This window comes from Squalius cephalus, assembly GCF_949319135.1.
Source record: "Squalius cephalus genome assembly, chromosome: 12".
Classification (NCBI taxonomy): Eukaryota; Metazoa; Chordata; class Actinopteri; order Cypriniformes; family Leuciscidae; genus Squalius; species Squalius cephalus.
The window spans coordinates 11,730,664-12,017,375 of NC_137133.1; the positions used below are offsets into that span (position 1 = coordinate 11,730,664).

The 286,712-nt window shown below is 37.1% G+C and overlaps 12 protein-coding genes and 1 long non-coding RNA gene across 23 annotated transcripts; 5 read left to right on the top strand and 8 right to left on the bottom strand.

The window, feature by feature from the left end:
- The first annotated feature begins 36,422 nt into the window (after positions 1-36,422).
- baalcb (BAALC binder of MAP3K1 and KLF4 b) lies at positions 36,423-47,178 on the top strand. 3 transcript variants are annotated; one of them, XM_079889062.1, is made up of 6 exons: positions 36,423-36,781; positions 41,800-41,910; positions 44,257-44,335; positions 44,439-44,662; positions 45,717-45,907; positions 46,538-47,178. In XM_079889062.1, exons 4-6 carry the CDS (start codon positions 44,479-44,481, stop codon positions 46,703-46,705), a joined length of 543 nt encoding a protein of 180 aa, XP_079745188.1. In that variant the 5' UTR covers positions 36,423-36,781; positions 41,800-41,910; positions 44,257-44,335; positions 44,439-44,478; the 3' UTR covers positions 46,706-47,178. The 3 variants fall into 3 exon arrangements, with proteins under 3 accessions (XP_079745188.1, XP_079745189.1, XP_079745187.1); XM_079889063.1 differs by having other exon boundaries at positions 36,453-36,781; positions 41,800-41,895; XM_079889061.1 differs by lacking the exons at positions 36,423-36,781; positions 41,800-41,910 and adding an exon at positions 43,081-43,286.
- A 126-nt stretch (positions 47,179-47,304) lies between these two features.
- Positions 47,305-57,500, bottom strand: nme6 (NME/NM23 nucleoside diphosphate kinase 6). The gene is made up of 5 exons (XM_079889064.1): positions 56,259-57,500; positions 54,406-54,505; positions 53,936-53,975; positions 48,411-48,571; positions 47,305-48,027 (listed from the first exon to the last, which is right to left on the bottom strand). Exons 1-5 carry the CDS (start codon positions 56,334-56,336, stop codon positions 47,879-47,881), a joined length of 528 nt encoding a protein of 175 aa, XP_079745190.1. The 5' UTR covers positions 56,337-57,500; the 3' UTR covers positions 47,305-47,878.
- Positions 57,501-67,488: 9,988 nt separating this feature from the next.
- On the top strand, positions 67,489-80,907 carry eif2b4 (eukaryotic translation initiation factor 2B, subunit 4 delta; the record flags this gene model as incomplete). Of its 2 annotated transcripts, none has more annotated exons than XM_079888136.1 (13): positions 67,489-69,203; positions 69,705-69,742; positions 70,003-70,162; positions 72,209-72,409; positions 73,418-73,500; positions 74,124-74,215; positions 74,378-74,492; positions 74,571-74,647; positions 74,773-74,875; positions 78,068-78,195; positions 78,275-78,452; positions 79,881-80,061; positions 80,159-80,907. In XM_079888136.1, the coding sequence occupies exons 1-13, from the start codon at positions 69,155-69,157 to the stop codon at positions 80,356-80,358; spliced, it is 1,605 nt and encodes a 534-aa protein (XP_079744262.1). In that variant the 5' UTR covers positions 67,489-69,154. The 2 variants fall into 2 exon arrangements, with proteins under 2 accessions (XP_079744262.1, XP_079744263.1); XM_079888137.1 differs by having other exon boundaries at positions 69,042-69,203; positions 72,212-72,409; positions 80,159-80,358.
- A 13-nt stretch (positions 80,908-80,920) lies between these two features.
- Positions 80,921-83,566, bottom strand: atraid (all-trans retinoic acid-induced differentiation factor). 2 transcript variants are annotated; one of them, XM_079888141.1, is made up of 7 exons: positions 83,409-83,566; positions 83,104-83,231; positions 82,886-82,954; positions 82,720-82,791; positions 82,114-82,235; positions 81,935-82,035; positions 80,921-81,852 (listed from the first exon to the last, which is right to left on the bottom strand). In XM_079888141.1, exons 1-7 carry the CDS (start codon positions 83,532-83,534, stop codon positions 81,748-81,750), a joined length of 723 nt encoding a protein of 240 aa, XP_079744267.1. In that variant the 5' UTR covers positions 83,535-83,566; the 3' UTR covers positions 80,921-81,747. The 2 variants fall into 2 exon arrangements, with proteins under 2 accessions (XP_079744267.1, XP_079744268.1); XM_079888142.1 differs by lacking the exon at positions 82,720-82,791 and having other exon boundaries at positions 81,548-81,852; positions 83,409-83,539.
- Positions 83,567-84,702: 1,136 nt separating this feature from the next.
- snx17 (sorting nexin 17) lies at positions 84,703-113,421 on the top strand. Of its 2 annotated transcripts, none has more exons than XM_079888138.1 (15): positions 84,703-85,457; positions 90,039-90,113; positions 91,278-91,395; positions 94,086-94,150; positions 97,984-98,094; positions 100,405-100,495; positions 103,787-103,874; positions 107,070-107,139; positions 107,392-107,484; positions 107,669-107,872; positions 110,302-110,430; positions 110,581-110,658; positions 111,117-111,194; positions 111,292-111,333; positions 111,829-113,421. In XM_079888138.1, exons 1-15 carry the CDS (start codon positions 85,398-85,400, stop codon positions 111,946-111,948), a joined length of 1,422 nt encoding a protein of 473 aa, XP_079744264.1. In that variant the 5' UTR covers positions 84,703-85,397; the 3' UTR covers positions 111,949-113,421. The 2 variants fall into 2 exon arrangements, with proteins under 2 accessions (XP_079744264.1, XP_079744265.1); XM_079888139.1 differs by having other exon boundaries at positions 111,120-111,194.
- Positions 113,422-114,283: 862 nt separating this feature from the next.
- Positions 114,284-120,963, bottom strand: znf513a (zinc finger protein 513a). Of its 2 annotated transcripts, XR_013822920.1 has the most exons (6): positions 120,748-120,960; positions 120,326-120,439; positions 118,180-118,314; positions 116,175-116,858; positions 115,155-116,089; positions 114,284-114,996 (listed from the first exon to the last, which is right to left on the bottom strand). XR_013822920.1 is itself a non-coding variant. In XM_079888135.1 (5 exons), the coding sequence occupies exons 2-5, from the start codon at positions 120,363-120,365 to the stop codon at positions 115,311-115,313; spliced, it is 1,638 nt and encodes a 545-aa protein (XP_079744261.1). In that variant the 5' UTR covers positions 120,366-120,439; positions 120,748-120,963; the 3' UTR covers positions 114,989-115,310. The 2 variants fall into 2 exon arrangements, 1 of the variants encoding a protein (XP_079744261.1); XM_079888135.1 differs by having other exon boundaries at positions 114,989-116,089; positions 120,748-120,963.
- A 651-nt stretch (positions 120,964-121,614) lies between these two features.
- LOC307168221 (E3 ubiquitin-protein ligase RNF19B) lies at positions 121,615-140,046 on the top strand. 2 transcript variants are annotated; one of them, XM_079887937.1, is made up of 10 exons: positions 121,615-121,907; positions 124,701-125,099; positions 125,724-126,169; positions 127,517-127,719; positions 127,803-127,950; positions 133,152-133,314; positions 133,979-134,093; positions 136,286-136,417; positions 137,517-137,781; positions 138,739-140,046. In XM_079887937.1, the coding sequence occupies exons 2-10, from the start codon at positions 124,941-124,943 to the stop codon at positions 138,932-138,934; spliced, it is 1,827 nt and encodes a 608-aa protein (XP_079744063.1). In that variant the 5' UTR covers positions 121,615-121,907; positions 124,701-124,940; the 3' UTR covers positions 138,935-140,046. The 2 variants fall into 2 exon arrangements, with proteins under 2 accessions (XP_079744063.1, XP_079744064.1); XM_079887938.1 differs by having other exon boundaries at positions 121,828-121,907; positions 137,538-137,781.
- A 4,157-nt stretch (positions 140,047-144,203) lies between these two features.
- Positions 144,204-180,277, top strand: LOC307168180 (low density lipoprotein receptor adapter protein 1). 3 transcript variants are annotated; one of them, XM_079887853.1, is made up of 10 exons: positions 144,204-144,505; positions 160,397-160,539; positions 162,882-162,994; positions 171,037-171,151; positions 171,483-171,555; positions 171,634-171,714; positions 171,806-171,924; positions 172,964-172,998; positions 176,192-176,220; positions 177,316-180,277. In XM_079887853.1, the coding sequence occupies exons 1-10, from the start codon at positions 144,421-144,423 to the stop codon at positions 177,360-177,362; spliced, it is 840 nt and encodes a 279-aa protein (XP_079743979.1). In that variant the 5' UTR covers positions 144,204-144,420; the 3' UTR covers positions 177,363-180,277. The 3 variants fall into 3 exon arrangements, with proteins under 3 accessions (XP_079743979.1, XP_079743980.1, XP_079743978.1); XM_079887854.1 differs by having other exon boundaries at positions 176,192-176,229; positions 177,316-177,382; XM_079887852.1 differs by lacking the exon at positions 176,192-176,220.
- On the bottom strand, positions 160,432-171,089 carry LOC307168182. Its single transcript, XR_013822904.1, has 3 exons — positions 171,029-171,089; positions 168,064-168,157; positions 160,432-160,489 (listed from the first exon to the last, which is right to left on the bottom strand). It is a non-coding gene; the product is annotated as an uncharacterized lncRNA (long non-coding RNA).
- A 319-nt stretch (positions 180,278-180,596) lies between the features above and the next one.
- On the bottom strand, positions 180,597-212,360 carry fndc4a (fibronectin type III domain containing 4a). 2 transcript variants are annotated; one of them, XM_079887856.1, is made up of 6 exons: positions 212,154-212,360; positions 197,528-197,643; positions 192,919-193,123; positions 186,629-186,718; positions 184,530-184,663; positions 180,597-181,469 (listed from the first exon to the last, which is right to left on the bottom strand). In XM_079887856.1, the coding sequence occupies exons 2-6, from the start codon at positions 197,609-197,611 to the stop codon at positions 181,428-181,430; spliced, it is 555 nt and encodes a 184-aa protein (XP_079743982.1). In that variant the 5' UTR covers positions 197,612-197,643; positions 212,154-212,360; the 3' UTR covers positions 180,597-181,427. The 2 variants fall into 2 exon arrangements, with proteins under 2 accessions (XP_079743982.1, XP_079743981.1); XM_079887855.1 differs by lacking the exon at positions 212,154-212,360 and adding an exon at positions 208,374-208,969.
- A 2,575-nt stretch (positions 212,361-214,935) lies between these two features.
- On the bottom strand, positions 214,936-227,130 carry blk (BLK proto-oncogene, Src family tyrosine kinase). The gene is made up of 15 exons (XM_079887851.1): positions 226,878-227,130; positions 226,506-226,547; positions 226,194-226,291; positions 226,011-226,104; positions 225,735-225,771; positions 225,354-225,447; positions 224,905-225,003; positions 223,830-223,933; positions 221,862-222,011; positions 221,372-221,524; positions 219,446-219,625; positions 219,268-219,344; positions 217,258-217,408; positions 216,777-216,908; positions 214,936-216,674 (listed from the first exon to the last, which is right to left on the bottom strand). The coding sequence occupies exons 4-15, from the start codon at positions 226,101-226,103 to the stop codon at positions 216,472-216,474; spliced, it is 1,473 nt and encodes a 490-aa protein (XP_079743977.1). The 5' UTR covers position 226,104; positions 226,194-226,291; positions 226,506-226,547; positions 226,878-227,130; the 3' UTR covers positions 214,936-216,471.
- A 10,065-nt stretch (positions 227,131-237,195) lies between these two features.
- rp1l1b (rp1 like 1b) lies at positions 237,196-256,511 on the bottom strand (the record flags this gene model as incomplete). The annotated part of the gene is made up of 3 exons (XM_079888746.1): positions 255,840-256,511; positions 249,102-249,279; positions 237,196-248,987 (listed from the first exon to the last, which is right to left on the bottom strand). Exons 1-3 carry the CDS (start codon positions 256,329-256,331, stop codon positions 237,196-237,198), a joined length of 12,462 nt encoding a protein of 4,153 aa, XP_079744872.1. The 5' UTR covers positions 256,332-256,511.
- A 19,621-nt stretch (positions 256,512-276,132) lies between these two features.
- Positions 276,133-279,764, bottom strand: sox7 (SRY-box transcription factor 7). The gene is made up of 2 exons (XM_079888391.1): positions 279,251-279,764; positions 276,133-277,949 (listed from the first exon to the last, which is right to left on the bottom strand). Exons 1-2 carry the CDS (start codon positions 279,480-279,482, stop codon positions 277,015-277,017), a joined length of 1,167 nt encoding a protein of 388 aa, XP_079744517.1. The 5' UTR covers positions 279,483-279,764; the 3' UTR covers positions 276,133-277,014.
- Between the last annotated feature and the right edge of the window lie 6,948 nt (positions 279,765-286,712).

Genomic DNA, 286,712 nt, shown 5'->3' on the forward strand with positions numbered 1-286,712 from the left:
GTAGAAAAAAAATGCATGACATTTTTGAATATGCAATACCATTTAAAAGTGTGTGGTTTCTTTAGAAAATGATAATGACATATTGTTGTAATATAGCATACCAGTAATTGATCTCCAAAGGGCTTTTCAACCATTCTTTTATATTGCTTCATAGTCTAAACTCATCAAAATTAAAATGAGAAGAGGCATGGAAATGTGCAGTTTTGTATTTGCTAGCGTGAATAGTGAACGTGTCTGATTTCATCCCTTGACATTGTGTTTACACTTGAGAACAAATATGTAGCTCACAATGAACTGAGTAAGTGATACTGTTGATTTATTTGTGATATGAAAAAATATTATTGTGACAACAGCGTAATATCCAGTCCATAGGGATTTGCTCTTTTCTCTATCAATATTGGAGCATGACATGAAAAATGCCTGCATTTATTTCCATAATGACAAAGATTTGATGCTGGCAAAGTGAAGCAAAGCACATCTATCATGGAAGTTCTGCATTGTTACAAACAATCTTATCAGCAGCTGCCATCCACATAGCAGTGATAATGTGTGAAATGTGATTAGATGGAGCTGCTAGTGACTACCTGACACTGATAATAATAGAGAACCTTTGAATATGATTTACATGTTATTGAATAATACCATCAAGCTCATCATTTTCTCTTCTTTCCCAGGAAATGTAGCTATCATAAGCACATACTGTATTAAGGTATTTACTCATTTGTTTAACTTTATGTACTGAGTTTCAGACATCTTTAAGTCATGATGTTTGCTTTGACATATTTTAAGACATTAGCCCCTAAATTTGTAATGTGTGAGCAGGGATGGGGAGAGATGAGAATCCAAATGCAAGCACAGTTTGTAAGAAGAAGAAGAAGAAGAAGAAGAAGAAGAAGAAGAAGAAGAAGAAGAAGAAGAAGAAGAAGAAGAAGAAGAAGAAGAAGAAGAAGAAGAAGAAGAAGAAGAAGAAGAAGAAGAAGAAGAAGAAGAAGAAGAAGAAGAAGAAGAAGAAGAAGAAGAAGAAGAAGAAGAAGAAGAAGAAGAAGAAGAACCTAGTCCTTGAACAGGAATATAATCCAAACAGAGAAACCAGGAGTGCAACAACTTAGAACACAAAAACAGGAACGACGACCAAAAAATACAACTGAAACACAGGGGTATAAATACACTGTAAATACAAGGGCTAACCAGGCACAGGTGAAGGATATTTGTAACTATGGTAACAAATGAGGGTAACTTCTAACTAGGGAGTCAAACAATGAAACAACAGAAACAGGAACTAAACAGGAAGTAAAAACACAGGAACAATGGAAACAAATCACTTCAAAATAAAAGTCCTTAAACACAAGAGAGTAATTGTGACACCACTTCCTCTTATGGTACATGGATGGATGGAAATTGTATGAGATATAACATCTGAAATATAATATGTAATGACTTAAACACTGAATTGACCAGTAACTATTGGCAGTTATTCATTGATTATGACAGTTATCATTGCATTCACCTCTGTAAAGAAACATAGGAACAAAGTGTTAATAAATTGAACACAACAAAAACATCTGCTGAGTGGGTTTGGAATGACCCTTCAACATGGCTTCCATGATTGTTCTCTCTTCTGTCCCCTTAGTTGTCATTATTTGTGCCATTTGAAACACTGTAAATTGAAAACGCCTGCTCTGCTCATTCCATGCCATATGGTTAATGTGTTCAAGACATATCACGCTTGTGTAAAGCCAGGCAAAATGTAAAATGTTTGGCTCACCAAGCAATCACATCTCTTATTCTAAAATTGATTCATATTTTCATAGGTCAAAGAAATTGCACCTTAAAATTATCCCATTAGAGATCTCTTTCATTATGAGATTGCCTCTGGCACATTCACTGAAATAAGCCATTATGCACAGAAAGCAGGGAGTCCGTTTTTCATCAGAACTTCCATTGATTCTCCACCACCCTAATTTTAAAAGTTCATTGTGTTAATTAGTCTGTAAACCCAGCAAAGAATGAGTGCTAAATTATTTTACACAGTTGATGGCTCCATGTAACTTTTATTATCTAATAAATTAAATGTGTATTTGGACTGTGCAAAGCTTAGTCAACACCTGTAGATGGCTTGTCTTGATGTGTCTGAATCCATTTCTAATTAAGGGGACTTCTAATGCTGATTGGAAAGGAACCTATAGTATGACACATATACATTGCATATCAAATAAGATGGAAAAAAACAATCAATCAATTTACTGGCTAATAGTTCACTGGCATGAACTGTGCTTATTAACACAATTCTTTTAAAAGTACTTTTTAAAATCTAAAATAGAAGATTTGACCATGAACATATACAGACTTGACCAAATCACTCACCGACAGCAGGGTTACATAAATCCAATACACGACAAAGTAACATGACAAACAAACATGGGCTTAAATACAGGACTATAGGGATCCCCTGACCAAAACAACCAATGAGAACATGACACATGAAACAGGGAAAGCACAATATATGCAAGGGGGTAATCCAACAGCCGGAAAGCGTACCTTCCCTGGGGTCCGCCATTGGTTAGCAAGCCATCACCTGCTGTTAGCATTCCATTGACTCCCATTCATTTTGGCGTCACTTTGACAGCGAATAACTTTACATCTGAGGTGTTTAAAGACTCTATTTATCCATTGTTTATTTCTAAAGAAACACGACAATGTATAAAATATTCCATTACCTTGTATCTTACGTTATGGCCCCGCAGAAGCAGTTTTTGTAAAAATAGGCTAACGACTGCGTCATAACCATGCGACTCTCTCGACTCTCACACAGTATAAATACCGTATAGACAGGAGGAGAAGCTCGCAGGCAATCAGGGGGACGTGGAGGCACAAAGTCTGATAAAGTCAAGGGAGAAGCCCATAGGGAGTCATAAAGTTGCTCCTGCTCCTAGCTCATGGACAGCTCCTACTCACGCTCTCCATCTCTGCAAGATTCGGAAGGGAATGATTCATATTTCTCTTGGCACAGCTACTAGAAGACTTACAACTGTCAGACAGGTTGCTCACGTCACATCTACGTCGTCAAGCTCAGTTTGAGGCTGCGTAGTACGCTCAGCCATCAGGAAGTGAGTGCTTCTAATTTACTTCACTTTTTTCCGTTGAAGTCTATGGGGACGCTGTGTCCATTGCTTATACTGTCTATGAATATATGAGGTCACATGACAAGAAACCAGGAAACATGACTATGACTAAACTTCAAAATAAAAGACATGAACACAAACAAGACCCAAAACCAACCTTGGCACCACAGTTAAAGTCATGTCTGAATTTTCCTTTACTTTCTATTAAATGCAAGTCCTTGACTCTGATGACCAATTTATGGAATTTAACTCTGAAATGTCATCTGAAAACAAGTTTTCTCTGTCATTAGTTGGAATTAAGAGGCCAGAAAGCTAATATTGAACTCTTTCTGTTTGAGATTGTGCATGCACATTGTAATCATTGTACAGTGCTATGCATAGACACCCATGCTAAAGTTGACTAAAAAGAGGAATAAAAAAATCATCTTTTGGAAATTGAACTTAATGCCTTAATTTAAAAAATTAGGAAAAATCCAACCTTTAAGGACACCAATTTTCTTTGTGAATGAATAATTTATCGTAAATAAATAAATGTTCTTCCTTAAAATACAGGGTGCATAAGTTTGGACACCCCTATGTTAAATTCCCATAGAGGCAGGCAGATTTTTATTTTTAAAGGCCAGTTACTTCATGGATACTATGCATCCTGATAAAGTTCCCTTGGCCTTTGGAATTAAAATAGCCCCACATCATCACATAGCCTTCACCATATCTAGAGATTGCCATGGTTTTATTTCAGTTAGCCTAATAGTTGATTTGATTTGCATTGAGAGATGATCTTATGGAAAGTACTCCATGCCAATCTCTAGGTTGAAAAAGATCAATTAATGTAGTTGTTTCCACAGAAAGTTTTTTTTTTCTACAAATAGAAATTGAATTAATTTTCTTGTTTTTTAATTTTTGCATTTTGAAGAATCTGAATTCGTTCTGAGGCCACAATAAATGGACTGAGAATCGGTTTCATATTGATCTTAATCAAATTTGAAACAAACTAACAACAACAAAAAAGGTGTACATTCTACACAAACAACATCCAGCAAAATGTTTGTATTTCTGCCCTGGCTAGAATGCTGAGGTTTAATTTGAGTCATCATTGCCTGAGCTGAGGAAAACAGGAATAAATAAACATATTCAAGGTGACAACCAGTTGTCATCTCACTGAGTGCAGGGAGCGTGCATGGAATGAATTGTTGAGGGGAACAAATGAGATTGGTGGTGGAGAAAAAGCAGAGCCTGTGATTGGATGACAGATAAGGATGGTTCAGTGGTTTCCTGTCTGGCTTTTGGACTATGATGGATGGTAAAACCAGGTGTCACCTGGGATTGCCTTTTCCTCACCTCCACTCACACCCTTCTGCAAATTTGCTCTGTCTCGCTCTCTTAATCCCACACAAACAACCTCCCCAACCCCCCACCCCCTCACCTCACTATCCGTCTCTTCTTTCTCACAATCTCTTTTCCAACTTGTTTGTACTGCAATACAAGGAAAAGCAAAAAAAATAATAAAAAAAAAGTAATATCACACCAAATAAGAGAAAAGATATGGAGTCTGTCCAACAATTCCCTGATATGAATGTGTTTCAATTCAAAGCATGAATCCTACTCTCCTGTGCTACAAAAACAAGTCGTTAGAAATACGGTGATGCTGACATTACCATGTGGCCATGTTAACATATGACAAAAATAATATGCACTAATTTTATTAGTTCATCGCTCTGTTTATATATGTATAAGCAATGATGGGCATAGATGTATTTTTTCTTTACCAGTTATTCAAGGAACTATCGTATTTTCTTAGAAGAAAATCACACACGACGAGTCTACTGTATCACTTGCAGGAACTTAAACTTTGTTAACATCTTGAGCCAGCAAGCACTATCAAAACAAAACATTCTCCCCCTAGTCCGGTACTCCTCCTGTCATGACGCAATCCTCCACACATTACCGTATTATTGCACATCAGACAACTTTTAGCTCTCTTTCTAGAGTTTAGGAATAATAGTATCTACTTTTTTTGTAGCTAAGTATCAATAAATTATCTTTTTAGACTGGTGGGTAGTTTTTTTTTTTATTCTTGTTTTTTTTTACACATATTTTAACAGTAAATAAAAAGGGTTGTTTAAAAAAAAAGAATTACTAAATGAAAAACTAAATAAAAATATTAACTCTTTCCCTGCCATTGACGGAATTTTCCGGCTTTCCATGTTTTCACTGTTATACAGAAGGGGGTGCTATGACACATCTTCTGAAAGAGTAGCCTATTGCATTTCCTGATCAAAACACAGGCGAGGAAGAAGCAGGAAGAAGCAGAAATAAGCGATGGCTGCATCCGAAATCGCATAGTTCCTTACTAAATAAATAGTAGGCGAAAAACAGTATGTGACAAAAGTAGTATGTCCGAACAGTACTAAAAAAGTAGGCAAAAAGTACCTGGATGACATCTGGCAAGATTCTAAAGTGTGCTGGACACTTTACTATCCCATGAGGCCACAGGAGAGGATTTGTGAATGACAGTGAAGCAATGCAACTGACACTGGTAGGTCACATGATAATGACAACATGCTGAACGTAGTACGTCCAGATTACATTCAAACTATATAGAATGTACTTTTTTAGCGGCCGTGAAGAAATACCTTATTCAGAATTAGTACCTACTCAAGAGAGTATGCGATTTCGGACATAGCCCATAGCATATGTAAGCAGATACATATGTAAAATAACGTGATCATCAACATTAAGGGCCCATTTTAACAATCCAAGCGCACAGTCTAAAGCACAAGGCGCAAGTTCACTTAGTCCAAACCCACTTTTTTCTAGTTTAACAACCGGAAAAATGGCCGGCGCGCCTAGCGCATGGTCTAAAAGGGTTGTCCCTATTCTTTATGAGTAATGGGTGTGTTTTGGGCATAACGTGAAATAAACCAACCAGATTCTCATCTCCCATTCCCTTTAAAAGCCAGTTGCGCTCACGCCATGGCGGATTACTATTTACATGGCGGAATTTGCAAGCAGAAAAACTGAACGCTTCTCCAGAGCGCAAACGGATCTGCTCGTTGCGCAAGGTTAAAGTGCACAATCTACGGGACAAGACCGATTCCACCATATCTTTATGTACACAATATTAATCTTTTACATTTTAATCCTTTTATTTTTAATATTTGGCATGTTTGTGTGCTGCTGCTGCTCACTGATACTCTGTGTGTTTAATAAGCAGAGTGGACGCACATTGTGGACCGGCCTATTGGCGCATATTAATAACGCACTCTTAATATTATGAGTGCATATAATAGTGCATAATGAGTGCATAATATTATTAAAATATTATGGCGCAGTCTATTTCAGTTGCCTCAAAATAGCAACGCACCAACAATGCGCCTGAACACACCTCGTTTTCAGACCAGCACGCCCATGGGCGCACAAATGGGCACAAATGCATTTGCTATTTAAACAACGTGGCGCAGGACGTGAAAATGATAACTGCGTCAGGCTGAAACTAGCAAAAAACACTTGCGTTGCGCTTTGAGCTGCATTGTGTCCCGAGTGTATGATAGGACCCTATACAGCATTAAATCAAAATGGCATAATGTTACCTAATGAAATATCGACCCAGGACGAGCTACAGGACTGTGCAAGCTTTGGGGGTGTTGATGGACTCGATCTACTTAACCTATGTTTTGATCATCGTTCTGAATCCAGACGTAGTCTTTGACAAAAACATGATTTTCTCAGCTTTTTGCTAAAAAATTTTGCTCAAAAAAAGCATCTCACTGATACTAAAATAACACGGGGCCAAGACACAATAAGAGGGCCAAACTACTCTAGCCCATCATCAATGATATAAAGTAATGCAGTTTAATTGGTTTGGTTAAAAACATGTGAACAAGTCAATTATTTAGATGCTAAATATAACATTGCATTGAAAACAAAGTCATTGGCACAAATTTGTCATTCCATTGGCAACAGTATTAGTCCACATGCTGCCACCACATTCCATTTCAAAATGGATAAATATTTCAGCATCATTTTGGGGTTCCATGACTGATATGGCTTTGAGAAAAGCCCATTGTTTGCCTTATTGTTTTCCAGGTCTGTGGTTGAATGGAATAATAATTGTTTGCCTAAAGCCTCTGATTGCTGGGACAGCAGCTATGTCTTTATAATGATTCAATATGATGTGATTGAGCTTTATTTTCCTGGAAATTATTGGTGGACTAATGCTGATCTACTCGCTGTGATGAAAAATGAATATTGTCAGATTGATAATGACATCAATGCTTTTGGTTCTTAGTTAATGTAATCGCAATTTGTTTAATAGCTGGTTAGAGTAATTATTGTTTTCATTTATCAAGCATAGCCAAGAATGGAAATAAATCCTATCTTAATTTTCTACAGGCCACTAACTATTAAAATTTCACACGTGAGCTGCCTTTATCTGCGACTGCGACCTTTATATATCAAAGACCTCATTAGAATGATATCTCAAAGCATTCTGAGGGAAAACAGGCCTTTGACAATGTCTAAGGATAAGATGAATGCATGCTATATTAAGAATTTAGAAAAATTTGTGAATATGTTACAATCATCATGAATAGAATCCCTCCTCATTGCTGTTCCTTTCAGAATGTTTCCTTTTTATCTTCTGATAACCTTTCTTGTTCTTCTGGTGTGCCTTTAACCCTCAGAAATGATGGCATTAGAAGAGAGATTTTGTTTGGCGTCTCTCTCAGATCATTTGTCTCGTATGTCAGCTTCAGTTGGAGTGTGTGGAGAGAGTGATATTCAGCCCAAACACGAGGCACTGGGTTTGTCACACTTGGTTAGGGCTGGCTGATGTGTTAAATGCCAGGTGATGTGCGCAGACTGGCAGCTTCTCACACTCCCTCTACAATGATGACACTCTGACATCTGTTACGCTCAAAGTCATCTCACTTCTTTCATCTCACTCTCCCTCTCATCTCCACCTCTCCTCTTCTCTTTTTCTACTACATTTGGCATATAGTCAATTGCACAATGGCATATTGCACAAAATTACTTGATTGAATTTAATAATATTTTTGATATTGTTATAGTGACAGACACTGAAATTGCTATAGAAATGAAAGAAAAAAACAAAAACAAATTTGGGGGTCCCCAAATAGCTGTGAAAATGATAATGATAAAATCAGTTTGCTTTAAGCAAGACAAGCAATTGTCTTGCTTTAATTGTCAGCAAGACAATACAGTATAATGGAAAGCCTAAAAATAAATTACATATATAATAATTGCAATCTTTATATTGTGCAATTGTGACTTTATTTCTTACAATGTGACTTTATATGTAAGGATACACTGTAGGCAGGTTGCAGCTGAACCCATGTGCAGTTGATTAGCATAAATCTGAAACCAATACAAAATAAAGAAAGACTTGACTAGAAACATGAACATAAACTTGAAACAAACTATTCACTATTCACTATTCCCTACATCACTCCGCTAATATAGGCTAGTCCGGTTAAAGGATTGAATGAAAACAGGTGATTGAATTCATTTGACAAGCGACTCTCACAGTGCATTATGGGTATTCTCTAGCCGTTGAGCGTACATTGGTTGTACACTCCTTATTGCGGTGCATTATGGGATTGAATGAGTGCACTATTATGTCCAATGTGGTTTCGGACACCACTACAAATGGCTGTTCCCTCAAACAGTGCTCAATTTAAGGGTATTGGGGGTGATTTCGGACACAGCCCATGACTACGAAAACAACAAAATAATGAAAACATTAACGTGAACCAAAATCAAAACTTGACATTATATATCAGAATCGCTACTTAATTTCTCATAATTGTGACTTCATATCGCACAGTTGCGACTTTGTCACAATGTGACTTTATTTTTGTATTATATGCCTAATTTTTACTTTTGTAATTAATAAAATTTGATACTTTTAATTTTGTTTTATCTAATCATTCATTTGAAGAAGGTCATCTGAAATCTGACTTGATTTAAATGAATCCATTCATTCTTTACTTGTGCTACTTATTGGTAGACCCCTCATACGATCCTGAGTCAATTCAAGCACTGATACCAGGTATAGTTTTTGTTTTGTTTTGTGTTTACTTCAGTTGAATTCTGTCGTAGTATAGTTTTGAATGGTAGTTTATCTGTGACTAGAGTCTGTACACAACTGTGATGGGGCCAGATGCTCCTTTAACAAGCATCATTTGCCTCAGAAGCAGAGAGAGCTGAAGATAGGGAGGTAATTGCCATCTGGTGCAAATCATTCAACAGAATCATTTTTAAGACAGCAGCATACGCTTTTACCACTGCAACTGTTTATGTGTCCAGTTGCGTGTTTGCTGTTTTACATGGAAGAAGTTTAGTCACTGCTTTCATTCAGTCAGATTTCAGTCATTGGTCATTATACACTTCCTGTTTATTTGCTTTGAATGTGAATTGACTCTTTGGGACTCTAATAATTTAGGGAAAACTACAGGAATTAGTCAGGGAGAGTTTCCAGATTGATTTGGCTTATGGAGCTGTCCGGAAACCATTTTGTCTCAGTATGTAATCCATTTAGACTCAGCATTCAGCTGTTCTGTTGCATTGTGCTGTCTCTAACTTTTAATGTGATTCAAACTTTTTGTTATATGAAGGGCTGAATGAGATATGACTCATAACGCATTGGGAATTGAATGATGACATTTGCATGACTTTGACAAAGGATTCTTAGCATATTACCCACTATAGCTGTGCCATTATAAAATACATTTAGTTATTAGATTTCAGAACATGTACCATCACATATCGAGCATATCTTTAACATAATTCTGTATTTAGTGTTGCTTTTAGGAATAATCCCTTTTGATTTGTCATTCATTTGATGATATTATATTCTAAGGCTAGCAATTAATCTAGCAAGAACATGTTATTTGATGTTTCAATGTGTCATTAACACATTCACTGTGCAGTTCAAACACACGGTTACATGACAAAGACAGAATCCTAAAGGAAGATTAGCATCATGTACTCACCCTCATGACGTTACAAAGCTGTATGACTGTGCTTCTTCTGTAAAACACAAAAGGTGTAATTTTGAAAAATGTACTGGTCGCACATTTCTAGGCAGTTGCAATGAACGGGACTTCAGGCTTACAAAAACGATGCAAATCACATCATAGTTCATATGACTTATGAAGCGATGTGAGAAACATAGTGAAATTTACTACCGTTCACTTATAACCTTTCAGTGAGATGTTAACTGCTGCGACCAGTGATCGGTTGCCTAAACTGCTTAGACTAGTCTTACAAGCCCTAATTCTTTTCTTTAAGACTGGTCATAACATATGTTATTTATAAAAAAAATTTTTAAAAAAAACTTTTTAAATTGGAATAATTTGAATACGAAGAGTAAAACTGATTACCCCTTGACTAACTGCCAGTTGGTCAGACCAGACAAGTTCTTAACTGGCTATGTGTCAATGCATGTCAGCTGTGACTTATTCACGATACAGCACCAGCCTCGAGTAGCCTACCTAATTGCTTTTATAAAACGGCTACCTCACAATACAGATTATAAAGCCAAAAAATATGTATCAGTGCATCTTTCATTAAGTAAAGTCACTAAAAAGCCTTCCTTCCGCTGGCAAAAAAAAAAAAAAAAAAAAAGTCACTGACCGTGAACAGCAGCAGAAGTTATGTTACATTATTTCGCCATTAGATGGCGGCAAAGACTGTCTTTATGAGTTTTAGTCAGTCTTTAGAGAAGACTTTTATATTGAAAGGACAAACTTGTTGTGAACACGGAAAAGCAAGACGCAACTGATAAGTGATTAACGTTAGCGTCATGGCGCGGGAAAACCCGTTAAAGGGATAGTTCACCCAAATATGAAAATTCTGTCAGCAATTACTCACCCTCATGTTGTTCCAACCCCCTAAGACTTTCGTTCATCTTCGGAGCACAAATGAAGATATTTCTGATGAAATCTGACACCTGGATCACTCCTCCATAGGTTTCTATGGGATCGAAACTTGCAAACCCAGAAAGTTAGTGAAGACATCGTGAAAATAGTCCAAGTGGCTCAACCATAAGTTTATCAAGCCACGAGAATACTTTTTGTGTGCAAAAAACAACAAAAATAATGACTATATTCAACTATTCATTTTCGTCTGTGTGGGCCTGAATGAATTCACGTAGCTTCTGTGTTGTAGTCAATAGTGAGCCTACGTGGTGACGTACGGTACAACCTAGATGCGCTGCGCTGTTACACTACGTGAACTCACTCAGGCCCACACAGACGAAAATGAATAGTTGAATAAAGTCGTTATTTTTGTTGTTGTTTTGCGCACAAAAATTATTCTCTTCGCTTGATAAACTTGTGGTTGAGCCACTGTAGTCACTTGGACTATTTTAACAATGTCTTTAATAACTTTTCTGGGCCGGCAAGTTTCGATCCCATAGAAGCCTATGGAGGAGTGAGCCAGCTCTCAGATTTCATCAGAAATATCTGAATTTGTGTTCCGAAGATGAACGAAAGCCTTACAGGGTGGGAACAACATGAGGGTGAGTGATTACTGACAGAATTTTCTTTTTTGGGTGAACTATCCCTGGATTGTTAAAAGGACAATATATTGCAGCGGACATTCAAACGGATTTTTTATTATAGGACTGACCTGAGGGAAGATGCTACATCTACTGTAAATGCAGACACTCGCTTACTTGATCTCTCAAAATACTACTCTATAAGCTTCAATGAACAATATCAATGAGAACAAACCACTGATCTATATAATGTCATTATATAGATCAGTGGAACAAACATAATGTTTACGTTGCTAAGAGTGGTTGCTAGCGGTGTTGTGTACATAGAACCATAGGGTGAAGTGGTCATAGCCGTGTTTTATCATGAATAAAACACAGCTATTGACCAATCAGAATCAAGGACTGGAACTAACCGTTTTATAAAAATCAAATAGAGCCTAAGCAAAAAAGTTATTCTTGATGCATTGCCAACTTCTACTGAATGTTTACCTTGATGTTAATGGATCTAGTGCATTTCTTTGTAAACAATGCCTTAACATTGGATTTTTAAAAAGCTTAACTCTTCCGAATCAAAAAGTGCTAGGCCAGTGCTGGATCAATGATCAGAGGAGGTGTTCACAAATTTGTCTTAGCTGACAGAAAGTCAATAGTTGTACACAGAGGAGACTGACAAGACACACGGTGGCCCCAGGCCGACCCTACTGCCAGTCCCTGGGTCAGTGTGCTGCAGGCCGCGCACTGTCAGGAGCTACATGAGTAATGGGCTGTGAGGGGCTTTGGTGGGACTGTTTAATTAACCGTAAATTATTACTGTAGCATCTCCAGCGACCAGCTCGGGAGGTCTCGGCCTGGTCCAAATAAATGAGGTGGCAGGAGCTGTCATAATGGAGGGCTTGTAAATCTAACACTTGGGTGACAATTCTATGTCCATTCTGGTTACTTTGGGGTCTGATGGGACTAAATTAGGACATATAGGGGAAGATGCTCCCTTAAGAGCAAGGTGTAATTACTTGTAAGTCTGCTGACAGACAAAGCAGGATCCCAATAAAACAGATTCCTCTGAAAGGTAAAATTTATACAGACTTTAAATATTTACATATTTAATTGCCCATATTTTAATTGAAGATATGTTATAATATCAACACTATGAATTTACTTGATAGTGAATAGCCTATGTCTGAAATGTACATCTATCTCATGGAATTATTGAATAATAACCCCATGAATTATATTAAGTATAAAATTAATAAAATAATTACACTACAACACTGTGCCTTCTGTCCCAGTTCTGGTGGGCAATCTTATCCCAAGAGTCTACTTTTATCTTTTCACTTCAAAATAAAAACAACATTTTGTGTCATGTTTTGCTCTCGTTTTGCTCAGTTCATTATATTCAATATTCAAGTGTCTATATTCAAGTGTTTTTTTTTTTGTTTTTTTTACTATATCTTTAAAACTAGTTGTTTTCCAGCAGTTGAAGGATAAATACATTGACAGCCAATCAGAATCCACCCGACTTTAAAGCACTCGAGCATTTAAAGTGGTAGATGACGTAACTGCAATGCATGTTCATAATAAAGAGAACATTATCATGCTTTGGTGTGGATGGTAGTATAGTTATTGTTATAGTTATCTTTATAGTTATCATACTTGATGTGAACGGCCCTTAACTGTCTTCAAGTTTAGCAACTTTATCCAACAAGTAGTGTAACTGTCAGATTTATGTTTCATTCTATTGTCTTTTATTTTGACATTCTGTTCTGGTGTCTTTTGTTCCTGTTTCCCAGCTCTGTTTAGTTTCAGTTTCTTTGGTTACTGATTATGTCCATGTTGGTTTCTATAGTTACACATTGCTGTCACATTTTAGATGTTTTTTACAGAAAAATATTTGGTTACCTGCTGTTTTGATTTAAACAAATTAGTACGTGTTGTGTTCTAGTATTGTTGTTGTTGCATTTGTATTCAATGCTGTAAGTGATTAATTATTGATTAATTATACATTTTTATATTCTAAAAGATAATGACCCCTTAAGTAACTTTGCAGCTTCAAATGCAGCTTCAAAGGGCTCTACACGATCCCAGCCGAGGAATAAGGTTCTTATCTAGCGAAACGTGAAGTCACAGACGCGCATCACAGAGCTAGTGCAAGACGAGCATTTGTGGTTAAAAAGTATATATATATATATTTTTAGAAAATGACTGATCGTTTATTTAGACAAGACCCTTATTCCTCAGCTGGGATTGTGTAGAGCCCTTTGAAGCTAGTCTGGCTATCACCAGACCAAGCTCAATTTTTTAAGATTGAACATTGGTCTGGGGAGTCTGCTATGTATTTTCTACTGCACAAGAGGCATGATCAACGGGCAGAGTTCAAATGTCTCTGTACGCAATTGGATAGTCCTTCAACCAATCAGACCAACGAGCTGGGTGACGTACTTTGCAAAGCGAGGCGAAAACTCCAGGCAGGAAATGTGTAACCAAACGTGTTGATCAGTGGTTTGCAGAAGCAGCAATGGAATTTTAAAAAAATTATCCAACTACAAATGATTGAACCGTCCAATAGCCCCTGGTCCAGCCCGATCGTCATGATCCCTAAGCCTGACGGTATTTTCCATTTTTGTAACGATTTCAGGAAGCTAAACAAAGTCTCACAGTTCGACAGCTACCCCATGCCCAGAGTGGATGAGCTTATCGAGAGGCTAGGAAGGGCCCGTTACATCTCCACACTGGAACTCACCAAGGGCTATTGGCAAGTACTACTGAGCCCCTAGGACAAGCAGAAAACAGCCTTCAATACACCCTCAGGCCACTGGCAAAACAGCTCCTTCCTTTTGACCTGCATGGGGCTCCGCAGCTACCTTGCAACGGTTCATGGTAATTGTCCTGCGGCCCCACCTATCTTGATGTCGTGGTTTACTCTGAGAGGTGGGAGGACCATTTAACCAGGTTACGGGAAGTGCTGTCTGCGTTACGTTGGGCTGGACTAACCGCTAATCCCCGCAAGTGCCACCTGGGACTCGATGAAGCACACTACCTGGGCTACCACATAGGCTGATGCCTTATCCTTCCCCAAAAGGAGAAAGTGGCAGCTATACGGGACTGTTCCCGGCCAACCACAAAAAACATGGTATGGACTTTCCTGGGCTTAGCAGGCTACTATCGATGTTTCATCCCGTCCTTCACCTCATTGGCTTGTACCCTTACAGACCTGACCAAGAAGAGCAAACCAGACAAAATACAATGTAGCCCTGCAGCCAAAGAGGCGTTCCAGCGCCCTCTCTTCGTTCCTGGTTCTACACGCCCCTGACTTTTCCTGGCCCTTCACCCTCCAGACAGATGCCTCAGACACCGGCCCTGGAGAGCAATCACCAAGTCCAGCTGATGGCATTCAGTCAATCATCTAGACAAGGATATAAATTCCGGTGGAGACAGAAGAAGTAGAGATTCTTCTCTCAACTGAAACTAATGCTTGTGATTTTGTTGTTTTGCCAGAGAGGGATTAACAGGAGGATGGTGTTACGGACTCTTCAACTCCACACACACTGAACACTGTCTGCTCAGCGGACTTTCACCATTACTCGGCCAGACAATGAAGACACTCTCACTGGAAACACTAAAAGAAGCACTGCTTCACGGAGACCCGGACCTGAGATTACGTTCAAGCATCCACTGGTCTACTTTCCTTGCATTTGCTCACTTGTAAATAAATAGACCCTCCGGGTTGAACTCACTTCCTCGTGGGCGTTCTCCTTTTTCCCCTTAGGAACCCACTACTATATATATATATATAGGGTACAATAGGGCTAAAGGTGCCGCGGGGGAAAAGGCGTCTTTGGTTTTATTTTCCTCTAAACCACTAGATGGCAAAAAAACTTGCCGCAGTACTTTCCAAAACTTCCGCTTTTCAAGATGCACATAGAAAATTGGCTGATCCTTGATGTGATTGCGGACAGCAGCTCAGTTGATTTTGCTAAATTTTATGTAATATTTGATGGTTTTTTTAAATGTTGTCGATTAAGTAACAAATGAGAATTTATACCTTGAGTGTGGAGTAAAAGGCCCCCATTGCCACCCCGTACATTTATAGTTTTAAACCAAATGAGCCACTTTTATGATTTATTTTCACACAAAATGTGTTACTCCATCAATGTTCAATACAAACATTTTTCTTTCAGCAATCATGCACTTTGGGAGGAGTGAAAAGCAATTATTTTCATATATATATATATATATATATATATACATACATACACACACACACACACACAGTGTAAAGAAGATATTACATTGCATGAGTTGGCAAAACGCTGGAGATTTATTCACTACTTATGTGCATTGTGGCATAATGACAGCAGCTGACTTGCCAAATTGTTCTCAGCAACATTTCTTACTATGGAATGGATGGCACCAAATAAACAATGGATTCTTATTTGACAGTTTAGAATGAAAGACATTCCCTTAAAATTCACTGATAGTACAGTTTTCATTCCTCTAATGGAGACTCTGGATTGTTGGACTTACTCATGTGATTTTTCTTTAATGCCTAAAAGTCCTCAAATTTGTGTCAACAACCATTTCCATTCACATATCCGTGACTGTCATTTTTATTTCAGTAAAGGATACTAGTTAATGACTGAAGTCTTTCAAAGGCTCACAGAGAGTAATAGTCAAGGAAGGTTCACTTTGAGTCATAGTGAGACCTGGATAATTAATTAAATAAAATGATGTGAATAGTGGGGACATGCCCTTTGTAAGTGCACATTAACAAGGTTCTCCAGTGAGGCAGATGTGAAAGTGCAGTCTTTGTATCAGAGCTGGAACACTACTCTTCAGTACTGTAGTCTATCCCACACCTCATTAGATATCAGCTTGAGCAATTTATTATGCCAGGCAAGGCAAAAATGTGTCAAAAGAAGAAAAATGAACACAGTACAGCACAGGCAATCTTGCAACTCATTTATCTATTGTTAAAGAGAGCCTGAATAGAGCTGATATGTCTGAGTTCACATACATACACATATATCATACAAATACATGACAAGAAGCTCCCGTCCATACATTAGTTTTGCAGGAACACAGCTGCTGCATGGAATGAACAATTTAGCTTAGGTTATTAAATATAAAAGGGTCATTATTTGTGCATTTCATAGTGCTAAGAGTCGATAATATTCTCTATTAGCAATACTTCAACAATACACTCTGTTAACGCACCTCAATTAAAATGTTAATGCATCCTGTTATCACTGTTATATAAAATGAATTCAGTTACTTAACTGTAAGAAACAGTTTATGATACCATTTTATTTTCCGATTTGTATTGCTGATTTGAAATATGTTATTGAAATATGAGTCTGGCAAGTATTTTGAGATTTTTGGTATTTCTCAATTCAGTTATATAGGATCTTTTTTCATTTGCGACTTTGTTTCTCAATAATTCTGCCAATATATTTCCCCAGTGTGACTTTAAATATTTGAATTGCTAAATTGTACTGTATGTCTCACAATTAACAATCTCATTGAGTGACGCTATTTCTTATTTTAAACTTTATATCACAGTTGCCTTTTATAATTATTAGTCTGAGGTGGAAATAGGCTTCCATAAATGTCATCAGGTAAATTAAAAATACTCACAGAATAACATTGACAATACCGGACACTGAACTGAAACAGAACGGAACATACAGGTGATAATGATGGTGATAGATGAGACCACAGCTTAGTGTCAAGCTTAGTGTCACTAACATAATTAGTGTCCGTGACAACAAATGAATGATTAAGACAGAAGATGACGAAACACAAATGTGATTGTGACAACATAAACTAACCAATGCAATACAACATTAACAGATTCATATTTATTTTCCATGCATTTTTTCCATTGAGCCTGGGTTGGATTTACCTGACGATGTATATGGAAGCCTGTTTCCCCCTTTAAAGAGTATATTTATTGGGGAAAATAATGATATAACTAATAAATTACTAATTTGGTGGAAAAGTTGATACAGAAATCTCATCTTACCTCAAAATATCCCGTCCTTGCAAATGAATACGCTTGAGTTGTCAAAGGTCAAGAGAAACCATCCCTCACAAATTGAAGATTGCCAATCCCGTCCTCATAAATATATCATTTTTTCCCCCCAGATGGCTATGGAAGAAAGCTTGCATAAATCGATATGCACTGTAAATCCAGTGTAGCAAAATGTTTAGCATTTGCCGTGAAGCAGTAAAATGTATTTAAATGTGTCCATGCATGAAATACTTGAAGGCCAATGTAAAACTTGAGAAAAAAAAATAGATACATTTCCACACAGCTTCATGTAGTTCTTCAAAATAAAAATCTTTTTAATTGTTAATCATGCATTGAAAAAGAATGCTTTATAGGCCACACTTTTCTCATTATTATTGTCTGTATAAGCCTGAAATCCTATTACTGGCACAGCACATATTTCTGAGGCTCAGTGTTTGGAATCTGGTCCTGCCATACTTACCATATATCTCAAGGGCAGAATCTGAAACAGCTCGTGCCCAGCAGATAAAGTGGAGAAAAAATGGTCTACTGGCTTTTGATCAAGAGCACTAGTGGAATCTGAGGAGTTTGGGTCAGCTTTAAAATACTCTTCTGTTGACACAGAGGCATTAGTTGTTATTTTGTCCAGTTTTAACCCCATTTTGAGGGTCAGAGCTCTGATTTTGAAGCATTTAGCAGCTATGGCTTTGAATTGGAGGTCCCTTCTTCTCAATGGGGATTATGTCACTACAAAGCTTTAACTAAACACTGAATGCTGAACTGAACACTGAAATTAATTTTTTACCATTAACCCAAATTCACTATTAAGCCTCTGCAACGCCAAAGGGGTGAGTTTTTGTCAAATTGAAATCAAATTGTATCTATTATTTGGAATAATAGTTTTGGTATTTCAGTATGTTTTTGATTGACATGTGTTATACTAAATTAACAAATTATCATTAACATGAAAAGTTTCATTAACAAAGTTCGGAAAGACATAGTGTATCCAATTAACTTGCCATCAGAAACTATCACGTCTAATCCATGAGAGGAAGCCTATTATATATATACACAGTTGACTCCCCTACATTCCTCAACAGTTTTCAGCATTTGGCCCACCTATTTGTTACAATGTCTGAGATTGAATTGTTCAATCTGATGACAAATCCCCCGTTGCCCAGGATCCTTCACCACATCTCACCAATCTTTTTCTACTCTCTTTGTCTTTTTTTAAAGCCCAAGCACATCTCTTGTCTATGCAAATTAGTTTTATTATAGATTGCACACAGTTCACAAAACTCAGCACTTTTTGTCTGGCATAATTTGTTGTGCTATTACTGCTTGTGGAAAGCAGGTGGTAAACATAATTCTTTTTTTTTTCTTTTTTTATTGATTATGGCAGCGGTAATTCATTGACTGATGAGGAATTGATGGAGAAGAGCATTTAACCCAATCTCTTGCATTGAACATCTCAGATTCAAATTCAATTTAAAGGGGAACAAGGCAACTCTAGCCATTTCTTCACTGATTTTCACTTTTGTTGTCATGTGTTTTCTCAACGAGCTCCCCCTACAGCTGTGGGCTGTATATTTCACAACACTGTAGTAAAAAAATCTCGCTTGCGGCACCCTCCTCCCCCTTTCTACTGCTGCTCATGTGCATTTGTTATTATGGGAGCCGGCCAACTTTATCGTGTGGAGCTACGTCTACCGAGGTGGGTAATACATCATACACAGTGTCATATGGCGTGTGTGTTTATGTTGAATTGCCGTAAAGCAGTTCGTGTTTCTCGCTCGTTCTCCCTTCACACCAGGGGGGCAATGTTTCAGAAAACACTGAAGCTTCCCTGGGCGCCACCATTGATTAGCAGACCCCCACCTGCTGTTAGCATTCCATTGACTCCCATTCATTTTGGCGTCACTTTGACAGCGAATAACTTTACATCTGAGGCGTTTAAAGACTCCATTTGTTCATTATTTATTTCTAAAGAAACACGAAAATGTATAAAAGGCTCCATTAACTTGTATATACGTTATGGCCCCGTAGAATCAGTTTTTGTAAAAATAGGCTAACGATTGCGTCATAACCACGCGACTCTCTGTCGCACAGTAGAGAAATTACCGTATGGACAGGAGGAGAAGCTCGCGGGCAATCGGGGGGACGTGGAGGCAAAATGACAAAATAATTAATCAGAATACTTAGCAAAAGTTTCTCCTGCTCCTAGCTCATGGACAACTCCTACTCACACTCTCCGTCTCTGCAAGTTTTGGAAGGGAATGATTCAGATTTCTCTTGGCACAGCTACTAGAAGACAGACAGGTTGCTCACGTCACATCTACGTCGTCAAGCTCAGTTTGAGTCTGCGCAGTACGGTCAGCCATCAGGAAGTGAGTGCTTCTAATTGACTTCACTTTTCTCCGTTGAATCCAATGGGGTCGCTGTGTCCATTTCTTTTACTGTCTATGCTTCTCACGAGACTTCCTATTTCCAACTTACCAGGACGTTAGTCCCCATGTTACAAGGTTGGTTTTCCGCCGGGAAACACTGAGGGGTGTGGGGAAAGTCACCATTCTCACCAGAACAGATTATTTAACCATCCAAATGATTTCTAAACGGATTTATTAAGTTGAAATAGTTGCCAAGTTCCCCTTTAAACATTCAGTAGAAATAAACAAAAAGATTTTGAACTGTGAAACAAAGAAACATTATAACAAAATTAATCTGCACTAATTATAGGCCTCTGATTAAAGCACATTTGTGACAATGATCAAGTGACTTGTACAGATAGTAAGGTGTTCTTGCTTCCATTAAACTCTATGCTCTTTGGATTTTCTTAAATGATGCTTAAGAACATGATCATCAGATTTTTACACAAATTTGTGGAGGTCATGCAGATGGAGTGCCACGGTCATTTAAGCAAAAGAGGGACAAATCGAAGACATTCTGAAAATTTAGGACAATGCAAAGGTAATTTTTTTCTTTTTTTTTTCTTTTGCTGGGATAGGCTTCTGTATCCCTACAACCCACAATGGACACTACAGTTTGGAAAATGGATGGAGTGCCATAGAGACCAATACCTTTTTCTGTTTCAGTCACAATCCAACTCACCTCAGCAGCGCTGTCAGGGTATAAATAAATAACTAAGAATCAGACAGATCTGTGTGGCATGACTTTGTCAGGCTCCTAGCCAGCTTCTGGATCAGGGTTATGCATGGTTGTTTCCATGATGAAGGTGGTCATGGACCTATTCACCAGCTGTTGCCAATTGCAGAGCCTGTAGCAGCTGTCTGGAGGGAGAGGAGAGGAAGGACATGAAAGGACTAACCTTGCTTCGGGCTCTTTGTATGCTCATTTTAAACTTCTTAAGAAGCCTCATGCAGAGTCTCCCCAAAAGAACACATAAAGACAGTAGATTGAGCTAATCTATGTGTTTACTGAAAATACACAAGAAAACAGCAAATAGAAATAAAATGGTGCTGTTAATATAATAATTTTAAAAAGATTATTTAGGATTTTAGAGAAAAATAGTTAGGTCTGTAATCATTTTGTTTCTGCCTATCCGGAAATAGATTTACTTGCATATAGTTGCCGCCTCTGGTGTTGCCATCTGCCATCTTTAATTTCCGTCTCGTGTCGCAATATGTAAAATAGTCAGTTGGCGAATCGAATGTACATGCGAAATCAGAGTGCACTGTGTGTAAAAAAAGAATGAACGAATCTGGGGAAGGATGTTGTTAACCCAGAATTCGGACACCACCATGGAATGGCTGACACCCAATATAGTGCGCTATTTAGGAAATAGGCAGCGGTTTCGGACACAGCATATGAATGAGAGAAAGTTCACCGTGCAATATGGCAGAATATCAGTGGCGGCTGCTGGTCTTTCAAAGAGGGGAAGCTCATTTTCGGTCTACATCATAAAAATTGTCCATTTATTTATACGTAAATTCTGCCCTACGTTCCTTTTCAAGAAAATGCTCTGTGACCCTGTTGTACCAACTAGGTGTCTTTTCCAGTGACTTAGAGCTAGGCTGCTTAAACGGCTTTGGCCCATTGTGTTACGGGTGTAGGACTTGAGCCGCTTTAAACAGGAGCAGCTCCTTTCTACACCTGCAAATGTAGCTCCAATTGTTGCCACTAATGAGAACAGTTTGTAAAGCTGAGGCATTAATGAATGAATGAACAAACAATCTAAAAAAAAGATATTAAGCTCGACAGGAAATGTGGGAATTAGGTTAAAATGAAACAAGGAATGTGGTGTATAATTATGTGAAATGTATGATGAAAATTGGCTAGCACTTTCACCAAGCAAATACCAAGAAATAAGTTGCAGCAGTTTGTCTTTCGACTACACTTGCAAAATCCGTGATGGGACTGAGCTCGAATAGCTTCAGCGTCAGCGACTTTTTATAGTACAAAATCACTGTCAATCAAAAGGAGATGCAGTCTTTTGACAGACCCTCCAGTCATCAAGCAGAAGCCCGGAGTCCAGGCCAGCCCACTCCTCCATTCACCCCCAGAGACGCTGAGCGTCCGTGGGCGGGACATAATCACAGCATTTATCCAATAATAATAATAATAATAATAATTCATTACATTTATATAGCGCTTTTCTCAGCACTCAAAGCGCTTTACATAGAAGGGGGGGGGGGGGGGGGGGATTATGCGACGGCAGCCATATTGCACCAGAATGCCCACCACACACCAGCTTACTAGTGGAGAGGAGACAGAGTGATGAAGCCAATCAGTATATGGGGATGATTAGGAGGCCATGATGGACAGAGGCCACTGGGCAAATTTGGCCAGGATGCCGGGGTTACACCCCTACTCTTTCGAAAGACATCCTGGGATTTTTAATGACCACAGAGTCAAGACCTCGGTTTTATGTCTCATCCGAAGGACGGTGCTCTTTGACAGTATAGTGTCCCCGTCACTATACTGGGGCATTAGGACCCACACCGACCACAGGGAGAGCACCCCCTGCTGGCCTCATTAACACCTCTTCCAGCAGCAACCTGGTTTTCTCAGGAGGTCTCCCATCCAGGTTCAGCCCTGCTTAGCTTCAGTGGGCAACCAGTCTTGGGCTACAGGGAGACATGGAATATTAGCAATAACCCGGTCGCGCACGGCCATGTAAACACCGGCAAAAACCCGAATATGCTCATATCCTGGTTTTTAAAAACCCGAATATGATCTCTGGGGTACCCCTTCTCTAACCCGAATATTTGGTCATGTAAACGCGTATCGGCATATCCCCATCAAAAGGAACATTGATTTGTGTTCTGCGCATGTTCTATTCGCAAGGAATCTTGGTCTTTTGAGTAGAGACGGCGCATACAAAAACCCGCATGCAGTATACCGTAAGTAAACAAGAAGTTAGGTCTGTAATCATTTTGTTTCTGCCTATCCGGAAATAGATTTACTTGCATATAGTTGCCGCCTCTGGTGTTGCCATCTGCCATCTTTAATTTCCGTCTCGTGTCGCAATATGTAAAATAGTCAGTTGGCGAATCGAATGTACATGCGAAATCAGAGTGCACTGTGTGTAAAAAAAGAATGAACGAATCTGGGGAAGGATGTTGTTAACCCAGAATTCGGACACCACCATGGAATGGCTGACACCCAATATAGTGCGCTATTTAGGAAATAGGCAGCGGTTTCGGACACAGCATATGAATGAGAGAAAGTTCACCGTGCAATATGGCAGAATATCAGTGGCGGCTGCTGGTCTTTCAAAGAGGGGAAGCTCATTTTCGGTCTACATCATAAAAATTGTCCATTTATTTATACGTAAATTCTGCCCTACGTTCCTTTTCAAGAAAATGCTCTGTGACCCTGTTGTACCAACTAGGTGTCTTTTCCAGTGACTTAGAGCTAGGCTGCTTAAACGGCTTTGGCCCATTGTGTTACGGGTGTAGGACTTGAGCCGCTTTAAACAGGAGCAGCTCCTTTCTACACCTGCAAATGTAGCTCCAATTGTTGCCACTAATGAGAACAGTTTGTAAAGCTGAGGCATTAATGAATGAATGAACAAACAATCTAAAAAAAAGATATTAAGCTCGACAGGAAATGTGGGAATTAGGTTAAAATGAAACAAGGAATGTGGTGTATAATTATGTGAAATGTATGATGAAAATTGGCTAGCACTTTCACCAAGCAAATACCAAGAAATAAGTTGCAGCAGTTTGTCTTTCGACTACACTTGCAAAATCCGTGATGGGACTGAGCTCGAATAGCTTCAGCGTCAGCGACTTTTTATAGTACAAAATCACTGTCAATCAAAAGGAGATGCAGTCTTTTGACAGACCCTCCAGTCATCAAGCAGAAGCCCGGAGTCCAGGCCAGCCCACTCCTCCATTCACCCCCAGAGACGCTGAGCGTCCGTGGGCGGGACATAATCACAGCATTTATCCAATAATAATAATAATAATAATAATTCATTACATTTATATAGCGCTTTTCTCAGCACTCAAAGCGCTTTACATAGAAGGGGGGGGGGGGGGGGGGATTATGCGACGGCAGCCATATTGCACCAGAATGCCCACCACACACCAGCTTACTAGTGGAGAGGAGACAGAGTGATGAAGCCAATCAGTATATGGGGATGATTAGGAGGCCATGATGGACAGAGGCCACTGGGCAAATTTGGCCAGGATGCCGGGGTTACACCCCTACTCTTTCGAAAGACATCCTGGGATTTTTAATGACCACAGAGTCAAGACCTCGGTTTTATGTCTCATCCGAAGGACGGTGCTCTTTGACAGTATAGTGTCCCCGTCACTATACTGGGGCATTAGGACCCACACCGACCACAGGGAGAGCACCCCCTGCTGGCCTCATTAACACCTCTTCCAGCAGCAACCTGGTTTTCTCAGGAGGTCTCCCATCCAGGTTCAGCCCTGCTTAGCTTCAGTGGGCAACCAGTCTTGGGCTACAGGGAGACATGGAATATTAGCAATAACCCGGTCGCGCACGGCCATGTAAACACCGGCAAAAACCCGAATATGCTCATATCCTGGTTTTTAAAAACCCGAATATGATCTCTGGGGTACCCCTTCTCTAACCCGAATATTTGGTCATGTAAACGCGTATCGGCATATCCCCATCAAAAGGAACATTGATTTGTGTTCTGCGCATGTTCTATTCGCAAGGAATCTTGGTCTTTTGAGTAGAGACGGCGCATACAAAAACCCGCATGCAGTATACCGTAAGTAAACAAGAAGTAGAGGTAAACATGGCGAGACGCAGCACAGCACCACACTTTTGGAGCGAGGAGGAAAGCGCAAACAAAGGCGATCGCTATCTGCCCCGAACTATTCATTATCCGCGTGCTGCTGCTGTTGTTGTCGTCTTTGGATACAGGAAGAAGAATCGGAAATGACGCATATTGCGTCTTAAGGTTGTCCGTACGTCCAGACGCTAACCGTGCGTCGCCGTTTACATCGGGATATTGCCAATTGATTACAAATTCCATGTATACAGGAGTAACTCTCTCTGCTCACGCATGTAAACGGGTTATTCCGAATGTTTCAGAAACCCAAATAGTGACCTTAACCCGACCATAACCCGAATATTGACAGCTTGTAAACGTAGTCACTGACATATTGCACGGTGAACCAATGACTGTCTAGTTTCGAAGCACTGAAAAAAATTGTTAAAAGCAGCCCCATTGCACATGCACTGTGATGATACGAGAATGTATGAGAAGGAAATCGACCTGCTATATGTGTTCTGAACGAACTCGTCTTCGAGATGAACGTGTTCTAACGCATTTTTAGTCAATAAAATGTTAACACAAAGCTGAGCTTCCCTTGCAGTCTTAAAGAAATCCCCAATGCAGAATATGTACCGCCTTCTAAATAAAAAAGTCAGTCACCATTTGCTAAAGTCATTGCACATTTTTTGAGATTTCAGGATTCCCCCAATTAAGGACTTCGTCTTGGATGCCTGAAATAGCTGCCTGGAGGCATTGCAAAAATGGCCTCCAAGTGAACATACTAATTCATTTCTACGTTACATAAATAGGAGAACATCTCTTTGATTCAGAGATAATTTTGCATGAATCTGAGTTGCTGTTTTGAATTAGAAGTCCATGTTCGAATCAACTACTGGCCTGCTCCTGAGCATCACACAGCTCAGTGTGACTTATTTCGTTTTCCTTCTGAGTGGAGGTTCATTGCATGTGTTACACAGGGGACATGTTGAAAGGCACCCGTCCAAACTATCACCCCGCATTACTCTCGCCATCGATTGCATTGATCCGCAGGACTGTTAAAATAGGTAGAGTGTTGTCATTTATCAGTCATGGTCTAACTCAACCTGAGTAACCTCTGTAAGTGTATGTTAAGATGAATTACACTCCACAGCACAGCAGTCCACAGCCACCATCAATGCACAGCCTTCTAGATACAAGAGTTAAGCGGCGGTCAACACATCTCTCCAGATTTCTCATGCATGTCAGCCATTTACAAGAGTCAGCTGTATGCAGAATTATAGCCAGTGTCTAAAAGCTAATTTTTTTGGCTGCTTTGTTTATATATATATATTTTTATATATCTCTGCTGCTGTCTACTTGCTATATTAATTAATTGTATATGTGGATCCAACAGAGAGGATTTAAGGATTTAATTTAATACCATCAGCTTTAAAACCTTTTTCTTCTGGGTTCCTGGTCTTCACACTGACCTGAAAATGAGCTTGCTGTAGGTGATTAATGGCTAGAGGAAAAGCCTTCGTTTTGATCTCTGGATCAGTGTGAAGAAAACTTTGTGTTGCTTTGATTTACTCTTGATCAAGCTCAATATTTTGTGATGCATATCATATTGCTGGTTTCAAGATTTCACACTGTACATTAGTGGGTTAGCATTCTTATTTGTATATTTATGAGGCCAATATTATTGATTCGGCAAATACTTCTTGTGACGGACACACAATCTGTTTTAATAACTGCTTGGACATCTGTAAACATGGCAGAACATGAGTCTACTCTGGCTGAAATGTTCAAATAAAACAATATAGTCTCTTTTCATTGCATTAACATACTTGCCGTGTCGTACAAATTCTGTGCCTGACTAGAAATGATAGAAAACCATTGGACAATATGTGAAAGTTTCTATGGCTACTGCTCAAACGAAAGGCTGCATCCTAGTGAGGCTGTGTACTTCCTAGTCCTTTGGAGGCTTAAATCCTCCTCAACATTAAACGCTAGAATGAGACGGTATAGGAAGTGTGCATTGCTACGCCATAAATGTTTCCGCCCTGCGGTCACCGCACAAAAATACTATTTAAACTTAATTTTGGAAAAATACTTTACAAATCTTTGGTAACCGGCTTTCTATTAATACAGTACAGTGAATGACAACCGTATGTGGTATCCCAGTGGCTTACATTTATTGGCATTTTAGTATTAAGGTATTAATTTACAGCAAAACAAAAGATAATAACATCTATGCTTTCATGTCTGAAAACATTATTTTTGTCTTACATTTCATAATAAACTCAGACGAGCTCAATACCGACTCATTTTCGGTCAGTTTTATTTTCTTGAATTTGAATATGTGCAAAGGATTGTGGGTGATTTAAGGCTGAGAAGGATACATCCGATACCTCCTTCAAAACAGGCCGAATGAAGGACACGAAACGAATGATCCTTCAAATTGAGATGGCCTTCAGCAACGTTTGATGACGTGGCAGCCGAGATTTGCAGCCTTCGTAGGATGCAGCCTTCTAGACCATGAATATTTAATGTGGAAAGCAATGACAAATCTCATGATTTGTTGACTGTTAAAAACTCACTGTAAGATTCCACTTACCCTTCCCCCCTTTTTTAAAATTATTATCTTTTTTATAGTGATCTATTTTTATGACCTTATCTCAGGGTTTAAATAACCCAGGGTGAAAAGCTTGTGGCCTGGATGGCTTTTGCCTTTTTATTTAGACCTTTACAGCACTGCACTGGTCATTATAAAGACTTGTGGCCATTTTACAACCACTCGTGCATGAATTGTGATTTCTCACCACAGTAGATTTTATTCAGCTCAAGCCATTAAAACTGAATGTTGACTCAGAAGGCCTGAGCCCTTCAGTTAATGACCATCCTATTGGATTATTTCTGACTAGTACCATAATGATTTTTTGTAACTAGATTTTTAATAAACAAATTAAGTCTGGATATAGGGTATGACTTCTCAGCATGACTCATGGCAGCAGGGTAACTCATCCTGAGGTATAATTACACTTGCTGAGCCTTAGTGAGCTTTGATTTGATAACCATTACTTCAACAGCAGGACGCAGACCCATGACGCATGGCTGTGTTTTTATTTTATTATTGTTTCCAGAGGCTCATCAACGAAGAATCGATTATTTTAACCACATACTGGTCGGTTAAAAGTGCAATTAGTAACAAATCTGTTTTTCGGTTGGTGTTTTAAGTTTTTGCTAAATCTCTTAGTTTTTTATGTGTGAATTATAAAAGTCTATGGAATGTCATCGAAAAGATAAAACGTGGAGGATCAAATTAGAGAGAGAGAGAGAGAGAGAGAAATGATGGAACAGCTAGTAACAAGCACATAAATTAATAACAGACTTTTTCTTTTCACTTAGAATGTGGATTGCAGGCGTTTGCTATTAGTGTGTCTGAAATGTTCATTCAATTAACTTGAGGCATAATTTATAACTTCAAAAGTAATTTCAAGTAAGAATCTAAAAGAGACTGCTCAAATGTTAATGTCTGTGCGAGAGAGCAAAATGTGATGAGACTACTAATATTGTAGTGTATCAGCAATATCACAGGCTCATTTCATGTAAATTTATTGTGCAGGTATTCTAATGGCCTCTTTTTATAAAAAGATACAGAAAAAATAGTTCATCGATGGCCGGTTTTCTTCCAAACAATGGAAACCTCAGAAAAGTGGTTGTCTCACTCATTTCCACACGATTTTTGTTTAGAATTATTAGTATGCTTACTTTTTTTGTCAGTCCAACAGGTAGCCATGATTTATGTGCACTCTGGATCTGTGCTTTTTAGGCGCTAGAACTCAGTCCAGCTCCCTGTCCATTGGCAGACTCTGCAAGCTCCATTAATCTAAAGCCATTTAGATGGAAGCATTCCACTGATAACGGATAGTGGTTTGGACGGATTTCCTCACTGGACTATAAACACCAAGTGCAGTGTGCGTCAGCTGAAAAAGGTTTTGTGATGATGTAACCAGCAAGATATTTTATCACTATAAAGTCCCAAGATGCATTTCGGAGGTCCAGTCTTACAGTTCTTCAGTTACATTTGTTGTCTTTAGCTTTTACATTTATGTTCTATCCGACATATTTTTGCTACATTTTCTTTCTTTCTCCTCTGGCCAACTAACGTAGTGTTTATGATCATGATTAAGGCAGTATTACAGGTCAGAAGTCAGATTGGATCAGAACATTCAGAATACTTATCCAGTTCCATACATTAGCATGTTACCATAAACTATTAGCACCGCATTAGCATTAGCTCATACTTGAAATTATGTGCTAGTTAGTTGCCAGCCATGTCTAATTACTGAAATTTAAAATGTGTTACAGTGATAATTGGCTGCTTTGTGTAGTTAAGGATTTCAACTTAATTAACTGTGGAATTAAAACTCACCCTTTTACATAACAGCATTACGAATGAAAGATCACAATGATCATGTTCATTTAATTAATACTTTAATTCAGACAGACACACAAAAGTTAAATGCTTGCACACAAACTATTGGTTACACACATAGCAACATCATTAATTGTGTATATATATATATGTATGTGTGTGTGTAGTATAGCTAGATAACTTTCCAAAACTAGCTCTGGATGATTTATCTTTGACCCATTTACGTTCCACACATGGAAGCAGAATAAGAGTATTGAGTTCAGTGGAAGCGCTACGTTTGGCACTTTAGAGGCTCTAAATCTACAGATGATAAATAATGTCCATTTAGAATCTGCCTTTAAAAACACATAAATCAGTCTGAACAATTTTGCCACCAGACACATTTATTCACATACGGCACATTGATGCCTCAATTTCTATTTTACAGTCCTTATGACCTTAATCAGGTTAGATGCCATATTGAATTTAACTTGGATGAAAATGAGGCTGTGTATAATGTATAAACATTGTGGATCATATAATTTTCACAACACAACTTTCAAAACACATTTTTAAACAGTTTTTACCTACTGAAAGTTTTTTGGAAATGTTTATTCATCTGAACAATTGGTGTGTTGTTAAACAACAGTACCATCCATTGAACTGTAATTCTATCCCTCACAGCATTGTTTTCATTCCTGTCAAAAATTAAACATGGCGCTACCCCGACTAAGGTCTATGACTTAAACAATGAGAGGGTGAGGGTGGGTTTCCATTGCCTCAGGGCTGTCCTGTGCCTGCACTGCTCTGCCTTTCATGTTGGCTGCTGGAGTTCACAAGACAGACTGTCTTTTCAAGATTTATCCACCAGATCGACCAGAGGTGGACGAATCTTTGTTCTGAGTCTTGGCTTTTCTCAAGGTTTCTGAATTCCTTAACAATTTCACCTCAAGCTTGTTAACTTTACAACCAGCCACTTTATAAAGTCATGTTATTATGCACTTTGTTATCAATTCATACTCAATATGTGAGTAAAGACAGGTTCTTGATTATCAAGTTGTATTATTGTTGCTAATTAACACTTCAAAAAATGTGTGTAGACTTGTGTGTTTCTTTTTATTAAAAAATAAATACAGACTTTTTCATGAGCATGAATCTACTGTAATGTTTTATAGGTAATATTTTGTCATACTTATAACGGTTTAGACTACTAATTGAGTTCTATGTTCAACTAGCCTGGGAAAACCCAGACAACTTCCGGCAAATTTAGATTTGCTCTGAAGTAGTCTGGCAAAGAGCTCATTCAAGCCCATTTCTAATCCGTCGAAATCGCGGCACCAATCAGAAACGTTGGGGCGGGCTTTACACAATGGCGATCGCTCTGATTGGTTTTAGGTCTATCCAATTGCGCCCAGAGGCATTTGAGCGACGTCCGTTGGTGAAGCACCAACTTTTAAATGCATTATTATATTCAAATTGCAAACACATGAGGACAGTCTCCATGAAAGACCAACTGGCAGATGAACGTGCTACTACATTTCTCTCCGAAACGGTAGGAAATTAAATTAGATTTAATAGAGGATTTTAACTGTGACACAATGATTGACAGGGCAGTTTAAGTGACAGGATGCACGCGACAGATCCGTCCGATAAAAATGACGAAGTAGTATGTCCCAAAGCTTGCCTACTTTTTTGCTACACATTCAAAAGTAAATACATTTTCTTTACAAAAAGAGTACATACTTTTATGGCGTAGTGTAACTTAGGCGAATTGGGACGCAGCATATTACACGATGACGATCGCTCTGATTGGTTTTAGGTCTATCCAATTGCGCCCAGAGGCATTTGAGCGACGTCCGTTGGTGACGCCCCTTTAGAAATGAGTTATTAATGAAGCTTTGCCAGACCATAACTCAGTTACTACTGAGAATGGTCTGGTTTTAACCAGGCTAATGTTCAACAAGTCACAAACATCTTTTTACTCCCTTGAAACTAATGTCACTTCTACTTTTGGCGTTCAGTCGCATTCATTACCATCTCTATTTGTCTGAATCTAAATATTCAGCCCATTTAGATGACAAATTAGATTTATGTTTCTTTCCCTCTATTTAGTTGCCACGGTACATTTGCTGGAAGCGTTTGCAAACAAAGTGTAAATATGTTTTGCATGAACTTGTCACATTTCAGTCACAGCAATCATATTTGGAAATATGCTATACAGTATATATATTTGCATATATATATATATACCCATGCATATTTATTATTTGCGCTTGGAACATGACACACATATCTTAGGCTGTTTATACTTGCTGTCATAAGGCACTAACCTTACATATTACCTCATTTGCATTCCTCTTTTCACGCCTCTCATTTTCTCTGTCCATTTAACAAATTTTGGCACTGGCAGTCATTAGGGGACCATTACACATTATTTTCAAAGAAGCAGTGAACATAAAGACAAATCCGTCCTCAAGAGCACTCTAGAAACGCTTCAGCGTAGGGTATAGCAGTTTAAATGTTGTTTATATAACTAACATTTAGAAAACGGATTACTTTAATCACTGTGAGCCTATAAGTGAGCAGAGATGCTCTTTCACTCAACCTTGCATAAATGAAGGTCGTTTGTACATGTGGCCTTGCTGTAATCAAGGCCAAAGTTCTGCAAGATGGTTTCACCAGAAGCCATGACTGCATAATATCCATGACATTAATATTACATCTATATTGAACCTTAATCATTTGCGGTTGGTGTTTATAAGCAGCAGAAACAAGACAGAACCTTGCATCATGCTGAGCTTAATAAATAAACTATATTTATCCCATTAGATGTATTAGAGGAAAATATTTGATACATTTTGCAAATAATGGCACCTTTTTATGCAAATGAGAGTGTGTGGGAGAGAAATGTCAAAAGTCAGATTCTCATTAACAGCATATTAAACTGAGCTTACGTTGTGATTGTAAATCTGAGGTTGATTAAATTTGTGAAAATCTATAACTAGAGATTATGTTAGTTACGTTATTAATTTCTGCCTGAAAAGTGAAGAGCTATTATACATTCTGGTCAAAATGTCTGAAACGACTATAGTGAAAAAAAAAATCGTATTTAATACTTTTTTAATTATAAATTGCATTATCAGTATAATAATTTGAATAAAATGTTCTGAGTTTATTTGGAAAATTAACATGAATTTGAGAATGTCGTAGTATTTGGTTTTTCCCTATTTTGGCCTAATGACAGGATCACTCAAACTTAATTAACTGCATGTAGAGTCGCATGATCATTGTCACAAATGTGTTCTCTTTTTTATTAGGGAAATTGTACAGAATCTAAAATGCTTTTCCTAATTTAATTTCATTCCTAGTATATCTCACAAGTACATGGGAAAAATGCCTTTGAAACAATTCTCATCAATTTCACAAATGATTACAAAAAGATGGCAAGTAACACACTGAATTAAATGTGAAATTTTGAAACAGAAACACTGTCATAGTATTTTCCTGTAAAACATACTCCAATTATCTTTTTGTTTACTTTACAAAAATGTCTTATATGAACGTAGAATGAACTACAAAATGTATGATCTGGACAGCAAGAGAATTGCATTGCTCATTAAAGCAAGAAGATATTTGATATAGTCGTTGTCGTCGTAAAATAATGAAATTAATGTTCTTTATAAGACTGCATATGCATTATGCACTAAGTAGAACTGATTAAACTGAGGGGTCAAACACTGTTCACTGTCTACAAAATGTGTTACTGTTGCCACCAAGTGGCATGCATTTGAAAAAGAGCTAACTTCATTTGATATAGTTATTCTGTGCTAACGTACAAACTTATTTTTCAGTCAGCTTTCTTGAGGGCTGTGTGAATCATAATGAATTATTATTACATGTTTCCCTAGAAGTCTTGATTCTAATTGGTTAATCACAGTTTCTCTCTACAAAAACATATTTGTTTGTACCCCAAGAAGCAGATTTACAGTCTCTTTCTGACACAATAAAGTCTATCTATTTATTTATTTATTTATTTATTTTTATTTTTATTTTATTTAACAGCCATTTAATTATGCATGATAATATGCACTAAGTGAACAGTCTCCATAATATAAAAATGTTTCCTTCTGGGCATAGCTGTATTCTTTTCCTCTTCCTTCAAAAATGTGTTCTAGCATAATAATAATAATAATAATACATTATCTTTTCTGTCTCTTCCTCTGAGGAATCTCTTTGTGCTAATCAGATCTGATGCCTTTTGACATGAAATCTCCCTAATCCCAATCCTAAATGTTCCTGTTTCCTGCATTTTATTTTCCCTAGAGAAACTGAAAACATCTTGTCCAGACCTGCTGTCATAAGTAGAAATTCCCACATGGCCTGCAAAGCTTCAGCTGGAAAGTAATTACCGTTTTGGAAAGTTCTTCCCAAGGACATGCACAATGTCAGCTAAACTAGAAACATTTGTACCTCAAGCGGTAAGAATACAAATAACAAGAATGTAAGGCTGCAAAGAAAACTAGGAGAGAATATAGAAGGTATATATTCCACATTTTCATTTTGTAAAAACCGCCTTAAAGACTCATTGTTTTAAATATTGCTTTGCAATGGCAGTGGTGCTGCTGAATTGGAGGACATCCAATCATCTTTGTCTCACTGAGTTACTTTCAGGCTGTGTATTGGCAGCGCTGCACTGCAGGATGTCTAAATTGACTGTTGCGCTCTGTTTTATACCTTGTCGTCATTGGCTGACTAAGAGTGACGTTTCCTGGAAATCAACTTTGTGAGCTGAGCTCTCGCACATTCAGTTATTAATGCGCGATGTTGGAATAAATACAATGCTGACAAAGTATGGACTACTTGCATAAGCACACCATCCGTTCTCTTGAACATAGACAAAGGAAAAATGGATAAAGAAGCAGGACATAGTGTTTTGTATTGATTTTCGTGCTATCCTGCCACGTCCAGTATTGTTTTATGACTAGAATCATTTTCAGATTCAAATGAGTGATGCAGTAATCCAGCAAAGTACATAAGACACAACTAAAAGTTAATCTATTCTTTCCAATTCCTCAAAGGGCAACACATTTTCAAAAAGATATGACACTGTATTGCAATGCCAACATCTGCATTTCTATTCTGTGTGTGGTTTAAAGCTTGAGACCCTGAACTGTCACACAAGTGTAATACACTATGCAGTCATTTTCATGCAACAGCACATACCAGGCCAAAGATATTTCCTTCTTTTTCAGAAATGTATTTGTTTCTTGTTTTACTTGTCTCCAAGTCTGGTCATTTGTATGAGAAAAAAAAAAAGCAAAAAAAAAAAAGAAATGATTGTTCACCATTTGTCCTTTTTATGTCCCAGGGGTTAATTTCTATTAAAACTAACACATTTACATTTTTAATTTGAATTGTTATTTTGGTACTTTTCAAATACCTTTTATGTATTTGATTGTTCATAAATGGTTGTTCCGCAGTTGTGGCATCATTTCCGCCACACCAAACAATTTTGACCCTAAAAAAAAGGAGACAATAGTGAAGATTGATATGTGGAGAGACAAATCAAGGTTAAAATCATTTGAGCAGGACATTTTTGTGCATCATTTCCAAATCAAATGATGCAAAAAGTGTGCAAATATTGACACAATTTTTATATTTATGTATGTATTTGGGATACATAAAATGCTAGCTATGAAATTAGCCTTAGCGAGGTGGTCATTTTTATGCAAAAAAAAAAAAAAAAGTTCAAAATGTAATTTCCGCCACTGCCATTTCCATCACAATGAGTGACACTGATGACACACTTCTCCTGTATATTCTATCATTTGTAGATAAATGAAACAAGTGAGAGTGTGAAAAGTGTGTTTTAAGAGATTTTATTTCAAGTGATTTTGTCACCATAGGCTTTAGATTTATTCTCTTCCTATATCTATAGGTGCAGAGAACTGTAGATTCCAACTTATCCATAAATCAGCACTGACTTTGAACTAAACTTGTAGTAAACTCTCAGGCTGAGATGATAAAGGGCAAATAGAAGACGAGTTCCACCAATGTCCTCAAGAGCATTAAATCATCTCTGTCTGTCAGATCTCACTGATGACCCTGCATATCAAGTTTAGTGAGGATCATTCACCCGTCAGCCATGGCCGACTCATCAGAGAATGGACTTACCTCTCTTTACTGGATCATCACACTCGTTCTCTTTTCTTTCATTTTCAGTCTCTCCCTCTATCACTATCTGTCCCTATTCACAGTTTTTATTGTACGCAAAACGTCATCCATGGATGCAAATCCAATAACGTACAACATTTTCTAAAGTTTGCAGCCAAAACAAGATGGAAAAAAAAGCTTGTGCTAAAGCTATTGTGGAGGAGGAGGTTAGTTAACTGGAGTGCTGCTGTCGTCAGCTTGCCTGTCTGTTCTAGTTTGGTCAAGCATTTATCAGCAAAATAGTCACCATGTTGGCAAAACACCTGAAGAGCTCAGTGAAACAAACAATACTCTCTCTCTTATTGCAAATACTTTTGCTTGACTTTTGTCATTTGAAAAATCTGGATTTAAAAGAATAGTTTATCTAAAAATGCAAATACTGTCATCATTTACTTAATCTCATCTGATTTTCGTTCTTCTGTTGAAAAAAAAACATTATATATATATATATATATATATGGTTTTTTTTAAGAAGAAGAATGTTTCAGGTCCATATTATGAAAGTCATTGGGGTCCAAATTAGTTGAGCTCTTTATATATAAGTTGATCAATGATTTGAAAGTGAATATTTCACATAGATTACCTTTACTGAATTGTTATTTGGACATTTTTGGACCCCATTGACATTCATTTTATGGATGAAAATACTTTTCGTCAATATATATGAATAAATTGTTTTTTTTTTCCACAGATGAAAGAACCACATGATAGTGTATGAACGATTACATAATGTTCTGGTAAAAGTTAAAGAAACCACAAACATCATGTCCAACCTCTTTAAGAAAGTTTGAGAGCTAAACTTATAGTTATTAGTAGCCTAGAAATCTAGACGCACCCTAGCGGCAGCAAAATTTATTTTGCAGCCAGGGTAGTCTAGCAACTCTCCGTTGACTTTCGGAGCTGTAAAAACCTAAATTGGGTCAGGCCGATCACATCGTGTATAGAGTAGGCGGGGCGGGCTTAACATAATTACGACAGAGTTGCGACGGTTCCTGCTACTTGAAAACAAAGAAGAGTTGCTGCTGCTGGCGAACAGTCTTTCTAATCGGCTTTGGCCGCGACTCTGGAGGACTTGGAGTTAAGTTTTTCTTTGAGAAAAGAGCAAAGAATGGCACTTAAGTCATTCTTAAAAAAGGAAGATGTGTTCGTAGTTTTGCTGGCCAGATTCAAAAGTAGAATCTATCAACTAATGTTAGCTCCGCTGTTGGGAAAACGCTCTGGTTGGTTGAAGTGCTGTCCTATTGCGTGCAGAGGGAATTTGAAAGACAGCCGTTTATCCCGCCCCTCGGATTGAGCCGTGTCTTTGGTAGGCTAAGTTATTAGTGCAATTTTGTGAAAATCATGCTAACAGTGCAATTTTAGCACCCAAGACAATGCAACACTTTGTTTTGTTTTTACTTGCATAAGTGCACATTTTTATCACCAGAGGATACACATAATTATAGTGTGAAAAACCTTTGGGTAAAATAGAGCTCCAACACCACTAAAACAAAATGAAATTGAAATAATAAACATGTATCAATTTCACTTTGGCTCTCGGGACTACAACTTTCTCCACGACCTTGTCATTAAAATGACAGGAACAGTTTTGCAAGAGTAGAGTTTGCAGCTTATCCCAAAACCTGCCTTTCTGAATTCAGGTAGGCTACAACATCTGGTTGAATAGGATCCCCTGCAGGAAAAAAAATGTCGAGGAACATTTTAAATAGTCTAAAGAACATGATGAATGAGATGTCATTCAGGATGCTGTGCTGTCCATTAAGGACTCAAATGTGTTAGCTGCTTCTCTTCTCCATTTATCCAGCATGATGTGAATGCCCTGCAGCAGACTACTTTTAGGCATGCATTTTACTCTTTTTAATTCACACATGCTAGATTCAATATGCAATACATTCAGTGCACCTGACATGCTTTAGAAAGACTGATTTCAGGCTGTAGGACATTATACTGTCATTTATTGTTAATCTATCATATAAAGGAGAGATCTTAAAAAAAAAAACAATTCATCTGCTCATCACACTGGATGAACACATTTGTCACTGCTGATTCCAGGTTTCATCTCCCAGTAATCTAATTCAAAATAGGCCCAAAAACATACTGAAAGAATGTGCTTTATTATATTCTTTACCGAACAACTCTTACATGCTATAAGACACATCATGCTATTGCAGACTCATTTTAACTGTGCATCTAAGCACCATGTCGCTAAAGCACAAAGAGAGCTAAACCAATACTGTCATTGACAAGGACCTCATGCCATGACAAACCTGCAAGCACATTTATTCAGTGAACTACTGTGCATCGCTTTCATGAAATGAAAGGCTTTGTCTGGCCTTTTGTTTATAAGTTTTGTTTTCTCAAATGAAGCTAATGGAAACAGACTTCCCTTTCATCGTTGCCTAACAAGCTAATGATAATGCTCAATCTGGAACATTCCTGGACTCTGAACCGTTCACTATCTCGTCTGTTACAGAGTGAAGCGGCAAAAAGCAGAGAATCCAAAAGCCAAAAAACGTTATGCCTGTCGAACAAAAAATCTGAATGTTCCAGAAATATCAGGAAGGGCCAGCTGGCTAGTTGACATCCACAGGCTGCTTCCTTCTGTCAACATGTGAGCTCTTATTATGCTAATATGCTTGAGCTCTTTAAGTTAAACATTACTTTTTATGCCAAGTCCTTTTATTCTGCTCAAATCCTTAGTCAGCGCAGGGGTCAGCATTTTTAAATAAGCTGCCACATTTCATTTACTGTAGTAAAATGAAACAGACGAAAGGTCCATCAACAAGAGGCCATCAAGGTTTAATGAATTCCATTGATTCGTCTTCCCTAGTTACTCTGACTGGAATATAACCACATACTGAAGCTTCAGAGGACTGTTGATTTGCATGTGCTGAAAAGGTTCAAAGCACATTCATTTGTCATGTTGTGCCCAAATGAATAGTGAAATGTTAGGGAGGCAATTCTGGCCGATATCGATAAGCCAGTAATTATTGCTAACCGACAAATCAACCGATGAATAGATTTAAACATTCTATGCTATAAATAAAATAAAAATAATACACTTAAAAAAAAATTTAATCAGTAAATACACTAAAATAAATTATTAAATTTAAACATTTATTTAAACATATTTGTGTACATCATTAGTGTTTTAAAATATTGACTTTAGATGATGGTCAAAATAATCTAAAATGTAATAAGAGAAAATGAGTGTTCACAATTAAATATTCAATATATTGTACATGGCTAAAGATTGTTCACATCTAATCCTGTTTTAGGGCCGTGAGATAATTTAGTTTGGTTCCTCCTCATATATCCTGTATGTATGTGTGTGTGTGCCGACTGCCGACTGCATCAGGTCTGGCTGTGATGGATGAGGTGGATTTAACTCCCAGCGTTGTGTGGACTGAGCTTGGCTCGACTGAGCGAAAAATTGTGGGATCAGAAGAGTGGAGTATATTCTGCCAGGAGACGTTAGTCTTGATGGGAATCTTAGCTGACACGGGGACCTTGACAAAGCAAAATATAGAGTGGGCAACTAAAGTTACTCTCACTGCATATAAAGTGGGCAACTGTTATTGTGAGAACAGTAACAGTTCTGGCCAGATGAAAAAAGAAAAAAAAGAGAGAGCTTGTTTAAAAATGCCATGGTTTTCTCTTTCGTTTAGCTAGAAGTTTCCTTTTATTCATTTCAAAGTCAACTGCACCACTGCACTGAGTACAATGGAAGTGCTTTGAAAAGAGGGAGCTGCTTTTGGAGGGATAACAACAAACATAAAACAAGTCAGAAAAAAATACAATACAAGAAGTCTGTGGTAGTAGATATGAGCTTGAGTAATGATTTTCTGCTATTAAAGACCCCGTTACACCAAAATGAGAGTTTAGTGGCTTGCATGTGTGTTAGCATTGAGCTCATATATTGCATATGTTAGTGCACTTCTAAACTTAAAAAAAAAAAAAAGTTAAAATTCTGTCTTTTTCTTCTGGGTAATCAATCCAAAAATATTGATGACTCATACTGCACTACACAGAGTTTTGTCCAATCAAATGCTTTCTAGAATTAGAATACCCCTCCCCCTATAACATCAACTAACAAGTATAGCAAATCGTGTTCATGGCTTGTGACATGAGTCAGTACGTTTTTGTTTTTTAAGAATTCATACTTTTAATCAAGGAGCATTAAGTTGGTCAAAAATCAGTAGACATTGCTACCAAAAATATGTTTCTAATTCTGTTCTTTTAAATTTTCTATTCAAAGAATCTTGAAAACAATGGATCACAATTGTAACAAAAATAAGAAGCACCACTGTTTTCAACATAATATATAAGAAATGTTACTTGAGCAAAAAAAAAGAAAAGAAAAAAAAAAAAAAACCTATAGAGAACTTTATATTTGGATCTTATAACAATGTCTGCACTGCCCCCATCTGGTGAAAAAAAAAGCCTAATATAACCAGGACTCATATAACTGCTATGCTCACTTAGCCTTTTACTGGCTGTGTGGTGGATTTTAAAACCCAATTAAATTGCTTCACATAAGCATTTTATGGCATCTTTTAGTGTTGCAGGTTACAGTGATTAATAAAGGGTTTACCACATTTTGCCCTTTACTATTCACAGATGTCTAGGTCAGTGTTCAAGCACATTCAATGATTTTTTTTTTTTCCAGAACAGAACAAACTCATAAAAGAGCTGAGATATGCATGTAATATACTTTCAGGCAGATGTTTGATGACTATAACACTGTAGCTAACTTTTATCCTTTAGTTTTCTACTTTACACAATCATTTTGAAAGTTTCATAAATGGGATATCATTTTTATAAATTATTTTTATATAGGTTACAAAGTGCATTCAAACATAGATATTCTTACATAGCCATACTTAGTCTCACTTCATGTAGATATATGGGCAACCAGAAATGACTGATAGTTTGTAATGGTTGTTGCTATTATAATAAAACTGGACACATATCAGCTTTTTTGTCTTTATTTTCTCTTTGGCTACTGAAGGAAAACACTGTCAGTTGCCAAATTTCTAATGCAGCATTAAACTATTCTGTCTTATTTTCTTTCCCTCATTTTTATCAAGTACGGGCAAAGGATGATGAAGGAGCTGGGAGAAATGGATCTTGATATCAGCTGTTTTATTATTAGTCTCATAAAAGGAGGCGGAAAAAAAGGTCCATTGGAGAAGGGACAGGAGGAAGAGTCTATGGAGGACTGGGAAAAAGAGTCCTTGGGGGAACAGGAGAAAGAGTCCATGGGGGAGTCGGCAGAGGGAGGGACCACAGAGCAACCCAGATAAGAACCTGGAGGAAGACCCACAGTGGAAATGGAGGGAGGAGCAACCCACATCTGAGCCATGGGGCAGAAAGTCCATGGTGGAACCAGTGGAGGGAGGAGCCTCTGGTGTGTGTCTGGGTGGAACCAAGGGGACTTCCAACAGAGGTGGAGCCGTGAGAGCTGGAGACCTGGGCTGAGCCGAGGGGCCGAAGACACAGGGTGACACGCAGGTCTGGAGGGCCAAGGCAGAGCTGTCGGCTCATGGGACCGAGGCAGAGACGGGGGCTCGGAAGACCGTGGTGGAGCTGAGCAGCCGAGGACAATGGTGGAGCCAGAGGGATATTGGAGCCCGATTGCGCCATAGGGGTGGAGGGCTGAGGCGTAGCCAGAGGCCAGGAACGGATGAGCGAGGAGCCAGAGGGATGAGGGAGCCCGGCGTAGCCAGTGGGATGACTGTCCACAGTGGAAACGAGGGACCATGGAGCCAAGGTGGATCCAATGGATCATAAGGCTGAAGTCCCAGACAGCAACAGTGTCGGCCAAGATCCGGCCGCGTGGAATCCATGTATACCAGATGTGGGCCGGATCTGGGCCGACATTATTTTGCTGTCTGGGGTGGAGTCATGTGTTCGGAGGCCTGAGGTGGAGCCAGGGGGTCCTTACACCAATGTGGGGCTAAAGACCGGGAAGCCAGTTGACAGATTTCTACTGCAGAATTCAATTATCATTTTCTCTCCCTCATTTTTTTCACATGTAGGCGAAGGAAGATGGAGCAGGGAGAGGTAGATCTTAATATCAGTCGTTTTAACAAACGAGTGGCATGAAACATAGGAAACAAGGAAAAGCAAACTAAAAGTCCATGGATACAAACATACCTTACAATTTTGTTCCAATATTGTCATGGAACACAAGAATGCAGACACCGGTAACTTCTGAAAAGAGTTTATTGAATAACACACATGAAGTTAGCTGGTGACTATCTGGATAGCAGATTGTTATGGTGATACTGGCATGTAAGTGACAGGTCTTATCTGTTGCAGGTTGAGATGAGAAATGACTGGAAGTCAGGACTGAAGGAAAAATTCAGGCAGGCGACGATACACAGAAGATGAAGGATGGGACAGTTCGATGCACGGGTAGGTAACCCAAAGGTAAGTAGTCAGGTGGAAGTTCAGTGTTGAACGACGAGACAAGACAATTGTGTTGAGGAGCGTGACTGATTATGTAGGGAGATAATGAGCCAGTGCATGGGTGATGAGTGATTATCTGTGGCAGGTGTGATGATGACTGACTGAGTGCAGGTGGGGACCAGAAAGGATGCTGTGCAAGTGTAATTCTGGTGACTGGTGAATTATGATTGTGACACCTAATATGACTCCTTTATTTTGTCGAACACAAAAGAAGATATTCTAAACCAAACAGTTTTGGTTACCATTGACTCTTATTGTCTGAATGAAAAAAAAAAAAAAAAACAGAAGAAAGAAAGTCATACAGATTGAGGAACATGAGGAACATGAGACAATTTTTCATTTTGGATGAACTATCATGCTAATGTGCTGGTTTAATCTAATAAACTAAATGAATAATTCCTATTATTATTTAATTATAGATGTATATAATTGAATATTTAAAATATTTAATGGCCAAAAATGTTGATATTTCATGATGGGTATTGTCATATTTTGATCACTTTATTTAAATAGGTGAAAGCAAAAGAGATAGGGCATGCATTAGTGCAAGTAGCCTTAATGTACTTTTTTCATTACTTTTCTTTACAAACTAAATAGCGAAGCAATGAACAAATGGTTATGAAAAGCTGAAACCTCCAGTGTTGCACATTACAGTCATACCATTTTTTCATCTAAATAACATTAGGAATGCATTTGCCATTATCAAAGAGGCAGATCCTTTATAAATAGAATCAAATGTTGATTCACCGATAGTGCAGTTTCCTGTAAATGTCATTAATTCATATGGAATGGACCTCATGCTGCACAGTATAGCAGCAAATAACAAACAGCAGCTTACAAAGGAGAGCAGGAAACCCATGGCGCAAATGTGCAATTTTCTTCTCGATTTTAGAAGTGTAAACTGTAGAAGTCTTCAATAACAAACATACCGCTGTCTTCAGTCTGAAAAGAGGAAGGAATATCAGTAACATTAAAGCTGCACGGGTCAACAGGGGTGGATTTTTAAGTGGTATGAAAAATGGTCAAAATCACTTTGTACCACACATAGACTACCTCGTTAATCTTAGCCAAAAGATAGGAGGATCAGCATCATTCACATCGAGAGAGAGAGAGAGAGAGAGAGAGAGAGAGAGAGAGAGAGAGAGAGAGAGAGAGAGAGAGAGAGAGAGAGATGGGGGAGTGTCATCATCATTCAGTGTTTGGGGGCTTTTTTTTCCTCGCTGTAGAGCTCCTCTACGAATTTTGGAAATTATGTTTTGAAAAGAGTAATAAATACTGTGAACGGATACCGGAGAAAACAATTCGACTCTTGACTCTGATTCCTCTGTCGACTTAAGGTAATATCAAAAATCTTTGTCGCGTGAAAGACCACAAGCAAGGCATTCAGCACATTTGAAGGACTGATTACACCGCATACTATGAAAATGCATGTTTCTGCACATTATTATGTTCTCCGTATGAAAGGAGCGCGCCGTCACCACAGTAAATACGACACAATGATGTAGGCTACTCGTATAATAAATTATCAATCGATTAATGATTGCATGACAGGGGAAACGAACTGTACATATCTTAAATTAAATTAGGAATCTATTCTGAATATAGTTTATTGGTTTCTTTATTATTTGGACCAGAGGCAATTTTAAACTCGTCTTTGTTTACATCATGTGCGTAGGCTATTGCGAGGGCTGAACTACTCAATTTGGATACGGGTTAATACATCTTATTTCCTATTCAAAAATCACTCATTAAGGTTATATATGTTTATGCGTAATTTCTGAAGCTAATTATATAAATACAAGAAGAAGGAAAAAGGTTACCATTTATTTTAAGGTGTCATTGTTACAGTGTAATTAAGTGCTGAGTAATATTAATTAGCAACATGTAGGCTAATTGGCCCACTACAGGGTTAGGGTGGGATTAGGGTTTGGTTGAGGGTTAGTTACATGCAATTATGCATAATTTACTGTTATTATGTAGCCTACATGTAACATATGTAACAAAGACACTGTAAACCAGGGTTCACCAATCTCGGTCCTGGAGGGCCGCTGTCCCTGCAGAGTTTAGCTCCAACCAGCTCCAACACACCTGTTTGAAAGTTTCTAGTATGCCTAGTGAGACCTTGATTAGCTGGTTCAGGTGTGTTTAATTGGGGTTGGAGCTAAACTCTGCAGGACACCGGCCCTCCAGGACAGAGATTGGTGAACCCTGCTGTAAACTGTTCCTTAATTCTTTTACTTTAACTTTGAAATGTTACTTTAAAGGATTAGGATCACAACAAACAGGCTATTCGTTTTTCTTCCACAGAATTAGTCCCAGATCTCCATGTTTGCGTGACCTGACACCTGACCAGCGCAAGACTACTGATTTTTGCAACAAAATTATGGTGAAATGGGTTCTTGATGCTAAATGACGTAACATTTATGGCTTGAAAGAAGATGCCAATGACTTGTGCAATGAACACCATTTTTCCATTTGCCATTCGGGAGGTATCCAAGGCTGTGTAGGTGTGGATTTGTCTTTCACATAATGGGTTGTGGAGGCTCCAGGACAGATGTGTTGGAGCCAAGATATATGGAGAGCTGGACCAAAGAGACAGAGTCCACTTGGCTGGCAAGCACAGACACAGACATCCCCCTGTCATCCATCCAGAGCATCCCCTCAGAAAACTCTTCAGAGGCGGGCTTCCCATCAGAGAAAACTGCCAACCTTGGTGAGAATGGATTGAGATCATACTTCGAGGCGTTTTAAAAAGGTTTTGAATATACACAAATCTGCATTAGGCCTATGTCTTCATATTTAAGTTAAATATCTATTTTCACCTTAGACACTCCAGTTTAATGCGTCAAAACCTTCATATGATATTTCCTTACCAAAAGGACAGGAAAGTGTTGCGAGTCTGCTGTTGGTGTGCAGTTAATTCATGTAGGCCTCTTGTTGCCATGGCAATGGTTGAATCCCTTCAGTACTTCAGTACACAACAGTATGAGCATGGATGAACACAATAAGCACTCCATATTTCTTTGTGCAGAATTGTTACACTTGGGGCAGCTACAGTAATTCAATTATAATATTAAAATAAACTGATAGCAGATTATTAAAATAGACAACATGGCATTGACTACGACCATTGACCATGACTAGAGTAATTAATCTAGGTCTTCTTTTGTTTCAAGATTTTTAGCCCTGTAAGCAAGACGTCAGTATATATATATATATATATATATATATATATATATATATATATATATATATATATATATATATATATATATATATATAAACTTATTTGAAAGAAAAAATCTTATTTTATGTCTTAACTGTTGTTTTTGTTCAAATTAATGCATTCTTGCGGAATAAAAGTATTCATTTTCTTTCTTTAAAAAATAAAATAAAAAATCACTTACCAAACTATTGAATAGTAGTGAATCACTGTTTCCACAAAAATATTATTCAGCTTCAGCAACAGTTTCAATATTGATAATAATAGTAAATGTTTCTTGAGCATTAAATCATCATATTAGAATGATTTCTGAAGGATCATGTGACACTGAAGACTGGAGTAATGATGCTGAAAATTCAGCAAAGGAATAAATTACATTTTAAAATATATATACTTTTTTTTTTTTTACTGTTTTAAGGATGGATGGATGGATAGATAGATAGATCCATCTGATTGTGAAATATTTATGATATGATGATCACCACTACAGTGATTTTGTTAACAACAGAATTAACAACTTCCATATTTGTATCTGTTTCATTAGATCTCTTTGATGACGGTCTGCCTGCTCCGGGTCAGGCATATCTGAAAGTGTGTTCTGCCATGTCTGAGGTGGGACTGAGTGACATGAAAACTGACACCACCCCTGTAATACTCTCTTCTCAAGAGCAGGAAGTGCTGTCTTCTTCTGCGACCACAGTGCAGAAGAGAAGTGTGTTGCGAACTGAGGAAATTGTAAGTATTTCTATCCAAAGTAATGGTTTAGTGCAATCTTCTGCACCTAGCATGTGTGAACAAGACACTGTAATATAAATCAGTGTTTCCAACTTTTTCAGTTTTATGTACCCTTTCATTTACACCACACCTGAAAATATTGTTCATTTGATTTAAGCAGCCTTTATTACAGTGTTTCACTTTTAAACTACAAACACTTTATTAGCACATTCAAAATAGACTTGTAGCTTCCTTTCACATTAATGAGACATTTGAGCTTGTTTGGCTTTCACATTTTCTGACAGTTCAGGGGGACATTTTAGAGAAACCATCTCTGAAATAAAATATGTTTATATGACATTGTGTTTATGACATTTCTTATATCTGAGAAATGACTGGTTCTTTATTGGCTTCTATGGTTCTATAGCTCCATCAATTGAACCTTTCCTTGGCACAAAAGGTTCTTTAAAGTCGAAATATTCTTCACACCAAGAAAAAGGTGGTTCTTTTAAGGACTGTTCACTGAAAGGTTCTTTGGGGAGAGTGTAGGTTTCAGGAATTGTGTAAGCAACTGAGGGAAAACTGTAGTAAAATGTTAAAAAGATTTGGTAACTGTCATGTCTGATAATCTTTCTATGTCATCTTCATTAGACAAAATGGCAGGACAACAGGATGTCCACCAAGCAAGTGACCATCACTGTGACTCAAAGTATACGGCAAGTGGACAAGAGCGGGAAGATCAAGGAGACATCGCAAACCACCTATGAGGTCATGAAACCGGTGGATTGTCTGATGGCAGTTGACTCAGTGCCTCAATGAAGTGGATACGCAAGACCTTGTGAAGATTGTATCTTGGATTTCTTGAAAGCTTTGGTGGAGATGTCATGGACCAAAGAAGTAAAAAGCAGGGATGACCTAAATGAACAAGTTCATCTGGGCTTAATCAGTGATTACCAATTTTCATTCAAGGGTCATTTGATTGTTTGTTTCATCATCATTCAGTTACATTCTTCTTTAATAATGTTTATTTTTATGTACATTTTTCCTCTGTAATGTCATAATGTTGTCTTTTTTTCATTTTCTAATGCCAACAAAAAGAATCTTAGTAAAAGCATTTGCTGTACATACACTGAAAGCACAGGATAGATCAGGAAGGGTAATCAAGAGGTGGACACTTGACTCGGCTTACTGAATGATTTGTGAAAAGTGTAACAAATATATATTTACATTGTTTAAAACATAAGAACAACACAAGTGTATTTTTAAGTAGTTTTTTTTTTTTTTGTGAGGTTGTTGCATTGCTTCAATGTTGATTTTAGATTTGAAAATCAGGGCTTTTTGTATATCCCGTACACTTACTACCACACAATTGTTGCCTTCAAACAGTTATGCTTTTCTTTTTTTTCTTCTTTTTTTTTACAAGAGCAAACATTTGTTCAAAACCTAATTACAGTTTCTGTAGCAAGCTAGCACTATACTGTAAAAAGGGTAGTGTACAAGAATAAGAACATCTGTTCCATTGTTCCAATACTGTTTGATGCATCGCTGCTTTACTGACTGGAAGATGCTGTTTATTGAGTCATTAAATATTTATTGCGGTATTTTGAAAACCTTTCTCTTGGTCCAGTCTCAGAATTAATTGGTAACACTTTACAATACAAAGGCTCTATATATTAACATTAATGCATTAGGTAATATGAACTTACAATGAATACAATACTATTACAGCATTGATTATTATAGGTTAATGTTAATTTCTAAATATACTAATATATTTTTAACATTTCAAGTTGTAAATAATAACATTAGGTGCCCTTTTGACAGTTTATTATTAAGTATTCAAATCTATTTGTTTTTATTTAATCATATCAGAGTTGAAGGTAGTCACAAAAGAGTAACATCAAAATACATAATAAAATGGAGCAGAAGGGAAACATTAGGTGAAAGTCACATTCATGTAGCACTGCAGAAGTATCATCAGCCTAGAGATCATCACGTGCTCTGGAGAGTATGAATTTGTCTCTCCTCATTATATTCAGTAAGTCCCACCCTAAAACGTGGTTCCTCCATAACCATCCATTCATCTGCATTGAATTCTGGAAAGAAAAATGAAATCTCTCTCTTGGCTGATTCAATAGAATCTGAAAGAAAGAATATAAGGCAATGATGAATTATTAGTATTTAGAACTGTTAAGAAATGAGACTTTATTATATAAAACTGGAGATATAATTTAGGACAGGGACATTGCAGAGTAATCCAGCTTTTAGTTGATCTAGTCTAGGGGTGCTCAATCCTGTTCCTGGAGTTCTACCTACCTGCAGAGTTCAGATCAAACCCTGATCCGACACACCTGTCTGTAATTAAAGTGTTCCCAAAGATCTTAGTAAGCTGGTTCAGTTGTGTTTGCTCAGCGTTGGAGCTGAACTTTGCAGGAAGGTAGATCTCCAGGAACAGGACTGGGCACCCCTGATCTGTTCAGTCTTGAAAATCTTCATCAAAACAGGTCCATGTTACTCTACCTACCTGAACCATGAGTGGTGTTTCTGGTGTCAGTCAGCCCGTACTGGCCTCGAAGGGTGTCTGGTGAAGTGAAACGAGCTCTAAACACTTTTGTAGGACCCATCATCCCCCTCCAGTGAGTGATAGCGTCTTCCCTGGCTAGGACGTACGCTCTCATTGGGCCACTATTGTGGGAATAAGAGTGAATAGAAGGATTACACAGAGAGTTGTGACAACCTTGTCTTTGCCTAGATGGATAAACAGAATTGAATTCAAACAGAAAAGTGTGATAATTTCTTCTATGACGTCAATAGTACATACAGGCCTAGTCAATAAAGAGTAGTACTGACTTAGTGGCACTGTCGGCACACAAATGGAACAAAAAAAATTAGGAGTAATCAGTGGCTTATTTTTAAATTACTCTGACGTAGACTAAAATATGTCTGCGGCACTAATGTTTTATCTTCCACAGACAAAGACGTACAGAGGACAGGGTGCCATGGTAACATCGGTCTCGTCTCACAGTCCAAACTAGATTAACAACGTGCATTGAAGTCCTTCTCCACAGATCATATATCTGCATTAATTGTTCCCTTCAAAAGAAAGAGGGGTAGTACAGAATACAGCATCAGTAGTATGGGGTTGGTAAGATTTTTCTTTTTTGAAAGAATGTTTTGGAGAGAATATCTGTAATATTGTGATATATTATTACAATTTAAAATAACTGTTCTCTATTTTAATATGTTTTAAAAATGTAATATATTTCTGTGATGGCAAAGCTGAAATTTCAGCATCATTCTGAAGGGGGTGGATTCTGGAATCCAATGCTGCTTCAATGTATATCTAATGAGTGATTATAATCAAGGTATTAATCTAAATATAACATGAGTTGAATGACTTCTCTAGGCTTGTGAGATTTTACTCTGTTATAGAAGTTACCAGTGTGATTACTGAAATGTTCTTTTCATGTATTCTCTAATGTCTGTATTTGATATCTGAATGCAGTAACAGTGCTTGCTCATTTAGTCCGGCTTCCAGAAATGAAATATGGAAAGATGTTTTGTTTGAGAAAGGTCTTCAACCTGTGTTAAAACATATATCTGTTCTTCTAGCTCACTATGACGAAGGTCACAAGGGTCATTGGAACCAATAGTTTAAGTGACAATTTCTTAGCTAAAGTCTTTACTTTACTGCGTTAGACTAAAGTGTCCTCTCCTTAAGAGAAAGAACATTTTATCTTGATGTTTTGAGACGACTCTCCTGATTATAGTTAGAGCCTGGCCAAATCCAACCTTGGAAAAGCTATGTGTAGGTGTGTGTGTTAGTCTTCTTGTTTACAGGTTAAGGAACAACTCCATTATTGGAGATTGACTGAGTTGTTGTTCTGGACATGCTGGTGCCCAGCAACCCAAATCTGCAACCTGGAAGGTCACGACGTGCCTAACTTCAGGGTCCGAGTGTCAGCTGCATAATCGATGGAGATATGCTTCGGTCTATGTGTATATGTGTGGAAAATTACTATGTTTATCTATTTCTTAGCCAATGAGAATCATTTAACCTGAAGCAAGGACGTAATAGACCTTGGTGAAGGGTATAACTGCTGTGATCTTTGTAACTGTAAGCGGGACGGCCTACATGTACAAACTCCATGCGAGTCTTGAAGCAGACTTCTGCTGATGAAACTGCAATCTATCTTCAGTAAAATTTTTCTTTAATTTATTATAATTCTGACTCCTGTCTTAATTAATCATTTCTGGTTCTGGGTCTTTGACTGTAAATCCCCTTACAATTACTCCAGTCTTCAGTGTCACATAATCCTTTAGAAATCATTCTAATATGCTGATTTGCTGCTCAAGAAATGTTTATTATTATTATCAATATTGAAATATAAGTTTTGTTGCTTAAATTTGTTAGGAGTTCAAACAAATAGTATTTATTTGAATTTGAAATTCAAGTCTTTTCTAACATTCTAAATGTATTTATTGTCATTTGTCACTTGAAAGTAGTAATTTCTTTAAATGTACAGACCCCACATTTTGAATTGTAGTGTATGTGGTAATATTCAGGAAGAACAAAAAGCTATATAAAGATCTACTTCTTTCCATTCTTTCTAGTGATTTAAATGTCAATGTCTTTGATGAAAAATGTCTGTAAACCTGTAGGATAATCCACTCAAAAGCTGATTTGATGAAATTGATTTCTGAAGGTTCGAGACTTGTGGAGCTAGTTGGTTAATAGATTAACCTTTGACCTCCATAAATCATTAACATACAATTCGAAACATTTCTACATCAGTTGTTCCTCTTCCCAGTATTGTAAACAGGTTTAACCATGAACTTATTCACGAAATAGCTTAAATGTTAACAATTTATACACAAAGTCTTGGTTACTGATGTATCCCTTGTTCCCTGATGGAGGGAACGGAGACGTTATGTCGCCGTTATGTCGAAGACAAATGAGGTCTAACTTGGGAGCCCCAATCACCTCTGAGTTGTAGAAAAACGACCAACGGAATTGGTGAGTGGAATTTGCATTATATACAGGTATAAGATGGCGGCACGCATCCACTCATTCAGGTTCAGGCTGATGAGCTGAGATGAGGGTCTCGGCCATTCAGCGGGGTGGTTCAGGGTTGTGGCAGGAGGGACGTCTCCGTTCCCTCCATCAGGGAACGAGGGTTACATCAGACCAGGACGTTTACCCTTAACCAAGTTAACCAAGACGTTAACCAAGATGTTCCCTATCTGTCAGTCATGTTCAACGTTATGTGGAAGACTGACAAATGGGGTCCCTATGGAAAGTGCCACAGCCACTGAATTGTTACGAGTGTTGGAGACGCAGATGCTGGCAAGTTGTAGCATGCCCTTTTGGTTCTTTATTCCCATTTTTGTTTTCAGCCATGACCAGTGTTGTTAACGTTGGGGAAGCGTACCTAGTCCGATGGAGAGGGATGATATGGAGGTCACATCCCGTAGGGAGGAATTTGTGGAAATACACATATGGACTGGCCTGTGGGGCAGTGCTACATATGGAAAGATCACTGTGGTAGGTCCTGTCTAGATGGAACTAGTAGAGGAAACCATACTGTTAACAGACAGGAAAACTATACCATGGAAGAATACACATATGGGATTACCAAGAAGGAATCACTAAATATAAGGGCATCGAACCAAGTACAAGGGCTGACCAACGGCCATGCAACTCAAGAACTGGCCCTGGCGTCGGACGCCTCAGCCGCGTATGACTGCCGAAGAATACTCGGAGGAAACTCAATCAGGGTTCGCTGAGTGGGGAACTCACCTGACCCCTTCTTAGAGGGGAATAGCACTGTAAGTGAGACAGCCTTCGTGCACATTACCTGTTTGTACCCAACACAAAGGAAGAAACCAGCTGCACCCGGAGATTGTAGAATCTCGCGATTAGCCCTAATGGTATTAGGCGTCGCCCAGCCCACATCTCTGCAGATGTCTGCCAAAGAGGCATTGCACGCCAACGCCCAGGAGGAGGCAACACTCAGAGTAGAGTGAGCCCTCACGCTGAGGGGGTGGTACGCATCCAGACCTCTGGAACTTCCATGCTTCTGGACAGGAACCAGAGGTCTGCTTTGGGACTGGTACGCCATGGCGATGACATCCACTGTCCAGTGGGCCAACCTCTGTTTGGAGACATCCTTTCCCTTCTGCTGACCTCCAAAGCAGACAAAGAGCTGTTCAGAGCTTCTGAAGCTCTGCATGCGGTGGCGATAGTGGCAACATACATTTTCAAGGTGGAGGGGGACAGCCTCTGCTCCAACCTCTCTTGCAGGAAGGAAAGCACAGAGCTGATCGGTCATTTCCAGGGGTCGTCCCATAGGGAAGAACACCACTCAGCGAACAGACTCCACTTCATAACATAAGCTTGGCAAGTAAAAGGAGCTCTGGCTTGAGTGATAGTGTCTGCCACCGCCAGTGATGGGCCATTCAAGTCCTCCTGTCCAGAAGCCAAACGTGGAGGTTCCAGAGGTCTGGACGCGGGTGCCATATGGTGCTGCGTTCCTGAGAAAGAAGGTCCTTCCTCAGGAGAATTCGCTAGGGAGTTCTTTGAGTGCTTTGGCCTGATGGACTTGCAGGATGGCCATCGCATGCAGGACGGAGGCGGCCTGTCGTGCGGCACTGTAAGCCTTAGCAGCCAGGGCTGCCATCGTCTTACAGGCCTTGGAAGGGAGACGCGGACAGTTAATGCCAGGTGGACCGCACAAGTGCACCGCAATTGCACGCTCCACCTGGAGAATCTCCATGTAACCCTTGGTGGCCACATTATCGAGGGTAGTGAGAGTGAGGAGACTGCGAAGCAGCTTCGGGCAGTAAAAGCTGCCTTCCACGACTTCTGAACCTCCTCATGCACTTCAGTCAAGAAAGGCACTGGGGCGGAACGCAACTGTGAACCGTGCACCGCACCCAGGAACCGATCATCCGATCAAGGTGGAGGGTTCCACTCGAGTCAGATGCCTGCGGTGGTCCGGGCAAGCATGGCCATCAACTCTGAATCCAATTCAGCGCGAGCGACCACCCCAGAGGGGGGAAGCTCAGCTTCATCTTCCTCTCCAGAGGACAATAACCCACTCTCCGATGCAGCTATCAACATCTGATTTTCACCTGGAGCGCCCAGTGAAACTATGGGTTTCCCCACGAGAAGGACCCACGCCATCATCCGGCAGCTTGACGGTACACGGCATGCTGGAGGAGTGGGAGGTCCGTGGGGACTGGCCCGGCGGAAGTCCCCCCACTGTAACCCTCAGGTCTTCCAGAATGTTAACCAGATTTGTGACTCATAGCTTTTAATTAAAACTATGTAGGCTAAGCTTTATTTTACAAACTATATAGACATATTAAAAAAACATTAACTTATAAAAATGATTAAAAAAACAAAAAATCTAAATTACTAAAATTAAAGTGAAAACAGAAAATACAAAAATAAAAACCAATTCAAAATATAAAAAACTATAATAGTATCTCAATGTTAATTCTGAGAAGTAGTTTTTTTAAAGAACAAAAAAAACCTCCTAACTGATGTACTGTGTTGATCAACAGATACAGAAATATTTTTGGCTGAAGTCATTTGTAATTGCCACAGAGGAACAACTGCCAAACACTAAGCCCAAATATACTATACTAAATGCTGGATCCATGTATTATATAAAACAAGAAATACAACTACAATACAATACACATTTTATTTCTTTAGCACATTTAAAACAACTGTCGTTGACCAAAGTGCTTCCAGCATAATAAATACAATATAAGCAATTATATACATCCACACAAACAATATTAAATCATGTTCACTCTGATCACATGTAAAAGTAAATCTAAAAGAAAGATTTGTTTTTCTATTATTTAATGATCATTTGCGGTCTTTATTACTATACATTACAGTTTTAAATTAATTAATCAATATATACAAATATGTCCACAAACCTGTAAATAATTGTATTATTGAGTTATTATTAATAAATAAGTTGCATTGTAGGCACTTTTATGGTTAGTGAGAAAATGATAATAAACTTTTACCTTGACATGAATTCAACCAGTCTTTGATAGAAAAATCGTCCTGTAAAATAAAAACAGGGATGATAACAAAGAAAACTGCTGACTGTTTTGATATATCTTTTTATCAGTTTATCCACTGGGACTGAACCAACAAGGGTGATGTGGTTTATGCAGCAGATTTTGCTGCAATCTGTTAACATGGTTTGGGCAAGCTTTTCCACAGATAATACAGACATCTGAATGCGAGGCAGCTGATTTTCTTTGGATGCAGGATATGATAAGCTGAGACTGAGTAACATGTTTTTTCTCCACATGTTGCCTCAACATTATATCTCCAGGTTGTGTGAAGCCTTTACTATGACTCACCCTGTTTAAAATCACACATCACATAGACACCCACCCACACATGTACTTAACCATTCAATCTGTTACAAACACAGACCATTTTCATTCATGCAGTGCATTTCATAGAAATAACGATCTTTTTCTACCTGCATGTTCAGAATAAAACTTTTCTGAATCTTTTGTCCTCCACATCAGATCTTTCTTTCTGATTATAATGAAGTTTTCGAGAATCTTCTGATGAAGAGCCTGAAATTAAAAGAAATAATATATAAAAATGTTGCTGAACACAAACATTTCATTTAGAATCCGCTGGTGTAAATTAAAGCAGTCTGGGCTTCAGCTTTCAAACCATGTTGCATGAGGAAATTGTTGCTAATTAACGGCACCTTTATCTCTTTGAAGCGACAGACAGAGGAAATTAAATCAGGAGAGACTGGCTTGTTTCAATAGTAAAGACAAATTATTATGTAGCCTTAAGCCTCTACATGCTATCCATCTTTCTTCATTAAAAATGAAAAAAGTAACATTCCGCAGGATGTGGAGACCAGGGCTAGTTATCACACTTGTTGTTCGGGATATATACCGTATAAAATAGTTATTAATAAATTATTACTTAAAGTACCACCTATAGATTTAAAAATATTATATAATATTTAAATAAGTTAACAAAACATTTGCATGACCACAGTTTTCTGATGTTAATTGCTCACATGGCATGCAGGTAAACATAAAATATTTAATCTTTTTTATGGTTTCATTTTAATTGTTTTTATTTTCATTTTATTTTATTTATTTATTTAAATTTGTATTATTTAATTCATTATTAGCTTTTTGTCAACTCATGAACCCCAGTTTGGGAAACACTATCATGTTAGAACAGCCCAATTAAAGGCTTTTCAAGAAATTTAAAACAGTGAAACAACATGAAACAGATGGTAACAGAACGATCAAACAACCCTTTAGTCAATGTAAAGGGTTGTTATTTTGGGAAAGTTTACCCAAAAAAAAAAAATGAATGACATTTATTCTTTTGTGGAACGTAAAAGATATTTTGTTAGTGCTTTTGTTCATAGGTCACCAGAAGTCAATGGTCACCAAAACTGTTTGGATACAAACATTCTTCAAAATATATTTTTTCTTTTCCCAGAAGAAAGAAAGTCATGTTTGGAACCATATGAGGGTAATTAATGATGCCATTTTTATTACCACAAACTCAGCAAAAAAAGAAACGTCCTTACATTCAACTGCTTTTTTTCCCAAAAAATTGCTTAACATGTGTACATTTTTGTATTAAACATAAAATATCAACATCTGAAACATAAACTGAACACATTTCACAGACATTTAATGAACAGAAATGGAACAATGAGTCCCTGAACAAAGTTTAAATCTAAAATGTAGCAGTCAGTATTTGGTGTGGCACTAGCTGCTTTAAGTACTACAGTGAATCCTCACGGACTGCAGCAGATTTACCAGTTCTTACTCTCAGATGTTATCCAACTCTTCTACCAAGCCAGTGAAGGCACTTCTCAAACGCGTCCGGGCGGAAATATGGTTATGTGTGGTTTGGCACTGCAAAAATGATCAGTTGTCCTTCTTTTCTCCCTATCTTAGACGTCTTACATTATGGACATTGCAGTTTATTTTTCCTGGTGTTTTTCAGAGTCAGTAGAAAGGTCTCTTTAGTATCCTAAGTTATTGTGACTTTAATTGTCTACCACCTATAAACTGTTAGTGTCTTAATGACTGTTCCACAGATGCATGTAGGCCCACAAACAATGATTATGGTTCATTCAACAAGCATGAAAAACAATGTTTAAATCTTTTCCAATAAAAATCTGTAAAGCTTATTTGAATTTTACAAAACTATCTTTAAAATAAGGTATCCTGAAAAGGGACGTTTAGTTAATTGCCAATGCCATTTAATTTTTCTTTAATTATTTATATAATCGGACGGACAGGTGTTCATTAAACAGCTGCAATGTCATCATTATCTCACCTCCAGAATGATTGGATGGGCCACAGCATCTGGTTTGACGACCGCGAGGGTGAGCTGCAGTGCCTTCACACACCGCATGCTTGCGATGGCTTCAATTTCCTGATTTCACATCTACTAAAAGTCATTAATGGGCTTATATCTTCCCCGTGTTTGGTCTCCGGATCGATCTATGGTGTAACACGCTAACCAGCAGATCTAAACATCCATGAGTGCTCGTGAACACTTCACTGCGCAGTTCAGACCAATAATGTGTGATACAACAAGATAAATGAACTGATACAATGTACACGATCCACCAAAAAAACGTTCGATATATCAGTTGGTGGTAAATTTGCTTTCAAAGTAAACACAATTCGAAAAACACAGCTCGATTTAAAAACTATACGAGCTCTGTGCTGTGGGTTGTATGGGCGCCGCCATCTTACCCGGTAGTAAACATAGGAAGTTACAGAGCGCGCAGCTGCTCAGGAAAATTCCAACTGTCTGATATTCAAATGTAGCCTGACTACGTCAGACTTCGTACTTCCGCTCAATTTCATTTCGCTTCTGTACTTACTGTGCGTTCACACCGCCGGCGGCGAGAGCGTCAAAGTGGCCGGAAGCCATTCATTTTCAATGAGAGCCGGCGGCGAGCTCCGGCGAGGGCGGCGCGGCGCGTCTTGGACGGCGAGAGCGGCGAGAAGAGTTGAAATCAAGTCAACTTTATGGTAATAAGCTATGACGCGGTTCGGCGGCAACGGCGGCAACCAGTCGGAATGTAGAAGTCCTCCGCCTGAGGGAATACGAGAGAACACAATTCTGTAAACTTTGGTTCCCACCACATTAGTTCCTAAGCAAAATGGAGGAAAAATTAATAATTTCTGTTGCGGGTTTCCCGTTATTGTACGACTTGTCATCCATGGTGTTGTCAGTTTGATTAGAAAAAGCTGCGCAACACTATTTATAGGCAACATTTTCGCGCTAGAACTTCTTTGAACTAAAAACGCTTGTTTTTTAAGCAGGAATGCAATTCATTTGCTCAAAATAATAATGATTTTGACCAATTGCAGCAACGGTTTTTGTGGCCCCTTTAAATAAAGTTTTTTATAAAATCACGCATTAATCTACGTCAGAGCGTCCCCGAATCTTTCTACGGCGTCGGTGACAGGGCGGCGAGAGCGAATTTTGCCGCTCTCGCCGGCGGCGGTGTGAACGTACAGTTAGTCTGAGACAGCTTCAGAGCTTTCTGTTTGCCACCGGTCTGGAAACAGCCGGGCCAATCAACGAACAGAGGGCGGGCTGAGAGCCGTGACGTAGACGCTGATTGTACCGTGGATGCGTAGATTTACTTCACTTAACCTGCAAAAGTCGTTCACAGCCATGTTCACTCCGGTATTTCGCTCGATGGTTTTGTTTTTGCATCATACATGTGTTTACAGTGAAAGTTAAATGCGGCTGAGCATGCGCATAACACATGCCATAACCAAACGTTATGTGATTGGCTTACGGGTAACCAATGATTTTAAACTTCAGACAAGCGCCCCCTAGCAAGAGAGAAAACACTTCTCTGTTATGCCATTCCAGACTCTGTCTACGAAGCAAAGAGAAGTAGCAGAGTCTGGTATTACCAGGCTAATTCAAATGCTTTGTTGTCAATAAATCTACAGAGAAAAAACTAACATCAACACAATAGCTAATATTCGATTTTTAACAAAATAAACAAGACCTCGAATAAAAAGTTTGTTTTCTATGCTTGTTTAAAGACATCTTAAGATCAATGTGCTATGCCTTTTCTTGTTTTTTCCGTCATATAAAATTTGGAGCCAGCTTACAGGTGTAGAAAAGACTTTAAGATGGCAGCATCATTGTTTTATTTGTACATGCACCGATATTGGCAGTTATTAACAAAATCTGTTGACTTTAGCAATCTTTGTTGCATTAGGCTATTGACAATGGTGACAGTTAAAAAATAGGAAAAAGCACTTCTTGTGTTTTTTTGCCTGAAGTTTGCATGCTTGTAACTAGTATTATTCACTAGATCTTAATATCCTTTTAGATTTTGGTTCTTAACAAACTTTTCTTTTGGAATCCATATTTTAAGGCCCTATATGGTTCAAATCCAAGAAATATTGGGATCTCAAAAAGCTCTAAGAGTAAATTGTTCAATTATACACATTTTCAGTGGTTAAAAATCAAATATGGTTTACTTTATAGCTGATTCTTTTTCTTTTCTTTTTTTTTTTTTTTTTTTGGAAAGAGGACGAGATGAAGAACAAATAATGTTGAAACTATATGTATCTTGTTAATTCATGTGCCCTTTTATGTGCCCTATGCAATTCATGTGCCCTTTTATATGTTGAGAGTTTGTGCAGGATCTGACATAAAATATGATCCCAAAGAAATCAATTTGATGATTTGTTGTGGATTATTTCCTTAACACTGATGTGGCTACACCACATATTACTTTTTGTTGTGATATGTCACAGCTCCAGGCTACAGTAAATAGACCTTAATGTAGAATCCTTGATTTAAACACACCTATTATCCTTTGTTCTTTTGTTAGTCGGTGTAATTATGCCAGTTTTGACCTATTTACCCCAACTTTACCCTGACCACCACCATGGCTTACACACGTTCATTCAGTTTTGAATGAGTTTGCTGACACCAGTTGGACCAACACATATCCCATTTTGACACCCTGTCTGTTTCATGTAGGTCTTTTAAGGAGTGACAGGATGGGGTCAGAGGTGCATTTCCTTTAATATGACCATTTGGTCTGCTGTTGAATAATATCTAGCCCTCAATTACTGAAATTGTAGCCTACTTTTGATTGGAAAAATGCATGTGAAACAGTTCAAAAGATGTAGAGTTATATATATTACTTCACAGCAGAGACAGAAATGCTTCTCACGGGAAAAGTGAGAAAAGTAAATTTGAAATTACCCATATAGATAAATATCATATGTTTTTCATATGTATTTATCTTTATCCAAAGAGTCATTTTGAGCATCTTTGTGGGACAGGGAATAAGCTGGTTACCTCTCAATTGCTAGCATCTGTTTTGACATCTACTGAAATGTGAGTGTCCTTTGACCTTTTCTATTCCCATGCTTCACAGAGCAGCACCAGACTCTCACAGACAGCTGTGTCAACCTCAGCGGGAGCAACTGTCATACCTAAGGAAGGACAACACTTTTAAAGCTGAAGAATTATGGTGTGCCTTGACCAACTCCACTTTTAAATGTGCATTGATGTCATTTACATTAGACAAGATACCCTGGAATCACATGTATCATAAAACAATGTATTTTTGTCAAAATGCACCTACATTCATGCCAAAATGACTTTCTTTCTTATGTGGAAGAAGATATTTATTTAAATGATTATGAAATGAAGTGTTTTGTCCATTAGCAATAAAAAAGTCAGTGTGATTCAAAACAACATTTGACCCCATTGACTTTACAAAAACAAAAAAACAGACATTTATGCAAAATAGAACATGGGGAACTTAACTATGTACTAACATTTAAATGAATAATTTGGTACAATGTATTTATTGTATATACATGTTCTTACATTATACATATAAAAAACCTAACCGTCCTTATGAACACAGTAAGCACATTGCACCTAACAATTTTTTTATTTTATTTAAGTACATAGACATCTCATATAAAGTGGGACCATTTAGCGCCCTATAAAATCTATTTTATTTTTGTTTTTTCACCCCAATTTCCATGTTTTCCTTTTTAATTGTTCTGGATTCTATTTTAATGGTTTAATTCAATTTCAATAATCAAAAAGGATGTCTAATAAATTGAATTCATAAAACTTCAACAATTACTAATTTATTACAATTTTACCAATAACAGTACCCTAAGAAACCCTAACCCTAAGTTTTTTTTGTTTTTGTTTTTAAAATCCTGTGTTGTCAGTTTACATTATTCTAGATTCTGTGTTAAAAATTATTATCAAAAATGGTGGTAATCAAATGAATGCATAACATTTTAACAATTTAAATAATCTTTTGAAATCAAATTTGAATAATTGCTTTCATATTTTAGCAAACAAAGTACTGGTTTAATTAAAGGTTTAAACTAAAACATATATATAGATATTCTTTAAAAATATTTATATTATTATTGCTTTACGAGGTACATTCTGTACAATAGTAATCTATTTCTATCAAAAAATTGAGTTAAACCAAGTGACATGGGACCGAGCATGAGTTCAAAACCCAGCCTTCATCTGCCAAAAAAGCTCTTGTGTCTGAGTAAAAGAAGGGAATTATTTGTCAACAGTAGTAAGGACTCATTTGGGGGAAAACGTGGATGGAGAAATGTAACCCAAAAAGATTATGGCTATCTGCTTCAAGTCCTGTCCTGTGCATTTGTGTCCTGAGAATCAGCTGTTTAAACTGGACTGCCTGAAAACTTATATGTCAGCCCCCGGAAAAAGAGAGAGCTAAATGACCTCTTAGAATAAACTTGGATGCTGCTGCTCTAGTGACAGAGAGGAACAAAGTTATTAGCACTGTGGGGCCCAGCTTGACTGCCAGTGTTAAAAATAAACCGAGCGGTCAGATTTGGAGCTTACGTTCTACTCGAACACTGAGCATTCTCCCTCTCTTGTTCTCTTTTTTTCCCGTTGACCCGAGTGAACGCTTGCTTTGTATTGTTTCCGTAGTGCATTAAATACACACCCTTACAATTGTTTCACGGCCTTCATGGGATTAGCTACTGAAAATGACAACCAATCAGTTTCAATATTTCTTGCATGAAATCTAACGCATGAAACAGCAAAACATTCAGGCTAATGGGGAATTACTGCAGATTCGTATAGCTTTAGAAGCAAAAATATCTTCACTGACAGGTGTACAATGACCTGACGGCATATGTTGTAATCCTCAGTAATGATGTAGATGGAAATGTCTAATTTGTTACTGTCATGTGCAGCCACAGGAAACAGTAATTGTTGAGCATGGTGCTATTCCTGCAAGAGCAATGCTGCTGGCTATTTGTGGTGGTTTAATGCTGTTAGAAGGGTGCAGAGTGTTGGGTTTCAGAGTAAGCCTCGTCTCTGGCCTGAGGTCTCTGTGAATAGGGCTGGGTCTCCTGTTGCCTGGGCTTCTTTTAGAACACAGGTGCTGACTTCAGGGGTACTGGCGTGCTTGTTGCAGGGGAAAATGTACCAGACCTCTCCCATTTCCTCCACAGAACTAGGTCGGGGTTCGCGATGTGGACGGATCAGTCTTGAAATCGTGTGGTCATCAAGGCACTGTTAGTTATTTCAGCTACAAAATCTACGCCACTCATAACTTATAAGTAGATATGGATATTCATATGTCTATTGTGGGAGTATGGCTAATAGTTTAAACAAATATGTAGTATGACGTGATTAGTAATTAGTAAGATTTTAATTTTGAATTCTCTAAGTGAAATATATATATATATATAAACTTTTATTTATCAAGAATGCATTAAATTGATCTAAAGTAACAATGAAGACATATAATATAGACATTCTACCATTCTATAACTTTCTATTCATATATTTTCTCTCTATATTCACTCTTATTTTAAACTCGGTGTTATATGTTGCAAAAATATTTATTTAGTAAATAAATGCTGTTCTTTTAAACTTTTGTTAATCAAAGAATCCTGGTATCATTGTTTTCACAAAGAAATATTAAGAAGCACAGCTGTTTTCAACATTGATAATAATTAGGGCTGTCAAACGATTAATCGCGATTAATCGCATCCAAAATAAAAGTTTGTTTTTACATAATATATGTGTGTGTACGGTGTATAATTATTTTCTATATATAAATACACACATGCATGTATATATATTTAAGAAATATTTGCATGTATATACTGTGTATATATATTTATATTATATATAAATATTTTATATATAAATAACACATTTTTCTTAAATATATATGCATGTGTGTGTATTTATATATAGAAAATAATTATACTCCATACACACACATATATTATGTAAACACAAACTTTTATTTTGGATGCGATTAATCGCGATTAATCGTTTGACAGTTGCTTGATCACAAAATCAGCATATTAAAATGATTTCTGAAGGATCATGTGACACTGAAGACTGATGCTGAAAATTCAGCTTTGCCAACACAGGAATACATTTTAAATTGTAATAATATTTCACAATTACTATATTACATGAATATATAAATTAACATTTCATTAATAAACTATTTAAATCATCATCTTGTTAGATACAGAATTCATGTTTTTAATTGAATTGTTCACCTAAATTGTTATTTGTACAAATAAAAAAGTTTGAATTATCTTTTTTTTTTAGCAGGTTTAAAACTGTTCCCAGTGTAAAGGCTATATTTTATTAAGTTGGAATACCTTGAGTCCCCTTTATCTAGACATAATTTATGTGTAAAATACTACAAAATAATGTTGATTGTCGACATTACTGTCGACGCTCAGAAAAACAGTTCGCAATTTATCAGAATAAACAGAAGCATCTTGATCACAAATCGTTCAAGAATTGAGCCTAAAGCCCGCTAGCTTACCAAATCCCAGACAGTAGTAACACTAGCTTGTTTCTGTGACTACTAACCCACTACTGTACAGAAGTCACTCGCCCACAGTTGTTTCCTGGTTTCCCCTCTCTCTCTCTCTCTCTCTCTCTCTCTCTCTCTCTCTCTCTCTCTCTCTCTCTCTCTCCCTCCCTAAAGGAGCCATTGAGATTGGGTGTAAAAAGAGGAGCAGTGGGTGTAGGGTGTCTCGAGGCGAGTGTGAACAGCTGAGAGGTGCGATTTCACAGGCTCGCTCTCCGCTGACACGGCCCTGATTGGGTTGGACAGAAGGCATAGGAGAGGCCCTGGCTCCTAAAGGACACCAACAGGTGGGGGCCCGCAGGGGCAGAGGGGGGAGTTTAAGGGAGGCTGAGCACTTGAAAAGGCCGGGAGCATGTGGCCATGTCTGGGCAGAATCCACCGGTCATGCAAAGAGGACGATACACTGTTAGCACTCAGCAGAAGAGGAAAGATGGGAACAGAAAGGTGTGGGGAGAGTTTTTATTTATTGGCAGATTGGGTTGGTTTTGGAATTGGAATAGGTTCACATGACGTCAATTACAACATCTCGTACTTTTGTTATGTATTCATTTATTTAGCAAAAAAATCATTTAAAGTCATTTCTCATTCTTTAATTGGCGAAGCAGTCTAGATGAAATATCTCCAGATTATTTCAGATTAAATGAGGGCAGCCAAACTCTTGTCCATTCCATGTCTGGGATGAACAACCTGCGATTTATAAGAATTAAAAGGATATCTTCTTTGAAATGTTTCATTTCTTTCTTAGCAGCAATGAATGATATATGTGTATACAGCTCCAGTTTGATTTGGACTGAGATTCTGGGTGACATCTCTCTGTTTTACGAGGCAGCAAATGGAAGATTTTACACCTCTTCCACTGGAAATGGTGCTGTTAAAGGAAATGGAGGTATGAGCGTGTCACTGGGTTTTCACCTGAGGTGTCGTAGCACGTCTTTGATCCACTGTAAATCAAGCTACTATATCAAGAAGGTGTAAAAAAAAAAGGGCAGTTTGTGCATATTGGACTTGCTATGGCAGAATGAGAAACCTTCTGGTCTCTTTAAATGTGAGAAAGATGTTCGAGTGCTAGATGTGCTAGTCCTCTTCTGCTTGGCTGCTTTCCTCCTTGTACAGATACGTGTCAACACAAAGAATGATTATGGAAAGGACAGGATAACTACATACAGGTAAATTCAGTTTTTCTGTAATATTACTCATTCAACAGAGTATGTCATTTTTTGTTTGTTCGCTTTGAAGGGCTAAAACATTGCTTTTTTGGATCGTTCTGGCCAATGTTGTTGAAGTTATCTAACATTTTTATATAACAATGTAGTTATGAAGCAGAATAAAAATGATAATGAATTGTAAAGATAAATAAATACATAAATAAACAGTAATATCTCTCTGTATGACCTGTGCATTTTTCCTGACAGCTTTGTCTATTCTGTGAGGGAAACTGAAATTTGCCCCTTGTGAAGACATGCTTCCTTATATGCCCATATGAATACTCAAGTTATGGAATGTAAGGAAGTGTGTGGTTTCAGGGGGAATCCATCACCACGGAATAGAGCATGCAAATAAAACACAGTGTGATGGATGAAAACCTGATAAATTAAACCTAAATCGAACAGTTTGTTTGACACACATTTGTGTAATTTTCTATTCTGAGATACTTCAGTTCAGCTGCATGCACATACATTCTTAAAAATAAAGGTTCTTTATTGGCATCTGCGGTTCCATGGAACCTTTTTGTTGCACAAAAGGTTCTTTATAGTGGTAAAGGGTTCTAAAAAATGCTGGGTTGTGTTAACCCAATGTTGGGTCAAATATGGACTAACCCAACGTTGGGTTAAAAATTCAATTTAAAAATGGACAAACCCAGCCGTTGGTTTACATTTTTAATGTAACCAATGCAATTTGTCCATTTTTAAATTGCATTTTTGTCCATTTTTGATTTTGTCCAAAATGCAATTTGTCCATTTTTAAATTGCATTTTTAACCCAAAAATATTGTTAGTCCATATTTGACCCAAAATTGGGTTAACACAACCCAGCAGTTTTTAGAGTGATGTTCTTCACACAAAGAAAAAAAGGTTATTTTCAGTTCACTGACAATGACATTATTGTGAAAAGCCCCTTTTGGGACCTTTATTTATGAGACTGTATGAGGTGGTAAAGCTGTTGTTTCTGTGAGTTGGCTGGCTGTAGGCCTCCACACCCTGATCATCTCTCACTGACCCATAGATACTGCAGATCAGGGCAGATTGACAGAGTACAGCTGTCCCTTACTTCACTAATCCATGAGAGCTATACAAACCTTATGGGGTTTCCTAAAGAAGACGCTATGCTGAATTATTTCCGCAGCTATCTGCACATTAAATTTAAAAAAAAAAACAGTAATTAACAACGCTAAACTCATGTTGGTAGCAATGTTCATCCATTGAATTGCACAGAAAATAAAAAAATCTTATTGAAGAAACAATTTGTAATGAGGCAATCTGTTGCCAATTTTTTAGAAGGCCTATTATTTATTTATTCTCTCCTTTGTCTTCACAACAGGTAAGCACCGAGAATGATTTTCTGAACTGAAGAATGTCAACATAAGCTCTGTTAGTCTGCCTGGCCGTTCTCTCTTCCTGAAGCACGCCTTGCTGTGGCTGGTCAAATGGAACCAAGTCAGGTGTTTCTGCGAGGTTTGGTCCCCTTCAACCAGCTACTGCGTCGTGAATACAGCCAACATAGACCAAAGATTATTAGAGAGTTATTCACTAAAGTGTGCTTTTTTTGTGACTTAAAATATACTACTAACCCTTAAAGGGATAGTTCACGCAAAAATGAAAATCCTGTCAGTAATTACTCACCCTCATGTTGTTCCAACCCCGTAAGACTTTCGTTCATATTCGGAACACAAATTAAGATATTTTTGATTAAATCTGAGAGCTGTCTCACTCCTCCATAGGCTTCTATGTTATTGAAACTTGCCGGGCCAGAAAGTTAGTAAAGACAATGTTTAAAATAGTCCAAGTGACTACAGACTACTCAACCATAAGTTTATCAAGAGAAAAAGTTTATTGTGTGAAAAAACAAACAAAAATGTATTTTCAACTATTCATTTTCTTCTATGTGGGCCTCTGAGTTCACGTAGCGTCACACGCATCACATGACCAGCGTCGGCCAATAGTGAGCCTACGTTCTGACGTACAACCCAGAACTCACCAGAGGCCCACATATAGAAGAAAATGAATAGTTGAATAAAGTCGTTATTTTTGTTTAGTTTTTTTTGCGCACAAAAATTATTCTCGTCGCTTGATAAAATTAAGGTTGAGCCACTGTAGTCACTTGGACTATTTTAAACATTGTCTTTACTAACTTTCTGGGCCGGCAAGTTTCAATAGCATAGAAGCCTATGGAGAAGTGAGCCAGCTCTCAGATTTAATCAAAAATATCTTAATTTGTGTTCCGAAGATGAACGAAAGACTTACATGGTTGGAACAACATGAGGGTGAGTAATTACTGACAGAATTTTCATCTTTGGGTGAACTAACCCTTTAAGTAAAAAAAAAAAAAAAAAAGAAATATATATATATATATATATTTTTTTTTTTCTTTTCTTTTTTCTTTAGAAAATTCAATAAACTATTTTACTGTTGCGATGTTGTGTTAATTTTCTTCTTTCTTAATTATAATAAAAATTATTTTTAATTTAATAATAATCATTCAGTAGCCTACCTGATTATCATTCATTGATCATGTGAAAAAGCATTGTATTGAATGTGCACTTGTAGTGCACTTCAGATCTTTAAAAAACTGTACTTGCAGATAATATAATATTAATGAAATAAAAGACAATTTAAGTGTACTTATATGACTGTTTCTTAAGCACACTTTTTTTTTAAAGTGCACTTTGTAATAATGTCAAATTAAACGTTTTTCTTTAAAGTACATTTTAAATCATATATGTTTTAATAATATTTTGTTCATATTTTAAATCATATTTTAAATCATTGTGTTTTAATAATCTGATACATTGTCATGCTTTCAGTTAGATTAGAAAATATGTTGCTTTTCTATGGGGATTAAGTTTCTGCTTATTCTTTATCCTGTGGGTGCTAAATGATAGATCTGGCATCACGAACACTTCACAGGTATTACCAAGTTACCAGATTTACTATTAGGTGGTTGTGATATGAGCAATATCACACGAGCAGGGGTGCCATATCAGGTAATCAGTCCCAGTTTTTATACAACAGTACGATGGAACAAGTAAAACAAATAATAGTAAAAACTAGGTGACTGCAACCAAGTAGCCTAATTTTTTTTTTTTTTTTTTTTTTTTTACACAGCTCATTACTTTATTCGTACTTGTAAATCTCAGCATTCAACCATCAATTATTTTTTGAATAAATATTATTTATGAATAAATATATGAAAACTATCTTCTGTGGTAGGCTACCGTCTCTGTGGCAACAATGGTGTATTTCACCGGAATATAGTTAGATAGGCTATACTATAGAATCCTAAATAGGCCTATACATTAGAAAAAAACAAAAACAAAAACTAAATGAGACCGTAATTTCAAAACATTTGTGTCTAGCTGATTTGTCACTTTTTAGCATTATGTTTACATTCCTTTGACCACCAGAGGGCTCTGGAGTGCTTCGAAACGAACACGCATTCTCGTACAGCGACTGTGTCACCGGATGAATCAATGCACCGCAAATTATCCCAATTCCTTTTCAAAATCAGTTTACTAGCAAGAAGTCGCGAAGAAATTAAACATGCGGAATCGGGTAGGAGACAGGTTGACAGCATCAATTATGCTACAGGTAAAATTTACAAATGCAAACGTATAAATAGGCTACGTGTTGTTTCTGAATACAGTAGATCTGATGACGTTAAACACGACGGTAAAGTTAGTTTAACGTTTGACATTCGTTAAAGACATTTGGTTTTATACCCATTAAACTCTGCGTATTTCATGTTTTGAGCCCGAACATAAACAAATTCCCTTTGCATAGCACAAGGCTTAAATACAATGTAGCCTATATTAATTAGACCTATAATCAATTAAACTATTTAACTATACATTATCAAACTAATAGTAAAATGTTCACAAAAATATCCCTTTTGTAGAATAAGGCTCTGTTTTTTGGAATTAGCATTTTTTTTACTTTTATAATAGCCTAATTTTAGAACTTAAACTTCAGGCCTTATGCAATACTGTTAATCCATTAAACTACAACACCGTTTGGCCAAAAGGTATCAAACCAACTGTAAATTACTCATATTATTATTCCCCATGTTGCACACGGTTTGTTTTTCAGATTATTAATCTGGTATTTTTTTTAAATACAATTCTAAACCCATTTAAATAGGTCAAACAGTGTTGTTGTAGTTTAATGGATTTAAATGAGTTCAGTATTATATTTAAAAAAATCAGGTTATTCATTAATTTAAATGCAATTTGTTCAATAATGTTGTTTAATGCATTTAAAAGGGTAATGTAGGCCCTATAGGCCTATAAAAAAGACCAGATAAAAAATCTGAAAAACAAGCCTTGTGGGGAATAATAATCAGAGTATTTTGCTATGGTTTGATATGACATCTGTCTTACGAATGTCAAACGGTAAACTAACTCTTTAACATAACGCCTGCATGCGTTTATAGTCATTAACATAGTTTGTTTTGAAGTCGATTAACTTAACGTTTAGTCGTTTTTAGTAATGTTTTATTCACTGAAATATTGTTCTTTGTGATTGTTTTTCATTAAATAAGAATGTTTATTTAAGTTACTATGAAATCTTCACAATTTATTGATAATTTAAAATATTTACAAATTATTGACTTGTTAAGATTTTACAATAATTGAAACAAACTCGCTTAAGGTGCACTATTTAATAAGCCAACAACAATATTTTAAAGCTTAAACCGTTACTACAACAACAATAACAAAAAAAAAAACATCTGCGTTATTACTATTTAACGTAATGACGTAAGTACGTGGGGTACGTCAGGAAGGATGGCGCTGCGCTCAGGTTACAGTTTCCCCCTTCCCCTTTACTTATGGCTTGGGATCGAATCCCACTTCTGACAACAACTTTTTTTTTCAACATGATGAGAACATGTTGCTGTACGCGAATATGCTAAGTCTATTTAATTAAAGAAACGTACGGACGTTTTTCAGTTTTGGGCATTTGGGTACGTTGTCACTGTAAATACATTGTACATAAAAGTTCTGCTCACTCGTTTCAATCGCTAGAGGGCGACGTAATTCCTCACGACTGCTTTTCACATCAGATTACCAGCGAGAAGTCACGAAGAAGTGAAACATGGCGGAATCGGGTGGGAGACAGACTGACAGCATCAACCATGCTGCAGGTGAAATATACAGATATTTAAACTTTTTATACGTGCTGTTACTGAATTAAACACGTACATAAGCAGTCGTTTAGAGTATTAAGAGAGAGGTTGTGTTCCCGCGTGTTACGCCGTTGATCACCACTCTGCCATGTCACAGCTGACTTTACAAATGCACAGTGGAAATTACATCATGCAGTGTTTGACATTTTTAACATATATTAAAATCTAACTATATATACAGGATCACGAGGTTCCATATTGTTTGCATGTGTAACGTGATGTGTTTGTAATATTAACTGAATCTTTATGCAACATTCCTTATTTTGGTAATGATCGAGTGTGAACCAGTATGATGAAATAACACTGCAAAGTCAGTGTCGATGTTTCCCTGTTGCCATAGACATCATTAATTCAACCTTATACTCTAAACAAAAATATATATTCTACCAATATCGTTTGTGCAAATATAGAGCAATTTTAACTTTGCATACGTTTTAAATCATTTTATATGTGGCATAGATGGAGATGACAAGGTGCAAGAAATTGTACGATCGAAGGTAGGTCTTTACTTTTTTCTTTTTTTTTCAATTTACTAGATATCACAAACACAATGGCTTTGTCTCAAAACCTAGTGAGGTTACATGGACAGCGTTTTGGGCTTCTTAGCCACATTCTCAGCAGAGAATCAGTATGCTAAGATGCCCAAAATTCAGACTAGGTTTTAGAAACAAAAGCCATTTTTAAGCCAAATCAGTTTACAGAGACAACGGATAATTTAAAGACGTGCAAACTGTGATTCCCTTTTTTTTATCTATAGATTGAAGGTAAGGAATTGACCAAAGAAGAAAAGCAGCGTCTTAGGAAAGAGAAGAAGCAGCATAAAAAGAATAAAAAAGATGACAAGGTTCCTACAGAGAAGGAAAAGGAGAAAGAGAAAGCTCCATCAAAACCTGTCACTCAGAGCCCAACACATAAAGGTACTTCAGTCCACTGTGCTGTTGCTTAACTATTCTCCTGCAACCTAAGGTTTATTAAAACTAATTTAATTTTGATTAAAATTTTGATTTAAAATAGGATAATTTGAGGAGAATTATTTATTTGTTTATTTGTTTATGTAAGGGTATTTTTCTCTCATTGAGACTAGATTAATATTTAGTTTCTGAGTTGGCTATTTTGAAGGAAGTAGGGGCTTAAAGTGTTAGTTCACCCAAAATAAAAATTCTGTCATTAATTACTCACCCTCATGTCGTTCCGTAAGAATTTCGTGCATCCTTGGAACACAAATGAAGATCTTTTTGATGAAATCTGAGAGCCTTCTGTGCCTCCATAGACGGTCTATGCAACTGCCACTTTGAAAAAGTTCATAAAGAGATTGTAAATGTAATCCATATGAATCGAGTGGTTTTGTGAGGTTCATTGAGATTCGATGAGAACCAATGAGGTTCATTCTCGTGTTACGCAGCACGTTTGAGCTTCCACATGAACCAATGAGGTTTATTCTCGTGTTACGCAGCACGTTTGAGCTTCCACATGAACCAATGAGGTTTATTCTCGTGTTACGCAGCACGTTTGAGCTTCCACATGAACCAATGAGGTTTATTCTCGTGTTACGCAGCACGTTTGAGCTTCCACATGAACCAATGAGGTTTATTCTCGTGTTACGCAGCACGTTTGAGCTTCCACATGAACCAATGAGGTTCATTCTCGTGTTACGCAGCACGTTTGTGCTTTCAAATGAACCAATGAGATTTATTCTTGTTACGCAACACGTTTGAGCTTTCACATGAACCAATGAGGTTCATTCTCGTGATACGCAGCACGTTTGAGCTTCCACATGAACCAGTGAGGTTTATTCTCGTGTTACGCAGCACGTTTGTGCTTTCAAATGAACCAATGAGGTTTATTCTCGTGTTACGCAGCACGTTTGAGCTTCCACATGAACCAATGAGGTTTATTCTTGTGTTACGCAGCACGTTTGAGCTTTCACATGAACCAGTGAGGTTTATTCTCGTGTTACGCAGCACGTTTGTGCTTTCAAATGAACCAATGAGGTTTATTCTCGTGTTACGCAGCACGTTTGAGCTTTCACATGAACCAATGAGGTTTATTCTCGTGTTACGCAGCACGTTTGAGCTTCCACATGAACCAATGAGGTTTATTCTCGTGTTACGCAGCACGTTTGAGCTTCCACATGAACCAGTGAGGTTTATTCTCGTGTTACGCAGCACGTTTGAGCTTCCACATGAACCAATGAGGTTTATTCTCGTGTTACGCAGCACGTTTGAGCTTTCACATGAACCAGTGAGGTTTATTCTCGTGTTACGCAGCACGTTTGAGCTTCCACATGAACCAATGAGGTTCATTCTCGTGTTACGCAGCACGTTTGAGCTTTCACATGAACCAATGAGGTTTATTCTTGTTACGCAGCACATTTGAGCTTTCACATGAACCAATGAGGTTTATTCTTGTGTTACGCAGCACATTTGAGCTTTCACATGAACCAATGAGGTTTATTCTTGTGTTACGCAGCACGTTTGAGCTTTCACATGAACCAATGAGATTCATTCTCGTGGGTCAAGCAGGTTCAGTTGAGCTTCTGTTCGTGTTCGCTGATCAATGCTTATATTTGAATAAAAGCCTAAATTCAATCTGTTCATCATATAAAGCGATCAAGTTTCTTCAGAAAATTTGGACTAAACCGCTCAATTCATATGGATTAGTTTTACAATCTCTTTATGAACTTTTTAAAGTGTCAAAGTAGTAGTTGTGTAGCTGTCACTGGAGGGACAGAAATCTCCTTAGATTTCATTAAAAAAAATCTTCATTTGTGTTCCGAAGATGAACAAAAGTCTTACGTGTTTGGAACGACATGAAGATGAGTAATTAATTATATAATTTTCATTTTTGGGTGAACTAACCATTTAAAAACAGACCTAGATAGGCTTAAATAGTCTTTTAATAGCCTTTTTAGTCTATAGTCTATGTTTGGGGTGCTTTTTATTTGATGGGCCCTTTGATCTCAGCAGCGGCTCCTGTGCCTGTAAGTGCATCTGCATCTGAATCTCTTGCGGCTGCAGAGAAGCCTGTAAAGACCAAAGCAGAGCTGCGAGCAGAGCGCCGGGCACGGCAAGACTCAGAACGGACATCAAAACAGGGCAAGAAGGAAGGGGGGCAGCAATCCACCTCCAGTAAGCCTAAAGCTTCCCCCAGTGAGCTTCAGCCAGGTAATTCAATGCATCGGAAAAGGATATTCCAGGATGGGAAGTTTGGGAATTCCCACAGTGGCTGATGAATGCCTATTTTTATCAGCCATTCCAATAATGCTGCTGTTTTTTCCCTTATTTCAAATATAAAAAAAAAAAAAGTAGTGTCTATTTACACCAAGTGTTGGCAAAGGCCATTTACACTAACTCCGCCCACCATTGTCTCTGAGCCAGACAAAATTACAAAAGAAACTCGATTTTTGTTAAGTTCGATTAACCTTTACGCATATCAGCTTGAAGAAGCGTTTATTTTAAAATGTTCGAAAAGTGGAAATAAAGTGTCTACACTGAAAAAAATGATTTGTTGAATTTAATTAAAAAATGTTATCGTAAGTGGTTGCACACAATTGATTTTAGCTACGTTTAAACAAATGCATTAAGTTCAACTTTTAGTTCAACTTAATGCATTTGTTTAAATGTAGCTAAAATCAATTGTGTGCAACCACTTACGATACATTTTTTTTATTAAATTCAACGAATACATTTTTTTCTCAGTGTAACAGGTATTTAATATTGGGAATAAAGTGTTTAACTATTCATTTGGTGTAAATAGCATCTGTTGCTATTTGCACTTAGTACAAATGCATAAATGCATACATGCTTATGCTCACACAATGCATTGTGAAACATTATAATTTTAAAATGTTCTGTTTAATTTACTTTTAAATGTAACTTATTCATGTGATGGCAAAGCTTTTGGTTGAGTTTTTAGCAGCCATTACTCCAGTCTTTAATGTCACATTTCAATTCATATTTTACTTACATTCAAATTGAGTTTGACAACTTTGCAAAACATTGATCGAACAAACAGTGATTCAAACAGCAGCATTTCTTGTCAGAATGTTAATGCGAGATATCAATGCGAGTCACAATGACTCACAGATTTACTCACAGAAGTGGCTGCATTTGACTGGTGTTCATGTAGAGACTGTGAGTAGTTTTACAATTCTTTTCTCTATTTTTTGTTAGTAGTAAAAAGGTTACCAGAGCACGTTCAGGTGGACGACCCCGCTGCATTGAAGAAGTTGGCCAAAAAGCTTGAGAGACAGCAGGTGAGACAAATCAATGCCATCCTGCTTTGCCTCTTTTCTGATTACCACCCGTTGACGGAGGATGGATTCATCCAGGTGTTTTCTGAGATCTCTTTTGCAGCGTTTTTAACCCAGGTCCCTTCCCATGTCTTACAGAAGTCAGGGCAAGGATGCGGTTTAAATATAACTGGAGTCAAGGTCTGGCTCCACACTTTTGTGTGCAGTGAATTGTTAAATTATTTCTTTGTTTAATGTATTTTTAATTCTTGGTGAAAGTTAACTCAAATTTGATTTTATTGTACGTTGGAGATTGGTGATTTCATTGTGATGATCTTCATTTCATTGTGTTCATGTGATGAGCTAGATGTCTTATGTGGCTGAACTTTCGAGTGAGTTTTTTTTTCTTTTTTCTTGATTCATAATTTATTATTTGTTAGGTGTAGATCTATAACACTAGCGTAAAGCTTGGGAAGTCCTCTGTGAAGCCCTTCTTCAGTAGTGCACGTCATGTATGTCTTCATGCACAGTGTTCTGTTGCAGTCTCAGCTCTTGACCTGAGGAGGGAGGATGTGACCTCCACAACATCTGTCCCTGAGGGAACAAAATATTCACATTAAACGCTGTTGTTTGCTCTGTTCTCTTAGGTTCCTTTGAGGTCCGATTATGGCTACAAGGTCAGCCTGTTCTCCCATCTACACCAATACAGCCGAAAAAACCCTCCAACTCAGCAAATCAGGTAATGTAACAAATGTGTCTTCTAGTTAGAATATTAACTTAAAAGGGTCCTATAAGGAGAAATCTCCCTTTTTTATCCTTTGGACATATTAGAAATGAAGTATGTATAACCTAAATGAATTAGTTGGTTGACTTGTATTGTTTGATATGGTTTATTTTGTAGCATCCCTGCCACAGTTATTCACCCATCCATTGTTCGGTTGGGTCTCCAGTACTCTCAGGGCATAATAGCAGGATCCAATGCTCGATCTGTGGCCCTACTACATGCCTTTAAACAGGTAATTCATAATCAAACCTATAAAATTGCTCAGAAGTTCTTAATTTTTGGATTGAATTAACCAGCAATCATTTTATAGGTTATTCAAGACTATAGCACACCTCCAAATGAGGAGTTGTCAAGGGACCTTGTGAACAAGCTTTCGCCCTATATCAGGTTTACTTTCTTCCTTGTGAAGATTTATATAGCACATGCTCAGATGTATATTATTTCATTTGAACTCTGATCTTACATGGAAATGGTTATTTGACAGACACTGCCAATCCTCCTTACCCCTACAGTTTTCTCAGCCAGTGTCGGCCCCTTTCAGCCAGCATGGGCAATGCCATCAAGTACATCAAGAAGGAAATTTCAAATATACCCAGTCAATGCAAAGAAGAGGAGGTAAGAGTATTCTGAATCCCTAGTTAGAGACACTTATATGCAGTAGGGGTGTCCCCGTCTAAGGATTTTCATAGTGGAATCAGAATCGTCAAGTCTTGCTTATAGTCGACTAATAGTCTAATCGTGTGAAGGGGCAGGGCTTTAACATTTTAAAGGTACAATATGTAACTTTTTTGCTTTAAAAATAGCAAAAATCACTATATCTATGTTATATATTTTTTTTAGTTGTGTACTTACATTATCCCGACTGTTTCCAACAACTTTCAAACCAGGAGAAATTTGTAATTTAATTCGAAGACACGTCCCGTTTCTTTATTTCCATTTTGTCGCCGTCAATGGCGTCATATCCGCGTTGTCCCTGGTTTCCGCTCGTACTGCCATAGCAACCAGAGCTATGAACCAGAGCCCTCTGATAGTAACCAAAGCGACAGACGCAGACAACTGTGGAGTTCGCAATGTCTATTTGCACGCTGTTGTTGTTTCGTTCAAACATTATGGACCATGGCAGGCAGACTTTGGATAAAAAAGGAGAACTAAAACGAGAATCAATATCAGCGCGGTGTTTTCGAGATGCCGAGAGCTCCCATAGACAGTATATAAACAAGAGCTCCACGTCCGAGACTTCCACCGCTCCTACATGTACTTTATTAAACAGGTGAGCACATTTACATAAAACTAATCAATGTTATATAGTTCAACAATGATAAAATGTTAGAATATGATCTGTATGTTATTCTAATGTTGATCTAGCTTACTGCTAGTCTCATACAGACAAACTAACACATTGAAATGCAGTTTAGTGTGATAGTGTAATCTTAGACCAAGTGAAACAGTGCTGCGTTACCTCACACATTTAATTTGTCTAATAAACTGACCTGTGAGTTGTAATTCTGCACTTGCGTGTAGTTCAGTAGAATGAAATGTCCAGATTCCTTTTATATCCGCGGGACTCGCGTCGCGTGTGGAGCTGATAGCTGTATCTTAGCAATCCCGAACTGCTTCATATCACAGTCATGATAAAAGCATCGATGTATTCAGTCATCCATAAACATTATTAGATCGGTCGGCTTGACGTTGATGACAAGATCCATAATTCTTAGCAAATGTTGCGTCATCAAACTACGCCTTTGTTATTGTAAAGAGGTTAGCGACCCCTAGTGGAGAAATTCCATACTGTCCGTTTAAAGCCGCGATGTACAGAACATCACACAAAGATATAGAAGAAAATGTATAAAAACATTTCCAGTCTTTCACTCTGTCTGTGTCCGTTTGAGTCTTTTCAAATTGTGTGCGCGGATAAAATACATTCTAAAACGTTTAACGTGAAAAACGTATAAAGGCCTAATGTCCTAACTGTTATAATAAAAGATCAAATTCTGTACACACCTTATTATTAAAGCATACTATATAGCCTAAAGAAAAGCAGATGAGCCCAGAATATGAACATTATTATACGTTTAGCATTTTCCTCCCATAGATAACCGTTAAAGAAAACGCTTTACGTGACTTTCTATGGGAATATAGTTCTTGTTCTGGGTTCTTATCTGCACATAGTATCGTTTCTTAATAAGGTGTGTAGTCTACTGTGTAGTGCACATACATTAAGCACGTAAAAGTGCCATTTAAGCGTTTTAAAAGCTTTTTTCACGTTAAGTGTTTAGAATGTCCTGAGGAAATCCAACTTGTTAACGTTGGCCGGCAAAAGTGCGATCATGGTTTTCCTGATGCTAAATCCAGCCTTGGAGAATATCCTTTCTGATGATGTGCATCTTCAGATTTTATTATCCCAGACATTGTTAAAGATTTAAATCCCTGCCGACAAGACGTTCGTCTGTCGGTCACGTATCGAAAGTGAAACTTAAATCTGTCACGGGGTGTTTGGATTTATTCACGCTGCACGCACGTTAAAAATATTTATTAAAAACTTCTTTCTTTGCACATTTTTATTGACAGCATTATCATAATAGGCTGTATATTAACGTATTGACAGAAAACCGGTAGTTCTATGTGAAATCTTACATTGAGCACCCTCACATAGCCAAAATAACATGATCCTCGTTTAAAGGGGTCATATAATGCCATTTTTGTACAAGCTAATATGATTCTTTAGGGTCTAAATTAAAAGTTTGTAATATACTTTAATTAAAAATTCTCATTAGTATTGTAAGAAAACACTAATTTTACCTGGTCAAAAACAGCTCTGTTTTCAGCACGCCGTTTTAGTGCATGTGTCTTTAAATGATAATGAGCTTTGCTCACCCCGCCCCTCTGTTCTGTGGGTACACCGTATCTAACACAATAACCACGTGTTGTTCATTATAAACGTGGGATTATGAATTATATTGAGAAGGTCGTACATAGAAAACATGCCGTAATGTACCCTGAGTGTAAACCTTAGATGCATTCATTGTGAAGCCTGCAGCAAGGTTTGCAAATTTCGCATAGATTATTATAAATACTAATATAAAGGTTAATAAAACATTACACTCACATTTTCTGGAGGTTCAGCAGGAACACGTTGGTACCGATCCGTTTTTTTCTCGTTTGTAAAGCTGTCTGGTGTGAAATGATTCGCGCAAACATGAAAGCATGGACGATCGTGGGGAATCCCCGTGTCAATCCTTTGGGCATATCGCTTCAAAAACAAAACTCTTCAACGGTTCGGATTTAGGAACATCCAAATGACTGCTGTGTTCCTTATTTCATCTAAGAACAGAACACCACAATCGCTTAGACGCCATTCTGCTCCAGCATATCCACAATGGCGGACTACTATGAGGACGGCTGTCACAGCTCACTCAGGGCGGGTCTTGTGTTGCAACACAGCTGTCAATCACAATCGCGGGAGGGGCGTTGGATATTATGACGTCACGATATCGAACGGCTTGATTTCAGAGAGGGTCAAACATATAAGGAGATTAAAACAAAACCACTGGATGGATTTTTATCATGATAGGATGGTTGTGTACAGGCACTGCCAACAGACATTTCAGTGCAATCAACTTGTAAAAGTGCATGTACCATTATATGACCCCCTTTAATAACACCCCTGTGAAAATTTGACCGTGAGATTGGTAGTCGAATCAGGCTCCTTCTGTCAAAGCATCGAATCTTCGACTATTCGGGGTCACCCCTAATATGCAGTATTCTTCCTGATCCTGTGCTTGTCTAAAAGCAACGTTTTCTCAACAGGCGAAAGGGAAACTCCAGGATTGTATTGATAGTTACGTAAATGAGAAGATCATTTTGGCTTCTGAAGCCATTTCTAAGTATGCTATTGAGAAGATAAGTAATGGAGACGTCATTCTTGTTTATGGCTGGTAAGATCTTTCACTTAATTGCTATAATCCTGTAATAGTTTGGATTAATGCATTTACTGCCTTTTTTGTCTTTTTCCAGCTCTTCTCTTGTCAATCACATTCTGTGCGACGCTTTTGAAAAGCAGAGGAAGTTCAGAGTCATAGTCGTTGATAGTCGACCCAGGCTGGAGGGCCGAGAGGCGCTGAGGCGTCTGGTGAAGAAAGGCATCCGATGTACTTATGTGCTCATATCTGCCTTGTCCTACATTCTGCCTGAAGTGAGTCATTCTTTTCAGTAAAGCTTGTTACTTGCTGTGATTTTTGCAAGCACATTTTATTTTTAGCTCATTGCGAGGTAATGTGCTTTATTTCCAAAGTGCTTGTACCCTCAAAGGAGTGATTATGTGTGTGACATCAGCAGTAGCTAAAGATATTAATAAGCCTAATTATGGATTGGTACTTTTGTTCTTAAAGACACAGTATCAACTGCAGTGGTGCTAGTAGAGCAAAAGGTTGACAAAGATAACTACTCAGTTTTATAGAGTTTAGAACCGCATATGGACTTTATTTACATAAGTATACTTTTGATAATGACACTCTTAGATTGCTGTTACGGTTTTATTTCAAATAATTATATGGCACTGTGAGGTTTTGAATATTTAGATTGTTACGTTATATATTGTGTTAAACTAAATATTCAGGGCGCGTGAAAACACTAGGGCCAGTTGAGGGAACTGTCATGGGGCCAGTGCTGCATCTTCATGGAAAGTTGATCATTTTTATGCCTGGTCAATTTAAATATAAAAATCCTTAGCGTTGAGCCTTGCATGTATTACCGTTGAAAATTATTTAAAGATTTTTTTAAATGTTTTTGAAAAAAGTCTCTTATGCTTACCAAGGCTGCATTTTATTTAATCAAATATACAGTTAAACCAGTAATATTGTCAAAATATTATTACTATTTAAAAGAACTGTTTTTGATTTTAATTTATTTAAAATGTAATTTATTGCTGTGTTGGTAAGGCAGAATTTTCAGCATCATTACTCCAGTCTTCAGCCACATGATCCTTCAGAAATCATTCTAATATGATGATTTGGTGCTCAAGAAACATTTCTTACTATCAATGGCTGTTTCCATCCACCTATTTTTATGTGCATTTTGGGATATCGCATTAAAAAAACGCTGGATGGAAACGCCAAGATGTGCATCAATTAATTTTTTTTTTTTTTTTTTTTATCTGATAAGAAAACATGCACATTATTGGATAACTGGACTAACCAGCAGACCACTGTCTGTGCGCTCAGGGACACAAGTCATCTATGTTGTTGGAAAAAAGAGCCATGATGGCTTCTCCAATTTCAGCAACTTCAATTTCTATTACAGATATTTTCCAGGAAGTGATGATTTTGTTCTCTTGAACACGAGATGGAAATGCTGTTTAATTCGCGAATGTTTAATGCCATATTCCAATTTTAACTTTAATGGAAACATAGCTAATATTGAAAATGGTTGAAATATTTTTGTGAGACACTTTTTTGCACAATTTTTTGATGAATAGAAAGTTCGCAAGAAATCTTACTGTCTTACAGACCACTAACTTTTGAATAGTGTACTTGAACTACAGTTAACTTGCCTTTATGTTGTCATTATAAACATAATTGTTTCCATGAATGCTGAATCAGTACTTGCACTCTCTTATTTCCAGGTATCCAAGGTATTTCTTGGTGCCCATGCACTTCTTGCCAATGGCTATGTGATGTCACGTGTGGGAACTTCCCAGATTGCTCTGGTAGCAAAGGCCTACAATGTACCAGTGCTGGTCTGCTGTGAGACCTACAAGTTCTGTGAACGCGTGCAGACGGACTCTTTTGTATCCAATGAATTAGGTAACACAAGCATGTGTAGCATGATTGGTAAATTTACTCTCATCATTTTTGTTATTAACATTATTTACACAAAGTAAACCCTAATGGATTTTTACAGATGATCCTGATGACCTGATTGTGACCAGAAATGGGAAGACCCATCTAGAGAATTGGCAGACTGTTAAATCACTGGGGCTTCTGAACTTGGTGTATGACGTGACGCCACCAGATTTTGTGGACCTTGTGATTACTGACTTGGGCATGATCCCCTGCACCTCCGTGCCTGTGGTACTGCGAGTCAAGAACGTGGATCAGTGAAGAGCAGATGAACACGGTTCGGCTTCCCTTTTGCATCTGCACATAAGAGTATGTGCACACAGGGCTTCTAGCATGAAGTAAACATATCTATGAAATGGAACAAGCTTTTCAAATAAAGCTACAGTTTATGTTCTCACTGCCGGGATCCTTTCAAATGTGTAATTTTGAATTGTATAACTGGTCCAAAATGACAGTCCATTTCAATCCACCTAAAGCAAAATTCTCAAATCAGTTCTAGTTGTTGTACACAAGATCAAGAATATCAGATTGGCTTGTTCTTGTGTCATAACCACAACATTTAAAGAAAGTGTCGGTAAAGCATGTTTGCTTTCAGTTTTGGCTTTTCATGATGGTCAGAGCATAGACATAAACATTAAAAAAAATATATATATCATCCTTTTTGGATTGTTGCTGTTGCTGAGTTCCTTTCATAGATGTGAATAAGGGAAAAGGAACATGGTGCAAATGTAAGACCGTGCAAAAGCTGATAAGGGGTTTTGTTTGTATTACCAAAACCTTGAAAAGGCTACAGAAAATAAATAATTTAGATAAACTGTTGTTTGTCGATTCTTTTGTGACAAGTCTTTAATTTTTGGTACTGGTTTACCGAGGTACATGCTGAATTCTTCAACAGAATACTACAATTGAAAGAAATGAGATTTGCATATTGTAACATGTACTGTCAGTATTATACTAATAGTGTGTACCTTTTTAATCTCATATTAGCAGATGAAACATATTCCCTTTACTCTGCCAAAAAGGGAAAGCATACAGTTTTAGAGGTTAAATGGTTATCGGTTAGTGTCTAACATGTGACGTCTGTGAACAGCAGGATGTGGCAGTAACAATATAATTATTTTTCACAAATCACAAATTATAACAGTCCAATGACATCCATTTCCCCCCTCCCTTGTAAAATGAAAGCACTTTAAATATCTTTGAAATCAAGATAATTTTGTTTTAAAACAACACAAAATATTTGTCCTTAAAATATGTCAGTGCTTCACTTCTGTCAGAGATGGTCAGTTTATGTCTATGGTCAGTTTTCCCTTTACAGACCAGTCTTTTCAAGGCTGTGAAAATGTCAGTATTCACTGAAAGATTTTATAAAATGTACAAATAAAAAGGTTTAAGGACTTTGAGGGTCAAAAGAAAGTGAAAGTTTAAAACACAAAAAATTGTGCATTAAGTTATTTAAAAAAAAAAGAATGCCATGCAAACCTGCCTTTGACAAGTTTAAAAAAACAAGAAACTAAAATGTTCATGTGATGGTTAAGCTTCCAGTGTATGAAACTGTTCTCATCTCTTCTCTTGCATCATTTTCAATAAGCTTGATGGATTTGTGGCATGTGCACCTTTGTCACTCCAACAGTCACTTCTCTTTAAAATTCAAGTGGTCTCGACCTTTCGTCTTTGAGTGAACCAGAGTAACGATGAAGCCACAACTGTTGATCCGGTGAGTATCCCAAGCACCTCACCTATGGGAAACTCTCCCTGCAATTGAGAACAAATAATGAACATGCGCAATAAAGGAGTGATGGCCAACCTGTTAAGGCTGATTTGTCAGGGGTCTCACCTGTCTCATGCACTTGTATCCGTGGAAATTACGGAGACAACCACACTCAAAGAACCCTGGACCATATGGGCTGCAGAATGAGTTTTCAGGGCAATTCCAGGCTGAAGAGACAAACAACATTCAAGAAGTGCATTGAAAGATATTTTAAAGATTGAGATCCCAGTTTACTGATAACTTACGCATCAGTGCTGTCTGATTGCAAACATTTTTCTGTCCTTCGCAGATTCTGGCATTGTTTTTCACTTCAACCGTCTCCCATGATGAATTGCCCCCCGGACACTCCAGTTTTGAGGGTAGTAATCTAAGTAAAGATTTGTCAAGTCACCTTGTTAGATTAAATAAGGGATTTTCAATCTTGTAGATGCCATGGACCTCCAAATATCATCGTCCTTGTATGAGGGACCTCCATCCTAAAATGTACATGTTTTCATGTATAAAGACCCAATTTATACTGTGAAATTTTAATATAAATATGTGTAAAATATTATTTGGAAAATATTTAGATTTTATTACATTCATTTTTATTTTATTTTTTACATTTATTTATTTATTTAAACATTTTATGATGTATTTATTTTTAAGAATGATCATTTATTTGAATCCATCGATTTTTCTTCTTTTATTATTTAATTACTTTATTTATTATATATTTGTTACACTTTTCTTTCTAGATTTGTCCACTGACCCCAAGCAATTTTGGCCCCCTGGAGGTCCCCAGACCTCAGTTTGAAAACCCATGAATTTAATGTTATGAACTTGATATACTGTGCTCATGCATAACTTACAACTGGGTAAGATGGCTGAAACCCTGAAATATGAAATCGCTCAGATTGGTGATCGGGTTGTTGGAGAGATCTCTGTGTAAATACAGTTCAATATTGTTTAGATATTGCATTTAATGCTGAACAAGACACATTCACAGATATTAATAAAACCTGATCTGGTACGTACATTATGACTGCTGTGAATGAATTATACAGGTGCTCTACATGACTGATAGAGCAGTTTGACAGGTCCAACCTAAAACAGGATGAAGATAACAGTACACAGTTAGATTCACAAATAGGATATGTATATATATATATATATATATATATATATATAGCCTATATATATATATATACACACACAAAATTTAAAAAATCTGGAATACTAGAAAGTTTTCCTACCCTATAATAGTGTCTATATTGCTGGCATTATTTTCAAAACAGCAGCGTCCTTTAATCTGGCCTTTTTTTAGGCAGAAATCCCAGACAGGACTGTCTTGTCGTACAGTCCCTTCGCACATTTGACATAACTATCGAAAATAAAGGTGAACGCTTTCAAAATATTATAGAACAACATGCGTGCATAAAATGTGTTTACAATGAGTTTTAATTTACAGCATGATGACAACAATGTAACATGTAGCATAGCATGTTTCATTATAATCCTTTAGCTGTACAACTGCAATCATTATAGTCGATCGTCTCACCTGTACATCAATATCCTGACTGTCGACATATGCACTGAATAAAACAAATAAAACAGTATATAAATACACAGTAGATACCGCATATGTTGTAATGCTAGCTTTCATTTTCGCCAAAAACAAAATCATGTGACACGATGATCATGTGACGTTCAAGGGCCGCGACCCCATTCATGACATCAAGGCGGCGCAAATATTTTGCATTTCTCATTGTAAAATTTTGATAGAGATGAAACGCTTACAAAACACTGGAGTTTTTACATAATTCACTTTGTTGGGCTGATATAGATCCTTGTCGCCATACCTCCAATATTAGTTCAGCCAATCTACATTTATTCAGGCTGGATAGGCTATTGAAAGGCACACTCCACGAATACGGATGACTTTATAAACAGTACAGGCATACACCCCCTGTTATTATTATTTTTAATTTATGCTTAATTAACTATTATCTAACATAGAAATAACCTAGTATAAAATGTAAGTATTTTTAAATAGGCTACGAGAAATGTCTGTATCCCCCTTAAATGGGTATTTTGGACTGTCCCAACTCAGAGGTAAGATTCTATAAAATTGTGATAACATAATGGACCGGATAGACTTTAGTATGGCAGGAAGACAAATAATCGCATTCGCTTGTCTCAATTTTAGACAAAATGGTATAGTGTTGAGTGCCTTTGTCAAGCTTAACCATTCAACACTGTTATCAAAGTTACTGTTAGAAAAGATGATCAAATAAACATTTTTCTTTATAATTTAGGCTATGGGAATTATAGGCTACACTATTAATTACAAAACAACATGGTTCTAACTACTATGCTTCCCTGTGGAGTTACAGGCTAATTTAGGATAATAAATAATTTTGTTATGCAATGTTCGCTGCAAAACTGCAAAAATCACACAGAAATTGTGGTTTATATTAGATATTAACCCAACTGAGAAGCTTTTTTTTTTTTTTTTACTTCAAAAATTACTTCAGAATTCAGACCATATTTTCGTGGAATTGTAGAGTACCTCAGGTCACCAAGATGTTTTTTAACTAACTATCATTAAGCCAATATTTAAATATCCGTTTATTCCGTTTAACTGCGCGCTATTGCTTGTTGTATCACAGAGCCATTTAAGCCTATGTATGTTAAACTTAATATTGAGTGTAAACGATTTCAACCAGAATTAAGTATACGTTTACATCGTTATGGAGAAATTGTTTTCTACAAACTACGCTTGCAACATGTTCATGCCAACCTCGAATGAACGTTTTTACGCAATAACACCCCCGGCTAAAGAAGAATGGTTTGATCCAGACTGTTGCAATGCTTCGGGAGCGCGCAGATACATATTGAATACATTATAGCAGACAGACAGAGTTGCCTGGAAGGTTTCGCTACAATGTAGACTTATGTGTGTTCTTCCTAACGCCCTAACAAATACGAGCACTGTGTCGGCATCTCGAAATGCATCCTGCGACAAACAATTTCTTCATTTGTTTCCTCTCCATACTCGTTCGTATGTAGCCTACCAATGTAGGCTGTAGAAGACAACCGCGGAGCACCTTTACGTGGAGTAATCTGGAAAGTTAATTGGATTGTGGGCCTCGCGACGACACTTCGGTGTTTTGCAGACTCGCTTCCCACATTCTTTTACAGTGCGCGAGGAAGTGAGAGGACAGATTTGGCGATAAATTGCCGACAATGAACGTGGAATTACCTCCAGTTGCAACATGGCTGCTGCTTAGATGTTTATTGAAAAAGTTCAGCCCAGAACATTAAGAAAGTTTTTTTTTTAAATAATCCACTTCGCGAAAAAGAACTTTTCTGGCATAATTCGACCCAGGATTGGACTGGATTGATCAGAGCTAGTGTAACGTTAGCTCGCCGTCATTCAGTTTGGTCCCTGCATGACAGCAAACCAACACCGAGAGCTTTCAGTGAACCTTCTCGCTCTTAACAGCATTTTCAGCTTCGTCAGAGACGCGTAATCTTACAGTAGAAAATGCATTTCTCCATCCCCGAGACGGAGGTCCGATCCGATGAAAACGGATCTACATATGTGGTAAGTGCACTGGAGGTCAAATAAGCGATGCGCCAAGCTTTTACATTTGGAGACACCGACGAATAGTGTTGCTTTGAATCTGTGTTTTGAACGAATCTTTTAAGCGAACGAATCTTCTGCTGACTGACTTGAACGTTCATTCAGATGTCAAATGAGTCATTGTCGTGTTAACAACAATTTTTTTTAAAATAATTTTACAGGCTATGGAAGTAAAATGTGCTTGTTTAGGTTTTTGTGATTATTTTTCTATTTGACAAAATACGGAGGAAATGTAGGCTATATGATGCTTAAACAGTAACATTCTTTCTAAAATCTCTTTCGCAATGTTTGAAATAAAAGATAACGACCTCTTTAATTTGTAAAAGACTCGGTGTTTATTAACGAATCGGTTGAGTAAGCTATTCAATTACTAAAAACATTTGCCACCACATTCTTGCATAATAATAATGATAACCTGCAAAAAAAAGCACCGCTGAATGAAACTTTGTAGTGAACAGACGGATTAATACAACTATTCAAAATCTACATTACTCAAAACTTATTAGATATGAATATTCATGTAGCCTATGTTGTGTAGGAAACAGGCTAAAGGAGACTTAAAAACGTGTCTGTGAAACCATATGACTTAATGAATAATAAAAAGGGCACAAAGACCAAGAATTATTGCATTGAAGGTGCAATCAGTTTGGGAAGCTTTGTCACTTTCTGTATTTCTATTTGAATGGTCATTTAGAGTTGTTGTGTGAGTTAAATTTCACAATGTCTCAGTTCTTCTGGCTTCTCTCCCTAAGCCATATGCAGTGCAAGATTGGCATTTATTTCAGCACAAGTTATATTCAGTAAGTGTTATAACTGGCTCACTGCTCTGAAGACATGACACTTAATTTATCTTTACTGTAGCCTATCCATAACAGACAGCTTGGGCTCCTGAGGTTACATCTGTATTATACTGAACTGTAGATTGATTACAAAGCGTATTCTGTTCAAGGACAGACACTGCAGTCCAATCTTCTCGTAGATGTCTGCAGATGTGCAGACTGTGGCGTTGACTCTCTTTAGCCACCAAATTATTTTAATAAAGGCTGAGATATATGAGCTCTACTGTGCACATGGATGCTCTCTGTACACCTAAAACACCTCCGGTAGATCCACAATGGTTTTAAAGGGGACATATCATGCTAAATCAACTTTTTTAGCCCTTAAATGCATTTTGTTGTATATTTGGAGTGTTTAGAAGTACAGAAAAGTTTAAATTATTCTCTTTAGGTGCTTCGTTGTTATCTTTATATTCTGTTTTGGCCTTATTTTTCAACCTGTTCCGATTTTTCTGTTATCTATGACGTTTTGTGAACTATTACGTCACAGTATTTGCAGCGGAACTGCCAAATAAGGACATTGACTTCCAGCCCAACACTTCGAGCAATCCGCCATTTTTATTTCTCGCTGCAATTTTGTAGTCCAAGCTAAAGGATGCAGAAGTTACGAGAGGGTAAGTTAAAATGTTCGGTTGTTGGATGTAGTAACCCACACGCTTCATTACACCGTCTAATGTAGATGAACTGCCGCGCTTGTGACAGGGCGTATGTTTAACTGAAAGAACGAGCAGAGAGAGAGACCCGGTCGCGCGCACGCACTCTCTCTCTCTTCGGAGCCAGGCGAAAATGTAAACAAGACACCGTCTCCAAACTAGACGCTGTCTTGCTCTCTCTCCCTCGCACATATTAATCAAAATAAATCGACACGGTGGTAAAAGGTCGGAAGACCAAAGTTTCATGTGTAAATACAGTAACACACCATTGCGATACATCCATATGAAGACGTTGTTCTGCAGGTTCGTCGTCTTCATTTTCATCTCGCTCCGGCTCCGACTCTGGCTCGAACATGTAAGGCTGGCTGGACAAGTCTTCCGTTGTTGACATTTTGTTAATAACGTGTGAATAAAAAGTTTCTGTGCCGCTAGATAATCGTATCTCTGCTATCAAACTACAAAAATGGCCGAACGGGGTGGAGTTGAACCGAGTGTAACCTCTGCATCCTGGAGAGGGGGCGGGGTATGAAGTGTCTCAATTGTATTTAAAGAGACCGCACCAAAACGAGTTGCTCTCAGACGCACATCAGAAAAGGGGTAGAAACAGGGCCTGTGGAGCTATAATAATGAGGAATTCAGACCCAAGCATTGCAGTTCCGCTTTATATAGACTACAAATGTATGATTTATATGTAAAAAGGAACGATTTAAAAGCATGATATGTCTCCTTTAATGCACTGACATGAAGATGAATGAATCATTCCTAACAGATTGATTGCGAAAGTTGTTTGTGTCCTTCTGTGACAGTGATTCAGAGCGAGTTTCTCCGTCATAGAGACACAGACGGTCAGAAAAGTCTTTCAAGGCCACTGAGAGTTAAATTGGCTATATGTACTCACCTTTTAATGCTCTTATGTTTCTTTCACTTTCTTGATGACTAGATATTAGCCTTGTTGTTTTGCACAATTTTAAGTGTCTTGTAGATTTAGACTGGTTCACCCTGCTCAGTGATATTTTATTTATACACTATCATAGTTTTTATAAATATTTTAAATTAGCTTTCATTTTTATATTTTCATTTTAATTTTAGTTTAAATTTTACTCATTTTATGTATGTTTGCCATTTTATATTTCTAAATGTTTATTTATCAGTTAGTGATTTTAGTGCTTAACCTTATTTCAGGGCAACATTTCAAAGTTTTCATTTAAAATATTTATATTTTAATTTATTTCAGCTTTATTTTATTGAACAAATGTTTTAATAGTTTTCATTTTAGTAAACGATAACAACACCGACCCTGCTCAAATTTTCTCAAGTCAACTCAAACTGATTTAAAACCTGAGAACGAGTGCTTTCATGAATGGAGGTGGTTTTCTTCAGACATCTAAAGCGTAATGTTGTCTTGATCTGTATTAGGCAGGGAGTTGTATGCATACTTTGCAGAAGAGCCACAAAAATGAGTGGGCTGCGTTTTAAATGGCATGCTTCCTGTTCAAACAAAAGGGTAAAAAAAAGTATGATGGTTTGTACTTCCTGAAGACTTATAAACTCCATCTTCCTTATTTTGATTTGGAGACATGTAAGGGCATGGCAGTTTCATCATGCCTCTATTAGACTTGTTCCAGCTTTGATATTTCAATGACTTGCATGTATGAGTTGTGTAGCAGAGCTTTGCTGTCAATGATTGGGTCATGCCACAATCCACAAGAATGGCTCAAGAAATGTTTTTGCTGTATTCACTAAACATCTTTGAAACAACACTCTTCATATTGTTTTCCCATTCTGAAGTCAAAGTCTTTCTTTTGAATGTACCCGTACCACACATTTTGGTTTGTGTCTAGTTGATATATTGCATGCTTTCTTTTTTACTCCATAAAGAACAATGGACCATTATCTCAACACCTAAAGATATGCAAAATGACAAGTAGTCAAAACAACAACAAATCAGGAAGTCAGACAATAGTGCAAAAGTCCCTCAATTTTATAAACACAGCCGTTTCAGATAAGACAAAAAAAAAAAACAAAAAAAAAACCGAGCTTACATTCTTTTGACAATAAATGGTGTTGAGAAGTCCATGCATATTAAAATATGATTATTGTTCCTTCCTGATTGTATCTTTCGGAGTGGATGCAATAACAGCAAATAGCTTTTGGGGAGAAGAATAAATCATTGGTTTCCAGGCTCAATAATCACTTAAGATACTACTTGTTTTTTTGTTAGTTTTTTTGTAGAAAGGCTAAAATAATACTAAGGCACCACCATTAAACAAGCTGGTTTGATATAAAATGTTCTTATTTACTAAGCGACTACATAATTTACACAGTTGTTTTATTCCAGCGTCAAAATATTTCACTTAAGAATTTATTTAATAATTTGATATTTCAGAGTGAATAGTAATTGTTTAAATTAACGATTTAAAAAAAAATGCACATGGTTAAATCAGCTTGTGGTTATTGATGGGCCTTTCAAAATACTCATGAATAGGCCTATCTATCGAGTGCTTCGTTTTATAATGTACACCTGTACAAATTCAAAAGTTTGGGGTCAGTAAGATTTTTTTTTTTTTTTTTTCAAAAAGCAAGAAATTACTTCTGTTCAGCAAAGATGTATTAAATTGATCAAAAGTGACAGTAAAGAGGACATGAAAAATGTCAAAAAATAAAAAAAATCACAATATTCACAAAAATATTAAGCAGCACAGCTTATTTCAACATTAATAATAAAAAGAAATGTTTCTTGAGCAGCAAATCAGCTTATTAGAATGATTTCTGAAGGATCATGTGACACTGAAGACTGAAGTAATGATGCTGAAAATTCAGCTTTGCCATCACAGGAATAAATTATATTTTTAAATAGAAAACTGTTATTTTAACTTGTAATAATATTTTACAATATTGCATTTTCTAATCAAATAAAATGAAGATTTCTTTCAAAAACATAAAAAAAAACCTTACTGACTCTTTTAGAGCCTTAAAGATTATTCATGAATATGTATTGAGTTTATTTTTATAATGTGTATATAAAGACTAACTAACTGTTCTTCTTTCTTCAGGCTTATAATATCCATGTGAATGGTGTCTTGCATTGCAGAGTACGTTATAGTCAACTCCTGGGCCTCCATGAACAGGTAAACGCACAAATCAAGAAAACACAATATTTAAACAACTAGTTACGAATCACTGGCTGTAAAATCATCCAATTAATAAGTCAGTGCTGTGAATGCTGTCTGAGATTGTGAAATATATTCTGAAAATGTACCGCTTCACTGAAATTGAGGAAATGAAACATAATGAGAAAGTACAGTAGACATAGTACCTATTATAGCGTATTGGTTTAATTGAAATATATTCTTGTGTTCATTGGGATTTAATGTGATTAGTCACTTTGGGGCCTGGATGGACAGCCAGTGAAATGATTTGTAGCTTTAAATCTAAACTTCAAAGACCTTTTTTTGGACGTGACCGGGTTCTCCGTTAGCCAAAAAAAACTACAGTAATTTGCTTCATAATATTTACTGAGGTTGTGTGAGAAAAACACAGGCATGTTTGTTTTGGACTGGATTAAAATCACAAAGTACACTTGTGAAACACAAATTTACTTCTCATCCAAATAGTGAAGTGGTAAAGCTGTGAGCATATTCACCAGTACTGAATAGGTCAGACATATTCCAAATATTTGGAAGTGAGGCATCATTCTCAGAAAAGGATCTGCCTATTACCTTTCTTACACCTACCAATTTCACAAACTCTGTTTCTCCTCATGAATGAAAGAGAACTTCAGTGATCTCAGCATTAAGAGCATGTTGTGTTGTTTCAAAGCCGCTGTTGCTAGGTAACAGGGCGTTGAGGGCCTAGTCAAATCATACGTGGTATTATGATGCAATCCGCAGAGGCTGTCGTGGTGTGAGGCTTGAAGTTAACCCTTAAAATGGACCTCTAATATTATCTAATCTAAAATTAAAATTTTATTTAGTTTCAGCTATATTTCAAATAGTGAACACTGTTTTAGTTTTAGTTTATGATAGCAACATTGATTGATAGATATTTTTTTCTTTCTTCTTGTGCCATTGAATAAAATGCCAATGACACAGATGGAACAACAGCAGGCATCATTTTAGTAGATGCTGTGAAGTGTAAACAGATTTATTAGCGTGGTGCCTGAGAGAACCACAGTACGCATGGTCGAGTCTCAGTGGCCAAGGGCAGGCAGTGGTCAGTTTAATTTGTCCTCTCAGAATAACCAAATGTTCTGTTTTTAGATTTAAAATGAACTTCTCCCTCTGTTCTTTCAGATAAAAAAAGAATATGGAAATAATGTGGTGCCGGCTTTTCCACCAAAGAAGATCTTCACTCTCACACCGGCTGAGGTCGATCAGAGGAGAGAACAGCTAGAGAAGTACATGCAAGCTGGTAAGAAAAACATCCCTTTATCCGAAAAGTTCACAACCAAAATTATCTTTGTGACTTGTGGTCCATTTGTTTTATCTTTGAGCTCATCTAAATGCTAGTGTACTCCTAAAATGTATTAAATTAATTTAACAGATTTACACTACCGTTCACTAGTTTAGGTTTAGTGAGATTTTTTTTTTTTTTTATCTTCTGCTCACCAAGGCTGCATTTATTTGATCAAAAGTACATTTAAAACGGTAATATTTTTTTAAATTGCAAATGTTAAAGGGATTGTTCAGGAGTCATTTCAACCTAGGGTCCTTTGCACCATGACCTCGAGTCAAACACCCCCCCCAGAAGCTTTTTTTTCCCTTGGTCGAATATTATTAAAGTTAGAGCTTATTTAGAGATATCAGCCGAATGGCTTAGTGCAGGCGCTAATGGATCCAAGGTTGTATCTCGTAAATTACCCCACTAATAATGCCCGGTATGGTACCAAACTTCTACAGTAGTACAAATAGGTTCTGTACTAATAAAACGAGGCATTGGAAAGTTTGTAAGTAGGCTACATCAGGAGTTTATATAAATAACACTTGCCTAATGGCTTATTCTACAGCAAACCCGGACGTCGAGGTCACTTCCGTGATTTGGGAAATTCGGCTGATATCTCTAAATAAGCTCTAACTTGAATAATGTTCGACCAAGGGAAAAAAAAGCTTCTGGGGGGGGGGGTTGAAATTACTCCGAACCATTGCTTTAAAAAACAGTTTTTTTGTGGAAAACGTTTTACATTTTAAGGATTCGTTGATAAGTAAAAAGTTCAAAAGAAAAGCTCAAACTGCATTTATTAAATCTTTTGAAACATTATACATTTCTTTTACAGTCACTTTTGATCATTTTAATGCGCCCTTGTTGAATAAAAGCATTACTTCTTTCAAAGAAAACAAAACAAAACTTTTTAACAGTAGTATAGGCATTTAAAATCGACAGCAAAAATGTTGATGACTCATCCTGCACTGCACAGATTTTTGTCCAATCGAATGCTCAATATAATGCGACTGCAAGTTGCAAGCCATGACTCATGGCTGTGATTTAAGCCTGTTGGCTATAAAAAAAAAAAACACACCCAAACTTCCTGTTTCAACTGGAAATGTGTCAACACAGTATAGAAATCTGGTTTGTCAGCCTTAATCCTTCATATGGGGTTTTATGACATTAATGCTCTTCCTGAAGAGGATGGAGCTTGTTAATATTCTACATTGTCATTCCTGAAAACATCAGGTACACTACATGAAAGAGAGCTACCGATATTGTACAGCGTTAAGAATTTTGCCATGCATGTCATTTAACAGGTTATGGGTGAGGTTTTCTGAACACAAAAGGAAATCAGCAGTGCTGGCAGCACCAAGAGCCGTTAGCTCTAATCCATTCCAGCACTGGCACTATCCATCGAACAAGCTAAGCCTTGTTGAGCTTATTTGCTCACAGTCTGGAGCTGGTCTTGGCTGGGGCTCCCCTCAGTTACATCACTGAGAAACATGGTTATGGAAAATTAACCGACACAAACACACAAGCTGTTCAGAGTGAATATTTCGTTAGTTTGTGCAAATGTTTTGCGGTCGTTTGCTCGTGTGCTATATTGGAAGTAAAAGTAAACAGTATAGTTTATGTTGGTCAGTTTTACTCCAGCATCTTTGTTTCCCACAAAACTAAGGTTATTATCAGTCAGGGAGCCATGGTGGTATGTTCAAAGAAAAAGTCTGCGTTGTATTTCAGATTAGTTTGAGTTAATGTGATTTTTGATGAATTAATTTTGAAACATTGAGTTTTATGTTATAGTTCAATTGAGACGAAACACAAGATTAAGAAAGTTGGTTTAAAATATTACCTCAAGGAGGTACACAAAAATATTCTGACAATCTTTCTACAAACGTTTCCATACGAAATTTGTACCTTGAACTTTTTAAAGGACAGACCAACCACTTATCTAATACTTTGATTAAAACACTGGCCTTGTGCTCAAGGGGCACTGATGTGTTTGATTTGTTTAAGTGAATTGGTTGGGAGGTTTGATTTGATGAGCTTGTTAAAACAAATTGATGATTTGAGTCATTGTTGAAGCCCTTGCACTGCTTTTTATGGGTACTTTTTTATAGTGAGATACAGTACCGTTCAAAAGTTTGGGGTTGGTAAATTGTTTAAAAATTTTCAAAGAATTCTCTTATGCTCACCGAGGCTGAATTTTCAGCATCATTACTCCAGTCTTCAGTGTCACATGATCCTTCAGAAATCAGTATTATGCAAGCTGGTGCTCAAGAAACATTTAATATTATTATCAATGTTGAAAACAATTGCTGCTTATTGTGCTTAATTATTTTGTGGAAACTGAGATCCTGTTGAATTGATCCACATGATTCTTTGATTAATAGAAAGTTCAAAAGAACAGCAATTATAAATACATTGAAATAGATATCTATAATAGATATCTAAATTAACAATGTAAAAGCCTTTACTGTCACTTTTGAGCAATTTAATGCATCCTTGCTGAATTAATGGAGTAGTATAAATGTTTAGTTTATTCATTTTGTATTGTATACATTTATAGCATGCTATTCTGATATGAGAGTATAATAGTAAAAGTAGATTCCGTTTATTTAACTACATTTTTATATTAGCTTTAAACCTTTAATGATGAGCTTTTCTCCCTGCAGTGCGTCAGGACCACATTCTGGGATCCAGCGAGGTGTTCAACAGCTTTTTGAGAAAAGCTCAACAGGTAGATTTTCTATATTATTTTTGTTTATTGAAAGTGTTTATTTATTATAATTTGAAAATGTATTATGATACTTGTAAGTATAATAGTTTAACTGCTGTTATTAGAAATATTGTGAACATACATATGAAAACTTATTGTAAGTTTACAGATCTAGAACCTATAATGAATAAAATGATTATTGGTCATTGTCGCATGATTATCCACTTAAACATTTCAGAGGGGTTCATTCAAAATATAACTAAATTAGGTTTCCCTTTTCATGTTCAAACATGTTAAGGCCATTTTGCTATTAGTTTCTTTATTTGACTTTAGCTTAATTAACATTTGCATCATTTCTGATATGTCTTCAAAGTTTATGGTGTCTAAAAACAGAAGTGACATAGTTGCCTGTCATAAACCTTAAACCCAAAACGTAAAATTAATCCGTATGAATTGAGGGGTTTAGTCCAAATTGTATGAAGAGACTGGATTGCTTTAAATGATGAACAGATGGAAATCAGTATTTTATTTACATATAAACATTGATCAGCGAACATGAAATGAAGCTCAACCGAACCTGCTTGACGCGCGAGAACTAAGCTCATTGGTTCTTGCAGAAGCACAAACGTGCTGCGTAACACGAGAATGAACCTCATTGGTTCTTGTTGAAGCTCAAATGTGCTGCTTAACACGAGAATGAACCTCATTGGTTCTTGTTGAAGCACCAACGTGCTGCTTAACACGAGAATGAACCTCATTGGTTCTTGCTGAAGCTCAAACGTGCTGCTTAACACGAGAATGAACCTCATTGGTTCTTGCTGAAGCTCAAACGTGCTGCTTAACACGAGAATGAACCTCATTGGTTCTTGTTGAAGCTCAAACGTGCTGCTTAACACGAGAATGAACCTCATTGGTTCTTGCTGAAGCTCAAACGTGCTGCTTAACACGAGAATGAACCTCATTGGTTCTTGTTGAAGCTCAAACGTGCTGCGTAACACGAGAATGAACCTCATTGGTTCTTGCTGAAGCTCAAACGTGCTGCTTAACACGAGAATGAACCTCATTGGTTCTTGCTGAAGCTCAAACGTGGTGCTTAACACGAGAATGAACCTCATTGGTTCTTGCTGAAGCTCAAACGTGCTGCTTAACACGAGAATGAACCTCATTGGTTCTTGCTGAAGCTCAAACGTGCTGCTTAACACGAGAATGAACCTCATTGGTTCTTGTTGAAGCTCAAACGTGCTGCGTAACACGAGAATGAACCTCATTGGTTCTTTCTGAAGCTCAAACGTGCTGCTTAACACGATAATGAACCTCATTGGTTCTTGCTGAAGCTCAAACGTGCTGCTTAACAGGAGAATGAACCTCACTGGTTCACACGTCAAGCGAACATGCTTTATCTTCCGTTTACTACAACTGATGTGTGCGTTGATAAATGTTCTTATGTGAATAAAAGCCTAAATTAAATTTTCATCATATAAAGCGATTGAGTCTCTTTAGAAATTTTTGACTAAACCTCTCAATTCATATGGATTTGTTTTATGATCTCTTTATGAACTTTTTGAAGTGTCAAAGTGGTAGTTGCATTGCTGCCAATGGAGGGAAAGAAAGCTCTCAAATTTCATAAAAACAAATCTTAGTTTGTGTTTCGAAGATGAACAGAAGTGTTATGTGTTTGGAACGACATGAGGGTGAGTAAATAATGAAAGAATTTTCATTTTTGGGTGACCTATCTCTCTGATAATTTCCTCTACCGCTCCCATTAATGCTAAGAATTCAAAACTTTTAGAAAAAAAGCCTAGTCATCCAGTATAAGGTTTAAATATTGGTGGGTCTGATATATCGCATTTCCTCCTTAAGATATCATCATGTGTCCTGAATGAAGAACCGGTTGATTTTCCTCTCTGTTCACTTCCTTACATTCAAGTACCATTCTGTACTACATTTGTTGCCTGAATCACATAGGTTGCATTCATTCTTTGGGAATTTCATCCCCCAGGCCACATATATTTTTGGTAATTTTGCAGTCAGATCCCGTTCGTCCCCCAGCTGCCCATCATAGAGCAGTCTGCAGAAACAGAATAAGAGATTAGAATTGGCCTTGCGGTTTCATTTTTTCAAATCTCTGTAAAGATCAGCTGCTGCTCTGAGACCCTCTGCCACAGTGGGAGATGAAACATGCAGGAAGAGGGGTTAAAAAAAAAGATGAATTCGCAGACAGTGAAGGATAGAAGATAGAACAGTGAAAGAACAGTGTTTTTTTTATCCATAAAAACTGTGTGCTGTAGTCAGTACTGTAGTGTTTTGACCCTTGTGGCTTTGTGTTTAATTCAAATATCGTATTACCAAATCACCAGTCCTATCTAAGCTCTTATATCTTGTGATAAGCCTGAATCTTTACAGTAAATCACACCGAAATCAAAGCATTACATTTAATCTAAAATTAAAACACTCCCATGACATGTAAGTTGGAATACACAGGAAATGAAACTGCTCTGTGTGAAAGGGTGTGATAAATATTACCAGTACTGCATGTTCATCAAAACACTCTGAGATCAGCTGAACAGGAAACATCAGAAGTTGAATTAGAGTTCAGCACAAGGTATTTCCCCAAAACCTTTAAAGAGGTTCTTTACCACTGGCAAAATGGACTTTCAATAAAAGTTGGCTGTCTATACAATAGAAATGCAAATGCTTCTTGGTAAACTTTGTCATAATGGCGTCGACTTGTATTGTTCCCGGGTGCAAGAATTCAAAGAGTAAACATTTAGCAGAAATGAATTGCTTTCGGTTTCCAGTGAAGGATCCAGCGCATTGTAGGCTAAAGGCTGCAAAGAATCATAAATATGGAGAGAACACTGCCATGGACAATCTGAAAAACCTTTGAAAATGTTTGTAGTCAACATTTCAAACTGGATGACAATGAACGCAGTCTGTTAGGCCAAACAGAGGGGAAAAACTGAAAGAAACTGCTGTTCTGTCAGATCCACTGTAGTGCCGAATTCTGTGAACCACTTAATTCTGTGACCCTAGTAGGCTTAATACAGTGCAAACAGTCGGGTACAGGTAAGAAAGCTGTTGCCATGGAGTTCCATTTTTACCAATATGGTGTTTAAATAGTAGACATAATTCAGTACAATTTTCAGTGATAAACCTACCCTACCCAGGTAAAATGGAGGACGAGTAAACATTGTCCATTTACATATACTACCGATACAATACAAAGCGGATTGAAAATTGACGAATTTACACTTTAAAGAGGACCTATTATGTCCTTTTACGAAGTCTTGATTTTGTTTTGGGCGCTTCTAGAATGTTTTCATGCTTGAATGTTAAAAAACCACCTTATTTTTGACATATTTTACATTGTTGCAGCACCTCTCTTCCCAATCTGACAGTTCATGTCTCTTTGAAGCCCCTCCTTTCGAAAAGCGCAATGTGCTCTGATTGGTCGACTGGATCAGTGTGTTGTGATTGGTCAACCGATTCGAGTATGTTTTGGAAATCTCCTTTCCATAACCGCGTTAGGTCTGGGGTAAAAACAGCGTCCCTTGGACATGGGCGACAACACACTACTAATGCAACTCAACCAGGCCTTGTCCCCATTTTATTTGATTTTTTTGCATGCCTTGGGCGAGAATATTGTGACGCACATTCACAAGACTGCAATCGAGGTGTCTCAGGGAGTTCAGAAACAGTTCTTACTAATATAGAGAATAACTACCTTTGGAGTGGACTTTGTGCTTTTTAACTTTGCAGACCATTTTAATGCACAAACAGCAACATTACACAATAAAGTAAGTTGAGAATGTAAAAAACATTTTAAAGAGCATCACTGTTTCACTCTTCCACAGGAGACCCAGCAGATCCCCACTGAGGAGGTGCAGCTAGAAATCTACCTGTCCAATGGCCAGAAGGTCAAAGTCAACATCCTCACATCTGACCAGACCGAAGATGTTCTGGAGGTGAGAATGTTGTTTTGTAACTGTTTCCAAAGCACACATCTGCTTTGTTTTCAAAGCACATCCCACTGGATTTCGTCCTTCGCATATAAGCTTAATAAAGCCTGAACCTCGTCGACGGTCGATCGCTCATATTTTTTAAACAAAATTGTTGATTCCTATAGCAAATGACTCCTCTTACTGCATGCACTGCAACAGACTTTTAAAAATGGTGGTTGAAATAAAATGCTACGTGGAGTTAACCAATCAAAATGTCACGTGAACTCAACCAATCAGCATGTTCAGTGCCCAAGTCCCACCCCGAAAGTTCCTTAACTTTGAAAAAGTACTACCTCGCGAGCAGGGACTTTCTAAGGGGGAAATTTATACCTGAAACTTAATTTAGACCCTGGTGTCTGCGGTTGAAACACACCGAGTACCACCCCAAAGTCCCTAGTTCCTGGGGAAATGCGGCTTAACATAAATATCCTGTACACTCATGTTCATTCATGTCTTGTTACAATAATAAACTCATATGGTCACATATATAAAAACAGAACATAGACTCTTTTCTGATTTAATAAGTAAAGGATTTATATTTGTTAGGACTTTCAAAGTGAACAATTAAATTTGTTTATCGCTCAACAATAGTTATAGTCTTATGATACAAACCAAACTAACAATGTTCAATAATCTTCAGTTTCCTGTATATTTTCATCTAAATTAATTAGCTGGCAACTATTATTGTGTATTTCTTTGTAAAAAATTTGCAACCTTTTTAATGAAAAAATGTAATTTATATGTGTGAAAAATGTGATGATAAAAATATTTCAAATAATTTCAAAATACATAAATAATTATTTCAAACAATGTGTAAATGATACATTTAAATAAGATTACAAATACAACATTTTAAATTTGGGGCATAAGTTGTTTTATTATTCACTTATTGCAGATTTACATTTTTTCAAATGAGATCAGAAAAGAGCACCAAAATCTGCCTCTGTCCATTGTCTTTATACACATCTCTGTTCAAAAATATGGGGTTGGTAAGAAATTAATACTTTTATTAAGCATTATGCATTAAATGAATCAAAAGTGATAGTAAAGACATTTATGTATTGTTACAGAACATTTCTGTTTCAAATAAATTTCAGCAAGAAATGTTTGAGCACCAAATCATCATATTAGATTTCTGAAAACAGCTATTTTAATTTGTAATAATTTTTCACATTACAATTTTTTTACTGTAATTTTAATCAAATAAATGCAGCCTTGGTGAGCATAAGAGACTTTTACCTTAATACATTTGGCAGACACATCCAAAGCAAGTGACTCATTACATTCAAGGTACACATTTTTTGATCAGTTCAGCATTCCCTGGGAATTGTATCCATGACCTTAGCGTTGCTAGCACTATACTGTACTGTTTAAGCTACAGAAATGTTTCTTTCAAAACATTAAGAAAAAAAATCTTGCTGACCCTTTTGGTAGCATATGTATACACATATAGTCCACTGTAAGTGTAATCAACACAGACTAAACCCAGTAATTAATCACAATTTAAATTAATTGACAGTTCTTCTAAAGTCTTTGTTGTTCATTTTTAATGCAATTGAATATAAATAATATTGTGCTATACAAGTCTTAGTGTGTACAGTAAAAGAACATCTTGTGTTTTTTCACTGGTTCTTCACTTAGACCTGCTCTCCAATCAGTGTAACACATATTACAGCTTAAGCCTTAACGGCTTTAAGAAGCTCTTTGTGGATCATAGCTTTCCCACGTGCACCACACAGAGCCATAGCAGATCCAAGCTCTCATTAAAATGCCCCCTGCACCCATATGCAGCACGCACTGCTCTCCGCTGTGCTATTCAACCACAGTGATGGCCCAAAGTGCACTTTAGCACCTGATGGAAGTGAGAAAGTCAAGTGTTGTGCATAAAACACGGCCTAAATGTAGTGAAGAGTAACTTGATCATGGGACCTCCTTGGGTGTAATGTTTAACACTTGAGCGCACAACACTCCTGTAAAAGAAAACACTTCGGAAAGTTTTGACACGAGAAAATCTTTTATGTTTAAAAAAATGCCATATCATTTAATACGGAATTATAAAATAGAATATGAATCCTACAGTTATAAAAAACAAAACACTTTGGTAACACAGCAAGGGCATTCACTTGTCTATTCTAAATTCACATACACACATCATTTATCAAAATTGTTTTGTCTATAAATACATATGCATGTCTTGTGAATAGGTTTAGTCTCTTCTCTTGTGGGTAATAATAAGCGCTGTCTAGATTAATGATGCTTTAATATCCTCATCAGGCTGTGGCCTCAAAGCTTGACCTTCCTGATGAGCTGGTGGGATATTTCAGCCTCTTCCTGGTTCAGGAGAGGGGGGATGGGGGCTGCACGTGTGAGTATACTATTTGACCTATTTAATTCAGAACTTTTGTACAGAAATTTGCCGTCACAAGATTTGGCCTGCTGGCTTCAGCTGGAAAGTGCTTTGGCTGTTATTAAATGGTATCTGAAAGTCAACATACTTCCTCTGGACTGGATCTAAATGCAGTCCTTGCAGCTCAAAAGAGGGTCTGTGTTCTGTTGAGATGGCCGCCCACTCTTTTCAAAAGTAAACTGAGGTCAAGTAGATGAAACTTCGGTCAAGCTGTTGTTGGCATGGTACACGCAGCTCTGCTGTAGGCCTGTAATGCATGTTAGGCAAACATTGTTATTTTTATTTCTTGTACTTTTTTTTATGTGTAACCCGTCTTGTATTGTTTTAGCTCCAAATATCAATATGCCAATAATGTAACAACACATTATATATAATATATATAATATCTAATATATATAATATAAATGTATATAATTTAGTTATTTTTTTTATATATACACACATCACATTGTTGTTTTAGGAACCCAATCATTTTCAGTAATTATTATATATTACATCTCCCGGTTTCACAGACAAGGCTTAAAATAGTCCTAGACTAAAATGCATGTTTAAGCCGTTTTAAATGAAAGCAACTTGCACTAACATATCTTAAAATATGTCATTGCCACTGTTTTGTCTCAAGATGCACACCAGTACTGTTTTTATCTAAGGCATTTTGATAAAAGCTACTTAAATGTCCTAATTGAACTAAGGCCTAATCCTGGCTTAATCTAAGCCCTGTCTGTGAAACCAGGTCTATAAAATATTATATTAATATTATTATTATTATTATTATTATTATTATTATTATTATTATTAGTGTTGTTGTTGTTACCTCTAATTAAAAAAAAAATACTATTGTAATAATACAGTTGTACTGTATAGCACTATTGTCTTCATGTCTATTTGTGAAAACGGTGACGTCATGCGCATGCATATTGCGTGTTTAATCTATAGGCGTAGTGTTTCTTTTCAGTGACTGGCCTGGCATGCAAAAATACAGCATTTTTAACATCGTTTTGACAACATACCCCAAACGTACACAAGTCTGTGTTTAATTTGCAACAGGTTTATATATGCTTCTTGTTACAAGTCTGGTAAAAATGCTGAAAACGTATGTCCACAAAAATGTTGGAAATCATGCAAATGTGAAAACTAAATGAGCTTGGTGAAAATAAAATTATCCTGAAGTTCCCATAGGATCCCGCAAATGAGAAACCCTGTTCTAAGCAATAAGACGTTGATTTTCACCTTGCCCACAATCAAACAGACAAACAAAGTCCCATAGGGGCCAATAAGCAACTACCCAGAACACCTCAGCAACTGCATAGCAACGTACTGAAATCACTCTGAAGGACTAAGAAACTGCATAGTAACACCCTAGCAATGTGATGATGAGTCTTGCACAGAAAAGCTAATGTAAAGAAATATTTAAAGAAATGTTACATGCTAACCAGTAATCATTATTTTCTTTGTAAGCATTCAAACATGATGCCTTTATCAGCTATGTGGTAAAACAACACATTACATACTCTGAGAGGGGAAAAATACTGTATATAGTTGCCTAGAGGTTGAAAGACAACATGAAACATTGCTTCAATAGAATTTTCCTCGTTAGTTTGTTATAAACAATGTTTGTTGAGACTTTATTGGCAGCAGTAAATGCAACAGCAGCAGTATTCAAATTGGTTGTCACTGTATTGATTGATTGTGTATGGCCTGAAATGCCCTGTGCAGAGAAATATTACTTGCTCCATCTGAAATTAAACCAATTATACACTCACTGCGAGGAATTGTGTTTGCTCAGAATATTTTATAATATTCTGGCTTTAAGCGCCTTTTCGAATGACCAAGAGTGTATCTATCATTTTTCTATGAACACCCCCCAGAGACAAAATAAATGAATTTCCCGAGTCCAGAATCTTTCATTTCTTGTGCAATACGTATCAGTTCAGTGCGCAGGGCAAATTAATTTGTAAAGAACAGGCTATTTTTTCCTCGATTGTTCCCTTTCCAATTCTGCCGTCATAGTGTTACAGAACTGAAAATTGTTCAAAGAATGAATCCCTTGGAGGGCAGTAGAGTTATTGGAAATGGAATTGTTATTTTTCTTTAGACTTCACAGACTCGGTCCAGTTCGGGCATCTCTTCTCTGATTTAATGCAGATGTCTGGCAGCCGCTCTCCTTGTCTGCATGTAACATTGTCGTTTTGTTTGTGGAACTTTCCATGTCTACGTTTTTATATGAGCTGTCATTGTTGAACTACTTTTAGCAGAGAATCCTCACGCATCCCTGAGGAATGACATGTTATGTGCCTCCCACTCGGTTGCCAGATCCTCACCTGAAATTATCTTAATTCTGCCAGATAGGATGGAAAACAGTCCCCATAAGAATCCTTCCCAAAGATTATTTTTGGCATCCTGCCCATTCTTGGCAGAAATATGCATTGAGAAAAATAAAGGCCTGCAAACAGAACCTGATTTTCTATTGACTGATGGTGGAGCCAAGAAAAAAGAAATAAGTGCCAAAGAATGTCTGTGCTAAAAACAGAAAAACAATTATTATTATTATTATTATAAATACTGGAAATAATCCTGAATATAATTATAAATAAATACTGTAGTAGTAATAATAGTAATATTATAATGACAGTTTATAACGATAATAATGTTATTAAAATATTTCTTTTACAACATTTGAGATCTTTGCAGTGACACTATATGCAATAATCATACAAAGCAATTAGAAGCGTGGTGATGTAGTGCATATGTATTTATTAAGATATTCCCATCACATAATACCGTTCTTGTCTTAACATGCTGTCTAATGTCAGACCACTGAAAGGGTAAGCCAAAGAGTAGAATGAACTGTTGTGATGGCATGCACTATGCTATAGATCTAACTGTCGTCTCTTCTTCTTTTCACACTCCTGTTTTTAATGTTTCTAAAAGCTCAGTTCCCATTTCAGTTCAATCCCTGGCTTCCATTTCTCTCTCTTTCCCAACTCTAGAGAAAACGTCTTTTTCTAACAGCTGCAGTATTTATTCCCTCCCTCCCTCCCTCCCTCTGTTCCTCCTCTCTTGCACAAAGTGATAAACATGTTATTGTGCCCTCTACGGCTTTAGCCAGATGGATTCTCCCCCATCTCACTTTGTTTGTTGTCATTGTTATTACTCTCCAAATGTCCTTGAGTCTGAAGGCACTCAAACATTTCATCTGGTCTCTCATTCCCTCCATCCAAACCTCTCCGACCTCCCACGGTGTCCCAGACGTGAGAAAACTGCAAGAATTTGAGCTGCCCTACGTGTCCATCACCAGCCTGCATAGTCCCGACTACCGTATTGTCCTCCGTAAAAGGTACAAAACTCATTTTGGAAGAGATTTTTGAGCATTATGTCCAGAGTATGTATAACAAGAATATTTATGTTGCTCAGGGATGAAGTGATTTGGTGTTCTTAAAATACTTCTATAACAAAAACAGCCCGTTTAAAGGGATAGTTCACCCACAAATTATTTACTCACCCTAAACCTGTATGACTTTGTAACTATGTTATTTTGAAGAACATGTGAGTGTTTTACGCTTCAAAAAGGATGTAAAAGCACCATAAACATGTCATTTCAAGTCTACGGAAGCCATATGATAGCCGTACTTTGAAGAACCAACCATTCGGATCAGTTTGATGAACTGAATCATCTGATTTATTTCAATTAATAATGACTTAAATTTTATTTTCCTCACACAAAGTTATCAGATATGTTGTAATATCCCAGAAGTCACATGGACCATGTTCTAGATACTTTTATGGTGTGTTTTTTGTCATTTTTGAGCTTGACCACTAACTACTACTTATTCGGTTTTATTAAATGGATAATAATAATAATGTCCAAGATATTTATAAAAAAATAAATCACCTTTTATGTTCTACAGAATAAAGTCATACAGGTTTGGTATAACATGAGGTTGAGTAAATGATGACAGAACGTCATGCACGCTTCCTAAAGTACAACTTTAAGTCCTCTCAAAGGGCTATTCAACACATGAATATTTGCTTTAGGAAGAGGTACCCCACAAGGGCTCCATCTTCACCATGTTTTATATCCTAGAGAGGCACTTTTTTGCCTTCCTGTTGTAAAGCTGGGTATTATAGTTACCACAGCCAACTGCTCGTGTGGTTCTGTGCAGCAGTCGTTTTCGTATTTCCCACTTTAGACTTTTTGGACTTGAGGACAGCTTGATTTAGACATCTCTTTTGTAACTCAAATGTCTTTTATAATAACTCTGAACTACTGCGCTTCACACAATCTCTGAAGTAGTTTAAAGCAATTCAAACTTCATTATTTATTCACAGGAAAGTGCCAATCTGCTCACAGCTTATAAATTTTGATGTTGCTAGTGGTTTATGAACAGCAGTATATTCATCAAATGCCCTTTGGAGTGCACGGTTTATGTAATGCCATAATTTGAGAGAATCAAGGGAGATTATTTATGTAAAACCACTAGCATGCGCATAGAAAACACCATGTGTTTCACCATGTGCAGTGGGAAGCAGGTGTGAAGGTGTTATGTGAACATAAATGTCCCATTTTAGCATATTAGCACAGCTTAGCAGGGATTATTTTGCTAAAATGGTTTGGATTCAAACATGATCTCACACCTCTTCATCATGTATGGTTGAAAAAGGTGCATTTCTTTTCAGTCCCCTCAGGAGAACCACAGGCCTCTTGACCTACTTTACAGGAGCTTACAGACAGCCTTCAGCCAGACCCCACCTGTTCACAACATCAGGAATGGGATATAGATCTGGCTGCTCTGATTGGCTGCTAACAGTGACTGGAGAGGCGTGTAAAACTATAAACTTAAACTTAAAATATATTTTAAATAGAGTAAATAAATGTAGCCTTTGTGAGGATAGGAGACATAGGAGTACATTTTTGAAAAGTTCCCATGCCTTCTTTTCTGCTTGCTGTCTGTCATGTATAGTTTAACCCTAGAATGCATGAACCAAAAGTCCTGCACGAATGCATAAAGGGGGTCAAAGTGACCCATACTGGAATTAATGTACTTTAAATGAAATAATATAATTAATTGATGATACATAAATAATATATCAAACATGTTTATTTTTCCAGTTTCCTTGAAAATATACATTATAAAGATGTAAAGTAGATGCAGTTGTACTTTTTCTTTATTTTCTTATTTAGATCTACTATAGAGTATATTCAAGTCTGAACCTTCACTCCCCACATTTCTCAAAGATCATGTGAAAATTATCTTTTCAGACAGAGACAGAACATTTCACATAAGATTTGCACCTTTCTAAGCATAACGTTTGCACCTTTCCTTTGTTTCTTGTAGCTTTTCTCTACTGCGTCTAAATTTGCATACTGTCTGAGTAGGTTCTACATTTGAGAACTTCATGACTGTTAAAAAAATGATGCATGTGTATAGTATGAATAAAGTATTATCAAGCATGAATGTGTGTAGAATGAATGCAGTCTGAATATACTACATCCGCTGCCATGTGAGCTATTGAGTGAGTGTTGTCATTTCCCTGCCATTTGCAACTCCTCTCCAATTTTCCATGGATATAGTGTCCATTGAATGTGAAACTCATAATCTTGGCAGAACTAGAAGGTTATCCGGGTACTTTTTTTTTTTTTTTTTATCCATAAAATTTCAAGAAAATAAATATTATTATTGACTTGAAATGTATCCAAAAAAACCGTGAGTCCAAATTCCATAGGAAATGAATACGGGTCGGTTTGACCCCCTTTATGCATTCTTGACCAAGAATCTGATCGGTCACATTCATGACCAAGAAATATGAAAATGACATTGATGAGGGTCAGAAACATGTTTTTTTTTGTTTTTTTCTTTTTTTTAGAGAGAATATATATAAATGCTCTCATTGATAAAATATTCCAAAAAATCACAGCATGTCCCTTTATGCATTCTAGGGTTAAGAAATGTTCAATCATCAACTGCTAAACGCTTTAAAATGCGATTTAACGGATATCCAGTCTTGGCTGCTATGGGAACAATATCTACTGTTATGCAAGATTGTATCTCTGTTCTCTTACAAACTCTGCTAAAAACGTATTTCTGCCCACAGCGTGATGAAAATAGTTTTTGACATATGGACGTTCAGGATGGCCACTGAGCTGAAGACTGCTTGTTTGCCAGATTATCATTTGCTTCTAGGCAAATGGAGAAATACACTGCAGCAGCATTTGTTCAATAGCATATAAGATACTATTTCCATATAGATTTAGGCAGATGCTTTGTTACAGGACAGAACTCTTCTTTTGTCTGTTTAACTTAATGAAATATTTAATTGAATGTTTTGTAGACAATTGGTAAGCTTTCTTCTTGTCAGATCCTCAGGCATGTGTACATAAAGGGTGTGGTTATGCAGTAAAATGCAGTGCACGTGATTTTAGTGCTTAATGGTTTTAGATGATACATCAGACAACGGATGTGATCAAAAGGTAATTTATAGTATGTCCCTGAAATAACTTACAAATCATTATTGTCTCCTGTCCTGTTCTTAGCTACTGGGACACAGCGTACGACAGTGATGTCATGGACGACCGTGTGGGACTCAACTTGTTATATGCTCAGGTAACAGTCACATATTTTAAAAGGCACTCGTGTGTTGTCCATCGCACAAAAAGTTGTCAATGTGCATAATGGTTCTGGAAAATAACATTGCTTGTGTTCTAAATTGGTCCTTTCTTTTTAGTTATTTACACTTTGTGGGATACATAAAAGGCTTAATTATAGTCTCTGCCAGTGTTGTTGCTTTCGTTATCGAAAATCGAAAAGTTAGTCAGAGTGTGAGAAACCGCTTTTTCCCCCTCTTCTTCCTCTCAGACGGTGTCTGACATAGAGCGGGGATGGATCCTTGTGAACAAAGAGCAGCACAGACAGCTGAAATCCCTACAGGAAAAGGGCTCAAAGAAGGAGGTACGGCTGAGCTCCACCACACACGTTATTTGATCTCCCTAGTGTCTATGAGCAAGAAATGGACTGCTTCTATAAAAGCTGAAGTCCATTCTCAGACCTGACTGTATAATGGTGAAGCTTTGTTAATCTAATCATTTGTGTTTGTTAATTTACCATCTGTGTGTCTAACTGTTTTCTCCCACAGTTCATCAGATTGGCTCAGACACTAAAGTACTACGGCTATATCAAGTTTGATCCCTGCATCACAGATTTTCCAGAGAAGGGCTGTCATGTTATAGTCGGTGCCGGCAACAATGAACTCAACTTTCACGTCAAACTGCCCAGCGAACAGATGAAAGAGGGAAGCTTCAAAGTCACGCGGATGAGATGCTGGCGGGTCACTTCATCTGTAAGTTTGATAGATAAGGGCTTTTACAATACAAAGTCTTAAGATGTAGTCGCATTGGCAAACTTGTCCATTGTCCATTGTGTAGCAATGTATGAAGCACAGCTCACACATAAGCCACTTTCAAACCAAGCAGCTTTTTTGTTGGTCAATCCAGCGCATTAGGGATGTTGCGGTGACGGATTTTTTCCACCGGTTAATCGACGTGTAAAAAAACCGGTAATCCCGGTGTCACTGGGGTTGCGTGTCGGGGATTTCGGGTGGCCGAAAATGCGGACGTGCACACGTCTCAATTTACTTTCACTTTAATTAGCGGCCTTTCAGTAGCATTTGTTTGAATTAATCATGGGTTAATTTATTTTATTCTTAATAAAAATACACAAAACAATAAGACACTCGCTTGTATTACACACATCTTTATTGCAAAATGAATAATAACTTAACACACCATGTAAAAACTAAACAAAAGCACTTACGAAACACCTTTAAAGTGCATTTATTAACAAAACGAACCACTGCACACATCGTGCAAGTATCAAACAAGAAATTATATATAAAAAAATCACTATTCGTTAAATAAAGTGCCTGCCTTTTTCAGCAAAAAAAAAACAAAAAACACCGCACAACCATCGAATATGAAACGAACGAACATCAAAAACTTCGTTAAATAAGGTAGCCTACCCGAATAATCACTGGACACTTAAGTGCAAAAAAAAAAAACGAATATAAAAATTAAACTCACGTTTGCATTTCTCTTTGAAACCAGATCTTCCGCCATCCTTTGCCAGTTAGCTCGCCTCACTCTCCTCAAATGATAAATGAAATCGGACACCTGCTGCTTTACTGCAGCGCTCGTTCCGCTTACGCTAAATTACGAAGGCACGTAATCACTAACTGAATTAAGTGCTTTATTACTATAGGCTAAAACTTCAACACGATGGGGACGGTGCCGGTGGTCAAGTGCTATGACCGGTAGGTGGGTTAAACACCGTGTATCACCGGTAACACCGACTATCGCAACAAGCCTACAGCGCATTGGCTTGTCCAAATTGAACACAAGCAAAATATGTGTGGAGAACTTTTTCGCCTTCATGCAGATTCCAGTTCAAATGATTGGATTTTGTAGAGTAAATATAACCGCACATTTATGCCGGATTACACGATATCAGGCCGATTTTGGCACAATCCGTTTGACGTAGGGTGTCGTGGAAATGACAATGCCCATCGGGACGCAAGAATCGATTGTTTTATCTTCTATAGTGTGTCATAGTGGACACCAATCGACAATGTGATGTTGTAGTATGTTGTATGATGTAAATAGTATGTTGTTGTCAACATTAGACATTTCAAATGTCTTTCAGAGGCTGAATTTGCAGAAATGCTTGTAATTTAGCAGTTCCAAAGTACCAGAGTCCTTTCCTAAAGTATATGAGTAGTTAAGAGAGGTTCTTGACCTTGTGAAGTCAAATAATGTCATGTTTTTTAAGGAAGAACTGCATTTTTAGAACTAATTAGACACTGTTTTAAATTAAATAGGCAAGTAGTATTTCATTTTATTTATCTAAAACTAGAAAACTAGAAAAATGATCTAAGTAGTACAGATCATTTGGAAAAATAAGGTTACATTTTTGCCTTTATTTTCCTGAACGATCTGTACTACTTTTTACAGTTAAGATGTAGGAACATTCCTTTTGCATCTCCAGACAACTCTTCTCCAAATTCTTTCTATGACTGTCCCTTCAGGCATGTCTGGTTGGTCTATTTCTGAAAATGGGAAGTTAAAACAACCAAAAAGCCACTTACAGAAGGAAAAGAGACTGTGCTCTGTCATCTACCAGACACTCATCCATCTATCCATTCGTATTTATTTCATGGGACTCCTGCCCTGCATTTACACTAAATTTATGCCTTTATGGTTTTCTGCAGCCATATTAGTATGCAAGAAATAGGAAACAAAATAAACATGATCTAAATCTTCATTCTAAAATGGATGAATGCACGTTCTGGTGTTTCATTAGCGAGAGGAAGTTGACTGTGCTCCACTCTTCTTCAGTGGTCTTGGCTTGATATTTGCCTTAGAATAGCAGAGTTGTGTTACTAATGAGCTCAGAATGGCCGCCCTCTGACGCCGAGGATGCTGGGACTGCACAGCCATGTCTTTCTAATGGGACTGAGAGAGTTTCCCATGTCTGTGTAAAGAAGTTGTTTGTTTTGTGTCATCTGAGACAATTCTAATGAGACACTTTTGTGTTTTGTGCTCGTGATACAATGTAATTATGAGGACGATGACATTTAGAGAAGAGCTAATGATGACTAATTGAGCTTTGAAGGTAATTGCAATGTAGAGGAGTTTAGAAATGGCCGCTGTAATTGCCTCGACACAACAATAATTACGATGATCGTATTTGTGATGACCCGGCTTGACTCTACAGCAGGTGCCTGTGGCGAACGGTACCGCAAACCCAAGCAGCTCCAGCAAATGTGATGTGAAACTAGAGCTGGCCTTCGAGTACTTGATGAGTAAAGACCGTCTGCAGTGGGTCACCATCACAAGTCCACAGGTCAGTCGCAGAATGTGTTGAAATGTAATACTATAATGTCTAAATAAATGAAAAATCAAATGCTAAAAATATATCATTATTTTAAACGCCACAGGTGATTACTGAGATTAGACCGCTGGACTAAGGGACTTTTTGTTTTTTTTGCCCCAGGCCATCATGATGAGTATCTGTCTGCAGTCTATGGTGGATGAGCTAATGGTGAAGAAATCTGGCGGAAGCATTAAAAAGGTCACTGGATCTATGTTTGTCTTCTAGTAAAGACCTGTCAAATATCTTTGGGAATATCTTTCAGTAGGTTGATGTGACTGTGTTTGTTTTATTTGAGTTTGTCATAATGAATTTGGACAATGATAAACCCTTTCAGGATAATAGGCTTAATGTGTGGTATATTTGAAACTGGATTTTCAATTAAATGAATGGGAATGTCAAAAGCAAATAGCTGCAACAACTGAAAAAAGCCCTTGAAAGTTGTTTCAGTGCAAAAACAACTCTTTTTTTTGTTGTTGTTGTTGTTTTCACTTTAATGAAATACTATGATTTTTTTTATTTATTCTGGAATAATGTGTTTCGATGAATTCTGCACAATAAGACCAGGAATGTGTTTTATGAAAATAAATGCGGTCATGTTTATTTGAAGAGCATTCTCTCTCTTTTTCTCTAAGTTTGTGATTGTGATGTGTTTCCAGCAGATGCAGAAGAAGCGACTGAACGGCACGTTCCAGCGGTCTGACAGTCAGCAAGCTGTGAAGTCTCCTCCGTTACTGGTGGGCATGGAGGTTTTTGCTAATGCAGAACATCTCTACTTTTGATATGGAAGATGTACCATTTGTTAATATGCGATTTTGCATGAATGTTTTTCAGGATTCCCCTGATCCCAGCCGTGAACAAGTAGTCAAACTCTCTGTGAGTTGTCTTTTTTATTTCCTTATAATCAATTTTCAATGTAAATATCTTCTAAACTGTTTCATACCAGTAAAACTTTACAATAAGGTTTCATTTGTTAACATTAATGTATTAACTAACATGAACTAACTATGAGCAATTTGTATAGTATTTATTAATCTTAGTTTACGTTAATAAAGGCATTAATGTTAGTTAATAAAAATACAGCTGTTCATTGTTTGTTCATGTTACTTCACAGTGAATTAATTAATGTTAACAAATACAACTTTTGATTTGCCAAAGCATTATGACCAGTCACAGGTGAAGCCACATATTAAGGTCTGGGTAGATTTTAGACTACTTAAACAATTTTTTTTCATCTAATATTTGTATTTCGTTTTATTTCAGTGTAATTTAAATGAACAAAAAATAAATATCTGTAATAGGTTTAGCTAACAAAAACAGGTTTTTACACATCTCCTGTTCTGTGTTTTTTTTTTTTTTTTTTTTTCACAGACCAAGCTGTCTTCTGTCTCCCTGAGAGGACTTAGTTCTTCCAACTCAGCCAGTGACATCAGTGGCAATGATTTCCATGGAAACTACGCTTTTGAAGGAATAGGGGACGATGACCTGTGATGAAGTCGTCTTCATAGACTGGACTGAAGGAGCCTGATTCATTTAGCGTTTTTTCTGCGTTGAGTGTAGTTTAATAGATGCCCAGTTCTGCAATATTGTAACCCCTTTCTGAAAGAATTAGATTAAGGGTCTCACAAATGGCCTATGAAGCCTCTCATTAGTTTTATGAGAGGCCTCAGATTCAGTGCTCGCTCAATTAAAGTCAAAGAAAGTGGATAATTTCAGATTTGAGGCATAATTGGAGATTTCAAAGGTTACATAGGCACCTCGGGGGAGGTTACTGCATTCAGGAAAGATGTTAATTTAGGCTGTGATGGAAGTTTCTTCTGCAGACGGCTTCAGTGAATCGTACTTCTTTACTAGAGACACAAAACTGTGCTTTTCCTCTCATATGTCATCTGGCAGGCACACATTACTGTCATCTCATTTTCTCTTGCTCCTGACTTTAGTTGCCTACTAGAGCAAGATCCATACCAGCAAATTGTGTTGATATGTTCCTTTTAAAATCTATTAAGATTATTATTTAATAGAGAAGTGGTCTGCTTCGTATCGTGCAGTGCGTCAATGTTGCTCAACCTATTGTGTGGTAGCAACACTATGACCTGTAGCTTGGTAGATCTCTGCAGATTCCTGTTTTTTTTTTTTTTTTTTTTCTCAGGAGAGGTAATCTTGCAGCTAACTCGACCTGATGCCTACTGCATATTCATTGCATATTCTAGATGAAATTGTGGCCTGTTTGTTCTCTGCCTTACGCTGATTCAACCGCCTTACAGTTCAACTTCTCAAAATGAAAATAAAATGTAGCACCGGACACAAGTTCTCTCATTCTGGCCTCAGTTGTGTCCTGAATCTCGCTTTGTTTTGGTGTGTTCAGCAGGCCCACTTGCACTAGCTGAACCCATGCCATGGTCTTTTTTTTTTTTTTTTTTTTTTGCACAGTATTAAGAAAGGTAGATGGCTTGGGTATTTATTGAGATATTGACTGTGGGAAAACATCCTGGAACATTTGCAAGAGGTTTGTAGGTCTGTCAATTGATTTTTCTGTGTTCTGTTATTCAAACCAATATATTAAAAAAAGGTTTGTCATAAATGCCAAAATTATAGTTCACTAAAGCATTTTGCACAGAAAAGTAAAATTATGGTAATGTCACTTTTATAAATGTACATGCAATTAAAAAAGTATTCTGAATATTTACTAATACCTGTATTATCTTTAGTATATTACAAAAAAGAACAGTTGATCAAATATAATCCAGGCTGTGTAAAAAAACTAACATTTATCAGTGTTTACAAAATTGTAGAAAATTGTCAAAAAAGAAGTGTTTACAAATGTCACATTTAAATTTCAATGATTGTCTTTGTACACTTTATTTTGAAGAATATTATTCCAGACTTTCATTTTTCATTTATATATACATATACATAAAATCCATTTTGTATTTTACTAAATACATTGTGGCAATCATCTCAGAGGATTGATCACATGGTGCTTGGGAAATGGCTGTATTTCACATTTATTCTGGGGTTTTGACTGTCTGCATTGATAGTCATACTAAATGAAATGCTCATATCTTTCATCCCAGATGATTCCCCCATGTGCAGAATGTTTAATGCGAAGATTGTTTAAATGTTCTCATACTTTGTGCTGTATGGCTGACTATTTTTTTTTAACTGATGACTGTAATTTGTGTTTGCCATGTTCAGCATGTTCACCAGCATAATCATAATATAGGATGAAAAGAGTAAACTGTCTGTACTCTTAAATCTTGTACATCTCTCATAAAGCTTAGGAGCATGATTTTTTAAATCACTTCATTTTAGAATGGAATTTAGAGCCTTCTGGGTTTCAATAAACTTAGGTGCCAAACAACGCTACTCTGTGTATGCGAGTCGTTTTCTGAGGTATTTCAGCATATGAGATTATCGTGTAGCCTATGTGGCTTGCCTGTAGTAAACGCATTGATTCCTATGATTAGCTAGTGCGTAAATTCCCACAGGAAACCTACCGCAAAAGATCCTGGCATAAATCATTAGCACGATATTTAGCTTTTTGACTTATGATTTGAATGTCAAATTTCCTTTCAATGTAAGCTTTGGCCTCAAAACAGGCTTTAGCACTTCAAACTCATTCGCTGCCCGGGGCTCTGTCATCATTAGCGTGTTTACCGGTGCTGTTCACAGCAGAGCGCGGGGAAGATTACAGCTCTCATTATGAAAGTGTGAGGATTACATACCCACTGCCTGTCTAGGCATCTTAATCACATCCTGCTGGCTACTAGTAACTTCAGTTCAGTTCTGTGACTAAAGATGAAAAGTGAATTAAGACAAAGTTATTAAGCAAGTTTCAACACAAATGTTTTATTTGAGGATATTTAAGGCATTAATGAAACCACTGCATAATAACAAGAAAACACTCAAGCACCACACACCTACAAGATTTCAATGTTCGGTCATTTCTTGGCAACCTTAAGGTTTAACTGCATAATAGGGTTTACGTTTACTGTCGTCCTTCGGTATAGCTAACAATGCCATGGGTGGCAGATACATGCCAAACATTCCTCAGAGATAAAAAATTAAATCACATACAAAAATAAAAGCTCTATGTTCAGCATGACACTAAAATCCACTACGCAACAATTTGCTTCAAGTAAACTCAGACAAATGGCATTTCTCACAGTCAATAAAATACACACAACAATAAAAGGCAACAAAATCCCCCAGAATTATTGAGAGCAAAAACAAGATGATTAAAGATCACTATGCTATAAAGAACATTATGCTCATCTGTGAAGGCATTTTCACCAGTATGGTTGAGAAGATGGAAAAATGATCAATTACATAAAACCTCGAAACAGTCAACCAAGGTTAACTTAAGTGCATGCAACATGGTGCCAGGCTTAAAGAAGAACTTCGTATGGCAGTGGTGCAGTAGTGTGTTTGGCACTAATAAATGAACCACAATCAGGCTCAGAACGCTCTTAGAGAGCTTTGGGTAACAAACGTTTTGCCTCGTTCAAAGGCATTAATCAGGAATGTCCAATCCTGCTCCTGGAGGACCACCTTCCTGCAGAGTTTAGTGTTAACCGGCTCCAAACCAGTCAGGAAGTTTCAAATAATCCTAAAGACCTTGATTAGCTGGTTCAGTAAATGTTTATAGAGTCTGCAGGAAGGTTGGCCTTCCAGGAGCAGGATTGGACAACCCCTACATTAGGACATTCAGGTAACTGTCTTTGAATTTGACTTCGTGTAGCAGCTTGTGATCAATTCCAAAAATAATTCTGGGCACAAAAGAAAAGGACAACTAACAACGCTTATGCCATTACAGTAAAATCTCATATGGACGGCTGTCTTGCAATTTTAGTCTACACCTCTTCCTCGTCCTCCACCTCTTCCTCATTTCCAGGCATCTGCGCTTTAACCCAGCCATCTGTAGTCAGGCTGTGCTTCTTCTGATGGCGTTTGTAATTGTCCCAGTGGCCAGTGGTGTACCCACACTCTTGGCACTTATGGGGCTTCTCGCCCGTGTGGCGCAACATGTGCCGCTTCAGGTTCATACTCTGATTGCAGCTGTAGTTGCAGATTGCACACTGAAAGGGTTTGGCGCCTGAATGCACTCGTTGGTGCCTCTTGAGATTCGCCAGGTTGCCGCAGGCATAGTCACACAGGTGGCACTTGTAGGGTTTCTCACCGGTGTGCACTCGATGGTGCCGCTTGAGGTTGTCGAAGTGGGCGGAGGCGTAGTCGCACTGCGGGCACTTGTATGGCTTCTCTCCGCTGTGGGTCTTCATGTGGCGGGCCAGGTGGTTTGGGTAGTGGGTGAGGAAGGGGCAGGCAGCACAGGTGTAGACCTTGTCCCCTCGCTCAGCGGGGCATCCAGTTGTGTCCTTAGTCAGCATCTCCAGGGTGCACTTGGCGCAGATCTGGGCCGAGGATCCGTCCTCATCATCCAAGGCCATGCCGCACAGACGACAAGTGAAGGGGAAGAACGCGGGGGGTAGGGCGGCAGGTTCAGAAGGAGCCTGTCCTGACTGCAACACCCCTGTCGACGACGGCTGTGCAAGCCTGAGGCCATCAAAGGTCTGCAAGTAGTTCCCATCCCTTCCCACGTGGGGACGTGAGACAGACTGCACAGCACCTGCAACTGAAGGATGTTGAATTACAACTCACTGTAAAACTCTGTTCAATGTTCTTTCAAGGGGACACACACACAGCAGGACCTTACTTACCTTCAGTGGGGGCAGGAGCCGCTTCCTTTTCCTTCTGACCCACAGTAGTGTGATTTAAACAGTTGCCACTGACCGGCTGAGTGGCAGTCTGACCCGGGCTTACAGCTAAATGCATGCGCTGGTGCCTCTTCAGGTTCCCTAAGGAACTGCATGCAAACGTGCAGTGGTTGCATTTGTAGGGCTTTTCTCCGGTGTGTATGCGCAAGTGCCTTTGCAAGTTCACTAGTTGTGCCGATGCATAGGAGCACAGCGGACACCCGTATGGTTTTTCGCCATTGTGTGTCTTCATGTGCCTCTTAACGTGGTTAGTGTAGCGTGAAGTGAAACCACAGAGCGTGCATGAGTGGAGCTTCAGGGAGCTATCCTCGCCACCAGCGCCCTCATTCCCTCCCCCTCTAGACTCTAAGCCCAAACAGAGCTTCCTGTCCACAACGCCATCCGCATTCCCTTTGCAGCAGCGCATGCAGTAGGGCCCCACCAAGTCCATGCCGGGTCCCAGGGGGTCTTCCAGGAGCTGACCACAGCCCCTGCAAGAGAGGTAAGAGGGAAAGGCAGACTCAGAAACCCTCTCTTCACGCTCGCTTTCGGTTGCGCGGAGGTCGTCAGCGTCACTCTCCATACTGAGGCGGCTGAAGGGGGAGCTCTCCTCGTCTCCCAGGGGGAAGCCAGGCAGACTGATGTCAGCTGTACAGGACCACAGCAGGACACTGCATTACATTATGCAGCTGTATAGATATGTGTTCTGCAATCTGAGACAGTGTGCAAGCATTCAAATACAACAGAAATTTCAAAAGATAAAGACACCATTTCAGTATCTGTAGCAAGTAAGTTGACAGTAACACTAGTATCTTAGTATTACGAGTTGCTGACTAAGGACAAATACACACAAAATGGTTTCGGAAAACCTCTCATGCCAAATGGGAATCTATAATTGTATTAAAAGTACAAAAATTACAAGGAGAGCACAAAACATCAACAGCTGAAGTGGATATTGTGAAAAATATTTTTTTTCCGCATTTGTACTTACCCACTAAGCCAATCGACAAATGTTACTTAAATTCTGATAGCAACAAATAAAAGGTGGTACTCCAACAAAACCCAAGGCTACAGTGTTTCTGCTCAGTCTTTCTGTGAAACGACGTTTTCCTTCTGCAAGCGGTGTCCTCATGCACATGCAATGTGTAGAAATGTGCGAGTCTGAAGTCTGAACGGGCCTTTATATCGCCCGTTTCAGAAACCCCAGGTGGATGATTACCCAGCCTAATGATAATGATGATGACTATAATGGTCCTGCTGATGATGATGATGATGATGAGGGGGAGATGATGATGATGATGATGATGATGACAACTATGATAAAGACCCTGAGAGGAGATGATGATGATGATGATGATGATGATGATGATGACTAAATGCCTTATTATAATGTGTCCTTGATGGTGATGACTGTCTTGATGACCCTTATATAATAGTATATTTTTTCCTGATTTGCCATTTTGAAATAGTATGTTCTGTCAGAATGCCCAAACCAGTAAAATTTTCCAGGGAGGTAGGCTCTCCTCTTTCATCTGTATATGAAAGATCACACTGCTTGCTGACAGACAAAATGCAGCATGTTTGCATAATAGCGTTAACATTACAGGTCAGTCTTTGCAGTTAATATCCATATTGAGAACATATGGCTCTTCATGGATGCCAGCAATACATCATCAAAAGCATTATGTTTTAAATCCTCAAGATTTGTCAGTAACCATCATAGAATAGTCATAGCCAAGTAATACATTTTATTGAGACTGCTTTCACAATTTTAAAAAATGGTTTTCAAAACTTTTTTATTACAGTTGGAACCTCAAAATCTGAATTAAATGTGGTCTTTGTCATACATTTTTTTTTTTTTTAATCTTTGCATGAAACTAGTTATACCAAGGGATTTGGTACAGATTTGGATTTAGATGACAAGAACACGTCCCTACCAAAGTCGGGCTCGAAAACTCAAGTAACTCACCTGAGAACTTTTCAAGGCCTATGATCTTGTTGTCATTGTCAGGATCTGAGAACTCGAGTTCTTGTCCCAGGAGAAAGTCGCTCTCAAAGGTAAGGCTTGCTGGACGTACGGTGCCTAAACCATCTTCAGAATCCACTGAAAGCAAAGGCTCATGGTTAAATACAGCAGCAATGGCGTTCATTGGAAGAAGATCATGCAACTTGACCTATGTATATTTTATGAGCCATTTCTGTCTTTACCTTTGTGGTAATGCCTGTTGATGTCAATGTGTGTATATATATATATATTATTTATCTATTTACTTAGCTATTTTTTTCAAGGTTTAATTTTTTATTAATATGTGACCCTGGAACATAAACATGGGTCAATTTTCTGAAATTGCGATTTTTACATCATATGAAAGCTGAATAAATAAGCTTTCCATTGATGGATATCATTGTTAGGATAGGAGAATATTTGGCTGATATACAACTATTTGAAAATCTGGAATCTGAGGGTGCAAAAAAAAAAAAAAATCAAAAAATTGAGAAAATCGCCTTTAAAGTTTGTGATTGTGCTGCATTCACTCACAAAAATAAATGTTTTATAAATTTACGGTAGGAAATTTACTAAATGTCTTCTTGGAAAGTGATCTTTACTTAATATCCTAATGATTTTTGGCTATTGCCACAAATTTACCCGTGCTACTTGTGACCAGGTGATCCAGGGTCATATATTTTATTTAAAAAAAATGTTTTTTCAAAGGATGTAAAATTATGCACTAAAGCCCTGTGAATCCCACTCAGCAGCTGTAAACTTCATAAGAGGAACACTGAATCTTCCATTTATTATACAAACAAGAAGATTTACAGTAAACTGCACACCATCTTGTGGAATCATGTACATTTGTAACAATTAATCAACAAGAAATATTAATTTAATTATACTTTTTCACACTCTGATTAGTTTATTTCATTTCTCATTTCAACAAAGTCACAATGTCTACATTGTGTTTAAAAGCATTCTGGGGTTAAAGTGTAATTTTAAACATTTTCTGAAGAAAATTATTGGCTCCAGTTAAATTATATTTTCATTCTATTTGCATAATTTGACAAAAATAAAATAACAATTTGTGACATCTTGTTTTTTCTTTACACATCAGGTCTCGAATTTAATTTCACCTATGTTCATAGCTCATCTTTACAAGTAGAAAAATTGCTGGTCATTGTGAAAATGAAACCACAACAGCTAAATGATCTTAACTTTTAAAACATTTTATAATGAACAGTCAGCTACTATACATGAAAAGTAATAGTAAAGATAAATAAAGAAGGCAATGTAAAATGTTTCCAAGACAGTTTTAATGTGACCTTCATATAACAAAAAGGGAAAATAAGCAGCCCATTATGCAGTACTGACTTCTTACTGGCCCTGGCTTTACTGTAGATTTACTGCCATCTACTGGGCGAGATTGAAAATAATGACCACTTTTTGAGAAGAAAAGAACAAACAATGAACAACCAATACTTTAGCAGGAGTTAATGTTTATATTATTCAATTATTTACCATGACAGTCACCATCTAAATCTAAAATGACTTCCTATTAAATGAATTAAACACAGCGAAACTCAGCTCATCTTCATAATCTGACACAAACACAGAAATAACTCCTAGTTTTGTTAGCCACATAATACATTTCAAGACACCAGATTTACAGCATATCAGAAGATTCTTGTCTGACACCTGAAAGCACAATTCAAAATCAAGATGATCAAAACAGACGGCAGTGCAATTATTATGTTTCTGTGAGACCTGTCAATAAAAATAATTACTATTTAATTATGTCATTATAATTCATTATAATTATATATAGTTTATAATTATAACACAAACCTATTATAATACTACAACCACACAGTCTAGGTGTCCCTGCTATCACTGTAACAAAGAGTCTGCTTATTGATAGCTAACATTTAGGAGATTTTTGGACAGATATGTCCAAGTTTAAATGGCTCAAGAAAAGCATATGACAGTATTATAAGGCAAGACCACATGACCAGTTTAATAATCTTTCTGTGAATTAGTAAACACTTACGAAAACAAAACGCATGTGAAAGGAATGAAGCAAACCATTTAGCTGACAATACTAGATGAAAAAGCAGCTTACACTTGACAGGTTGTGGATTCTGCTGTTTTCTTCTTGGCATCTTCCAGTCAGCCTTTTTATTTGCAACCTCCTCTGGATTCCCTCGAAAAGAATCAACTCATTCTCCAAAGTCGCCTTTGGAAGCATTGAAATAACAGACGTTACTGTACTGACATGCACGTCAACACAACCTCTATTACAGATACATGGGCTAACGTGCTAATCTTACAGTGTCATTTAACATAAATAAGACTGGCGTTATTTATAGCACATACAGGATATTTTAAACTCGTAGTGCGACAGAATGCATGTCTGTAGTCGTGTTGTACACGTACTGAATTGCATGACTCTTGCCGCCCAGCCTGTCGACATGTAGCTAGCACACAAATCTAAACACTCAACTCCAGCTATATTGTCAAGCTCAGCAGATGTCATAAATATACCTGCTCTTTCTGCCTGACACGTCAAACAACGGTTCCCGTCGAGGCAAAACAGCGGCGTCTGACGGTGCACTACTGCTCACGAGCCGCCATTCCATAACACAGCGACCACAAAGAAAGGCAATTAATGCTCTTTTTTCATAACTTAATTGATTTCCAAATTGCCATTGTATACATTTTTCTTCCGCTACCGTTGCGTATTTCCGCTTCCTCAGTGACGCGTATCCGGGTACGTTGCTCCCTCTCTATTTTTACTTTTCTCTTTTTATGGAATGTTTTTTTTTTAAAAAATAGCTAAAATAAAGGAAAGCCTAATGTTAGATTTAGTTTTTTTTTTTTATTATTCCTTTTAGCACATTTGATTCACATGGGCGTAATAAATAATAACTGCTATATTATAACAACAACAGCAGCAATATTATATTATATTAGTAATACAACAACGATCAATTTTATATTTTGTTTATTATTCATAAACCGTAGCAAAAGTCTACATATCAAATTACGTACAGTCCTTAATACACACACGTCTTAACTTAATGTTATAACTTATTAGTATCATATTGCATTGTTATGAAATGGGCTAATATAATACCGTTATATTAAAATACTAATTACCGTTGCAGTGGTGCTCAATTACTGAACATAGCCTAGTAATACTGAATTTAGAAAGACAGCCATTCTCTTTATTTGCACAATTATATTAGCTAAATTACTGAACAGACAACAGATTAAGCCTTTTTAGCTTTTTTATAAAATTAAAAAATAATAATGTTTAAGACATTTGTTGTTTCCAGAGGCAGAGATCGCTGTCGTCAGGTACTGTTTCATTCAAATGTAGTTCGTCATTGAATGAATAAGTGATTATACGTCATCGCACGGATTCCGATCACTGCAGTCGCAGCATCTTTCCCGCAGGCCGTTACAAGCTCTCGAGCAGCAGGCGCCGCCGGTGTGCAGAGAAGAGGGAACCTCGAGGTTTACGGGGATCTCCTCGCCAACGTCATGCGGCGAATCTCGGACCACAGGGTCCAGAAAAACGCTCAAAGACACCAAACAGGCGACGTTTTACAGCAGTGGGAGGAGCCGTCCTCAGCCGCTCAGTGGGAGGAGCCAAGCACCCAGCCGATGGTGCTGCTGAGCTGATAACGCACTGAGCGGAGGTAAGAGGCTGATTTCATTCAAATATTGTGCGCTATCTTTTGGTCACAAGGTGATTTAGTCTTCTGCTTTACTGTATAATACGCTGCATTTACGCATAAAAGTGTATTATTTGGCAGGGGGGTGGGGGGGTAGGGGGGTGAACAGTCATACGTAATAACCTTGCCACTCCCTGCAGTGCTGTGATGCCCTGGCCAGACCTTCTTATTAATTAATAATACAAATTCTGTTCGTAGACAGTGAATTTCAGTGAATTAAATTTAAAGCAACGATAAACAGAGCCATTTCTGCACAATCGAGAGGTCTTCTGAAGTGCATGTTATTCTGTACGTAAATTGTAGGCTAATATAAATATTTGTAGGCTACTGTATCATTAAAGTAACAGCTGGTGTACATGTCGGATCACTGATGCGCTCCTGGCCCTATAATGTGGAGGTGTGTCCTCATATAACGTCCTAAACGGCATTGCCACGATGCTTTCCTGATGGCGAGTTATAAGTCATGGTATTAATGGGATCCCCTCCTTCTTCAAAATATCCTGATATAATTGTAAACAGAGCTATGATAGCATTTCATCGGCTTTTGGTATTTTAGGTTTGCCAAGTTGTTGCCCAACTTTGCTTAATGTGGTTAAACAAGAAAGCCGTTGAGTGCATGTCCAGGAAAAGTCCAGGGAACCGAGAGAAAGAAAACACAACAAAGCCAATCCAAAGATCTCAGCCACAGGATTTTGCTCTATGGCCAGAGAAGCTATAAAACACATTTGAGCTTTGTCTCATCATTGAGGTCCACTGGCACTGCATTATGCATGATAAAAGTATTTCTTTTCCATGCATGCATGAGACATAATATAGCATTGGTGGGAATTATTTCAGAAATCAATGATATGCAATTAGATCAGCCACGTTGCTTGCCTCTTATAAAGTCTAGCAGAATGTCTAAATGCACCTTTGTAATAATTTAATCTATCATGTAGGCTAATGTATTCCCTCCATTATAATTGTATAACCCTTCTTATGCACGCTTCAAGCTCGATCCTGTGCATTTTAAAACCCTGCTTGTCAGAGTGTTGAATGACCTTGATATTATTCTCCTTATTGGTTTCTGTTCTGTTGAGTGATGGAGCATGCAGTCAAAGGCAAGACACAGACCCTCACGTTAATTACGTAATGCTGCCAGAGGTGCTGATGTTGCTTATTTCAGATCAAAATATTGATCTTTTTTTTTTTTTTTTTTGGCCTATGAGATTTCATGTTTTTCTCTATTTAACAAAACCATGATTTACTTGAGATTGTTTTAAAAAGGGTAAGTGAACGACATGTAGTTGTTTTGCTATTAAGACCTGAATAAGACATTGATTTTCTCGAATGACCATTTTATTTGATTTTTTTCCTAAGTACCTAAGTATTGGCCATATCTCTTAATTTAATCTGCAATTTTTATAAGATTTACCACATCAGAATGTTTATCTGCAAAGATCTGAATTAGATTGATCCTCATGCATATATTTTATCTTAGTGTTTTATGTTGAATAATTTAGCAGTTTGTTTTCTGTTATATAGCAAAAAAACTATGAACAATATGTCAAATGGAATGTTATATATAAAGTATTATTTATATAGTATTTATTCATATTTTGAATTAGTTTTTATTTTGATATTTTGATATTTTATTTTAATTTTAGTTCACGTTTTAGTCATTTTGTTAGAGTACGTAGTTTTTTCAAAATATTTCTGTTTAGTTTAATTCTTTTTTTAGTAATCTTTAAATTGGACTTATTTTATTTTAGTTAGTTGCCAAGACAACATTTCTAAGTTTTTAAAGCCAGCTATGTCTGTTTAATTTGAAAGTGCTTGAACATGATGTTCTTAATAATAAGGTTATCTGATGTGGAGTCAGACTCCACATGAGTGTTTCTTTTGGAGGAGAGTAACATTAACAATTGACAGTAAAAAAAAAACACATTACCCCACATCAGAGCATCTGAATCCTCCAGGGAAAAAAAGTCCGTCTTAACTATTTTTCGTCTGTCTGGCATCTCCTTCTCCATAACATATTGACTGTCTGTTGATATGAATGTAACAGTCTGTGTTTCAGTTGGTAGATTAATTTCACATGATCATGTATCAAGATAAAATACAGCTCAGACTTCTCCATTCCACCAGCTTTGTCACCCCATAGCACAAAATAACTACCTCTCAGTGAAAGTGTGCACTATGCAGTTGTCTTTGAATTTTTTTTCAAGGTAAAAATATTTTTATATTTTATTTTATATACTTGTATGTAAGTGTATGTGCAATATATGTGTTTGGGATTAGTAAGATTTTTTTAAATCAATACTTTTATACAGCAAGAAAACATTAAATTGATCAAAAGTGATACTAAAGATACTATTTCAAGTGCTGTTCTTTTGAACTTTCTATCCATCAAATAATCCTGAAATGTATCAATGTATTTTTGTGGAAATGTTTCCACAAAAATATTAGAAGCAAAACTGTTTTTAACATTGATAATAATAAGAAATGTTTATTGAGCAGCAGTTCAGCATATTAGAATGATTTCTGAAGGATCATGTGACACTGAAGACTGGAGTAATGATGCTGAAAATTCAGCTTTGCCATCACAGGAGTAAATTTCACTTTAAAATATATTAAAACAGAAAACAGTTAAGAGACTTCTTTCAAAACCATTAAAACACCTTACCGACCCCAAACTTTGTAATGGATGTGCGCTGAAAGATGTTAGATCTTACTTTCACAATCTACTGATACTGTTAATATGTTTGTTTTTTTCAGTTATGAAACCACCATTTGTGAACCGTTTGGATAACTAAAGGAACATAAAACATTTCATGTAAGAAGAAAACAAGGATGACCTTGATCAGGAAACGCTGTTGTGGACGATTTTTCTACTTCCTCACAATGGTCTATTTGCCAATGTTCAGTTTCAGACCATAAGCAACAAACAGAGACAGACAAACAAAAGGGGCCTGATCCACTCATGCTGTTTTTGGCTGGACTGTCCAGCTCTGTACAATGAAGAGACCCAAGCAGCAGTCACAGTCCCTTAGTTTTCTCAGCTTCTTCAGCCGAAAACCCAAATCTGATCCCAGGATTGAGAAGCCCGCCGGGACTTTGAACAAGGAGGAAGTGGCCATCACTCTCACACCCAATGAGCATGAACATGTGGTACAGGTAAGATTTAAACATTTATTCTCTGTACATCTGTAACTCTGAAACATGTTTCAATTTAATCTCTGTATTCTGTAAGCAGTTGCTGTGATGGTTCACTTAACCTGGTAGACACTTTAACATCTCAGTTCCTTTCAGAAGCATCATGCCCAATCAAACATGCTCCCTCAGATTGCCGAGCCAAGTGGATTTTGAATGCAAAATATATTGAATAGCATAATTTTTGTAAAAATAAAATAAAAAAAATGGTCTAATAAAAAAAAGTCTAAAATTCGCTACACATGACTTTTTCTTCTTGGAACACAAAAATAAATGTTATCAAAACGTGAAATACAATAAAATACGATGTTTTATTAATCCAATGAAAATAAAACTGTACCCACATTGGACATTTGGGACGCCCTTTGGACCACTTCCAGTAGGACACCAGCACCCACTGAAAAATTAGATGCACGTCCCACAAACCTTGTTTTATTAGGAGTGTCTCATTTGTCCTGTTGCCAAGACAGAATGGTTAAACCATGCCATTTTCTGATTTAATATAATAAAAATTTCTTCATTAGACTTTCATTAGTCCTAACTTTCATTACTGCCCTCAGTCATTTTGTCTTTCCCGTTTCCTCCCAGGACCGGGCTCACAGTGATGTTGGATTAGAGGGCGGTAGGGATGGAGGAGATCCTGGGAAAGGGGAAGATGACGAGGGAGGTGTGGAGTGTGGGAGCAGTGGCTCAATGGGTGTACTGTCCTTGTCCTCCTCCAGCCAGGATCAGCTGCTCGAGCACCTGGTGGAGTGCCCGCTCTGCCTCCTGAGTCAACCACGCGGCCACTTCCCACGCCTGTCCTCCTGCCAGCACCGTGCCTGCACCGACTGTTTGCGCCAATACCTACGCATCGAGATCTCAGAGAGCCGTGTGGGCATCGCCTGCCCGCAGTGCCCTGAAGTGCTGGCTCTGCCCGACGTCCGTGCCATCTTGGATGACGGTGCTCTGCTGGAGCGCTTCGAAGAGTTTCAGCTGCGCCGATTTCTGGCTGCTGACCCGGACACACGCTGGTGTCCAGCACCAGACTGCAGGTTAGCACATAAATGTGATTGCTGAAGCACAGCTATTGTCCCATCCTCTTCTAGAGTGCCATTATAGAGGGATATTGTTCCAACATTTGATTTAATATTACTTTTTCCTTTTATTGAACTTGTCACAATAATATCTACAAAAGGTTGTAGATGTTTTTAGCTGCGCTTTTTTGTATTAAAAGTGGTAAAAAAAAAAGTGCAATGAATTTATCTTGACGGTTTTGTATCTTTGATTTTAAATATAAAGCAGAAATTTAACTTAAGATTATAATATTCATATTCTGGCCGATACTGGCAGATTTGGTTTTCACATTATGGCTAATAAAGAATAAGTGTCAATTTTTTCAATTCTATATTATTTTATACAGTATATTTTTTTTATATTCAATAAAAAATATAAATTAGAAAAATAACATTTTAATAATATTTGAATAAAGACACTAAAAACTAGTGAATTTACGCATCACCACATTATAATGTACAGTATGAAAAATGGATTTGAGATTCGATGAAGATTACATTTAGCAGTGTCATTAAATCTCATAAAAACCTGATCGTCCATTTTTTTACAGTATGCTGCTATTCACAACAAGTTAGATTGTGTTTCATAAAACAAACTTGCTGACATAAAGGCACCACATAATATTACTCAATGGAATTGCTTGTGAGAAACTTAATTGCTAGTGAGAAGTTTTATATTGAATAAAATTCAATCATTTTAAAATGTGGTCAAACTGTTTTTTTGGCTTGTTGCTGGTAGTTAGTTAGACCATGGCTTCTCCACCAGCTCAGCCAAGGTGGTCTATCAATTCTAACCAGCTTGACTGAAATGGTCTCCCAGGTCATCCTCAGTCAGACCAGCTTGTGGTCCTGCTGATCACCCGACCTCACCCATGTGATTGGCTTTTAGCTGGATTTTCAATGAGCAAGTGTATAGTGGCAGATCATTATGTTACGCACGCTGCAGCGTGAAGCACGTTCTCCTCTGTGGTGCATTATGTATAGTTCTGGAGGCTAGCTTTAGGTTTCGTAATGGTAACCGGATCGGGGTAGTGATGGGAATCCGTGGCTGTTTGGCATTTCTTGTCAACAAGACAGTATTAGGTATCACCTGCAGTCACTCCACATGGGACCGAGAGCATCCTCTCTCTTTACTACTGTGACTGAAGCACAAAAAACAATGATATTCCACCACCGTCTGCTAGATGGTGGCTTATGTTCACATATCAAATGATGTGTGTTTAAAATATTGATTAGCACACGTTAACTAGCTGCATGTTGTTGTTTTCATTTGAAATATAATTGACTTGACCCATATGTTTTATGTTGTATTCTGTCATTCATTAGTTATGCAGTGATAGCTTACGGCTGTGCGGAGTGTCCCAAGCTAAGCTGTGGTCGGGAAGGCTGTGAAACCGAGTTTTGCTACCACTGCCGTCAGCTGTGGCACCCAGACCAGACTTGCGACCAAGCCAGACGTCAGCGCGCTCGCCACACGTCAGGAGCCAATGATGTTTCCACACTCTTCGTGTTCAACGAGGAGCCTGGCGGTATGGTGCGAATATTGAGGGACTAACCTAATATCCATTTGGGGTCCCGGCTAAGATGTTTGTTTCTGCCCTCGCTCTTTAAGATGCAGAGGAGATCAAGCCCTGTCCACGTTGTGGGGCCTACATCATGAAGACTAATGATGGCAGCTGCAATAGAATGAACTGTACAGTGTGCGCTTGCCAGTTCTGTTGGCTGTGCATGCAGGAGATCACTGATGTGCACTACCTCAGGTACACACATACAGAACACACGCTCATCAGGTTACTGTAAGAGCTGTCGCACGTAGCCAGATCTTTGACTAATGGCTAACAGCTACGGTCTCGTCCACATTGTAGCTTATTTTGTACAAGAACTGCCCATTTAGATCTGATTGACATGTAAAGCAAACAACCTCAGCTCAGTTTAGATTTGATGCACTTTAAAGGTGGATTTATCTGAAATACACTACAGTTCAAAAGTTTGAGGTCAGAAAGATTATTTTATATTATTTTATTAAGGACAGGCACATTAAATTGAGCAAAAGAGACAGTAGAGGCATTTATAATGTTACAAAAGATTTCAAATGAATGCTGTGTTTTGAGCATCAAAGAATTCTGAAGAAAAATTTATCAGGGTTTCCACTAAAATATTGAGCAGCACAACTCTTTTTAACATTGATAATAATATAAAATGTTTCTTGAGCAGAAAATCAGTATTAATGATTAGAATGATTTCTGAAGGATCATGTGATCCTGAAGACTGGAGTAATGGCTCCTGCCATTACATGAATATATCTATAAAAGATATATTAAAATAGAAAACAGTTATTTTGAGTTGTAATAATATTTCACAATGTCTCTGTATTTGTGGTCAAATAAATGCCTTGGTGAGCAAAAGACACTTCTTTCAAAAACACAAAAAAGTCTTACCTATCCTAAACCTTTGAACTTTAATGTAAATTATACCACAGTAAAATATTGAAATATCTATTTTTAATTTAAATAATAGTTCGCTAATCTCTGTGAACAGTCACATAGAAAATAATTTACATAATGGTGCAGAAGACACTGAAAACGTCGACAAAAAATTTACAGAAAAAGGTATAGGTTATTTCATAGACAAAAAATGGGGAGAATATACGAAGAGTTCAGATGCAAAAGCCTCTAAGTGCCATCTGAAATTTTCTTCTAGAATGATCATTTTTATCAAGCTCGTATATTTAAGTTCAGTAATTTCACTTAAATGGCAATTAATAGGTAATTTGCATTGCCATTTAAGTGAAATTACTGAGCTTGATAAAAATGATCATTCTAGAAGAAAATTTCAGATGGCACTTAGAGGCTTTTGCATCTGAACTCTTCATACAGTTTTGATCATAAATATCTCATTTACTTGCAGACTCAAACTGTTCTGGAGATTTGATGCTTCTAACATTGAAAACTCTTCCTCTCAAATGCTCATTGTATCAACCCTGTACATTCTAAATACTTTATTTCCTGACAGACTGACTTAAACTAAAACGTGCTACCCTTGGAAGTCACTTTAGCCATAAGCATAGTGTTAGATTTCTCTATATTTGGCCGAGCGATTGTTTGGGTGGCTCGCCAATGTATTCGATTTCTCTAATACATAAAATAAGTAAGTTTGACCAGAGTTCTTGTGGGGAGATTAATTTATTGAAAGTAGTAGTGTAGCACAGTTCTTCAGCAGCGATATTAGCATGTCTGCCTTCAAAGAATCTTAACCCAAAGTTCTGTGTAACAGACCTTTATACCTGGTAACAAATGTGCCACAAACAATACAATGACACCCCATGGAGAGCCAATGAGACAGTAACCTGATGATGACCTAAAGGTCACACTTTAAGAAAAAAAAATACAGCTTATAACAGTTACAAATACATCTGACTAAAGTTAATCAAAAAGAAGCAATCCTTCAATATTGTGGAATGGGTGATTTTATGAATGTGCCTGCAGTTTTGTATGCAAAATTTGGTCCGTGGTTGTGTGTAAGAGAAACTCATACAGTTTTTAAATCTACCTGCGTTTATTAATTGATTAAGTTCCTGTTGGCTACTGTACACTTTGTAATTAACATTTACAGAATATTAATCCAGTGTGCAGAGCTTTCACAACCAAATATAGGACATTTGCCTGCAAGCACATAGCCCACATTCATCACAAGCAGTCACCAGAGTTTGTGATCTGTTATTAAGCTACTCTCTGACACATTCGGTCCAAGCTAAACAGGGGTAATTCTGCTGCACAAGAATGTCAAATATGTTTTTCTGGCCCTGCAATACTGAGTTTGTGCCGAGTTTCTTTTGTAGCCGACTTCATGAATGTTGCAGATTATCAGATTTGCTTAATTACTCTTAATCAACAAGTCTCACAGAAGCTGAGGCATTTTAGAGGTCTGATCTTTCAGATAGAGACTTTGCTTCCAGTTTCAGTAAGCTACCGCTGCACCAAAGCTGATTTCGAATAGATTTTTCCGTTCTTGGATGTTGGCCAGCACCAACGTTTGTCAATTAATCAGTACAAATCTTGGTTCATATTTCCCTGTCCATGCAACCCAACCCCCATGATTTGCCAGAAGCAGGTTTCTTAATTTAATGAACACCCCATTCTGCTGGGCTCCAGCTGGCCGGAGAAACATTTTTATTAAATGACAGAATGCATACTTAATTCTCATCATAATTCTAAACTATCCATTTAAGACAAGACTGGTAGAGTGAAAAATGTGTAGAATTTACATTTCGTTATTGTGGATTTAGATTTAACACACCCTTGAACATCACTGAGATTTAGCGGATAGTGGATAGTTCACCCATTTTTTTTTTTTTTAACTCATTTACTTACCCTCAAGTTTTTCCAAACCCGTATAAGTTTCTTTATTCTGCTGAACACAAAATAAGATATTTTAAAGAATGTAACTTTAAAAGTAACCAAACAGACCCAGGGCCCCATAGACCTCCATAGTATGGAGAGAAAAAAAATACTATGGAAGTCAATGGCCCATCAACTGTTTGGTTACCGACAATCTTCAAAATGTCTTCTTTTGTGTTTAACAGAAGAAAGAAACTTGAGGGTGAGTATGAAACTTGATGACATCATTTTCAGTATTGGGTGAACTATCCTTTTAATGGGAGCAACATACAGATGCATGTTTAATTCTGTCATGTGACACCACATTTATTTGTGTTAATTTTTGAAAAAGGTAGAAAACCTTTTTGTAGACATAAAGGGCCCTATCATACACCCGGCGGAATGCGGCGCTGGGTGCGACATTAGTGTTTATAGCTAGTTTCAGCCTGACGCATTTATCATTTTCACGGCCTGCGCCACGTTGTTTAAATAGCAAATGCATTTGCGCCCATGGGCGTGCTGGTCTGAAAACGAGGTGTGTTCAGGCGCATTGTTGGCGCGTTGATATTTTGAGGCAACTGAAATAGACTGCGCAGTCAATGACGCAGTATTTTTTTTTGTTATTTAAAGGGGGTGTGAAATGCTCATTTTCACTCAATCTCCTGTTAATCTTGAGTACCTATAGAGTAGTATTGCATCTTTCATATCTCCAAAAAGTCTTTAGTTTTATTATATTTATAAAAGAAAGATAGGCTGTACCGAGTCTTTCCGGAAAAAAACGAGCGGCTGGAGGCGGGCCGTGTGGGCGAAGCTAAAGCTGTGTGCTAATGCGCCGAGCTAACAACAACACACAGAGACATTTGTTCAACAGTTTTACTCACCCCCCGGCAACCACGACCGCGAACCTTTATCATTGTGACTGCTCCATCCTTAAGCATTAGACGATCTGCAAATCCGTCGATCTGGGCTTTGTTTATAAAACAATCATCGTCGAAATGCAGGGAACAAACAGTCTTACGCAACTCCCGTTGATGATGCTCTAAAAAAACAAACTCCATCCACTGGTTCCTTAACGCCGGGTTCTTTGGGAATCTGTGCAGGGTTGTCTTGCCCTGGCAACCAAAAACACACTTTTTTGGTGACACTGACTTCCCTAAAGCCGAGCATAGCGCTTTGATGAGGTACTGCTTTCACTCTCTTGCTCTGGTCTACGAGTGCGCGCGCGCCGGCGGTTTTCCGGCAGAAGTGCCCTTAGGACCCATATAAGGAAATTCCGCTACATCTGACGTCACACATGCCCATACTCGAAAAAAACTTTCCGAAACTTGTGACAAACCGGAAGGACAATTTTTGGCACAGAAATACTCCTTCAAACGTACAATTTAATTTTTGAAACTTTGTCCATGTTTAGCATGGGAATCCAACTCTTTAACAGTGTAAAAAACTCAGTATGCATGAAATAGCATTTCACCCCCCCTTTAAAGGGTGCATTTGTAATATGAGCCTATAGGCGGGTGCACAACGCGTGTACACTCTGCTTATTAAACACACAGGGACGCGCAACAGCACACAAACATGCCAAATATTAAAAATAAAAGAATTACAATGTAAAAGATTATTATTGTGTACATAAAGATATGGTGGAATCCGTCTTGTCCCGTAGATGGTGCACTTTAACGCGCACGAGTAGATCAGTTTCCTCTCTGGAGAAGCGTTCAGTTTTTCCGCTTGCAAATTCCGCCATGTAAATAGCAAATCCGCCATGGCACGAGCACAACTGGCTTTTAAAGGGAATGGGAGATGAGACTCTGATTGGTTTATTGCACGTTAAGCCCAAAACACACCCATTACTCATGGGTGTGTTTTAAGACGGGTGTGCCGACCATTTCCCATCGTTAAACTAGCAAAAGTGGATTCGGACACGCCCTAAGTGCACTTGAACCGTGCGCTTTAGACCATGAGCTTAGATCGTTAAAATAGGCTCCAAAGTGTTTTTGCGATATTTGAAATATTGACAGAAGGTACGAAAACCGATAGTATGGAAATGTAATTAATAATTCACATTTCTTTTAGCTAAATCGGTAAACATTTTGATGTGCTTACCCGTTTTCTGCTACAGCAACAAAAAAATCCTTGGATGAAAACTTGCCTATTGGGTGGTTGATCAACATTCATCTATAATAAAGTGTTGTCTTCAAATATTTACTTTAAATTCACTTTTAAGCTAGAACCTTGTAACACTTAGCCACAGTACAAAACAGGAAGTGACACTGACCATAGAGGATTGTAATTCATCCAGGCAGTGCATGAGGCTAATCGAGGATGAGATCATAAAATATTGATTCAATGAGACTGTGTGTGTGTGTGTGTGTGTGTGTGTGTGTGTGTGTGTGTGTGTGTGTGTGTGTGTGTGTGTGTGTGTGTGTGTGTGTGTGTGTGTGTGTGTGTGTGTGTGTGTGTGTGTGTGTGTGCGGCTTTTATTGGCTAATATTCCTTGTCTTATATTTAACCCCATGCCATGTATATGCCACAGTGTGTGAGAAACAGTAAATAAAAAAAAATAAAAAAAATTATTTTCCTTACAGTCCCTCAGGCTGCACTTTCTGGGGAAAGAAGCCGTGGTCACAAACCCGAAAGGTTTTGTGGCAGGTCGGCATGCTGCTCGGGGCTCCGGTGGTGATCTCACTCATAGCAGGCATTGCGATACCGGTCATCATTGTGGGCATCCCGATTTATATGGGCCGCAAGGTAAAGACTGAAAAATGTGCTGCGTTATTTAACTCCAATTGAGCTGCTACTGTATCTGTCCTCTCTGTTGAGAAATGCATCCAGTGACCGTTTAATAGCTCTAGGATGATAAAAAGACAAGGTCATGCCCTTGGTTGTATGCTCATCATGAAAAAAGTGCTGCTGAATGCATATATGTAAATGTATGTAAATCCACCAGACCCCTTCACACAGCAGGTGAATGTGATATAGAAAATGTTTGCAAAGAAAGTAGAGAGTTCTTGGAGTCAATTTTGCTCTTTGGGACCCCATGAAAAAAAAACAGCAGGATATTTTTAGAGTTATCAGATTAATCAGAAAACACTCAATTGATTATTTCCTTTGTATGTGATGATTCATTTTAAGTCTCTTAAAAACCTTGCAGTGTATATTATAAATGATTTATCCGTGCACCTCATTATTATTATTTTTAAAAAGTCCATGTGCCCTTGTAATCTTTAATCAAAAACATTAATTAGCAAACCACAACATCAATAAACAAAATCAAGCCCCGCACTACTTTTTTTTTTTTTCTTCTTGTTTGAGAAGCCGTTTCACCTGGATATATAGTCACAAAAAAGAAAGGATGATCACGATTTCCGTTTCATGCCGACTTTAAATCTGTATCTGTTTGCTTGCCTTTCAGGTCCATGGTCGCTGTAAGAAAAACAGTATCTCAGGAAGTAAGCATTATCTGACAGTGGCCAGTGGGGTCATGATGTCTGTTTTTGTGTCTCCAGTCATAGCGGCCATTACTGTCGGTAAGAAACTCATCCATCCACTTTGGCTACTAATATATTTGAGAGGTCATTTTATCTTATATGTTGTGTTTTATATTATATACATTACTGTTCTAAAGTGTGGGGCCAGTACATTTTTTTTTTATGAAAATAATACTTTTATTCATCAAGGATGCATTAAATTGATCAAAAGTGACAGTTAAGACATTTATAATGTAAAATTTATATTTCAAATAAATGCTGTTCTGTTGAGTTTTCTATTCATCAAAGAATCCTGAATAAATCGTAGTTTCCACAACAATGTTAAGCAGCACAACTGTTTTCAACATTGATAATAATCAGAAATGTTTCTTGAGCACCAAATAAGCATATTAGAATGATTTCTGAAGGATCATGTGACACTGAGGACTGGAGTAATGATGCTGAAAATTCAGCTTTGATCACAGGGAATAAATTACATTTATTAAAATAGAAAATATTTTAAATTGTAATTATGTTTCACAATATTACTGTTTTTACGGTATTCGTGATCAAATAAATGCAGCCTTGGTGAGCATAAGAGACTTTTAAAAAATCTTACTGACCCCAAACTTTTAAACAGTAGTGTTTGTCTTTTTTATGTTTTTGAATGTGAATATAAGAAATGGGTGTATTAAGAAGTCAAGGTGCACTTTAGTGGTCGTATTGTTGGGTTACGGCAATGTAAAGGTGCAGGTGTTATTTCTTTGTATTGATTATTCTGACGTTCAGACAAATGAAGCTATTTAAGACACAAGTCTGCCTCTCTGCTGAGACCTTGAATGAAAAAGGTAGAAATAAAAACAAACTTAAAGGAATAGTTCAACTAAAAATCATTAACTCACCTTCATGTCATTCCAAACCCGTACGACTTTCTTCTGTGGAGCCCAAAAGGGGATTTGAAGAATATTCTGGCCACTCTTTGAAATGCAAAAACCATCTGAAACCAAAAAACGGACTGAAATTGAAGCCAACTTTTTTGTGAAAAGTTCTTTTGAACCAGATCTTTTCAGTAAATAAGTTGATTTAGGTGAATAACAACTTGCGCATAAATCTGTTCATCAAGCAAATCTATTGCATGACCCTGGAAGACCTCTTTTATGATGATTTATTGATATTTTTATGGTGCTTTTGCATCTGTTATGAAGCTTAAATGCTCCGGTCTCAATCATAATTATAGGGAAAAGAGCAGCTGGCACATTAATAAAGATTTCTCATTTCGTGTTATACAAAAGCAAGAATATCAAATGGCTTTGGAATGACTTCAGAGTAAATAACCCTTTTTGGGGTTGGGTGAAATATTCCTTAAACATCCATATTGCACACATTTTAGCCTACATATGTGCATGCAGCTGTTTCATTCACACACACACACACACTGCCCGGTCGTCTCTGATGACTCATCTATCTTCTGCTTTGGCACTCCTGTGAGAGTTGGAGCGGGGAGGGGAAGATTACAGCAGCCGGCCGCGACTAAAATGTCAGAGCGATCTCCATGGCATAGCGTGAAGACCTGAGCGCAGCACATTCACTTCTCGGTGCTTTCCTCGCAAACCCATAGCTTGTGTTCCCTCTCATTCTCCCCTGTGAATAGCCCTGTCTGTTCTGTAGCTCTGACCTCTCCTCAGGAGAGCCACAGAGGGGCCTTGTCCCCTACAATGTCCTCATCAACAATGCCACACTGTTCTCATCCAGAACCAGGAGGATCATGGCCTTTTGTCTTCTTTATTGCGTGTTGTCCTTGTCTTTGCTGCTAGCATTATGCCTCTGTGTATTTACGCTGCCATGTGAATTACTGCCCTTTTCCTTCAGATTCATCTGAAAATAAGTTCACTTTTGAGGTAAATATGTCTGTGATGTATTCGTTTGCATAATATACAGTAGGGACTTGTACACTTATACAACTTTTTTCTGTAATTAATAATACACTGTAAGAAAAAGTTGCTGCCTTAAGTTTTTAAGTACAATCAACTTGAATGTTTAAGTCAATTCAACTTAAATTACTTAAACATATTTTTAAAAAATGAGTTTAATCAAAAAAAAAAAGTTCAATTGCTTAACTTATTTTGATGAGTAAAAGCAATGTAAAAACATATGTTGTCATAACTTATTGATCATATTTTTTTTACAATGTAATACTCTTTTGGAACAACTTCCTAATTATTTCTAATGTAGTAAATCTTCTGTGTTTCAAGGTGTAGGGGTGCCTCTTATGTTGACGTATGTCTACGGGGTCGTGCCCATGTCGTTGTGCCGTAACGGCTGGTGCAGGCCACAAACTGAACCTCCTGAAGTACGGAACATACAGCTGGAAGATCTGGCCAATTGTAAGTTCAGCTAAAGAGCTGCTTTCTAAATTAATATAATTGCTCTTGAAATTGGTGTAAATTTAGCTGTTCAATTTAGTACAGAGATTCTTGTTGTTTTTTTTGTGCCAGATAATGGCTATATGGCTGATACAATAATGGGGATAATATAATACAGATATTAGATAATATAGCAAGATAAATCTGCTTCTACATGGCTTCAGTGAAGTTAGCTATTTTGTTGCTAATACTGTAGCTAACAGGTTTATTTAAAGAGTATTTTTGCTGTAGTTTAACTACTTTAACTACTATGTTCTAATGTTTTGCTAACATTCCCAGTTCTGAAAAAAAATATTTTCTGAACGTTCAACATGTCCAGTTTTTTAAATGTTTTAAAAACGTTTCCATTTTATAATTCTGCAAACATTATGGGAACGTTACTTTTGAATGTTCTCTAAACGTTTTGAAACAAGTATTAGAAAATGTTAGACAAACCAAAATGTTTCAGAAAAAAATGGTTCCACGAACAATGTTTTTGTGCTAATGTTTTGACATGTCATGACCAGATAACTTTGAGCGAACATTCTATTAACGTAAATTTAAAACTTTTGTTTATGTTGAGAAAACCTTACCAGAACGTTGAGGACGTTCCCTGCTAGATGGGTTCAATGTAGTTAGATACTTTTTACTAGTGAAGATACTTTTGACTACTTTTAAGAATATCTTTGCTGTAGTTTAACAACCTTAAGGAGATTCAGACTGTAGTTAGCTACTTTTTGTTAGGAACTTTTGATGTGGCTCACTAAAGTATCTATTAATTGTAATTAGCTACTTGTAAATTTCTATAGCTAACTACTATTTTGAAAGAGCTTCATCTTCTTGGAAAGATTTTTAGCTTGGAAAGCTACAGTTAAAAAATTGCTTACCCAGCACTATACTGTACATTACCAATGACACTGTTTGCTTGAACATGATCCTGCTTTATTATAAATTGCTTATCTTTCTATATGAGTTTATATTTGATTATGCAAACATTGTAACTGTAGTGCAGAAAGATTAGTATTGCAATATTAAGCTCTCAGTTTGGCCTGATCTGATGACATTTAAACTTCTCTTGAAGATCTTCTATTTTCTCATGTAGTCAGTGATCATTGGACTGGCCAGCCTAACCCAGCTCTAACTGACGGAAGCGTACAGGAAGTGAGTGTGAATGTGGAGGAAGTGATGCCGCTTCCCAGCACCAGTGTGGTCCAGTCTGGAGCAAAGGGCTCCGTTGAACTCCCTAATGATGGACATAATGACAGCACTGAGCAGATTGTTCAGTCAGACGATGTGGATGTAGCTGAGGAGTGTGCCTTCACCAGCACACAAACATTTGCTCTGAGGTTAGCAAATGTCATGAAATTACTTGATTTTGCAGGCAATCATTTTTAAAATATTAATCAAGTAAGCAAGATTGTTAAAACATATACAACTGTTTAAAAGTTAAAGATTTTGAAATAACTCTCTTATGCTCACCAAGACAGCATTTATTTAGATTAAAAATACAATATAAACAGTAATATTGTGAAATATTATTACAATTTAAATGGTTAGTTTACCCAAAAATGGAAATTAATTACTAACCACCACGTCGTTCCAAACCCGTGAGACTTTCGTTCACCTCCGGAACACAAATGAAGATCTTTTTAATGAAATATGAGAGTTTTCCATTTTAATATATTTTAAAATGTAATTTAGTCCTCTGATGGCAAAGCTGAATTTTCAGCATTATTACTCCAATCTTCAGTGTCACATGATCCTTCAGAAATCAGGAAAAAAATGTTTTGAAAATGCTGCTTAATATTTTTGTGGAGGCCGTGATCGTTTTTTCTCAGGATACTTTGATGAACAGAAAGTTTTGTAACATGAATAGAAATCTTTTGTGACATTATAAAGGTCTTTCACTTTTCATCAGTTTAATGTAATCATCATTTCTTTCAAAAAAATCTTACTGACTCCTTTCCTAAGAAATAATACTAAAAGTTTATGCCAAACTATGTACAGTTTAGCTTTTATTATTTAGTTGTTGTTTTTTTACATATGATTTTTTTCTTCATTATAATATCAGGACAGTTGTATTACTCTGAAATTTTGACATTATACCCCCTCAAAAATATATCAAAATTATTTTTAATTTAGAAATTGAAAAGATGATCATCATAGAAGAGGTGTATTTAAACCATTTTATGCAAGATATTACTTTTAATATATTTTTGTATAAATTATTAGATAGAAAAAAAAAAAAAGCATCAAATCATTGACTCCTGTTTCCTAAAACAGTTTTTTGTTGTTTACCGCAGGGAAGGGACCAATATTGAGGTCCGTGTGGAGATTGAGGCCCAGCCACGGGGCGGCCGGAAGCCGAGTCTCAGCAGTATTCTGTCTAGCAGGAGCCTGTCGGCAGAATCTCTCAGCCAGCCCTGTGAACCTCTGTGTGCCTCTCAACAGCCTGGGAGCACCGACCCCGTGCCAGTTCCTGAGATAGACAGCGTCTGAGCGACTCCTGGAAAACCACGGCTTCCACGGCTCACCTACACTCCCACCAGGAGCTTCCAGCCTCGGCCTGCAAATGCAGAGAGTCAGCGAGCGTGAAAGTAAAGAGAGAGATGGAGAAAAGCATCCAGGGCAGCTGCTAAAATCCCACGGAGGGGATTAAAGATGATCATATAAACTCAAATGACCAAGCGCATGTTTGTCAACAAGTATGAGGAGTGCTAACCAATTTTATACTGTGTTCTATAGAAAACATTGCCGATTTGGATGCTGGTCTGTTTAATTTATTCAATCAGCTTTCCTTTTAGCTATACCCTTTTATCTAATGACCACATGGTTCATGTCCCCTGACTCATCCGTGGAGAAAAAAAGAAACGGTAATAAGCTACGGATTAATAGCATGGTTATTTCTGCCACAGTTGCTAGCCTGACATGCCCTGTGAGTGACTTGCAAGATGGTGAAATGCGTGCTGCGGGCTAATGCTAAGGGCTTTTCCCTCATGGTATTCATTCATTTAAAATAATGCAATTTTCTTTTTTGCATTTTCATGAAGGAGCAGCAAAATCTGTGGGATTTAGGTCTAGAATTAGCCCTCAGCGTCATGCTGTTTCCATTATGAAAATCTTGGGTCAAAACTGGTGATCTTATGGAACGTAAACATCATGGACTATGAGTGCTGCTATGAAACCTGATGACCATGTTTTTCTCTCTTCACTTTTCACCTTTATTTCTGCAGTAAAGGCATTTGTTTTGTTTTTTCCCCCTGCTGTTATTGAGTACTTAATGAATCAAGTTTTAATAGCCCATTTACTAAAGAGAGCATCTTATCTCAATCATCTGCATTGACAGTTTCAGCTTGCTAAGTAATACATTGTACTGGTACCACAGAGCCAACAGTTGCATAATGTCTAGACTTTCTTTACTGCTATTTTTGACACTTTGCATTAATGAAGGAACTGCTAGATCAGGCCTCTAACTCAAACTGTTACCCTCTGTCCAATTCAAAAATGAACAGCAGATAGCCCTGCCTCCAGGAGTTTCCTAAACCTTTATAGCTGCACTGCAGATTGGGAACAATGAATGGAACAGTATGTCAGTAAAAAGATTTGTATTGAATGGTGTCGTGTTTTTATTCTTGGTTTTCTATATTTTTTCATTAATGGATGTTATTTTATGCTGAAGGTGGTAGATTCTATTTAAACTTTTTGTCGGTGTTTTATTAGGCACAGACAGAGGGCGCTAGAGCTCTAAAAACAGACTAGATCGATTATACCTGCTGGATCCAAGCTGTAGGCCAGGCATGTCACACATACTCCGTTTGCAGTGCGTATGCGGTGCGTATTTTTTTCCGTACCCATGTTAACAGGTAGAGCTTTCACACTGCACGCGGTTGCAGTCCGTCGATCCGTTCAGCAGTGCAGCGATCGTTTCCGCACCGAGTCTATTTTTGCTGTGCTGCAAACGCTGAATTAAAGTGACAGCGCATGTTTCGTGGCCAAAATGAACACAGATTGACCTGACAATGTAGTAATTTCACCATAAATGCGATTAATTAAATAAAATGTAGTAATCTCACCATAAATGTATTTAATTAACTTTAAGACCGGGGTAAAGCAAGGAAAGCTACAATTTACCTCAACAAGGCGACATAATGAACAACGCATTCGTGAAAACAAGTTATTTTGTGACATGCAAGATTTATTGTAGCCTATTAAAATTTAAATGAAAAAGAAAATGCATGAGAGTCGGCTGTTTTTGTCAATTTTAAGTTTTAATTTAAAATGTTTGCGATTTAATATAACTACATGGTTAAATATTTGACCACTTGCTTGAGCAACTTAATATAAGTAGAAGTAATGCATTGAATAATAGGCTGACGTACGTTGTTTAAATTGTGTTTGAACGTGCATACGTCTAAAGAGTGTACAAAGAGAATCGCAATGCTGAGACGTTAAGACCGGGGTAAATTAAGGGAAAATACAATTTACTTCAACAAGGCAACATAATGAACAACACTCGACTCATTCGTGGAAGTGGAAAAACAAGTTCTTTGTGACATGTATATTTATTGTATAAAGATTTAAATTATGCAAAAGAAAGGATATGAGTCTGCTGTTTTTGTCAATTTTAAGTTTTAATTTAAAATGTAGGCTATGCGAAGTACATGGTAAAATATTTTACCACTTGCTTGAGCAACTTAATAGGCTATATAATTATATAGCCTAATGCATTGAATAATATGTTGTTTAAATTGTGTTTAAACGTGAATACGTCTATTAAATGTGTACAATGTGTACAAAGAGAATCACAATGCTGAAAAAAAAACTTTTTTAAATAAAAGTTGCTGATAACGTCTGGATTTGAAATACAAATAGTGAGTATGTATTTGTGGTACAGCCTACAGCAGCGGATCAGTTACGCACTGCAAACGCAGCATATGTGAAAGCACTATTGCGCGTGCTGCTCCTGCACTGCATACGCACTGCAACACGCACCGCATACGCACTGCACACGGAGTATGTGTGAAACGGGCGTGTTTGTTTAACTCTACAAAAGGCGGTTATCTTTCTAACGAACTAAACCTAACCCTCATTTTGGTCCAATGACATAATATGAAGATGCTCTGTCTGTTTTTAGTAAGTTCTTGATATTTCTATTGTCTATTGAATTGAACGGCTGCGTTTCCCAAAAGCATCATAACGCCGGTTTCACACCGCAAGCGTCAGCGGCGCGTGAGCAGCGCGTATTTTTTTCGGCGTCCATGTTAATCAATGAGTGCATTCACACCGCACGCAGAAGCGGCGCGGCAGCGCGTAGCAGCAGCAGAGCAGGAACAGCAGTGCGGCGATAGTTTCGGCGCCCAGTCTATTTTTAACGCGCCGCTTACGCTGAATTAAAGTGACACGCATTGATCAAGGCCAAAATACACCGCAGTTTTACCCCAAAAGCGCATTGATGATATATCTATTGTGTTTTAAACAGTCAATCAAATGACCAACAGCAATTTAAAAAGAAAACAAATGTCCAAAAACAAACTTGTTGCCCGAACAATAAAAACAAAGACGAATCAAAAGTTATATAAATGAAATGATTAATAAAATAAGCTTCTTGACAAGTCTTTTCTCTTAAATGTATTTGAAAACGAAATAAAGCAATGCCAACTTACCCTGATTATAGAGTACTCTGTCTATACACACGCTGCGTGAATTTTGAAGGTTAATTACAGGGTTGATGGTGAAAAAACGTTTAAGTAGCCTACAAATATTTTATTCAAATATATTTATTTAAATAAAATATTTGCTATTATGGGGAAGTATATACTGTATATGATCTATTTACAAATATCCAGTTTCTAATAGTGAAAGGTTCATGTAAAAAATCATGGTAACAGGGTTGACTATTTAACTCTTTCCCCGCCATTGACGGAAATTTACGGCTTTCCATGTTTTCACTATTATATGGTAGGGGGCGCTATTAGGCATGTCGGGGCATCTACCCCATCTATAGGCCTTGCACCTCATATGCACTTTCGGTCTTGTGGACTTACAATGGCTGCTGCGTGCGCATGTCCGTGAGACCGTGGGGTGTCCCATTTGTCATTTTAGTTTTCAGAAGGGTGCTCGCCTTTTCAGTCGATGGCTGGATCCCAAATGACACACTCCGGCCTTGTGAACCTCCTTCGAGTTCACACTTGGTGACGTCAGGAAGTGCAGACCAAAGGGGCGCTGGCCTCGAGTCCATGAGGGCACGCGAGAGTGTATTTTGGGACAGGCTTGATGACATCATGCCACCGAAAGTCAAACAGCCACAAAACTCCTCCCCTCTGGGCGTTCGCAATGATTCCTGGGTAGGTAACTCGTGTGGAGGGTGCGAAAGTGCGGGCTTCGCCAAAGTCCGCATCAAGGGCACAAAGGCGGCGTTCGCGAGCGCTGAAAGCACTTCTGAGCGCTGAAATGCCAAATGGGACACCCTACGGAATCGTACACTTGGCGAGCACACGCAATTTAAGGCCACGAGACCGCGAGTCCACATGAAGTGTGCCATTTGCGATCCAGCTGATATACGCCCTAGATGCGCACTTTTTCCAAGCCCGCACTTTGGCCCTGTACTAAATGGCACCCTAAACACTTGCAGTCTTCCTACGAGTCTACACTTTCATGACTTAATGTTGCTTTGACTGTCAGTAAGAAGTCTGCTGCGGAGCTCACATCAGTGTCGGCTCAGCAAACGTGCGCATAGAGGGTGCATATCGACCGCAAAGGGGCTTCTCGAGAGCACCCTTCTGAAACCTAAAATGACAAACGGGACACTCTACGGTCTCATGGACTTTACGGACACGCGCACACGCCAGTCATTGTAAGTCCACAAGACCGAAGTGCATATGAAGTGTGCCATTTGGGACAGGGCCTGAAGTTCCGCAGCACACTTCTTCCCGACACTCAAAGCGGCATTACGTCACAAAAGTGCAGATTCGTAGAAAGCCCGCGAGTGTTTAGGGTGCCATTTGGGACAGGGCCTATGTTTTTATCATTATTGTGAATCCCATCCAGATGAGATTTTCTCTGTTTTTTTTTATGAAACTTACCCACATTCAAGTGTTGATTAAAAAAAAGAAGAATGGATTAAGCTAGAATAAAACTTTTTTTTTTTTTTAAAGCAGGGGGTCCGTATTGTTCTTTCTTTTGATATATTGCATATTCAGATATTCATACAACAAAATATTCTGGGGGCCATGAAACTTTTGTGAAAATGATTTTAAAAAAATGGCGGTGGTTGGCAACTTTTTTCAAAAACGCTGGTGGGGAAAGAGTTAAGATCGCTCCCTACTGACAAACAACCAAACATAAGATAAAGTAATAAAAAAAAAAAGATAAAACATTTACTACTTGAAAGGGTTAACATTCTGAAAAAAATGTTTTATGATTTTTTTTTATTGTTTATGGAATTATGCTAGGCTATTTAAATGATGATGGTAACAGGGTTGACATAAAATAGGGGACACTTCAAGTTCAAATATTATATTCAAATATATTTTAAATAAAATTTGAGCTATTATGTAACATTATATAGCCTAGGAAGAATGAATAAACAATTCCAGACTTGAAATAACCGATACGGAATGCATATAGCCTAATGCAATAATGACACTTGATAAAAGTTGAATTAGCTTTTCGTTTTAAATTGGTCACAGCCGAACTTCATGGAATAAACCGGATGAATAATTATTTGGTTCGCCAAGATTTGCATGGTTGTTCTCATTTTATAGTGAAACGTCAGCGGGTGCGTAGGGAACAGCTCGTGGGTCTCTGTCAGACGGGCAGTGAAGGGTTAATGTTACTGTACAGATACAGGACTGTGTGAGGTGTCTATAGGCTGCCCGTGTCCACTCGCTGCATTACTCGCTGCATGTTACTCTACTTTCCCCATTCCCACAGTAGTAGGCACCAAAGAAGAGCTCTGCACCTGCTCTGCAGACACCTCCTCCAGCATGGATGCGTTAAAATCCGCCGGGAGAGCAATAATCAAAAGTCCTGGAGTTCCGCGGCACACATGGGGAGCGTCCAAGCACGAAAGTGAGTAGCATGCGTGCGTTTATCTCTGTTTACATTGACTGAATACAACTGCATCCGTGCTGCTGTTCACGCGATGCTACGATAACACTGCCTCTGTTACATATGAAACTACCTGAACATCTTTTAATTTGTCCTTTTACTGTTTGTTTTTTTGCAGTGCGATTTGCTTAACTGTCCATAATGCTTTTATTTGTCTCTGCATAGTGAGATATATTCACCTGTGTATTTATCTACAGGTTATTACAACAATTGTAAATTTTAGGCTACTATTGTTTTATTAGCCTACAATATTCCTTAGTTGCATATTATCAGATCATTGACCCTATTACAGGGTAAAAGTCTGGTTATTGCTAAATATATTGTTTCTCACTTTTTTCCATGTGTAGACTAAAGAAAAAACAATTAGATCGAGATGTAACTAGTCACTGAACTGTTCAAGGTTGACTGGCTTTATGAAATGTGTTAAAACTTGGTCAGGCTCAGAGAGACATCTGGCCAAAAAAAAAAAAAAAAAAAATCACAGTTCTAACTTTCACACTTTCACTGACTCCAAATCACACTTCATCTATTTATGTTTTAATGATTGAATCAGCTGGCCGGTCCTGTCAGGTTTTGTTCTGTCAGTAAGAATCGAGTGTGGAAAAGAGGGCATTGGTTTTATGAGACAGCCCGTGTCACATCGGTGGTGACAGACAGGAGCCTGAGGCTCAACGCTCTGTCATTCTGACGTGTGAGATGTGAAGTTCATGAGGCACTCTGGGGAGAAAACATCTCCATTCCCACTTGAACTGTGTGCCAAGCATACAGCTGGAGAAAATCCGCCTGTCTCTTGTTGCTGAGAGAATGTATATTTGCTAAAAACCAAGAAAATTAGCATAATGAATTATTAAAGTCAACAACTATGTCTTGGGAATTTACATGTGCCCTCCCCGGATTAAATTTTAATGACTTGATCTGTAATGGCTGTCTGTCTCTTTAGAAATGCATTGTGTTTCAGAGACAGAGTGACTAGGATCAAGTAGACGAGGTTTAATTTCTGTTTGAGGACTAAAACTGCTTGTTGGTCTACTGGTATTATTTCACACAAAGGACCAGAGAAACATTTTCAGTGTCCAAAGATGATTCAAAATGCCAGTTAGATTTTTAAAGGAATAGTAAAAAGGAATGAATGAATGTTTAGAAATAAATGAATGCTTATATTCAGCTACAGTAGGATGCATTAAAGGGTTAGTTCACCCAAAAATGAAAATTCGGTCAGTAATTACTCACCCTCATGTTGTTCCAACCCCGTAAGACTTTCGTTCATCTTCGGAACACAAAATAAGATTTTTTTTTTTTAGAAAAGTTAGTAAAGACATCGTTAAAATAGTCCAAGTGACTACCGGTGGCTCAACCTTAAGTTTATCAAGTGACGAGAATATTTTTTGTGCGCAAAAATAACCACTTTATTAAACTATTCATTTTCTTCTGTGTGGGCCTCTGACGTGAGTTCACGAGAACTGAGAAGATGGCGCTCACGATCATTTGATGGGAAAGTGTGAAAGGTAAGCCATTCATTTTGCGGTATTGGTAATGCACTTTTACGTTTTCTCGTTGGTTTCTCACGATTCGAACATCCAGGAAACACACACTTTAGAACCATTTTAAACACTACATCGAGACCCATCTGCGTCATCTTCTCAGTTCTTATGTGTCGTGACGCTCTCGTGAACTCACGTCAGAGGCCCACACGGAAGAAAATGAATAGTTGAATAACGTTATTATTTTTGTATTTTTTTGCGCACAAAAGTATTCCCATCGCTTGATAAACTTAAGGTATTTTAAACATTGTCTTTACTAACTTTTCTGGGATGGCAGATATCGATTACCTTGCAGCCTTTGAAGTAGTGAGCCAGCTCTCAGATTTCATCCATTTTTGGGTGAACTAACCCTTTAAATTGATCAAAAGTGACTGTAAACACATGCTGTTCTTTAGAAATTTAATCAAAGAATCCTGGAAAGAATGTATCATGGTTTCCAAAAAACTGTTTGAACCCTGATAATAATAATAATCAATGTTTCTTAGGCAGTAAATCAGCATATTAGAATGATTCCTGAAGGATCATGTGACACCGAAGACTGGAGTAATGATGCTGAAAATTCAGCTTTTTGTGCTTCTATACAAAACAACAGTGAAATTATTGAAATATTTCTAACTCAAAGGGGAGTGGATTCTGGTACAGCACACAAACAAGTGAATAATGAACTGTTTTTGTGCTGGTATGATGAATATTCATGGGAGGGTGGTGATGTCTCTCAAGTGTGCATTTGACTTGAAGGTCAAAGTTTTCTCTGGCGCTCATTAAAAGTGAAATTTCATGTTTTATGTTGCCAAAAGAGAAAGTTCAAGGCAAGCTAAAATATCATGATTGGGATCCTGTAGATCCTGTAATTTTTTCCCCCACAGAGAGCTGATGTATTTAAAGTCAGGACATGCACACAGAGAAGTCACTCACACAGAGAAGTCACTATCAGTTCTCATTGTGTCATTAAATAACATTGACAGCTCCAAGTATTAGACGCCCACCCCGGTTTTTACACTGCAAGTTTGATGATAAGCAACTTCCCTGTCGAGCTCATGTAGACATTAAGAAAATGATTTATAAAAAAAAAAAAAGCTTTGACAGTTAATTACTGTTTAATCATAAATCAATGCGTCAGACCCACTGAGCTGAAAGGTACAGCTGTCTCAATCCATACTGTACATTTCTTTACTGTCGCTTTTGATTAATTTAATGTATCATGCTGAATAAAAGTATTAATTTCTTTAAAAAAAAAAAAAATCTTACTGACCCCAAACTTTTGAACGGTGATGTACATAATGTATACGCATATGGAAAAATATAAATCATATAGTGTGAGGAAAATAATTCTATACAACACTGAATCAATGAACGAAATGTGCATGTGAGTTCATTTTAAGGATGTTTCCTGTGAAAAAGTAGAATTTGTATTTTTTATCGTATACTTTTCTCTTTTTTTTTTTTTTTTTTTGATTTATGGTTCTTGTAAGTGCTGTTGCTAGAAAGTTAAGGATTCTTGGTATGTTGTTTCTTTAACATTCTTTACATTTTATTATTCATTTAGGTCTGTACGTTTTTTTTTTTTAATTATCATAAAGCTAGTATCATATTGCATATTCTTTATATTCATTTTTAGATGACTTTTATATTGATGTTTCACACATATATTGATTTTGTCTTGCTAAATGTTTGAATGCTGTTGAAATAACTATGAAATAGCCTACGTATGTGCAGAGTCCAAGTTTCATTCATTTCTGCTGAGAGCAGGGAAGTTTGAAGAGTATATATGTTATGTTCAAGGTTGGCTGATAAGCAGTTGTTTCCTCTGTGAATTCTTTGTTTCATAAAGAGTGTGCTTTTTGACTGCACTTGAGGAGGTTGTTAGATTTTTCAGATGGGAGCTCTGGTAATAAAGAAAGCTTTGTAGCCTCCTTTCACAGCAGTCACTGATGTTCATACCAACAGGGTGATAAATACACACACAACCATTTTTCTAATTTAAGAGTGTGCAGTGCTGTGTAAAAAGACCCCATTAGATTTTATAAGGGTGTCACTGCTGCTCATTTCAGTGTGTGTCCACCAATGGACAAGACTGAAACTATCCTTCCTCTCCCTTAAAGAGAAATCAGTACTGACCTGGAAGGCAAACAAGGAAAGAGAGAGAAATAGGCACGCTCCTTTATTACTTCTGGCCTCAGTGACTCCCAGACATTGTTATTGTGATCACCCTCAGACACTGTGACAGCCGTGTGCAACAGCCTGTCTGCTTTTAGCTTCTTTCTCAGCACAGGCTGCTCAGGTCCAACAATAAGGTTTGAATTTCTTAAAAATGACACTAGACCTAATGCCCTGGGTGACAAAATCAACCTAGCCTGTGAATCGGGACCTGAATAAAGAAACAGATGTTCATGCTGCAAATAAATAACGCAACACATTCTTGAATCTAATTGAATCATGTGCAATCCACTTAAATAACAGAAGTTGCTTTTCCATTTGCATTGGTATATGTGAATACTTTTTTGTGCTGTTGACGTAGCATCGCACATATTAGCAGGGTATTTTTGTTCCCAGCATGCTTTGCATAAGGCACTAAGTAAAATTAAGTACGTGTTTTTGAGCAAGATGAGAAAATCAGGAACTTGTTAGTGTTTAATATTTAAGTTATTATTAAGTACTGACAGAAAACGAGTCGACACTGGGCTTGCCTGAGTTCATTATGAAATGTAAGACAAAAATAATGTTTTCAGAGATGAATGCATACATGTTATCTTTTGTTTTGGTGTCAATTAATCACTTAACACTAAACTACCAATAATGTAAGCCACGGGGAGACCACAGACTGTTGTCAATCACTGCATTGCATTAATAGAAAGCCAGTTAATATAAAGATTTGTTATACAAAGTATTTTTCTTAGTTCTAGTAGTATTTTCGTGCTGCGACCTTGGGTGCGGGAACATGTGTGACATAGCCATGCGCACTAGGAAGGACACAGCCTCACAAGGATGCAGCCTTCCGTTTGACCAACACCCGTAGACAGTGATCTATCGGCTCAATGACATCGCCTCCTATTGGCAACCCAATGGAATTTGGAAACGTTACGAAACAGTTATAACGTAACAAAGCCTTGTTTACTTAAATTACGTGGCAGTTTAATACGTGCTCTTAACCACTGGGTCAAAACAAGATTTGGAGCTTTGCAAAACTGTTTTGAAAGCACCCATCACTAATGTGCACAATTTCTAGTTAACGACTTACTGGCTTCACTCAGCTTTAACTACTCAAGGTGTTTGAGTAGAGGTTAAAGTTAAATTTAAGGTCAAGACAACCCATTTCAATATTTGGAACCTCTTGAAGTTGTCTTAATGCGTGAATAAAAAGTGAATATTACATTTTGACAGTTTCTTTGAAATATTTTTTTTCCCTTAGATCAAATATAAATGCATTCAGTTTGAACTGCCAGCCCTCACAACTGTCAGCTAAGAGAAATTTAGCTTCCCATGCCTTCTTTTTAAACCAAATAATAACCAGTCTCTGTTTTCCCCTCTTCTTTGATTTGTTTGCTTGTTACTTATCTCTCAAATCACTGGCAAATAAGAGCGAAATCCCTTAAGACCTCAGACTAGGTCTCTCTCTCTGTCTCAATCCTTCTGTCTTTGTCATTATTTTCCCTTAGTGTCTGCGAGCATGGATACTCCCTGTGGTTTGTTTCCTGCAGGCTATGAATGAAAGAAGAGAATAGGATTTTGGAGAGAGAAACGGATGCACAATGTGCGTATGGCCACACTCAAAAGACACAATCCACAAAAACATTACAAGGAATCAGGGCACTTCACATTCATGTTACAGTGTACAATTACATATAAATCTGTTGATAACACTTCATTTGAGTAAGGACTGTGATGTATTGGCACTGTGATATGAATATTTCAGAAGTATTAATTTCTCTTAAGATAAAAGTAACATGCTGATAGGGTGGTCTCACCAAATACACAAATATGTGGATATGAAATTTCTTTTTTTATATTAATTAAATAAATAAATAAATAAATAGTTTTAAAATTTTAGTTTAAAGGTGATATTCAATTACTCATAATACTCAACTGAGTGTATATTATCAAATATTATCATGATTTGAATTAGCTAGCAACAAGATGTAGCCTGGGAAAACCCAGACAACTTCCGGCAAATTTAGATTTGCTCTGCAAGTATGGCAAAGAGCTCATTCAAGCCCATTTCTAATCCGTCGAAATCGCGGCACCAATCAGAAACGTTGAGGCGGGCTTTACACGATGACGATCGCTCTGATTGGTTTTAGGTCTATCCAATTGCGCCCAGAGGCATTTGAGGCAGATGACACTGGCAGATGAACGTACTACTACATTTCTCTCCGAAACGGTAGGAAATTAAATTAGATTTAATAGACGATTTTAACTGTGACAAGATGATTGACAGGGCAGTTTACGTGACAGGATGCACGCGACAGATCCGTCCGATAAAGATGACGAAGTAGTATGTCCCAAAGCTTGCCTACTTTTTTGCTACACATTCAAAAGTAAATACATTTTCATCACAAAAAGAGTACATACTTTTATGGCGTAGTGTAACTTAGGCGAATTGGGACGCAGCATATGGCTTTACACGATGACGATCGCTCTGATTGGTTTTAGGTCTAGCCAATTGCACCCAGAGGCATTTGAGCGACGTCCGTTGGTGACGCCCCTTTGGAAATGAGTTATTAATGAAGCTTTGCCAGACCATAACTCAGTTACTACTGAGAATGGTCTGGTTTTAACCAGGCTAAACAAGATGAGCACTGCAGCAATACTACAAGTTTAATTTATATAAAATAAAGCAATTTAAATTACTTTTACTATGGACAAGTTAGTCAGTACATTTAATGAAGTACCAAGTGTTTAATTTCTAGTTTAATTTCTTTCTAATTGATACCAAAAGAGAGAGAGAAAGAGACATGAACGCCGCACCAGTATTTTTCCATAGACAGATGGTGAAATATAAGTCTTCATTTTACAAACTTATTATGTGGTTCTCTGAAATACTTCAATGTACTTAATAATCAGTGCACTTGCTCTCTGTTTTTTCATGCACATGTGTGCTGCTACAGACCAATCAGAATCAAGGACTGTGTCCAAAAAAACAAACAAAAATGTGATGATCTGGTTAATTAATAAATGCATACAATTGCATATCTTTATCCAGTGAGTTTCCCCTCATGACATTAATTAACACACACACACACACACCTTTCTCTAAATTAATCTAAAAAATAACCAGTGGTTCTTTCATGTCTTTCTTTAAAGTTGCATTGCTTTTTTCATTAGTCTGAACCTGCATTATCTCAGTTAGACTGTGAGTGCGGTCAATGATATGGTCCTCCCAAATATTGATTTTCTTTGTTCTTCTGATGTTCACCAAAACTGAACAGCATTATACACCGTCCTCACCTCTTGCATTAGATTGCACTGAACCATTGCCAGGTTGTGAAGGCATATAGAAGCACCAATATTAGTTATATAAAAATATTTCCCTCAGTTGAGTCATGGAATGTGTTTGAGTTCAATGATAACATTCTTATTCATAAATTATATTTTTGCTAATATAACTTTTTGTCTCTCTTATTTTAATGTGCATCATAACTCTTGTAACAGCCTGCAAAATAGGCAGTGTCCCATAGAAAAAGAGTTAAATAAAGCGCACACTGAATGCATGAGAATCAGCCGTCGCTTCCTTCCACAGAGAGATCCGTGACATCCAAACCTTTTCAAACCTTCACATTTTCCTGATGCATGTCCAGGTTGTTGACAACCTGGACATGCATCAGGAAAATTTGACACTCGTTCTGTCTACCCTCCCGTTTCTCGTTCTCTGCGTCTGTTTCTCTTTCCTTCCTTCCGCTTCATCTGACAGCTCTCTTTTCCTCTGTTGATTTTAGGTACCGGTGGTTTCTTATAAAAAAACAGCCTTTTATTCTATTTGAGGCCTTCTCTGCTGCCAGCATTACCCCCAGTGAACCCTGTCACTGATAGTCTCTCTTGGTCTGTCTGTCACTCCAGCTACACATGCTCTCGGTGTCTTTTATCTGTGCAGTTGGGGCTCAGTGGGATTCAAACGGCTCCGCTCAGACTGACTGAACACCTGAAACAGGAGCTGATCAGTTGAGCGGTCTTTTATGAGTTTCAATCGTCTTTATGCATGCATAAATAACACATTCCATTAATAACTTATTATAGCTGTTATGCGATTGACATTTGAGCTATATAAAGCAAGATGTTCTGTTCTGTACAAAACTACTTTTGTTGTAGTTTATACATCATTTTGTATCATGTTGTAATTAACAGTTTAGTGTTCTGTTCTTTCATTTCAATGCATCACTTCTGCCATAATATATACTCATATTAAATTATTTTAACTCTCATATTCTCTTGAGATTATCATTACTTATGTTTGATTTGTTCCTTGCAATTATCATTCCCCAATGATATAAAATTATAACTTTTCACTTATCACGGTTTCAAAAAAAAAAATTAAGCAGCAAGCTTGAAGTATCAACCTTTAATGTTAAGTATATTTTCAAGCTATTTCATTGGCCATTGGTCTATCAGAACCCAAACAAATTCCTTGTACTTTTATGATTAAAAAAATCTTCGTTTTAAATCTAGCAAGAAATGTGCTATCTGTCACAGCTTGTTGGAAAAAAAAGATGAATGAAAAGGATCTAAATGCTAGACTTTATTTACACAATGTCAACGGACAACGAACTGAAATAAACAGAGCTTAAATGAACTGACACAAACCAATTAACTAAATGAACATCAGGTGCAAACAATGATTAACCCATGAATAGCCATAGTAACTAATTAACACAGACATAGAAAACTGATCTAGAAACTGTGAAAACCACCTCAAACTTAAGCAAACACAAAAACGAGACATAATCCTGACACTATCTAATTCAGACCATAAATATAGTGTAAGACTTAGTTCTTCTGACTGAGCCTCCTCATGCATAATGAGAGCAGTGTTCATTTCAACATGCACTTCATCTATCCTTTGGCAGAGTGCTTTGACCTTTAACCTCAGCCATTACTGAGTGCAGGCAGGGAGTTCAGAAGGGCTGCGCTGAACCAACCTAAACCCACCAATCAGCAGCACATGTAGGGGCTTGCATTAGTGCCAAACCCCCATGAGACACCACTTACTCTGCACACACCAGCTGAGGCCCTGTGACACACACAAGCCTGTCTCTCGTGATTAGACATTATCATATTAAGCTCATACAGTTCTATTCTATTACTGAGCTCTTAGAGATGGTTTCTCTTTTGATGGTGTATCTAAATATTCTCTGGACAATTAGATTTAACTCTTATCTAGACCATTAGATAAATTCAACTAACACCAGCGGTTAAAGCACAATGTTGTAATAGTATAAACTTTCAGATTGTGACATACTGCATAACAACAAATCATGTGTGAAATCAATATATGGATTTCTCCATGCATTTCCCAAATCATTTTTCTTGAAACTATTTGCTCCCACTTAAAAACTCATGCATATTGTAAAAGAGTCGCGTTGTGCCTGCCCTCTCTTATCTATCAAAACATCCCTCTGAAAAGCAGACCTTGATAAATGGTTTCAAAAATGACCTTTGCATATAGGTGACCAACAGCCTGCTCCCTTATCAAGACAAGAAAAAAAATGCTGAGGAAGCTCCCATAACTCAAACTTATAGAGTACAGAATGAGTCATATAATACACTTCCATTCTTACCAGAACTTAGACCTGCTTTTCCAATACACTGAATTTGATCTTATGCCTTATTAAATGCACTGTTGGTTGCATTCAGATAATTTCAGACACAAGTGTGTCTGGCTTCATATACAACTGAAGAGAAACAGTCCCTTTGTGACATTCAAAACATGTTTACATTTTCTTAAAACAAAATGTTAATGTGCATGCTGTTCAGGACAAACAGAACCTGAGCGCACAAAGTCTGAGCTGCTGTTTTGCTGCTGATAAGACTTCAAGCTGCTGTGATTTTGAGAAAGAAACATTTTGCAAAGCATTTGGATTACTTTGAAATCAAAAAGCAAATAATCCACATTTTTATGTATGAGGATTTGAGGTGAAAATGTCTGTATGATAAATGGTTACGCTTTGTTGTGATCATTTATTGAAAGTTGTGAAAAGGAAGAATGGCCATAATGTGTAGCAGTAAAGTATAATTCATGCAGCTCATTACTGAAGTTATGACATAGCATATGTTTCTTTTTAAGGTTCTATACTATATATATATTGCAAATATAGTTTTTTTTTTTTTGGCAAAATATACAGACTTTCAGCTGTTTGCAATGAACAAATCAAACAAAAGTAATTGAATTAGCAACAAATGTTTCAAGTGGTTTCCCCAAATTCAACTGAAAAAGCAACTATTAATGACTTCTGCAGTCTCAAAATTATTTAACCCCTTCATGGCAAGCATCTTTAGTACTTAGTAGAACACCCTTTTGCTGTTATGACCTGCTGCAAACGAGATGCATAACCAGACACCAGCTTCTGGCAGCATTTCAGACGAATCTTAGCCCATGCCTTATGAGCAATTGACTGTAGGCAGAGTGTTCTACTCAGCATATGATTCATTCTTCTTCCTCCAGACATACTGCTGATCCATAGGGCCGAAAAGTTCCAGTTTTGTTTCATCGCTCCACAGAACAGAATCCCAAAACCTCTGTGACTTATTTATATGATTTTGAGTAAAATGGACCTGACTTTTCTTGTGCTTTTGGGTCAGTAGTGGTTTATGTCTTGGAGTTCTGGCATGCGTTTAGCACGTGCCTTAGTGTGCATGCTGAAACCTCAGTGTCTGTTTGCACCAAGTCTTGCTGCAGGTCTTTTGCAGTCACTCAAGGGTTTTTCTTCTCAGAAATCAGTTTGCAGCGGTTGATAGCTTCCTTTTTCTGCCTCGTCCAGGTGTAAACCACTGTTCCTTTAACTTTGAACTTGCGAACTATGCTTGCAATGGTGTCTCTAAGAACATTTAGTGCCTTTGTTATCTTTTGGTATCCTGTGTTTGTGAAATGCGATGATATCTTCTCTTAACTCTTTGGACCATTCTTTTGACTTAGCCATTTTTCTAACATGCAGTCAAACGTGACTCAACAAACCTAGCCAGTTCAGATGTTTCATGTGTTCTAGCTCAAGCACACCTGGAGCAAAAAATGAAGTCTTTAATTAGTTGCATCAGGTGTGCTTGAGACAACACCTATTCTATTCTATTCAGGGGGTTGAATAATTTTGAGACTGCAGAAGTCATTAAAAGTTGCATTTTCAGTTGGATTTGGGGAGTTGAAACACATGTGTTGAGATATTTCAATTACTTATGTTTGATTTGTTCCTTGCAAACAGCTGAAAGTCTGTAAATTTTGCCAATTAACCTGATTTGCAATGGGGGTTGAATAAATTCGATTACAACTGTAGCCCACCAATGCTGCACAAATCAAGGTAGGCTAAGTATTAAATGTGAACAGAAACATTTATTGTTTATCATTTAAAATTTATCATTACTTCTTTGGATGTGTGTGTATTTTAAAGGAGTTTATTTAATAAGTGTCTAAAGTGGCCCATAGCTGAAGGAACACTCATATAGAGTATGTATAAATATATGTGCTGTGTTGATTAGGCAGCCTGTGTGTATTAGTTCCCATTGGTTGGCAAGTCAAGCAGAAAGTCATTAATTCATTCAGTTTTGGAAGAAAATTCCCCTTGTCGCCTTGAGGCAGAAGATGTTGTCTTTCTTCTTTCTTCTTTCAGTCATACTGTAAGAAAGACCTTGCTTTCTGTTCATTAATTCCATTTGTGCCGTCTTGCATAAGAGTGATAACACTCATAACTATAGGCCTCTGCAGACTGAGAACACTTTAGGAAAAAAAAAAAACTGTGAACAGAGATGAATGAAGGTTTTCAAGTAATTATTTTGTTTTATTCGGCTATTTTAATCATAAGATTCAGTTGCATTGAAATATCACCCTGGCTCTGAATTTATATTACTCCGCAAAAAAACCCTGTGATGTAAATACAAAGTTCTGTCATGAAACTCTTGATGGCGCAGACTGAAAGGTCCTTAGGGCAATCACATCATTCTCTATAGGGCACAGCTGTTTGGGTCCTGCTGTATCAGAAGCCAATGAGCTCCCTGCTCAACCTTCAAAAACTTGGTCAGCATTGTCGTAGCAATTGCAGCGCGCTTTCAGAAACCCTCCACCTTCCCCTGCTTCACAAGATAGATCTGCTACGGGTAATTCACAGCAGCGTGTATGTACAGAAGAAATCTGTTGTCTAATTATGCAGTCAAAAAAAAGTATTTAAAAATATATATATATTGTTATATACATAATTTGAGGATTTTCATTATAATGGTTTCTTAGAGTTTAGTGTGTGCTATTGTGACTGCTGATGTTTATATGCTAACATCCCCCATTGTAGGACTGTCTTATGCCCATTGACTTTTGTTGCTAAGCAATGGAGCTTGGTCTGACACCACTGTGGTTGTCCTGAGCAGAGAAATTTGATGAAGATATGGCATGTTCAACACAGCTCAAACAGCTCAGGGGCTGAGAACGCAAAATTAAACATTGAGACTTTGAAACCTTCCTGTTATTTATCCTCAACAACCCTCAACAGTCTCTTTCACTCCAAAGAAAGTTTCAAGACAGCAGAATCAACAATGTTTGATACGAGATGAGAACCTTTGAAGACACTACCAATAACTTAATGGAATATAAAGACCTTTTGTAAACCAGTAAACCATTTTTATTTTTTTTATTTTTTTTATTTTAGCACCTTTATTTTAAAGTGTGTACTCCACTTATGGCTGATAGAAGCGGTTCTATTCCCCAATTCCTCTCTGCCGTATCATGTCCTATATACTGTCAAGATAATGTCCTAGATTCTTACAACACTCATCATTTAGACACTAAATTGTAGAGCAGAGATCAGAGGCCTTTATTCAGCTGCTGCCAGCACATATTTAAAACCTTTTATTTTTCTTAGGGAAAACCATTCAAGTCTGAGGTATTTCACATTCAACAATTTGAATGTGATGCATAAAAATGCGAGTGCAGAATCATTCCAGGAATCTAGGCATCTGATTTACTCGTTGCTACGGGCAACTGTCCTGCCCGTGTGTCCATGTGTGAGCTCTCGTTTTAATTAATCATCTTATCATGGAAATGCAGTCATTATATTCACAGGGATTCAACATGCTTGTGTATTCATGTGACTTTTGAATGTAAATGAGACCATTAAGCATGTAGTATACATATATAACTAGATCCGTGGCTGACGTCTCCCTTGCTTTCCTTCATTGCCACGGTTTAAGGCATCCATGTGCTAAATTATCAAATGTGTCAGTGAAAGCACTAGATCTTTATGAATAAGAAAATGATCACCTTTAAGAAAGTTAACTGCTCATGATTCTGCCGTCTAATCGTGACATGTACGTATGTTTTTATCTTGAGGAAACATTTCAGCATTAACATTGAATTAATACTATTTTATGAATGTAGTTTATGAAAAAAATGTAACCATTAGAAAATGTTCTGTTTAAATTCTTATTAGGTTAAACCTTCCTAAAATGTTCCTAGAATGTTAGAAATTTGTTCCCAAAGAAATAACCAAACAGGAACCATACACATTTCCCATACACTTTCACAGTTCACACTTAGTTATAACGATGACGATCTAAAGGAAAAGGAATAGCAGAGTCCACACTGCAACTATAACGATAAAGAGAAACGATATCGTTGCAATCACTTTCCGAACTATGTTTTTTTTTTTTTTTTCAGCTGATGAGCGATAAAAAACATTGCCAGCCAATCCGAATTCGTCCTGCTTTAAAAAGCTCGAGCATTTAAAGCAACTGTCAGGATTATGTTTAGTTTTGTTGTCTTTTTGTTCCCATGTGTTTGTTTCTGGTAGTTCAGTTTTAGTCCCATTTTTGTCCCTAGTTTGGTTACTGATTATGTTCACCTGTTAATCATTATGTCTGTCTCCCTGTGTATTTAAGCCCTTAGTTTCTTAAGTTCATTGTCTGGTATCTTCTTTATTTCATGTGGTCGAGTGTTAGTTTTCTCCTGCTGTGTGTAGGCTATCTTTGTAGATTAATAAAGAAGTGTTTGTTTAGATTCACCTTCGTCATGCGATTACTACAACCACCACATGACAGCGACATGGTGTGGATGCTAATATAGTCATTGTAATAGTTATCTTTATAGTTAGTTCTTGGTGTGAACGGGCATTTAGTGGTAAGTGGAACGTTCTGTGTTTGCTGGGAGGTTCTAGATTTCACTGTTCGAACTGTTCAAAGCGCTTCTGAAAAAAAAGAATAATATGCTAAACAATATATTTAAGTTGGCTTCTTTTGATTTAAACATCAAAAGCTTAAGCATTGCATCACAGAAACCTTTACACCACTGCAAGATCAGTCTGGAGAAATGCCATGCAGCTTTTGTCTGGCGCAGACACAAATGCAGTTACAGTACGTCTCAGTGTCTGTGGTAATCACATTTTATGTCTGCAGCTCTGCACAAATCGGATCAGTCTATCACGCAGACACATGCACCAACCCAGACGTCACATTATGTGCTGTTAAAAATGCCACTTTCATGCCAAACACACAATACTGCCTGCTTTTTATTTCACATTGCAACCTGCTCTTGGCTAAACCTGAGAATCCAATTACCATCAGCCCTTATGGCCTTTTTTGCATTATTTGCTTTACTTTATTGTCATAACCTCTGCAAAGTTTTATGACCATAAACATGTCCTACTTCAATCTGAGTGAAGGCCTGGAGCATCAACAAAAAAAATTGATCAATTATTCATTCAGCAGCCTGGTGAACGTATGGTACATCCCTCAAGTTACAGAGAGATACTAGTTACAGGGCGATTCTTTATTGGGGCCCAAGTTTTATGTGTGTCAGCATTCCCACTTTCAGGGATTTCAGCACGACAAATGTGCTGCAACAGCTCAAGGAGATTATTATACATGCCAGCAAGTAACCCTAAGAGCTTTTCTGGCTTCTTTTGGCTACTTCTGTTGTGTTTCCATGCCCTGCAGCTCATCTTAAATAGGCTATAACATGTCATTTAGAGATGGCTGCAATGCTGAGTGAGCATTGACTGTTAGTTTTCCTGCCTATTGAGTGCTGAGATAGATTTAGTGTCATTTTAGGTTAATAATTGACTTACAGTTGAGAAAGCCATGATGGTGGTGTTGTCTTCCTGGCCTCAAACAGCTGGTGCTGCTGGGAGAGCCAGATGGCTCCGAGCAGAGCTGTCAGAACAGGACACAGGACACTGTCAGATTAAATGAGTTTCTGTCCTCCATAGTTACCTTTTTAGGCAAAGGAACATAGAAGTAATCAGTTACTGAGTAGGAACTGATCTGTATTCAGATGCAGTCTCTGAAAAAAATAATCATGGCTGTTGTGGCCTAAGATTTTATGTGTAATAAATTCTATGTTGAATCAAATAAAACCCCCAATATATATATATATATATATATATATTGTTTTAATGAGCTACAGCAGGTCATAAGAAGAACTTTTTAAAGAGTTTACTGCTGTCTGAAACTTTGGCGTACCTGTCACGATAAATACTGTATGAATTATCAAGGAAGCACTATTTTCAATGCTCTATTCCTGCAGTTCTGATGTTTTTTTCGCCATAATAAATTTATATAAAATAAAATAATAAAGAATCTTTGTCGTTTTGAAAGCATAATAATCAATAATTCACACTGATATGGCTAACAATTGCTTAAGGTCCATCACTTCAGTGCTTGCTTTATATAGATTTTTGCTTCAGAATTGCACTAGCAGGGCAGTGGATGTCCAGGTTCATTCTGCATATCTTTCGATCCAGCTCTACACTCCGCAGGGCTTTGTATTGGATTCAAATGGGACCGGAAAGCTATTTAAAGCTCAGTGTGTGGCACAGTTCTCCTTACATGGGAATGAGCCCCACTTCTCCTAATGGAAAGGTGTGAAACCTACCATCTATGTTCAATGGACGTATTTTTATATGAAAAACATATTTAGCGAATGGATTATTTATTGCATCAAAAAAGTAATTATTCCATAAAGGCTTAAAGGCATCTTTCCTGTGATATCCTGCGGTGTTAATCAATAAATCCACATTCACATTTCAGGCAGTTTGTTTTGAGCCTTTGATATTTGAAACCTTGAACATTTAGTTTGTTTCTTAAAGGGGTAGTTCACTCATAAAGGAAAATGTTTTATTTTGTGTTTTAGAGCTCCCAGAGAACTGGACGGACACCAAGGAAACACTCCTGGAAGGGATGGTGTTCAATGTGAAGTATCTCGGCATGACTCTGGTCGGCCAACCTAAAGGAGAAGACATGGCAGCGGCTGCCATCAGGAGGATTGTAACCACGGTCAGTCATCAGAGGAAAAAGCGGGTCAAGGGACTTGAGGATAGTGAGGAATGATCATGAGTCAAGTCGGCACAAAATCTTACTCAAATCGTTTTTATGCCAATGGCAATTTGTAGTGGTATAAAATGTATATGTTGTCACATAATAATAATAATGTATGATAAGTATTATTATTATTATATATTAATAATAATGAGCTACTTGAAGACGCAAGAAGAACTTTGTAAAGAATTGATTGATGCTTCTCATTAGTATCAAACTGATTAACAGATCAAAACAGAAACCAAAAGCTTTTGTGATCAATAGTTTAGGGCAGGGGTGTCCAAACTCAGTCCTGGAGGGCCACTGTCCTGCAGAGTTTAGCTCTAGCCTGCCTCAACACACCTACCTGGAAGTTTCTAGAATGCCTAGAAAGACCTTGATTATCTGGTTCAGGTGTGTTTAATTGGGGCTGGAGCTAAACTCAGTAGCCGCGTTTCCATTACCCTTGTAAGAAAAAATTATGTGGACGTGTGGAGTCAAACAGAATGAATCTCATCCTCTCAGGTCAAACATTTATCCTCTATTTCGTTTGTCTTCCCCCTCTACATGTAAATTAAGCACATCGTCTTTCCCTTCAACATGTAAATGAAGCTCTGTTTTAAATGTAAATGAAATCAGAACAGCAAAAGATTTAGGCGATAAAATCTATCTGAAGTGATCACATCTTTGATCTTCTGTTAAAACAGAACGGTCAAATGTTTAAGGTGACAAGCTATTTGAAGTCCCTGTAATCAAGATGGTTGTTGGTTGCCCTCTGTGATACTATTTACATATTACTGAGATTGGATGTAATTGTCTCTATATGATAATTAAGCTCTTTTAAGTGAAGGAACATTTTGATATATAGCCTATATATATATTGGAGTGGAAGTTGTTGGGAACAGACCATAATTTCTTATACCCTTCAAATTGCGCGAATTGAAATTGCGAATTGAAAATACGCTTAATGGAAACACGTAATTTTCGCAAAAACTCACATTTATCGCAAAAACGTTTTTACGCTCACATGAGGTGGTTTTTCAGGCAATTCGAAAAAGAAATATTTCGCAAAACTGCAATGGAAACAGTTTTTGCGCATTTACAGTCACCTGACGTAGACGACGCGGTGTGTTTGGACAGAATACGAGACAGAGTTCTTTATTAAATTCATATAAGACAAAATAATTACAGGAATAATGGATTCTAAACCTCTAATAAATGCCACAAGCATTCTCGAAGCAGATATGAGGGAGAAACACTCAGAAACACCTCATATGTGCCGCTCTCAAGTATAATAAGGGTCGTTCCTTACCATTAATGCTTGGAAAACACACATGCATCTCCTTCGATTAATAATAATGGCTAGTGCAGTGGCTGGGATATAGTACACAAACCTACCAACGTCGGTTGCCATGGTTTTTGGAATGACTTTACTTATCGCGAGAGGAAAAAATGGGCGCATAACATCGGTCAATGGAAACGCTGTCATTTCGCAATAGTTTTTTGTCGACATTTAGAAAAAAACGCAAAAATTTTGCGCAAATCTGTAATGGAAACGCGCCTGGCCCTCCAGGAGCAGGATTTGACATCCCTGGTTTAGGGCCTCACAAAGACCTTTATACAAGTTACTTTTTGGTGATAAATTTTTGTACTGAACAAAAGAGTCAGCCTTTCAGTACAGTCTGTTTCCTATTAAAATACACAATATAGTTCCTTGTTCTTTAGAAAGCAAATGAAAAAGAGATTTTTCTTCCTTTGACAGCACAATCAAATCATAACGAGACAACTTTCTCTACAAACTAATTGTCAAGACTGAATCTTTGAGAGGAGTTTCATTTGTGTTTTAAATCAGTATTTACTGTCTCCTGGGAAGGGAGAAATACCCTCCAGATATGCTTTGCCTGATTTCCCTTTGTCCTTGACGAGTCTCTCTCTCTCTCTCTCTCTCTCTCTCTCTCTCTCTCTCTCTCTCTCTCTCTCTCTCTCTCTCTCTCTCTCTCTCTCTCTCTCTCTCTCTCTCTCTATGTGTGGGCCTCTTTCCTTACTGCCAGCACACTGCATTGATGTACCAGTGTGTTCATATGCGGGGGTCACAGCAACACCACTTAAACAAGGCAGAAGATGAATTTTATATATTAAGCGTCATCTCTTTTCAGCTCTTGTACCCATGGAGTTGGATTTAATAGTCCACACAGATTTCGCTGACCTTTTCTGGTTATTGTTCATGGTCAGTGAGTTATGAGTGACATTTCAATGTTGACTATGACAAAGATGTTTGCCAGGGTTCACACAAATTGTTTATCCTTGTCAACCACATGCAGGCTCGGGCCAGTGCAAAGAAGTTTCGGAAAGTGACCCTCACTGTCTCTCCCAAGGGAATCATCATGTCAGACACAGAGACCAATGACCTCATTGAGGACGTTTCCATTTACAGGTATAAAACCACACCAAAAACAAGGAAAAAACGATTTACAATAACACTCTAAAAAACGCTTCGTTGGCTGAACAACCATTACTTATAAAAGTAATTAGATTAAACACAAAAAACGTAGTATTCATAACTTTTCAACCTCTACTTAACATATATAGTGTGTGTAACACAAAAATATAAGTTACCAGGTGAACTTAAATGTATGCATAAATAAAATGAAAAAACACAAGTCAAATCAACTACTATAACAATTGCGTCAAAATTAAGTAAATCTAGCATAACATTTTAAGTAACTATACGAGCCACGTGATATGCAATTTCCCGTGATGCCTTTCCAGCCAAAAAATTGGAGCCATTTTGTGAAGCACATGAGGATGGTGAAAAGGTAAGCTTAACTTTCTATAAACTTAGTAAAATATTAGATTTTGACGTTTTAACATTAATAGGCTAAACACTTGTTTATTGTTTATTGTGTTAGTGGGTGAAGATTTTCTGAAACGCAACGTGATGAAGACACTGAAAAGAGGTAAGCTTAACTTTTTTCACTTAAGGTAGGCTACACTAGATTATTGCATTTTTGGTCAAGAAATTAACTTTTAAACTGAATTTCAGAATTGCTATGAATTTTCAACAAGAAACGTGTTACTTACGAATACTTATGAAAACGTTTGTAGACATATTAGTTGATGTAGCCTATGAAATGAGTGACTGTGTGCGAGTATTCAAAAACATAGGCTATAGGCTATATTTTATTTGAATTATTAAGCGAGTGAGCTTCCATCGAATGTAGGGATAAGTGTTTATAGTAGTCAGAGTATTTATTGTTTATTTCGTGGGATATGACCATGCATCGCATTGGCACGTATGCATTAAGATTGCATTAAGATGACTATTCAGACGGCGTTATTGGGAGGCTTGCTCTCCCGCACGGAGAAATTCGTACTTTACATTAACGAGTTGTCACGTAGCTTATACTTCAGTATTTTTTAAGTAAATGTAGTTGTCATTTATTATATGCATATAAATTGTTCTTTGCATGTTTACATATTCCCATATTCTCTATGGATCGCGGGAAATGGGGGCGGCCTGTGGCCTTGCGCGGGTTACTTTTGGTAACGTTAACGTACTGTATAAATATTAAATTCGAAAACACATTGGCTACAGCTCCATATGTGTGCACTATTTATCATTAAAAAATGGCGATCTTGATTCAAGCACAATATTATTCCTAAATGACAACGACGACTGTCTATTAAACCTTCGAAATTATTATCAAAATAAGTAAATGCAAATAAAGATTGTAGATCTATTACATTGCTATTCCAGTAGTTACTGTTAAAATGTTTTCAATGAGATTCGATCCAAACCTCTGGACAAAAAGTCTTCATTAATTAACTTATAGTTATTTATTATATATATATATATATATATATATATATATATATATATATATATATATATATATATATATATATATATATATATATATAGTAATCAATATTATTGAATAGACTAATTTTTTATATTTATAGGCATTTAATAATGGACTAATTTGTAACATTTAATTATTATTTTTTTATTTTTAGATAGATTTTTGATCAACAGACAAAATAATAATTATATAGATATACACACACACACACACACACACACACACACACACACACAACCAGTAAGATTTTTTTAATGTTTATAAAAGAAGTTCCATCTGTTCGCAAGGCTTAATTTATTTGATCCAAAATACAGCAAAAACTGTAATATTGTGAATTTCTTTTACAATTTAAATTAACTGTTTTCTATTTGAATATATTTTAAGATGCAATTTAAAAGTTTAGGGTCAGTTCAATTTTTTTTTTTTTTTTTTAAAAGAAACAAAATGAATACTTTTATTCAGCAAGTATGCATTATACTTACGTTATAGAAATTCTATACATTTCTTTCTAATTTTGTGATTCAATACAATGTATTTTCAATGCAATGTATTTTTCGCGACAATCTGAACAATAGCAGGTGATGTTGCAAGTAAATGCAGATTTGCTGTTTTTTTTGTTTTGTTTTTAAGGATACTCATGGGAACGAAGAGGAACTGGAACAGCTCACATTGAGGATCATCATGAAAGGTGGCTCAACAGAAAATCTTTTTAAGTGTTGCAAAGGGTGAAAAAGTGACCTGTTGTAAGTGAACTTCCATTTGTCAATTTGCCATATGTTGTTGTATATTTCATGATGTGTGGTTTCAGGCTTTGCAGCCTGTGGCAAAAAAATAAAGTGAAATGCTTTGTGTGTGATTTGCATGTTTTATTTATTTTAAGACATTGAAAGCAGTGCAGTAAGCAGACCAATAGCTGAAGATCTAAAATAAGTTAAAAATGTTAAGTAAAAATGTTAATTCATTTAATTGTCTTATTTTTATTTATAAATGAGCTTAAATGTTAAGTTAACACAACTAAGATTTATTTTGATCTCACATGGCCTGCACTGTGTTGGATTTACTTAAAATGTATATGTGTTGGATTTACTTAAAATGTATATGCACCATTTTTGCATCACACTTTTTAAGTAATCCCAACTTGGAATAATTTTACTTAAAATTAACAAGAAAACCTTTGTTATACGTATTTATATTTTTAAGTAAAGAATGTTGCATGAACTCAAATATTTAAGTACATATAACAAAGGTTTTCTTATTAACTTTAAGTAAAATTATTACAAGTTAGGATTACTTAAAAAGTATGATGCAAAAATGGTGCATATATATTTTAAGTAAATCCAACACATCATTTTTTAGAGTGAAGCTTTCATTTGTTAACATTCGTTAACTACATTAGTTAACATGAAATAACAATGAACAATACTTTTACAGCATTTTTTAATTTTTGTTCATGTTAATCTCAACATTATAATAATTTTAACTATTTTTAATACATGCTATAAGAATATATGCTATTTAATGCATGAACAAATGTTAACAAATTTGAGCTGATTGTAAAGTTTTACCCATTTATTTGCTCAGAAATACAGTAAAAACAGTAATATAGTGAAATATTATTACAATTCAAAATAAATTTTCTATTGCAATATATTTAAAAATGTAATTTATTCCTGTGATGACAAAGCAGAATTTTCAGCATCATTAATCCAGTCTTTAGTCACATGATCCTTCAGAAATCATTCTAATATGTTGATTTGATGCTCAAGAAACATCATTATTAAATGGAATTGGAAATATTATACTTTTTTCAGGATTTTTTGATGAATAGTAAGTTCAAAAGAACAGTATTTATTTGAAATATACATTTTTCTACGAATGTAGCAATGTTTTTGTCACTTTGATCAATTTAATTGCTAAATAAAAATATTGAAAAAATCTTGCTGACCCCAAACTTTTAAACAGTGTACTGATCGAACCTTAAACATGATTTACTGTATGATTTATGGATTATTTATAAAATCTGTATACATTTTTTAACAATTATATTGTTTTTTTTTTGTTTGTTTTTTGTTTTTGCATTGTATTTATGACGTTTTAAATAATATTTTTGCTGATTCAAACCACATGAAGCTGACAAAGCATTTCTTGTTTTTAAAAACCATTGAGTCAATTATTGCAAACTTCACTCCCTCCAAATCAGTTGTTTAAAGATTTTTAGTCAGTCAAGGTCTGTAGAACAACATGAACACTGCAGTGAGATCACTAAAAAGTGAATCATTAACATTTGAGTGTGTCAAACAAATATTGATGCAAGAGGTGATATGCTTGTATGGTATTCATACATTTTAGAGAGTATTAGCCCTCTGTTAGAGGGAGGTGATTTGTTCAGTGGGCATGAGGGGTGCTTTAGAGTGCAGCCCCATGCTGATCCCCCTTATCAGCTACAGCAGAGACACAGTCACGGGAATCACGCATCTCTTTAATCCTCTCCCATAAAAAAAAAAAAAAACTTATCCCACACTGTTTTATTCTTTTCTCTATCCCTCCTTTCTCTCTTTCACATTTTCTCTCATACAGTACATAAACCACGCACTCTCTGTCCCTGTCTCTTCTACCATTTTTATTATCACTTTTTTCTTGTATTCCAGTAACATTAAAATGCTAAGTAAATCGGCCTAAATTTATTTTTTAGATGCAAAATTGCATACATGTTTTTAAAATTTTATATTATTTTCTAAGCATTATTTATTGATGTTTACACTTAAAACAGGACAAACCAACATTAAAATAAGAATAATAACGAAAAATGAAAATTCTGTCATCATTTACTCACCCTTAAGTATGAATTTCTTTCTTCAGCTGAACACAAAAGAAGATATTTTGAAGAATGTCAGTGGCCAAACACAAACATTGACTTCCATAATATGGAAAAAAATACTACGGAAGTCAATGGGGTCCATCAACTCATTCTTCAATATATCTTCTTTTGTATTCAGCTGAAGAAAGAAATTCATACAGGTTTGGAATAACTTGAAGGTGAGTAAATTATGACAGAATTTTCATTTTTCAGTGAACTATCCCTTAAATTCAAGATACTGTACATTCTCTCTAGTCTTTAAAACAAATGAATGTAAAATTAAAATGAAATTAAAGTAAAATACATTTATTTGATAAGCTAAATATTTCTTATTTAGTTTCTGCTTGTTCTAAGAACTATTTATTGAAGCTTACACTACAACATGAGAATGATTCCAGAGGGTTACTTAATTCAAGATACTGAATATCCTTATGTAAAATTAAAAGGGTAATTAAAGCAAAATACATTTATTTGAAAAGCAAAATCGTATATGATTTGAATTAATCTCTTGATGTTTTGTTTTATATTATCTTTGTCTTTTGTTCTAAACAATATTTATTTTAGGTTTACACTTACAAAATATATTTTCCAAATTATACTGAATAGTCTTAACATAAATGTATTTAGTTTTAAGTATATATATATATATATATATATATATATATATATATATATATATATATATATATATTTAATGGTTAATGGTATTGAAAACCAAATTACTAATTAATTTTTTTTAGCAGCAGAGCATCAGGTCTGACACAAAACACTCTGTCCTTGTACCTGGAACTCCTCCATCCGTGGCACTGTCCTGCGCCGCTCCCTTCAGAGATGCTCTGTGGGCTTCTGGCTATTTAGTGTGATGGCATATGGATTCCTGTGTAAGACAAGGAATTCTGTGAGCTCACGTAGAGGACAAACTGCTCTCCACCGCACAGAGTTTCATCTTATTTTCTTATCTCTGTATTATTAGCCTGATCCAGGTAAAGCACACCTCAAAATCGAGAGTAGACCCTGGAGCGATGGGTCTTATACAGCAGAATGTAATCAGTGTAGACTTTGATCATACAGCCTCAGTTTGACTTTCAAAGGAGGCTGGAGAATAAACACAAGTACCAGGGGACCGTAAAATCACAGTTCAGTCGGGATGCTATAATAAATGCTATTTCAACCCAGACCCTGAGGGGGTCTTGGACAACCGTTTGGAGGGTGAAGCAGAGAATCATGGGTATTCTCTGCCTTTTCACTGACAGCAAAATAAACGAGAGCATCTTGAATGAAGTGGTGGGGGTTTCAAAAGAAGGAAACATAGTGCTGATGATATGAACACTTTTCCTCATCTTTATTCCCTCCTTTGATCCACCCCCCTCCCCCTCCACAGCTGAATATACAAATAATGATGAAAAAACACAGCCGTTCTATTTTTAGTGAAAAATAGGAGATGATGTTGTTTGTCTGGGCTCAGTAGGAGCTGTCAGCTTTATTACATCAGACATTGTAAAGATTTGAAGGGCATTCTGGGTCTTTATTTCTTTTTTTTTCTTTTTTTTTTCATTTCCGTCAATGCTCACTGCAATTTAGGATTTTTATGGGCCTTTTTATGCAAATAAATATCACTTTCACTACTGCCACTACTGACAGCTTGTCTCTTGAAAAGAAAACATCTGTGTGCAATACTTTATTTTCCAAAGCCACAAATCTTGCACAGTGATTTGTGTAATGAGATTCACTACGGTCCCGCATTAACTGTTCATGAAAAGATTAAACCCCACTTTGGCTCCCCCCATTCTGGGGGAATGTCATATTCCACTGTAATGTGTTCGGCAAGAGAAGGGAGCCAGTAGGGCATCACTGAGGGAGCAATCTGTGCCACTGCCAATGCAAACACTGCCAAGGCTATAATAGGCTCTTATGCTAGTCAGGGCCACAAGGTCATGTTTGTTACCCTTGAGTTGCTTATGTGAAGGCTCCTATTATTATTATTATATTTACAATGTACATGGCCTGACTGAGGCTCTATATGTATTTGTTGAAATTTAACAAGCGTGTGTCTCTTCCTTGCCTAAAGCAGAAAGCATTCATGTTAAGGCCAAACTCATTTTACTTTATCTCTGCTTTTCACTTGGCCTGGATTCAGTTTCTTTGTGTTGCGTTTTCCCATTTATTTACAGTACAGTAGGATCTGAGAACAGATAGGTCTGAGAACACATTGACAATAAAAATAAATAAAATTGCTCAGTAAACAAAAAGTTAATATTGAGTACCTTTCATTTTAGACATTTACTTTGTTTTTAGCTCCGCCAACCCCAAAAAAACAAAGAAAATAGTTCCACAGCAAATCAAATGTTGCTAAATTGCGCATATTCCAGCGGCACACAGCAGTGGTGTTATAATTCAAAGTGATTTTGATTCAATCGGTTGAGTGAATGATTCAGTGACTCACTAATAAAGACGTCACTTGTCACCACATACTTGCATAACAATGCAGAAGAGTAAATGAAAAATCCCTACCTGTAGAACTCACAGACAAGTGGAGTGATACAAACACTGTTGTTGAACTGTATACACACTATATCATCTATAATGCCGCTCAGCCAAACAAATTCGAGGACTGAAACTTACTGTTGTATAAAACGTGTTTGTTTTGTAATGCATTCAATTTCATGCATTGAGCTACGGTACTTTCAAAGATGTTCTATTTGAGTACCGCAAAAGCAAAGATTGAAAGGTTCATTTCAGCATAGTTGAGGTTGTTTATGATCAAATTTCCTCCTCCTTTAATTCAGTTCAAAAGGAGCAACAAACAAACATTTACCATTTCCTTCCCTCTCAGTGTCACGCTCTTCAATAATGAAGTTGTGCAATGCACCACAGACTGGAATAAATGATAATTCACCACACCCCCCCATGTTCAGAGAGAGAAAGGGGAGGGAGAAAGGGAATAGAGAGTCTTGGGCATTTCTATTTAGGTCGTGCATCAGAAGTAGTGCACTAACAATTGTAGATGAAGTGAGATCAGAGCTCTGTCTTCCCTAATGCATCTCATTATTTCACTCGAGCTCTTTTGGTTTGGTGCTCTAAATTCAGGTCCTTTTCCTAAAATGACAAAAAAGAAGAAAGTAAATGAAAATGTCCTTTAAGGTTCTTTTTTCTGTGGAACATAAAGTACAGAATGTTGAAGCTGAATCCATGCTCTACTGTTTAGGCTACAGGAATACTTCATTGTATGGAAGAGAGCAGTGTAAATATTCTTCAAAATATCTTCTTTTGTGTTCCACAGAAATTTATTCATTTTTTGGGTGCACTATTCCTTTAAATGCAGAAATATGTCTTATTACAGTTCAACCATATACTTTACCATCTCACTTCTGTTTTGGCTCTGAATAGGTTTTTCATGAGTTTTCTTAGGGATCTGAGAGATTACAAACCCATGTTACTTTTTAAAAATACAAATCTGTTTATACTTTAATTGGCCGATGCAATTTTTACTGCAGTTAAAAGTTAGAAATGACTCAATAAATTAAAGAAGAGTGTCATTATCACTGAAACTACAAACAGTTTGTTGCATTGTCTCTGTAAAATAAAGCTGATGATTTTCACACACTTCCATTGACGTTATTGAAAGATTAAACAAAATGAGTCATAACCAAGTCTCTGCCAGTAGATTATTCATTCCTGGAAATGTTATTTAATTATATGAGTCTTTATGAACAAATACAGTCCACAGTGAAAAGCTTTTATTTCTCACCTCTGCAGAATATCTTACTGCACAACAGACAAAACTCAGGATAAGGTATTTGCCTACGTCTCCCAAAGCCAGTTCAATGAAACTCTGGAGTGCCATGCCTTCCTCTGCCAAAAAAAGAAAATAGTAAGTGTGTTCAGATGCACATCATGAACATATTTGGAAGCACAGTAACAGATGGCAAAACATATAGGCCTAATTCCCACGCATACGCACATTGTTTGTTAAAACTTTTCCATTTTGATAGTATTGCAATCCTTCTTCACCATGTTATTTTTCCTTATTAATCATTACCTATTTTTTCGCTACAGTTTTTATGTGATTGTAATTGACAAACAAGTTATTGTGTGAGCCACAGCCTTTTCTCTTGACCCGTATCCATGGAAGGTATCTAGCGCCATCTAGTGGACAGCCTTCAGAAACCCTCTGATTTTGTGCGTTCATGTGTTTTCCACAGGCTCAGGCTGTGACTCTGACAGTTGCGCAAGCTTTTAAAGTAGCTCTAGATATGTGGGAAATCGCACAGGAAGGTGAGGGTTTTTGCCACGTTTGTTTATATAGGCTATACATGGAAAACAAATATCCCTGTCTTCATTTTTCCATTGCAGACAAAAGCAAGAAAGTTCGCACATGCTACTCCTGTTCAGACCCTGAATCTCAGCCTGAATCTGAACCAAACCGTGTTTCAGGTACATTTATTGGTTTAAACACAGTGGTTTGCTTGATGTTTTGTCTTAATTGTGTTAAATACCATTTATTTTCGTTCATTCCTTGTGTCAGAGGAGGAGAAGACTCGGGCTCTGATGGAGCACAAACTGAGGAAGCCCTTCTTCCCTTCCTTCCTTTCACCATCTCCACGCAGCAACACCAGGAGACGGCCAATCAAACATGACTCCTGGGTATGATGTCATTCACCTTTTTTTTTTTTTTTTTTTTTTTTTTTGTCAACCACTACCGTTCAAAAGTTTTGGGGGTCTGTAGGACGTTTTAATGCTTTTGAAAGAAGTCTCTATATTTTTAAATGTAATGAATTTAAATGAATTTTCAGCATCATTACTCCAGTCTTCAGGGTCACATGATTCTTCAGAAATCGTTCTAATATGCTGATTTGAATCATTCTAAAATGCTGAGCCCAAACTTTTAAATGGTAATGTATATTTGGGCAATTGTTTGGGTTCAGCAAATGAAACGAATCTCTATATTCAGAGTGTTAGTGTTTCATTCAGAGCTTAACTAATTTCACATACAATAAATATCCCTTCAGAGGATAGTACTGCTTTTCCAGGAGTTTATTTTGAATCGTTTCCATATTATTTGATTAAATATGGCTGAAATGCCAGGCAATCCTTTCTGATAACATTAAATCTAGTTTGTCTTTTGGCCTGCCTGGTCATCTGAATCCTCACTTTAATTAATTTTCTGAAAGAGTGCCACTATTATGCAGAGTATCCGCTCCAAAATGAAGGTCAGTTGTTTTGACACCATGACAAAAAAAGGTAATTACTATTGCCACTGGCTAATTGCCATTATATTGTCAGTCAGCATGGCCGGTCCTGTTGATAAAGCACATAGTCACCACTAAGTGGCATTCTCTGCTTTAATGCCGTATTTATTGATTAAACGTATGACCACTAGGCGGAGAGCTACCCTTATTGGATCCGTTAAGCTCTCTGTCTGCACACCATGTTCAACCTGCCTTTTGTTGATTACTTTTTTTCAGCTTTGATTGCATTCCATCCACTGTTCATGAGGTTCTGAAACCCAATTAGAATCTTAAAGTCTGCTGGTCTCAGATAATGACTGTCACAGAAGAGACATTAGAGTTACTCTTTAGAGCTTGCTGGTGCTGATGTTGTTCAAGTTACTCTCTGGTTCTGCAGGTATGATATAGATGTGATCTGTGTGTTTGCTCACATGGGCATGTTCTCTCATTCTCAGGATGCGGAAGATGGCCTCGATGATGCGTTTTCAAGGTAAGTTTCTTCCCTTCTTCTCACTTTTAATCACACATAGTAAGCCTCACAGAAAACTGTCTGTGAAATCAGAGATTGTTAATTCAGGTGTTTATTGGAGATTGAATGCTTATTGATAATAACTTACCCTTTAAAATACTCTTATACATATTCACAAAAAGAAAAGAACTGACTTTGGTATATAAAAAAAAACACTACCGTTCAAAAGTTTGGTGTCTGTGAGATTATTTGAATGTTTTTGAAAGACGTTTATTTGACCAGAAATACAGTAAAAACAGTAATATTGTAACATATTGTTACAATTTAAAACTTTTTGTAGTTTAATATACTTTCAAATGTGATGGCAAAGCTGAATTTTCAGCATCATTACTCCAGTCTTCAGTGTCACATGATCCTTCAGAAATAATTACAATATGCTGATTTGATGCTCAAGAAACATTTCTGATTATTTTTAATGTTGAAAAAAGTTGTGCTGCTTAATATTTTTGTGGAATCTGTGATTCTTAGAGAGTTAAAAAGAGCAGTATTTAGTTGAAAAATAAATCTTTTGTACCAATACAAATGTCTTTACGGTCAATTTTGACCAATTTAATGAATCATTGCTGAATACAAGTTTATTGAAAAATCTTACTGACCCCAAACATTTGAACGGTGTATATTGCAGCATTTTTGACTGCAGTGCAGCTTAGCAAATGTCTGAAAAGAGATAATTTCCCCTGAGATACACTCAAATTCAGTAAATATTTCTTTGTTTGTTATCTTTGTTGATTTGCTGCCCACTTGAAATAAAATTGTGAGTTTTGTAGCAGTTGTCCATGTGTTGTAGCTTCAAGGCCATCTGTATGCTGATGTGGAACTATTTGTAAAATATTCTGTCTCATATAATCAGCTAATGTGTTCGCACTCCCTCAAGTGTGACATTATGTCTCATAAAGTGGAGATGGTGTGAGATTCGGCACACAGTAGGAGCACTGAAACACATTAGCCATCGCAGCTCTGGTTCCGATTAACAGACATGGTGAATCATTTTATTCTGAGTGTCTCTCCATACACGGTTATTAATATAAAGTCAAACAGAGCCCTGGAAATGTTATGGAAATAGTTATTCACGTTTAGCAGCAGATTGAATGTAAAGAGTTCATAACGACTTCATTCAAGCATTTCTGTGTACAGTTAAAGCTGGTAGATTTATAAACAGATGTACCAAAACGATGAATTTTTTTCTTATTATCCAGATTAGCAGATAGTCAATGGTACAGCAGGTGGGGTTTGGGGAACACAAAAACAAATAAAGAATCTGTTCTGTGAAGGTGTGGATCTATAGTTGCAGCAGTAGAACTTGAATAAAATAATCAAAATACTCAGGATAACAGGGAACCGCCGGAGAAACAGAAACCACACATTAACGCAACCAGAATAGACAAAACACAACTGAAACTGAGGGCTATGGCTGCGTTCCAGTCCACTTTTAGACACGCACTTGCGAACTTCCCTGCCACCATTTTGAAGTGCGTTCCACTTCGTGAAGTTTATATGGACAGACCCTCGCTCCCTCGATTTTGACCGAGGGAGCGAGTCTACTTCCTATGTACACTTCAGGCACCTATATGTCCCACAATGTGACGATTGTGACGTCACCACAGATCTCGTCTAATCACCACCACAACAAACAACTCTATGATATATTAATTATATATATATTTTTTTTAAACAACCCAAACACACCTATATACATTTGGATGCTGCATTAAACAAATTCTTAAAGGGAAAAACTAATTTAAATAATCATCAACTTCATAGCTGATTCCAAGTGATCAAGGGCTTAGGATGTTTCAATTCAGCCTATTGCAGTTTCTGCCAGTAGTGGGCACTCATGCAATGTAAGCAATGACGTACATCCGAGTGAACAAGATGGAGGAAGTTAGCAAGTGAAGGGCATGACCATTTTGGACTGGCCTTAGCCTATATATGCACACAAGGCTGACTGAGGAACCAAACAAGACACAGGTGAACTTAATTAATCAACAACAATGCACTAAAAACAGAGAAGTTTTTCCTTTGCTTTTTCACATACAGACAACAACGTTGTCAAAATGATTCCTGTTCACAAGAATCCACGCAAACCACTAAAACGGCTGTGTTATACTGTCAGGCCAGTAGTTGGCGATGTCACTTTGTAATGAAACACTACCCGCCTAGCATGTAATGCACATAACCGTGTTCACAAATTCGCGTTTTTGTTGTTTTCACAGAGACAACAACGGTAGCGTTTTCAAAAACTAGCAATTTGAAACCCAATTTCACAAGTTTGAGTTTCCAGGGCCCCAAAACACCGTTGACATGTAAATGAACAGCCAAAACACATAACAAGTTTTCCGTTTTTAGCTGAAAACGGTGTCGTGTAAACTGCCCCAAATACAACAGAGTAAACACAGGGAACTGAAAATGCTTTCAGTATATAAAAAGTAAATAAAAATAAGAATATAAAAGTCCTTGAACAGAAACCGAGAATATGTGACAGTAATAAACATCTAGAACAATTAAATAAGGTAAAAAAAAAATAAAGTGTATACATCTGGATGGAGCAAGCAGAAGACTTAATGAACAGATGTTCACATTAAATATTGTGTATTTAATATACTGTCTAAAAATAATATATATTTACATGATATTTTACATAACACCCAGCAGGTTGCATACTATCATAAGGATATTGATCTATAAAAAATACAAGCATTCTTGTGCATAGGGATGTGCTTTCTAATAAGGTTGTGTAACTTGTTGAATCCATTTATTTTTAACATGATGATACATGTTACAAGTCTTTAAATGATTGCTCACCACATTCTCCGCCACCATAAAGTTATAACTGCTTGTGATGCCAATACATTGCTATGACTTCATTGCTGGCATACAGCAGGACAGAAACAGCACTCATCTTGCCAGTAGAATCCATTATTATAAGTAATGTAATGGGCCAAAAAGGATCATGATTCTTCTAAGTGATTCAGACGAGGCGAATCCAAATCAGCTCTTTCCTTTAACTGAGCGTGTATAAAAAACACTATAAAAAATTTAAATAATAGATCTAGATCCCCACAAAGTTTGAACAGTAGCATGCTTGGGAGGATGTGATGGTTTAATGATAGCTTACTGTCAGCATGTGTCATGCTCTCTCTCGCCTGCCATGCAGCAATATGGAGGTGGAGGAGATGGACGCAGGTAAGTGAGGTGAGAGAAACCGTACCGCGTAATGACATGCCTCGGTTTTCATCAACCATCACTAAACCTCAATGAGAAATTAATATCATTACACTTCAGACTTAGTTTCCTTTATGGTCACTGCTTGACAAGATTTCTGTTTCACTTCAACACAACAACTTACAACAGGGTTCCCAGTGAATTCCCATGACCTTTTGTAATTAATCTTTTTTTTTTATTTTTTTATTCAGACTGATTCGCTAATGAATCAGGTCTGAACGATTCAGTGAAAAGAACTTGTTTCACTCACAATGTCTTACTTGCAGAAGATTATCATCTACGCTACCGTTCAAAAGTTTTTAATAAAACGAAGACTTTTATTCAGCAAGGATGCATTAAATTGATCAAAAGTATAAAAAGTTGCAGTCATTTATAATGTTAGAGAAGATTTATATTTCAAATAAATGCTGTTCTTTTGAACTTTTTATTCATTAAAGAATCCTGAAAAAAAAAAAGTATCAGGGTTTCCACAAAATATGAACTGTTTTCAACATTGATCATATAAAATGTTTCTCGAGCAGCAAATCATCATATTTGACTGATTTCTGAAGGATCATGTGACACTGAAGACTGGAGTAATGATGCTGAAAATTCAGCTTTGATCACAGGAATACTTATATTACATTTTAAAATATATTAAAATAGAAAATATTTCACAATATTGCTGTTTTTACTGTATTTTTATCAAATAAATGCAGCCTTGGTGAGCCTGGTGAGATTCCTTTAAAAAACATTTAAAAAATCTTACTGACCCCAAACTTTTGAACAGTAGTGTATCTGATTAAATGTTTTAGAGCATGCATAACTTAAAAAAAAAAAGAAGCAAATCAAAAGTTAAATTCCCTGACATTTCCAGGTTTACGATGACTGTGGGAACCCTGATAAAAGCATTGTTGCATGTGCACCTTTCACATCTTTCAGTGTAATTTTGAATTTAGTTTGAATTTATAAAATCCATTTTATCTTTGAAATAAACTTTTAAAGAGAAAAAGATTAAAACAAGAAAGAAACATTAAAAAAAATATTAAAGATTACCCTTCCTGTTCCCTCAATCAGACTGGCAACGTCCCGCAGCAGAACCGTGTCTGAGGATGCAGCTGTGAGTCCGGTGGAAGATCATCTCCTGTCCTTCAGCAGTGAGGACTCAGACTGAGCACACACACACACACACACACACACACAAATCACTCTCACCAGCCTATCAGAAAGTGTCACGAACACACAACGTGCAACTTATGCCTCAGCGATGGATTCACTCACACCACTGCCATTTAAAACAGCAAACGATACCACAAAAAAGCATCACAGACGTGCATGATTCAGCTATATAACTCTTGAATGCCAATGTACTTGCATTATAACACTGTAAGTTCAGGGTAAGAACTTGACAATACAACATGTATGAAACCGCATGTTGTTATATTATATCTGTATAATGTAAAGAGTGTAAATCTTTTCAACGCATTGGTGCTATATTGTAGATACTTTGGTTATGTTATTTAAATGTACAATAACATTTACTTGAAAGGGTGACCAAATGTACATTCCACAAAACTGATGTTTGTCCTTCAGCCCAGCATTCTTCAAGACTCCCACGGCATTCATCTGAAAGTCAGATTGCATGGTTCATTTCAGTCCAGTGCTTTGTACTGAACAAAAGCCACTGAAACGCTCTCAGACAAGTGTTACAGGATGTACAGTGCTAGATCCGCATGTGTTAGCGGACTTTAGACGTGCAGTTATACACTCTAGGTGAACGTTTACAAATAACTATGTACTGTAGAGCTGTTCGGGACTAACATTTTGAAGCACTGTTGAATTTCAGATCTGATTGTGGGTCAGGGGACGTTTGCTTAAGCAATCATTACAGAAATTATTTTCTTTCCCAGAAAGCGACATAATGTCGGCCCACATCCGGGCCGTGTGGAATCCACGTGTACCAGATGTGGGCCGGATCTGGGCCAACACTATGTTGCTGTCTGGGGTGGATCATGGAATTTTAAAATATTTTAATAAGGCCTCAAAACACTTCAGATTTCTATGGAAGCTTGTTTCCGTCACAAAATAAAACATTTTAAAAGATAATTGCGACTTTTTATCTCACAATTGCGAGTTTACATCTCGCAATTCTGACTTTATTTCTCAGAATTGTGAGATATAAAGTCAGAATTGCGAGATATAAAGTCAGAATTGCGTGAAATAAAGTCACAATTGCGTGTTATAAAGTCAGAATTGCGAGATATAAACTCGCAATTGCGTGTTATAAAGTCAGAATTGCGTGTTATAAAGTCAGAATTCTGACTTTTTTTCTCGCAATTGCGACTTTATATCACGCAATTCTGACTTTATAACACATAATTGACATCTTTTCTCAGAATTGTGAGATATAAACTCACAATTGTGAGATATAAAGTCCAATTCTAAGGAAAAAAAAGAAGGTTTTTTTAATTTTATTTTTTTACCTCAGAATAGTTTGTATCTCACAATTCTGACTTTATAACACGCAATTGCGACTTTATATCATGCAATTGCGACTTTATTTCTCAGAATTGCGACTTTATATCTCACAATTGCGACTTTATATCTCGCAATTGCGACTTTATTTCTCAGAATTGCGACTTTATTTCTCACAATTCTGACTTCATATCTCGCAATTGCGACTTTATTTCTCAGAATTGCGACTTTATTTCTCACAATTCTGAGAAAAAAAAGTCACAATTCTGACTTGATATATCGCAATTGTGAGAAAAAAAGTCAGAATTGTGAGATAAAAAGTCGCAATTATTATTATTTATTTATTATTCAGCGGCGGAAACAAGCTTCCATAGATTTCTTTCTTTTTTAGGATCCAAAATATTGCAGTCTAAAAGCCTCTCACAATGGGCTTCCAACCATAAGTGTTAGATTTATTATTATTACCATTATTTATGTTCACAGATGCTTGTCATCAGTGAAACTTATTTTTAACTTTAATTGTTTTAAATACATGCAACTTCTTAATTTAAGAACCAGACTGTTTATTCTTTTTTTTATTAATCTTTTTTTATTTTTATTTTTTATAATCCAGTCAGACAAAGTCATGTCACACAAATTATGTCAAAATCATCTCTGATTTGGTTAAACTTTGGGCAGACAATCATCACACATTCATTTTGCAAAAAGAAATGTCATATTCTGTCAAATAGAAACTGGATAGAAAGACAGAAATGTATATCTTATTTCTATAGGCTCTGACGTAAAGAATATTACACATTGGCTCTCAGAAATGAAAAAATATTTTCCCCATGAGTTCCATCAGTCTCTAGTGTTACATGTAATATACTGCCATTCTGCCCTTTTTAAGTGATATTAAAATGCACACAGAAATCTCTTCTTCATCATTTAACGCTCCGTCTTTGAGCCTCAGTAGCTCTGTCAGCTTTTTTCTCCTTTGTGCATTTTTGAACATGCAGTACTTCTTCTCGACATTACAGAATTTTTGTTTTTTACATTTTCTATCCTCCTAAAAGTGGGATAAGTTTCATTTAATTTGATAGAATATATGCTGTGATAGCAGTATATACTGTAACTAAAGTTCTTAGTTCAGTTAGTGGTGTTCTAGTTATTTTGGTTAATCATATTGAAACTGTCAGTGGTTTAATAATTAATGTTTGATCTGATTTGACTGCTTATTCATTTCAAATAATCACTAATTTGAGACACTTTCAATGTCTTTAACGATTGCAACAACCATAGTGAAACAACAAAAATGTATATAACCATATCTGAAATAGTTTCTAAAATATTGTGTAGATTGTCTCTATAATGTGTTATTGTCTTTATAATGTGTTTTATTTGATTAATATTTTGTAAAGTAAGAAAGTTGGTGCTTTAAGAAAATCTATGCAATCTATGTTTGGCTTTGTACACATACTAATTTTTGTTATTTAATCATCATGAAACCATAATGGAGCTCAAGAGGTAATTTGCATATATACATAAACAATTGGTTGATATTTAATAATGTATAATAAAATATTTGTTCAAAAACACAAAAGTGTCATATCTTGTGATTTTAGTAAATGGAAAAATTGCCATTAGACAAAATAATATGTTTATATACTGTAGTTCAACACAATGGTGTTTCTATTTAGAAAATATTGTTCAATTGATTAACTCCCTAATGTTTTATTAATGACTCTTAATGTGCTTGGTGGTTGAATGCACCAATAAATGAGATCTCATTAGCATGTTTTTGTTGAAACAAACAATATATGGGTTTCTGCGTAGTACTTCTCTCAAATTCCAAAAATGCTAATATGTCAATAAGAAAGCAAGAAAAAAAAACAAGCTTCCATCAAGTCATTCATTATCTTTATTAAAACTGAAAAGGAGAAAAAGAAGATAACAACATCCTCTAATTAAGAGAATAAACATGAGATTAAGGGCATAAAAAAACATAAAATATGCATGCATTATATTCTTAATAGCAAACAATAATTCAGTTAGGATATTGGTTTTTTGAGCATGTTTTGTATACAACACAGAGAGATTAGCAATTATGTACATTGTTCAGTCTGGCAGGTTTTTAAGATTAGTATGTAGTGGGCAAAAAACTGGGCAAATATGCATATTTAGAATACAAAAAAACTGGTTAGGAGGATGAAGAGATGACAAGCAGAGAGATTTGGCGTCAGTCTGTTCCCTCTAATAAGCAGCGTAGTCACAATTCCACCAGTTTTACAGACTAATGAAAAGAAGAGCACAAGCTTAATCTAATGACCTGCTTCTGTACACATCCTATCAGACTCAAAAGAGATGCATGCACAAACCAAACACAAGCAAATAAAGAGTAGAAACCCTGTCATACTGCAACAGCACCATATCAAAAATACACTTTCCTTCCTTTTCTATACAAGAGGGAAAAATCCCTGATTCAATCTGATATATTGCAGGAAAGTCTGGGGTATTCTCCATCCATCATACAATATAGGCATCCAGTCATATACGCAATATGATATTTACAGTCCCAGTGGATTGCTTTAATATACGTGCGTATGGGTGGGCCGATACTGAGGTGTAGCTGATGTGCTGCTCCATGAGGATTCTTGACTGTGTTATGATGGAAGGGCCGATAAACTGTCATCCTGATACGGGGGATGGTGCAACTGACATCTACGAAACTCCCATCACACCTCAATGATGTTGATAGATGGCACAGACTGGTGGAACTGCAACAGACAGGAGGACAAAAAAAAACAAGAAGAGTGATTCTCCTCCGAGGGGCCCGTTCATCAACGCCTACAATCGTTTGGGACAGGATGGCTTCCTGGATGGATAGAATGCCGCTGGATGTATTTGCAGCTTGAGATTATCGTATATATGGCTGTGAGCACTAAGATGTAATGCACACAGAGACGAATGAACATCATTTTGCTCTGTAGTAGTGCAATATGTCGAAATGAAGGCCATTAGGGTCTTGGCGCAGGGGGTGACTTCATCACATGGTCTGATATTGATTTTATCACGTGTCTAAAAGGGCTGATTTTTTTATGTGTTATAAGGACTAATGGTGGCACATAGTGGAACGGGTGAAATGTGAAGCATCAGTTCTTGTTTTATCACTTTGAATTTCCAACACAGAGAAAGTGCCAAGTGAAAAGCAGGAACATGAAGGCTCAAAGGCACATGGTGGTTTTCCTGAGATGGTTTATTATAGAAGTAGGCCAGTAGCACTTATTATTATGCCAAAAAATGTCTCTGATTCTAAAATTAAGTTGCATGCATAACATCTGCTCAAACTGAACCCTTCCAAGCTCCAAAAGGTAACAAAATATGCTTTATTTCATTCTTCTGTAATTGTCACTCTAATATCAGGAGAGTTTTATGTTATCGCGACAGGTAGAGATCCATCCGTGTTAGATATCTGTGTCGCTAAAGACCCGGATATGTAATAATGATTGGGGAAACATTCATGCATTTAAGGGTTAACTTAAACCATTCTGATATCGATTCTTAAAAATCCCACAATTGGTCAGGCTGCACGAAAATGTATACATAATCTGGGCTCTGTAGTTAACTTTTAGGACCCTATCATACAGCCAGCAGCGCCGGGCGCGACGCAAGTGTTTATTGCTAGTTTCAGCCCGACGCAGTTATCATTTTCACGCCCTGCGCCGCGTTGTTTAAATAGCAAATGCATTTTGCCCATTTGTGCGCCCATGGGCGTGCTGGTCTGAAAACGAGGTGTGTTCAGGTGCATTTTTGGCACATTGCTATTTTGAGGCAACTGAAATAGACTGCGTCATTGACCAACTGAAACCTGGTCTAAAGTCAATGGCGCAATATTTTTTTGTTATTTACAGAGCACGTTACTAATATGCGCCTATAGGCAGGTCCACAACACGTGTACACTTTGTCCCGCAGATGGTCTGCTCACGCGCTTCAGTTTCCACTCTGTAGAAGCGTCAAGTTTTTCCGCTTGCAAATTCCACCACGTAAATAGTAAATCCGCCATGGCGCGAGCGCAACTGGCATTTAAAGGGAATGGGAGATGAGACTCTGATTGGTTTACTGCACGTTACGCCCAAAACACACCCGACCATTTTTCCCGTCGTATTTGGACACGCCCTAAGTGCACTTGCACCGTGCGCTTTAGACCATACGCTTAGATTGTTAAAAAAGGGCCCTTAAAATTATTGTTTTTTATTATATCCCAAATTAGAAGGTTTTCTGTATCAATGTTTCCTGCACTGCTTTTCACACTGTTGAATATTCAGTACTACGGTAAAAGAAATCATATTTTACCTTGAGTTGTGAGTTTGTATTTAATCACAGTCTGTTTTGAATTCAATAAAAATACTTTGTTCTGCAAAATGACTATAAAAGGCCTTCAAGTTGGATTGTCCTTGAAGGCTGCATGCAAACACTAAACTCAACAAGTGTAGTCCGATTAATGAACTAATGACTAGTCAAAAACATAGTGCAAAGTGTAGTCTGATTCTTATGAGCTGGTTCTTTTAACTACGTACTAGTTCAAAATGATTTTACAATATGACTGAGATATCCCTAAATGAATCAGAATGAAATAATTTCAAGAGAATCTGAAAATCTGTATCGAAACCCAGCCTGACTATTCTTTTTTTATTCATAAACAAAAATAATGATTCTGGGACACTGACACACTTTCTCTAGCAACCCACTCAGCATTACTGATCAAAGCCAAACAGTGAATTCTAGCGTTGCCTATGCAAATATAAAGTAAAGCTCCATAGGCTTAGTTGATCTCACAAAACTTATACAGAGCTACCCTGAAGCCTTTCACATGAGTCAGGGAATGCAGGCCATAGTGTTCGATCTAATCCTTCATTGCTGGCAGGTTTCATCCGACAAATAACAAAAAGGTTTGATCAATCAGAGGTTTTATCAATTGGCAGTTCCTGGGCAGACAATCTTTGTGAAAAGTGAGATGGATAGCAATCTAATGCTTTCCTGCTTTCTGTCTTAGTCTTTCCGCAGGTGTTAAAGTGATCAGGTTGTTTTTCCTTGTCCTCTTGGCTTGAATGCTTATGCTACTCTTTTCATTAAGAGCTAATGAAATGTATCGGGAAATGTAATTTCAACTCAATCTGTTTTGAAAACAGGGGGAATTGTGGGGGAAAGCACAAATGCATAGCTGTTTTGCATTGCAATTAACAGTTTAAAACTGGAGATATCTGAAAATCTGTTACAGCACATTCGTTTAAAGGCTAATATTACATTTATTCAAGGGCGATTTCCTTCACAATGAAGAGAAATATTTTTATGTCATGACAACTCTCGGAGTGTTTGACATGGTAATAGATATGACAATGTTGTATGTTTGGTCTTGGCGTAATAGATCTGCTACGCTGCTGCTGTTGGTTATTGCTGCTGAAGAGCGAGTACGGGACTTGCTACTGCCAATACATACAGTACACGACACGCTGCTGTGAGCAAGACATGCTGCTGCTGTACAAGCATACATGAATTACCCATAGCAGATCTATACAGGCGGAGCTGGGGAAGGTGGAGGGTTTCTGAAGTGCGCTGCACTGCTAAGGCAAATGCTACCCAAGTAGTTGAAGGTTGAGCAGCGAGCTCATTGGCTACTGATACAGCAGGAACCAATCGGCTGCGCCCTATAGATACGATGCGATTATGAACAGGTGAGTAGAATGACATACAGTAAGTAAGTGACAAACAGGATTTTCCTCTTTCTTTAAAAGGGATGTGTGGTTTAGACAAGACGTTGAGTTGAGAAAGATTCCCACCTTGCTCCGCAGCAGACCTCCGCTGTGGTGCTCTGGTGTGCTTCTCTCTGAGGATGGTTTTGCCTTCTCTTTGCTGTTGCTGGAATCGTTGTCCTTTATTATGTCATACTGCCGGCAAAACAAGGCAATTACGGCTGCAGAAACAAAAAAGACACAGAGGCGTCACACTAATGTAACTCTGCAAAGCTCTGGAGAGACAGGACAGATTGATAGGTCACTGAAGCATCCAACCCTAAGACACAAATATTGAAGAATCACAAAATTGTAACCATGTTACCTCCATTTCACCTCTGTCTCGGCCCATTTTCTTAAGTAGCTCAGCACTTTCAGCATGTATATAACCCAACTTTGAATCTTACAGTATCATTAAAGCTTTCAATGAAAAATTATCATTAAAATACAGTGTAGTGTCATTTAACTTTTCCTTGACCTTTTGAGATTAAATAGCTTGAAAATGAAAACATACAATAACTTTAATTATTCAAAACGTCCTCCTCAGTGGAAAAAAGTGCTGAATGTAAACATAGATGAGTGTTTATAGGGTCAGTAATATATATATATATATATTTAAAGAAATTAATACTTTTATTCAGCAAGGTTGCATTCAATTAATCAGTAAAGACATTTATATTAATGTAACATTTACATTACTACATTTACATCTAATGTAAGATTTACATTTCAAATAAATTCTGCTCTTTTAAACTTTATTCAAAGAATCATAAAAAGTTGCATCACAGCTTCAACAAAAATATTAAGCATCACAACTGTTTTCAACATTGATAAATTATTACATGATAAAAAAAAATGTTTCTTGAGCAGAAAATCAGCATTATATTACCAAGGATCATGTGACACTGAAGACTGGAGTAATGACTGCTGAAATGAATTTATTTATTATTTATGTATTTGTCATCAGGAATAAATTATATTTTAAAATATAAAAAAAAAAAATCATTTAAATTTTAATATTATTTCACAATATTACAGATTTTATTGGATTTGTGATTAAAATAAATGCAGCATTGATGAACATAAAATACCTCTTTTAAAAACATTTAAAAAAATCTTACTGACACCAAACTTTTGAATGATTTTCAATGTCACATGTTAGATGAACTTGAACTTGGTCCACTCAGATACAGTGAGGAAATAAGGAGAAAGGGGGACAGACATTATTAGTCCTGAACACCAGACCAAGCTATTGAGCAAAATAAGGAAAAGGAAAGGAAAAGTTTAATTCTGAGGCTCTGATGACAGAAAATATTTTAAAACATCATTGACCATTTCGGTCTGATCTTAAAAAAAAAAAATGTAATACTAAGGGTCAGATAAAGGGTTCCATGAAAATTTGTTGATGAAAATCTAAATATTGTAAGTGGACTTTAACAACAACAACAAAAAAAGTTCATTAATTAAAGACGTCAAAAGCTGAGGGGCAATTTTTAAATAGGTTCTGTTTTATATAGATTAAATTAAATAACTTATAGCATTTTTAAGTGTAAATCCTTGAAAAAAGTGTAAAGGTTGATGGAGTCTCTTTTAAATCAGGGTGTAGGGGCTACCCCTGATCTTCATGTTGTACCATCCTCTGGATTGAGAGGGGTTGACAGAATTCCTTTCAGTAGTCAAAGCCCAGCGGTGCGAAGACATTCCTTGTTTCCTAGAGTGGCAGTTGCAATTGAGCGCATGAATTATTTTGTGACACATCGAGGCAGACTGGCTTAGTGCCTTACGTAAGGAGAGAAGTGCTTCCATTTCCTGTGCCCTTCTTAAAATTCAAGCAGCACATTTCATATTTTATCAGTTTAATGCATATTATGGTTTCGCAAGGCTTTTTAGGGCTGGCATGCATAGTGGAATTTCAAGTACAATTTAATTCAAGTGATGTTAAAATTGTTCAGGTGAAAAATGAATAACCATTAGCAAATCAAAGTAAAACTTATGATCCGCACTCTCTTTCTCAGACTCATCTCTCTCGAAGTTTAATAATTTATGAGGTGATGTTTGCAAGCATAGTTTTTCTCAGTAGATATAAACGGTCATGAAAGAATGAACAGACTCTGCATATTTCTTTTGAGCTGACATCAGTGTCTCACCTGCCCACATTAGAAGCACCACCACAATGATGATCATCTCCCCTGTCTGCAGCTGTCGAGCTTTATCCAGGCCTTGGACTGTTGGGTCATCTGTTAGAAGACAGAGGATCATCTGTGAGTGATTGTACTGAGAACTGAATGCTCATTTATAGCTGATACAGTCATTGCTGATCCAACTCTGAAATTAAAAGTGGACAGTTTTTATTCTTGTGGTCATGAATCAAAAAAATTGATTTAAAAAAAATTATATGCACTATGGTTTAAAAGTTTGGGGTATTTTCATAGAAGGCTTGATACAGTTTTCTCAGGATTTATTGATGAATAGAACATTAAAAAAACAGCATTTACATGGGGGGGGGGGGGGGGGGGTATTTCAAATCACATTATGAAATAAATGTTTTTCTCCAAAACACATTGGCCACAATTATTGGCACCCCTAGAATTTTTTAAAATATCTCTGAAGTATATTCTCATTAATATTTAACCTTTTTTAGCACACCAGGTTGACTAGGAATATTAAATTGTCTAGCTATGACTTGTTTCACAGGAGTTTAAATATGAGGAAACACAAAGGCCAAATTCCCTTAATCATGAGTAAAACCAAAGAATAGTTCTGATGTGCAGCAAAAGATTGTTGAGCATCACCAAATAGAAAGTGGCTGTAAGACAATAGCTAAAAAATTGAAAATCCTCATTTTGACCATTAGGGCAATAATTAAGACGTGCCAATCAACTAAAGATGTTACGAATCTGCCAGGAAGAGGATGCGTGTCTATATTGTCTTAATGGACGGTGAGGAGGAGAGTTTGAGTGGCCAAAGACTCTTCAAGGATCACAGATGGAGAACTGCAGAGATTACTTGAGTCTTGGGGGTCAGAAAGCCTTAAAAAATAAATCAAACACCACATGCTGTTTGGGAGGATTTCAAGAAAAATCCTCCTCGCTCATCCAAAAACAAACTCCAGCAAATTCAGTTGTCAGACATGACTGGAACATCAAAAGAGATTTCTTTGGTCAGATAAAACTAAAAAAAGAGCTTTTTGGCAGCAAACCCACCAGATGTGTTTGGTGCAAACAGGGATAAAAACTACCCCATGCCTATGGTTAAATATAGCCTACTGCTGGATCTTATGGATCTGTTGTGGGCCTATTTTTTTGCTGGAGGTCCTGGACATCTTGTTCAGATACATGGTATTATGGATTCTAGCAAATACCGTTGCTAGAAATCTTATAAAGGCCCGTGATTGGATCTTCCATCAGGACAACGGTCCAAAACAAACAACAAAATCAACACAAAAATGGGAAACCGTGACCGTCCCAGTCCCCTAAACTGAACCCTATAGAAAATGAGTGGGGTGAACTGAAGAGAAGAAGCGCCAACATGAACTTGTGAATCTGAAGGAACTGGAGAGATTCTGTATGGAGGAATGGTCTCTCACTCTGATCTCTTGTCAGTTATTCTCCAAACTCATCATGCATTATAGGAGAAAACTCAGAGCTGTTATCTTGGCAAAAAGAGGTTGCAAAAAGTATTTAATAACAGGGAGCCAATAATTATGGCCAACGTGTTTTGGAGAAAAGCATTTTTTTCATAATGTGATTAACCCCCCACTTTCAAATCTTTTACTTCAATGAAACGTTAGATTTTTGCAATTTTTTTGAATGAAAGATCAAAAAGATAAACAATGCAGGTTTATTTTTTACAGCCATTTTTGATCATATTTAACAGGGGTGCCATTAATTCTGACCACAACTGTATTTGAAATACAAATATTTTTTCTAACATTATAAATTTCTTTCATTTGTGAAAGAAATTCTTAAAGAAATTCTTACTGACCCCAAACTTTTGAATGGTAGTGTAAATAAATTCATTTTAGTGCTGTCAACTCTTCATTTGTGTTCCAAAGATGAACGAAAATCTTACGGGTTTGGAATGACATGAGAGTAATTAACAGAATTTTCATTTTTGGGTTAACTATCCCTTTAAGCACAAAAATTTAATCATTTAAATGAGACACTTTTAAAAATGTTATACTGTATGTGTTTATAACAGAATTATAACACACACACACACACAACCATACAAAATTCAATGCAGAATGCAGCCAGCTGCTTATGTGATTAATTTTACTTTTGTTTAGCCCCAAGTATGTATCCCAGCATCCCAATCACCACCACCGTCCAACCTCAGCCTGATCTAACCAGCCATCTGTCTTCATTATTAATCAAGTGTTAAAGGGATTGAATTCAGGCCCATTTCCTCCCCCAAGTATCTTTTAACCTGTGTGGAGTTGGTCCAGAGCACCACTCTTCCCAATTGCCGATCCTTTTTGGATAAAAGCGGCTGAGACACTGAGACACCTGCTGTCATAAAATGAAAAAGTAACGGGTACAGAGATGAGCGCCCGCTCCCCTTCACATTCTCCGCCACTAAAGAATCAGGTTAGAAGACAGCGAAACGTTCCTCTCATCATTCCCATGAATATTTATAATGATAAGTGTAGAGGTTTTTCACTCATGTGTGGAAAATGAATACTGTGCTCCACACATTAAGCAGTCTCAACATAACCTTGCCACTTCTCTCAACAGAGATAAGAGCCTTATGTGGGACGCAGTGCTGTTTATCTAACTGGTTACGTTCCAAAAGCTCTACAGGAGGGCCCTTAAGAGAACTTTAAAGGGAGCTGCTATAACGGCAGACAACATAAAGCTTCCTCGCTTCTTCTTTGGTCCAAGGAACCAAAGCAAGACATCTGCTCATTAGTTCCACTAGCTGGGATCAGTTCAAAGATGCTGTTGCACATGTATGTATCACTGTGACATTCTCATGATGAAGAACACAAAAACACTTTAAATTATGTCATAATTTACTGACTCTAGTGTTTTCCAAACCCTATAGGCTGTTTACACACTACAAGTCTTAATGCACAAATCTGATCTTTAGACCATATCTGATTTTTAGTCCCACCTGTTTACATTCACTTCGGACATGACTGCAAAAATTACTGCCCAAAATGCTTAATCTCTATGGTCAAAAAAGACCATAAAAATATCTTTGTTGGCAAACGTGTCGCCCTCGCCTTGTGGTGGCTTGGAATTCCAAGGGGAACCGGATACACGTGTTTAGGCATAGGTCAGATGTCCAGATATTGGATATGTATCTGATTAAAAACCACAATGGAAGAAGCTCCGCACAGATACGGATTTTTGTGTTTAAACGTGTGGCAAAAATTCAGATCTGTGTCAGATGTAAACGCAACCCTATATGACTTTGTTTCTTCTGTGGAACACAAAAGAAGATTTTTTCCATACTGTGACAATGGGGTCCAAAACAACACGTTGGACCCAATTGACTTCTATTTTATGGATAAAATGTACAGAGACATTTTTCAAAATATCTTCTTTTGCAAAAATAATGACAGAATTTGTATTTTTGGGTGACCTATCCCTTTAAAGGGATATTTACTCACCCCTTTATATATTTACTCACCATTTCCTCACACTCATTTCGTTCCATCCCTGACTTACTTTCTTCTGTGGAACATAAAAGAAAATAATTTGAGAAATGTCTCAGGATTTTTTTGTCCATACAATAAAAGTCAATGGTAAGTCAAAAGGGTTTGGTTACCAGCATTCTTCAAAATATCTTCTTTTGTGTTCTGCAGAAGAAAGAAAGTCATACAGTACAGGTTTAAAACAACTTGAGGTTGAGTAAATGACAGAATTTAGATTTTTGGGTGAACTATCCCTTTAAGTGCCTGATCTGTATTGATCAAAGCATTGTGCTCGCTAGAACATGTTTATTGTCTTTCTAGTTGTAATTGTGATGGGTCTTTCCTCATCAGGATGCACAGGTTTGTTTGTTAGAACTGCAGGGCCCAGGTCTTTGATATTGACACAGCTTCTACAGAACCAGTTCTTTGAAGTATCACAGTAATTGAGTCCAATGGGAATCATCTTCAGCAAAGTCTGACAGCACACGAGAAGCATTGGCCAAAAATACCTAAGAGATGCAGGTGAAACTGTCTGAAGTCACAAAACAAGATACATTACTCAATGACTTGGCTCACTTTTCCTTTCTCTCTTTCCATCTCTATGGAGACTACTTCTTTCCTTTTCGGATTTATTTAGATATTTGTCAGATTCCTTAGGCAATTATGGCAAGTTGACTTTGAAAAGCAGCACTCTGCATTGGATTGTGTTTCCTGTTTGTAAGCAGATGGCAAATACTCCCTGCTAAGTCTATTGCTTCTCATTTCAAATCCATGCACTGCATGATGGAGGAGGGAGGGTTGGAAAATGTATTTAACTGGTGTTGCATCATGATGAGATTCATTATTATAGGAACAGAGAGAGATGCATGAATGCATCGAGAAAGACTGTGCCAATTTAAAATTCCTCTGAACATGCAATAAATCACTGGGTCATGAACTGAGTGCTCGGTTTATAACATGTAAATGTCTGTATTTGAATGATGCTTGTTAAATTCTTTCTCTGGGAGGAAATTTTAAAGTCATTCTAAAGAAATAGAGCCATTTGTGTCAGATCGTTTATTTTTTATAAGATTTTGAAATTGTAAGAAATCATAATCAGATCAATATGACTTTTTCTATGACCGATTCTTAAACTATTACCCTCAATACTGAACACTGTGAAAAAGAGAGAGAAAAAATATGATAAGAAGGATCTATCAATTAAAAATAAAGGAAGATCACAGCATAGTGGACTTGAATAAAAAGTACAGTGACAAGCATTTTAGAAAAAAAAAATAGATGGATGATAAAAAAAAAATTCAAATAAAAAATATAATTTAAATGTATTTAAATAAAGAAAAATAAGTATAATAATAAATAATAAAGTAATAAAATAAACAGTTTCAACTCAAAATAATGTCCACATCGCAAGTATAACAAGCTGAATAACTTACAGCAAGCCAGTCATTATCACAAAACAAACATATCAATATAAATGTATTTTGTGCAAATGAATGTCAAACTGCATTATCTCTTACTTAATTACCTGCATGACATCTGGATACACAACTTCCACAAATGCTTTCATGTCTGTCGATGGATAAAATTATATCATGACTGCAGGAAAAGCATTGTAAACATTTATTAAACAGTTTTGTATGATGCATCAAAATGTTGTTTTTTTTCAAGTGTACTGCGGTATAAAATTTAAAGACGGGCCAGACAATTAAAGAGAATGCGATATATTTTTAAAGGTCCTTGAATTTCAGCCACTATAAAAATAAGAAAAAGTAAAAAGAAGATGTTGAAAAACATCTATACGTTATGCCTAATTGAAGTAGAAGTCCAGTCTTCTTCTGTTCAGGCAATTTTAATGACAGGCATTCCCTCTTCAGTTTGATGAATTTTAGACTGGCTTTTTACTGTACACTGCTGTCAGCCAAGATGACGCAAAATCCAAACTCCTACAAAAGCAACTCCATGAAAGAAACTAAATTTTTACCAATGCAATCATTAAGGAAGCTTTAAAAATAATTCTAAATGTAGTTCAATTTAACTGAAGCTCTATGTAATCAAATGTTTTCAATAAAATTACTTAATTACACACCTTCCTGTATCTGCAAGAGTCAAACGGGAAGTCTAAAAAGTCTTCAGATATATATTATGCTTTGAACATGCTTTTTCAGTTTAAGGCACGAGAGCGTTAATGACATACTGAGCATGTTTTCTGAACTACGTGCATCTTTGAATGCTCGGATGATTAATTTCGAGCGCTCCATTTGCGTTGGTGTGCACAAGCTATCTGGATGTTTTGTTGTTCTCAACATGGCTGGCAAAAATAGCTACTATCATGTTGAAGGCAGCTTGATTTATCTGGTTTTCAGTGCTTTTTTCAGTGCTAGATTTCATACAGAAGAAAAAATCTCTCAAAAACATCTCGTCTCAACACAACATTGAAATGGGTGTTAATAATCCACTCAATGGCCTGCTATTAAGGATCACCGCTCGTGCCGCACAGCACCAAATATACAGCATATCCCCCTGAGAGGCAGCGAGCTGATTAGAAATTGGTGCTGAAAATGAGAGGCAGTAACCAGGTCTACCTGCATCCATGCGTGAAGTGTTCATCAATAATTAATTGGGTTGTAGGAAAGAGAACTGTTAAACACAATGGCAGAATCCACTGAAAATGTAAACGGTTACTGCCCTGTTTACATTTCACGTTTCACACAAAATGTCAAGCTACGATGGACTGCATTAAATCAAGTGTAAAGAATGATATACTAATGTGGTGTAGGAGTGAGGGTGGGCTGTTACCTTGGTTTGAACTGTTTGAGGGGAAACGGTCAGTTTTCTTCAGGGTTCTGAAGTGGTAACGTTTGCTGGCCTGACTCTCTCCGTACAGGCCGATGGACTGAACCTGGATGATGTAATCCATCTCCTCCTCCAGGTCCCACAGCACACAGGATCTGCTGGTGGTGTTCACCTCTCTGATAAACCTCTGCATTTTGCCATCCATTCTCTGAAAGAGTCAAACCACTTGATTAGATCAGAAGAAGCTGTAATTATGTTATGGTTCAGTGATGTATATTTATATATATTTATGTACTGCATATGTTATATAATAAAGCAGACCTCAAATTAAATTTGCATTTATAGGGTAAGGTAGGATAAAACTATAAAAGGTTTTTATTTTGAAGTGAAAAGTAAATGTGAGAGTAACACACACTCCTTAGAATTGGGGCAGAAGGACCGTAGAGAAATGTTATTACTGGTGTTTTCATTTATTATTTATTAGTTATTGTTTTTTCTAAATCCATTAACTAAATGCATATTTTAGACAATTTCATTATTCATAACATTATTTCGAATTCATAGTTCATTGGTATTATGACAATTCCGAATAAAAATACAGACACACATCATTTTGCAAAACATTACCCTTTCACGATTTGTGACATTCACAAATGTTTCCAATTACATCCTTTAACAATAAATTGAATGATGCATGATGATTCTGCTCATGCTATAACTAATCTCTAAATATGTTACAATTTACTGTAGGAGTAAATGCAGACTGTTCCTAAATGGTATGTATATTGGGGATTTATATTCTGTGGGTTGTGATTAGCTGTTTTGTAGTCCAGGTCCATCTCTAGTCTAAACTACCTAGATTTAGATGTTCTTTCAAACAGCAAAAACTTTTCAAGGTTCCTGTTGAATTTACATGATCTGAAACATCACCTACAGAGCTTTAGGCTGGTTTTCGCTGACATTTCAAACAGATCATGCTGTCTAGAGGTCAGCAATAAAGTAACAGTAAGGGCTTTCTAGAGGTCACCTAATATATATAAATCACACATTAGGGCACTAAAGGATCTTCTTTAAGCCCTGAGAGCCAAACACGACAGCCTTTCATTTCAGCTATAATTCTGCTCTCTAACTTAACATTGCATTTAGCTCTGCCTCGGTTGCTTTTGAAAGTCTGTGAATAGAGTCAAAGCACTTTCCTCTGCCCTTGAGCTCTGAAGCAGCCTCTAGGTGTGTGTGTGTGTGTGTGTATGTGTGTGTGTGTGTGTGTGGGGGGGGGGTCTGATGAAAGTCCTTGACTAAATTAATAATGCATTCATCTGTGAGTGTCGCCTGCAAAGCCATTACAGATGTGCAGACAACCGATTGTATAACATGACTGACAGATATAATTGTAATTGTTTGAATGTGAAATAGGTGTATTGCGATGTACGTATTAACGGTGTTGACAATAAATGACATTCAAAACATGAAATATTGATATTGTGTTAATTAAGGGTGTGAAAATATACCGGTATTAGCGATAACCATAATATTTTAAATTAATAGCACACGATCACATATGATATTATGACACGTAAATAATCAAGCACCAGTACCTGGTTGACATCCCAATGTACAGTTGGTGGAGGTATTGCAACTTAACGCTACCATCTGTCATAAAGCAGATGACGCAGCACGCGCAGATACTACTGCTTTGCAAAATCGGGTCGTCCAATAAGACAGAGGAGAGACTCTACCCACACTTAAAAAAAATAAGCTTGCCATTATGGGAGGTTTTGGGATTTAGAGAAAATTACTCCTTAATCAGCCCAGTCTGCAGGACTTGCCGATGAACAGTGAGCGGAAAAGGGGGCAATACCAGCAACCTGTTCACCCACCTCGCATTTCGTCACTATACAGAGAGTAAGTTGTAATTATATTGCTAGTCCTGAAATGGGAAATGTTACATTAACCTGTTAACTGCTGACACCTTTCTGTGTTTTGTTATATTTACAGGCTTTTAGTCCAAAAGTATGGATAATTCTCAGTCTGAATGCTTTCATAGTGATGAGGGCTCAGGCTTTCAATGTGCTAGACCTTCAGTAGTGCTCTCGCTGCAGGACACAATCAAGATGCTCCTTGCTAGGTTGACTTTGGACCTACCTCCTCCCGTTTGGGGCTTTCAAACCTCTTGCATCATCCGGTTGCATGGTCGGAGGACTTGCAGATACCTAGCTGTCCTGACTTTACCGAAGTGGTCTTCTCTGTATTTCCCTCGGATCCCTCATCCAGGCCGAATTGAGTAGCGTGCACACTGACAGCAATTACCGAAGCCCAGGAGGACTCTGTAGTATGCCTCCTGTAGTGCCATGTATTTCTTCCCTAGTGGTATATCCAGATGAAGCCCTGAAACATGAACTCCGCTGCCCTGGATGCCTTTACGTCATTCAACTTCACAACAGTGTAGACGGGGGCAATCTTACAGGCTGCTGCAGCAAGATACTCAACTTGGCTTGTCATCAAGAGGAGAGGTATCCCACTCTCGGATTAGGCCACCAACTCGCCCTATGCCTACAAACTCTCCATACTGTTGCTAGTGTTTTAGGGTCTGTGGCGGGACACTTTTCAACCTCTCAGTTACATCATTGGAGAGGTATTACAGACAACAAGCGGCTTCTCGACACACTTGAGAAAGGCTATTGTCTACAGTTCTGTCGCAGACCCCTAGCAACACCCATATCTGTCCTACAGTGATCCAGGATCCTCGTCAGTCCCTTGCCCTATCGATGGAGGTCCAAAACCTGTTGGAGAAGAGTGCGATAGAGCCAGTAGCCCCCCACCCCATCCACCCCAGGGGATTCCACTCAAAATATTTTTTAGACCAGAAGAAAGATGGGAGCTTCAGGCACATCCTGGACCTCAGATGCTTAAACAAGAGCCTCAAGCATCTTCCTTTCCTCATGTTATGGACTGTAGATGTCAGACATGCGATCGAACTTGGAATGTGGTTCACCTTTGGGGACTTGAGGGATGCATATTTTCATATACGCATTGCCCCACACCACAGAAGGTTCCTTTAATTTATGTTTCAGTGCAGGACATATCAGTTCATGTCGTTACCTTGGACTTGAGGGTAAACCTTCAGAAAAGCACCCTAACCTGACACCAGTCAGTGTGTTTTCTGGGCATGCACTTGGACACCAGGTCAATGAGAGTCCCCCTCAAAGATGGCAGAAACCAGGTATTGCGGAGGACCTTAGCAAGGTTCCAGGTTCATTTTAAGCTTCCCTTTTTCAGCTTCCTACAACTGGCAGGCCTTCTCACAGCGACCTCATCGGTTATCCAGCAGGGCCTTTTGCATCTTCGTCCATTCCAATGGACAATACCACAGTGGTATTTTTAATCAACCACCAGGGAGGCACAAGGTCCCTACACTGTTTCCAGTTGAGGAGAGTGCTTCTATTGTGAGCAAACAAACACTTCCTGACAGTCAGAGAAGCACACATTCCTAGTTGCTGCAACATTGTGTTACTTACCTGTTTGGAGCTGAAACCAGGGGAATAATGTCTGCAGAAGGAGGTTGTCCGGTCTTTCTGGAAGATTTACGGAACAGCAGCCATGAACCTCTTTTCCAACAAGGCAACGACACATTGCCTGATGTGGTTCTCGGCACAAGAGGAACAATGATTGCTAGGGCAGGATGTCCTGGCCCACGAATGGCCAGACCTCCTTCTCTATGCCTTTCCCCCCATTCCGCTCTTCTAGTCCATCCTGAGCCTTGTACAGGAGAAGCACTTATTCTAGTGGCCCCCGGTTGGCCATCCATGCCTTGGTTCAGCCTGCAATTAACTCTCAAAACTGGTCCACCTCAGCCACTGCCAGCTTGGAATGATCTGCTTTCACAGATGGACAGGGCATTCGCATCCTTCTCCGGACAGGTTGAAACTGTGTGTCTGGCCTCTGGGGTTGAGAGGACGCTCTCTAAATGTTCAACAGGAGTAAGGAACACAGTCATGAGTGCTAGGGCCCCTTCACCACGTCACACTTATGCCAATTAATGGAAACAGTTTGATGCATGGTGTGCAGATCGGACTCTCAGCCCAATCGATTGCCATATCAGCATAATTTCAGAATTAAGTGTTGGACTTTCTGTAGTACTTATTGGACGCTAGACATTCTCCAGCCACTCTTAAGGTGTTTTTGTCAGCCCAATGGGATCCTATGGGGCCGGTATCAATCGGTGCAAATAGGCTAGTGGTGGCTTTTCTTGAAGGAGCTATGTGGCTTAAGCCACCAGCATGAGTAGTGTATACCCAGTGGGATTTGTGAGTGGTGTTGTACAGTCTGTGTTCAGCACCCTATGAGCCGATGTATCAAGCAGATATTAGAAATCTTTCTATGAAAACTGCTTTACTTTTAGCCATAACATCAACCAGAAGGGTCATAGAGTTATCAAATATATAAGAGCCAAGGACGGACCAAATTGTTCGGATATTGCGCAATCAAAAACAAATGTGCAAATGCCTCTACTGCTTGTTTACAAAAAGAGCACAAACTGCCAATCTCTACATATTTAAAAGATTATATTTGATAGGGTATATTTTATGTAATATTTTGTTGAAAAGTGATTTACCTGTTGGGAGATAGAAAAGCCAATGATGATGTCACCCTCAGGCACCTCCCAGGACACGGTTGCTGAATCAGCTCTCAGGTGCATGGCCGACACATTAACCGGAGCAGGTGGACGGTCTAGAAACACAGGATAGATATTAAAATAACTTTGAATCTTTGAGCCCTGATAATTTATATAACCTGTTCGGCTTTATTGCCCACTTATACTATGGTTGCGTCAGAAAGCTTAAAAATGTTGCTTTTGGAGGATGCATTCCAAGGTAAGAAGACATCAATTGATTGTTTGATTGCAATGTTAGCTTCACCTCCTGACTCCTGAGATACTTCATCTGATTGATTTTTGAAGACAGCATAGATGTATCCTTCACTCCCTTTGATATCCCACAATCCTGTGCGTTCCATTCTGTGACAGATAAGCTAAAAAAATAAATGGCATCTGAAAGTTGCGGTTGGTGGTCAGTTTGTGTGTAATGTTTTTTTGACCAACTTTTTCCACTTTTGATGTAATTTCTAGCAAGAAATTAGAATTGTAGTAAAAATATATTCGATTAGTTATCACCAAAGCTCTCTCAATTTTGTCTTAGATCATTAAACCATTATGTTGCCACAGAAGTCCAAAATCAGTTTTGTGAGGTTTCTTCATCCCCAAACGCTGCCTGCAAAGTCATTGCCTGATAGGGCAGCGTTGCAACAAGTCAGCTGCCTAAGATTTCGGACGCAGCCTATGTTATAAACTGTAGAGTGATAATAATAGAAATCATTGGCTGTGTAAGCCCAACTCAATCGGCCCAATGGAGGCATCCGGTCAGCGAGTGGAGGTCTCTGCGCGTTACTGTCTTTCCTCGTGGCAAAGTAATTTGATTAAATTAAATACATTTTTTCATATGTATTACCTCGTTATTTCATCTGACTCCATAAATGAAAAGGTTTTAATGATATCTGTGCATCATTAAATGTGAACAAATGTTTGACTATTCTTTTTAACTCTTTACTGAAAATAATGTCAGTTAGAATAAAATCAAAAATTTGCATTAATCACCATCCCAGACTTACTGGGGACAGGAGCTGATTTACATGGGGGCACACCCACAGCAGTTAACAAGATATCTCTAAACTCTCCACACCTTATTACCTTTTTGGTTTACTTCTGTGGGAATGAGACCTTTGTACCAGTCGCACTGAGACATTTCAAATGATACCAAACATGTATAATACTGTATGATAATTGTTCATAATTAAACCATATAGATTGGGTGAATTCAGGTAGGGTTGGGTGAAGGGAATGATGTGTAAATTAGGAGGTGATCAACTCAAGTGTGATCGTGACTCGAATGGGGATGGTAATATAGCAAGAGAGTTCAAATGTTAATTTCCTTTGTTTTCTCAGAGAGTAGCCATCTCTTCCAGTTCTTCCTGTTTCTCCAGTCTTACAGCTGCCATACTTAAACTGATATACTGTTATAACATTTCCACTCTAATCTTAGTGCAGAGACAAGTAGAGCGAAGCAATATTTTCAAGAAAACCTCTAAAGCAATAACCTACTGTCAAACAAAAGTCATGGACCAGCTATTATACCTTCCCATGAAAACACAACAATAATCTACAGGTCTGAAATATGTTGCTGTGCACTATTTTTATTTGCTGTCCTTTTATAGACTGTCTGAGTCGCTTGCCAAGAAAGCTTTCCAATCTGACCAATCAGATTTGGGAAGAAAAACATTCTCTCTATGGCTCTATCTCTTCTTACCAGCTTGCTCTCTGAGGGTCTACAGCTCTCTCTAAAAGCAAACCTGGTACTTACAGATGTTTTATGCAAAGCTACAGTACATTCCTTTTTTCTTATTGTCAGTACAACCCTCCTGAGCAACATGTTTAAATTGGGATATTTAAAAGTTGTTTGGGTCCATTATGCTGTTTGCTATATTACCAATTAACCACTTCATTTGTGATTAAATGAGGCGACAAAGTGACTGTATCGAAATCAGATTGACAGTGTCAAAAACACCAGGGATCAGCCAGGTTTCATAAAAACTCAAAGAAATGGAAAGTGTTCTCTTCAAGACAATATGTTTTATTGAAATTGCTTTCTGAAATTGATTGAATCCAGCACATTTTATTCTATATGGGACTTTTATGTGGGACCTTTTTTTTTAATTCAGCTCAGCTCTAGGGTGCTCGATCATGATTTAGGAAGCAATAGACAAGCTAACTAGTCTAAAAAAAAAACAAGGAGAACAATGACAGATTCAATAGTCAAGCACATGCCTCTGTCGCTGTGGTGAAAATAGAAAGGCAGTGAACTAGACTGAACCGCGAGAGCATTTTCTAGCATCTCCTCTGAGCAGTGCTCTAATGGACTTTATGTGTTTGTGTGGGCGATTGCAAAAAGGGGAAGGGGTGTTTTTTTGTTCCTCCACCCAAACCAATGCAATAACATCAACAATAACATATACAGACTCTTAGCTATGTTACATAACAGCTGTTTTGAAATAAGTTGTGGCTCGTTGCACAACGATTCTGTTCCAGATCTGTATGATGCATCTTTTCCAGAGGTCCACAAAATTAACAGGCACTTTAAAAGAGTAGTAGAGTACAAAATAATGCCTAAAAATCATCCAAACACTCATATTTCTTCTGATCAATAATCAAATAGTATAAATATAAATTAAAATTTTATACATTTATTTGAAAAATATGACACAAAACAAAACATTGGTATTTGTACCTTTAATGCTTTAAATGGACCATTGAACAACAAAGTGTAATGTATTTGTGGAAAGTGCCAACAAAAAAAGCAAGCATCTAGGATACAATATAAGGTAAGCAGAGGAGCTTGGATCTGCATTCGTCATTAATCTGCTTTTCTCCAGAGCTAACCATCGGCAACAAAACCCATAATGCATCACAAAGCTGAATGATCACTCTCAGTATCAGACTGATAATCAATGTCCTGTGTTGACGCCCTAGGAGGTCACTAGTATGGCAGCACTCCTTTCCATGCAGCTATGATCATCATACACAATGGGGGTCAGGGCTGATTATGCTGGTCTTCCTTGCCCTCAGCAATAGCTGTGTAAATTGGATGTAGAGAGGTCTGACTCCAGCTCTGCGCCATGGATAATAATTTAGAGGAAGGAGAGGGCCACCTCGGTGAAGGCTGACTTGCACATCAAAGCGTCTATAGGTCACATGCATCAAATCTTCCATTTTAATAAGTCTCCAGGTTTGCAGCTACATCATTGTTTTTGTGTAATTCCTATTATGAAGCTCTACATCTACACTGGCGGAGGATGTATATGTCATATAAGATATTTATACATATGCAAAGAGGCCGCGAGTCAGACTGGAATGTGGACAAGGGAAGTATACTTTCGGCTGTTGGCACATAACAAAACAGCACAATTGCGAGAATTAACAAGTCAATGCTGAGTCTCATTTTAGACAATATTGCCAGCTACTTTGTTTTGCTTCATGAATGAAAATAATTTCAAACAATCCTATAGCTGTCTTGCACCTGAGGAGCGGTCTTTTGTACCTGAATGAATCAGCTGTGTTGAATGAATCGGTTGATTGAATAATTTAGTCACTCACTCAAAGTTCCTGAATAAAAACCTGCTTTCTAACCATTTTTGTAAAAAAAAATTTATTAATCACTCACTCATAAAGATGTCCCCGTAATGAATCGCTGAAAAATCGCCCGGTACTTTTGGAATGCTGCTCAACTAATCAGATCCGAGAGCCAGAACTAACTATCGTTTCAAGATATTTTCTGCATCCAAACAATTTACAGACACATTTGTCAGATAATAGAAGGGCTAAAAAATATTGTTTTTGTCCATGATGAAATCACTGTTATAGTGTGTTGTTACAGGAACTAAAAGCAGGTCCAGTTTCATTCCACCTGTCCAGCAGATTGCTCAATGAAGTGAAAAATGAAAGATTTTCATAAACATATATAATGAGAGAACATCTGCAGGGGTCATTTCTGCCACATCAACTATTGTATTTGCACCTCAGAGTCTGTTAAATTACATCTCATGATTACGACTGGTGATTTGTCACAGAAAGCAGCAAATTTCTGAACATTCAACAAAATGTCGCACTGACTAAGAATCCATTCTAGTAACAGTGCAGTTTGATGCCAAATGAATGTACAGAATGTACTAATGGCATAATGAATTGCCTATAGTTATATATATATATATATATATATATATATATATATATATTAACTTAATATAATGAACGTTTTTCACTGACTGGGAAAAGGTGGTTCTTATTAAATAATTAATCAGGTTTTTGTCATTTTAGTGCCATTTACCTCACTCTTCCCCCGCAAGAGCTCATTGTCCTTCAAGTAATAGAGGTTGAGAGTAGCTTCAAATTGTGATACATGGCCAGGCATAAGCTCTTTAGTGATGAGGAAAGTAATTGTTTAGATAAAGGAAGACTTTTTGAGTTTTGGTGGTCTGGTCAGCATTTGCAATGTATTATCTCACTGAATAAAATAAAATAAAATAAAATAAAATAAAATAAAATAAAATAAAATAAAATAAAATAAAATAAAATAAAATAAAATAAAATAAAATAAAATAAAATAAAATAAAATAAAATAAAATAAAATAAAATAAAATAAAATAAAATAAAATAAAATAAAAAAATAAAATAAAAAAGTAAAATAAAATAAAATAAAGTAAAATAAAATAAAAAAGTCATTATTTACCCATCCCAACTCATTCCAGTCTAAAATTATTTTTCCAATGCATTACACATCTCTAAGGTTTTGTTCATTGATTTATTCTGCTAAGCTACAAAAACATTATATTATATTATATTATATTATATTATATTATATTATATTATATTATATTATATTATATTATATTATATTATATTATATTATATTATATGTCTTAAATCTTTAATAAATCAGCTCTCACTTTTGTTGTAAGGAAAACGGAAGCTCAAAAATGTTGTAGTATATCTCATTTTGCATTTAAAAAAATAATACTGGAAAGCAAAGAGTGAGAATATAACAACAAAATCATAATTTTTAAGTGCTTTAAAGTCATATGTTGCAGCAAACATATGGAAGGTATCAGTCTTTGGTAACTACTGTTGTCCTTCCTAAAACATACAGTATGTCAGACGTTGCACTGCAAAAGTTGATGAATACTGATGCAAGCTTTGCTTACTTTCATTAGTACTTAACAAGAAGTGATTTATATGTGTATAGAGCTAATAAAGCCTAAACCCACATAAAACCAAAAAAACATTTTATGTGAAATAAGTCTCACTCTCAAGCACAAGTCAGATGCACTCAAATATTTTACATAACAGAAAAAGGGGAGAGCGGGTCACCTTGGGTAATACACTGAGCATACAGTTAAAAAGCAAGAGGCCACATGAGATACAGACATCCTGTCAGAGTAATCCACATGAAACAGGCACATACTGTAGCAGCATTTCAGCTGGTCTTCATGACAGAGAGTAGACATGGGCAATTCCAAAATCACCTTCAAAGAAACCTTCCACAAATCCAGATGCAAGTTCAACTACAATCCACAAGTATATTAAAGCAGATTAAACATGTGTTCACAGAGTCAGCAGCATTTAAATAGCATCAAGGCAGAATTTTGCGTGGCTTTGATCCAGCTAGCTAAAAATACACATTTATGCTGCAAAAAAACCTGGATTGCTTTTTCCTCCTTTTTTCATTGAATGTTAAGTCCTCCCAACTGTTTAAATGTGTAAATTGATTCCTTCAGCTTTCTTATCTAAATTAAGGATTTAAAAGAATCCTCTTGCGGCATCAGAGGTCTGTTAGGTGAATGCAATAAAGAGAACACAACACAAAGTCATTTGTCTTTACCATATAAATGCGGCATCTCTCTCACACGCCTCTGTCCAACATGTTACCTCATGCTCTAATGACCTCCAGGCATGCAATGAATTCTGGAAAGGGATTAGTTCTTCATGATAGATTTTGTCAAATGTTGTGCTGTCTGATCCTTTCAGGGTAGACAACGCACTCACAGATGGAGCTGTAGGGTGTTCTATCAACACAAAGCCGTAGAGGGAGCGCGTCTCAGCCTCAGGGGAGCACTGCACTTTCCCAGCAGAGCGAGATGTCACTGTAACACCAGAACACCCCACACTTCAACAGTCATTGGGTTTTCCAAGGACAAGATGGAGAACTCAGGCATAGGATATTTTGCAAGAGCAACATGATTGTAACTATAGGGGTTTATACATACAGGTATATCCACCTCATTTTTGAAGTCAGAGGGTTCCAGTGTCATCCACTTCTGGTTATTTTAGCTGTAGGCTACAAAAACAGTCTGTTATGTTGCATATGGCAAACTTTGTTATTATTGAATGTATTATGGTAATGATAAACACATTGGTTTGTAGCGCAAACAGTTTTACCATTTACTGCACTGTTATTCTTATTTAGCTCCACCTTATTTTGCAAAGCATAAGTAAGCTATTTTCTGTGAATTTGCAAGACTTCCAATTCACAGTGCACGAAACGGTAAAACTATTTGCGCTACAAACCAGTTTGCTAATAATTACGACAATACAATAAATAATTTGGTAATAATTATCAGTTTGCAATTTCAAGCAGCATAACAAGCTGTTTTTTTACCGCTACAAATGACACCAGGAGCCTCGTACATTCAAGTTCCAAGTAGCCGCGCGCTCTTGCGTTAAAAATTAGGTGGACAGCAGCTAATGAATTGGAGGTCTCGCACATTCACAGAAAATATCGTACTCTGTTGTTGCAAAATAAGGTGGATAAACACTATTTTAAACACAAGTTTTGGTTTCGGTTTCAGTTTTTGGCAGTTTTGCCTGCCTGTGTTCTCTAGTTAAATTCCTTGGTTGTTAATTGGTTTCACGCACCTGTTTTACTTCAGTTGACTACCCTCCCTCTGTACTTAATGAGTTATTTTTGTTCAACATTCGGTCTCGTCAATGTTAACGTATACCATCCTTCTTTATTCTCCTGTATAGTAAATAAAGATTGTTCCATCGAGTCTCCAGTGCCTTGCATGTTGAAGACCGATCCGTGACAGTCAGTTTTTTTTTTTTTTGTTCCGCAAAGTCAGCTGAGCTGCCACGTCTCTTAACACACAATAAAGGCGTTTAATTCCTGAATGAATGACTCAGTGGGTTTGAAAGATTCGGTTAAATGAATGATTCAATGGCTCACTCATAAGGAGTCGTAACAAAAATTATATTGAGTAACTTACATTTTTGATAGTATATTGATATGTCTGATTTGCTTCATTAATGAAAATACTTCCAAACAAACCCAGACGGGCGCATCTCAGAGCAACATGCAGTAGTGGTGTTTCAGCGTTGTACTTCTAAAGATGGTCACTTGTTGCCATGCTGGCGTAATCATGAAACCTTCAAAAAGAATCGCTGAAAAATCCCCACCACTAAACCACAAACCATCGGGGGAAATGAGACACAAATTTGTACGTCAAGGGTACAATTTTGCATATCTTCTGACAGTCAATGATTATTAATTAAATTAAAATTATATTTTGGCCTTGTAGTATAATATGTTGTTTTTTTATTAGATCTAAAAAATTGTGTCCTACATTTAGTTTCTTTTTAATTTCATTTTAATGTCCTTATTTCAAGGCAAAGCACTTTTCAAAGATAGTCAAAATAGTTCATACTTATGTCATTGTGTGGAAATGTTGAAAGCCTTTGTAAAACACATTTTTGCTTGTCTTTGTTCAAAACTAGAAAACAGCACATGCCTCTTATTGTTAAAATATAAGTGGTTTCACAGTGTAGCATTAACATGTTTCCTGTAGATTTGTGTCTGTGAGCTACCAAAAAAACAACAATTAAAATAAATCATCTCATTTATTATAAATATAATAAACCGATTGATTATTTTCATAATTATACATTGACATATGAATCAAGTGTTTTTTAAACATGTACATAGTTCATATGTTAAAGGAGAACTCCGGTCAATTTTAACATTGAGCTCATTTTTTTGTACATTTGGAGTGCTGTCAATACAGAGAACAACGACAAAAATCGGTGTTGCCTACACCGAGTTATTCTATTTTTAAAATTTGCACCCTGTTGACTTCAATGGGGCAAGTACTAAACCTGCTTTTAGCCTCTTAACATCCTTGATGTGTCATTACAAGTGCACAGAAAATGTGAGTGATTCCTTCTGAGTGAACACGAGTGAGTCTGACTGCAGTAGATGTGAAAGAAATGTATAAAAATGATGTTATTTAAGCCAGCGCAAATACCTTTGTTTACATCCTGTTTTTCGGTTGAAGTCCAAAGTAGTCGATTGCCGAGTTCACGCGCGTGATAATAGGTATTATGCGTGTGAACTCTGCAATCGACTACTTTGGACTTCAACCGAAAAACAGGATGTAAACAAAGGTATTTGCGCTGGCTTAAATAACATCATTTTTATACATTTCTTTCACATCTACTGCAGTCAGACTCACTCGTGTTCACTCAGAAGGAATCACTCACATTTTCTGTGCACTTGTAATGACACATCAAGGATGTTAAGAGGCTAAAAGCAGGTTTAGTACTTGCCCCATTGAAGTCAACAGGGTGCAAATTTTAAAAATAGAATAACTCGGTGTAGGCAACACCGATTTTTGTCGTTGTTCTCTGTATTGACAGCACTCCAAATGTACAAAAAAATGAGCTCAATGTTAAAATTGACCGGAGTTCTCCTTTAATATTGCATGTTCTGTGTCTACCCAAAAATATCAAACTGTACAAGACTTACACTTTATGGACAAATACCTACGAATATTAATGAGATCACAGTCATGCCTCCCTGCTCCACCATATCACCTGTCCACTAGTACCACCTCATTTCCATCTGACAATGACGACCCTAGCTAAGAAAACTCATTTGATTGGTTTGCAGGCTCTAGCAGTGATCCGTGAACACTTCGCCTCCCTGGGTCCGCAAGAGATGGAATTGGACAGTGTGGCAGTTTAAGGTCAATGTAATTGGTGACCACAGTCCACCAGGTCTGGCCTGCCGATGCAATTCTCTTGCCACCTCAACACGGACCAGATGAGGTGTTGGATGTCGGACAATTTTTTACAGGCAGCCAATTTCAGCACAAATACTCTGGAATTACACGACATGGCCAGAAGTATTAGAACACAAACACCACACCCATATCTATGCTTGTTGAACATCTGATGGAAAGGTTTTCCATCCAGACAAAATAGCATCAGGTCCGTTCTGTCTGGCTCACAGTTGCTGTTTCAATTTGTCCTAATGGCGGTCATTGCGGTTCAGGTCTGCATTTCACATGCATTTTATCCTATAGTGTACATTTTTCTATTTCACCAGCATCAAATTTAGTCTTGATCTAACGTGACTTTAACCGAAAGTGAATTTGCTGTAGGTATTTTGAGCAGTGCAGTGCTCTGGATGACACTAACTAACTCATTTCAGGTGTCTGTTGTCAAGGTACAGACACCAACTCTGCAAAGAAGCTGTTCTGGATCATAAACTAGGATAGATTTCAGGCTGCATGATCATAATTTCTCACATATAGCTCTCTTTAAACTGAATCAAGTACTACATCTATTGTGCTGTATTTGCATTGGACACGACAGTCCGCATGCTTTTGTATTGAGACTCTGCGCTTATGTTAAATGCATGAGTGTAAAGGTTATTTAGTGTTACATGCACTTGTAAATCACTTTTAATATGGAGTTGTTGAGAATGAATATTGCACTATTCGGTTATGTTTTCTCTGACAGGTGTAATCTATTTAGCAAAAGGAGAGGCGTCCTGGTTTCAAAGGAGCAACTTTCAGCACTGGAAGTGTTCATATTTCAGACAGAAACACTGTGCTTGTGAGAAGAGAAGCACCAACTGCTGCCTTATCAAAGCTACCACAAAATCCCAGGTGACTCAATGAGGAAAAAAGGGAGAGGATTAGAAACATACCGGAAAACATTTTCCTGACATGCTTCCATGCCTTCATTTGCATGCATGAAAATTCAACAAAATTTCTAGAGGAATACAAGAAAAGCTATTTTGTAAAAAATATGGCAGGATTTTACAATATTTAAGCTTTTGTGTAGTAAAGGTGCTAGCAATGCCAAATTCATGGGTTCGATTCCAGGGAACACATGAACTTCTAAAATGCATACTGAATGCAATGTAAATTGTTTTGGACAAAAGCATTTGCCAAAATGCATACATGTCAACAGCGACATAATAAAATAAAAAATACTCAATGCAAATCAAAGTAGGCATTAGTTCATTTTCTGTAATACACAATGAACTACTTGTTTTTAATTCATCTTTAATTTTACCAATGCAATAGTGTCACAGAACACAACTGCAGCTCAGTGGTTGATTTCTATGTTTATCCTGACCAGAATTATATGGGGCATATAATCTCTTGATATAATCTAACTAATATTTTACATTTATTTGTAATAACCACTCATCTTAAAAGTACTTGGCAGGAATATGCTGAGAATTCAAACTGTTTTTAGTCTCTCTATTAATATCTTAACCAAAGCACAATTTGGTTAGCATGTTAACATCTGTATTTGTCCACGCCATATTAAAAGGATGCAAAATAATGGAGATCACTGTTATCTCGAGGTATCTTTCTTTTTAAATTTTAACAATTTATGTAACCTATTTCATGGCATGATTTTGCACAAAGACCCAAGCACAGAGGATCCAAGCAAGCCAGCAATGGTTCAGTTAATCTTATTTGAAGAAGCACAGTTGTACCCATTCAATACAAGACAGAACACTGATTATCAGACAAATGTTTCATAGTAAGAATAAACTTACTTGCTCCCACCAGAAACATTTCACTACCGAAGAGCAACAGTCCGACTGAGTTAACAAGGACAAGAATGCGAGCCATATCTCCACAAATGTCAAAGAATCCAAATGAATGTAGTTATCTTCCTTTGCTTCTAAACAGCTTTGTTTATAGCAACATTATAAATGATTATGTATTCATCCAAATAAACACATCTTAAATAAAGTACAGTAAAAATCTCAGGATGGACATCATGTTCGCAAATCCTATTAAAACACGTGCCGGAACGTCCATGTCAGCTGCAGGTATAACGCTGACTTTCCATCGACTTCCAAAATAATTCCGCCTTACTTCAAATTCATGCTCGATTTCCTCCGAAACTGCAGGTTGTGACTGAGGAAGCGTCCAGTTCAATCTCAGGTTCGGAGGTGTTCAGATCTACCGCTCGTTCATGTCAGTGTTGATCTTGAGCGAGAGCGAGCGCGAGGCGATCAGCACCACGGTCAGCTCCAGCGCTGATGCGCGCGAACACGAGCCAGAGAGACCGCAGATATATTCATTTATGAATGCGCGCGCATCAAGACAAAGTGGAGATACCAGTGTAGCTACATTCCTGGTGTGCACTTCACCGAACACCTGTAAAGTATCTGAAAATGCAAAGTAAGAGGCCTCCGGCGCTTTGACCTTCACAAAAGTCTTTGCAGTAAAGTTCAATATGCTAAATATCAGTGTTGACGGTACAACCGTCTGACAAAATTAAACTTTAGAGAGTGACATGGTTGCTCTGCAATGATTTTTAGCCTTCTATCTTAATGGGAAGATTTTGCAGCACGGTTGCCTCTTAATATGCATTTTCAAGTACAATAGAAATATTCTAGAACTATATTAAAAATCATATGCAGTTTGTCAATGATTTACTGAATATGCTCCACTCAATGCCCACTAAAGCCCATTGTTGCATTTTTGAGGGATGTAATCTCTATACTGTATTACACATTAGATTTGTACTTGGAAAATGACTAAATTTGGTCCAAAAGTCTAAGGAATAGTGTCAGTAAACTATGAATATATACGACTTCAACAATCTATTATGTGAACTTCTTACCCTTGTTTAGTAAAAACAAAATTTCTTATTTAATTGATTTTAATTTTGTTACAGATTGGCTTTTAGAGTTAATACATCCTCTCTTTTTCCTTCTGCTTTATCAGCAAATATAAATATTAAAACATAAAAGGTATGAAGGCTAAACATTCCAGACAGACCCTCAGGTTTACCCTGAGTTCATATATGGCTGTATAGGTGCAATGGTAGAATTGCATAGTCTTTCTTTGTGCAGTAATGAATGTGCACGCATGTAGTTTCAATGAAAGCTATTCAGAAGGCTACAGTTACAACTGAATATTTTGCAGCGATTTTAATGCATAGCCTTCACATTAAGTACATTTAGAGATCATTTTACAAGACCGCTTTGATATTATTCTAAGAATATTTTACAATGTTCTGCTGTGCTTTTAAAGACAGATTGCAGGTCCTTAAATGGAACGAAGGTCTTTAATGTCCTTTAGACACCTGTGGAGCAGAAGACTGTAATCATACTGTAAGTAATTTGTCTCTTTTCAAAGGCACAACAGGGGATACATTTCAAACTGTATGTGGTTTCTTTGTATCTTTTTATTTATTTATTTATTTATTTTCCACACTCATATTCCACAGGCTCTTTGAAATATGCTTTACCGGTACCTGAACATTTTATAGAATGATCTGAATGATTCATTGAGGTAATAATAGAAGTAAGAATAATCAGAGAAGCTGATTTTCTCTACAATTGTGAAACACTTGGAAAAGCACATTTCATCTGGCATTACTTCAAAAGACACAAATGAATTAGTAAATGCAGAATTGGATGGCATTCTGCATTTGTAATGGACTCACCTAAGAGTTGAATTGGATGTGTGTCTCCAACATATTTACAAGCCTTCACTTTCCAAATTGCATATTACGTACACAAATGAACCTAAATATATCAACAAGTATAACGACTGTTATACTTAAGCAGTGCAGTGGATGTATGTTGTTTTTGTTTTACTCATAAATTATAAGTGCTTTGTGGAGAGAATAATAAATCTGCATTGTTTACTGGAGTTTATTTGAGATACAAATTATAGTAAATAAACAATAACTTGATAAAGTAAGATTCCAATCAGGTTAGTCTTGAAATAGCTTTACGACATATAATTCATCTTTGTACTTTAAACCAGAGAGAATAGCTAAAGCAGTGACCGTCTCATCATTATAAATTATGGTTATACTAGTCAGGTAAAGTGCATTACAGTCTGATTTGCTTTTAGGCTGTGGGATGTAGAACTGAAGATGAATGTACATACTGTACATCCAATGAAAAGCTGTAGAAATGCTATTTCAAGTTGCTTTTAGTTAAAAAATGAAAATGTTTCCAAAATCAATGGAATTGAGAAAGTAAAAAATGCCTCACAACAGTCTTCTCTATTTGTTTGGTAAACATAAAAGAATAAGCACGTACAGCTATTGATTTTTGCTGCAACAGGCTCTCTAGAGCTTTCTAATTGTTTCTGCGAGAGGGAGAGAGAGACCATGGCCAATTCCATCACCACAAAGGACAGTATTCTAGGTCACAGAAACATTAATATTTATGCGAGGATGTTTCTCCTATAGATTGATATTAGTCATCCACTGTCCTGACTCTGCAATAGTTTACGCTCTAGGGATCTGCAGTGTTGCTGTGTATATTTAAAAGTCTCTCATTTTAATTGAATTACAAATCAGAAACTTCTCTGTAATATTCTTACTTGACTAAAATGAATCTATTTTCTGAGTTTTAAAATCAACATAAAAAGCTGTTCGCAAACCCATTTTACTTGTCTAATATATTTCAGAGTGAAAGAGAATTTTGTTCATTGAGGACAAAAATTAGGAGTGAATTGTCAAAGATAAGATCATAAATGTGCACAAAGAAATTAAATTGCGTCATTTTTGATTTCATGTTGAAGTTTCCTTTACAATATGCAACCGTTCTACACATTGGGAGAAAACCACACCAGAACATTCTTAATGTGAAGGCCAAAATAATGAAGGTAATTTGCAAGATGTGTTATTCAGGAAATGGCACGCTATTTTAAAATGGGTACTTTTGCAAGGCACTGTATTAGTCATGAAACAAAGGCAGCGTTTGGTCAGTTTAGTCAGGTTTCTTGTAGGCAAGAGGAGAATACCCACCTGGGTGCATTTTTAGAATGGGACCAAAAAAATCTGATTTTATTCCTCATTACTTCCTTACTGTTTTGTATTCATAACACTCTCTTTCCACTGAGTTCAGGAAGGAGGGAGTGACTGTGAGGGGAATATTTTGGTCTTCGATCGGGGTGTGCAAAGTCAACCTAAGGACAGAGGTTACTCAAACTCATGTAACAAAAGACCCTTTTGGATGTTGCTGCTACAGTCCCTGTTCATTTGTGTAAAACATGTCTGCCAGTATCTTTTTGTTTTGTTGTTCTCAATGGCCTCGACTACCCTGCATGTTAGTAATTTAGACAATGTTATATACAGTAGAGACATGACATAAGAGTATTTCTGTTTGTAAGGCAGTACTGCAGGGACGTCAGAGGCCCTGAAGTGAACTTTAACAGAACAGGCAAAGAATTGTGGAGCAAAATGTTGACTCAAGTTCACAGACAGACCACAAGCCTTGAGCTGCACGTGTTTGATACAGAGATAATAGGGATAGTTCACCTAAAAATGAAAAATAATTTTCAAAAAAAATTATACTCACCCTCAGTAGTTCCAAAATCGTACGACGTGTTGAATAACGAGCTGTTGTTGTTTCACTACAGTTATAATTAATGAGGACTGGAGCGTTCCAACTTCCAAGCTTCAAAAAATATGAAAATGTGTCATAAAGTTGGTCCATGATGCGTTGTAAGTCTTCTAAAGTATGATACATTTGTGTGACAAACTGAAGATGACATCTTGACCCTTAATTGCCCCCACTTCAGGAAGGGAGAAGTAACGATGTTTGAATCTTTTCAATGAATCGGTTGATCCATTTGACAAACCATTCGAGCACGAATCGGATTCAACTCAATAATTCAATAAACAGTAGTGAAGATTATCATTGAATAACAGTTTATAAATTATTATAAAACCAAAATATTGCTTACGTTCTTCAAACAAAACTATGTTATGGCTTCAGAAGACTTTTATGGGGCTATTGATTTTTTTTTTATTTTTTTTTTAAGATTGAAAGCTTTAGTCTCAAATTCGCCTTCGTCTAAAATAATTTTTCTACAGAAGAAAAAATATCACATGGATTCGGAACGACATGAGGGTGAAAAAACGATGACAGAATTTACATTGTTTGTCTTGAAGTAAATTGTGAAATGGCTGAGGGTGAAATTTCTTAAAGAACACATTACACAGTACGGGGTACATGAGAATATTGTTATATGGAATAATGAAGTCTGAGTGAAAGAGACAATTCAGAAAGAGCTGACTGTTAGTTTTGCCTCAGACAGTGTGTGTCAGTATCCAAATACGAGATATTGAGGCTCACTGTCTGGCAGATGATTTATCAAGCAAGTTTCAAAAGAAAAGTGCAGCGTTTGACCAGAGATATATAAATGATGTCGTCAAATAATGTGATCTGGCACATTATCAGAGGCTACAGATGTTAAATGCTACAAGTAGGCTAACACAAAATCATTCTTGTGCTTGACTACCCCTAGTGGAAATGTCTGAGACAGACTGAAAGAGGAAACGTGTAGGTGCATCAACTTCATTTATAACTCATCATTTCAAGTTCCAGGCCAGCCATCAAAAAGCTGGAACTAAGCCTTTTCTGACTGAGGATATTATATATTTTCTAATTCAGACTTCAAAAACACTCAAAATCCAATAGAATTCCAATGCAAAAGCTTTCAAACTGACTAAAATCAGCACAGTTCTTTAGGATGCCAGTCTGAAAGGTCTATAGCCTTCAAACGACCAGTGTTATTTTAGTATCATTGAGATACTATTATAGGGGTTGGATTAATTTGAACAACGTTTCAACAAAACAAATTTTATTGTACCTTAAATTTGTATGGTTTTAGTTTAAGTTAAATATAATCACCCTCCTTCAAACTTTTTAAAAACTTTTTTTTTTAAATGAATTATTATTTTACTACATTATCAAAACATTCAAAGCAGGGTGAATTCAGCACACTATAAAGCTTTGTTGCAAATTAATTCATTTGTAACTGATCCTTGCTAAAAGTGCATGACACTGATAATAAAATCGATTTTACAGTTTTATAATATTCATAGGCTTTTTCTTTTTTTTTTTCTGGGGACTTAAAGATTCAATATCAGACAGTTTGCTTCTGCCAGGAGATAATGTAAAGTAAGTGGAACCATAAATTTAATATATATATATTTGCAGCCTAGCTGTTGGAACATGGCCAAACTAGATGATAGTCAAACTAGAGGCCAAACTTTGATTAAATCAAAGAGGTGCTCATTGTATATTTTTCAGAGAAAACCTTCTGTAATCTTTATAATGGGTTGACGTTTTTGCAGAAAAGCAATTTGTGATGATGCATTAGAATAATTGGTCTTCCATACGTAAATCACACTGCTTTGGGAGGGAGCTGGCAAACACAGAGAGCTTGCTGACTCCAAGACTCCAAGTCTAATCCTCTTATTTGTCTTATTTATATATATAAAAAAAACCCACTCATATATGCATATGCATTTCACAAATCTAATGATGCATTCATCTAATATTGCAGTGTAAAACTAGATAATGACCTCATTAAAAAAGTATGACAGTAAATGCGCTCTGGATAATGATTCATAACCACTGTTACAGTCAACATAGCCTTAACGTAACTGAAGAGGCAGTTCATTTATCAGCCTCTGTTAAATATGATCATTCCATTAAAGCAACGCTACTTAGCCTAATATATGAACAGATATCAAGTTGCGGAAGTTTGTCATTAACACAGCTTGAGAGCATTACTCAAAAGTTTTCAGCATGCACTTCCCAGAAATATTTTGCTTAACTGGCCTCCTTTGATTTTGCATGAATGCTTCTGCAGCGTGTTTGGAATTCCGAGCCATAGAGTGCTTTTCGTGAGAGGAATGCTGACTCAATGCTTCCTGTTTCAGCTGCAGACTGGCAGGCAGGAAACCACAGGAGCAGCTCTTGGGTGTTGGTTGCATTCTCACTCAGTTATCTCTAAACATATAAAAGCCCCAGGGGTGAGTTTAAGGCAGGGAGAAGTGCTGTATGAATGCTGGGCATTTCTCATATTCATCTGAGCAACCAGAGATTTACACTGTGAAATAGGAGAACCGTGCTCCAAAGATTTTTAAATTAGCAGTATGCGAATATCAGTTAAGTTTATGATTGCACCTTCTTTTAAGTGAACATTTTGAAAAAAAAAAAAAAAAAGTAGGCTCTTCTTAATAGCTTTCCAGAACTATTTGGATATTATGTACTATTTTTCCTAAGGATGAACATATTTCATTATGTGATGATCATACTAATGCTATACTGTTCAAAAGTTTGGAGTCAGTAAGATTTAATTTTATTTTATTTTGAAAGAAATCAATATTTTTATTCTGCAATGATGCATTAAAATGGTCAAAAGTGACAGTAAACACATTTATCATGTATAATGTTTTCAAACATAGAATCATTTCTGAATGATCATGTGACACTGAAGACTGGAGTAATATTATAATATTAAAATATATTAAAATGGAAAACAGTTATTTGAAATTGTGTACTATTTCACAATATTACTACTTTTACTGTATATATTTGATCAAATAAATACAGCCTTGGTGAACATCAGAGTTTTTCCAAAACGTTAAAAAAAAATTGACAAAAAATTGTCAACCCCAAACTTTTAAACAGTAGTGTATACGATCACATAATCACAAACTTCTTCACTGTTATGTAACTCTTTAATCTATTCCTGATTAACAGAACATTCACAGTCTGTTATCTCAAGAGGAAGTCCTATAATGACTATGTTCATTTTATGGTTTCCTGTAGTCAGTGTATATAAAACACATCCACATCAGTTCAGAGTTCATAGGTATGTGCACGGTTTCACATTTCAGAGTAAGATATAAGAAGATCTTGTTTACTGGCTGTTAAAAACAAATGTGTCATAATTCAGAATTTTCCAACAGCTTTATCAGAGAGTTTTAAATCTGAAGTGTTTAATTTATGTGAAACTAGCATTTCTCACCCTGTCTTCGAACTGATTGGATAAACAGATATTGGATAAACAGATAGCTCCGCCCCAATCTCATGCCATTGGTTGAGCCAGTGATGGTGTGTTGGGCTCAAACAAACCACAGAGCCACTGTGTTCATATTTTTTGGTGGAATCAAACAAATGGCTTACTTACAGTTGTTTATATATTAAATTGTGATAGGAGAAAGTATTTTTATTGAGAAAAAGTACACACTTCTCTTTTAAAATCGGCATGAAATGGAAGTAGCGCTAGTTTTTTCTTCTCCATTGTGACGTATATCCGAGTGAAACGACTTCTTGAACAAAAAACAAATGTAGAGAGGGACTTGATTTTGTTCAACATGAATTGATCGGATCGTAGGATGGTTGTGGATTGCTATTTCTGTGATGTCATGTGAGTGACAGGTTGCCCCGCCCTTATGCCAGTAAACAGAGAAGAAAAGTTGTTGCAAGAGGGAGGGGAAGATATTCTGATGAACTTACAAAAAGAAAAGAAATGATGTGCACGGATAAATCATTTATAATAAATACGGCAATATTCCAAAAAAAATACGATTTGTCCATTTTGACTTCAAGGTGACTTAAAAAATACCATAAGACAACCAAAAAACAAATCTCAGAAATACACTAAACCTTGACAACAGTGACATAAGTGTAAAAAAAAAAAACATTTACAGATATACAAGGACGCAATCTTGTCGTTGCTCTAGTATATTCCCCATAATCCATTGTTTGGTCCGGGTTTTAGTCCATCCTTTCATTCCTTTCATGTGTTTTTTGTACCCCCTTTTCATTTATCCACTTTTCGGTTCATCTATTCATTCATATTTCAGAATGGAGACTATGGTTGCATCTCGTACTGGCCCTCAGTAGCAATGAAAAAGTCATTGAGTGTGTCCTGTAGGTGGTCAAAAGTGGGCCTGTCCTCTGGCCTTTCCTTCCAGCAATTCAGCATGATGTCATAGAGCTCTTCTGGACATCCATCAGGACACGGCATTCTGTAGCTCTTGTCAAGGTTACGGATCACCTCCGGATTCGTCATACCTGAAATTGTGAGGAAAGCACAGCCAGATTGTTAAAGATCTACCCATCTAACCTACACAGTTCTTGATGGGAAGCGAAACCCTTGAGAGAAAAACCCATTACCTGGATACGGTACTCTGCCATATGTGACAATCTCTGTCAAAAGAACTCCAAAGGACCACACGTCTGACTTGATGGTGAAAGTACCAAAGTTGATGGCCTCAGGGGCCGTCCACTTAATAGGGAACTTCGCACCTGATCGGTAAATAAGACACATTGACAGGCGACAATAAGCCTTTCATAAATGTGATGTGGAACAGAGATGCATGCATGGAAAACTAACTCATAATTTGATGGTATCAGTTACCAAAAATGACTATAAATAAAGCTACAAGTACAAAAAAATCTGCCTTAAAGTGGTTAAAGTGGCAAATTTCAACATGGAAAGATGCTAATTTTGAACGTCAGTAGCTCGTACCCAACCTTAAAAGGTCAGATATGTCAGTTAATCGTATTAGAAATCAAATGTCAACAATGACTGGTGCCAATTAATTTGTTGCAGTGGAAAAAGCACTGCATTGTGGGAATAAACTAATGAACTGACCTTCTTGTGCAGTGTATTCCGTTTCTATGATCCTGGCAAGGCCAAAGTCTGCTATTTTACAGTGCAGGGTCTCAGAGACCAGAATATTAGCGGCACGCAGATCTCTGTGAATGTAGTTTTTCCTCTCGATGTAAGCCATGCCTTCTGCAATCTGTTACATAAAGAGAGTTAAGTGTGCAGTGAAGTGGATAACAATACGGTTACAATCATCATTTACCACTAAAACATTTTCTTTTTTAATTAGGTTAAATATAATATAGGCTATACTGTATGTGGGATTGTGGTTCATTTGTAAGATCAAAACACATTTACACAACTAGATGCTAATTTAATAGCTAATTAAAAAATATATGCAGTAAAGTTTTGTTGGCTATGATATTATTCAAATCAACCCAAATATTTTTGTTTAGGTTTGGTTGATTGTAATTATGGGTAACACTTTATTTTACAGTGTCCTTGTTACATATGTTACATGTACTTATAATAGTATTAACAGTTAATTATGCATAATTGCATGCAACTAACCCTCAACCAAACCCTAATCCTACCCTAACTCTATAGTAAGTACATGCACTTAATTAATATTACTCAGTACTTAAATATATAATTACACTTTAACAATGACACTATATATTATTACATAATGTTATTACTAGTAAGTGTTAGTAAGTGTTTGTGTTATCATAAGTGTTATCACAAATTTATCTACTCTGTAAAAAAAATGACAACACGTTTTTACATTGCCTTAACTAAAAGTAAATGTAAGTTGAAATGACTTAAACATAGTTTTTTACAGTGTACATAGGATTTTTTTTCTATAAGTTTTTTTTTCAAAATTCTAGAAGTTTAACCTTAAAGTTTAATTCAAAATTAACCTTAAAGTGGCTTTGCGAACATAAGCATAAAGCATTTGCATTTTGCATTTATATTTGCAATGCAGACCATAAAAAACAGACAGCATGAACAAAGTGGTCTCTAACAGGAAGTTGATTTTGCATAGAGAGCGAGATCACAGTCACGCATGGTAGGGGCTTCAGGTCGATGGAAAAATGTACGTAATATCCTGCACAGAAGATATTAATCTAAATTTGTGGCGGTTGTTAGAAGTGTTCAGATCTAAAAATGTTCAGACCATATGTCTACAAAACCAAAGACCATTTCCTCTACATGTCCCTGAAGAGTGCAAAACACTACTTAAAATAGTTACAGAAGTTGAAATTGTACAGTAGGTGTGGAGATTTCCACACACTGCGTTAAAATGTGTCCTGTTCCACAAAGTTTCAAATCTATAGTAGTGGCCAAAACTGATTTCCAGAAGGGGTCTTTGTTTTTAATAATAAACCATCAAAATGTGAGGAATATATGAAATTTGCCTTTTTTACCACTTTAAGGCAGCATTTTTTTTTTAGTTCCTGTGGCTTTATTTATAGTATATTTTGGTAACTGATACCATCAAATTATGAGTTCGTTTTCCATGCATGCATCTCTTTTCTACATCACATTTATGAAAGGTTTATTGTCGCCTGTCAATGTCAAACTATCAAAATATGAGGAATATATATATATATATATATATATATATATATATATATATATTTGGGGAAAATAGGCAAACTATAGCTACAGATTTTTTTTTTTAAGTCCATAAAACAAAAAGCTCACAGGAAAGGGCAAAAATTGTAATCTATAATATTTCCAGTTATTAATATTTCATTGCTTCTCTATTGTTTTTGCATGTATTCATAATTTCTTTGTAAGACAGCCTGGCCAAAAATTATGTCCGCACAAATTGCCATATTTCATTGTCTTATTACAAATTAAACAATCCACTTTAAGCACAACAATCTTTAACTAATTTTTAATAATATTTGAATATATGGTAAAGATGTCAGTTTTCCTACACCAGAGATCACTTTTGGCCACTACTGTACATTGCAAGAGAAATATCAATGAATTGCTACTAAGCAATGAAGACAATCAAGGGAAATCATCAAATTAAATTATTCTTACTTGAGCAGCCATATCAATCAGCTTGGGAAGTTTTAATTTATGGCCATCATCTGTCTTCAGAAAGTCTAACAAGCTTCCTGGAATAAGACAAGAACAATTGTATGGTTTGGACAGTCACAACACAATTTAATAAAATTTAAAAAATGGTTTAGACTAATAATGCTGTGTTAATACTAACCATTAGCCATGTATTCTGTGACAATGAAGATGGGCTCCTTGGTGACTACAGCGTGCAATTTGACCAGTCTCTCATGCTGGAGCTGCTTCATCAGATTCGCCTCCTGTAGGAAGGCCTCTGGCTCCATGGTGCCTTCCTTCAAAGTCTTGATGGCGACTTTCTGGTTGTTTTTGTAAAACCCTACAAACAAGAGCCACAGGCAAACACAGGTTTATTAAATAAACTCGCAAAGAAAACCACATCGATCTACGGCAGCTCAATAAACACAATTTTCATGACAGATGATACTACAGATTTATGGTTCGATTCTTGAGAAAGGGCCTAGAATCAATAATTCATTATCAGATATGCTGTAAAAAATAATAATCAGAATATATATGAAGACTTCAGATGCAAAAGCCTCTAAGTGCCATCTGAAATTTTCTTCTAAGATGAGTATTTTTATCAAGCTCGTATATTTAAGTTCAGTAATTTCACTTTAATGTCAATTAATAGGTAATTTTCATTGCCATTAAAGTGAAATAAGTGAACATAAACATACAAGCTTGATAAAAAATGATCATTCTAGAAGGAAATTTCAGATGGCACTTTTGCATCTGAACTCTTCATATGTAAACATCCCTAAAACAAGATCAATTTACTTGAGAAACACAATTGTCAAAGATATTAAAGGGATAGTTCACTCAAAAATGAAAACTGTGTCATCATTTACTTACACTCACGTTGTTCCAAACCTGTATGAGTTTCTTTCTTCTGCTGAACACAAAAGAAGATATTTTGAAGAATGTCTGTAACTAAAAAGTTTCTGGACCCCACTGACTTCCAGTATGGAAGAAAAAAAATACTATGGAAGTCAATGGGGTCCAGAAACGGTTTGGCTACAAACATTCTTCAAAATATCTTCTTTTGTGTTCAACACAAGAGAGAAACTCATATAGGTTTAGAACAACTTGAGGGTGAGTAAATTATGTCACAATTTTCATTTTTGGGTAAACTATCCCTTTAATGCTTGTTTTCTGAGAATATATCATACTGTACATTTATTTTTCTCACCCAGTTTTCAATCAGTTTGTTCTTGTTTAGGGCACAAACCTCACTAAATATTGTTACATAAATACAAATACAAAAAATAAATAACACAAAAAATAAAAAAGATATATTGCGTGAGAACAAATGTCATGGCAAATAAAGGTATAAGAACATTTAAAGAATTAAAGAAAGATTAAAAGAAAATTGACGTTTTGAAGATTTGCAGAAGCACATACAGTAGAGAAAATTGGGCCAGAGGTTTTTGAGACTTCTGATTAATGTTGAACCTGGTGGTCAAAGTCAAAGCCCCAGTAAGGTACAAATAATTTGTGTGGCTAAAATATGACAGTACCACACAAAGTACCACACAAAGCCACATGACACACAAACACGTGCCCTTGAACAAACAAATTCAAGGCCAGTATAATTACAATTTTACTCTGAAGTGAGGAGAATACAATGGCATTTTCATTTTTTTGTCAAATAAATTTTTTATTAAATTTAGTGTCTGATTAACTTAAGTCTTTAATTAAATTGTGAAAAAATAATATTTGGTCATTTTAAGATACTGCAACACAGACTTGCACAAAGACTTTACTGATGTCAGAATACTAAAAACAGAATCGGCTCCTACTTTAGATTACATCTGAATTAACTTTTAAATCAAAATAACATGACTCTACATATTTTTATTCGGATAGTTCTCCAAATGTTGTACCATACCAGATTTTTTTTTTTTAAATTGTCTACCAGGGTGTTGTGTGACCAAATTTTAATCGGTTTAATCAAAGTTATTCCTTCATCCTTATTGGAACCATGTGCTTGCAAAGGGAAAGTAAGAATTGCCTTTTTACTCAAAGGCAACATTGCGTAACTGAACTTTCTTCTGCTTCTTACCCATCCACACTTCTCCAAACTGGCCGGCACCAAGTTTATTCACCATCTTCAGAGTATCTCTGGGAATCTCCCACTCATCTTGAGCCCAGGGTGTCTGAGGGGCAATGGTTTTACAGGGACTTCCCAGCCTCTGGCACAAACCATCCGCTGACCCTATAGGTTCGATAAAGAAGTTTGGGAAAAGAACAAGAATGTTCAGAGGAGAGTAAGAATGCAGAGTCACAAATTAAAGCTAAGACTAGCATCTACGTATCTGACAGAAATTAAACCATGCAAACCATTGTTGCTTGTAAACAGTTCTATAAAAAGACACAACAAACCAAAATGGGGCAAGATTGTGGACTACAAACTGAGACTGAAGCTGACCTATTTATCTGGTGGTTAAAGCAACCGTTTGTCACATTTTCACAGCTACAACCACAGAAAGCATACAGTAGATGAATCAGAAAGGGTCCTTGGTATAGCAACATCCTTTGCTCTGAGTACTTACTGGAGTAATACTTCACTAGATCTTGAAGAGAAGAAAAGGTTATGGAGGGAGAGATGTAGTAGCCACCATTATCAAGGGCTCGGATCTTATAGTGCTTGACCACATCACCTTGATCTGGGTTGGAGTCTCTTAAAGACAGAGAGAAAGCACCTGCGGAGGATCGTTCAGAAACAGCAGTCAAATAACACGGCTGATCGTTACGCCGTGCTTATTTTTATAAAGATCGCCTTAGCCAGCCAAAATCTACTGAAAAATGTGATTTTAAGGCAATGAAATAGTCAGGGTGAACCTGAGTGAATTTCAGCAAGTACAACATGTTCCTTGACTAACATCTTTGTTGATCCTGGAACAACATTCCAATCAACCAATCAGATTTGAGGGACAATTTTACAGTTAATGTCAAGTTTAGGCTCATTTCCCTCTGATTTAAGGGATCGGAGAAAATTTTCAGACAGGAATTCAGCAAAATATGTTGATCCAGAAGCATGTCTTACTTAGCAAATTCACGGTGACTGATCTGAGAGGTTATCACTGAAATAAGTGTCCTAAGAACTAACACATGTCATCCTAGGCTCTGTATAATCAGAGAAGCGAACTTTAAGTGAACTCAGAAACTGATCATTCTGAATATTCAGGATTTCACATCAGGTTTCCTGACATGTCTTTGGAGGGCTGAAGAAAAGAAAATTGCTGACATTTGCTTATAGCACCTTAAAAAAGAGCTTATATAATTAAAAAAAACAATTAACAGATATTTTAATGTATTTTATGTATGTCTTCAAGTACAGAGTCTTAATGTTCAAAAGGTTTTTTTGTGTGTGGGTGTGAAATAAATGAATACGTTTATTCAGCAAATATACATTAAATTGATCAAAAGTGACAGTAAAGACTTGTATAAAGTTAAAAAAGTTTTACACTTTTGAACTTTCCATTCACCAAATAACCCTGAAAAAATGTATCACAGTTTCCATAAAAATATTAAGCATTAAAAAATGTTGTTTTCAACATTGATGATAATAATAAATGTTACTTGAGCAGCAAATCAGCATATTAGAATGATTTCTGAATGATCATGTGACACTGAAGACTGGAGTAATGATGCTGAAAATTCAACTTCATGAATAAATGCCATTTTAAAAGATATTTCAGTTTCACAATATTACTGTTAATTAATTTTTACTTGTTTGTTTTTCAACTGTCTTTTTGATCAAATAAATGCAGCCTTGGTGAGCTTCTTTTAAAAGCATAAAAAAATCCTACCAAAAAGATTTACCCAAACTTTTGAACGATAGTATATATGAGTGTCAATGTTTCATGCTTATGGACCACACCACATTGTGCATTACAAGATTTACTCAGAAAAGTTTTTAAATCGAACTATATCTGCATACAAACAAGAAAATTCCAGTGAAGACTAGTTTCTGCACTTCCCCTTGCTCCACAACTACACAAATAAAACAATAAAGGCAATTCATATCTTCCATCAAGCTCTGAGCAAAAGCACATGCAGATCTCAGTTTGACATTCATTTGCTCTTTCTTTGCATGATGTGAACTTGAAAAAGAGCAGCAGATGAAAAATTCAGGCATGCACACATTATCAATGAAAAATTTGATCAAGTTTTGAGGTTGTGGATCCAGTGCTCCTTCAAATATGAATTCAGTTTGACTTGTCTGAGGTAAAAACAAAAACCTTGTCAACTGAAAATACAGTAATATTATATTGTACCAATAACTTGTTTTCTTTAGTATTTCTTTTTTACGGTAGACATTTAACTAATGCCATATGCAGTTCTTGCTGCACTACATTGTGCCTAGAAAAGTTCACAGTGAAATACTGTAGCAATGGAAATTGTTTGAAAAGTTGTGCACTTTTGTTATTGGTCCAAAGTAGTGAAATGATGATGTAATTATTCAGTGATTACGTGAAAACATATTAATGGGACGCTGAAGATTATTGGCATCTGACCTTTGGTTGTTTCACTTTCTCGTACAAGAAATGCACCAAGTTTGTTTCCTGGCGCCAACAGAAGACGCTCTGTGTCTCTGCGACTCAAGTCCTTGAAAAACCACCTGGAACAGAAAACAGAACCAATTATACAAAAGCTAGTTCCGAGTGACATTCCAAGAATCCTGATATTAGTATGAACAGCATAGCAGTGGAATGGATTTGGTGCCTCCCAGCAAACAAAGATCATTTTGCCAGCGTTCAGGGGTAAATCTGGGGTTTCAATATTAGAGGGGCTCAGACCCCAATGAGGGTATGATAAAAATAAAAAAAAAGTAATATATTGTTTCTGAGGCGATCACAAATTTGTGTACAGTTCATGGAGCTAATCACAAATTGTTTTGGGGGTCTGGGAAGAAATTTAGTGGGGCTGAAGCCCATCTTTAAAAAGTGGCCTACCCAGAGAGCAACATAGTGTCGGCCCACATCTGGTACATGTGGATTCAACGCGTACCAGATGTGGGCCGGATCTGGGCCGAAACTATGTTGCTGTCTGGGTAGTGACGTCCTTGCCAATGTTCCCATTAAGTTATGAAAACGTTTTTTCTGAATGTTCCTTGACAGTTCAAAACATCCAGTTTTTTCAATGTTTTTTAAAATGTTTTTCTGAGTTGTTAAGGGAACATTCCATTTTATAATTTTGTGAATATAGTCCTATTATGGGAACGTTAGGCCTGCTTTTGAATATTCTTTGAAAGTTCTGAAACAAGTAGTAACATTTAAAAAACGTAATGCGAACATCCAACTAAAATGTTTCAGGAAAAAATATGCTCCATGAACCATGTATTAATAATGTTTTTATTAAAGAGCCGATAACTTTGACTGAAAGTTCTATTAACATTAGCCTACTGGAAGAATGTTTGTTCATAACTTTGAGAGAACCTTGCCAGAACGTTACCCAAAGTTCAGAGAACGCTCCCTGTTAGTTTGGCCACGGATGAAATACAGCAGTGCTGATATTCACAAAGACAGACAGCACTCTATGGGATATTGCTAAAAAATATATATGCATGATATTAATTATATCTTTGCCTACCTCTCCACCTCCAATGTTTGTGCTCTTGCCACGTATGAACTTGGAATATATCCCTCATAACCTGTGACCAAGGACTTCGCCAACCACCATTCACCAGTCCTGAAAAAACATGGATTAGTTACTAGTAATCACTTGGCTCTTTAAACTTGTCTTTTGTGTTTATATATTATTTTAGCTGACGTTTAGCATTTATCAATTTAAACAATTAATACAAATATAATCCACCTGGAACAACGTGAGATAAAATGGGAGCAAAACGGATTGACGGATATTTGCCCACTACGCCATTCACACTTCATTAAGTTGTTAATCGAATTTTAGTCTTTGGATTTATGCACAATTAAATACCTGATTCTTTAAGTGGAGATCTTCTCTTATTATAATACACTAGAAGCTGAATTTAATTTTATTCTCATATTACCAAAAAAATATCCATATTGTTTACTCACTCCTTAATAATCTTGAGTCTGTCCCCTTTTTTGAATTGAAGATCAGTATCACTAGCAGGCTGGAAGTCATGTTGAGCAATAACAATGTCTTCATCTGAAAAGTAATTTTAATCTGTTAAAATATGCAATTCAAATTAGCACATAATAAATCTCTTCCATCTGTAACATTTCCCTCTATGGCATAACATGTTAACCCTTACATGTATTGACAGTTTCTGGCCTTTAATGTTTTGTTCATTTTAGTTTGAACACAAGATCTGCGCACAGCAGCATTATGATTATGATGTATTCAAAATTAATTTTAATCAATGAATAATCAGTGTTCAAAGAAAAACGCTCTCCTGATGCCATATTCCGCAACAACAAATTAATATGTATTACCTTGATTGTTGCTTTGCTTCCTGTGATCTCTTGACAACTGTAAATCAAATTATTAATTTGATATATTTAAAAAGATAACATACATAACAACATATACATTTGAGTACTGAACATAATTTTCAAGCAATATAACACAGATCGAATCAGCACTCATCAAAAGTAAAAGCAAAGGACTAAACAGAAAGTTGACGTTTTTCACTGTAAAGCTCAAAGGGCAAAGTAAGAAAAATTTCAAAATTCATAATAATAATAATAATTTAAAAAAGCAATACTTACATGAGCTGCGTTAGAATTTGAGGAATTATGATGTTCATGCCCTTTACTCTTTGAGTCTTTGCCATGTTTCTGGTCACTACAAGCACAACCCATCCTTAAAAATAAAATGAAATCATCTTCTTAATCAGTGTTCATTGAATTTTATTTTATAAAAACGAATCGATTTGTTAATCGCAATCGCACCTATATTCGCCGCTGTCAGTCTCCGCAGTTCTCTACTCGGAGTTCAGTAATAGTCCAGAAGAAATCCAGAAAGGTCCAGAAAGGCATCATACTGGGGGCTGAAGAAAAGAAGAAAACATTTTATCAAACTTATAATGATATCAGCACAGTTTGGTGGTTTACACTTTAGTCTTTAAAACACCTAACCAGTAATGTTTTCATTAGTATAATAAATAGATCACATGATGTGCTCTAGTACAAGTGCAAATCTTAAACCAATCACACAAATAATAAACCAACATATGAAATATTACATAATGAGTGACTGCTTACCCTTGTGATATGAAAACAGATTCCATAGGACGAAAATATTAACTAGTGAAAAAGATAAACAAGATAAAGTGTGTGTGTGTGTGTGTTTACCATGTTTAACAGCTTGGTAGGTTAAACCAAATCAAAGAAAACTATTTAATAGGTTATGATATTGATAGTTAACAGATAATCGGAAGTCACTAAAAATAATTATGGTCACTGGATACAAGCATCCTCATATATTATGTATCAAATTAAACAATACTTGAATGTCAAAATATGAACATTGTTTATAAAGAAAGAAAAACAACCAAATGTTACTACTATATGGTCAAAGCAACATCTAAACATAAAATATTATTTTAAAGTAAAAAAATACATAGTTTTACTTACATTTTTGTGGCCTATAATATATTTAATGATCCAACTTTAGATTGTTAATTTCTGAACTAAATCAAGAGTGTTCCTCTCTTTCAGACACATACAAAGACATACTCAGTCAGACCATCTACCGCACACATGCACACACACACACACACACGCACACACGCGATCTGCATTTGAGGCCCGTCATATGCCCCGAGAGATCACATTTGAAAGAGATAAATAGAGATCAGTAGTTGTGTTTATTTAGCTTATACCCCTCCCTCCCTTTCCTCTGTCAGTGCTTAATTCACAAACGGCAAATGCCTTTGCATGCATATGATGAGCATGTGATGTCAGACATTAAGCTGCAGACAACTAGATAATTTAACATCCTCATTTTTAGTAACTGTTTCACTCAGAAAGACGTTAGACAGATTCGTGATATGAGTATTAAACTATTTGTAAATAAGGAAGCCAGAGCATTTCTTAGAAATACAGAAATAGCAGTACCGAACATGTAAACGCGTTTAAAGGAATGAAGCTTTCTATGAAAATCATTTGAATTCATTTGGAAAGCTGTGTTTTCTGTTTTAAAGGCATCTCTCATAAGAAATATGCATGGATCATAATATTAAAAATCTTGCTCAACCACATGTAGGCCTAACTGTAAGACTATGTGAAGTGCTCTGAAGATACATGAGATTTAGCTCACAGCAGCAGCTGTGTCACAGGATGTTGCTGACTAGCCCCTATAAAGAGAGTGCTTTCCTTTTATAGGCACTGTGGTTTTCTTCAGTTAAACTTCAGTTATTCTGATCTCTACATTTTGCACGTTCATTTACTCTGCAGATGTAATTCGAAGTTTGGATGTGTTAACAAATCATACATGTTTTTGTAGTTCCAGTCCTGTTAGGCCTTCAAGACTCAAATCAAAATGAGAGTTTTGTGTCTATATATAGTCTTTGAGCTCAATGAGGCAGATGTTTACAACACAGATATTTGTCCAATCAAATGCTTTCTAGAACGAGAATGTCACTCACCCTAATGCCAAACACAAAAATGACTTAAATTGCTTAAAACTTTTGGAACACAGGGAATGTCTTAATAGAAACTAGGTGTGAAAAATAATGATGTGTGCAATATGTAAGAAAAACAATAATGATGCAGTGTGTAGCCTACCTTGATTTGACTTTGGATGAGATATCTGGAAGGCTAGAGAAGCTCATGTCTTCCCACAGTCTCTATAAAAGTTAATTTATCCAAGTTACTCTGAAATGTAATAAAATACTTTATATTGTGTAGAATTTAGTAATTGTTTTCTCCTCCTTTGTATATAATTTCTTAATAGATTATTAACAGTAGCCTATAGTACTTACTAGCGTACAATAAAATATTGATGTGTTAACGGAAAAATCAAATTTTGTATAAAAATATAGAATAGAATACAGCATTTCAAGGAAATAGCTGTCTTACATTAAAGGCCTGCCTTTTAGCTGTTTATTGCAAATTATAAACCTATTTGAGTTTTGGGTCTGTGAAAAAAGTTATGGGATGATGGGCAGCACTCAGTAAAAATCCTATAGTATACGTAAAACAGTACAGTATGTGACAAAAACACGAGCAACTACTTCCGGCGAGATTCTGAAGTGTGCATCTGATGGACACTTTCCCATGAGGCCACGGGAGACGGGGAGAGGATTTGTGAATGGCAGAGAAGCGACGCAACTGACTCTGGTAGGTCACATAATGACAAATGTAGATTACATTCATACTATATAGAACATACTTTTTAGCTGCATCAATTATTCCAAATAAGTAGCCTACCTAACGTATAGGCCTACTCAAGAGAGCGATTTTGGACGCAGCCACCCTATGGTAGGTTGTTTCCGGAACCAAGCCTGATGAAAACGAAATTCAGAACCACATAGGCCAACTAGTTTGCTATTTAGCAACGTTAACATGACGATAAATAAAGATAACGATAAAATAGTTCTAAAAAATCGTTCCGTATAAAAGAATAGAAGAGTTCACACCACAGATAGTAGCCTACGATATCGTTGGAATCACTTTCAGAATGATTTTATCCAGCTGATGAATGCTAAAACCTTAGACAGACCATCAGAATCCATTCTGCTGTAACGAGCTCGAGCATTTAAAGTGACAGACTAGCAAGCATTTAGATTAAACAGAATGATATCAACCACTGATGTGGATGCTAATATAGGCTAGTTATCGTTATAGTTATCGTTCTTGGTGTGAACCGGCCTTTACTCTTATATATATATATATTATATTTAACTATACATTTAAACTGTTTTTTTTTTTTTTCTTATATTGTATATAATGTAGGAAATGCATACAGTTGCACAACAACTTATATTTGCACTAGCCTACTCTCCTGTCCTGTGTCTGTCACTTGTCCAGCTCCATTACTGGCTGATTGTTGTGAATCTCTGTCCTTCACTGTCAGACAGACAGTAGGCCTACCAATACATAGATACATGAGTAGGCCTACGTTAAAAGTGGCAAAACTGTGTCCATTACAAAACGTCCACTAGAGAGCAGCAAAGCTTTTTTTTTTTTTTTAGACGATATAATGCCTTAAGCATATTGGACATGAATATCAATGTGCGGTTAACAGCTATTTAGATGTGAGAATGAGTGTAGAGACTCCAGTGAATTATTATATAGACCTAACTATAATTATATAATTAGATGGTTGTTATTTACATTTTGTATTTACCTAATTAAAATTTTTGACCATTTTTCAAATATTTTTGCTTTTTTTTTTTTTTTTTCATTTAATCATGATCACGGAGCAAGCATCATCTCTGTAATTAAACTAACTACTTGAGTATCAAAACCCAACCTCATTTTAATTTTGCTATATATATTTTTAAAGTAAGTGGAGGTTGTCACACTTTCCACTCTAGTGAACATTTCTCAGGGTAGTAAGTCAATTTCTGTGCAAACACTGTACCCAAAAATGTCTTGGCTTTGCTATATATATTTTTAAAGTAAGTGGAACTATTTAACATTTATTGTTTTCTTTTTTAATTTTCATTCCACTTAAGATCTTTTTCATCTTACTTTGCATTTGATTATAATTATAATGGTTGTTGTGGTCATTTTAATTCTGCTAGAAAATTAATTTGAAAGAATTTGTAGCACGTCAAAGCCGTCAAAAACACTTTTATACAGCTATGTGTCACCTGGTGTGAAATTCTCTGTTATTACAATGCAGGGTAGGCTATATGAGACTGAAAATGACATCATTCCACTTGATCATTTGAAAAATTTTGAGTAACAAAGGAAATGAACGATAATAAACATCAAACAATAGATTGTTGATTAATCATTTTATCCTAAGTAAACTCTGGTTTTCCCATATAATCAGGAAGACATTTATCATATTAATACGAGAACTCCATAAACAATGATAACAAGGAAGTACAGTAAACTTTAAATCACTTCAAAGTTGTTTCCTCTGAGTTCCTGTTTTCCTGTCAGAATCACTTTTTGATTGCACATAAATGGAAAGTAACAATGTCACTCTCTGGCCAGGTTTTTTTTGCGGACCACCTGTGTATGTGATGTGGAGTCTGAGGGGCCCCTCTGACATGCAGTGCAGGTGTGTGATGGGACTCTGTTGAGGTAACACATTCATCTTTTTCCCACTCTGGTTTTCCCAGAGATTGCGGATACTGTGTCCCCACAACCCAGGTCCCCAGACACTGCATCCTGTCCAGCAGTATAACCTGAATAACAGTGGAAATGAAGGAGCAGAGAGAGAGAGAGAGAGAAAGAGAGAGAGAGATTGTGCTCGAGAGAACCTCCGTGCCCTGCCCATATTCATGACAATGTGCTAACCCTGCAAAATTCCTGCTGCACCATGTCTTATTGTGTTATGTGTGTACACACACACACACACATATATATATATATATATATATATATATAAAATATAAATTTTATAAAAATAAAATAAAATATAAAAATATAAAATATAAAAATATATATAAAAATGAAACTACCCTGAGAAATGTTCACTAGAGTGGAAAGTGTGACAACTAACCCCGATTTTGCATATATATTAGGGCTGTCAAACGATTAATCCCGATTAATCGCATCCAAAATAAAAAGTTTGATTTTACATAATATATGTGTGTGTACGGTGTATAATTATTTTCTATATATAAATACACACACATGCATGTATATATTTAAGAAATATTTGCATGTATATACTGTGTATATATATTTATATTATATATCATTTATATTATATATAAATATTTTATATATAAATAACACATTTTTCTTAAATATATATGCATGTGTGTGTATTTATATATAGAAAATAATTATACTCCATACACACACATATATTATGTAAACACAAACTTTTATTTTGGATGCGATTAATCGCGATTAATCGTTTGACAGCCCTAATATATATATATATATATATATATATATATATATATATATATATATATATATATATATATGCAAAATTGGGGTTAGTTGTCACACTTTCCACTCTAGTGAACATTTCTCAGGGTAGTTTCATTTTTTTAAAGTCAATTTCTGTGCAAACACTGTACCCAAAAATGTCTTGGCTTCAAAAAATAAATAAATTATTGAAGGGTGGGCGATATAACCAAAATCTTATATCACGATATGAGTAATTTTATATCACGATAGTATAACGATAAACCCCATTATAAAACCCCATAGGAAAATCTCAAAGGAACCAGTGGCGAATTAGACTTACGGGTTCTGACATCATACCTGTAGCACTGGGGCTGTTGAATGCTTGAATCTGATTGGTTGATGAACGTGGCGTGCAATTGTTTTCATGGAAACGCACGGCTAAATTGGTTCCAGGCAGGTCTTGACCGCATTACAGTTCCAAACAATTTCAGTTATTTCAAAGGTCTTTACAGCCGACAACAGCAAAAGAACCAAAACCCACAACGACACTGTCCAAGCAAATGAATATAGTAAACAATAGGATAAAAATGACTAATTATTTCCATGTTTTTAAAACAACTTAAAGTCCAACAACTTAAAAGCCACATGACATTTCTCACTAGCGAGGAAATAACGGCACTGTTTGCTATTAGTAGACGCTGCTGCCGAAAACTGTCAAGAGACGCACAGACTCAGGTAATTCACACACGTTTAACGCTCCCCTCATAACCCTCCCTAATTTAAGAGGGTTCTGAACGGTTTTTAAATCAAAGTTGCTGCTAGAGAAAAACACATTTGTCTCATTTGGCTTTTTATTCCAACGTAATTGTTACTGCGATAAAGTGAAAACGTCCCTGTGTGAAAACTAGTCTTCATCTAAGTGAAAATTGCTAGTGCATGTGTAACTCAGACTGTGCATCTTGACTATGAACTCTTGTGCATAAAACAACAGGTAGGCCTAGTAGATTGATGTGAGAGTCTGCTCTCTCACACAGTTTGCGTGCACCCAGTCCTAACCGTGCCAATCAAGCAGCACCTGAGGACAAAAGAGAGAGAAGCCCCTATTCACAGCCTTGTAGGGTGCTTCCTTAGTGGAAGAGGGGAAAGCAGCGTACTGTGAGAACATTTTCTCTCTTCCTCTCACCGTGTGGGAAAACTCCTCTGCCCCTCTCACACATCAAGCCGGACAGGGACTCACTCATTTATTCGTCCTTTATTAAACGAGACCATGGACAGATCAGTTACAATAACACTGAACAATGCTCTCAAGGGCCTGTTGTTTAGCCCTGGCTTCCAGGACTGCTTTATACATGGTACTTCCTATGTGGAATCAGTTTTTGTCTGGAGTTGGTGGTCTGAAAAGACACGTCCTTGGCACTGGAGCCACATCCTACTGTAAAAAGACATGCCAGGACTGATACAATGATCAATGATTGGCTCATTCTCCTAGATTTGTGTCCTGTTTGTGCTCCTAAGAATTGCCTGCAAATCATAAGACAATCACATACTTCTCATATTATTTGACAGCAGTTAACTTTAGAAATTTTAAAAGAAAAGTTTGTTTTTTCATTGGGCAAAATGAATGTACAATTTTTATAGGCTTTGGAGAATACAAAAATCTACTGAAATTTTTTTGAGAAAATGCAGAAATTGTCGTTCAACCCTGTGTTGTGATATTTATAATAATAATTGTTTGATCTTTCTGACGGATTGACCTTTTAAATTAATATTATTTTTTATTTTATATATATCATTATATTTGGCCGTGTCAAGTTCAGTGTTATGGGGAAAAAATAGTTGTCAGATTTTATTATTATTTTTGTTATAAACAATAATAGTGACTGAAAATTGTGTTTGAAATTCTGGCAGTACAGTATACATTATAATTTGTATATACATATATACAAATTATAACGTATACTGTACACTGTAATAATGTTCACCCCTTTCAACTTAAAAAACTTAAGTTCAGTTGCCTACATTTTTAAGTAGAATCAAATTGGCTGTACTGTACATTTCAACTTAAATTATTTAAAACTGCCTTTAGTTGAATCTTGTATAACTTGTAAAAAAAAAATTTGAAATTGTTTAAATAATGTTGTTAATGTATGTATATATATATATATATATACTTAAAATATATATAATTATATAATTATAGAAAGACTTAAATTACTTAAAATAAAATAATCTTATTTAAAAAACTGATTTAGAAGTGATTTAAAAAGACAAGTGTCCTCTGTTACACTTGTAATTGACATCCACCTGCATATGTGTGAGGCAGGAAGTCCTGGCACACAGCTTAAAATGGCTCTTCTCCTGACCGACAGGCTGGCACACTTGTTTTTCCTGGAACATCTGGAAGCATGAGAGTGTGGAGTCACACTAAGCTGGTCTTTGCAGCTGGCTACAGGCATAACACTCAAAGGTAAACAGGGAAAAACAGGGAAAAACCCCTTGCATTATCCTCCGGAATAGATGTCTGTATATCCCAGTGTTGAGGGTGGAAATAGCCCCCCTATCAGGGAGCAGGTGCTTCCTCCAGCAAGTCTTCTTATTTATCCACATTTACAGCCATGTTTGGGCAACCATGGACACCAGCTCAAGTTCAGGCCCCAAAGTCTCTTAATACCAACAACAGCTAAAAAGCGTTTCAATGTGCTCACAGGTGGACAAATCATAAAAAGGGGAATTGAATTCATAATCTCAAAGTAACTCCAGCTATTCCTCATTTGGCTTTCAGCCCTCAGGAAATGCTTTTTTTATTATTAACTGGTGATATTTTCTTTGGTTTTTGGTAATATGGCAGATTTGATCCCTGCGAGAAGCAGTGAGCTTCAGGATCACTGTATGCTTGACTTCTAGAGGGACACATTGGTCTGTCATCACTTTTTGATTATGATGCATTATTATCATCATATTCCTCATATATACTGTAGGGTAAACAACTACCTATTTGAAACTTAACTGATTGAAGTTTAAGTTTAAATAGTATTTAAACCGCAGAAATAAAAAAGGGGGAAAAGTGTTAAGTTCTCAGAAATGTGCTTCTTGAATTCCTGCTTTCATTTGGTTGTAAAGAACGTTTTAACAAAAGGTTACATTGAATTTACATCCTGAACCCCTTTCCTTAAAAATGTAAAATCCTATCTGATATTTTAATAGACTTATTGACCAGGGGTTCTATATATGATGATGTTTCCTGATTTAAGGTTGTGGTTTTTGCACCCTTTTAAGACTGGAAGCAAATAAAGCAGTTTCTGTTTCACCATTTGACTAGCTTTCGAATGATTACAGTACTATTACAAATAAAGTAAACAGGAAAAAGCAATGACCTCCTGTATTCTCTGCATACCGGCATGCAAACATAATCATGTATACTCTTCCACTGGTCCGTCTTTACATTCAGACGGTCTCGTCGTCTCTCTCTCTGTAAAGAGATGGAAGGCACTCTAGGATATTGTGAGAACTTGCGAGATTAGACAGCTGTGTTTTGTCGGCTGCTTCAGCCCCGCCTTCGAGTGTGGCACCCGGTCGATGGGAGTGACACCAATTATTTATGTCACATTCCCTCCGGAAGCAGAGGATGGAAACTCAACAAGAGAGGACCATCCATCAGACTTGTCCAATGGGGCTGTATACCTATGACTCCAGCACTGCGAAGGCAGGGATGAAGTCTCTTAGGACAGTTTCAAATAACCAGCCACACACTTACCCTGTCAGAAAGAGACAGTAATTAAAAGTCCCAGAATATACATACCATTTAGTCTGCAAATATCAATTTTAGACTAACGGATTGTAAAAGGTGATGCCATTTTAGGGGGTGTTAACTTGAGTAATTGGAGTTGTCGTGAAATCCTTGGGCTCTGCCCCTGTTCGGTGAACTGGCCGGCCTGTTAAAAACACAGCGAAGTTAGGGAGGAAAAACAAAATGCAGGTTGTTTCAGATCTCTCACTGGCTGGGAATTGACTCTTAACTAGGTGGTTGATGGATGAGGTGGGTCAGGTTATTAATAGTTTGCTGATTTTCACCTTCAATATTTTCAGGGGGCATTTTTTATTGTGTCATGAATGTCATAGTATGATCTATTGAAGGTTCAGAGACAAAGTCAGCTCCCTTGAAATAATTTTCCTCTTATTCAAAACTTCTGAAAGGCACAGTGACCAAAGCAACATATAGCATTTGTAATGCGAGTGGACAGCAGAGTTACGGAAGATTGATAGAGTGGCAGGTGTCTGTCATTGCACATGCATTTTACTGGAAGAAAAAATATTTTAAGTGACTATAGTTACACATAGAAAGAGATTAGAATACTAATGAGAGTAAAGTCTATCTCACCATCTTATATAATCTTTCAGGCTAGGTAGGTAAAATGTAGTATGGCTGACATCTGACAAGGTGTCGTTAGTGCTTAATGCTTCAGCCACACGTCGACTTAAATAACAATGACCCCATAATTCAATTAAGCAATCCTCTGGAAGGATTCTATATGTAGACATGTAAAGTACATCCTAGACCTAGAAATTTAGACCTTCTAAAGCTGGAGAAAAAAAAAATAATCTTTTTTTAGAAATCAACCTTTTTGTTTGACAAATAGCCACTTTTTTTGTCATTTGAAAGGTAAACAAAATTAAATAATTATAAAACAGTAACATGCAGATGATACATCAGAGATTAATACTTGCAGCATAAGTCCAACCTAAATATACTTCTATACTGTTTTTAGACAAGAACTTTTTCAGGCTTTTTGATTAATTTCTCAAGCTAAAAAATAAAAACCATTTAAAATATTTTTTATTTCAGGCAGGAATTTAGTACATTCAAGTCACAAGGAATTGATCATATTTAAGTTAACCATTACCTTTTGGCCAGCAGAAAAGACACTGCAATGAAGGAACCACATTTGCATGCGCATCACTTCACTTTGAAGTTTTGTGTGAACACATAAGAACATATAATCCTTTAGATGTACAATCCTTTACGTGCTGTGGCAAAACATCTGAGGCATGTCTTAACTTGTACACCTCAATTCTTATAATACACAACATGATGTAATATGGGTGATTTTTGGTGTACATCTGCATTTACTGTAGTACACTCACTTTCCATAAAAGTAAGCATTACTGTACATATTCTGACTAAGCCTGATGGTGGACTTCTGTTATGTGATTTAGCAGGGATACCAATGTTTTTCTTTTACCTTTTATAATGATCTCCCACAATCAAACATGAAAGCCACATTAAACACTCAATTCAATACACATTCATTCTTATGCACTCATACACACAGGTCAGGCCCCCTGATTTCCCTTACACGTCACCATGGTATGTGATTTTCCATTTACAGTGTATTTAAATAAAGGGAAATGTTAGTACACTTGTATAGCAGCACACACATACATTAAATATTTGTAATCCTTTATCAGCAGTCCCTTATTCCCCATGGCTAAGGCTTACAACCAAGTGTTTTATATAAACTGCAATTAAATATGTTGTTTTGACATACATTTAATACAATTCTAAACAAGTTTCTACCATAAAGCTAAAAGAGCTTCCTGTGCTGTTCAAGTTTCAGAAATTCCCTTTTTACAGTACCTGAGCAGTAATGCTGTGCGTTTGCATATATAATCTGCATATACAGTACAATGGAAACATAAGTAAAGTGCATAATTTTTTATAAATAACATTATATTTTATATTATATTAAATAAATAAAATAAGGGGTCCAAAGGGCTACTAAGAAAAAAACTCAATTTAGGTTTATAGTATTTATAAGGTCTAATTATAATAGAGAAATAACCTCTCTGGAACAATTTTTACATGCTCAAAACTATCTTTGGTTCTTTTCTCTGATGTTGAGGAATGATTCTACAGGTTGGCTTTCAGATGATTTAAACCATTCTGATTCTTTGTCAGTTCCTCATGAACTTCTTCGAAGGAGCCTGGCTGAGATTCCATGGATGACTTTGTCATCTGCTTTTGCAAGGCATTTTCAGATGATTCCCATTCACTGTCCTTTGAATCATCATTAGTCTCATTTGTTTGGTTCTGCTCTTCTTCTGCTGTATCCTCTGTAATATCTGAGAGTTTGCCCTTCTCATTTCCATTCAACTCTTCAACCTCGTCTTTTTCCACACAAGAACTCTCTCTTGCATCACCACTCTCATCCTCTCGAGTCTCATCGTCTTCAACTTCATGTTCATTATCCTCTTCCCTCCTCTCTGGTTGTCCAGTGGCTGAGAGTTTGAGGAAATTCAGAGTATGAATGATCATCTTGAAGGTTTTATGTGCAATTTTTTTCTGTGGTTTGTCCTCTGATTCAGAATTCAAATCCACGACTTGGTTGTGTTCTTCTGTTTCCGAGTCTTCTCCATCAGCATCAGCCCCATCCTCGGACTCTACCAAAACATTAAATGAAGTTTCCCCATCTGTTTTTTCATCTATTGGTTTTGGCTGTAACACAGCTGGAGTATTGCCATCATGTTCCCCTTCATCTGTCTCCATATCTGGCTCGGTATCATCCTCAGCTTCATCACCAGCTTCAGCTGATTCACCAATGTTGGCCACAAGACCACATTTATTTGCAATTATCTCCACACCATCATCTTCTTTCTCACTTTCTTCACCATTATCATCAACACTATCTAGGACAACATCACCCTTGTTCTTAAGAGATGTTTCATCTTCAACCACATCAAGATTAGTCAAAACATCAAGACACTCAAGGTTTTCAAGGTTAGAAAGAATGTCTCCCTCCTCTGCTGCTTCACAACTGACAGATTCCTTGTCTTCCTCAGCGTCTGATTTACTTTTGTCTGTCTCTTCTCCAGTTGTCTCATGATCAGGTGTTTGCTTTCGCTCTGCCAGTTCTACCTCAGCATTCTTGTCTTCTGCTGTGGTGCCGTCTTCAACAGTAGCTTTCTCTTCAGACATCTCAGTTTCAGCTTCAGCGGTCCCTTCATCTGCTGTGTCCTCGTCACCTGCATCAGTCTCTCCTGCAGTTTCAGCTTCAGCAGTCTGCCCATCTTCTACAGATTCATTCTCAGCCATCTCACACTCTTCTACAGTGTCATCATTAACTGTCTCACCCTTTTCTGCAGTTTGATCATCACCTGTATCACCATCTTCTGCAGTTTCATCTTCAGCATCTTCTACAGATTCATTATTAGCAGATGTCTCACCCTCTGCAGTTTCATCTTCAGTTATGTCATCCTCGCCAGCAGTTTGTCCATCTTCTTCAGATTCATTTTTAGCAGCTGTCTCACTATCTTCTGCAGTTTCATCTTCAGTTATGTCCTCCTCTCCAGCAGTTTGTTCATCTTCTACAGATTCACTTTTAGCAGCTGTCTCACCCTCCTCTGCAGTTTCATCTTCAGTTATTTTTTCCTCTTCAGCAGTTTCTGCTTCAGCAGGTCGTCCATCTTCTGATCCACTGTCTTCTGCAGTTTCATTTTCAGCCGCCTCATGCTCTTCTCCAGTGTCGTAATTTCCTGTCTCAACTTCTTCTCCAGTTTCCTCCTCTGCAGTTTGTCCATTTTCTGCAGATTCATTTTCAGCCGTCTCATGCTCTTCTACACTGATGTTTTTTCCTGTCTCAGCTTCTTCTCCAGTTTCATCTTCAGCAGTTTGTCCATCTTCTGCTGTGTAATTTTCATCCACCTCATCCTCTTCTGCAGTGTTGTCATTAACTGTCTCACCTTCTTCTCCAGTTTCATCTTCAGTTATTTTATCCTCTCCAGCAGTTTCTGCTTCAGCAGTTCGTCCATCTTCTGAAGCTGTTTCACTGTCTTCTGCAGTTTCATTTTCAGCCACCTCATGCTCTTCTACACTGTCGTTGTTTCCTGTCTCAGCTTCTTCTCCAATTTCATCTTCAGCAGCTTGTCCATCTTCTGCAGTTTCATTTTCAGCCACCTCATCCTCTTCTGCAGTGTCGTCATTAACTGTCTCACCTTCTCCAGTTTCATCTTCAGTTATTTTATCCTCTCCAGCAGTTTCTGCTTCAGCAGTTCGTCCATCTTCTGAAGCTGTTTCACTGTCTTCTGCAGTTTCATTTTCAGCCACCTCATGCTCTTCTACACTGTCGTTGTTTCCTGTCTCAGCTTCTTCTCCAATTTCATCTTCAGCAGTTTGTCCATCTTCTGCAGTTTCCTTTTCAGCCACCTCATCCTCTTCTGCAGTGTCGTCATTAACTGTCTCACCTTCTCCAGTTTCATCTTCAGCAGTTTGTCCATCTTCTGCAGTTTCCTTTTCAGCCACCTCATCCTCTTCTGCAGTGTCGTCATTAACTGTCTCACCTTCTCCAGTTTCATCTTCAGCAGTTTGTCCATCTTCTGCAGTTTCCTTTTCAGCCACCTCATCCTCTTCTGCAGTGTCGTCATTAACTGTCTCACCTTCTCCAGTTTCATCTTCAGTTATTTTATCTTCTCTAGTGGTTTCTGCTTCTGGAGTTTGTCCTTTATCTAAAGTTTTATCTTCAGCTGTTTCACCCTCTTCTACTGTTTCACCCTCAGCAGTCTCTCCATCTTCTGCAGTTTTACTTTCATCTGTATTAAGCTCTTCTTCAGTGTCATAATTAGTTGTCTCACCATCTTCTGCCGTTTTATTACCAGCTATGTCATCCTCTTCAACGGCTAGCGCTTCTGCAGTGGGCCCGTTTTCTACAGTCTCTTCACCAGTGGTCTCACCCTCTTCATAAGCGGTTTCGTCCTGCTCTTCTGATTCTTCCTCAGTGTATTCTTCAGTTGCTTCCTCCTTTGCTGTTTCAGCCTGCATTATATCATCAAATTCACTAATGTCATCATTTGCCACATCTTCATCTAATTCATCATTAATCTTAGAACTGCTTTCACTTTCTTTGACGGCCATTACATCAGAATCAGTCTCATCATTCTGCTCTTGCTCTTCATCTTGTTCTGCTGCCTTATGTTGTGATGTCATCGTGTTATTTGACATCTCAGCAATTTCCCCAACTTCATCCACATCTTTCCTTAAATGTTTGGATATATTTGATTGTTTCACAGAACTATCCTCTACATAAGTGCTGGAGGCATTGTCATCCTCTCCACCCTCCTCACTTTCTTGTTTTTCTTCCTTAATTTCTTGGGCACTGGAAGCAAGAATTTCTTTATTCATCCCCTCTTTCTCATCCTCCTCTTTGACAGCCTGAAGCCCCACATGTTCTCCCTCCTTCTTACTGGCTGTAGATTCACTGGCAATCCCCCCGATGCTTTCATTGGTAGGAGACGATTTCTTTATCTGGAGAATTCTTCTCAAATCAAAGTCCATCATCACAGGGGCAGAATTCATCATTTCCACAGGTAACACATGTTTGGATGCCATTTTCTTTTTCAAGCATGTGTCACAAGGACAAAATTCATCATCGCTACGTTGATCACTGAAATCAGTCCCTGTCATTGTGTAATCATCATCACTTTTAGCAGGTTGCGGATCAATTGATTGGTTGCGCATTACTTTCAGGCGCCTCCGCTTTTGCTCCGTTTGAATGGTAGATTCACGTGACATTGTCTCTTTCGGTGGTCTTGGTCTTCCAGCTCTGCCTTGGATTTTTCTTAGTTCCCTGTCAATACTCGTTTGTATCCGTCTGCGGACTTCATCTTGCAATTCACTTATCATGGCGTCAAGCTGCTCATTGTCATCCAGATTCCAACGGACTTTGAACTCAGCCATTGCATCAACATAATTTGTCATAAATTGTTTTTCTAATTTGTTCAGTAAATTCAGAATCCATACAGGATCAGGGTCTTGAGAAAGCCTTTTTGAAAAATTACGTCTTTGTAGTGTTTGAGCACTGCTTGAACTTGTGTCCTCTTGACGGTCTGATTCAGTTTCCTTATTATTATTTCCAGAACTCTTGTTTGATGAAACAGGTGTTTCAATGAGTTCCCTTGGACTATCGTTATTCCTGATAGTCTCGTCAGAGCCTTGGACATCTTTTAGCTTCTCTTCAACTGTGTCCATAGTCTCTGGGGTCCACTGAGCTTGACTGGCTGAATCATATTTTGATACTGGTGTTTCTGAAGCTTCTTCTTCCACGGTTTCATCAACTTCCTGTACCTTTGTCAGGGTGTCCAGGCCTTCACATTCTTTATTGATTTGGGCTTGGGTGCCGTCATTGACACTACTTTTCCCAGAACCTGTTGAGCCACTGTTAACATCTACCCCTGATGATGACCTGGCTTTGAATTCCTTGTCCAGATGCTTGTTTCTTTCCTCAGATGTCTTCTCACTGTCTGTGGGGTCACAAAGCCAAAGGGACTTAAGCATGCTCATGAGCTCCTGGTATTTTTCTTTTTTACCATCTTCATCGTTAGAACCAAAGTCTAACAACTGTAGATTTGCCAAACAATCCAGAAGGCCTTGCGCTGATTTACTGAGCTTACGTCCATATACACGAGACACCTCTGGTAAGCTATTGCATCTGTCTAATTTGGGGCTCAGCAAGACTTTCATCACCAGAACTGAGGAATTAAACATCTTCGGTTCTTCTCCCCTCTGAGAGTGATCACCCTCAGCAACTTTTTTTTCAATAACTCCCTCTGCATTCGCCATATAAGCATCTTCCATCTCAGGTTGTGTTTCAAGCTTGGTTACGCCATGTCGCAAAGTTTCATGTTTATTTTCATCCCCTGAAGGCACATGTGATGTGCATAGTGGTTCTATTGAATCAAAGTTGTCGTGAAATTCATCGCCTAAATCACACAAGGTGGTGTCTGATGGAATTTTCCTCAGCCATTCATTTACCACCTCAGTTGGGGAGGCATTTGGCAGGCAAGAAGGACTCAGCTCAGACATGTCTTCATCCATCTTGTGGCAAGACGAGTCACTCCCAATCCTTTTCCTACATTTGCTACTTTTTTCACTCTTGATGTCACTGACATTTGTATCAGATTTACAAGATTGAGTTTTTTGACCGAGTTCTGCTGCTATATTCAAACAGTCAGTGTGTTCTTCTCTTGGGTCTAGAGCAGGAACGGTCTGTGATAACATGCTATCATTGGAGCTGGCAAGTAAATTAACAGGTTTTTTGGATTTTTTGGGAGATTTTGGTGGGATAGGACTGAGATGGTTTCCTGAGGTAACAGATAAAGTTGCTGAATGACACCTGGGTGTATTGTCCTCAACTTTCTGTATCGACCTGGTGCTTAATTTGTTTCTTCCATCGACAACTGTAGTTTTAACATCATTCTTTTGACCATTTACTTTTAAATGAGATGATGAACTGGATATATTACTCTCTGGTCTGTCAATCATTTCAGCAATATTTCCTTCTTTAGCTGAGGCACTTGAAATTGGTCTTTTCTGTTGTGTAGAACTGCATTTTGAACAGACACTTTGAGATTTATGGGTAACATCTGGACTTCCAGTTTTCTCTTGACCTGTGATTTCAGTGTGTACAGACATACCAGAAGCTTTGCTAGATGGACGTATCTCTTCGGTTGGAGAGCTCTGCCTCACTGAACCATTGGCTGATGAAGTATTTAAATACTTTGTTTTGGAGGATTTATTGCTTGCTACATCATCTTTGTCCTGGTTTGTGTCTCTAGGAAATGTAGAGCTGCAATTAGAGCATTTGGACTTTGATTTACTGGAGACATTTGACTTAGCCGATGCAAAACTTTTAGGTCTTTCCTCTGGGGTCTGTGTTGTTTCAGTTGTCATTCGTACTGTAGATTCTAATAAACACTGGTCAGATCTACCACATATTTCAGTCTTTGATGAACCAGATGTTCTTGAGTTCATTGAAACAGCACCTTCATCTATTTCATCAACATCATCAACCTCATAGTCTTCAACTATCCCAATAGACACTGAGGTGCTTGTTGGTGTTAAAACTCTTTCAGAGTCTGAACTAACTGAGCTGATTTTGGACTTTGCTGACTTTTTAGAGAGAGGACTTGCAGGAACTTCATGTTCAGAGTCTTTTTCAGATGATGCCATTTGACTTGAAGACTTGTTTATTGCACTGCAAACATATTTATTTGAGTTCTCTGTGTGGGATACTTTTGATTGATCACACACTGGACTCTCACCTCTGTTTAATTCCATATCTACAGTGTTTGTGGCTGTATGGACCTGACTCTCAGAAACATTAGACTTCTTGGATCTTGTAGATACGTTAGACTTGACTGACAATTTGCTTGGTGATCTGTTTGCTTTTTTATCCACACCTGCTTTAGAGACTTTAGATTCTGCAGATGTATTAGACACCACACTTGTTGATCTTCCGTCAGGCTCTTCAGCTTCTGAGAGGAGGGACTTTGCAGAAGCGTTTGATTTTGTAGGCACAACATTGACATTTGCTTCACTGTCCTCCTCCGCTGTTCTTCCTGAATGTTTTGATTTCTCAGACGCACAAGATTTTGCAGACATTGCACTTGCTGATCGAACATCTCCTGTATCTGTGTTTCCAGTTTCTTTTGAAGCAACTCCTGAAATATTTGACCTCTGAGATCTTGCAGATGTTTTAGATGTAACTGATGCTGTACTTGGTGCTCTCTGCTGTACATTGCTAATTAGCTTGGAATCTTCTGACTTGTTTGATCTTGCAGAAATATTAGAAATAGAGGACAAAGCACTTTCTGTTCTTGCTTCCTTTTGTTTATCTTCATTGACAGGGTCTTCTGGACCAGATCTTCCAGAGACAACAGATTTCAATGACCTCGAACTTGGTGCCCTCTTCACTTTTTGTTCATCTGGTTCAACTATGATTATTTCTGAAACTTTCGATGCTCTGGACCTTACAGAAGAATTTGATTTTGCAGACACTACACTTGGAGCCCTTTCTTGGATTTCTTCCTCATTTGAGATCTCATTTTCATCAAGTGTGGCTTCAGACAGTAGGGAAATGCCACTTGGAGGTCTAACTAGGTTCTGAACTTCTTCCTCTGGATACTTTGACTTATTGGATCTTACTGAAATTCTGGATTTAGTAACACTTGGTGCTTTTACTTCACTTTCTTCTTCATCAGGCTCTTCTGCCTGTACTTCTGAAACTTTCGATGCTTTGGATTTTGCAGAGATACTGGTTTTGGTAGAAATATCAGATTTTTCTGACATAGCACTTGGCACTCTGTCCCCTTTTTCCTTATTATCAGTGTTGACATCTGTTGCAGAAGCATTTGACTTTTTTGATTTTGCAGAAATGTTTGACTTTGCAGACAAAGCACTTGAAGCTCTGTCTTCTTCTTGGTCTTTTGCATCAGGCTCTTCTGCCTGTACTTCCGAAACTTTTGATGCTTTGGATTTTGCAGAGATACTGGTTTTGGTAGAAATAGCAGAAATGTTTGACTTTGCAGACAAAGCACTTGAAGCTCTCTCTTCTTGGTAATTTCCATCAGGCTCTTCTGCCTGTATTTCCGAAACTTTTGATGCTTTGGATTTTGCAGAGATACTGGTTTTGGTAGAAATAGCAGAAACGTTTGACTTTGCAGACAAAGCACTTGAAGCTCTGTCTTCTTCTTGGTCTTTTGCATCAGGCTCTTCTGCCTGTACTTCCGAAACTTTCGATGCTTTGGATTTTGCAGAGATACTGGTTTTGGTAGAAATAGCAGAAATGTTTGACTTTGCAGACAAAGCACTTGAAGCTCTCTCTTCTTGGTAATTTCCATCAGGCTCTTCTGCCTGTATTTCCGAAACTTTTGATGCTTTGGATTTTGCAGAGATACTGGTTTTGGTAGAAATAGCAGAAACGTTTGACTTTGCAGACAAAGCACTTGAAGCTCTCTCTTCTTGGTAATTTCCATCAGGCTCTTCTGCCTGTATTTCCGAAACTTTTGATGCTTTGGATTTTGCAGAGATACTGGTTTTGGTAGAAATAGCAGAAACGTTTGACTTTGCAGACAAAGCACTTGAAGCTCTGTCTTCTTCTTGGTCTTTTGCATCAGGCTCTTCTGCCTGTACTTCCGAAACTTTCGATGCTTTGGATTTTGCAGAGATACTGGTTTTGGTAGAAATAGCAGAAATGTTTGACTTTGCAGACAAAGCACTTGAAGCTCTCTCTTCTTGGTAATTTCCATCAGGCTCTTCTGCCTGTATTTCCGAAACTTTTGATGCTTTGGATTTTGCAGAGATACTGGTTTTGGTAGAAATAGCAGAAACGTTTGACTTTGCAGACAAAGCACTTGAAGCTCTCTCTTCTTGGTAATTTCCATCAGGCTCTTCTGCCTGTATTTCCGAAACTTTTGATGCTTTGGATTTTGCAGAGATACTGGTTTTGGTAGAAATAGCAGAAACGTTTGACTTTGCAGACAAAGCACTTGAAGCTCTGTCTTCTTCTTGGTCTTTTGCATCAGGCTCTTCTGCCTGTACTTCCGAAACTTTCGATGCTTTGGATTTTGCAGAGATACTGGTTTTGGTAGAAATAGCAGAAACGTTTGACTTTGCAGACAAAGCACTTGAAGCTCTTTCTTCTTCTTCTTCTTCTGCATCAACAAGCTCATCAGTTAAAACATCTGAAATTCTGGACTTATTGGATCTAGTTGAAACACTTGATCTTGCTGACAACGCACTCTGAGCTCGTTCCTCTTTTAAATTATTTGACTTTTCCAGTCTTTCAGAAGCATTGGATTTAGATGACATAGCACTCAGAGCCCGTTCCTCTGCAACTTCAACTCCATCACTTACAGTGACTCCTGACTGATTGGATTGTGCTGAGAATGTACCATGAGCTCGTTCTTCTGTTTGGTCTTTTTCTGAGACCCTTGATTTAACAGATTTTGCAGATATGTTAGATTTAGAGGACAGCACACTTGCAGATCTCAAATCATCTCTATCTTCAGCCGCAATATCTGCTACCATATCAGATCCTTTGGATTTCTTGGATTTAGAAGAGCTATTGGATTTTGTTGACAATGCACTTGGTGCTCTTTCCTCTTTGTCTGGTGATTTTTCTGTGCTTTTGCAAGTTTCTTTAGGTGCTGTTCTGTATTCGTTTGATGTTTCAGAGGTATGTGATGCTGCATACACTGCAGATAATCGATCATCATCTCCTGCCACTGCTGACATTTTGGACCCTTTAGATCTTACAGAAACGTTTGATTTAGCAGATATTGCACTTGATGCTCTTTTCTCCAGTTGCTCTCCGTCTGACAGATAAGATTTTTTTGACAATGTGGAAACTTCAGATTTGACAGACAAAGCACTGGAGACTCTGTTTTCTGTCTCCTCCTCCTCCATCTTGGACTTTTTTGATTTCAATGAAGCATTTGATTTGATTGACAAAACACTAGGAGCTCGTTCCTTCATTTCTTCTCCTGATCCTGGTGTTGGGGTTTTCTTGGATTTCCTTGATCTAGCAGATGTAGTAGAATTTACAGAAATAGTGCTTGATGCTCTTTCCTGAACATCCTCATTTTCCTGTGCTTCATCTTGGTCTGCCTCTGAAATTTTGGAGGTTCTGGATCTTTTAGAGATATTTGATATTGATGACAAAGAGCTTGGCGATCTCTCTCCTGGTAACTCCACTTGAGTAGCTGATTCAGCTTCAGGTGTGTTTAATTGCACTGAAGTATTCACTGAATTTAAACATCCCCCTCCTTCTTGAAGAGAAGCTGCTTCTGAAATGTCAGACTTTTGTGAGACAATTGATTTAATAGAAACGCTGCTGGGAGCTCTGTCTTGCTCATCATCCTCAAGCTCGCTCAGCTCAATTGACATTCTAGATCTCGCAGAAATATTAGATTTTATCGAAATGGAACTGTGAACTCTCTCTTCTGTTTGATCATCATTTGTCAGATCTTCAATTCCAGACTTGTTTGATGTACCAGATTTAACACTTGACGCGTTATCCTCTATTCTCTCCTCAGATGCCCCATCAGGTGCAGAAATACTTGATTTAGATGACACAGCACTTACAGCCCTCTCCTCAACATTGTCCTGTGATGAATTAGCAAGCTCATCAAAACAATTTTCTGACAGTTTGGATCTCACAGATGTATTTGATTTAACAGACATGGCACTTGATGTTCTTTCTTCAGAATTTTGTTCCTCAGACACATTGTCTGAGATTTCAGTATTTCTTGATTTGTGAGATCTATGAGACTTTATTGACATGGCACTGTGTGCTCTTCCATCCTGTACGAGTACTTTTGAAAATTTTGTTTTATTTGACTTTCCAGAGGTATTGGATTTTATGGAGATAGCACTTGAGGATCGCTCCTCTATTATTTCATCATTTACTTCAGTATTCTCTGGATCATTTCCATTTTCATAAGGGGCTGATAACTCAGACAGAGATTTTGTAGACATTTTCGATTTGGCTGACGTTGCACTTAGTGCCCTTTCTTCTGTTTCTGTATCTTGAACATCAGTGTCTTCTAGTTGACCATTTGATTCAAAAGCCCCTGGAGTCGTTATGTCCTTTGAGACTACACATTTATACATGTTTGGTCCAGGCAAAGATTTGGGTGAAGCAGATGCTTCAGACCTGACCGCTTTATCACCTACTTCTGGACTGGCAAACTTTCTGGACGTTTTAGACTGCCCTGATGATGAAGCTTTGCTTGGTGGTCTTGGTGATAAATTCACCAGAGATGCAGGGGATTTACAGGGTGTAACAGAACATGGGTTTGGTTCAGCATCTTTGCTTTCCTCATCTTCGCTCTCCTCATCTTCCTGTTGGCCACGGGATGCTCTCGAGATACTTAGAGGGAGATCGACATCTTCATCATCTTGGTCCTCTTTCAGTGATGCTAAAATTTGGGAAGAAGAGCTCACGACGGATATAGGCCTCTCATATTCCTCTACAGGCAGAGTGATTTGAACACTAAATTGATCTTTAGGAAGGTTAGAGGATATGACATCTGGCCTGTTCTCGTCATTATCAGATGCGTGAGTGTTTTCACGATTGTCCTCTATAGCACTTGTGCTCTTTGTTTTAGGGGACACCGAGTGCACTTCACTTCGACTGCAGCAATGGTTAATGGTACATTGTTCAATCGTGGTGTCGCCCTGCTGCCCGATGGTCTGTTGAATGCAAGTTGCCTTTTCCACTACATGCTCTGTGTACTCTTCACTGGACATTGTGCGCATGCTGTCAGTAGATGCCTTCTTGCACACTATTCTCCGTGAGGATGCACTTGAGCTTGAGGATCTGATGCGTCTTACAGATCCTTGACTGGGAGGTACAGGATTCTTCCACATGTCATACTCTTGACAGTGAGCGCAGCAGTGCTGGCAATGTGACTCTTCAAAATGTCTTTGGTAACATTTGGTGCTGTATGTCTCCTCTGCTTCACCAGCAGAGAGAGAGTCGGCTTCTGAGCAACTCTCTGCACTGCCATGAGAGATGGAACAAGCATCATCAGGTACTATATGGGATTCATTAAAAGAGCTCTTTGACTTCTTGACCTCTGTGGACCAGTGCAATGTCTCGTTGTGTAATAGTCGAAAGCGCACTTTCATCTCCATTGACAGGCTTCCATCTTGGTTGACCAGAACTCGCTTTTCAATGTCATCATCCATCATATTTTCTCCTGTATGAGAACAATCGCCTCTGTGCCTTGGAGGTAACGAGTTGGTAGGTAAGTTGGTAAGTCGATTTGGAAACAACTTTTCAGATGAGGTGGACAGTCCTGCTGATCTGTTGCTTGAATCACACTTTGGATAGATGACACTTCTCTTTGTTTCTAGTCCAAAGTTGACTTCAAGAAAGTAATCACAATATTACAATAAATATTAAATATATTGTACAATTTTTTTTTACAGAAGTTATAGAAAAATTAATGATAAAGAAAATGACTTGCAGTGTTACCTACCATTTCTCTTGCCCTCCTTTTTATCACTGCAGACACTAGAGCGTGGCTTTATGTTCAGCCTCGGAAGTTTGTCATAAGAGTTCTTCCTGAAGCTGTCCAACAGGAGTGGGTGGAAAGGCTCACGTCCCACACAAAACAAAATGCTCGGGCACTGCAGCAGACTTTGCACACTGTCAATCTGAAAAACATGCAAATACCTCTCAACATTAGAGAGACTGTCTTGCTGGTTGATTACAACATGACATAATCAAATTGATTGAGATCAGCAATATCTGGCTGAAATTAAACAGCAGGGATTATTACAACTGCCAAGTTCTGATGAGGAAATGTGCTATGATGGATTGGATTGAAGCCATACCAATTAAAGGTTAATGGCCATGGGAAGTCAAACCATCTGGTGTATACATTTTCCCACACTAATTTTTAATCATGAAAACAGTGATCTGAAAATGTGTGTGTTTGATCCATTATGCAGGGTGTTTTCGGTGCATGAGTCAGTACCCATGGGTCAGCACAAACAACAAGTGTACAAACAAATAGGTCATAGGTCAATAAAAAAAAAACTTCATCCGTAATTAAAAAACTAGTGTGACTACATTAATGTTTTCCTTAAAAAAAAAAAAAAAAAAAAAAAAAAAAAAAAAAACATCAACAAACAATCAGCATAGTATCATCTGAGAGCTTCATTCATCAGAGCTGTGTTAACTTAGGTTATAAATATTGGGGATGTTAAAAAAGAAAGATTTATTTTTATGTTGAGACAGTTTAAGGTTTTAAACTTTTTTTTTGGAAAAAGGAAAAGAGCCCAGAAACATGAGCACTACGGTGCTTCAGTCTTGTCCAAATAACCTTTTGACTGTAGTCATCTACATCTGAGGTTGAACCAGGTTCCAAACTCATGAAATCAGAAAAGACTGTGTATAAATAGAGAAAAAGTACACACATCAACATCACATATCACTCTTTAACACAATACTAACTTTATGCTAAATCTGCATGCTTTGCAGTTTTAGATCTTCGAAACTTTTCAATTTTGCAGCGGATTTGAAGATAATTAATTGGAACTGTAGAGGATGCGAGTATCTCAAACTGTATGTTTTCATGGCATTGACCTGCTTCTGTTGGTTCAAAATAGCTCTGATTTGAGCAAGATTAATAGTTATTCTCTGGATGCTGGTGCATCACTGCTGTGCAAAAATACAAGTAAAGGAATATCCTGATCATATCTAACAAGAACAGCAGGAAAGGTTTATTCAAAGATGTTTAAAAAGAGTGAATGAAAGATGAGAAAGCTTCAAGGCAATCAAGAGAATGACATAAATAATAAGTAACAATGTAATTCTGTTATACTATATAAGGTTATAAACAGTCTGTTTGGAGAATGCAAATGTGTATATCCAGCCATCAGTTATCAATTTGATGCACACTTTAGTGATCCTGACCGTATTTGTGCAAAGTAAATGTTTTTGTAAGAATATTACTGCCTGTTGGAAAAAAAGTTAAGTGTTGAGTGTTTTTTTATTATTATTATTACTAGTAATGGTTGCCCTTTCATTTGGAATCTAACATAATTGACAAATGATTCACTATTCAGTGAGGGAGTCAGTCATTAATTTTGACCCAGGCTGTGTCCGAAAGCTTAAAAATGCTGCCTTTGGAAGATGTATTCCAAGGTAGGAATGCAATGTTAGCTTCACTTCCTGTCTCCATACCTTCATTTGATTGAGGCAGCATAGATGTATAATTTCCTTTGATATCCTACAATCCTGTTCGTTCCATTCTGTGATGGTTAAACTAAAAAATAAATATGGCATCTGAAAGTTGCGGTTGGTGGTCAGTTTTTATGTAAATGTACAGTTTTTTCAATTATTTTCCACTTTCAATGTAATAATTTTTTGTTGTAGTAATTAAATAATTCATTTAGTTTTCACCAAAGCTATTTTGCTGTAGATTATTAAACCATTTTGCTGCCTCAGAAGAAGTCTTTCTGTTTTGTGAGGTTCCTTTGTGTGCAATCGCTGCCTGCAAAGTCATTGCCTGATAGGGTAATGAAGCAACAAGTCAGCTGCCTAAGCTTTCGAACGCAGCCTTAGTCAAACAAATGTTTTGTGAATGTTTTGTACTAACACATTAAAATAATCGCTTCATCAGAGTAATTTGTTCTTGAATTGGGCTTCACCATTCTGGTACATGCAGGAAACATTATCCTGTACTCTTAAGATGTAACTAATGCCACTCCACAAGATATATCTGACGAAACTACATATTGAAGCACACATTATTTTCATTAATAGAGATGAAGAAATTAAAGCTACACTGTGTAACTTTTTTAGTTGATTCTTAGCAAAAAACACTTAGTTCTTTCAAAAATATATGTGCTCATTAATGTATATTACTTCTTTCAAGTAATAAAGTATTCTCTTAAGTTTATAATCTGCCATTGAAAGTGCATACGGGTAAGGGGTTCGAATGCCGGTCGCCATGTTGCCCCTCCATCTTGAAACTACATTAGCCAAAGAGGGACATACCTGTAAATTCAAGTTTCGCCTTTTGCGTTTTTCACTCAGTGACACCGTAATGAATGCGAGGGGGAGATTACTCGCGAGCTCGCGAGTGCCGGCAGATTTGAAAGATAGTGTGGTGTGTGTGTGTGTGTGTGTACTCACACTTGAAAGAGAGAATTAAAACGTCAACGCGACAGACAAATCAGCAAGACCATAGTCAATATTGGAGTAACTTTTCCCAGATGGAAAGAGCTCATGAGGAGAAAAGATTTTAAAACGGACGCCGAGGTTGCCTGCTTTCTTCTCGACAGGTAATTCAGCCTGTTGTAATTCATTTGTGTAAATTCGAAGTTTTATAGTTGCTTGTCTAACCATAGCATGGTTGTGCATAACGCCAGAACGACCTCTAGTATAACTTCATCCTCGCGTCAATGGTGAACAAGTATTGTTTACCTTGTAACATAAATCTGTGCTGCATAAAAAAAATCATTTTTTTACAGTCTATGGCTGCGACGGATCACAGGTGATGAATAGTTTTAAAGGCGCAATTTTTTAAGCTATATAAAAAAAAGGACAAGGTAAATTTTAGTTATTTTTAATTGCTTTTACTTTGTACACATTGTAACGTTAGTCTAATCTGATTATGCTGGGATAGCCGATTCCAAGGGTGACGTTTACCTCCTGACATCTGTCCTGTAGTTTTATTCATTTTAGACGTATTGTTTATTATTGTCATGGACGAAGTCGATAACTGGAAGCCATGTTAATCTTGGAATAATACGGCCACCGTAGGAGTTAAAACGCTCTCGGAATTGAGAGGAACAGAAACAAATATTCACTGGGTAGTCATATACAATTTCACCGCTAGATGGGGGTAAAAATCACACAGTGTAGCTTTAAATATAATTATAAAAAAAATATTGTGATCATTTTATTTGCAGTCTGGACCCCAAACAATATACTAAAGTAGGCTGCTGCGCTGCTGTTTTGTCATTTGCCTTGCCCATCAACTTAAGCTCAAAACAAGGCTTAGATTAAGCCAGAATTAGGCCTTAGTTCAATTAGGACATTTAAGTAGCTTTTATAAACGTGCCTTGGATAAAAACATTACTGGTGTGACAAAAGTTTTGTCTTGAGACAAAACGATGGCACTGACATATTTTAAGATATGTTAGTGCAAGTTAGCCTAGAAATCTAGACGCACCCTAGCGGCAGCAAATTTTATTTTGCATCCAGGGTCGTCTAGCAACTCACAACCAGCAACCAAACTCTAATCAGGCCAATCACATCGTGTATAGAGTCGGTGGGCGGGCTTAACATAATGACGGCAGAGTTGTGACGGTTCCGTGTGAATTCCCTGCTACTTGAAAACAAAGATGGCTGCTACTGCTGGCAAACAGCGGTCTTTCGAATCGTCTTTGGCCGCGACTCTGGAAGCCTTGGAGTTAAGCTTTTCTTTGAGAAAATAACAAAGAACGGCACTGAAGTCATTCTTAAAAAAGGAAGATGTGTTCGGAGTTTTGCCGACTGGATACGGCAAAAGTTTAATCTATCAACTAGCTGCTGGTGGGAAAAACGCTCTGGTTGGTTGTAGCGCTATCCTATTGCGTGCAGAGGGAATTTGAAAGACAACCGTTTATCTCGCCCCTCGGACACCCAATGGTGTGTTCCCAGACCCAACATCTTGATGTTGGTCTGGCTTATCAGGCTAAGTGCAAGTTACTTTAAGTTAAAACAGCTCAAACATGCATTTTAGTCTGGGACTAGGTTTAAGGTTTGTCTGTGAAACCAGGGGTATATCTTCAAAGATACACAAGGGTCCTGATGGATTCTGTTCTCTTTCTCTTACATGTTCAACTTTCAGCCAGTGACAAATAAAGCTTTACTCTACTGCTTGTCGAGCTATTTCTGGCATTGTTTCGCTGCCATTCGTAATGTTATCCATGTATCAGTCAGGCCCCTGTGGAGGGGTGTGTGCCACTTTACAGCATGTTTTCTATGGGAAGTACATGCCTGTGGCAGTGCTAATAGGATGTGCCTGCTCTACCACAGAGGACCAGCAGCGCTGACCAGAGTCAGCAGTGAGTCCAGCTCTGATGGGCAGGAAATGCCTGGATCGACTCCAGACATTCTGTGGACTCCAAGCCAAGAAGTGTTCCCCTTTTAAAGGAACAGCACTTTCTCTGCGTACAGCGTGATGACACCATTAGCACTGTGGCATACCATGCCGTACCCTTGCGTGCAAACACACAGAGACAGGTCTTGATTTGATAGGACAGCCTCTGGTTGCCCTTGGGGCTGTATAAGCTTCTCACCTTTTATCAGGGTTGCCATAGCTCAGTCCCAGAGGGGCTATTTCTTACACTGCCCGGGCCACCCTGTCCACCTCTTATCTACCCAAACCACCTGCAGACTGTAATTCTTTATTTTTTCCTCTTCCGTGGTCTGTGGCATTTGCCCTTAAGCGCAAGTGGGAGTGATAGCGACTAAAATGAACTTTACGCTGACTGATCTGCTCAAGTAATCTTGTTCTCAGCATTATGACCATTTCATAAATCAAACAACCCGATCTTTGGAGACTGTCACTTTCTTTGGTAGACTTGAATAACTAATGCATAAAAATCTAATTAAAAAGCTCAAAATCAGAGGTCCCACAGCTTGGGGACTTTCCAGTTGTCAGATGTGGCGTCGCTTACATATACTTAGCTTCCTGTAAACATGTGTTTTAGCTAAAATGGGAGCTATGGTTACAAACAAAGGAATAAAAGATTGCTAAAACATTTGCTAACTTATCTGCTCCCGAGCCTGTTTATCAGATCTTGATACATTTTTTCCAGTTTCAACCACTAGAGGCCTCTGTGTCCTTAGCACATGTGCTTCTCCTCCCAACTGACAGCTGATCTTACATAATTTAGGTCAGTTTACCAAAGGAAAAAAAATAAAAAAAATAGCTACATGTACTTTATTGCAAGGTTAACCCAAGTTCAAATTAAATATTTTATTAAAGTTTGGAAGGAACACGTTCAAATGATCTATCCAATCAGCATGAGATGAGGCCTATATACAGATATATATATATATATATATATATATATATATATATATATATATATTGCCACATCACCTATGTTCCTCGACAATTTTCTGCATCCCTCTGCCACCCAAACTCCTCACTATCAGCTGTTTACTATCCCAGCTGGGGATACGGGGTGAGTACTTTGGGTTCGGGCCAAATTCAGAGCACAGAGAGCCCTCCCCTCAGACAGCACACCAAATACGCATACTCTCTTATTCTATTTGATTATTTGTATGTGTGAACACATGAAATGTCTTGAAAATATAAAAGCAAATGATCTGCAGGATGTGCAACACCATTGAACTGATCAAAACTAGACAGTGAATTCCAGGGATGTGCACCACTCAGAACTGAATTCAGAATGAAGTGATATTGAATTGAGCTAACAATCAAGATGCAGATTTGGAAGGAAGTAGAAATTTTATAACTGCAATAAGTATACATTTTAACTACAAAAGAAAAGACAAAGCTTGACAAAGTCTGAAAGTTTAAAGAAGTTTGCTGTTTTTGAGAAAACTGTTGAAAAGTCTTGAATTTTGAAGGTTTTATATAGTAGGTCTTACAGGCAGACATTTGTCACATAAATTAGTTTATCATTTGTTTTCGGAAGTACAAAATACTATAAAAAGTAGCTGATATAGTGACTATATCACCTCACACCCCCTTTTCTTTTCTTTTTATTGAGCATGATGTGTCTGGATGTTGAGTATAATTCCTACATAAGTGATTTTGTAAAAAAACTGATTTATAAGTTATATATCTTTTTTTTTAAACTTGTGCTCAAAATTTTATATAAGAGCATAAACATCAGTACATACACTACCGTTCAAAAGTTTGGGGTCAGTACGATTTAATGAAGTCTCTTATGCTCACCAAGGCTGCATTTATTTGATGAAAACAGTAATATTGTGAAATGTTATTACACTTTAAAATCACTGTCTTCTATTTAATGTATTCTAAAACGTCATTTATTCCTGTGATGGCAAAGCTGAATTTTCAGCATCATTATGCAATCTTCAGTGTCACGTGATCCTTCAGAAATCAATCAAATATGCTGATTTGGTGCTCAAGAAACTTTTCTTCTTATCAATGCTGGAAACAGTTGTGCTGCCTAATATTTTGTAGAAACTATTGTATATATTTCCAGAAGAGACTCACCTTGTGGCCTTGCAGTGTGTAGAGCTTCCTGATGAGACACTGCATGAGTTCAGAAACCTCGTCCATGAAGAGCGGAAAACTGCGCAGGCTCCTGCGGTGCAGCACGATGGTCCTCCGGACAGAGGGGTCACTGTTTTTCACAAGCACAATCTTCCTGGAGTGTCTGTGATGATGGTGGTGATCTTCATTCTGTTCAGGAGCTTCCTCAGGTCTAATGGGCCTTCTGTTTGTATACTGCTGAGCGTGTGGATGTGTCTGGAAATGATACCACGGGTTCGAGTAAGCTCCCGAGGCCTCCGAGGCCATCGTCTTGGCCTGCTGGTGATCGACACACAGATAACATCCACGATCCTCCAGCGGTTCCAGTCTAGTTGAGCCAGAGGAGCCTCTGAAGGGTGTTGCGGAGGAGTGCCCATGGGGGAAAGAGGGCTTTAGAGGTGGGTCGTCTGTGATGGTGTCAAAGCATTGAAAGCTTTGCTTGTGGGAGGCCATTTTAACTTCATCCAATGGCCTGTGGCAGATGTCAGTTGACTGTAGTTTAAATCAGAGGATAACAGGACCACAGGAGAACATAGCAGGGCTATACTCTCTGGCCCAGCAGATCACACTCACTCATCCTCTCCTTCCACTCTGCAAAAGACAAAAACACAAAACACATGCACAGGTTAACATCACCAACAGAGCCTTTCAAATAATACTGTGTCAAGCACACTAGGACAACATTTGATATTAGGGAATTTTATAATGCTTATCCAAATTGGACATAAATTAAATTGAATTGTTTAGGCCTATAAAACAAATTTGCAGATATGAAACATACTTTAAAAATGAATAAGAATGTGGGCAGTATCTGGAATTCAAACAGTTTTAATATTTAAATAAAAAATGTAAATGTAAATAAAAATGCTATGATGTATTGTAAAATGAATAACATACAACTAGGTGATTTCATTAATAACTTAGCTTACTTGTCAAAAGTCAGATGTTCTTGCTTTCATTAAATATGCTCTATGGAAAACATGATTATCATGTTTGACACAAACTTGTGGAGTTTATGCAGTAGTGCTACTGTCATTAAAGATAATGCTTCATAAAAATCATGATAACCCTATTCAGCTATCACTCACATTATAGGCTAATAATATAATTTGTAATGAAAAAATAGTGCATCATTATTTATACATATATATAAACAAACAAGAATTGTGCTGTACTGTATGCTTGCACTTGAATGCTTACATCGCATACTATAAGAAACTTAAGAGCATTAATAATAAAATGAAGAATTTAATGCAATTGCAAACTAGTTGATGAGAATTTTCTTTGTGTAAAGACAATCCGGAGAAACCTGGGCATAAAATAACAAGCTTAATCAAGAGGATAAACTCACAAGCTGAAAATACGGAATACATTCAACTCTGTCCTGTTCTTAACAGGATTTAAAATGATTTGCTGAGTGATCCACTGAAACATTTACATTGTCATGAAATTAAGTGTTTTTAGATTACTAACTGATACTTTACATTTAAATTTGAATTAGTTGTACTTTAACCTATCTCCAACCTTTTATGTGTTTTTAGATTACTAACTGATACTTTACATTTAAATTTGAATTAGTTGTACTTTAACCTATCTCCAACCTTTTATAGCAGAATCGAATTAAAGTCTTTTCTCAATCACTTTCTTGCAGAATCAAGCTTCTTCACAGAAAGCACTGTACCTTTATAATTCAAAGTCTTTTTGCCCATTGCAACTATTGAAACTGAAAGTATTTTTGGTGTTGACATCGAACCAAATCTGAAAACAGATTTAACATGTGACCAAACAGGTACATCTGCAGGAATCCCACTGGCACATCATGACAGCACATTTGTGCCTGGCACACTCTACAGCTGAGGGAGCATTACTGAGCTCAAGAGACAGAAATGATGGACAGATATCAGAGACTAAGCAGGGATAAAAAGAGCAGACTTCGCCTAAATTAGACTAAAGAGCTTATCTACAAGTGCAGGGAAAAAGTGGAAGCAACGTGACAGGATGAAGCTGCAGTAGAAGCCTATTTACACAAAGAAGCACAAATGTGAAAATTAAGTAATACCAAAGTCATGTGATTTAAAGGACAAGTTCGGTATTTTACACTTAAAGCCCTGTTTACAGATCGTTTCTGATGAAATAGAACAGTTAAGATTAAAATTTGGACAAATGCTGCTGTCCCGAGAATTTTAAGTTTCTTTCGCTCCTCCCCCCCACCAGTAGACTGGTTGTATAGGTGCACTGGAACAGTCCTTCCTAAAACGCATTAAACTTTCGTTTACAAAGACGTGAAACTCACCGAGTGGTCAGGGGTGTTCACTGGTATGCTCACACAAAAATCGCTGCAAAAGATGCTTTCCAACAGGTTTTATCGTAGTTTTTGTCCAACTCCATTGACTTGCATTGGATGTGCTGTGAGGTACGGTATTACTCCGCCGCCGGAAACTGAAGTGGGGTTGTTTTCTTCTTCTTCTTCGTGTTTTTTTTTTTTACGGCGGATCGCAAATAATGAAATGCCAGTGGTTTGCTTGCAAAGGTGCATTATCGCCACCAACTGGGCTGGAGTGTCTATTATTCAAGCTCTCAACGGAAGAATGTACGGGTTTGAGACGTTTGGAAAAATAGGTCCACAGTTTTACAACGAATGGTAAAACACCTGTTGGAAAGCATCTTTTGCAGTGATTTTTGTGTGAGCATATCAGTGAACACCCCTGACCACTCGGTGAGTTTCACGTCTTTGTAAACGAAAGTTTGTGTTTTAGGAAGGACTGTTCCAGTGCACCTATACAACCAGTCTACTGGTGGGGGGGAGGAGCGAAAGAAACTTAAAATTCTCGGGACAGCAGCATTTGTCCAAATTTTAATCTTAACTGTTCTATTTCATCAGAAACGATCTGTAAACAGGGCTTTAAGTGTAAAATACCGAACTTGTCCTTTAAGAAAGCAAAACTGTCAAGCAAGAAATGGAAAGACATGCTGATTTGTTCAAAGAAAAGGTAGAACGCTAAATCAGTAAAATCTAACATAACTATTAACACACAGTACAACAATTCGGATTTCTTACGTCAGATCAGTGAATATACCGCCTTATATTCTAATCCACATTACCGCCTTATATTCTAATCCACATTTTTTTCTGTGAAAATGATTTTTTTTTAATGAAAATGATCTCTTGGGAAAAAAGAGGACCATGAATCCTCAGTTCCAGCTCTCTTTTTCAACTCATGCTATCAGAACAAAAACAGGGAAATGATCCAGGCTGTGAGTTTTATTGCAAAGCAGGACAAAGCCAGACTCTTTAAGTCTTGCAGAAGCACATAATAAACCGTAATGTGCTGTACATTAACGTTCAAAAGTTTGGGGTCAAAAATCAATCATTTAATTCAGCAATGATGCATTAAATTGATCAAAAGTGACAGTAAAGACATTTCTAATGCCACAAAAGATTTCTATTTGAAATAAATGCTGCACAACTGTTTTCAACAATGATAATATGAATTGTTTCTTGAGCAGAAAATCAGCATATTAGAATGATTTCTGAAGGATCATGCGACCATGAAGACTGGAATAATGATGCTGATAATTCAGCTTAGCTATCGCAGGGATATATATATATATATATATATATATATATATATATATATATATATATATATATATAGTTTACATATAATAAGTATAATAATATTTCACACTATTGTATTTTGGTAGAATAAATGCAGCATTGGTAAGCATAAGAATATAAAAAAATTACTGACCCCAAACTTTTGAACGTAAAGAACGAGTCTACTCAACTAGTCTAAAAACTAGGACACAATGGGGATTTTTTTTTGCATGTGTATATAGTAGAAAATGGCCTATGATCACAATGTCCAGTCACAGTATAGCATGCATAAATAAATAAAAAATTTTACTTTAATACTGAAACTTCAGATTTTAATTTAAGTACTATCTGATTTCACCTGAAGGCATAATGACTCAAACTGTGGAACCAGGAAAACTGAATATGTATCTGTAAAAAATCTGTATTTGTAAAAAAAAAAAAAAAAAAATTCTAATAAATTACCAGGAGGCCTGTTCCAATATCTGCTTTTGATGAGAACATTTGAAGAAAAGAGAATGCAAACAAATAATATGAATCATATGATATCAATTATGTTACCCAAAACTAATAAAATCCTGTGATGCAGATGATCTGTAAGCTCAAAACACCATATGAAAAAAATGTCAAACAAACCTGAGTTAAGTACGTTTTAAGCATCATGACACAGATCTTTGTAAATGCAGGCAGACAATTTGAATTCTGACTAGTACAATCCTATAATGCATCCCAGATAACTGCACCGGTGTTCCTCATTATTCTACAGTGCTTTTGCATGCACCTGATTTGATATTCATGTATTCACTTAATTCTGATGAACACCAAGTCCATCAAAAAACACAGACTGAAGCACAAAAATTGTAGAGATTCTTTAATTTCCCCATAATGATTTTTTAAACCAATGGGGTTTAGCCAAGGCCAAGGTAAAGACTGTGAAAGCACCCGACAGTCTTAATTACATTTTCAATTAACTGTGATCCAAATGAACCGGGAAAGTCTTCAATGTAAATTCAAACTGTCCCTTAAAAAAAAAAAAGCACTGCAAAATACTCACCATCAAAAGAACCATGATCACAATGTTGAGAAACCAAGAGCTCAGCAAAGCATCCTCTGAGTTTCCACACGAGAGCTGAGGAGGAGCAGGAGCTGCTATGAACTGCCAGCTGAGAAGCGCTTGTCCCACCGGGGGCCTATCTGCTAATCGGTCCTTGGGAAGCTAAGGATAGAACGGAAAGCCTTCTTAATCACCCTGAGACTGGATCCAAATCTGCTGAGGCTTTGGACATGTGACTAGAACTTGGACATTGCATAAAAAGAGTAGACAAACTTAGGACATTATCAGTAAAAGACTTTTAAGGGCACTGACCGTTCATAAACCAAATGGGTACATATTTGCAGGATCCACAGAACACATAAATAAAGCTTAAGCAGCCTCAGTGTGTCATAGACGGAAGTTCTGTCGAAGGCAGGAGTCTTACAGTTCATAGGGGACATGAGCATGAACAATTAAATATATCAATCGATATCGATAAATTAAAAAGTCTCTAATGCTGGTCAAAATTACAATTTAAAATTACTGTTTCATATGTGACCCTGGACCACAAAACCAGTCACAAAGGGTACATTTTTCTAAAATTGAGATTTATACATCATATGGAATCTGAAAATTGAGAAAATCACCTTTAAAGTTGTCCATTTATGTTCGCGATTGTGCTGCATTCACTCACAAAAAGAAATGTTTTATATATTTACGGTAGGAAATTTACAAAATATCTTCATGGAACATGATCTTTACTTAATATCGTAATGATTTTTTAAAAAATATAATATTTTTTTAAATTGATTCCTGTGATGGCAAAGCTGAATTTTCTGCATCATTACTTCAGTCTTCAGTGACACATGATCCTTCAGAAATTCTCATATGCTGATTTCATGCTCAAGCAACATTTCTTATTATTATCAATATTAAAAACAGTTGTGCTGCTCAATATATATATATTTTTTTTTTTTTTTTTTTTTTTTTTTTTACATAATACATGTCTAGTCAGTTGTAACAATTTAATTCATCCTTGCTAATAAATAAAAGCATTGATTTCTTTCAGACCCCATTATTGAACAATAATGTCATGTTCAGTTTTTGTTTCAGTTTGGTTTTTATGGACTCTTATTCTGTATTTCATTGTTTCCTGTCTTTCCTGCTGTGATAGGTATAGTGTATATAAAGTCTGATATATATTGGAAAAAAAGGACCATGATCTCTTGGGAAAAAAGAGGACCATTAATCATCAGTTCCAGCTCTCTTTTTCCCCTCATGCTATCAGAACAAAAACAGGGAAATGATCCAGCCTGCTAGTAACAGGACATAACCAGACTTTTTAAGTCTTGCAGAAACACATAATAAACCGTAATGTGCTGTACATTACCATTCAAAAGTTTGGGGTCAAGAGTTTTTTTTTTTTAAATCTGTAATTTAATTCAGCAATGATGCATTAATTGATAAAAAAGTGACAGTAAATACATTTCTAATGTACCCAAAGATTTCTATTTCAAATAAATGCTGCACAACTGTTTTCAACAATGATAATATGAAATGTTTCTTGAGCAGAAAATCATCATACAATGATTTCTGAAGGATCATGTGACCATGAAGACTGGAATAATGATGCTGATAATTCAGCTTAGCTATCGCAGGGACAAATTACATTTTAAAATATGTATTAAAATAGAAAGCAGTTATTTTAATAATATTTTACGCCATTATTGTATTTTGGTAGAATAAATGCAGCATTTGTGAGCAGAGACTTCTTTAAAAAAAATATTTTTTTTTTTTGTTGGATTTTTAGTTTTTAGTATTAAGAAAACTATTTTTAGTTTTTTATTATTTATAAAACTGTTTTAGTATTAAGTAGCATCTCGCTACTGTCAATAAGCTAGATTACTATGGAGGTATAGTAATTTTTAAGGATCTGGTCTGTGAAGACAAAAAATGTCTTAGTCCAAATAGGGGTGTCCCATGAAATGCCACCATTATAACATTAGGTAAGGCTCTTTGCATAAAAATCATATAATGTGAGTGATTGAATAGTCAAACATCTACAGAACCTTATCACTAAGCACAGAGCTCAGGGTATCTGGGATGATCCAGTTAACTTGATGGGTGGCCCAGATGGAAATGGATTAATGGCTCTTATTCAGCAGTAATTAGAACAGTGCATATCACATAGCTGTCCTAAGGCAACCGTTGTGATCCAAACCAGCATTATTTTCATCGAGGCTCTGCCAGCAATGGCAAATTCAATTGATCATCTGACATCTTTAAAACTGTGCTGATTCAAGCCAACTGGAAAGTGATTCAACAATCAAAAGTGCATATGTGACCCTGGATCACAAAACCAGTCACAAGTCGCATGGGTATATTTGTGGCAATAGCCAACAATACATTGTATGGGTGAAAATTATCGATTTTTTTTTTTTTTTATGCCAAAAATCATTAGGATATTAAGTAAAGATCATGTTCCATTAAGATATTTAGTAAATTTCAAATATATAAAACATTTTATTTGTGAGTGAATGCAGCACAATCACGAACATAAATGGTCAACTTTAATGGCGATTTTCTCAATGTTTCGATTTTTTTGCACCGTCAGATTTTCAGATAGTTGTATCTTGGCCAAATATTGTCCTAACAAACCATACATCAATGGAAAGCTTATTTATTCAGATTCCATATGATGTATAAATCTCAATTTAAGAAAATGTACCCATGTGACTGGTATTGTGGTCCAGGGTCACATATCTGAGCAACTTTTCTCTTTGAGTAAAAATACTTTGATGGTTGCTTGTTTAAATCCTGAACAAAATCTGTAAGACTTCTGGGAATCAGTATCAAAGCGGTAGGAAACAGCTTGTTGCTGAATAATGGAATAAACACACAAAAAGTTAACTAGACACCTGCCTAATGCCGCTCTTATCAGAAACTGCACCTTGTAAAGATAGGCTGTCCCAAACTCCACATATTTTCTGGAAATTGCACATATATTATTCATCCAAGCCTTCCTACGATGCTAACTCAGGGGTGAACTTGCGTTCTTTCCATCTGTCTGTGTGTCATAAGAAGCTTGGCTGAGCGGATGGGTGAGTGTGGCCATATAAGATTGTTTTTCTCCTGAGTCATGTGCCGTAAGACCCCTGTAGAGTTCACACCCCTGCCTCCTCCCTCTCGCTCTTTCCTGAGTTAAGCTGGACCTCCCTAAAGATGTTTTAAAACAGTGGAGACGGACTGCAAGAATTCCAAGGAAACAACAAATATCCTTTAAGATTTTCATGATTTCTGGATAGAAAGTTATGCGACAAGACAAAATATTATGCTTGTTAAAAAGTCTTTATCTTTTGAACATGAATACTATATTTAAATGTACTATGCCATAACTGAATCTAGGGGCATTACTTCTTTTGTCTGGCTCACACGTGAGCTCTGAGAACTTCTGACACCTCGGCTGCCGCTTCCTACACTGGCATGTCAGTCCTAATTACTGCAGAACTCGCTTTGATACAAACTGTAGCGATGTTTGACTAGTTTGTCTTTTATATATAAGTGATGTTAAAATTAACGCGTTAACACATGCGATTCATTTTTTCAGTTTAATGTGTTTAAATAATTTTACGCAATTAACGCAGCTGTTGCAGCATCTGCTTTTTCCCCGACATCCTTTGGCTGGTATTTATTAAAATTCTTTTAAACTATCCAAGCGCGATAAGACAAAAGAGAAGGCATTGCTGTACTGGCGCTCGATGTCTGTGAATCTCCTGACTGTGCGACACAAACACACTCTTGTGCGCACAGAAAGCTGCTTCTTGAACAGACAAAAACCCATAAAATTATGCCAAAATGACTTTTTAGTTTGAGAATCCTCGTAAGTTTTATATGAATGTAAAGAGTTGTGAGAAAATGTGAATCAGATCTGCGTCATGTGCAGCAGGTCTTAAAGTGACAGCAGTCTAATAAATCCGCTGCTCTTTGTCATTAAAGATAATCAAAGAATGAGGAAATCACTCACTGCTCATGACCGAATAACATTGTAGCTTTAATAAGAAATTAACTATATACAATGTATATATCCTACCTGTTAGACCAATCTTAAAGCACTGAGCACTGGGCCAAAAACAATAACTTTTTGTGCATTTTGACAGAGCTGGTAAAAATCTGAACCGGTCTGACTGGGCCAATAGAAAAACTTGTGCCCTGATATACTGAAGGGCACATGGTAAATTAAACAATTATACTGTAATGTTGAATGCCTATAATTAATCATACAGACCTATCAAATCATACAGACTATCTTTATGATTTGTATCATTTCTGATGCTGCAGTCGACATTTATTGATATCGCATTGAAAGGAGCAACCATCCAATTTTTCCTTATGTGTTGCAAAGAAGAAAGTCATACAGATTTGGGACAACATGAAGGTAAGTAAATAAAGTAAGTAATTTTTTTTCAGTCTATATTTTGTGTGTGTACAACAACACAAAATAGCATTAAACTTGGCATGAATTAAAAATTCACCCAAACTATTTTTAAATGCTTGTTATTGATCTTATTTTGAAAGATTCAGCCATGTATGTTTCTTTTAAACATTATTTTACAGTGAAACTACACACTTCTCATCACAATACAGAAGAAAAGATTACTACTTACAATAAGTATGAGTTATACGAGTATGGGCACATTCGTATTACGGTGCTTGTGGTAGAGATAGGGGCATCAATCCAAACATCACAACAAACCCCAGAAGCTACTGACCCCTCTCATCCCTGTATTTAGCACACCCACGCAAGACCTAAGTTCAATTAACACACATTTTTATAGTCAGGCAGTCAATGTATCAATAACAAGAATATTTATAAGGCTTTCTGAAAAATGACGAGCAGTTGTGGAGATGAACAACAGTAATAAAATAGGTAACATTCACTTGTATTCAGCCATTTGAATTAATATATATCTGTGATTTGTTTTCCAATTGCAAATCTGATATGCTAAACTTGTATTCTGAGGAAAACAGCAATAAATCTCATAAGATACGACAAAATTCTGAGCTGTAGGTCTGTTTGTAAAAGAAAACGAGAGAGAGAGAGAGATGGAAAGTGAGAGAAAAAGGAGGTGGAGACTGAGTGGGAGGAGGGCAAAGAGAAATGTGAGCATCACAAAAAAAGGACTGTGTGAACATGAGACACTTTATCAAATGCAAATTTTACTGTTTTTCCATAATCAACCTCTTGCATAAATAAGCAGCTGAATTAATTCTGACACATATGCAAGGTTGCATTCACACATACCTGCTAAAGAGCACATCTTTACCTGCAGTACATTAACATGCCACACGTCTCTTTGAGGTCATTTATGTCACGAATGCACCGGTCCTCCGTCATCGTTCCACTCCCTCACTCTCTCACTCACCCTCTCACGCTCGCCAAATGACTAATTGAACTCACCTGTTATCAATCAATGTTGCACTGTAAGGGGCCGTTTACACATTTTCAACTGAAAAAGGAAAACTTTTTGGGGTGGGCCTGAAAACGCAAACTTTTGAAAACGGATTTCTAAGTGCAAGTTTTTGAAAACGATACCGGTTTTGTCTCCGGGTAAACTACGAAAACGTGAATTTGTGAAAACGGTGACGTATCACATGTTCAGTCTATAGTGCGTCGTTTTTCTTTACAAAGTGACAGCGCCAACTACACCATAATTTGTTTTTAGTCGTTTTCATAGATCAGATCATTTTGACGTTATTGTCTGTGCGCGAAAAACGTACCCTGAAGGTCCTTGAGTCCAAAATTTTCGCATGCGTTTTTTCGTATTCGTGAATATTCGTGATTCGGTGGCTCTAAATTGTCAAAACACCATTCAAAATGCTTGCTACGGATGCGAAAAACGCAGAAAATCGAACCTGATTCGATTTTTTTTTTGACGGACGAAAGTTTCGGAGGCAGTGTGCAAGCGTGATTGACATAACGTGAGGTCGTATTTATTTTTTAACGTGCGAAAATTTCGGATGCGAATTTTGGACTCAGTGTGCAAGGGCCTTGAGACTATATATACTCACCTCTCCAGTTCAGCATCAGCAAAAGCACCTTTCTCCATTTACAGCCGTTCAAAAGTTTTCAAGCAATATTTAAATACATTTTAATAGCTGTTTTACCAGTGTCTGATTTGTTTTTGTTTAGTAAGAAACACACTGTAAACGCTAATCTATCATCACGCGTCCTGGACAACTTCAACCGACTGCCTACTCTCCTGTCAATCATCCTAAACCAATCAACACACTATAAGGGATTTATTTGAACCACTTATCTATTATATTATCTATTAAATCAGCATCGTTCCTTCTACTATATGATGATACATGAACACTATAGTGAATATCCTGTTATGCACCTGTCAAGACGAACTGTCCAGCTTCAGGGGCACTATGACTCATTTCCATGATTTTCATTTGAAGTGAAGTCTTAAGGAAACAGATCTGACTATCCACCAGGAAAAGATGCCTTGCGAACTCATAAACAACATCACTCATGATGTTCAAATGTTTGCGCACATGAGGGGAAATGATATTACTTTGTGCAGTGGCCAAGGTCAGCTGCTACTGATCCTCCTCCTGTTGTCACATTGTAAACACATGGGATCAAGGCATCGGAAACTCTCTTTAGTCAGAATAACATATTTGAGGATAAACGCAATGGTTTTTGGTATTGCTGTTATGTTGATTGTGCTGAAGGGTTCAGATGTGATTCACAGGCAAAATGCTTGAATAATGACGCCGAGCACTTTTCTTTTTTGCTCGTGTGATTTGTCTAGAAAGCAGGTATTAAGTCCACGCCAGACGTAACAGGACGAAACAGATTAAAACATCTCTCATCATAATCATTACTGTGGTTTCAGGAAATTGGTTGAGTAAACACAGACACAATAGTTAGTCACTTCAAACAAGATGTTAGTGGTCGGCTATGATTGGTCACAAGCATCACGTCGTGCTAAACTCAAGACGTTTCTTTTTGAGCTGTCAAGCCTATATATTTACAAACACGGAAGCAATGCTGACATTTTCATTCTCATGCTAAACCTCTAATGTTTAGCATCTCTGAAAGGACTGCTCTTTTGTAATTCACGATTCATAAGAATATTAAATATATGGCTTAATGAGTTTTTGCAGTTCATGTAGGTCATAGATTACTGGAACAAAAAATTCCAGAGTGTTGGGCTGTCACCAAAACTCTTGCCAGCGGCAGGACAGGAAATGACGTGACTTTTTACACAGACTAAATGAAAGATCCACATTGCAATTAGGAAGCACAATAGGAACATCCTCCTCCACATTGGGGTTAAGAGTTATGACACTCCTGGGAGCTCCTGTGCTTTACAAAAACAAGCCTGTAGAGTTTGCAGCCTACTCAAGCTGACCCTGCTAGGATGTTCACAGAATCATGATCTGCATCAGCAAAGGGTCCGACACACTGATTACACCTACAGTAAATGTCAGCTCCTTATGGGGATTGTGGGTCACAAGTGTGGAAGATCCTGGCACAGATTGACTGCTGAAACTATTCTTATAGCTTTGTGTTTTCTCAGACTTGCGGCATAAAAAGATTTAAAATAGTCAAGAAACTCCACATAAAGGGCTTCATTTTACAGTCTTTCAAATGATATGAAATAGTTTGACTTTATATTGTTTTGCACATTTAAAAAGATAATGAATTTAAATGCTAAATTTAAAATTGTCAAATGCCTCAAAAACCCATTGACCCCTACACTACTTCATATTACATTTATATTCATTTATAATATAAACAATTTAAAATGAATGCTCGTCCCTTGATTGTTTGTCGCTGTTATTGAAATTAAAAATACATATATTTTTGAAAATACAAAAAGATTTGGAAAACTTAACTTAACTTAACCAAGGTCTTTTTTCCCCAAAAGTTTGGGGTGAGTAAAATGCATTAAAAAGATCAAAATTGACAGAAATAACATGTATAATGCTACAAATCTATTTTTAGTATCAGGTATGCATAAGGTGTTTTTCCACCATGTTCTGATAAGTTGTCTAAAGCCTTTTCTAATATTTCCATGACATGCAGGTGCATTTGTTGAGCTGTTTCATATTTAAAACATTACATTTCACAATTAGTATGCATGGCGAAAGTATCCTGACAATGCTGAGCAGGAGGAGACAAGGCGGTAAAATGTTGATATTGGAATCGCTTACCGCTGAGCAGGAAAATGAGGAGCTGTATTCCCTCTCCCGTGGTTGGCAGTGGAACTCCAGCCTCATTTTCTCAGTTAATGGCACCTTTCAGTATCTGCGGTAAACAGGTGCTGGACTCAACAGGGCTGGCGTATTCACACGCAGGTACAGGTGGGTGGCCGTTGGCTGCTTGCAGCATCCCTCAAGTTTTCCAGGGGTTCCCATCTGTATCCATGCGCTGGCTCCACCACATGGCACAGGGCCCTGGGCCGGGTCTGGTCCATTCTTTAGCTGGCCTTGCACCACGCCTGCACCACATCTGCCTGCCGAGTCTGTTGTTCTACCACAATGAGCAGGAATGTAGGAGAACAGCTAGACCTATAATCCCCAGCCACCAGTAATGGATGCCAAATATGAATAGTAAGCAGGTTATTATTATTCTCAATCCACATGCTGGTATGTGCAGTGACCATATTGACAGACACAGACTCCTGTTCCGTTTGGAAAGTTTGCTGTGACATAGTAGAGGGATTAGGTATAAACTGTTGTCATACTTTAAGACAATAGTTCTGTAAAATTACAGGGTCACTGTCACTGTTCCCCCATAACTTTACAGTTGTTTTAAGAAGAGTTGTATGGGACATCAAATGTTGATTTCAATTTATGAGGGTGGTTAGGTTATTATTGAAGACTGTTTCTGCTTCAGAATGGGTAAAAAATAAAAAGGTTATAGCGATTTTATATCTATCTTACAATTGCATCTTTTTTATATCTCACAATTCTCATACTTGTGACTTAATATTTCACAATGTGAATTTATTTCTCATAATTCACTTGATGGTAAATACGACTTCAGAGGACGTTCATGTGTCATTTTTACCTAAAAACCTCATATTGACGATAATTCCGATAACACGAGAAAGCAGTATTTATATCAAACTATTTTTAATTTATATCTCATAATAGTGATTATATCTCAAAATTACAACTTTATTTATCATAACTGCCTTAATGTGAATTTATTTCAGAAAATTGTCTTTATATCTCACAATTGTGACTATACTTTATCATTATAAAATTGATCTCATATTTACCTTTTTTCTTTTTTACACTGAGGCGAAAATAGACTTCCATGGATTATTGTTACTTTGAAACTCTTCTTTTCTCATCATTCTTTGTGCTGTCTCTCTGAATCATGTTCTGTTTAATTTTTAGGTCATGGCTTTCTTTGTCACTGTTTTGCCTGAGTTCGAGTTCTCAGTTTGTTTCCATGGTTTCTAATTAGTGCACACCTGTTCCCTGTCTCTTTGATTGCCATCCTCATATGTAATGTTTAATGTGTGTAGTGATTATCGTTCTTGGTGTTTATTAAAAGCTGTTATATCGTTCATTCCGCGTCACGCATCTAGTTTTTTACTACACACTTACCCGTGACACAAATAATACTATCATGACACAAAGCTCCAGACCAGCCCAACACTGTAAAAAAAAAAAAAAAAGTTGTGTAGTGTGGGTGGTTTTTGTATATTTTTACTAGTAATTATTTTTACTGTAGCGCTATAATTTAATACAATCTAATTTGACTGTATAGTGTGAATTCACATTGAAGAACAGCAGGAAATGACTGTGATGTAGCGGCATGTGCTGTAAAATCTAAATGATTATCTGCTTCTGCATTAGTCATCTCATAACTGTTATTGTATGAGTACTATACTGGCTATAAATAAGTAGAGTTGCATTTGCTGGTTTATTTTGGTCCAAGGTCCAGGATTTTTTTTCCCCCAGAACAATTTGCATCTGCCTGCATTAATTTCAAAGTAAAAATCACAGTATTCTATTGTTGAATCAATAGAATCAATTTTACAGTGTACAGTATGTACTCATTTTAGCATATGGGCTGACGTTATCAGGTGGGTTTTGTCCACACCCAGTCAGAGCTCGAGCCAGTATGTCTCCGACAGGGGCGTCAATATGCATGACCTCCTCTCCCTCAGGACACTTAATACTTTACCCAGATGTGCTCAGCAAGGTCGTCACACCATCAGATACCCGTTGTGGGGAAGATGGCGCGTGCTGGACTGCTCTCTTGCATATTTGCCCAGCGATGTGACGTCACTGCTGAGGAAACAGGAAACAGTTGGGACTACCTGACATCCACGTTCCACAGAGCTGACCTGAGAATGGAGCTGATCCAGGGAGCAATCAGAGAGAAAAAACAACAAGAACCCATTAAAAGGGGGATTTTTTTAAAGGGTTGTCTTAAAGGGTTGTAGTAAGATGGACACAAATTCATACAGTGTGAACGTTTTTTATGGACATTGTACACCAAATATAGACATGAATAAGTTGTTAAAATAGACACGTTGGTTGTTTTCATTTTTAAATTGAATAAAGAATGCATAACTTCATTTTACACATAAAAAGAAAAACATTCTGCACATTAATGTAATTCTCAGGCACTGTAGTGCTAGCCAACACTCTGGCCTATTTGAGGAACATGGAAATAGAGGCCATTCTGTGGGTGACATTGAGTGCAGTGTATTCTTAGTATGTTGCATGGAGAATTATTCAAGTTTCACACAGGAAAAGATTGTAGCAGATGAGTTGATTGTTTGCCCTGGTTTCCTGAAAGTCAGCAGTCTCCACAGAGACTACAATGGGCCGGGGTGTTTATGAGAAGTGGTGAAAAATCTAAAGGCTTTTTAACTTTTAACTGCAGAACACCTCTTATTTTAAAGCAGTTAATTTGTCAAGATAAATCATTAAATTTTGAAATATGTCCAGTAACGAGCTACTTCATCTGCGTGACTACACGCTACATCGCTTAGCTTAAAAAAACAAAACAAAAAACCAAACACACTCACCTAAACGGTTCACATTTCCGTCTTGTTTTTAACGTCTTATTTTTAATTAGGGTAATGTGTCCAGTGAAATATGATTAAAATAGTACTAATCTATTTGAAATATAATATGTACGAGCGTACTAACGCGACTAAAAGCAACACTACATCGTTGTTTTATCTGAGAGAATCTAACGCGCTCACCTGACCTAAACGGTCTTTTCTCTCGCATGCGTCGTATGAATTTGAATGAACTTAATCCTAAACGGTGCTTTTCTCATTTATGCAGCGTTGGAAAGTTTATGATTCCCTTATATTGAATCGGTTTTATGAGTAAAATTAAAAACAGCTGATAAAACATTGCCAACTCTCAAGCATTAAGTCAACAAAGCAGCTTGCAAACATGACACGTAGTTACATTTAGGCCTAGCCTACCTCAGAAAAGCAATTCAATGACCATCATTTAGTTAGCTATAAATAACTCTAGTGAGGAGAATTTAAAAAAATATATATGCACTTTATTACCGCTACATGCTATATTTTACTCTTTTAAAAGTTGGGATATAAATAAAAACTGGAATCAGTCAATTTGAACCAATAATAATAATGTACCAGCTGACAAGGTTCCATGTTACATATTTAGAGATATTTTTGGGGAAAAAAATTACATGTAGCCTTTCTGATATCCAAAATGAATCCATATTGAATCGAATTGAATCAAGATCGGAATGGTTTATGAATCAAAAATAGAATCAAATCATGAAAACTCTGTCAATCCAGACCAATAAAAACAGCAACAATTCTATATGTTTATCTAGATATAACCGGTAAGAGATCTCAAATGGGTTGATTTGTAGGCTTTGATTTGTTGATTGTTAGAAGGCTATGCGTTTCATACAAGATCTGGCAACTGGACAACCTTAAATAATATATTATTGAATATTATATATGCATCCTGGCCAAATTTGCCCATTGGCCTCTGTCCATCATGGCCTCCTAATCATCCCCATATATATATATATATACTGATTGGCTCTATCACTCTGTCTCCTCTCCATCAATAAGCTGGTGTGTGGTGGGAGTTCTGGCACAATATGGCTGCCGTCGCATCATCCAGGTGGATGCTGCACATCGGTGGTGGTTGAGGAGATTACCCCCTTCCATATTTAAAAGTGCTTTGAGTACCTAGAAAAGCACTATATAAATGTAACGCATTATTATTATTATTATATTGATGTGATTATTCATATAACGAGGTTTGGGCCATACATTTACATTTATGCATTTGGCAGACACTTTTATCCAAAGCGATTTACATTGCATTTCAAGGTAAACTTTTATATTCTTATCAGTTCTTGCTTTGCATGGGAATCAAACCCATGACCTTAGCGTTACAAGCGCCAACGCTATACTGTTTGAGCTACAGGAAAGCTCAAACAGTATAACAATACCATACAAATTACGAGAGTTTCCCGGGAGAAATAGGAAAACGGTAGAAGGGCAGGAGATGGGTGTGAAAAATGGAGTGTTTAGGTATGTCTCAAACCGAAATTGGACCAATCAACTGTGAGCAAACTGTGATGTCTGACACAATAAAATCATTCCCCCAGTTTCTCTTGCTCCAAATTAAAGGTCACTAGGCTTATATTAAAATATTTTTAAATACAAACTTGTCTGGCTATGGCTTTAGCTATGATTATTTATTATAATTCATGAACTCAGGATCAGAGTTTGAGTTGACAGTGAAAGTTGATGATCAGTGTCATGGAACCAACAAAGCCTGATTGAAATGGTTTGGTTTTGTCAACTTGAAGCTAATCCTGTAACCCTGAGTTTGTTCATCTAGCATTATGGTACTGGCCCCAGGAAGGTAGATCTCCAGGAACATGATTGAGCATTGGGCACCCTTGGTGTAAACCCATTGAGCACAGTACAACCAAGGGTTGCGTCCGAAATCACATAGGCCTACTTTTGAATAAGTGTGCATGTAATCTGGACGTACTACATTAATATAGTGCAAATTAAAATATATTTTCATATGAATATAATACCTAATACAACACTTTGTTCCTCCTCTATTATGTTGTTAATATCCCCATGTTCAATAAATAATAAAAAGGGACTTTTTGAAGGGTCTTTAAATTGGTCTTCTTTACCCTTAAGAATATAGGTTATCTTTTCAATTACAATGCATGAAGATATTTTTTCACCCTTAACCATCGAGTTATAGTAGGCCTTTTTCCAATAAATGAGTCGTCTGGCATGTAGAATACACATGTCTATCAATCATTATCACTTGACTTAAAATAAATTCACAGATCCTCTCCTGTGGCCTCATGGGATAGTAGTGTCCATCATATGCACACTTCAGAATCTCGACAGTAGTAGTAGGTCATCTGGGTACTTTTTGCCTACTCTTTTATTAGTACTGTGAAATCGGACATACATATTTTGTCACATACTGTTTTTTGCCTACTATATAGGGAAGTATGCAATTTTGTATGCAGGCAAGCTTAAACCGCCCAATTTACCTGAATTCACCTAATGGTAGATTAAAGTCACCATGCATGAAATGAAAATAGACAACTCTTATTTTTTATATATTGCAGTATTTATTATACATGATTTATTTGTGCACATACAGTATGTATATATATATATATATATTTTTTTTAATTAATTAATGTGCCCTCGTAATCTTCAATCAGAATAACTTCCCCTTCCTCTTGCAGTGACATTTCTTCTCTGATTACGTGTTTACTGGAGTGAGGGCAGGGCAACCTGTCACTCACAGGAGACCGACCAATAGCAAACCACAACCATCCAATGATCCAATCAATTCTCAATGGACAAAATCAAGTCCCGCCAAACATTTGTTCTTGTACAAGAAACCGTTTTACTCGGATATATTGCAAATTCCATTTCATGCCGAATTTAAAAAAACATTGCAAATTACCTCTGTCTTTTGGAGCAAGCACACAATGGCGAGGTCAGTTGTAGACAAATTACAGTGTGAGTCTAACTGAAATCAAACTATTAAAATGTACAGTATATTAACATACTTATTGATGTTGTAGTGCATGGTTCCCAACCATGACACAATGCCCTTCCCCAAGGCCAGTGGAATAGGTTGTATTGGGCCCACTTACTCTGACCCTAAAAGTTCATAAGTGTCATAAGCCACAATTCAGGCCTCGGCCTGCGGCTTGTGGCCCCGATCACCCCCTTTCTCCCAAACCTTAAGCATTCAGTCACAGGCTGTTAATAACAACCTCAGTTGTGAAAAGAAATTGGAGTCGCATGATGAATGTGCCTTGACCGAAACATTTCATAACAACGCATACGATGCCTCAACTCACATCATAACCACGAGCTACTAGCACTTGTCTTTGGAGCCAGTGACAGAGACAGATTAAGAAAATCTGTGCTGAGCCCGGTGTGTGGCCAAACCAGAGGAGGGTCAAATCGAAGCCCTAAAAAAACCACAGTGTGAGATATTAATCAACGAGAGCCATGTTTCCTCCCAGCTAAAATGAACAGCAGGTTCCCTTTCCCTCGCCATGGGCTCTTTTAATGCGGGGACCGGCCGGGGCCCAAACATCCTGACGGAGAGAGGCTTTACTCTTATCAGGCAGGAAACACTGCTTCTCCGCCACATCCTCTTTACAAGAAACACGACTCAACCGTTCCCAAAAAACGCAGGAAGACCAAGCCAGACTCCAGGATTTGTCAAACGCCCGCCACCGCCTCCCTCTTTCCCCCACTTCAGATTCCTTTTATCAAAAAAGAGGAGGAATTTGAAAAGAGAGGGAGAGAGACAGAGGGAGCAAAAATGTAAAAAAAACTGAACGTGTAAAACAGTTGACGGGGACGAGGTGTATTTATTTATTTCGCAGAGATTATGAAAGTCTGCATCAGCAAGATAGGACGGGCAGCAGAGGGGGGCGAAGGTAGGGTAGGAGGGGAGTTCCAGCGTTCTGCTTAAGACACGCACCCAGAATAAGGGAAACAAAAGGCCTGTGGAGATGGAGGCGGAGAGAAAAACAGCAGAGCCTGTTTTACACTAATCCTCTGATCCGCGGAGGAGTGAAACTGAGTGCATAATGGGTGTTGCTGATAGCAAACTACGAACGTAGGGTGGACACGGCCAGTGGTTATGGCGACGGCCCGCCACGCACAACACCGAGAAATTACAGGTCAGCTTCTTGAAAGGACCTCAAACGGTCCAAAAAAAATGCATGGATAAAAGCTCCAAAAATACTGAAAATATAAATGTTGAGCTATAAATAAAATATTTCTAAGAGATAACTGTGGATAAATATCCATGAACAGTTATTAGTATTCTTTAACTTTCCATCAGTTTCTATACTCACTAATGATAAATAATAATTATAAATGAAAAAAAATATGTAACTGTCGTACTAAGTAAACTAAAAAAGATCTGATCTGAATAATAATAGTTACACTAAAAAAAACAGTAATAAGCAGTTTACTTACTACTACTAGCAGAGACCCCCCCCCCCCCCCCCCCAAAAAAACCTTGACCTGTAATTACAAAAGCAAGAGTCTTTTCTCCTGTATTTATATTGTGTTTTTATTTAGCCGCATCTAATTCAGATGGGACCTCAGAACATTCACTTAATATATCACAAAATGATGAGCATCTGCAACACTTTTTTTCTCAAATCCAGACCTACAGACAGAATCACTGTGTTGTACTTATATGGGCAAACACAATGCAATTCATCAAAAGACCTCATCATCAAGAATGGTGTTCAACAAACATCAATAATGAGCTACGTTACTCCGCTTGTTATTGACATCTGTGTGGACATCAAATGAGAACGCTAAATGTATAAACTCAAAATTTTATTTGAATTAAATTAATATGGCAAACCTAAATCGGCATACAATAGTATTCATTATTATTATTATTCTTTGAACTGTTTATGAGTATACATATAATTTTTTTTAAATGAATTTAAAGGGAAAAGAAAAGGCAACATTTCCTTCAAAATGATGTCTTATGAAGGAAGAGACCAGCCTCACTTAAATAATTCTTGAGGTAAAACAATTGAGGTTTAAAAAAACAAAACAACTGAATATATCTGGACTGAAAAACAAAACAAAAAAACAATACAATAAGCTTTAATGCAAAGCAATTCGATATATAAATAAGCTTCATCGCATATGTACATGCTTTTGTGGCAAGATATGAGAGCATTTCTATGTTTGTCCGATTTTTTTTTTTTTTTTTTTACTTCCGTTCTCCTTTTGGAAACAAAGATGGGAATGAACTTCAGTTTATTTTTTAATCTATGCATCCCTGAGGTGTCCTTTGACTTCCTGTAGCTTCTCTTTTCCGCTCCCTCCACAGCCCCCCTTTCACCTGCCAGTCATATTGCTGACCCACGTCGAGCCCACAGTCTCTGTCTGTGTCAATTGTCCCTGTTTTGGCGTTTATGAAATGCTGTAGTTGTTATAGTAGGCTGCCGTGGCATCGGCCAATACGGAGATGAGACTGGTTTCCGTAGCGCTGCTCGAGCAAACGGAAGCCGGCGTTACCTGGATGTGTCCCGTGACTGTCATCCCACCCTGCTCAGGGTGATAACTGGTGGAATTTAGGTACTGGTCGAACTCATCTCGGTCGACCTCACCCAGCAATTCAGCCTGGCTCAGCTGGTCCAGACCCTCCAGGTGCCCCTGTTCTGGAGGGGGTGAAAGCTGGCCGAGGTGCCCCTGGTGCCCATGATGGATCTGAACCTGTGGGAACGAAGGGCTGTAATAGGACAGTGGATGTGCTGGGATAAAGGTCGCCCCACTTCCCTGGTGGGACATCTGGATGTGACCACAGTGCAGAGGTGCCTGCTGGGAGTAATCAGGATGGTAAGGGGGTGGACTGCTCATGTGCGCCGGCGTGGGACGCCTGTCGTCTGGGCAAGAGTTGGAAGACGAGCAGGAGCTGGTGGAGACTGAGCTGGAGGACGAGTAGTAGGACTGGTGTTCATGATCCACGGCGTCCAGAGGCGACATCTCAGGTGGCGTGGGCAAGCCGTACGGGTACGTATCGAAGCTGCTGTTGGAACTGGCGGGGTCTCTGAAGACCCTGACGCCGGGTAGAGCTGCGCTTGGAGAACCGAAGCCGCCACTCACACCGCTCTCGTCGTCTTTATCCAGGGGGTGACAGCAGCGAGGATCCGGGAGGGAGTTTTCCGGACCGAGGGTGGTCAGGAGGAAGCCGGGGTCCACGCGTTTACAAATGCGCTTCAGTTGCTTCTTCCTACGGGGACGGTACTTATAATTGGGGTAGTCCTGCATGTGCTGAACCCTCAGACGCTCCGCTTCCTCCACGTACGGTCTCTTCTGCGGTGGAGTTAAAGCTTTCCATGACTTTCCTGTTGGAGAAAAAAAAAGAACGGACACATTAGACTCAATAATGTTTTTTTAAAGGATCTATTTGGAGTTTTTGAGATTGACCAATTACAAACTAATAGCTTGACAATCACATTAGTACCAACACAACATAATTACATGGTTCATTATAAGTATGATGGTCTTTACAGCCACATTTAGTTTGTCTGCTTATATTCTGCAACAGACAAAGCTAGTTTAATGTTTTTATAAGCATTTTTGAATATTTCAAAAGAAATATTCATCAACTATAATAGTTTATAATGTCAGTTACAAAAAAAATTCAATTTACACCACGGTATTTAACTTACTTTTTAACGGTACATTATTTGTTGCTTGGCATTAATTTTATAATGTTTGAATTCCAATATTGGCAGTAATTATATTGAGTTCATCATTTTTAGTTTTTAAAAATACTTGAAAGTGTTTTAAAACCAGAGCAGTATAGAGAAAAAAAATGTGTAGTAGTAAAAAACAGAAATGACTTACACAAGCAAATTACAGTTCCAAAACTTCTTATTAATTATCCAATGAGGTTTTTCATTTTTGTTTTATTTCTTATGCAAACCTGAAGATCAGACTGATTTCAAATGAATGAATTTAAAATTATTTGTATGTTATTTATATATTTAATTATTCTATATTATTTTACTAATTATTGTTACCATTACTTAAATGGTTTAAGTATTGACATAATTTTTACATTTTATATAGGCCTACTCTCTCTCTACATATATATATATATATATATATATATATATATATATATATATATATATATATATATATATCTTCTTTCTTTTTTTTTACAAACAAATTATTTTTACAGATTTATAAAGGCCTAGTATGCTATTTATGTTTGGAAAAAAATCTCCCACACATGTGAAATGATAAATGTGCCCTTGATCTAAATTTAATTAAATACAATCTAAAAATGTGCCGCATCTCACTGTGACTGCTTTATTTATTTCGGTTTTGTTTCAGTTTATTTTCAATTCAGGTCCGTTTCGGACAGATCAACGCTTTCTGTGTGCTTTCCGCTACCAAAAAGTATTTTAACTTATGTCTACAATTAGTTTACAATTATTAACTACAATTAGAAAGGATAAAACATCACACTTTATGTAATCAATGCATAAAACAACTGTGCAACAGAGAATGAAGTCTCACAATGAAGTCTCGAAAACTTGCCAATGACAATCTCCTTTAATAATAATAATAATAATAATAATAATAATAATAATGAGATGTTGATATTAATATTAGACAAATAATAATGTCTTACCCAGCATCTTGCTGAGCTCGGCGTTGTGGAGGTCTGGGTTCTGCACTGCGAGTCTCTTGCGCTCGTCTTTGGCCCACACCATGAAGGCGTTCATGGGTCTCCTGATGCGCGGCTCCGACACCTTGTCCGCGGGAGCTCTGTGAGAGGTGTGTCCGTCAGGTACGTCCGCGTTTCCCGCAGAGCACTCAAAGCTCTCCGGCCAGGACGAATACGCGCTTATCAAAGCAGCCATGTGCGCTCTCAAAACTTCACCTTCCCCTTTAATTCAAACTTTGTTTCTCTGGCGCGAATGTGACCTAGAGATTTTCTCTCCGTTTTGAATCTAAATCAAAGTAAAGGCGCAGTAAGAGATGAATTTGACTGAGCAGCTGGTGGTTGAAGAGCACTGTGAGAGAGATCGACTCCCTCCTCTGAAGCTGTGATTCACTGTTTCCTCCGGCATTGGGAAGCGCTTTATATGTGAGGAGCAGCTTCCAGCACAGGCCCACGGGAGGATCTCAGCTCCTCCTTGACTGCAACCTGAGACCAACGACGGTGAGGAAAAAACGAGGTGACAAAAATATTTCAACAGCTTTACTACTAAATCACGTCATTAGCTGTTGGTTGGGTTTGTTTTCATGGCACGTTGTTTTGATGGCAGTGATGGATAAGGCTGTTGCCCGTTTTCAGTCAATGTAGTAGACACTTCATAACAATTATTCAACAGACAAATAAGAGAATATAATTATTAAGACGTATAAAAATAATTATGCTGTATTTGTTTTCCCAGTTTTGTTATGTTCGTGAGACAGGCAATCTCGTGAGACAGCAAGGTATACCCCTATGTCATGTGACCTAATAAGTGATTGTGCCTGTTTTGTTTAAATAAAATGTCAGTCAGAGCGACTGGATGTTGTGAAAGATAGCGTATTTCGTGAGTTATCTGTGTGCTCTGCTAACAGGTTATATGGGCCCAGTCCAGTGAGAGTGTTACGGAATATGCCATAAGAGCTGAGAAGGCAAATCACTGCTTTGAGAAATGGAGGTTGCGAATCTGAGTGATGGCTATTGACTACTAACTAACACTAATAACGTTTTTTTTTCTTTTCTTCTGGTTTATCTTACAAGATAAGGGGCCTGTTTGGTTGGATAAACCGTATAATTGCAGGTTCTTCAATGGTTCTTAAGTTCAACAAATCACTTTCTCAATATCAAGAACAATTTTACTGCAGTAAACCTATAATGTGACATCACATTAAACCTATAATACATTAATTATAGTTAAACCTATAATGTGACATCAGGAACTTTTTTAATCTCCAAAGAACCATGGTTCTTTGGAGATTAAAAAAGTTCCTGATGTCACATTATAGGTTCTTCAGATCAAGGTATTGGTTTCTAGATTCTTCAAAGTACCAGAAGACTACATATAGGCTAGTCCTACTGTTTTTTACACAGTCCGTTATCTATATGACGACTTCAGATGCAAAAGCCTCTAAGTCCATCTAAAGTTTTTGTTTAATATTAACAGGTGGCTTCTAGAGGCTTTTGATACACACATATACATATATATATATATATATATATATATATATATATATATATATATTTGCGTTTTGGTTCAATTTGAAACATTTATGTGTAGGACTTGGTTATGTCAGGGATAATTTCTAGTTCATAATTGCGTGTTGTTATATCTGAATGTTTGTTGTCTTGATCCACAATGGTTTTATCAAGACATGAAATGATTAAAAATTCTCACTTACACTTTATTTTAAGTTGTCATTGTTACAGTGTAATTATTAAGTACTGAGTAATATTAATTAACAACACTTACTATCTGGGTTAAGGTAGGATTAGGGTTTGGTTGAGGGTTAGTCGCATGTAATTATGCATAATTTATTACTATGGTAAAGTACATGTAAGGACACTGTAAAATAAAGTAAGGACAATTCCTTAATTTTTCAATGTCAAATCGATAATTCACCCATCCAGCTGAAGTTGTTCTAAAATGTGGATGTAGGAAGCTATTTAAAAAATAAGTTATTTAACCAATAAGGCACAAGAGGCCATGCTATATTGTGAATGGTCACGGCTAAATTATTATTAGGCACAACCTGCATTAAAAAATAGCAATCAGAGGCCAGGACCGGGATTATCCATTTTATGAATTTTGATTTCAAATTTGGAAGCATGCAATAAATGATGATGCCAGGCTCGAGAGAGTGTGAGTGGGGTTATTTGGCATTTAGATATAAAATTTGAATAATTAACAATAAATGCATGTTGGGGTTGGCTGGCACTGATTTTTTTTTGAATGTTTTCACCAACTAGGTGCAAATTAAAGCTTATCTTACCGTTTGTTCCACTTGAGACATTAAGCAAATAAAAAGTGTGTTAACCAACACTGGTTTCCCCTTTGCTACAAAGGACTATTTATAAGATTATGTCGTCAATTGTGCATAGATTTTAAAAGATCGCAATGGTGGTGTTTAAATGTTGATTTAAATAGATTGCTATATTTAGTTGGGAGATGATAAAACCTGTTTTGATGGGGCCGTATGCATACATCCATGAAGCCATTCTTCAGAAATCATGATGTGTTTTACAGCTAGTCTCATTATTCATTTCTGCTGGAGGAAACTGTTATTTAACAGTGTCACAAGCGTGACACAACAGATTTCCCCGTACTAGATCTACATCATCTTACTCATCAAAACCGGTCGTTGTTTTCAATGATTCACACCTCAGGTAGTTCAGATCCTCATACTTCTAGCTTGAGGGCTGCTGGGTAGATTGTCAAGATCAGACGGTGGGGATCCTGTTGACAGGTAGTTCATGAAAGCTGCCGGAAAGACAGAAAGAGTTCAGAATAAACCCAATGCTCTACTTAAGAGAATCTGAACAGAGAAACCGATCCCATGTTTGACTTCAGTGAATGTTAGAAGTAGAATTTTGTGACTGACCTTTGAATTTGCTCTTGTTTGAGAGCTCGTGGTAGGTTCCAGTGCAGAGGACAAGCAGAGGATGAACACCATTAAAATGTGGGACTCATTCCTTGCAGGAACAGGAAGAGGAGCTTGATGCCCCAGATTGCAAAAAAAACAAAAAACATTATGACAGAATATGACACTACACTTACTGCTCTCTTCGTCATACTTGCATGTTTGGGTGTGAGGTGCAAACTGTTCACTCATTTGTGCCGATCACTAAAAATCTTTACTGTTCTGGATTTTGATGCATTATTTCATGTTTCATTTTATTAACGTTTGGGGAAACGCATACGTGTCTGCTTTGTGCCGAGTGTATCTGTCTATGATGAGTGCAGGGTTTGGACCATTATATTTGGACCCTGATGTAGCTCCGCCCCTTTTCATCAATGAGCTCAGGCACGTGCACACATAGACATCAAAAGGGGCTTGAGCACCTGCCCTTTTTATTCCTGGAGAGAAAGTGCCCTTTTTTCTGGGGTGTTTTTAAAAAAAAAAAAAAATTTTTTTTAAATAATATATATTCCTTTTTGCGCACAGCTTCCCTGTCAAACAAATATATTTGTTGAAGAATAGTATATCTAAATATCAGGGCAGGAGTTCTGAAGCGCTCCCTCTCTCTCTCTCTCCCGATTAAAACCCGATTGTATTGCTTCCGCTAAAGAAAATAGTACGCTCCGTCTCTACGGTTAGAGTCCATAGCAACGCTCTGTTTTTCATGCCAACGGTCTGTTATACTCCGCACAGCGGTCTCGTCAGTTATCAAGAAATAACACACCGCATTTTACATTGGAATTCAACCAAGTAATAAAATAAGTTAGTAATAAAATAAGCATATATCACCACCAGGTGATATGCTTTAGTTATTTTGTTTATCCTATTTACCTGCATTGCCCTGTCAATTAGATGCAAATGTGCGCATTTTAACTAGTTGATGCCTAATTTGCATACAGAACGTCCCCAGTCCCCAGACTTACATCAAGAGTCTTTCCCCCTGAAATTTAGAAATCTAAATTGGTGAATTTAGAAGAAATCTACAGATGCAAACAGATGGAGGATACACTCTAAAAAATGTAGTAAATCTGAGTAACTTCATCTGGTACATTAATAAATAAAACTGAGTAGAAATAAGTTAACATTAAACATTAAAAATAACAATATTTAACTTTTTTTATTTCCTCTAAACCTTTATAAAATAGTATTCCATACAACCACAAATACATACATGACATTGGCTTTTATTTAATTTTTACTCAATTATTTTGGTAAGTTTAATTCAAACAATCAAGTAAGATTTTCAGAGATTTTATTAAGTTAATAAAGTTAAATATTTCTGTAATATTTACTAAGCCACAGAATATTTTTAAGAGTGTAGTAGGTTTAAAACAAACTCCATCTAAATGTGGATTTTGAAGGTTTTATTTGATGATAGTCCTCCCTGCTCCTCAAATGTGAAACTAAGTCCATGTCAGTCACCATCAGTTATTGTGTATGTGTCTGTGTGTACATGCATAGCAATAATAATATTAATGTATTTGATTAAAACATTAAGGCAATTCAGTATTCTGATGCTTGGTTGTGTGAAGCTAAAAAGTTATTTTGCTTGTGAAACAAAAAGTATTTAAACAATTAATAAATATATATTTGAAACTAGTAGCATAGAAAATGTTTTCAAAACATGCACATTGTGGAATGGTTTCCTTTGCTGCTCTATAAACCTAGTGAATACTAAGGAGACCATGGTTTCTGTGTGAACTGATTATTTTGTAGACATCTTTTGAAAATGAAACAATTGCGTGAGTTTGAGGAAGATAAAATTAATTAACTTTTTAAATTAATTTTTTAAAAAGGAAGTCAGAGTTGCGTTAATATATATACTTTTTTGTTTAAAAAAAAAAAAAAAAAAAACGTAATTATGAGAAGTGCCCTTTATTTCACTTGAGCCCCTGCCCCTCAAAATGTCTGTGCACGTCCCTGAATGAGCTTATTGTGTTCAGTCTTCCGGTTTGTATTTCCACAGCATGAAGGAAAGATCTTATGGATAAGATGTTTTAGAGGCTAAACTGTAATGCCCCCTTAATCTAAAAAACTGTCCATCATTTTTTTTCACATTACCATATTTTCAAAGGGCCATGTCAAAATTTGGGGTCGGTAGGATTTCATTTTTTTGAACATCTCACTGCGGCTGCTCACCAATTTGATCAAAAATACAGTAAAATTCTGAAATATTGATCCAATTTAAAACAAGTCTTTCTTTTTTTAATATATTTGGAAAAGTAATTTATTCCTCTAATGGCAATACTCATTACTTTAGTCTTCAGTTACATGATCCTTCTTTGTAAATCCATGTTCTTTTTATTTTGGCCATAAAATATTAAATTAAGCAGTTTTTTCTAAATGGTAATCATGGGGTAAAGTGTGTCAGTCAATCAGCTAAAAGTGCTGGTAGTAACCGATTACATGTAATCTGGATTACGTAATCAGACTCCAAAAATGTATTACTTGTATTTAGACCTTATTATATTTTAAAATGCTGATAATCAAATTATAACTTTTTTACGGATTACATTATTGCATTTTTCACACAATGGCATCTTTATTAAAAAATCAGATTGTGTGTCATACTGTTTAGCTTTGCAAGTTACTTGATATATAGCTGTGAAACACTGTCTTCATCATATACGGTGACCTTCGATAATTACTGATCTGGACAAAATTCTGGACAATATTTCAAATAAAACTTTAAATGTGTAATATCATTGCCATTTTCATATGTATTATTGTTTGTTCATGTAATGCAGGGATTCACAAACTTTTTTTTGTCAGACAAACCTCTTTGACCTAAAATATTTACTTGGAGACCCGAGGTTTTTCAATTTTTCAATAATTGAACAGCACATTTGCATGTTCACAGCTCTCTGATGTCGAATAATGGTTACATTGACATGCAGGTAAACAAATAAAATATTAATATTTTTAAAATATTTTATTCATTTTAATTCTACATTTGTACCCCTCTGCAGTTCTTTCATTAACCCCAGTTTGGGGAAACCCTGGCACAATAATGCTTAATGCATTTCATGTTGTTGAAAACAAAGAATGGAAAAAAAACATTCTTTACCCTTTAAAAAAAAAAAAAAGAAATATCAATATGGTACACAATAATCCCATTCAAATCAATGTGATAAACGAGTTAGGTCAAATGGTATCTAAAAGTAATCAAAAATTAGTCAGAATACATTACCTATAATGAGAAATCTAGATTCCGTTACGAACTACAATTTTCGTCATGTAATTTGTAATCAGTAACGGACTACGCCTACAATTTACTAAATAAAAACCTTTTCCTGATTACATTTATTAACTTGTTTATAATGTTTTGCAAAATTTTCATTCAGTTAACTGAAATATTTTCAACAATTATTGCCTTTACCTATAAAATTAAATCAGGATCAAATACAATATCACAATATTATCAATAGTAAGCACCCATGGAACAAGATTTAATTTCGGTCGCTGGCCCCCCTTATAAATTTAACATGACACAGCTTACCCCTATTGTGGGACAAGTTATGTCACTGGACCACTTTATTTAAATATGTATATTTAAAAGCTCATTTATCCTTTGCAAGAAGGCAAAATAAGCTAAATGTGATGATCCTCCTATTCCAATTTAAGGATTTAATCTGCCCTTTATATGTTTTTTTAAAGAACAATTGAAACAATGTCCATCTTCTTATCCCTCTCCTTTTGACAAGCACCTCAAAAGATTCTGGACATGGACCGTGGGAATAGGTAGGATGTAGCTCTATTATTTGATCATCATAAACGGGTTTGGCGATGCTTTCAGATTTACCTCAGGAGCAGATGCCATTTATAGCAGCAGTCAAGACATGTAAACAAACTAAGCCATTGCTGTTCGGCAGATTCTACAATTATTGTTCGGAGTAACATAAGCTGTCTGTTTCCTTTTCCCTCTTTTTGCTCCATACGCCCACTCGGACTCCAAACAAGATTATCTTGTTGGGGTTTCTGCTATTCTCTCAAAACGGCGTATTCTTGAAAATGTTACTTTTTGCTCAAGTCTCTTTAATTCATTCTTGACAGATGCCCACACAGGTGAACAAACAGCGCACGAAAACGTCAGTTCCATTGGATTTGATTAATCTGGTAAAACAGGACATCCTTTGGTATGGCAGATTTTCAGAGGATCAATATTGACCGTGTGACAAGGTCATTAGGATTTTAAACAAAAGCATCGTATTTGTTGCCAGTTACTCCGCACCATCTTAAGACTTCAGTCATATATACTTAACACACATTGGATAAGCTCAGCACAATAGACTACATTATCATTATGAAAAGACCTCAAAACCACACATTAGCGTGACAAAGAAAAGCAGGGTCGTACAATTAATCATGCGCTTCAAAAAAAAGGAAGAAATGTTTGTTTAGCGTCATCATTAAGGATACGTGCATAATAAGTGAGATTA

Excerpts from the sequence above, each read along its gene's own strand:
- baalcb (XM_079889062.1), top strand. The coding sequence starts at position 44,479 with ATGGGTTGTGGAGGCTCCAGGACAGATGTGTTGGAGCCAAGATATATG. Across the intron at positions 44,663-45,716 it reads AGAGAAAACTGCCAACCTTG|ATCTCTTTGATGACGGTCTG; the intron begins GTGAGAATGGAT and ends CTGTTTCATTAG. Across the intron at positions 45,908-46,537 it reads TGTTGCGAACTGAGGAAATT|ACAAAATGGCAGGACAACAG; the intron begins GTAAGTATTTCT and ends CATCTTCATTAG.
- nme6 (XM_079889064.1), bottom strand. The coding sequence starts at position 56,336 with ATGCGGTGTGTGAAGGCACTGCAGCTCACCCTCGCGGTCGTCAAACCA. Across the intron at positions 54,506-56,258 it reads CCCATCCAATCATTCTGGAG|GCTCTTCATCAGAAGATTCT; the intron begins GTGAGATAATGA and ends TTTTAATTTCAG. Across the intron at positions 48,028-48,410 it reads AAACACCACTCATGGTTCAG|ATTCTATTGAATCAGCCAAG; the intron begins GTAGGTAGAGTA and ends TCTTTCTTTCAG.
- atraid (XM_079888141.1), bottom strand. The coding sequence starts at position 83,534 with ATGATTTTGTTTTTGGCGAAAATGAAAGCTAGCATTACAACATATGCG. Across the intron at positions 82,955-83,103 it reads AATATAGACACTATTATAGG|GTTGGACCTGTCAAACTGCT; the intron begins GTAGGAAAACTT and ends ATCCTGTTTTAG. Across the intron at positions 82,236-82,719 it reads TTCAGCCATCTTACCCAGTT|ATTACTACCCTCAAAACTGG; the intron begins GTAAGTTATGCA and ends ATCTTTACTTAG.
- snx17 (XM_079888138.1), top strand. The coding sequence starts at position 85,398 with ATGCATTTCTCCATCCCCGAGACGGAGGTCCGATCCGATGAAAACGGA. Across the intron at positions 90,114-91,277 it reads TCCTGGGCCTCCATGAACAG|ATAAAAAAAGAATATGGAAA; the intron begins GTAAACGCACAA and ends CTGTTCTTTCAG. Across the intron at positions 94,151-97,983 it reads TTTTGAGAAAAGCTCAACAG|GAGACCCAGCAGATCCCCAC; the intron begins GTAGATTTTCTA and ends ACTCTTCCACAG.
- znf513a (XM_079888135.1), bottom strand. The coding sequence starts at position 120,365 with ATGCCAAGAAGAAAACAGCAGAATCCACAACCTGTCAAGT. Across the intron at positions 116,859-118,179 it reads AGGCCTTGAAAAGTTCTCAG|CTGACATCAGTCTGCCTGGC; the intron begins GTGAGTTACTTG and ends GGTCCTGTACAG. Across the intron at positions 116,090-116,174 it reads GGCTCCTGCCCCCACTGAAG|TTGCAGGTGCTGTGCAGTCT; the intron begins GTAAGTAAGGTC and ends AACATCCTTCAG.
- LOC307168221 (XM_079887937.1), top strand. The coding sequence starts at position 124,941 with ATGAAGAGACCCAAGCAGCAGTCACAGTCCCTTAGTTTTCTCAGCTTC. Across the intron at positions 125,100-125,723 it reads AGCATGAACATGTGGTACAG|GACCGGGCTCACAGTGATGT; the intron begins GTAAGATTTAAA and ends GTTTCCTCCCAG. Across the intron at positions 127,951-133,151 it reads ACTGATGTGCACTACCTCAG|TCCCTCAGGCTGCACTTTCT; the intron begins GTACACACATAC and ends TTTTCCTTACAG.
- LOC307168180 (XM_079887852.1), top strand. The coding sequence starts at position 144,421 with ATGGATGCGTTAAAATCCGCCGGGAGAGCAATAATCAAAAGTCCTGGA. Across the intron at positions 162,995-171,036 it reads GAGGACGTTTCCATTTACAG|AATATCTTACTGCACAACAG; the intron begins GTATAAAACCAC and ends TCACCTCTGCAG. Across the intron at positions 171,715-171,805 it reads TGAACCAAACCGTGTTTCAG|AGGAGGAGAAGACTCGGGCT; the intron begins GTACATTTATTG and ends TCCTTGTGTCAG.
- fndc4a (XM_079887855.1), bottom strand. The coding sequence starts at position 208,449 with ATGGCTCGCATTCTTGTCCTTGTTAACTCAGTCGGACTGTTGCTCTTC. Across the intron at positions 186,719-192,918 it reads CTCAAACAGTTCAAACCAAG|ATGACCCAACAGTCCAAGGC; the intron begins GTAACAGCCCAC and ends GTCTTCTAACAG. Across the intron at positions 181,470-184,529 it reads GAGGTCTGCTGCGGAGCAAG|TTCCACCAGTCTGTGCCATC; the intron begins GTGGGAATCTTT and ends TGTCTGTTGCAG.
- blk (XM_079887851.1), bottom strand. The coding sequence starts at position 226,103 with ATGGGTTGTGCTTGTAGTGACCAGAAACATGGCAAAGACTCAAAGAGT. Across the intron at positions 225,448-225,734 it reads GAAGCAAAGCAACAATCAAG|ATGAAGACATTGTTATTGCT; the intron begins GTAATACATATT and ends ATTACTTTTCAG. Across the intron at positions 225,004-225,353 it reads AGACTCAAGATTATTAAGGA|GACTGGTGAATGGTGGTTGG; the intron begins GTGAGTAAACAA and ends ATGTTTTTTCAG.
- sox7 (XM_079888391.1), bottom strand. The coding sequence starts at position 279,482 with ATGGCTGCTTTGATAAGCGCGTATTCGTCCTGGCCGGAGAGCTTTGAG. Across the intron at positions 277,950-279,250 it reads CGAGCTCAGCAAGATGCTGG|GAAAGTCATGGAAAGCTTTA; the intron begins GTAAGACATTAT and ends TTTCTCCAACAG.